The sequence below is a fragment of the Pleurodeles waltl genome, chromosome 4_2 (genome assembly GCF_031143425.1).
Source record: "Pleurodeles waltl isolate 20211129_DDA chromosome 4_2, aPleWal1.hap1.20221129, whole genome shotgun sequence".
Classification (NCBI taxonomy): domain Eukaryota; kingdom Metazoa; phylum Chordata; class Amphibia; order Caudata; family Salamandridae; genus Pleurodeles; species Pleurodeles waltl.
The window spans coordinates 526,566,755-526,854,338 of record NC_090443.1 but is presented as its reverse complement, the minus strand read 5'-3'; the positions used below and the strand labels follow the sequence as shown (position 1 = coordinate 526,854,338).

Sequence of the window (287,584 nt, the reverse complement as noted above, 5' to 3'; positions counted from 1 at the left end):
GTGCTGGAACTATCGAGCAGGTTCTAATGGGGTTACAACATTTCTGACATGGTTTGCCATCACAGAATGAGGTTGGGCAATGGATCATTTGGAGGACAAACCCTTATTCCTACAGTTTCACGCTGTTCAGTATTGGTGCTAACGTACGAACTATACAGACTCCATGAACAGGAACCTCATAGTAAAACAGTGGATAATAACAGTGGAAAAGACAATAAGTAGTTGCACGTGCGGTTGCATATAGCCTTACGCTCAACACATAATCTATACTTGTGTACAGCTTCAATTCTACTCTGCCTCCAAACCTCACACATTGTACCCAGGTTTCCCACAGTGGCCAAGCCACTACCAATATTCTTTACACCATGCACTTCACGGATGCACCAAGGCTTACAACCCAAGTGTGTTGTTAAAAATCGGAGCACTCCATTACTTTTTTTAGGTTCGAAGCACTAAATCCATGATACTTTCGGAAAAGCTACAAACTCTAGAACCAAAAAGCATTTTGAGCCTTCTGAGGAATGTGGACAGGTTTATATAAAGATCAACACATTTCAATCTGCTTTGGGTTCCCTCATGGTGGATGCTATATGTGATGTCTCTTGCAACGCTTATTATCTTACACCCTTAGATGATGTCTCTAATGTCATAAGAGATACTTTTTAATCCATGTAATTTCCTATGTTTTACTAACTTGATGTAAGGAAAGCTCCTGTCTCATACAGTACCCAATTCAGAGTACCTACTTATTTTTTATAATTTTATATGTGAACCAATATATAAAGGATAAAGTAACCCCTGCTGTATATTAAAAGGACTAAGAATATTACAAGTTGCCGAGGAGTTCTATAAGCATACAGAGGAAAGTGGCTGAAGGCTGAGTTCTTTGATAAGGTTATGGAATTCTGAGGTGCCTTGTAATATCATCATGTACGGCAGAGGGTACTTTATTCCATATAATACCTAGTCACACCATAACGTTTCCCACAAACCACTTAAAACATTGGTACCAAGCTCTTTTATATGTAAGAGAGAGCAAGATTAAGAATTAAAATAGAACCTTTACTACAAAATGAAACACATCACAAAGCTATTAGATATTTGTTGCAAAAAAGCTACTAGAAACAGTTTAATACAAGTCATTTAAAAAAAACTGCTGTAGCTCAGAATGTGTAGAAACATGCAGAAATACTCTAACGTTTCTATAATTATATAAGGAATGCAAACATTAATCATATTCATTTTGGTAGCCACCATAAACTACAAAAATAGAGCAGAAGAAAGAAAAGCAATGTTTCCCTTTGGTTGATTTAAACAGCTGCTCAATTACCTGACCTGTTTTTCGCCTGGGCTGTCAGATTTGACAGGCAGCACTGTGATGTCAGAGCTCGACTGCAATCTTTTTACAGTTGAGTTCTGACATCTTTCCTTTATAGTCATCGGCTAGGTGCATCACAAGTCGCTGGTTATAATGAAATTAGAGACAGACGTTTATACCGCGATTGCGGATTCACATGTAATATACCAGGAAAATCCATCAGGGAAGGGCTACAACAGCTGGACATGGATCGGAAGGGCTCATAATCTCCGGCTCGGCAGGGGGAATGATTAGAATTACAATGTCTGCCCTTTCCTCCTCAGTGCCGCCTTTAGCCATACATTAGGCTGCTTGCCTTTGTGAACTTGTGCAGTGACTGAAGATTTTTCACATTAACCTTAGTTGCTACAGCTCCATTGTGTTTATCTGATCATCATGGGAGGCCCTAGGGACTATTTAGTAACATATGTTCATGTGGCATAAAGCATTGCGCCAGTTTACATACCATTAAAAAGGCTTGCAGGCTCATCACAAAATTACACAGTACCGCAAGAGCACCTTTAGTGCATCTAGGCCTCTGTGCAAAAGCTACTAGAGAACTTGAGGCAAATAAAAAGAGAGGCAGTCTGTCATGGAGAATAAGAGGCACAACAGGGTAGAGGCAACCCACCCGATACTTCTGCCTATCCACAGTCCATGTTTCCTCATGGACTCGCTGCCGGGACACCTTGTTGAGCATCTTACCCTGGTGCTCTTCAGCCCACCCTATCCCTCCCACCCCTTTCTCTATTCATCCTACTTTGATGAGCTGCTCTGTTCATCATCCTCTTTTCACTTCTCCTTTCCTAGAGTCTTTCCCCCTTTAAATCTGGAGTCTGAGAGTTCTCACCAGAATTAGTATCTCATACACGTCCTATTCGAAGGTGAAGGGGGTGCACATGACAAAATGCAAAATGCAGAGCAGTACCACCTATAATCTAGTCCAAAAGTCTCTAGGAAGAGAAAACTCTTATTGTTAATCATCACCATTGAATGTAAACATGAGTTAAAGCTAACTATGAAAAAATGAATAAACATCAAGTTAAAAGACATAGTGTGGGTCAATGAGTGTGAGCACTGCTTCCCAGTGGCTGTAGGTGGAAAGAATGGTGTTATGTAGGACCATATAGATTGGTCTAAACATGCAGCTTGTACATTCCTTGACCAGCCACCATTAGGTGCTGTAATGAAAACTGCAGAGAGCATGCTTTGGACCCTCCTGGCTAGCTGCAGTTTACGAAAATGTGGCTTTCAAGCAAGTTGCTACTGTCCTTTGTTCCCTAATGGGTCTTTCAGTGGGTGACTGGAATCCTTCATGCCTTGAGTTAATGACTGTGACTAAACCAAATACACTGTTCGAAATACTGGTAAATTTCGTGAAGAGCCTAAGAGCAATTTCTTGACACTTCTTAAACTTTGACATTCAAACATTTTAACATTACTTGTCTATGGCTAAACATGCTAACTTATGACCTTTTAAGGACACTTCCCAGAGCTCGGAGCGACATCTAATGAAAATGATTGATAGAGCTCAATATTACCTCAAGGTAGGTATCGGCTGATAGCCAAATTGTTATACACATAAGCAGCAATGATAGGCTGCCAAGTGATATGTGGAATCCCACTAGGTTGTACTTGGTGCCAGGGTGGATGGGGATGCCGAGTTGATGCAGGAGGAGATGATGCAGTACTGTTGTATCATGTCAGTGAATACATTGTAGCTCAAAAGACAATTTTCATGTCTTTCATGAACATCGATTATGTCTTTTCAGCCCATTTCTCTGGTGTACGTGTGTACTGGGGACAATTTGTATAAGCTGTTGTAGCCTCTACCACAGAAGGCGTGATTGATCATTTTGAATAACATATCTAGGAACTGTGTATGTCTTGGAATAGTTTACTCCTAGACATGCACAGTTCCTCCACATGGCTGCAGTTGTGACAATAGACATACCAAATGTGAAAGATAAATTAAAAAGATTCGGATATTCTCTGAATGTCATGACGTCCAGGTCAAGCAGTGTTCAGCTATAATATTCCTCATGATTTTGGTACGAAGTTTGTGGAATGCCAGGCAGCCCCTTCTTCATAAACGGTGCAAATGTTGCCAATTTTCCGGGGATGACAATTAGCTCAGGGGATTATATTTTATGGAGGTGAGAAATAGGGTATTGATGACTCTGAGCACCAGAAGAGGCAAAGCTCCTTTGCAGGAACTGCTCAAAATTTGTAGTGGGACCCACTTAAACCTACATTTACCCTAAGAGTTGGTGGACTCAAACTCCAAGGTCTTAGTTTATTCAAAAGCATCAGGTTCCATAGTGGAAGTTACTAGACGAGCATCATTTACAAGCCCCATAAACATCCAGTTTGCCACTAACAAGAACACAGGATGCAACATGCAGACAATTTGAGTTTATCCATTAAGAATAGATTTAACACAGACATCTCTGGGCAGAAAGAGAAATACCTACCTATGCCATAATTTTCGCAATGAAGCGAGAAATGTTGCTCATGTGATTCCTCTCTGGAACCAATTCAGAAACAATTGAGACTTATTTAAAAAGCGCACTAAATAGTTGTCTCATTATCAAGATAAAAGTACACTTTATATACTTCAGAGAATCATCACTCAAGCACATGGGTATGCCTTAAATAAAAGAGAGGTAGTGAGCAAACCCTTGTTGCTCCCAAGACAGGTGGCCAACTCGAAAAGCGTGATAGAAGCTGTGGGAGATAGCATCCATGGATGGGTAAAAAAGAACATTCTCAATCAGCCAGTTACTTTAGCTATAAGTATTCCGCAATCTCAACTTGACCAAATGTGTATCTCTACATAAACACTGCCAACCTCTGGTGAGATCCCAAAGCTTGTGAAATTTAAATGGAACCTTGAAGAGCAGTAACCGGAATGAGGCAGGAGAGGTGTCAACACAAGCTTGTCAATGAGTCCACGAGTTCTCCTATTCTGAATCAGATGTTAGCGAGGCTGCATACTGAATATTCACATCTGTAAATTACATCTTGATTCCCAGAAAAAAACTTTTTAACAACTCCACATAAAAAGCCATGTCTTCAGAATGTTCCTGAAGAAAAGTAGATTGAAATTCATCCTTCAAGGACTGGCCAGGTAAACCAAAATGTGTTCCAGAACAGAAATGACAATGCTTGTTTTTCACCATATGACTACTACGTGAATAAGCATACACGTTAGCCACCTTGGCATGGTTATAATATTGTTTAAAGAAAATATTTCCAAGATGGCCACCGTACATGACCACACTCGCTGACAACACACATAAAATGTCTGGTCTTCTGGATGTTTCTGAAAGGAGGTTGAATGAGATTGAGTGTTGGAGGACCAGTCAGCTATACCAAAATATCGGTACCAACAGAAACAAGTATTGCCAAAGCAATTAGCTCACACCCGAAATGCCAATTGGTTTTGCCAATGATGTTAACCCTCAGAAAGCTGCCATGCATACATGCATATATGTGGCAGCCATCTTGAAATGACGTTCATTTTGTTTTAAGGAAATCATTCCAAGATGATTGTTGTTCATGCACACAAGACCGGCATCTTGGAATAGTTTTTGTGAAAGCAGTGGGATGTAGCGAAGGCATTATGGGTGCTGGGAGGCTGAAAGGTGCATTAGGCTTAGTAAATAAATTATAAAGAGAGAAGGTGTGTCCCCAAAAGGGGGTGGAGCGAACTAAGACTAACAGAGGAAGTGGTCCCTCATGCAATTAAATGTAAGGTTATGTACTCAGCAGTGGAAGGTCACAACTAATCCGATCAAAACAAAGTATGACCAGAAACTTCTTGGGAGGGACAAACACAAGAATAAGACAGAAAGTGTTCTATTCTGTCTTTGTTCCTGTTACCTATACTGCAGTCTTGTATCTGGTACCTCCAGTATGTGATGTAAGTTGGAATGTAAGGGTGTGAGGATTCCACCAGAGTCTTCTGTTGGGAGCCTTAGAGTGGAAGGGCATGAGTAGTGAACAAGAGCTCTTGCTGAAGTGTTACGTTTGTAATTGTATTTTCAAACCATTTTAAGCTTATGGAATAAATCGTCATGAAGCAATTTCTTCTGTTTGGCCCTCATCTTGATTCATCATTGGCGCTGAGTGTAAGTGGATATGAGCACTCTCAAACGGGAACTAGTAGAAACTAAGAAGATAAAAGTTTACAAAGCAAAAAACAGCCCACTATTGTCACAGGGACAGCTGCCAGCTCAAGATAGAAGGCGAACTGGAAATGAAGAGATCAGCAGAAAGAAGAAGGACCTGTGTGCAGAAGTACTTTTGTGTAATCTGCAAGATCAAGCGGAGGTCCTGAAACATCAGCATGAACCTGGCAACAGGACAACTGCTCTCCAACGTAGCCTAAGGTGGCTTCCCGTAGGGCTACCTGTGAGGCTGCTGGGTGATACCAAGGGGAAGGGGACAAAGCAAAGGAATGAAGGCCCGTTTTGAAGGGCCAGCAGACAGCAAGAGTCTTAAGTTTCTGGGGTTTCTGCTTCTCATTTTTAAATGTCAAGATACTGTGTTAGTGTGCCGTTACCTCCACAGTGGGAGAACATCTTTCCAGTTTTCAGGAACAAGAAGAGTTGTAAAAAAATAATTCTTTTTTACCACCCTTTTTTGTATTTTCCCAAGTGTCAGTCCCTTTTACCTAATGTTTTTGTGGCTACTACCTACTTACATTTAGGAAAGAGACCCATAGGTGAACCCGGAAAGCTGCACATTTTTTAAAAAGTAGATAAAACTCTGAAATCCAGCAAGAATGCATTCTTGTACATCACTAATAGTTTTCCCAAATAAATTATAATGAAAATCAACAAATAATGAAAATAAGTAGTCAAAATTAACAGTTGATGACATTTTCATGTGTAATTTGTTGCCCCATGGCTGATATACAAAAGTAATATATCATTATATTTGGAAGACCCTTCCTGTTGCAAGAATATATACTATTTGTTTGTTCTTCAAAAATAGGTAATACTCAAAGCCAACAACTAAGTTGTATTGATATTTCATTGTGTGCAGACCTGGCATTAATTTTCTAATGAATGAAAAATGGGTATGAAGAACGCCCAGGCTTTCCTGAAACTTGCCCTAGATAATGAGTTGTGACTAATGTTATGTATACAACTCTGAATTTTGGGCTCCCCATACTCTGATATGGTTCAGAAGGCATTTGGTTAATTGTGTTATTTCTTACACACTGGATTACATTTGGAAGACATAAATTGAGAGAAATTAAACTGATAATGGGAAAATGTTATACTGTTCTGTGTTTCTACACTTCTCCAGATAGCAATTGTACCCCACTTGTGTGGCTGGGTCTGGCGCATGAGATGACAGGACCTAAAACGCAACATGGAGACATCTCATTTTCACCATGAGAATCAATCCATTTTGATGCTGTGGGTAGCAGCAATATTTGGACCTGGGCTCAGCTGCCACCTATGAAAGCCTACTAAACCCAGACTAGACACCCTGGGGAGTCAGGTGTGGTGTGGCTTATGTAGACATCACTCAGTTTTCTTACCCAGCATGCCCCTTTAAACCTCAAACATTAGTTAAAATCACACATTTTCCTCACATTTCTGTGAGGTACTGTTTTATTAGGAGAAATGTGGAACACCAGGTGATAGAAGTTTGTAGATCCCCATAGATTCCTTACCTTCTCCTCATATAAGAGAGAGAAATACATGCTATTATCCACAGTTTGAGGTTTGCAATGTGCACTTTGTGTAAGAAAAGAGTGGGGTCCACACAAGTCCAACGGCCAAGAAATTACATCATATTGACCTTGTTAGATTTACCTTGTTAGTCTGGCTTGATAGACAACATATGCATTGTATATAGTATACTGGATCAGGGGGTAGCCAACATCTTATATTATGCAGTGTGTTTTATGACTCCCATTATATGATTGAAGTACCTTGTGACTTTTATCTACTCTTCTGCATAATCAAGTATACATATGGTCTTCTGTCAACTGGCCTCAAACAGTGACTGAAGGAGTGCTCTCATCATGAATTGTAGTGAGCACATATACTTGCTGTCTATCTGAGAATTTTACAGCAAGCAGATTATTTCAACACACTATTGGGCCTGTTTGAAGCTTCTTCCAAACAAGCTTCTGAAGGAATCTTTTGCAGTGACTCTGAATTATACCACAAGCCACAGTGCCAGCTTTGTACAGCTTGCTGAACAGCTGTAACATGTATAGGAGCTGTCCACCTAAAGGATGTACATTTTATGAAGGATTGATTGTGTAAACTCCTATATATGCTTCTCACTAACTCCTGTATACACAACCAGTGGAGACCTCACACAACATGGACATCTTGTTGCAGTAGTAAGCTCTTTCCCTTGGTATGTACTGCCTGAACAGCAGCTTCCCTTTGTACAGGGTCAACAACTCATCAACCACTATATTCTCCCCAAGAGTATAAATCTCTGGAAACTTATCAGTGAAGTGTCCCACGTCAGGCCGAATTTCGAACAACGTGGGACTGCTTGGGTGGACCTGGGGCAATGCAGCAGAGTTATCGTTGAAATGCAGCACATAATGCAGAGTCAAAAGACGATCTTTGGTCATGACTGATGCTAAATTGAGGGTCATATTTACAAGCCACCTGCGCTGCATCACTTTTTGTGATGCACTGGCAGCATAGGCTGCAGGGCCATATTTACAAGGCATTCAAAGCCTTTTTGCATGGCTGTACATGGCCTTGTAGATATGAAGTAAGGCAAGTCACTGTGTTGCCTTACTCTGCGACATAGAGGCGTTCCATGGGTGTTGCAGTGGGTGTTCCTGCACAACACCCATGGATTTTGATGCATTCACAGATTTACAAGACAAGGCTTTGTAAACCTGGGAATGCGTCAAAAGCCTACGCCTCCCTAGGGGAGGTGTAAGGGAGGTGCAACAAGGAAAAATACCTTTATTTCTCCTACAATTTTTTCTTTTTCTTGTGTGTACTGCCTTGTGCAGCACACACAGAAAGAGAAAAATGAATGGCAGCCTATTGTGCACCACACAGGGGACAAGGACAGAAATGCGCCATATCTTTTCTTTTGACCCAGGGCAGCGCAGCAACAAGGCTTGTGGCACTGCCCTGCATCAAAAGTTTGTAAATATGGCCTAAATGTACAAGTCAATGAGTAAGAGTGTAGTGTTGGTTTGTGCACTCGTCCCGTTAGGAATTTAAGGACCAGAACTTTTTTCAGTTCCCCAGGTGTAGTGGGCGTCCATGCGTGTGCCCTAGAATAAGGATGCCTTGTTCTATAGTCTTCTTCCCAATCCAAAATGGCGTTCCTGCTTCTTCCTGCATGTCACTTCCTGCTATGGGGTATATAAGGGGTTAGATTCTTGTTCTCCTTGCGTTGCAACACTTCCTTTGGTGGTGATCACACTCTGGCTGTTTTTTCTCTGATTCCAGTTTTTGTTCCTGTTTTTTCCAGTTATTCTTTTTCTTGACATTGGAATTCTGATTTTTCACTTGTCCTTTTTTCTTCTGTTCCAGGGAGTTCCTGTCAAAGAGGTTTTTCCCTTATGGGTTTTTCCTCTGGGACTCCTTCTGGAGGGCACGGACTGTTGTGACGTACCATTGTCATCAACACCGTGGCTACCGGAAAGGGTCACCCCTACCTCGGCCAGAGCAGGACCTGCAAGAAACAAGGTTGCACTTCAGCTCTACCTGACAAAGGCAGTAAGCGAAGAGTAGATCGTGACAAACACATGCATAACAGTATACCTCTCCTCAATTGGATTGGCTAGCTAAGATTGTCTTCATCATCAGGACATCAGTTTGGTCAACAAGACATCAGGATTCAACATCAAAGTTCAGGAAAACGCAAAGTCTTTAAGCATAAAGTAAAGCACGTCTCCAGACACTCAGTAAAGTAATGGCCTTTCGGCAAGAAGGAAATGGGAAAATGTGCTGTCTTCCATCAGTGCAGCCCGGCTAAGTTAGATTTCCTAAAATTACTTCCCAAGTCCCTCTTGGTCAAGGCATTGCATGTTCGCACTTTGTCCAATAAAACTAAAATATCAAATCTATAATTTCTACTAGTACTCAGTTCACATGTCGCTGCTTGGCTCCTTTTGTCCCGTTCTCATCATCCGGCTTTTCAGGTAACAATATTGTTGCAGCTGTACTCCAGTCACTGTAGTTATTGTTCTCCTCATGAGAAAGTCAATTTTACACACATTACACTTACAATGTTAAATTTTACAAGAACAGCATTGTAAGAAGTTGGCTCTGTATATACTATCTCAAAGTGAGAGATAGCGTGCACAGAGTTCAAGGGTTCCCCATAGAGGTTGATAGTGGCAAAATTATATAATACTAATGCTCTATTTTGTGGTAGTGTGGTTGAGCAATAGGCTTATCAGAGGGTAGTGTTAGCATTTGTTGTACACACACAGGCAATAAATGAGAACACACGCTCAAATACTTAACTCCAGGCCAATAGGTTTTTATATAGAAAAATATTATTTTCTTAGTTTATTTTAGAACCACAAGATTCACATTTTAGGTAAGTACATAAATTGTAAGGTACTTTAGACAGGTAAGTATAGAACTTTGATTGTGAACAGTAGTATACAGAGTTTTGTAAAAATGGCAAATAGCTATTTTAAAAGTGGACACTGCAGAAATCTACAGTTCCCTGGGGGAGATAAGTATTGGTTAGTTTCTCAGGTAAGGAACGCACTTACAAGTTCAGTCTCCTGGGCATAGGCAGCCCACCGTTGAGGGTTCAAGGCAACCCCAAAACCACAGCACCAGCAACACACGGCCGGTCAGTTGCAGAGGTCAAAGGAGGGCCCAAATAACATAGGCACCTATGGAAAACAGGGGTGCTCTGTTTCCAGCCTGCGTCCACAGGGAGCAGACTAGGGGGGTTTTGTAGAGCACTGGGGGGGTGGGGGTGGACACAAGCACACAAAACACACTCTCAGCGGCACAAGGGCCTAAATACTCAATTTAGGGGGGTGTTTAGGTCTGGGGGGTAGTAGCCAAAGGCTGTCCTGCCTGGAGGGTGACTCCTCCTTGTTTTTCTCATTATCTCCTCAGGACTTGCTGCCAAAAGTGGGGGCTGTGTCCGGGGAGCGGGCATCTCCACTAGCTGGAGTGCCCTGGGGCATTGTAACACAAAGCTTGAGCTTTTGAAGCTCACTGCTAGGTGTTACAGTTCCTGTAGGGTGGAGGTGTGAAGCACCTCCACCCAGTGAAGGCTTTGTTTTTGGCCTCAGAGAGCACAAAGGCTCTCACCCTATAGGGTCATAAACTGGTCTCAGTGGTAGGCTGGCACAGACCAGTCAGTCCTGCACTGAAGGATTGGGTAAAATACAAGGGGCATCTCTAAGATGCCCTCTGTGTGCATTTTGCAATAAATCCAGCTCTGGCATCAGTGTGGGCTCATTATTCTGAGAAGTTGATGACAAACTCCCAGACCATATACTTAATATGGCTACCCTGCACTTACAATGTCTAAGAATGGACTTAGACACTGTAGGGGCATATTGCTCATGCAGCTATGCCCTCACCTGTGGTATAGTGTACCCTGCCTTAGGGCTTTAAGGCCTGCTAGAGGAGTGACTTATCTATGCCACAGGCTGTATTTTGTGTGCATGGCATCCTGAGGGAGATACCATGTCGCCTTTACCCTTTTCTCCCCACCAACACACACAATCTGCAATGGCAGTGTGCATGTGTTAGGGGAGGGTCCCTAAGGGTGGCACAACACATGCTGCAGCCCTTAGGGACCCTCCCTGGTCAAAGGGCCCTTGGTACCACTGGTACCTTTTACAAGGGACTTATCTGTGTGCCAGGGGTGTGCCAATTGTGGAAACAATGGTACATTTTTAGTGAAAGAACACTGGTGCAGGAGCCTGGTTAGCAGAGTCCCAGCACACTTCTTAGTCAAGTCAGCATCAATATCAGGCAAAAAGTGGGGGGTAACTGCAACAGGGAACCATTTTCCTACAAGTATCTTCTAGCAAGCGGTTCTCATCAGAAAGACTTTTAGCGACAAGCACATTTGGTCAGCACAGTGGAATATCACAATTTAATTCTTTAAGCAAACATTTTATTGATCGGTTTAGAAATACAACTTGACATGAGGCCGTGCAACTAGGCCAAGACCTCCGCAAAGTTAAGGCCTACAATTTATAAAGCTACTACATAATGCATGACCCTTAAGATGGTGTACTACTACATTAATCAAACATAAGCTCCATATTTCATATTAATAAGCCATTAATAAGTAGACTTTGTGAGCATTGACGGACACATTTTCAAATGCGTGCATTATTTTTCACCATATTAAATTTTTCTACGCAAATCTAATACTCAGAATACATGAATATTCCTTAATATTTTTATTAAAACACCTGCTCTACCAATCCCTCCTCTGATTACTAAGGGGGTCATTACGACCCCGGTGGCCGGCGATAATGTGGCTGTAAGTACCGCCAACTGGCTGGCGGTACTTACCACCACATTCTGACATTGGCGGGTTGGCTGAAGCCAACCCGCCAATGTATCACTCCGACCGTCACGGGAGTAACAGCAGCCGGGCTGGAGATATCCATCTCCAGCCCGGCGTCCGCCATTGTTCTGCCTGCAGGATTATGACCCAGCCTACCACCATGGTCTTCGTGGCGTTCGTAACGCCATGAAAACCATGGCAGTAGGCCATATCAGTGACAGGGAATTTCTTACCGGTCACTGATAGGGGTCTCCCCCCCACCTCTCCATTCACGCACACACATACATTCACACACACCCCCACACACACAAACACAACACCCCCCTCCCCTGTCGGAGACCTGACTTACCTGGATCCAGGGGGTCTCCTGGCAGAAGACGGGACGGGGCACTGCTACCGCCAGCAGCGCCTGCCAGCAGAACACCGCCAGGCTGTGTAATTTGTCATAATATGGCTGGCGGCAGTCTACTGGCGTGGCGCTGGTGCTGGTAGCAGCGCCACCTTACTGCCATCTGCCAGTATGGCCACAGCCGGATTTCCACCCTTCTTGTGGCAGAAATCCAGCTGTGGTCATAATATGGCGGACAGCTGGTAGCCGCGACAACGCTCTTTTGGCAGCCGTCGCTATGGCGGTAGGCAGGTTTTACCACCATTCTTGAAAAGAGGGCCTAAATGTGTCATCACACTAAACTATCACTCACAAAAAGTTTTTCTTCATCAGCTAAATTCTGTCATTTCAGTCCCTTCAAATCTTTGTTTCCTCTTTGAATTTTCCCTAACAATTTCTCCCTTTTCTTTTCTTACCTCCTCTGATTATTCTTTGTCTTTTTCAATTGTATTCTTTTACACAATTTACATATTCCCCATATTCCATTTAGGCAAACCATGATTATTAACATCCCCTGTATAATTTTTAATAAAATCCATTTCCCTCTGTTGCTGAGCCAATTTCCCAATGAAGCAAAATTTTTACCAAATTTCTCCCAAACACCTGGTTCTTTCAATTCTTTCAAATCAGCACTTTAATTAGTTAGATTAGTAAGTAAGCTCCTAATTTCTTTACTATTATCAGAAATGAAAGTTCAACAAAGCATAGAATTAAGCATTCTACAAACTCAGCCATCCTTCGCTAAAAGAATGTCTAAAGCAAGGTGATTTTGAAGAGTCATAGCTCTTTCAGCAGCTAATTCAGTATCTATCAGGAGTATGGCTCCTGAGAAGTTTGTCAGCATGTTATCCACAATAGTAGACAACTTTTGAATCTTTATCAAATTCAGAACAACTCCCACTGAAGGAATTATTACTCCAAATATATCTTCGACTATACCAGAAGGAGACTCTCTCCTGTGTCTCATGATATAATTCAGGGGGTCATTCTAACTCTGGCGGGCGGCGGAGGCCGCACGCCAGAGTTCCCCCCTCCGAAATACCGCACCGCGGTCAGTAGACCGCGGAGGGTATTCTAAGTTTTTCCCTGGGCTGGCGGGCTGTCGCCAAAAGACCGCCCGCCAGCCCAGGGAAAAACTCCCTTCCCACGAGGATGCCGGCTCGTAATCGAGCCGGCGGAGTGGGAAGGTGCGACGGGTGCTGTTGCACCCGTCGCGTATTTCACTGTCTGCCAAGCAGACAGTGAAATACTTGTAGGGGCCCTCTTACGGGGGCCCCTGCAGTGCCCATGCCAGTGGCATGGGCACTGCAGGGGCCCCCAGGGGCCCCGCGACCCCCCCTACCGCCATCCGGTTCCCGGCGGGCGGACCGCCGGGAACTGGATGGCGGTAGGGGGGGTCGGAATCCCCTCGGCGGCGCAGCTAGCTGCGCCGCCTTGGAGGATTCCAAAGGGCGGCGGTACACTGGCGGGAGACCGCCAGTGTTGCCGGTCCGACCGCGGCTTTACGGCCGCGGTCGGAATGCCCTTGGGAGCACCGCCGGCCTGTCGGCGGTGCTCCCGCCGACCCTGGCCCCGGCGGTCTTAGACCGCCGGGGTCAGAATGACCCCCTCAGTCTCTTTTGGAAACTTCTTTAAGTCATCCATTTGAAAAATCTTTGGGAAAACTATTCCCAAATAACATGTCCCATACCATCCTCTTGGAAGACGATAATAAGCATTAGGACCACAGATGTAATATATCCCAGGAATCACTGAATCCTGTCCATTCAACATAAATGTCCATTTACTCTGAAACAAAAACACATGTCCACATTCACTTGTTCCCACAAATAAAGCGTCAGTGCATGATTTAGGCCTTTATATACAAAGTTTCCCTACGTGTTGCGCACCTAGAGCTAATTTCCCTTGTGTTTAATTGCACTATAAGCATAATCATTCTTGTAAGTCCTTTTTTATAAACCTTTTTCTAACTTCTCATTCAATGCTTTTCTCCTGTCATCAATGTGATCTAGAAGCCTTCTCTAAAGGTATAAGCAAGCATGTCAAGTTGTTGCGGTGTGCATAAACCATGCCAAATGTTAATGTAGGTTCAAACAAACCTCTAACTAATTCTATGGGCCTCATTACAACCCTGGCAGTCAACGACCGCCAGGGTTGAAGTGGCGATCGTACCGCCAACAGGCTGGCGGTACAAATCGACATATTTTGACCGTGGCAGTAGCGCCATGGTTGTCTGGGCGGTCAGAATCTGCCAGGGCAGCACTGCTTGCAGCGCTGTCCTGGGGATATTGACTCCCCTTTCTGCCAGCCTGTCTATGGCGGTAGACACCTCCATGGAAAGGCTGGCGGTAAGGGGAGTCGCGGGCCCCTGGTGGCCCCTGCACTGCCCATGCAGTTGGCATGGGCAGTGCAGGGGCCCCCAGGCACAGCCCCTTCGCAATTTTCACTGTCTGCCTGGCAGACAGTGAAAAGCGTGACAGGTGCTGCTGCACCCACCGCACCGCCACATTGCCGCCAGCTCCATTAGGAGCCAGCTGCAGTATTACGGCCGACATCCCCGCTGGGCCGGCGGGGATGTCCAAATGCGGCTGGCGGGTTTCCGACTGCATGGGTGGCTGACTGGCGGTTCAGCCTTGACGGTCGGCTGCATCCGACCGCCAAGGTTGTAATGAGGGCCTGTGTCATTCTCCTTAGCTACTCTACTCAAATACTTAATTATAGGGACAAACGTTGTGGTTAGAGTGAAAGTACTGGATGTACTCTTGGTAATAGAATCTTGTTAGTAACAGGCTACAACTTATCCCATAAGTGAGAGGCAAACTGTGATAAGTAACTCCTTCTTCGACTGATGAAGGAATCTGCGTACACACATAACAACTCTTCGCATCCATTGTCTCAACATACTCGCTCAATAAGCGATAGAAGACATTAGAAGAAAGTTCCTCTTGGGCATTAGTACCCTCATGCAAATACTTCTCATCTAACCTAAACTTCTCTGTTACTGTTAGTGCAGTAGTTGTTTCAAAAGCAGAAGTATGGTTGGCTTTGCTCTTTTCAAGAACAGTAATTCCCACAATCAATACCACAAACAATATCCCACATACCATCGCCAAACCAATACTCATATATTTACAGCGCCTATTTTTCCTACCCTGCTGGTTAATGTTACTCATGATCTGTAAAGAATCAGAAAGCAGAAGAGAAATTTAGAAAAAGGGCAGCAATAATCTAAACAAAAATCTTTTTTCAGCAGTTATTTACAGCTTCAGTCTCACTTCCAGGATCCTTTGTCACAAATCGATAAGCAGCTTGTCAAAATCGGGTTTCAAAAAGTCTAATCAGGTTATCAAAGTCCTTTCTGGTTACTATCAACAGTCTCCTTTTACAAAAAATGTTCCCAGCAGTTCAGTTCATCAGCTTTCTTCAAGTGCCAAAATATTGACCTGGAATAACTTGATCAAAACAAAAAGACAAAAATTATTTCTGCCATTCACTTGTAGTTGCATTTGCCCATTCAGGACCTGGGTATCTTCGACTTGCTATTCTCCTTCTTTTCAACTTTTGATCACCGTTCAATTCTCCTTCACTTAGATCTTCAAACCACCACACACAGGCATCTCAATAGAATCCATCTGCATTCTGCTGAATGGACCTCCTGCTCTTCCAATGTGGCTCAAATTAACCACTGTCCCTTTCCCCGCGTTCATTTGTCGGCAAATAATATAGTGATGGCAAACTGCTTCAGCAACCTATCCAAACCTTGGGTTGAACCAATCGTGCTTGAACAAACGGATCATGGCATCCCTCCCAACATGTGCTTGGCAGTGATAAGACCTAGCCATTTGAGAAAACAAACTATTAGGCAAAACCAATTGACCCTCTTCTGAAACCCACAGTTCATCTTGTCGTTGTACACAATTCATTTTGCTTCATGAACGTTTCTCTTCCCTATCAACATTATTCTGAAACATTTTCAATTCCTCCAAAGCGTCAATTACTTTTAAAGCAAAACTTGGACATGTTTCATCTTCTTCAGGTAACAGTTCCCATTTATCTTTGAACGATATACGGTTCAATGTGCAAAACCTTGCGACTTGATCCGCATATCCATTTCCCATTGACACAAAGTCCTGAAACTTCAGATGTGCACTACATTTCACCACGACAATCTTTTCAGGCATTTGAATAGCATGCAACAGATCTTTAATTCTTTCACCATTTCTCACTGGTGAACCAGAAGGGGGTCATGAAACCTCTCTGTGACCACAACTGACCAAAATCATGGACTATTCCAAATCCATACTGGCTATCCATATAGATGGTAACTTTTAGCAGAGCAGAAACATGGCACGCTCTAGTGAAGGCTACCAGTTCTGCTACTTGGGCAGAATACACTCCTCGAAGCCAAGAAGCGTCCAGGATACTAGTAATTGTACACACGGCATATCCTGCTCTCAGTGTCCCTGTATTGTCTCCTAGACAAGAACCATCAACAAAGATAATTTGGTAATACTCTTCCAATTGAGTATCTCTAATGTCAGGTCTTGGTTTTGTGCACAAGTCAGTTACTTCAAGACAATTATGCTCGATGTCTTCCAATTTTTTAATTTCAACATTTTCATTTGGAAGTAAGGTTGCCGGGTTCAGCACTGTACATCTTTTCAATGACACATTTGGTGACCCTAGAATACTCGTTTCATATTTGGTCAACCTTGCACCACTGAAATATTGGGTTTTCGTCTTTGTAAGTAGGATCTCAATAGAGTGAGGAACCATTACAGTCAAGGGATATCCCATCACAATGCCCTCACACTGTATAAGGCTCTGTCCAACCACTGCAACTACACACAAACAACCTGGTAAAGCTGCTGCAACTGGGTCCAAAGTAGCTGAAAAATATGCTACTGGGTGGTTTACACCTTCATGGACCTGCGTCAAGACAGATAAAGAACATGCATCACGCTCATGACAAAACAATTTGAAAGGTTACGTGTAGTGACGCATATCCAAAGCCGAAGCCTTGCACAGACTCTCTCAATTCAGTAAAAGATTTCATTCCAGTCTGGTCTAATACTATGGGATCAGTGACTTCCTTATGAGTCAGCTTCTGCAATGGTCTTGAAATGATTGAAAAATTGGGAATCCATTGGCGGCAGTGGCCTGCCATCCCTAGAAACATCCTGACATCTCTCTGTGTAGTAGGGCAATTCATTTGCAATATGGTCATAACCTTTTCTCTGGATATCTTTCTTGACTCCTTCTCAATTTGGAGACCCAAGAATTTAACTTTTTTCTGACAATATTGCAGTTTAAGTGGGAACACTTTATGACCATTCTTTCCCAAATGGTTCAGCAAGGTAATCGTATCATACTTGCACTTGTCCCTTGTTTTGGATGCAATCAGCAAGTCATCAATGTACTGTAGAAGGGTAGATTGGAAAGGCATTGCCAACGACTCCAAATTAATTTTCAAGATCTGGTTGAATATGGCAGGTGACTCTGAAAACCCTTGAGGAATTCAACAGTAAACTTGGTCCAAAAATGTGAAACAAAAGAGAGATTGGCTGTCCTCATGAAGAGGCACAGAAACGAAGGCTTGCGACAAGTCAATGACAGTGAACCATTCAGCATCACATGGAATCTAAAACATGATCACAGCTGGATTTGGCACCACAGGACAACATTTGACAACATTGTAATTTACTTTTCTCAGATCCTGAACAATTCAACCTTTCCCACAGAGCTTTTTCAAACCCATTATCGGTGACTTACATGGGCTGCTCAGTACTTCCTTTAAGACCACTTGTTGTACAAATTCTGCAATTATTTGGGTGACCTTCATAAGGACATCTTGTGGCATGTGGTACTGGGGAATTTGAGAAAAAATAGCATTCGGCTTTACAGTAACTTTAACGAGTTCAGCTCCTTTTATCAGACCTATCTCTTTTCCTGTCAGATCCCACACTTTCTCCTTAACCGTTCCCTGTAAATCAGGATGAAGCTCCTTCACTGTGAATACTGAAAAACAAAAATTAGAGGGTATTCCTCATTTATTGTCTCACAATCTGTCTCTGGGGCCTGGTCATCTTCATCATCGCTATTCGATTGAATCTTGGTTCCATAATTTGAACAAGTAATCGAGCATCTAATTTTACACAGCAAGTCTCTTCCCAATAGGGATACTGGACTTGAATCACAGACTACAAATTTGTGCAATCCCTGGCAGTTGTCAATTTTAACCTGAACCAGTTCTGTAATCGGGTTGGTCAAATACTGATTCGCTACCCCTACAATCTGAACTGTTTTACCTGAAAGGGGCAAATTCGGAACTTCAACAGATCTTACTGTAGGGCGTGTAGCTCCTGTGTCAACCAAGAATGAAACTCTGTGATCCATGACTTTTCCCTTCACATAGGGACCTCTCTGATCTACTTCTAAGGAGGTTGCAAACACACATGGCTCCTCATCCGAACTCTCGCTCACCCAAACATCGTTTATTCCATTCTCACTGTGTAACAGGAATTGGTGTGCTGTGTTAGTACTTTGGTTAAGCTTCAGACCTGTGACCTGTTGAGAAAGTATCATTTGCTGCTGCTCCATGGGAACCTGCTGCTGCATTGGCTGCAACTGTGTCATTTGTGCACGTGGCATTTGCACTTGTTGCATTGGTTGAAAATTCTGCATTTGATCCACATTATTTTGAAAATTTCATTAGGACCTTTCATTTTCGGTCCTCTCATGTTCTGGAAGGAATTTATGTCATTAGTTTGCTGAACAACACCCTCCTGCACCAACATTGGACATTCACGTTTCCGATGTCCGACGGCTCCACAAGCGTGACAAGACAACAATTTTTTCATTCCCTGCTCATCATTCTGAACCACTACAGCACCCATGTCTGGTCTGCGATTCACATTACCTCCATCTGGGGCTGAAACACCATGCCTCCCTGTCGCTGCTGTGGTAGCTGTTGTGGAAATTTTCCTTGCGTGCCTGTCAGAGCAGCTTTTATCTGCATCACCATTGCCTTCTCTTTCAGCTTTTTCTGCTTCAACTCAATTTCATCACTACAGTAATTTGCATACAGCAACACCTCATCAATCAGTTTTGCTTGCCAACAAATCAAATGACTCTTAATCATCTGACTAATTTCAGGTGTCAATCCTTCCACAAATCTGAACACAAAATGAATCGTGTCCTTTGCCTCAATTGTCTCTGTATCATGATAATGCTTGAACACCTGTAACAATCTCTCATAATATGCATGTATCGACTCCTTTGCTTCCTGAGCTGCCCTGTCAATTCTCTGCCAATCAATGTTCTTGGGCGAAATTTTAATTAAAAAAAATTCAGACCCCTTATTGTAATATTTCATTACCTTGGGAGATGGTTCACCTGTAATTTTATCTCTCTCTGGTTCTCTTGTTGGCCAATCTATACTCCTCTTACACTCTAGCCACAGATCAGCTGGGACCACTATCTCTAATAAGGTGTTCAAATTCTCCCACAGGCACTTTGGAAGTTTTACAAACCTATGTGTCTGCTGGTACCACTCTACTGGCTTCTCTCTCAGTTTTGGATAATCATTTGTAAATGACAGAATATCACTTTTGCTCCAAGGGACATGAACAAAATTCCCTCCTCGAATCTCTCTCATTGGTAAAATCTTCACTGGATCTTGGCCTTGCTGCACATTTGCAGTCAGCTCCACAGAATCCCCTTTCCTTTTGTCTCTTTTCTTTACCCATCTGCCTTCCCATTTGTCTAAAGCTCCCCAAGTCTGGGCACTTTGAAGCAATTCCCTAAGGTGTACCTTCATTCCGGCAGATCTCATGTCTTCAAAATCTTTGGTCTTGAAATCTAATCTGTAACTCCTTTTCAAATGCTTTATTTTCTCTATTTCTATGCTGTACTTCTATGCCAGGTCTGCTAGCTTCTGATGCACATTTCTCACTTCCCTTATAATCTTCGGGCACAGATATCTCAACAGCTTCTGTGTAGGATTCCAACCTGTTCACACCCATAGTTCCTTCAATGAGCTCACCCGCTTCCATGCTTAGTCTAGCATAATTCAAGTACTCTTCTCCCTTTTGAGCACTCTGTGGGGTATTCAGCTTGTCTAACCATTCAGTCAACTGCTGAGCAGTCAAACCTTGCAACGAGATGTTGCTAGCCTGGACAGGTGCTATCTGCTGCGCAACTGCATTTGGGGTCTGCAGTGTCAATAATTTCAAGCTCTGGCTAATGTTTGACCCTATCATAGTATCTGGAAGTACTCCAAATGGACTAAGGTCTAACAGCGATCTTGATCTGTCAGAAGTCTGTCCCACAGGAGAGACTACTCGAGTGTTCTCATTATGTCCTCCCCCATTGCATTCTGTGTCATGACACCCTGTTCAAATATACTAGGTTTCTTTTATGCGAATAAGGGTATGGCCAGACCAACAGTAATAGGTAGAGATATAGCATCTGGGGTTGGCCTGGTACTTAAGTTCTGTGGGAGAGTAGCTCCCATGTTCTGACTCATCATTGAAGACATATCTTACTGTGTCCTTGTTACTGGTGTGAATCTCGGCATGACTTGTGGCTGCACTTGGGGCAGTAAAAGTGAAGTTGGTTCTGTCTGAACTAACATCAGTCTCGGGAAAACCTGTTCCGTAGGCACCGTTAAGTTTGTAGCCGTTTCCACAATAGGCACATCAGGGTAATTTTCTGTACCTGTGGCAGTTGCACCTGATCTTGTACCCCTGGAGTAGTAGGTGCGTTAATACTACCCTGCAACGTACTCTGTGTCAGGCTAGTATTAACCTGCACTGGACGCACTGTCTCATTAACCTGTGACGGAGCTGAAGGATCAGCACCGTTGATCGGACCACTCTCATGCGCTGCATATGGTGGTGGACAATTTCTCAATAATTGTAAAATATATTCATCATCATCTGATTCTTCCTCCACTGTCGAAGACTTTCTAGCCTCCCTACTTTTGGACGGGCTTCTGTTAGTCTTTCTAGTAGCTTTCCTTCCTTCTTTCTCATTGTCCTGCGTAATCGCTGGAAACAATTCCATGCAAAGTCTAATTTCTCCGAATTCTCGGAACACTGTCCCACCTAGCCTCTGTTAAAGTCTTTTCTGCCTTTCTCATTCTCCTCTCGAATTTCTGTTGCTGTTGCTGTCTGGCTACTATCTTCCAGATCGCTAATGCTTCAAACTGAGCTGGTCTCGAAAGGGGCTTCGATTCATATACCACCATCCTTAAATGCTCTAAAACCCTCAAGTTGAACATTCCATTTGTAGGAAATGCTAAGTTTCTATCCTTCTCTGTCACTTTGCACCATTGCTTTAGCGAAAGCCATCGCGCAACACCCTTCTCTTCCATTACAATGTAAGCTGGTGTACCTTCTGGTGGTGTAGCCTCACATATACTCGTTGTAATGTATGTATCTCCCCTTAAAGCACTCTTTAAAGCTTTGAAAAATTTAATCTTTTCAACCTTTTTGTTATTCAAAATCAAATCAGGAAGTGACCTTTGATCCCAGAATTCTCTTCACCAACCTTCTCAACCAATTGCGCCTCACAAACGGCTGCCAATCTGTGCGCGACCCTTCTTACTAACCGACCAATCCCAGCGCGGCTCCAATGACTTCACACTCATGCATACTGCGGCTAACAAAGACTCTTGGCTTGTCCTCCCAAACTTCGATTCACACAAAATGAATGCAAAAATTGCGAGCACTAACCAAAAATCGAAAACCAAATCTGCTGATTTAATACAGGAAAGTTAACACAATTGCTTCAGAAATTTTACGAATTTTTCACTGATGGCACTTTCTGCTGTTACAGCTACTCCTTCTTTCTCAGCTTCCCTAATTTGCAAGCAAACTGATCAGTGGGTCTGTCCTGGAGGACATAGGACTCACCAGATCTCAGTCGAAATTCTCTTTCACTCACTTTGACTCACACTCCGACTTGTCAACCACGCCCGATCAACCTATAAAACCAGACAAATTATAACAGAAAACCAAGACCCATATTTATACTTTTTTAGCGCCTCATTTGCGCCGCTTTTTTATACAAAAGCGGCGCAAACTTACAAAATACAATTGTATTTTGTAAGTTTGCGCCGCTTTTGCACCGAAAAAAAGATTCAAAAACGGCGCAAAAAAAGTATAAATATGGGCCCAAGTGTCTCATACACTTTACAATATAATCCGGAGTCTTAGACCACGCAGGGTCCGTACATCAACAACCATGTGGACAATGTTTGAGCACAAAGCACCACACACATGTGAAGTTCGATGACTTCTCTACTCTCACACTGCGGAGTACGCACACTCCTTCTACAACTTCATTTGGAGTATGAAAACTCCCTAAACCCTCACAAACCTCACAATTCACCTGCGATTTACATAAGCTGTGCAAGCACAAAAACTACTTCATTCACACTGTCACTAGAATGCCAAGAACTTCCTCAAACTTCCATTGGCAAGGTCTGAGATTCTGGAAAAGTCATTTCAAGACTTAAGGGAACATTTTCTCTCCAATTTGTACCATAAAAAAAAAATATCCAAAACCTATACCAGGCATCTGTGATGGGCTCTTAAGAAGACGAACCATCAGTCTGCTTCCATGTCTGTTAGCATGTCAGACCTTATTAAGTAAACTTACAAGGGGACGCAAATAGGTCGATTAAACTTTTGACTCGCATTTAAGATGTTCCCACCATGGATTCAGTACATGCAGATCAATAATTAGTAACATCAATAATCAATGATAATCAATAGCATTAGTAATCATTTGGAGTCAGTAGTTATCACACACCGTAACCTTTCAGTCATGAATAACCACACCATTTAGTAAAAGTTAGAATATTTATTTCCCTATATTAACAATGCTAATGTCACGTAAGATAATCTCAAAATCAAATGATAAACATACAGGAACATCACTGGCTGTTCACATTAATAACAAGAACAATGTAGGAAATTGATAGAGTGTAGGCCTAGCCTTTTAGCGCAAAGCAACAAGAATTCAAATAAGTGGAAAATACCATGCTTCAGAAAGTGCAGATGACCTTAGCCTTAGGATAGGCTAGCAGAGCACATAGAAAAAAGCATTGTTGCGTATCGCAAACGTTTAGGGGCTTATTCACAAAGGTAAACATGTACATTTAGTTTTATTCATGTGTGTATTTACTGCTACACCTAGTAGTTAATTTACATTTTTGCTATTCACCATTTCCGAGTATTAAGTTACTACTAGGTGTAGACATATTTCTCCATTCGCTATATTTGAATAATTTACAAATAATTAAAAACATAATTTCAACAACTGGCCTAAAGTTCAATTTTTAGTTTTATGTAATATGTCTTAAAATTTTCGAAAAGTTATATATGTTAATTTAACTTATTTTATTTTTTAAAGACAATTTCTATTTGATGTTATTTTAACACCCTTCTTCCATTATTGTTCATGGGAGTGTTTAGCAATACCTGTGAGTGGACATTTGTGGTGCTGCACATACTCCAAGGCTAAACTGAGGGCCATTTACTAATGTTTAAGGGGCTTTCTGGCTATAGTAATTTTAGATGTGTAAGTTGTGAATAGCAATAGACGTAACCTTTTGTGGATGGGTGTTTATAGTTGCATGACTCTCACTGAACCCTTCCCTTCCCCACCTCTGATCTCCTCCCATTTAGGTGTAAGTATAACCCATTTCCCAGCTACTCCCCCTCTCCCTCCCTCTTTCACTACTAAAGTGAACAGAGCTCTGTATAGGAAAGATAGGCGTGGCCACACATATCTTAGTAAACAGCATTTAGCAGTGAGTAGTCCTGCTTTGGTGCCTCATATCTGCAAACCCAATTAACTCATTTTCATCTTAGCAAAGCATCTTTCATGCTAAAATAGGAGTTTCCGGGCAGATAAATTGCAGAAGCGCGTGAGATAAAAATTCTCTTACAGTTCCCCCCTGGGCAATCATGGGCAGCATGTGCCTCGCAGTGGCATCATAAACCCACCACTCTGGCAGCTTAATAGAGTCTGCCACTAGGCCCGATGGGCTGGCGAACTGGACCCCACTAAAATGTTCATTTGTTGTTTATTGGCCTCGTGTGTTGGCAGGTTTGCAGACAAATGGTCATAGTTAACACTGTTAAGAGATACCATGGCAGAGGAGTGTGGTCAGTGAGCTGAGACCTACAGTGATGGAAAGAGAAGGAAATAAGAGAACAACGTACAGAGAGACAAATAGAAAGAGCGAGCATGAGAGAAAGTTAAGAAAAGAGTATGAGGAGGAGAACACAGATATGTAACTATAAAGGGGGGAAATAGTAGGAGGAGTAAATGGAATGATTGACAGAACGTGAAAGATAGTATGGAAGAGTGGAAAGAAGGAAAGGTGAACAAATGAATGGATGAATATTGAAAGGAAAACGGGATGGATAGAGGGAAGGGTAAAACGCAGAGTGTAAAGATGTAAGGAAGAATATGTAGAAGGGTAAACAGATGGGAGAGTCAAAGGATATTCAGGTGAAAGGGTGAATGAACAGAAGAATGGACAGATGGGTGAAAGGGTGGGAGAAGAAAGTGAAAGATTGAATAGGCGAAAGGATTGATGGCAATGGATATATTGGTGAGAGCCATATAGGAAACAGTGAATGGATGGATAGCTGGATGGATAGGTCGAGAGGTTAAGGGAAGTACAGACAGGTGGATAAAGAAACGGGCGGTTGATAAGCAGATGAACAGGCTTGTGGGAGGAGAATGAAAGTTTGAAGGGAGCTCTTCTCAGGATGGCTGGCTTCTGCAGCTTCACCTGCTTGGTGCGATCAGAGGTGTGCTTTGAAGTGGGGTGTGTTTTAATTTTCTGGCTGCTTCCATGGTGACTCTTCAAGCACCTATATATGCCTTATTATTTTTGGGATCTTTTGTGACCATTTCTCATTACAGATCTGCAACTGCCGATACACCTCAGAAGCAGTGCTTTTCATTACTCAGGGGCGGCTGGTAACATTTGAAGGTGGTGCGGCGAGAGATGTGCCCCACCACTTTCCAAGATCCAAAAATGCTGCTTTGGCTATATTCTGCCCGAGGGCGAGGTCTAAAATGAGAGAATAAGCTGCATGGAGAAAAAAAGAAATCATACTGGAAGTAGCTAACGCTTATGGAATGTCGAATTAAATTCAACAAGCATGCAATATAAATACAGAAATTAAATAACTGACATGCATTACACCAACTTACTGACTGACATACATTGCACTAACATTTTAGAGTTAAAATTAAATGTTACCCACAGGTTGCTGGTCTTCAGTGTTCTTTCTGCAGTCTGTGGCTCTGAGCACAATTTGAAGAGCTAACAACCCTCACTAATCCAGATGCAACTATTATCCAGCATGAGAGAAGTTCCAGGATTGGATGAAACTGGCTGGCTTGACACTCCTTTAGGCCCCGGAAGCCTGTGCTTGCTCTCCACCCAGCTGTATAACACAGCTTGGGCTGCAGAGCTTTAAAGTGTGCGTGTCAGGTTGGCAGTCGCAAGACAGCTGGCCAAAGTGACATTGATGAAGCAGAAATGAAGGTTTTACATTTATTAGCGCTTAAACGTAGTGTTGAAATAATCATGTGTGACTCTAACCGAACTAATAAATATTGTACGGGGACAAAATGTGCCCTTAGAGTAGTTTGCCAACATTTATAAGCGTGCTTTATATAACATGATGTATTAGAATTGCACTAATCCGACATAATCATAAACGTGTGCTACGATTTGCTTGCTTGAAATGTTTTAGCTTAGCATTACTTTAGCGGAGGCTTTGGCCTAGTTGCCTGGTCTCACGGTTTAGATGCTCGTATTTTTCCAATGTGCTATTAAACGTGTATTTTTTGCTTGAAGCTGTACTTTTCCACTGAGATCGTTCACATGCTTATCTTAAAGTTTCGTGCCAGCTTGGCATTTTTCTCTTTACTCCAAGGTCGATCTGCAGGTGCGGACAATGGAAGCTCTGAAAGTGAGTTAATTGGTATAAAATGTTGCAACTTGCGTACCCATCTCCAAGGATAATGTATGCTTAAGTAAAAGCTTGAGAACTGTTGTTTTTGATTGGACAATTTGAAGCTAACCTATGAACCCTCCAATGGAAGACCCTACTGGATTTGAACTGTTGTCTATAAAAACCAGGTGCACGAGAGGAAAGTAGCCATTACCCGGACATTGAGATCATTACGGCCATTACCAGCTCGATACCCGCCATTTTGCAGACTTCGTAGCTATTATGGCCCACCTTGCTGCGACGCCATTTTGAAAGAGACTTTGATGCTTTCTCTAATTGAGAGAAAGAGACTTTAAATGATTCTTGCCCTAGAGACTTTAACTTTGATCCCTTTGCATGAAGTAGTAGTTTTATTTTGCCGCCGTGAGGCAATTGCCCCGTCCACCCCTGCCCCCTTTGCCCCGTCCCATGCCGATCGAAACGGTACCCATGCTGATCGAGAAACGGTACCTGTGAGACGAAGACTTCCTTGTATGCTGATCGTAATTGGTAAATATGAAAGGAAAATTGTAAAATTGCATTGTGTTTCTTTTAGGTAACCAACTGCTGATTTTTGACAAGATCCCTAGTTAGGAGTTTTCTAAATTAATGTTACTAAATTGTTTTTGCATGAAGTCCCACATGCCGATGCTAATTTGAGGTTAGATGAGGATTCCTTTTGTTGCACGATGCAATTTGAGACCTTGTTATGCTGACTAAATGTATGCAATTAGCTCGTTACAGATCATAGTTTTAGTGATTTGCATTGCTATTATCGAATGTCTCGTGATTCAAATGCTACATAGATTGCACCTGTTTCGCCGTTATGGACAGCTATTAATGTTCATTTATGTTTATCATTTGGTGTTGAGACACATCTATATTGTGCTAGCTTTGTTAATATAGGGAAATAAATTCACTAACTTTGAATAAAACTGGTGTGGTTAATCCTGACTGAAAGGTCAGGGTTCGCCGAAATGTATTCTGGATTAATTGTTAAGTGTTATGTTGATCAGGGCATTGCTTATGTTCGTTATTGATTATTGATTTGATGCAATTGATCGATATAGAGTACGGAGAGTTCCACTTAGCCAAAAGATTCATCGGCCTAAAGAGCGTCCGAATACAGGTAAATTATTAGTACGGACCGCTCTATCAGTAGATGGTAGCAGAGGACGGTTTCGTCTTTTGGGACCCCGTACTATTAAAGTACATGGTGTTGAATTAACGGTTTCGACTTTTGACACTCCACTCGAGAAGTTGAATTAGATTTTTCTTGGATAAAACTGATTGACAGAATGATGATGGGCTAGGTCCACCGCGACTTTCCCGGGATCTCGGAGCTTGCGAATGGAGAGAACGGAGGTGTGGAATCGGCGTTGGCGGTACTAGTGATGGTATGAGTGAAGTTAGGATTTTGCGCTTGCACAGCTTATTGCCGCAGGGTGTGTGAAAAGGTTGCGAGAATTTTTTTCTTTTTAGAGGATAGCGGAGGTGCGACTCCGAGTGTAGAAGTAGAGAAGTCGTCGAACTTCATAGAAATAGCGGAGGTGCGACTCCGAGTGTGAGAGTAGGGAAGTCGTCGAACTTCATGTGCGTGTGGCGCTTTGTGCATAAAAAGGTCCACGTGGTTGTTGTTGTTGAGACGGGCCCTGCGAGGTCAAGAGACTCCGGAGTATGTTGATCTATGTTGTGGTCTGGGCGGTTTAGTAGGTTGATCGGGCGTGGTCAACGAGTCGGTACGTGTGTTAAGGGAGTGAAAGAAACTTCGACTTTGGGCTTTGACAAGATTCTAAGTGCACTAGAATAGATCATTGACAAGTTGAGAGTAGGTCTGCGGGTCAGATTTGCTTGCGAACGTGGGGACCGAGAAAGATGGAATAACTGCCGAGGCTAGTGAAAAATCCCTAAGGTCCTGAAGCGATTGTGTTACCCTTCCTGTAGTAAACCGACAGATCTGTTTTATTTTTTTGGTAGCTCGCGATACATGCAAGAAGTTGTTACGAAAAGAGCTGAGTGAAGGAGGACTAGCCGCGAGGCTTTGTCAGCCGCAGTGTGTGTGAGTGTGACGTCACTAGGAGCCGCGCTGGGATAGGTTGGTTGTAGAGAAGGGTCGCGCACGGATTGGACGCAGTCCGTGGGGCTCGATTGGAAGGGGAAAGGCAAGCGAAGAGTATTCCGGGAATTAAAGTCACCTATTGATTACAAACTTTGTGAAATAAAAGACGAGAAAATGAAATTCTTTAAAGCATTAAGGAGTGCGATGAAGGGGGAGTCTTACATTAAAGCGAGTGTAGGAGAGGAGACGCCGCCCGAGGGTACACCAGCTTACATTGTAATGGAGGAAAAAGGGGTAGCTCCGTGCCTTTGGCTAAAGCAATGGCACAAGCTGACAGAGAAACATGGGAGCGTAGCGTTCCCGATTCATGGGACATTCAATATAAGGATCCTAGAGAATTTGAGATTTACGATGTACGACATGAAGGTACCTCCAAGGCCAGCACAGTTTGAGGCTCTAGCAATTTGGGAACTGATGGCTAGACAGCAACAGCAAAATAAGTTCGAGAACAGGATAAGGAAGGTAGAAAAGACACTAGCGGACGCTAGGTGGGATAATGCACAGAAGGTGTGGAGGTCAGATGTACTGCAGGGGATAAAATTGTTCCCGGCAATTACTAAGGAAGAAGAGGAGACAGGTAAGAAAGCTACCTGTAAGACAGACAGGAAGTGTTCCAAGGATAAAGAGGACGAGGAAAAGTTGAGAAGAGAAGAGGAGTTAGAGGATGAGGAGTTAATAATGCAATTGCTGAACGACCGTCCACCACCTTATGCTGAGAGTGGACAAGGTCCAAGTACCAGTTCTGCCCCTCCGGCATCGGTACAGAATAATGAAACACAGAGTTCAGGGGCTTCATCGGGATCTAAGGACCCGAGTTTACTGTTCACCCCGCAGATACCGCAGGTTAGGAGAATATATCCAGATGTGCCCATGTTGAAACCTGCAGAAAATTATCAGCCGCAGGTCCCAAGGTATTACAGCAGCGACAATAGTACGGGAATGATTTTAGATCCAGCCGCAATGGGAGGACAGAATGGTCACAATCCAACAATGGCACAAGCTGAATCAACTCAGTTTTTGATGCCTCAAAAGCAGATGCAGGGGGGACAGCACATGCTCAAATGACGGGGAGTCAGATGGGCATGCCGGCAATGATGACCCATAGTGTGGGAATGAACATGTCTCAGAACATGGGAAATGGACAAAACCCAGATGCGATATCGCTACCCATTACTGTAGGTCCACCGGTACCTTTGTACAGTCAGCCTAACTTAGGAATGAGCGGTCAGGGATCAATGCTGCAGAGTGGGACAGAAAGGAGGTGCATAGAAAACACTCCAGGGATAACTCCGATAGCGGCTCAGCCAACAGGATCTGGGACCTTGATGGAGTTTAGTCCCATATGTGCTCAGTCGACACTGGTGAGGTCGAGTCCCCCACTGATAATACCTCTGTCATCGAACACTGAAAAGTTGCCGCAACCATCAATGGCAGTCGATGTGAACGCTACACTGATGGGGTTGAATGCGCAACAGCTGACACAGTGGTTCAACAGTCTAAATTCCACACAAAGTTCAGCCAGTGGGAAGGGAGAAGATTATCTGAATAGGGTCAGGTTGAACATGGAAGCACAGGAGTTGGTGGAAGGGACTATGGGTGTGAATAGGTTAGAGTCCTACTCGGAAGAAGAGCTGAGGTATCTATGTCCCAGGATAACAAAAGAAGTGAACAAGGTACACAAAAGCTTGCAGGAAGTAGCTGACAAAAACGGGGTTGATATAGACAAGACGAAACACTTGAGCAGGAGCTATAGGTTGGATTTTGGGACCACAGATTTTGAACACATGAGGTCAGCAGGCATGAAGGCGCACCTTAGAGAACTGCTGCAGAGTGCACAAGTGTGGAGGTGCTTAGACAAGTGGGAAAGCAAATGGGTAAAGAGAAAGGAAAAGAGGAGGGACAGTGCTACAGAGCTCAACGAGAAAAGACCACAGAGTAGCGAGGCAGTAACCATGTTACCAATGAGGGAGACAGCAGGGGGAAAATTAATACATGTACCATGGCACAGAAGCGACATTCAGTCATTTACGGATGATTTTCCCAAACTGAGAGAGAAACCGATTGAATGGTATCAACAGACTGATAGGTTTGTGAAGCTTGCAAAATGTCTCTGGGAGGACCTGAACACTCTCTTTGAGATTGTAGTTCCAGCAGATTTGTGGGAGGATTGCAAAAGAGCTGTAGGTTGGCCGACAAGTGAACCAGAAAGAGACAGGGAGACGGGTGCACCATCACCTATGGTGATGAGCTTGTACTACAAGGTGATTGAGCATTTGAAGACGAAGGTTGCCGCGAAAAATGTGGATTGGCACAAGATCGATCGAACGGCCCAAGAGGCTAAAGAGTCGATTCATAGTTACTATGAGAGGTTGTTGAAGGCGTTTAAGAACTACAGTGGCACAGAGACAATAGAGGCGAAGGACATGCTTCATTTTGTATTCAGATTTGTGGAAGGGCTGAGACCAGAGATAAGTCAGATGATAAAGTCGCATTTGATTTGCTGGCAGTCGAAACCGATTGATGAGGTGTTGAATTATGCGAAATACTGTAGCGACGAAATTGAAGTGAAACAGAAAAAGTTGAAAGAGAAGGTGATGATGATGCAGCTTAAGGCAGCTCAGACAGGTCTGCAAGGTTTGCAAGGGATGCAAGGGTTCCAACAACAGGTACCGCAACCGCAGCCGCAGTTGCAGGGAAATATGGCATTTCAGCCACAGGCCAGAGGCAGAGGCAGAGGAGGTTTTGCGAATAATGGTCCGGATTTGAACACTGTTGTGACTGGTGTGCAGGCAATGAAAAAGGTGATGCCGTGTCACGTGTGCGGAATTGTCGGTCATTGGAAACGCGAGTGCCCGATGGTGGTGCAGGAAGGTGCAGGTGCAGGTGCAGGTGTTGGTCAGCAAAACAATGATGTCAATGCATTTCAGACAATGAGGGGACCGAAAATGAGAGGTCCAAACCCAAATTTTCAGACCGTAAATCAGTTGCAGGGATTACAACCTATGCAGCCGCAGCAGATGCAGATGCCTCGTATGCAGATGACGCAAATGCAGCCGATGCAACAGCAGTTACCCATGGTACCTAATCAGCAAATGCAAATACCTTTGGCACCAATGAGTCAGCAGCAATTGATGGTTCCTCCCCAGGTCTCGGGTCAGGTAATGAGTACAAATGGCACCGTACAGCAGTTCCCACTACACAGTGAGAGTGGAATAAACAATGTATGGGAGAGTGAAAGTTCAGAAGAAGAAGGAGATTGTGTGCTTGCAGCATCCTTGGAAGTTGATCAAAAGGGTCCGTACGTAGAGGGAAGAGTAATGGGTCATCGTGTTTCATTCTTGGTTGACACAGGAGCCACACGTTCAACTGTTAAGAGCAGTGAAGTACCAAATTTGCCACTCTCAGGGAGGACAGTTCAAGTGGTGGGAGTAGCAAACAGGCACCTGACGAACCCAATAACAGATCCTGTACCAGTCAGCATCGGTAACTATCAAGGGGTGCATCAGTTTGTGGTATGTGACTCAAGCCCGATAGCACTGTTAGGGAGAGACTTGCTGTGCAAATTGGGTTGTTCGATCATGTGTTCGAACGAAGGAATAACAATCCAGACGAGCAGTGACGGAGAAGAAGAGGACAGTGTAGAGGGGGATGAGATGGAAACTGTCGATGAAGAATATCCTCTGATTTGTCTTTTCCCGATGATAACTGAAGAAGATATTCCAGCTGAATTACGGGAAACAGTCGGAAAGGAAGTGTGGGATATGACAGGGAAAGAGGTGGGATTGATGAAAGGAGTGGAACCAGTGAAAGTGACTGTAAAGCCCAATGCAATCTTTCCCCAGACCCCACAATACCACATGGCACAAGACACCCTCATGAAAGTTGCTCAACTTATTGACGAATTTGTAAAACAGGGAGTACTGAAAGAAGTGTTAAGCAGTCCATGTAATTCACCAATAATGGGACTAATAAAGCCAAGTGGAAAGGTCCGACTTGTGCAGGACTTCAGGAAAATAAATGACATCATAGTCAAGTGTTGCCCTGTCGTACCAAATCCAGCTGTGATAATGTTTCAAGTCCCTTGCGATGCCGAATGGTTCTCAGTCATCGACTTGTCACAAGCATTCTTTTCTGTGCCCCTTCATGAGGACAGCCAATTCCTCTTTTGTTTCAAATTCCTAGACAGAGTATACAGTTGGTGTCGAATTCCTCAAGGGTTTTCTGAGTCACCGTCAATCTTCAATCAGATTCTAAAGAAAGATTTGGAAGCATTAGAATTGCCATTCGAGTCAACCCTAGTACAGTACATCGATGACTTACTGATCGCATCAAAGACAGAAAGTGGCTGCACAGCCGATACCATTGCTCTGTTGAACCATTTGGGAAGGAATGGACACAAGGTGTCTCCTTCCAAATTGCAGTTCTGTCAGAAGAAAGTGAAATACTTGGGTCACCAAATAGAGAAAGGGTCACGGAGAATAATGAAGGAAAGAATAACAAGTGTACTTCAAATGAGTCCACCAAAGACAAGGAGGGAGGTGAGGAAGTTTTTGGGAATGGTGGGCTACTGTCGCCAGTGGATTCCCAACTTCTCGACTCTAGCGAAGCCTTTACTGAAACTGACCCAGAAGGATGCCTTGGATCAAATTGAACTGAAAGGAGATGAGATGGATGCTTTTGTTGAATTGAAAGAGTGCATGTGCAGGGCTCCAGCTTTAGGTATGCCTGATTACACAAAGCCTTTCACATTGTTTTGTCATGAACGTGATGCATGTTCTTTGTCTGTCTTGACTCAAGCCCATGGTGGCGTAAACAGACCAGTAGCGTATTTTTCAGCTACTTTGGATCCGGTCGCAGCAGCACTTCCAGGGTGTTTGCGCGCCGTAGCAGCAGTTGGTATCAGCCTCACTCAGAGTGAAGGAATAGTGATGGGACACCCAGTAACAGTCATGGTCCCCCACTCAGTTGAGATACTTTTGACCCGCTCCCGAACGCAACACATGACCGGAGCAAGACTCACAAGGTATGAAACGATAATTCTGGGCTCACCGAACTTGCAGCTGAAAAGGTGCACTACGTTGAATCCAGCAACCTTGCTTCCTGGTGAAAATGCTGAAATTGAGAACGCTGAAGACGTCGAGCATGACTGCCTTCAGGTGACTGAATTTTGCACAAAATCTCGACCTGACATTAAGGATACTAAACTTGATGAAAATGACCAGATTGTTTTTGTTGATGGTTCATGTCTAAGAGATGGGATGGGAATTTTGAAAGCAGGATATGCTGTATGTACTGTAACAGGTGTCTTGGAAGCGGCCTGGCTTCAAGGAGTCTATTCTGCACAAGTAGCAGAACTTGTAGCCCTTACAAGAGCATGTCAACTGTCTGCATTGATGAAAGTCTTCATTTACACTGATAGTCAGTACGGGTTTGGAATTGTGCATGACTTTGGCCAACTATGGTCACAGAGAGGTTTCCTGACTTCTTCAGGATCCCCAGTGAAAACGGGGAGAGAATAAGGGAATTGTTACACGTCATTCAAATGCCAGCCGAAGTTGCAGTGGTAAAGTGCAGTGCTCATACAAAAGGACAGGACTATGTTTCTCTGGGAAATGCATATGCGGATCAAGTTGCAAGATTTTGTGCGTTGAACTGTATATTACTCAGAGATGAATGGAATTCAATAAGTGAACCAGAACTCGAACCAGCTGAAGCATTTGCCTTAAAGGTTGTAGATACAATAGATGAACTAAAAGCATTGCAGAATAACGTCAGGGAGGATGAAAGAGATTCCTGGATTAAATCACAGTGTATAAAGAGACCAGACGAGTTATGGGTTTCGAATGAGGGAAAATTTGTTTTGCCAAACAGTCTCTTATCACAGCTTGCGCGGTTCTATCATGGGCAAGCTCACCTAGGGAGAGATGCCATGATAAGATTGTTCAAAACTGATTGGTTTAACCCCAGATTTCGTCAAGCTGCAGAAGCAGTTTGCCATCGATGTGTCACTTGCCAGCAGATGAACCCAGGAAAGGGAACAGTTGTGAACGCCAGCCACATTGGCAGGGCCAGTGGGCCATTTAGTAGGATGCAGATAGACTTCATTGAGATGCCTGTGCATGGAGGTCTGAAGTATGTGTTGGTGATTGTGTGCATTTTTAGTCACTGGATTGAGGCATACCCCACACGTAGAAATGACAGCCTTACAGTTGCAAAGCTACTGTTGAGAGAGTTAATACCACGTTTCGGATTCCCGATCTCTTTAGAATCAGATAGGGGAAGCCACTTCAATAACGAGGTGATAAAGTTACTTTGCGAAGCGCTGAACATTGAGCAAAAACTGCATTGTAGCTATCGCCCTGAAGCATCAGGATTGGTGGAGCAGATGAATGGTACACTGAAATCAAGAATGGCGAAAATATGTGCATCGACAAATTTGAAATGGCCTGACGCGTTGCCCTTGGCGCTAATGTCAATGAGAAACACCCCTGATAGAAAGACTGGATTGTCTCCGCACGAAATTCTCATGGGCAGGGCTATGAGGCTTCCTGCAGTTCCCGCAAACGCGCTTTTGAATATTACAGATGATATGGTTTTAGAATACTGCAAGGGACTGGCTGACGTGGTTCGCTCTTTCTCTCACCAGGTGGAAGCAACCACCTTGCCACCGATCCAAGGTCCAGGACACGCACTGAAAGCAGGTGACTGGGTCGTGGTAAAGAAGCACGTGAGGAAGTCGTGTCTGGAACCCCGTTGGCAAGGCCCTTTCCAAGTGATCCTGACGACAACTACCGCCGTGAAGTGTGCGGGGGTTCCCAACTGGATTCACGCCAGTCACACAAAGAAAGTGTTGTGTCCCACAGATGAGGAAGTTGAAGCGCTGAAACTGCCAGTGCCTGAAAAAACAGTGCTGAGTGCTGAGACAGAACAAAACCGAACTGAAAGAGAACAGGCAGAAGCAGGAGAGAGAGGGATATTATTGGAGGGCGAAGAGTCCGACTCACTTGGGGAAGACCAAGGAGAAAGTTCAGACAGCGACGAAGAAGCTGAAGGTGACAAAGAGCCTGAAGCAGCTGAGGGTAGCAAAAAGCCTGAAGCAGCTGAAGGTGACAAAGAACCTGAAGCAGCTGAAAGTGATACAGAGCCTGACGAAAGTAACGGTGACGAAGGGCTCGAAAAAGGTGAAAAAGCAGGAGAGCCTGATCAGAGGAGGGCTTTCCCAGAAGCAGACGATACAGGAAAAGAAAAAGAGAACGTGATTGATTCCCCAGGAGGAGGGGACAAGGCAGAACAGGACGAAAGGGTTCAAGCTTCTACAGAAAAGGTTGCAGGTCCGTCAAATGGACACGGTGCAAAGAGGATACTAAGTATATCACCAGTTAAACAAAGGACTGGAGAAGGTTTGAACGACGGAGAAAGGCCAAAAGTGAAAGAGAAAAGAAAGGAAGTGTCTGTCGTGGTACCAACCTCAAGTGAAGGAAAAGACTTGGCCAAAGAGGAAAGTACCAGCGAGGCAGAATCGAAAAGAGAAGCAAAATTGAAAAGGAAAAGGATACCCAACAGGAGATATTCCGGTCCAGAATGGGCATATGCAGTCAATGACGATTGGACTGACGAGTTTGTATCTCTAAGCATCGAGAACGAAGAAGAAGAGATACCGATAGAAAAGAAAAGTTTTATGGACTCTGTTGATTGAAAGGGTGATAAATGACATTGCCTGCTACAATCTAAAGTGATAAAACCAGCTGAGACATTGCTAAACCGGATGAGACATTTGCTGAACTGATAAAGACTGAGTTATTGCCGAATTGAGACAAATGCTGCTAACCGATAAGTAACTGGCCTCTTGAAGAAAACTGTGTGAACATTGCGCTCGTTCAGCTTTGTAACTGAATTGCTAAATAGTTTCTTTATAGGTGCTTCTAGCTCTCTGATTCTATACAGATCATGACGCAAAACAGTAGAAAGAAATATTGTAAATATGTGTGTATAGGCTTGATAATTGCATGTGTACTAATAATAATAGCAATAGTGCTTGAAATGTATGGAAAAGGTGAGAATGAGAAAATTGATGCTTCTACTTTTGCTCCTGTTACTGTCACTGAACTAACCGCATTGAAAAGATTAGAATTAGATGAGAGACATTTGCATGATAAGAAGGAGCTTTCATATAATGTTTTCTATCGCTTGCTAACAGAATATGTTGAGACTATGGATGCGAAAGATTGTTATGTGTGTACACAGATACCGACATCAGTAAAGGAAGGGGTGACATATCACCACATGCCTCTTACATACGGGATTACATGTAGTATAGTAATGTCTAGATTTTATGGTCAAACTAACATACAGTATTTTTACTCAAATTATGATGTTACCTTAGCATATGTTCCTATAATAGCGCAGCTAAGTCAGATTGCTAAAGATTGGGATGCTAAAATAATGAGGGAATTTTTCGAGCCAATGCTACCTTTTGTAACGGCTCACGCTCATAGGGAAAACCTTACCTGCTCGCTCTCTGCAGTAGAAATAAGCTTTTTAGATCGTACAGATGATAGAAGGGCACAAATGAATGCGAAATTAGAAAAGGAACTACATAAGAGGACTTCAGTAGATAATTATGATTTTGCTGCAATAAAGACACAAGGGAGAATAGCTTTAGATGCTTGGCATGTAGGGAAATTTTGTATATATCGAGGTGAATCTTATTATGACAACATTTTTTGTAGGAGCGAGTGAGTGTAAACATATGTTTATCTTTAAGGCCAAATGGACATTCATGATGAACGGACTTGACCCTGTCATTCCAGGTGTATATTACATTTGTGGGTATAATGCCTATTATCGTCTTCCGAAAGGATGGTGGGGGAGATGTTATTTGGGTATAGTGTTCCCAAAGGTTTATCAACTGGATGACCTATCGATGATTCAAAAGACATCTGGATCCCATCGTATCCAGAAAAGAGAGACCGCAGCTGCTGTGGTAGGAGATATATTTGGAGCCATGATTCCTTCATTGGGAGTTGTGCTGAATTCCATCAAAATAAGAAAGTTGTCTACTATAGTGGATAACATGTTGACAAAGTTTTCAGGTGCTATAATCCTGATAGATGCTGAACTTGCAGCGGAAAGAGCTATGACTCTTCAAAATAGGCTTGCTTTAGACATTCTTTTAGCAAAGGATGGCGGCGTTTGCAAAATGCTTGGTGCACGACACTGTTGTACTTATATTCCCGACAATAGTGTGAAAATTAAAACTATGCTTGCTAATCTAACAAAAGAGAGTGCAGATTTGAAGGAACTGAAAGAACCAGGAGTGTGGGAGAAGGTTGGAAAAGGACTTGCTTCAGTGGGAAATTGGCTTGGTGGAATTTGGAATGGAATATTGCTAAAAATAATACAGGGAATTTTAATAGTATTGATTTGCATATTTGGAATTTGGGGAATAAAAAGGGGAATAATAATGATCATGGAAAGAATTAAAAGAAGGAAGGAAGAGAAAATAATGAAAAGAATGGCAGAAGAATACAAAGCGAAAACTAGGGGAATTAAAAGGAAAAGAGAACTGACAGAATTTTAATGGAATAAAATTTGTGGGCATGGTTTGGTGTGATGACAAGTAGTCATCAGAGGAGGGATTGATGAAGCAGAAATGAAGGTTTTACATTTATTAGCGCTTAAACGTAGTGTTGAAATAATCATGTGTGACTCTAACCGAACTAATAAAGATTGTACGGGGACAAAATGTGCCCTTAGAGTAGTTTGCCAACATTTATAAGCGTGCTTTATATAACGTGATGTATTAGAATTGCACTAATCCGACATAATCATAAACGTGAGCTACGATTTGCTTGCTTGAAATGTTTTAGCTTAGCATTACTTTAGCGGAGGCTTTGGCCTAGTTGCCTGGTCTCACGGTTTAGATGCTCGTATTTTTCCAATGTGCTATTAAACGTGTATTTTTTGCTTGAAGCTGTACTTTTCCACTGAGATCGTTCACATGCTTATCTTAAAGTTTCGTGCCAGCTTGGCATTTTTCTCTTTACTCCAAGGTCGATCTGCAGGTGCGGACAATGGAAGCTCTGAAAGTGAGTTAATTGGTATAAAATGTTGCAACTTGCGTACCCATCTCCAAGGATAATGTATGCTTAAGTAAAAGCTTGAGAACTGTTGTTTTTGATTGGACAATTTGAAGCTAACCTATGAACCCTCCAATGGAAGACCCTACTGGATTTGAACTGTTGTCTATAAAAACCAGGTGCACGAGAGGAAAGTAGCCATTACCCGGACATTGAGATCATTACGGCCATTACCAGCTCGATACCCGCCATTTTGCAGACTTCGTAGCTATTATGGCCCACCTTGCTGCGACGCCATTTTGAAAGAGACTTTGATGCTTTCTCTAATTGAGAGAAAGAGACTTTAAATGATTCTTGCCCTAGAGACTTTAACTTTGATCCCTTTGCATGAAGTAGTAGTTTTATTTTGCCGCCGTGAGGCAATTGCCCCGTCCACCCCTGCCCCCTTTGCCCCGTCCCATGCCGATCGAAACGGTACCCATGCTGATCGAGAAACGGTACCTGTGAGACGAAGACTTCCTTGTATGCTGATCGTAATTGGTAAATATGAAAGGAAAATTGTAAAATTGCATTGTGTTTCTTTTAGGTAACCAACTGCTGATTTTTGACAAGATCCCTAGTTAGGAGTTTTCTAAATTAATGTTACTAAATTGTTTTTGCATGAAGTCCCACATGCCGATGCTAATTTGAGGTTAGATGAGGATTCCTTTTGTTGCACGATGCAATTTGAGACCTTGTTATGCTGACTAAATGTATGCAATTAGCTCGTTACAGATCATAGTTTTAGTGATTTGCATTGCTATTATCGAATGTCTCGTGATTCAAATGCTACATAGATTGCACCTGTTTCGCCGTTATGGACAGCTATTAATGTTCATTTATGTTTATCATTTGGTGTTGAGACACATCTATATTGTGCTAGCTTTGTTAATATAGGGAAATAAATTCACTAACTTTGAATAAAACTGGTGTGGTTATTCCTGACTGAAAGGTCAGGGTTCACCGAAATGTATTCTGGATTAATTGTTAAGTGTTATGTTGATCAGGGCATTGCTCATGTTCGTTATTGATTATTGATTTGATGCAATTGATCGATATAGAGTACGGAGAGTTCCACTTAGCCAAAAGATTCATCGGCCTAAAGAGCGTCCGAATACAGGTAAATTATTAGTACGGACCGCTCTATCAACATGAGCACTTTAAACTGGAGTGTCTGGCCACTACTCCTCCTTGCTGCCAATCAAAAGTAGTGGACCTGCCCCCCTTCAAGTTTGGCTCGGGCAGGCTGTGCATCAGTACAAAATAAAATGGCAATAAAATAATTTCATTGCCATTTTATTTTTCACATTTGCTATGAACGGCTCGCCATGGGAGGCAACGCTAGTCTGCGCTAATGAAGACACCACCGCTATATAAAGCTTACTGTCTCTGAGGAGGCGCTGAAGCACTTTGAGAACAGGTAGCAGGATCCAAGTGTTAGTGATTTAGTCAAGCATCATTGTTACAGTTAATCATGATTATTCTATTCAGTGTCATGCAAATTGTAGTAATTCATCTCTTATACTTTTTGTGACAATAAGTGGCGTTTAATGTCATGTATTCAAGTTAATGGTCTACTTCACTTAATTAGTATTATTGTCCAGGGGTGGCTCCTCCATAAGGGAGGAGGAGCGTCACCCCCCGCCAGCAGCAGAAGCTGCAAATCATTTTAAAGAAAAGAATAATAAACTATGCTTATTATCCTTTTCTTTAAAATGGGCGGGGCCACAGGGTTGACGTGCATGTGCGTTTGGTGTTTGTGTGTTGCCGGGCTTGAGAGAGCCTGCAAAGGCTCCAGTCCGCCTGGGCGCTCCCAGCCAATCCTGACGCTGCTCTGAGCAGAGTCAGGATTGGCGCAGGACAGGCTGGGAGCCTGTACCTGGAGCGATGACGCAGGAGAGAGGAGCGGGGTGTGGTAGAGAAGGTAAGTTTTCATTTTAATTTTATTTTAATAAACTTAAATGTATTAATGCCTTGCCGCGCACCGCCCCGCCCCCAGGAATCCGCAAGCCACGACTATTATTTTCATGCTGTTTGTGGCCTTGTTGTCATGCCATTTGGGCATAGTTCTTTCTGCCATTATTTGTGAGAACAGAATTTGTTACATAGGACTGTCATTGAAAGGTGAATAACCAGAAACAACACAGGAGCAATGCATTGAAGGGATATTTAAAACAACAAGGAGTCTCACTTGGATCCTACCCAGGATCAACAGAGGTGCAGTCTATTGAAAGCACTTTTAAACCACCAAAGAATATGAGACAGAGGAACAACACATTGGAGTCACTATTAAACTACCAAATGAAATATATATGTGGAGTGCTCTCTGGATTGAGGGGGGAAGGACTCAATGAGAGAGAGAAAAGAGGAAGAGGTAGGGGCTATGACTCAAGGTCCGGCCAGTGTCAGCTGGCACCAACAGGACCAACAGACCCCAGTGGTGAAGACAAGACTGGAAGATGGCCTTAAGTTTTCACTACCACCTGGTCATTCTGGCTGAATGCCCCAGTGCAGGGGCCGAGCTTCAAGGGGGTGTCTGGGGTGTGATACTTCCCAATACCTCATTCTTGTCTTGGTAGTTGGGTATGGAGTCAGGTCTTCTAGAATTCACTAAGAGGTTTTAACTTGCTTATGTTTTGGATCAGGTATTTAAAGATATATATGGAGACTATGTTACCAAATAAGTAGCATATTTCCACCCACAGAAGTAGTCCTTGAATGGATTCAAATTTATTATTTTTTAGAATTCACACACATTGGCAGAAGTAGGCTTGGAAAGCTATACTAGTGTCAGACGGAGTAATAGCAGACAGGATAGCAGAGGTCTTTACATCTGCCACCCTGCCTTTATTCTGCCTACCAACTTTAAAGATGACTGCTGACCTCATGGACATCGCTATACGTTGGCAGGACTCACCATCATGACAGTTCCTGTCAATGTAGGAAAAGTTTGATGGACAGTTCCGTCAAACATAATAGATGGCAGTCAAACTTTTCCAAAGTTTTTTTTACAACCAACCTCCAAAGCAGGAGTTTTTTAAAAATAAAAACAACTAATTATACATGCTTGACTTATGGGAGACAGTAAGAAAAAAGACATCTGACCGTTCACTCGAACTAGGGCGAAGAGGTGGACGGCTTACATCCAAAAGCCCCTACTCTGTCGGCCCATCACAGAAAATTTTACACTAGTAGATTACATTTTGCTCCATCTGTGTACAACTTGTGGTCTGTCCCACTCTAAATAGGGAGGGTGGACCTTGAGTTTCGCATACATGGCCCATCACCATTGCAACAAAGACTTGTCTGCCAAACTCCAAATCAGCCAGAGGCCCACCTGGGGCAAATCAGTACTGACTTTCTCATAGGAACAGTACAAATCGAACCTTGTTCATCTCGCCCATACATCCGTGGCCTACTGTATTTTCAGTTGATAAATTTGAGATTCACACTTTCTGAATCTCACAGACTAAGCTGCCCTCTGGTCTCCATAAGAGGGGATCTAGGAGGAAGCAGAGTGGAAGGGATGAAAAGTGTCAAAAGGAATGGGGAAGCCCATATTACCATAGAGCAGAGGTCTTCAAACTGTAGGGCGGGCCCCCCTAGGGGGTCCTGAAGTGATCCCAGGGGGGGCCCCAGACTCTGGCCAAAATAAATATTATACAGATAACAGGCCTTTGTTTTAAGCAAAAGCATGTTATTGCAGTTTTAAAAAGGTAACAGTACTTAACTGAAATGTTTAAATAGGTTTAGACATATTTAAACATTGCCATGTTTATAAAATAATTGTGAAAAATTCTGAGGGGGGCCCAATGATTTTTATTTTTCAACTGGGGGGCGCGACATTAAAAAGTTTGGAGACCTCTGCCATAGAGGAAGACGAACTCCATGTAGTTGTGGCTGGTCGAGAGAAGAAATGAAAGGGAAAAAGGGAGCGACCATGAGAGAGAGAGAAAACAAACAAACAAGAGATTAAATGAGAGGAGAGAGAAAGGAGATAAATGCGAAGGAGAGGAAGAGGACCGGGAAGAGAGAAAAATGAAAGACCAAATAAAAGGAGAGAAAGTGGAAGAAAGCAAGAAAGAAAGAAATGTAAGCAAAGACAGTACAAGTGTGAATCTTGTTTAAAAGGATGTTACCAGCTCCTTTCCAGGATAGAGGATGTGGATTGTATCCTGTATGTCTGCAAAATGGTAGATCTTGGATTTCCTTCAGTGAGAGGTCAGGCATGTAATTTGAAGGACAGGGCCCATCCTTTATTGGGTTTTAGCGTAGGGCAGCGCAGCAAGTCACATTGCTACATCAAAATGATAGGACAGCAATGTGTTGTATCTATGGCATACAGCGCATTCCTGGTCTTTCTCTCTGCTTTGGTAAGTTTTGACAACCTAGCACCAACCATTGTTTTCTATGGTATTTAGATTTTGGCTGATGTGATATCCGTCACCGTGGCGACTGAGTAATTTCTCTGCTGAGATCTAAATCAGGTCATCAGTGTCTTCAATCTATGTGATCAGTGTGAGAAATAATAGTTCATTTTGGATTGTAAAATTGCAGGCCACAACCGTTACTGGCTCAGCAGGCAATACACAACAGTTTGAATGCTATTCTTTTGCTCATACATCCAATGGAGGGTATCCATGTGGAAAGTAATCTGTTATCTGACAAGAAGTCATAATAGTAGTTGGGACGCAGCATTTCGAAGAACTTGGAGACGGTGTCCAATGACAGATATTGGAGGAGTTATTGTAATCTAATCCTGAGGAAAATTTGGCGTTTTCCACAAACATTTTAGGTAGATCCATGTAATAAAGGGATTAACTTCCTAGAAGCACATACAGCAGCAAAGCATGCTTGAGTTTCATATTTTATTGAGAAGCAAGGGAAAATCTTTGCCAGGCTGAGAACCAGGTTATCAATACTGGTAGCAGAGAAGAAGTGGGTGCATGTTGAAAGACCAGAAAGATGGCTTCAGAAAATAGGTGTGACCCCCCACAACCAGTACCTCGTTGTTGAATTTCAGAGATTTCCTGTCATCTGTCCTGCAAAGTCCACCAAATTTACTTCTACAAATGGGTTGGCATATTATTGGACTCCCTCCCGATTCTGTGCCTTCTTGGGACCTTTTTCAGATGATAATTCTTAGTTGGTTCATTTGTTTGTGTCTTGCATGCCAGAGTGATGCTTGGAACGGTGAGTTGCTGAGAGAATGTACTGATGGAATGGAATGATGGGGTGTTGGTGCTGGGCTTTGCTTGGCGGTTCCTGATAACTTAGAGCCTGATTTAGATCTTGGCAGAGGGGTTACGCCATCAAAAACGTGATGGATATCATGTCTGCAGTATTACGATCTCCATAGAATATTATGGGATCGTAATACAGCGGACGGGATATCCATCAGGTTTGTGATGGAGTAAACCTCTCTGCTAAGATCTAAATGAAGCCCTTAGAGCGGTGTTACAGAAAAGTCTGTAACTAATGGCCTAGATGGAATAAAAAACCTACCTACTAATTAAATGGCCCTTGGCTCATTTGTACTGAAGACACAGCCCTCCAACTACAGTGGGTGTTTTTAATAGAATAGGACATCCTTAGGTGAACAGCAGGACAAGTCCTCCTGTAAAAGGTACTGTAGAAAAGTAGTATGACTACTATTATGAAGTAAGACTTCAAAATAGCATTGATCAAGTGGAAGAAAAGAAGGGCCCCAATCCTTATTATCATCACTTGACAGGTAATTGTGTCTTCAGTTATTATCAATGGTTAGGAATGGCAGTAATGCAGCATCAGGTTGAATAAGTCTTTTTTTAAATAGATCTTAGTTACTTTGGTATGTAATATTAGATGTGAATTACTATCCAACTCAATGGTCCTAATTTTATGAAGTTCAGAACAATAATCTTTAAAGTAAGCTTTGCAATAGTTCAAAGTTATGCCTTACTGGTTACAAGCAGAAGTGTATAGAAGGCACATAATCCACTATAGGCACTTATGAGCTGTAGGCTGCATAAGCATCTCTTAAACATGCTGGAATGCACTGCACTATATTATTAGGATTCAAACGTGTTATCTACAGGTCATTTGCAGTGCAAATATGTTTGTTCAAACCTGGAACCTGCACATTACACGCAGATTTCTCTAGCAAATGCTTCTCAAACTTGTGCCTTTTTGTCAGTATTAAAAGAACTGGTGCTGGACACAGGCAGATCTCTGCAGCAGGTGCATTAAACCCATATGACATCTTACCAGTAGATGCACTTGGCAGGCAGATATAGCTAATAAGATACTTCCTTGGTGTGTCTTGCTACTGTAATAACCTGTCAATATCAATTTTCTATGCTCCAGTGGAGCAGAGTGCCAGCCAATATTTACATATTCAGCTTGCATGGCTTTTCATGGCCTTGTAAATATGGACCCCTTTCACCAATAACCGGGCATTCCATCCCTACAAAACTGCGGACTTCAGACACCGTGGAGGGCAGTGGTGCTTCTTTGATATCCTTCACTTTGTCTGGATCCGGCGTCACTCTGTCTGTGAAGAAGTGTACCCAAAGAATTGTATTTTTTGTTTCAGGAATTCATACTTACTCCTGTGCAATGTGACTCCTGAGTCTTGTAACCTTTGAAGGACCCCTATAAGCCTGGTGTTGTGTTCCGACACCAATTGGGCATACACATGGAGGTCATCACTGACGCTGATCACCCCTGGTAGGCCTGCTAACAGTTCTTGAATGGTGTTCTGGAATACTTCCAGAGCCCTTGAGATTCCAAAATTGAGCCTCTTATACCTCTGCAGGTCTATGTGTGTGGAGAAGGTGACGATAATTCTTGATTCTTCGTTAATTGTGAGTTGGTAGTATCCAGACCTCAGGTCTACTTTTGAGAACCAGTATCCTCAACTTAGTTCGCTGATGAGGTCATCAATAGTGGGTGTCATGGGGTGTTCCCTTTTTAAGGCAACATTGGGAAGTCGCATGTCGACATACATGTGTACTTTGCCCGGCTACTTCAGTTTCCGAGTCATAACAAGGGGGGACACCCATGGAGTGGAACCCCATATTTTCTCTATGATTACAGCTGCCTCCAGTTTCTACAATTATTTCTCTACCTGAGGCCTCAGGTGGAAAGCGATGTGTTGATGTAGTAACGCCACCTTTGGGAATTTAGCCGGTATTTGGGACACTCCTTCCAAGTGCACTCTGAAGGTGAAAGTGACCTAGTAGCATGTCATGAACTCCTTACGCTGCATAGATAGGTATATATTGTCTGTGATCCATAAGTAATGGGCATTTAGAATTTTCCCTGGTGTCTTGCCCATATGCGAATACTCAAGCTGCTGCAGTATGCAAAGGTGGAGTAGGAGTGATGGCTTTGAACGTGACTGCTGACATAATGTTGATAGATGCACTGGTGTCCATAATAGTAGTGATTTGGTGGGCTCCTATTTAGCGTTGATGTAGGTGGTTTTGTGTCTTGGCTGCAGTTCCTACCTTGAACACAGAGTGTATCATGTATTCTGCTTCTTCATCGTCATCCATATCGACAGTCCCTCAGTGTGTTTCGGGTACTTCATTGATGGTCTTGCACGGCGTTGGTTCTTTCCTGAACGACAGACCTTGGCGAAGTGGTAGAACTTCTCGCCTAGCACACCGTCTGCCTTTCACTGAACACTCTGCAGGGTTGTGTGTTGGTCCCCCACAGAAGCCACACATTTGGGAGGGCATCACTTTCTGCTTCGGTCTAACCATTTCTTGGGCCTAATCACATTAACCAGTACTGGCTGCTTCAATTTGGGAGGTGCGAGTTTTGGATAGTTTTTTTTTACTGCCCTATCGTCAGGATGTCAGCCAGCGACTTGCCCGACTTTTGTAGGATGTGTTCTCTTAATTTTGTTGAGGCACACCCTTGGAGGATCTGTTCCGCATTTACTCATTCTCATCTTCGAATCTGCATGTACTTGCCAGTTCCTTTAGCTGGGTGTCGAAGGTGTCAATAGACTTTTCTGGCACTTGTCGAGCCTGGTGGAAGAGAAAACATTCATAGTCACTATTTGTCATTGGCTCCAAGTATGCGTTGAGCATGGCTATGAGTGTTCTATGTGTTTTTGGAGTTTCTCTTTGTTAGGGGTCTTTGATATTTTATGGATTGCTTTACCTCCTAAATAGATGAACATGGTTTGCTTCCTCCCATTGATCAAAGCTGTCTCTTAAAAAAATAGCTCTACAGTCTCTACACAGTCTTTCTATAAGGAGACCTGTGCTGATGGGGCTCCTTCGATCACAAAAGGTTCTTTCGCAGGGATTTGTGCTATGGTGATGATGATGCTCTGTTCGGCAAACTGCTAAGGTGAGTGTTTTCTTGGGGATTGGTGTTTTTATGTGGTGACTTGATGTTTGGCTCCCTGTTGCTGTGCTTTCTGTCCTTTCTTCAGGACTTGGAAGTAGCCACCCTCTCTTTATGCAGCCAGGTAAGTGACCCCTCTGCTTCAGTGCTGTCTGTGTTATTTACTGCTTACTGTTTATTGTAGTAGGTTACTTTAATTTGTTGTGCAACCCGGGTGATTTCTCTTTCCCTCCACCGTGTGAGGAGTGTGTCCCCTTTGCTCCTTTTCAGACCTGGAATTGGGTGGGAGAGGAATACTTCATTCTATCCACTTGTTGTACTATCTGGGGTGAGGGGCCAGTTGTGGCAACTCACTAACCGGATGGTGCAGGCGATCTTGGAGGGACACTCCAGCCAGCAGTTCTAACGTCTTGGATGACCATGTGCGCGCATCTGGGCTGGTTTGCTTGGCTGCTGAATGCAGCATGCAGCACCATGTATGCAAGTGCGTATGGCACTGCACTCCAAGGGCCAGATTTATACTTTTTGACGCAAAACTGCGCAAACGCAGTTTTGCTTCAAAAGGTTTAGCACTGTCTAGCTCCATTTTTTAACGCCACCCATGTGTCATATTTATACTATGACCCTGGGTGGCGCTAAGAATAGGTTTATAGTCATTTTTCCTGACGCTAACCATTGTGCCTTGTCGTGAGGCAAAATGACCTTACCGCAGGAAAAATTACTCTAATCCGGTTTATGACAAGTAAACATGTCGCAAAAATGGAAATGCACCATTTTTTACCGCAATAGTTGCAAAAAGCAACGCTAATCGAGCAAACAGTGCAAATGAGAGGCAAGATGGACAGACTACCACTAAACAACACATATGCAGGGTCAGTTGCATGGGGGCCCAAAATGTCAAAATGTCAAGTGCAAGAAGGGGGAGGCACCTTGCTACTACACAATGCATGTTAGCTCTGCAAATCAGGCAGTGGAAAGGGCAAAGAGGCAGGAGATGGGACCCACAACACCAACAACCATTGCATGGGGGTACACCACCATGCCAAGGCTGGTGGAAATTCTGAAGCAGACCAGGAGGGTAGGGTAGAATGTAAAACTGGTCTGGTTTCACAGGACAGCTGGTATTGTCAGAATGCAAACTATAGGAAAATGCCCAGTGTCAGGCCATTGGGGCAAGCAGCATTCCCCATTGACAACAGTTGCCACAACTACCTGTGCTGTTTGCACTGGTCAATTAGGAAATGGCAGTTAGGTGCCTATAGAACAAACACACTCAAGATGAGGGTTCAGTATGACTACGTGATCAATCCCCATCAATCCCTATCCAAATGCAACTCCTGTCAACTGGTCATGTCCATAGACTCAATAACCATCAGGCACTGTCACATACATAATGATGTACACAGCAGTAATCTCATACCCATGCTGGCCATCCCTGGATTTACCCAGTGCCTGTGTCACATTAGCTGCAAAACCACCATGCCACATCTCAGGTATCATAGTGCAAAGACAACTGCATTGCGGGGAGGACATATGTGTGTAGAAAGGCGAACACACCCTCACAGTCACAAGAGGAAATGGAACTCTGCCAGGTCCATCAGTGCAATGCAATATAGCACACATTCGCAAACATCAGCATGAGAAACTACCAATGGTAACACATGAATTGTCTCCTGGAAATGCCATGCCTGGTGTGGTGCTAGGTCTCTGCACCGCATAGGTGTATGTGAAAAATGAAAGACTGGGACAGGGCCATATTGTCATGTGTGGTGGTGTGGCATTAGCACACCAACATTCATTGCAAGGCCTCACCATGCAAATTGAAGTAGAGGGAGGGTTGATGAGGACAAGAAGGTGTCAATCCACAATTTGGACAGAACCCACACCTAGAAGATGTGGCGCAGACAATTGCCCAAACTGCTCTTCACTACATGTGACATGCAGGTGGGGCATAGGGCTGGGAGACTGCAAACATTAATGACAGGAACAATGCATGGGAACCAAGATGAAAATGTACAACCAATATGAAGTCAGTGATGCCACATTACAACTGCCACAACACAGGCACACTATTTGTACAATATCTAATTGCAGAGGACGATGGCTCTCTTGTGGATCTGACTGTCCTGGACTACCCTGATGACCCGGATGACCTGCTGACAACCATCAGCCAGGAAACCCTCCAAGATGTCCTGGGAACCCTCCAGACACCACCTCCAGTCTCAAGGAGGAGCATTAATGTAGCAGCCATCCCAGAGGACCCACCCACTACCCCAATAGTACGACCTGCCAGCTCAAACACAGCTGAGGACTCTGACACCGGGACCACCTTTGAAAGGCGAGTAGTGGGAGTCCAGCGGGAGCTGGCCAAGGAGGTGCAGGTGGGGATGCAAACCATAGCAGCCAGCCTTGAGGGTATGCGCATGTGCATGATAACGGCCACTGAACAGACAGCAGTCAAACAAGGCACACAATCCCCATTGCATGGAGTCCACCAGTGTGTGAGGGACCTAACCACTGCCGTGAGGGAGTTGCCACAACACCTGCCCTCCCAATCTTGCTGCTGCATGCATGACAACAAGCAGGACTCCATGCACCGGGAACTGGCCTCCCTCAGGGCAGACATGGCTGCCTACCACAGCGACGTTGCTGCCATACTCAATAATCAGCAATTCCTCCTTGCTGCAGTCATGCCATATGTAGTTCCACAGATGGCAGCTGCCGGGAATTTGGTGTCCACGTCTCCAACCATTGAAGTGTGTGTGCCCCCCTCAAACCTACCACCATTAAGGGCAGAGGAGACAACACACACATCAGAAGATGAAGATGTGGAACAGATGATCTTCACCCGTAGGAGTACCGGGTAGCACCAGCCCATGCCACATGGGCAGTGATTTCCCTTTGTCCTGTCCTTGACAACATGCCAGTGTTGCTACAGTTGGTGACATGCACTCTTCACCAACACACTATTAACCTTTCCACTATGGACTGCAATTGTCTCTCACTACTCCATTGGCGATTCATGTTCCCCTGCACTGAATGGCACTTCACCTCAGCATGTCCAATGACATGCCCCTCAACCCTGCACTTGTCTTGTGTCACAATAAAATGGTTTACACTACTGGGGTCACAGACCTGGACAATGTAAATATTGCACTACAGCACTTTAAAATAAACAGCACCTACACAACCACTTTGTCTCTGTGTAATGTGACACATCTACTTTGCTGGAGATTTGTGATGCGTGTAACATGTCTATGGTCACAGAATGTCAGTACAAGAGTGCAGAAATATTCTACGCACAAGGTATCTACATGATGAACGTCAATGTTGGCCACATCCCCTACAAGCAAGTCACTGTGTATGTGACATTTGTTTTAAAAACATACATGCCTCACCCACTACATACAGCAGGAATGGCTGTGTAGGAGTGCTTGGCCAATAACATCAGCTGGAAGTACAAGCTAAACACATTGGTGTGAAAATTGTTATACTTGACCTCATCTGAATTTGGCACTACTCAATTTAGTAGTGTTGACATGAACTTCAGGCTGCAGGCAGACGTCCCACAGTGCCCAACATCCCGACACAGGATCCAAACAATTACAGCTTAAAAATTACACCTACCTGTCCAGTACATGAGAACCATAGTCACCTTGAGTGTTGGGTACATTGGATGGCAGATGCATTGAGAAGTAGATTTGTTGTAGCTGCCAATGTGACAGCTCAGTTGGAAGTGGAAATTAACATGTCAAGAGAGGGATGTAGATGCAGGACGGAATCCCCAGGCCAACAGACAATTGGCACTGTACACTCATGCAAAGACCCTGAGCACAAAGCATATGACACATGCAGTAAGTGAGTACCCAAAGTTTTATTAACTATGTATGAAATTGAACTTAAAACTACGTAAAACACCTATACTAACCTAATCTATCCTACCTATACATTACCCACAACTGGCCCTAACTACCCTATGCTAAGCTTACTTAACACATTTAACAACACACTCTAAACATTGCCCTCACACCCCCCTTATATGACAAGACACATGCAGGACAACATATATTAAGAAAAACATATACTACCTAATCCTAAACAAATATATATATATTTTTTGTTTCATTTTTTTAATTTGTTTTATTTTTGTATTTTTTATATACACAAAAACCCCAACAGTAACCCCCACCCACAAACTAACATGTAATAATATGAAAAACCACCCCCAAACCTACTTATCCTATCTGAACAACTACCCTACTCTAACCTATCATTAACCCCCTTAAACCTACTACAAAACATGATGAGGAATGAGGAGGGAAGGGACTGAACAAGGGGTGAAAGGAGGCAAGAGTTCAGAGGTTGGCCCTCCTGAGTGTCCTCTTGATGGCCTTCAGTCTCTTTGTATTCCGGTCCACATCCTTCTGTAGGCTATCCAGCTTTTTGAGGACTTGTTTCATGTCCCTCTGGAGCTTCTTTATTGCTGACATGTCCATTGCAGCAGGCGTGGTGGGCTGTGCTGCTGATGTTGATGGTGCGGCAGGTGGGGCAGATGTGATGGTGGCGGCTGTGGTCCCCTGTGTAGGTGTGGAGCTCGGTCCACTCTTTGTGGCCAATGTGGGTTCCCCTTGGCTGAATGCCCGCCATTCCCCTGTGGCTCGCCCTTTTCGATAGCGTTGTGCCATCTTGCGGTACCCAGACTTAACATTGAAATATTTGTGATATCACACTGGCCTCTTTTGGAATGCCCTGATTTCCGCAACATTTATGTTGGCAGCTGTAAAAATGAGACAGGCAAACATCAGTGTCATCATTGTGTGATGTATGTACAGATGATACTCTAACACTCTGCCTCGATTTGCACATGCAGTCCGAATCACAGTCCAGATAATACAATGTCCCTGATGGATTTAATGGCAATGCTGCCTACCCATCATGTCATTTACACTAAAGCAAAGCACGACAAGAGTTGGACCAAATAAAGTAATTTGTGCATTAATTTAGTGCAATGTGTCATAATGCAAAGGCAGCAACTACTTCACATGGGCTAGGCCCGCCTATCTTTATCATCTGAGTCAACTTCAAAGCACACAACACCAGTGACTAATAGATGTAATTGTCAGTATGATATACAGTTGCTAATAATAAGGGGTCCGTGTTGTTTGGGACACATGCAACCCTGAATTAGATGACTGTCATCTACACTGTGACCATCACATCTACCTACATATATGTTGTTCCCCTACACCAGTGCTTCAGGGGGGATGGACATGCAATACATCGAGGTCACCCACGAAGGCATGTCCACTTAGTCATGGATTTAGTGAGTGGAACCCATGTGAGGAGGGCTGACACCTAGGAATAAGGTATCCATAGGTCATTCACATCGACCTTCATGTGTCCAGGTGTGGACACCTATCAACACCTAATCTGCCAACACAATTCCCAAAACACCCACATTGATGCCAGCAAACATCTGGCCTTGACCTGCATGCACGCCTATTACATACCACATAAGTGTCATGTAAATGGAGTACAACTTATGGGGCTACATGCTGGGGGACAGTTACCCATGCATTCCTCCATGTATATTACAATACAGGGATGCACCAATTTGTGTGGATAACTGATGAATCACTGTGTTGTGAGAATGATGGTATGACCCAGTGCCAATATACTGACACTGATGCACTTCCAAGTCACATGGGGGCCTACAAGTGGCTACTAATCACTTTGTTCACACGATGTTGCCTATTGCGCAGCACAAGACTCCCAAGATATGACTCTCTGCTTGTGAATGGGTAACACTTGCATGGAACACTATGTCACCAACCAGCTTACTAATATGTCTGATCACGTGCCAGCTCATCATATCTTGCAATGAGTGCAACACACAAGAGTCACTCACAGAACAACCACAATCATCACAAGGGACAGACATTATTACACTTACTGGATACGTCTGGGTCCTGAAATCTTGCCACTTCTACGATGGTATGGGGGAAAATCCACCTGTAAGACATAGATGGAAATATATGCTCAATGTCATATCACTGTACATACCAGTGGACAACATATCACAGTGTGTAACATCTTACGAGAGTGAGATGGTGATCCTGCATGAAAACAGTACAAAAGACATATCACTGCAAACTCACATTGACTCTGACACTCCGGAGAATGAGAGCCACACATCTGCACACATGCACTAGGCCTAACAATTATGTGGTGCTAAACCCTACAACAACCATTTGTGGCTAATCCATTTAAGATGGTACTCCATGGCATGATTTGTATTTGTGTGAAAATTTCCATGGCACTTCCCTGGTGCACTGCAATGCAAGTGACTTGGGTAATGTGGCTTGTGCATCAAGGGACAATGAGTTACTGTGTATTATCACGCGTTCAGTGGTCCATGACAGATGTGGCACAGTTGTATGTTGGTAACAAATGCCCAATTGGCAGTGTCCCCTAAGCCGGATATTCCCCCTTTGCCAACATAATGGCAGGGATCATATGTGTGTAACAATGACAATGTAGCGCTAAACATTGATTGCCCACTTTGCTGTCAGGTTCCAGTAAAATATGGTATGCTGACAGTGTCTTACCTGATCATCATTGACAGAATGCATGGGCACAGGTGTTGCCATGGCACCTGAAATTTGTGACTAAGGGCCACATGTACGAAGATCAGGTTTTGTGAGTCGCTAATTGCGAGACTTAGGGACTCGCAATTTACGAGTAGGAAAATTTGATGTACAACACTGTCAATGACACTGTTCGCAATTCACAATGGGGTAGTAAATGACCTACCTAATGAATATTCATGACGTAGGTATCAATTTGCAAACCCATTGGGAATGGCAGCACTCACAGGGATGGTGGCCTGCTGGGCTCAGCAGACCACCATGCCTGTGACTGCTTTCAAATAAAGCAGTTTATTTTTTTTAAATGCACCCTGTTTTCATTAAAGGTAAACAGAATGCATGTCAAAAACAAAAATTATAACTTTTATTTTCATTTTTTCAGAGCCGACAGTGGTCCGTGGGACCACTGCCTGCCCCGAACCAATGTTTTTTCATGCATTCATAAAGGGGAAGGGGTTCCATCGGGACCCCTTCCCTTTTGAGCATGGGTTAGCACTAGCTTGAAACTGGTGGCAACTGCAATTGTTTTGTGACGGCATTCGCGGTCACAAAACAATCATACATCGCATTGCGACTCACAAATAGGAAGGGAATGTGATTGCGGAATGTCAAAATTGGGTTTGTGCATTGGAAAAAAAAAAATTCTCGACAAAACGGACCAATTCTGCAAAGTGGGCCGTTTGCGACTGTAAAAAAGAGCATCGTGCATGTGGCCACAAGTGATAGTCGTACATGATTCAACAAACCTCAAACCTGCATTTTTAATATGTATAGACATGTGGACTGCAGCTCAGTACTGGGACACTAGCACTTTGTTTTGGTTGTATTCAACCTGGCCACAAACATTGCATGCAGCACTCCAACACATCTGCTACTGTCACTCAGGAGCATTCTACTGTACACATTTGTCAATGTGATACTCACCAACAGGGCCACCGATCACCACACCCAGGTGGTCCAGCAGATCCTGCTCTCTGGCCATCAGGTCAGCCCAGCGAAGCTTTAGATGGTGCTCATTCCGGCTGGTATGGTATACCCTCTTCAGGTGGTAGAGCACCTTGCCACACCGCAGCCACCTCACCTCTGTGTGATACCCCTGTATCACCCGGCCACCCATCTCGAGCATCATGGGTAGGAAGTGGCACACCAGCCACACAAAGCCCCCAAGCTCCTCCTCCTCCATGCGTGTCAGCCTCGCCATTCCTGACATGTCCCTCAACCACAAATTCAAACAAGAAATATTGAAAAAAAAGGAAAAGAAATGAAAATAAAGGAAACTTACTACTCAAACCTAAGAATCCCAACTAACCCAACTAATCTAACACCCAGACAGACACCCAACAGTACAAATACAATATGAAAGACACTAAACTACACATAATCACATACACTGGTACAAGTAACAAACAGATTTCATGATGAACACAAGAGAAACAACACAAGATACAATAAATGCAATCAACACACCAGCAACACCGAGACAGAGCTACACAGTCAACATATTGCACAAACTGTAAAGTGAAAGTGAAAGGATTTCCTATTACATCACTTCAGGTCCCCTTGCGGCATGTTTAACGTCATGCGTGTATTTTTTTGATGAATACGATGTTTACGTGAATATTTTCGACGCATCACCTACATTTGCGGCAAAATACAGTGCATCACCTGTATACTTAAATTTCAATGGATATCCGGATGAGTGTGGTGCTCAGGTGGAATTCAAGCTAAGGGCCCATGTATAATTAGTTTGTTTTGACGGCTGTTTTTGACACATTTGCAGCAAAATATTTAACATGGATGCACCCTGTGTCAACATGAAGATAGGATGGTATGGCCTGCAGTGTATAATATGGTTTATGGCCACATGTTGTAGAGCATGCTACTTTGTGATTTGGGTGTGAATGATCTGTAACAATGATGTGTGTGTTTCTGAAGGAACGGCATGCAATACTTTGGACGTCCTTCAAATGTATGAATGTGTGCCAAATGTGTATCTACATCTGATGGCAATCAGTGATCTACAACAGTCATGGAATGTGTTTGTAACATGTGTTGACTCATGTGATGTGTGTAGTTGTTTGGCTTTGGGGACATTACATTTCAGTCGACAAACAAAACTCAGGTATCATTGAGGATGGCTGATGAGTGCTATGTAGGATATTTTACCCCTCATATGTCATTAATTGTTGGTTATGAGTTCATGGTGACTTGTGTGTTACCTACACAAATGTCTGCAATGTGTACATGTTTGGTACGTACTGTGTTTGAGACACTGTGCCTAAAGTCCACCCATAAAATGTTTGGTACACGTCAGTTTGACTCATTACAATTAGTTATGTTACTTGTGTTGCTGTGGTAGACCTGCTGCCCTGGCTGCATGCGTTCACATATTTTCAGATGTGCATTCCACAGAAGTGTCCAGTCCAAGTGTGTGGACATGTGTACCCTGTGTCATGATTCGGCTCCATGGCAGTGGCAGGACTGATTTCCAGGGATGGACTGCACAGGGCATGTGTTGTCAACATTGCTTGTCATACCTGGGACAATCATGCTATCCTTTGTCACAAACGATGCCCCCCCTTGTCACACAAGCTCCTTGCAGACATTGCAAGTGTCACACTTAGTAGTGCAAGGGGTCTGTTCATACATTCCTGTACTTCTGATATTTCACATCCGCTGCCTCATGTATGGTGCCCTGATTTACCTGATGACTGGAGATGCCATAGTTGTGTGTCATGTGCTACAGATGACCATGTTGGCAACGTGGATGTGACTCATAAGTTGTGGTCCTTTGATTGTGTCCTTCATATGTGACATTCAAGAGATGAGTATTTTTTATATGTGTGTGATGTTTGCGGTACAATCATACACATCTCATGTGATGTTGCATCAGAAGTAGTCAGATTTGTCTTTGTAACATGCTCCTTAGGTAATACTCACATTCCTAAGGTACATGTGATGGAGAATGAAGACACCAGACCAGAATTATGTGATCAAGTAAGATGTTTATTTACATTTCTTAACAAGGTGAGTAGAGTGACTATTAAGTGAAAAAGTTGTGTACAATTTGCTGTCTGCGGCGCAATCCTGCACCTGTGTTCTGCTGTTCCCCCTCATTTTCCCTGCCACCATCCTCCTCCTCCTCAGGCAGTTCTTGGTCCGGCTCATATAATGGGATGTTCATCCTCACACAAATGTTGTGCATGATAGCACAGGTCATTATAATTTGACACACAATGCGTGGGGCATATAGGAGGCTGCCTCCTGTGATGTCCAGGCATCTGAATCTGGACTTCAGGATGCCAAAAGTCCTTTCCACAATGGTGTGTGTCCTCTGATGTGCCTCATTATAGGCACGCTCTGCTGCTGTGCTTAGGTTGGGGAATGGGGTCATGATCCATGGCAGGATCTCATAACCCTGATCTGCTGCAAAAGATAATAGTAGTGAGTATTTTGTTAGTGCTTGCAACAGGAATGTCATGTAGCATGGGAGTTGATATCTTGTATTGTCTGTGACTTTCACTGGAGGGGACATGATACATCTACACACACAATGGATTTAGATGTGGTGGTAACATAGCTGCACTACATGGCCTGGACATCCCATCCATTTAGACATATGTCATTGCAGATGAAATGCGACACTGAGGCCCTTTGAATTGGGTAGGTGACAATGCACAACACAGCGCCATAAGTTGGCAGCACTGAGCTCTTCAGTATTGACAATGCACAATTGTCCCATGTGTGACTTGTTTCTAGGCAAGCCTTTGTTGTTCCCTCTGCCAGTAGCTCATGGGAAACCTTGCACCTAAAGTACTGAACTTGCTCCAGGGAACCTGGCTAACTGCCTTGTGGAGGTGGGTGTATCTCTGTAGGAAGGGCCATCTCTCTCTACATATGCTATTTGAAGGACAATTGGCTCTTTCAGTGTGTGCAGCAGTGTGCAGTTTGCATTGGTGGCACATCAATATGTGTGCATAGCACGGTCCACTTCCTTATTGCAACCTGGAAACTGCACTCCAGGAGTGATGTATGATGTTGGCACTGCCTCAGTATTTCCGTGTCACCTACATGTGAGTCTGCATCATCATGCGATGTGTCTCATTCTGTTAGACCTGCTGCAACACACATTGCACACCTCTTCCATGCTACATACTGCTTGGGAGGGTGGCCGATTGACTATGTGGCCTAATGTAATTGTAGATGGGTCATCTTCCAAGTTGTACTTACAGTGCAGGTCATGTCATTGTCACTGTGGGTTTTGACATTGGTCCCTTGGTGCTCTAGAGTGGCAGCTAAGGTTTGTGGCAGCCGTCATTTGTCCAGAGGTGTGTATCCCATTGTGTCAGGGTGTACAACATAACTACCAGTGTCACACCTCAGTGTCACCCTGCCCACTTGTCAATGTACTAGTGTATGTCTTGTGTGTCCTACAGGGTTGTTGTAGTGTGTGTATATTGCTAGGTTTATTGACTTACAGACAAGAAGGCATTGTCATATTGTCCATCCTGGAAGTGCTGATTGATCCTGCTGTGCCAGAATATAAATGAGTCATGGACACTCCCAGGATACTTGGACAAGCGGTTTGTGAACAATCCCTGGTGGTTAACGATGGCCTGCACATTGATAGAATGCGTGTGCTTTCTGTTCCTGAATAGGTGCTCTGGTGCTGCAGGTGGGATGATCCGAATATGGGTGCAGTCAGTTGCACCAAGCACATGCGGAAATCCCCTGTTTTATCTCCTGCTGCTTCTGCTGGTTGTTGGGGAAGCTGATGTGGCAGGGTGTGAGGGAAAGTATGGCATCTAACACCTTGGGCAGGAAAGCCGAGAATGAGGGCTGTGATATCCCAGCGACCAGGGCACGCCTTTTCTGGAAGGAGCCACTTGCCAACATATGCAGGACAGCTAGCAACATGATCGGTGGTATGTTGTGTGATGTCTGCAGGCTAGCTGTTAGTTGTGGCTCAATATGGCGCAGCCGCTGCTGTATGGCTTGCCAGTTGAGTCGATACCTCCGAATGATGTCCTGTTCCCTGAGGCCATGGAGGGTTCTCCTGTTTCTGACAAGTCTCTCTTGCCTTCTGCATTGCCTTTGTGGGCCGCGTTGGGGTGGTGGTGGCTGCCGCAGTTTGTCCTGTGCTTGGCGCTGTCTTGCAAGCTGCATCAGTTGCACCTCCATGTTGTCCTGTTGGTCTGTAATGTTGCTTGTGTGTTTTTCCTTAAGTAGTGATGTGTTTGCCTCATTTTAACGCCTACCCTGACCCAGGCATTAAAAATTTGACGCAAATCGGGTTTAGCATCTTTTTTTGGGTCCGCCTCCCACCCGTGAGTCATTTTTGCCCTGTTGGATAAATATGGCGCCAGGGTGTTTTAGTCATTTTTTGGACGGGAACGCCTACCTTGCATCTCATTGATGCAAGGTGGTTTCACGCATCCTTAAAACGACGTTAACTCCATATTTTTGGCGCTAGATGGGTCTAACATCAAAGTATAAATATGGAGTTAAGTTTGCGCTGGATTTGCGTAGAAGAAAATGAAGGAAATCCGGCGCAAACTGAGTGTAAATATGGGCCCAAGTTCAGAGTATAAGGCTGCCAACCACGCAGGTGCATGCTCAGGATCATATCGGCAAGGTTTGTGGGCCCTACCCTCGTTGCCAGTGTGGTGTTGGTCACACAAGAGAATCCTCAGCACGCCGAAACTGGGGAATATGACTTGCACTGTTACAGGCCACAAAAAAAAACACTTCGGAGCCACAGTTAGTTCCTACTCCGTAGCAGTGAAGTTGGTCGGTCTCTGACCACACCCGACTGCCCCATACCAATTTTGCCTTTTCACTCATGTGGCGCGAATCTGCACCACACCTCAACAGATTGTAGGAAATATGGATTTACACCCCTAACTCAATGGGTGTGTCCTGATCGTCTCACCAGTTGTTTCACTGGTGGGACATTACAAGTGTGAGATAAAGAGAGGGAAACAGACAGAAGCCCCTGCCACAACCACTCTCTTGTTCTAGTTGAGGGAAGCTATAATTGAATACTATAATTGAATACCAAGTGTTGTGGCCTGATAATTGAGCCCCCACACCCTTTTCAGATGCAGCATTGTGGCTGTCATTCGCCCTCCAAAGCAGAGCATAAACCAGGTAAAAAATACCTGCCCCAGAGAGACACAAATAGACAGTGGAATTTGCTCTAGGGACAATCAGTGAGAACAGGTACTGCTGACCATGAATAGAGAGAATATCCAAGATGGGTCAAAAGGAGAGTGAGCAGCATAGGAAACAAGGTAAAAGAAGGAACTTTGGAGCAGACAAATGGACAACAAAGGCATCAAGATTAGGGACACAACTAGAAATGAAAAAGTAAGGCATTTACAGAACAACTTCAGAGTTTTTGTAAGCAGCTTTATTCAGGTTCAGAACATGGACTATCAAAGACATACTGCATCTTTACCTGCGCCACAATTCCCTCGTAGGGCATCATATATAAAAATCCCTCCAGCAGGACTGTGAGAACACTAAATGCAAAACCGGTGGCAGAGCAGACATACAGAGCTAGCACTCCCTGTCTGAAGGTGAAGGCACAATGTACAGAAACGAGCCCTCTGCATCCCACTCGCGAGACCCCACTATGGTTAGCCACATGCATGCTGACAGAAGCGAGTGAAAGAGTCAGGCTGTGTGGGTCTTGATTTGACTTCAAATGAGGAGCACAATTTTGTATGATGACCTCCAGGCCTGATTATGCTGAGGTAAGGGAGGTTTGCAACAGTGTCTAAGCTGGCCAGGTTGTGTTTTGGATACCAGATAGCTTGGTTGGATATCAATTTGCACATTCTTTAGTTTACTTATGCAGACCCAAGAAAGGCTGAGTTTAGTTGAGCTGGGAACATGACACTATTGAATCAAGCCTCAGTGGGTGCTTAGTTGAGCATCTTTTGAGCATTAATCATGTTCACATTTTGGTTTCCAGCTAGCATATCAGTTGGGAAGATTGTTTAGTCTGGAATAAACTGATTCAATAGTTCTAATGAAACTATTGATGGCTAGACCCTCGAACATCTGAGATCAAGAGATGTATGCAAAAAGATGGATAATTGAAGCCATGGGTAGAACTTGTTGGTTTCAGACCCAAAGGAGCAGCTGTTTAAGCAAATACATACAGTTGTGTTAAGGGCTGGAAGAGGATTTACTGACGCTCTAGAATTGGCAACATGCTTTCTCACTAGTACTGATTAAACACAGAGTTTTCAATCCATATAGATATTAGCTGGAAGATCACACATTGAAGAACTGGATAACCTAGAAGTGGGTTGTGTGAGGGTGTGACTTTCATCTGGAACAGTCCTCCACCTCCCTCCTCTGCAGGGATGTTGCATGAGGCCCTTAATATAATTGGTTGAACAGAATTTGAGAAGCATGGCTATCTTTCTTTGGAGGGTGTTTCAAATTGCACTTGCCTTAAGTAATACACATCCAAGGTTTAAACCACATGCTTTGGAGAAGACTGGATGTGTTCCTAAGTGAGTGGATTATTGTTTGAGCCTATGGGGAGCACTACATTACGGGTTAAATGAGAGGCATTTGCCCAGGCCCTAATTAGGTCAAGCCAGAGGTCTGGTGTTGAGGTCTATATTCATCAGCTGAATGTCTGTCATTGGGAGTTGCAGGGGGTCCTTTGAGGGGTCCAGTTAATGGCCCAGTTGGTTGGGTTTTGTGTTTATGTTTGCTGCCAAAAGTTGAACATTACTGATGGTTCTTATAACTTTCTGCAAAAAACAGAGGCCTAGAGCAAAGAATCAGGAACATGCACAAGGCAGATAGTAAATGGAATACAACAGTTACAGCTGACCATTCCACCTGAAATACATTCCCGTCACAGACAATTAAACTTTTGACTTTAATTTTCTGTCTAACATTAAGAAATACTGGCTCCATGTTCATAGTTAATGCTGATAACAAGCAGAAGAGCAATCAACATTAAAGCACAATAACCAGTTGTTTCCAAGGATAGGCATGCTGCAGGCTGAGAGTACTGGCCCTTAGGTAATCCACAGTGATTGCCAGAGAGGATAAGGTATTATGGGCCTTTTTGTAGAGCTTGTCAACAGGGTATTCCTATCCAAATATGTTGGGTGTTCCATTGTGCATGCTACAAATACGTTATAACCTATAGCATATGTAATATGGCGGATGGGATATTCTCAAAACTTTGATGGAGTATACCCTCCATCAAACTCTAAAAAAAGGTCCTATACCTAGTCAACCTTCTATATCGGTACGGGAGTAAGAATAGAGGTGGGAAGTTGTAATATGATATCATCACTCTAACTTGTTCTATATGCTAATTCTCCCCCTTCAATTCAACATTTAAGATCTATGTATGGCTATAAGAGGCTGCAAAGAAGAGAGGACGTAGATAAGAAAAGACTGAAGTCGTACACTAAATACCATCATCTGAGCCACGTTCAAAGTTATCATCCATTTGGAATTCTTGTTTGCATGGATTGCTTGTTAGATGACATGAACATTCTGTTACTGATGTGAATTCGACTAGGGATGATCAAATAAATCAGATTTACTACATGGTAGTATGCAACCTCAATTAATCAACATTTGTTCTTGTCACCAGGAAAAAAGTGTCACACATGAACACTAGAAATTAACTTTGGGCCCCACTTCATCTCTGTCCTTCAGTTAGAACATGTCACCCATATCTTAATAACCACACTTCAATCCAGAAATGGAAACCAGCTTCAAGACACGTCTTCATATACTGTAGTACTACATTTCTGGCACCAATCACACATTAAAAGCTACATCCCAGTGGCTACGACCAAAAGTGACCAACAGTGGGAGCCAACAAGGAGTTTTCCAGTACATTTATTGCACTACTCCTACACATCTCATGTACATACAGGGTCTATCCTAGCATCCATGAAACTAACACTCTCGCTCCTAACTCCCATTTCTGCTCTAGAACTGAAGCCAATCATAATGACACGTTTTCAGCACCCCTCTCTATGATATCACAGTGCAAACTCCCACTCAGATATTCTATAGTTCAGAAGCCTGTCTGCAAAATGAACATTCATTAAGAAAAACACACTTTCATTTACATTTTTAATACAATCCTTATTTTATCAGTTGTTCCATCAACTCAACACACATAGGGGGTCATTCTGACCCCGGCGGTCATGGACCGCCGGGGCCAGGGTTGGCGGGAGCACCGCCAACAGGCTGGCGGTGCCCCGCAGGGCATTCTGACCGTGGCGGTTTTGCCGCGGTCAGATGCGGAAAACCGGCGGTCTCCCGCCGGTTTTCCGCTGCCCTTTAGAATCCTCCATGGCGGCGCAGCTCGCTGCGCCGCCATGGGGATTCTGACAGCCCATACCGCCATCCTGTTCCTGGCGGTTCTCCCGCCAGGAACAGGATGGCGGCATGGGTTGTCGTGGGGCCCCTGGGGACCCCTGCAGTGCCCCGCCAGGGTGAGAATCACCCCCATACACTCATACCTAAGCAACAGACCGTAAGCATTCACGCTCTTTTCCCACCGCTCGAAGCTTGACTCAAAAGGTGATGCCTAATATGAACAACCATCTCTTTTATCTGATGAACTAAAATCACTTTCTACAACATTTATGGTGATGTGATCCTAACACCTTTTCCTCAAAATCAGCACAACTGTACACCTCTGAATTCCATCACCATTTTGTGATTCCCTGGCTCACGCCCTATTTGAAACAAAGGGGCATATTTATACTCTGTTTGCGCCGAATGTGTGTCAAAAAATTTGACAGAAATTCGGCGCAAACACTGCCCCATATTTAAACTTTGACACACGACCCACGGCCGTCAAAATTCCACCATGTGCGTCATTTTTTGGAAGCGGGAAACTGCCTAGAGTTAATGATATGCAAGGTAGGCGTTCCCTTCCAAAAAATGACTTTAAGGCCTGTGCGCCTTATTTACACCCCAGCGTCATTTTGACGCACAGGAGGGGGTGGGCCTTAAAAAACAGCGCACAGCCTGATGTGCGCCGTTTTTTAACGCCTGGGTCAGGGCAGGCGTTAAGGGATCTTTGGGTTCGGAAGGAGTCCAGAGGTGCCCTAACCTGCCCCCTTGGGCCCCCCCCTGCCACCCTCGCCCACCCCTGGAGGACACCCATGGATGGGGGGACCCATCCCAGGGAACTAAAGGTAAGTTCAGGTAAGTATTTTTTTACGTTTTTTTAAAGTGGCATAGGGGGGCCTGATTTGGGCCCCCCTACATGCCACTATGCCCAATGACCATGCCCAGGGGACAGAAGTCCCCTAGGCATGGTCATTGTGCAAGGGGGCATGACTCCTGTCTTTTCTAAGACAGGAGTCATGTCAATGGGGATTGTGCGTCAAACAAAATGGCGCAAGTCCAGTTTGAGGCCTGATTTTTGCCTCAGACCTGACTTGCACCATTTTTTGACGCACAACCCCCATTTTCCCATACGCGGGCGCTGCCTGGTGTGAGTTTTTTTTTTTTACTCAGACCAGTCTGCAGCGCCGGCTAACGTCATTCCATAAATAAGGCGCCCGCATGGCGCGTTGGAATGGCGTTAGCCGGCGGTGAAATTTTTGACGCACAACTGCTTTGGCGCAGTTGTGCGTGAACAAATATAAATATGCCCCATAGAGCCCCTAATTTCCACATCTCAGCAGCCATCTTTTAATTTCCTGAATCTTTACATACCCAATTTTTTGAATCCATGGTCAAGTTTTTATATTCTTTCCAGCTCTACATGCCATCCCCATACTCATGCCAACACTTTTCACCCATTGTCAAACCTAGGGGCATATTTATACTCCGTTTGCGCCGAAATTGCGTAGTTTTTTTCGACGCAATTTCGACGCAAAACTAACTCCATATTTATACTTTGGCGTTAGACGCATCTAGCGCCAAAGTTCATGGAGTTAGCGTCATTTTTTGGCGTGAACACCTTCCTTGCGTTAATGAGATGCAAGGGAGGCGTTCCCGTCTAAAAAATCGACTCCGAGGCATGTGCGTGGGATTTATACTCCCGGGCAAAAATCACGCCCGGGAGTGGGCAAGTCTAAAAAACCTGCTTTAGCGCCGGATTTTAACGCCTGGGTCAGGGCAGGCGTTAAGGGACCTGTGGGCCCAGAGGTGCCTCCCATGCCCCCAGGGACCCCCCCTGCCACCCTTGCCCACCCCAGGAGGACACCCAAGGATGGAGGGACCCATCCCAGGGACATTCAGGTAAGTTCAGGTAAGTATATATATATATTTTTAAATTTTTTTGTGGCATAGGGGGGCCTGATTTGTGCCCCCCTACATGCCACAATGCCCAATGACCATGCCCAGGGGACAGAAGTCCCCTGGGCATGGCCATTGGGCAAGGGGGCATGACTCCTGTCTTTACTAAGACAGGAGTCATGTTAATGGCGTCTGGGCGTCGTGAAAAAATGGCGCAAATCAGGTTAAGTCGATTTTTTGGACTCAACCTGACTTGCCCCATTTTAAGACGCCCATACGCCATTTTCCCCAACGCCGGCGCTGCCTGGTGTACGTGTTTTTTTTCCACGCACACCAGGCAGCGCCGGTCGGCTAACGCCGGCTAACGTCATTCAATAAATACGGCGCCCGCATGGCGCTTCAGAATGGCGTTAGCCGGCGCTAATTTTTTTGACGCTAAACTGCGTTGGTGCAGTTTAGCGTCAAAAAGTATAAATACGGGCCCTAATTTTCCCAAAATGTCCTATCATCTTTTTGAGCCCATAAATCATGTCCAATTACAACAGTCATCCCAATCCCAAAATTGTGCCCAGTTCCCAACAGCTGCCTCATTTCAACAGGCAGCCTGAAATCCAAACAGTGATGTGACACACAAACTCTACAGAATCTTCTCGATGTCTAGGTATAAAGGAGTGACTTCTTCAAAGGGGAGTCCAACACTGTAAAACAATTAAGAATACCCTCCACATATGACTCTTGTTTTTCTTTGTAACACCTCGGCCACACTACTCTGTGATTGCATAAAAAAACACACATTGATTCTAAAACTATAGCTACTCTGGGTTCACTAAAGATGTCTACAAAGCCCAGTCCTGAGGAGATATCTAATCTACATTAACTAACATGTAATAGCTCCCTTCCCTTGACCAAGAATGTTGCTAACAAAACATAGTATTCACCACCCCAGTAGTATATCTACAGTATGAATGTCCCGGAGCATGCTGGGACAGATGAACCCTAACCCCCCTGTGTTTACTGCCGCCATCATTGCTGGGATGCTGAAGCGTGCCTGCTCTGGTGGGGTGCTATGTGCTCCTCTGGACCTTGCCTGGAGTGTGTGTTCTGAGTCCATACCTATCCAAGATACACACATGTAAGCAGTGAGTGGGTGGGATGGAGAAAGAAAAGGCATGATGGAGAGCAGGAGAAAGGCGCAGCTATGGGGCCTTTGGGGTCATGCTCCCTCGTGTTTTCATCCTGAGGTATTGATGTATAGTTGGCTCTTCAGGATGTAGTCGATCACAGGCTGGGAGAGGTAGTCTACCACATGCCCGTCTCCATGCTGGAGGGCCAATCTGTGGGAGCAAAGAAACAGACGTCAGATCACAAAACAGAGAACGGAGAGAAGAGGAGACAGAGGTGTGAAAGAAAGAGAGAGAGGGAGAGAGAGAGAGAAAACTAATGAGAGCAATAGAGTTTGAGAGAGAGAGCTATGTAAAAAGACAGTGAGGGGATAATTGACAGAGTGATGGAATGACAGAAAGAGAGAGAAAGAGGAGGGAGTCAGAGAAAGAGATCAAGGTACATTCATTGGCGGTAGGCAGTACAATGATGTGGACCACCAAGCTCCCCTGAAAAGTGTGCATGTCCCTGTTATAAATTGGAGTGTAATAATCAATCAAGCTGTAGAGCTTTTTACATACATATCTTTGGCAAAATGTTAGTGACCCGGTCCCGGTAGGCCAGATTTATTAAGGAGTTGTGCTGTCCTTGCGTCACACATCATGCAAGGTGATGCAAAGCACTGCAATTCCTTAATTCAGATTTACAAACCCACACAAGGGGCAATTTGTGCCACCTTCTGTGGCTTTGGAAACAAATGAAATGCAAAGCACCTGCTTATGCTATATTACATTACATTTCGAGCTGGACCAGGAATGTTCCAGTGCGTTCACCCATTGATTTCACACAATTCCAGATTTGCAAAAGTTTGTAACTCTAGGCTTGCGTCAAATCTGTACGCCCATTTCATGGTGTACCAAAGAGAAAAATCTATCTTTTTTTTTTCCTTGTTATTTCATCTTTGGGTTGTGTTTTTTGAAGGAATGATCCCTTCCTGCACAAAAACAATCCTGCCCATATTGCAGACGCCCTTGCACTATGGTGCCTGTGTTGGTGCTAGGCAGCACACAGTGCGCTAGCGGGAGGAGAGAGCAGAAATGCTCCATGTCTTTGTAAATATGGAGCATTTCTGCTCTCTCCCCCCTCACACAACTCAGCATAGCAAGCTCCCTAGCTGTGCAACGTTAAATAATAATAAATGTGGCCATGTAAGTTTATATGGGTATCTGACAACTCTATTGGTGTGCAAATATGTACACGCTTATTTGCACAATAATATACCTGTGTCTGCATCTGTGTATTTTCATGACAACAACGTGACCCACCTGCTCTTGGTGGAGCTGACGATGGACATTGGGTGATTGCTGTCATCCTTCACAACCAGGATGTTGTTCTGTCGAGAGAGGGAACAGAAAACAAGTTTCTTTTATGGCAGGCTAAGAGGGTGCAACGCAAGCAAGTACTGTAGAACTGTGTTTCAGCTCCCCAGATCCCATTATGTTGTCATTGATTCATTCACAGGAGATTGGGAGTTTATAAAATCCCCAAAGCTAAGGCTTCTGGGATTGATACTCAGTTCTCAGGACTCCTAGTGTACATCTGAACAAGTGAAGAGGCTCAACCAGGTGCAAACCATGGTCCTCAACCACACACCAGAGGAAGGAGGAATGAAAGCAGTTTTAAACATGCACCAAGTCTTGAAGGCTGTACAATCTTTTACACTCTAAGAGCCAGATTTAGCCTACTATTGTGTTACTCTTGCGTCACGCAGAGTGTTCCAAGGGCAACGCAATACTAAAGTCAGATTTGCCAAGCAACGTAAGGGCACCTTGTGTCAAAATGCTACGCCTTCCCAGGGGAGGTGCAACAAGGAGAAACATCTTTATTTCTCATCATTGTTTACTCTTTCAAAGTGTGCTGCATTGTACAGCACACTTGGAAGGAGGACAAACCCTCAGAGGATTGTTTTTATGCAGGTTTCCCTTCCTGCACAAAAACAATCCTGCCTGCAATCAAGGTCCCCCGCACCATGGCACAAGGGTGCCTGTGTTTGTGCTAGGCAGCAGATTGTGTGCTTGTGCAAACAGACAGCAGGAATACACCATATACTGGTAAATAAAGCACATGCCTGCCCTCTCCCTTTCATTCAGTGCAGCACAGTGCAGCAAGTTGTCTTGTTGCATTGTGTTGTGGGAAAGATTGAAAAATCTTGCTCTTCATCTGTTTCATGCCTCTTCCATTTTAATGGAGATCATTAGTCATCTGACACTCGCCAGTAGGAGGCCCACAGACATATCCGGCACATCTCTGCCATGATTGGAAGGGAGAACAGCAGAAACATCAACAGTAGCCGTGTTCAGTAGCCCCTGTGTTTCTTGGAAGAGGGAAGGGAAACTGACAAAAGCAAACAACTTCCATCATTGTGTGTTTATACACCATAGGTGAAGTGGGAAATGTGCCTAGAGAGCCCCTAATGAAACTCTTTATACGTACCACTTCTCCCCCTCTGCATCCCACATGGGCTCAAAATACCAGCATGCCAGTAGCAGAAGGCATGCTACCCACCATTGTAGATTATCTAAGGGAAAATTGTGAGCCATATAATGTCCACAGGCTCAAAGTCCTAGGCCACAACCATAGGCTCACCATGTTCACTAATGTGGGCAAATCGCTGCATCTCTAACCATGTGCAATGCAACTAATGTGTAATGCAAAACCCGAATATATAGTGCACAGTCCAGCAGTGTGTATGTGATGCCCTGATATGAAGTATAACAAATAGTAACAGATAGAATGCTTGAATTAATCTCAGCCACTGGTAACTATCTCTGGCTGCACCTCAGGTATTCGTTATTTTGCCCACCATGCTACCATAGTTTGGACCCAGTCATATGCAAATCAGTCTTGACCCTGCTCCAATGGGAACAATCCAGCCCAAACTGTCAGGTCAGGTCCTCCCTGAATGAGAACACAAGCAACCCAGGGCTGGTTTTGCCCTAGTTAGGGCTCATCAGTTGGGTATGGGTTTTTCCATTGGCATAGTGAGCATGGGGCCCATGTATGGGAATATATACTCTTGGCCACTTATGGCAGTACATAAAACACTCAAAAGATGATGGTTGCAATATGTCTAATAATTGGAAATCACCTTTTGTGTGTTTTATGTAACAGCCTACTATCACACTCCTGCTGAGCCAGGCTGTCTTAATAATATTTGCACTATCTTGATTTTACCCTTTCTCACCAAAATTCAAGAAAGTTGTGTTATCAACCAGATAAAGCAATTTGTAACTGACAAAAATCTAGACTATTTCCAGTCGGGCTTTAGAGCTGTCTGTAGTACTGAAACCAACTTTTTAAAAATTACTGATGAAGTTCTGTGTATTCTGGACCTGATAACTCTAGATCCCTCTGTGGTGTTCTGGAAACGTTAGCCATGATATCCTTATTCATATGCTAAATTATTTCATGGGGTTTGCAGGCAAGGTAATAGATTGGTTAAACTATCTAACTAGCTATTTGCAGGCACTCAAAATGGACAGCTCCCTAATCTACAGCTTACAACAGTGTGTACATGATCAAATGTTATGGCATTTGATACCACCAATATGCTGATGATATTCAGTTCTGTCTAACGGTACTCCCCCTCCCCCCCGGCCCTGTGGTGCTCCAGCAGATGAGGCCTTAGCAGTGAGGACCCTTGATCATATCCAGTTTGGGACTGCACACCATCTCAAGTTCAGATCCAGCAAAAAGTGTTCCTACTAATTTCACCCCATTCCTGAGCCACCTCAGTCCAGAAACGGTTTGGTTTTACCAACATACTAGATTGCATCAGTCCATAAGTAAGAATGCCAAATAGAATTCACTCTTGGTAATCAAACGGATTTTCACAAACACATTTACAGCACAGCCAATAATGTCTATCAGCAGGATTAACATTTTCTACCAGAACAGTATGTCAAGAAGGTGGTCCCCAAATACTGGTACAATTCGCACTTGATTATTGGGCTAGTGCCTGGTGTTGAAGATGTGGTGGCTGTGTGTTGTGGAGCTGTTAGTAAAGCTAGTTGCTGAGAGAACCGGACAAAAATGAGCTCTTGGTCAAGGTTCGGAAATTGCAAGACAAAGCTGGTGTTAGAGACAGGGCAGTTAGTCTGGGGGTGAGACTGTTTGTAAAGGTCCTTACAAATAGGCATGGTAGGTGATGGCATATTTATGCTTGGAGAGAGGTTTATACCACCTGCAGTCTTAAGAAGAAGAATATGCATGATTGTGCACAAAGGTCACTTAGGGCATTTAATAACCGTCAAGAAGGTTAAGGAGATACTCTGGTGGCCTAAGTTGTATACGGAAGATATAGTTACATTTGACAAAACATTAGTGCCAGTGTTGGTTTAGCAAGGAGAGTGAGAAGAAGTTGAAGGTTTGTGGTGGGAAAGAGCCACATACTCAGGACCCGGGTCAGCCTTGGAAGAAAGTATGCTTGGACTTCATCGGATCCAAGTATGTTGTACCCTACAACTTGAGGTATGCCATGGTTGTGGGGGACGTACACTGTCAGAGGGTGGAAGTGGAATTTAGGAGTTCTATAACAACCTCCAGTGCTATTTGAGTTGTAGTGAAAATGTTTCCTTGGGGGGGGAGCTCCAACACATTTGGTAATGGATGGTGGCATTCAGCTTCCATCTTAACAGATTAGACTTTTTCTGGCAAAACTTGCATTAGGCATTTTAGAACCTTGGTGTACCACCCTCAATCCAAACGTATTGAGCAAGATCAATCAGATGGTTAAAGAAGTGGTTCCAATGGCAGTCAAAAGTGAAATGGATGTAGAGACAGCGGTCTGGAAGCAGTGGCAGCACATCATGATTGTGTAAATAGAATAAGGGGTAAGACGCTGTTTGTATTGATGAGAGGTCAGTTAAACAAAATTGCTGCCAGCCTGGCTGAGAGAAATAGTGATGACTGATGGGGAAGAGGAGACTCAATATGAAGTTGAGAAAAAGTGGTGAATGGGGGTGTTTGGGTGGAAGGTAAATCCAAGGGGGGGGACATTGGCTGTCCAAATTCAAGGGTCCCTTTGAGGTTACTGTTGTCAGTGGTTACTTTGTCAAGCTCGACAATGGTCATCAATGGAACTGAAGTAGAGTAGGCATGTATCTGAGAGGTGGAGTGGTTGATGAGGGAGTGCGAGACAAAGGTGATGGTGGATGCAGTGGCTCGATTTTGATTTCTGGTGAGGAATGTTTGTGGTCTAGTTTAGTTCACTAAAATGTCTTTACATGGGCTGGGAAAGTTGTGGCAGACAGAAGTACAATCAATGAGGAGAATGGTTCACAAGCCAGGACAACAAGGGCACCAGTTATGCTGGCTGATTGTGTTTGGTAAGCCTCAGCTATAAGCTCTATTCCTTGGGGAATGTAATTTCCTAGTCAATATTCATATGGTTCTACTGTTACATTTATTATATTAATGCAATCTCATTCTTCCCACTCCTTATTTGATAGTGAACCTTCCCACGTTCCTACTCCACCCCATTGTTTTCTTTATGATGTGTTTATTTCCAATGCTGTAAATTTAAAAAGAAGGAGGGTGATGTGTCTTGTAAGATTAGATCATGTTATTGTACTAGTCAACTTTAAGGAACCTCCACATTTCTTGGGTTCCAAGATCAAATCGATGGAGGGGCCTCCAGGTTCAGTTAAGGATCTGCTGGCTGCTGTTAAGCTTTTGCACTTGTTATGGTTTGGATTTAAAAAACTGAGAAAAGACAACTACAGTAGAGAGTGTATGACTTGTACTACATCTGGGCATCCCCAAAATTGACATTGCTCTCCTTATGTTCTACTTACGTGCAACTGCCTGGCTACTCTAAGGGTTTGGATACCAATATGGCATTACTCTGATACTGTACTATCAAAGGCGGCTTCTTATTGATGGACGGTCTACTTACAACGTGGCTTACCCAGTGCACAATTGTTTACACTCTTTTCATTCCCACCATCTGGCCAAAAAGCTGAAGATGTCTTCACCCACTTACCAGATTCACAGCTCCGCCACACTTCCTCAGGAATCCTGGGTCTCCAACAAAAAACACATACTTTAAACCAGTCATTCTCAGATGTGCAGCAAAGGTCTTGAACTCTGTCCCGCCTGCTGTCCATTACATCTCCTTTTTAACAGTTTTTAGAAGAGAACTAAACCTCTTTCTCCTTCAACACCACCTTCCTCTATTCTCCTATTAGTGTTCGACCTTTGGTAAATATGAAAGGCAAGTTGGAATATTTCATCATATTCTTACTTGGAAAATAATTGTGTCCATGTAAATATGTTCTTGCTCTCTGTGTTCTTATAATGACTGTTTCGGGATCAAAAACGTACTTTTTTATATATAACTGCTTAAATAACTCGATTATGTAATTATTTAATGAACTGTGTTATTTACAAGGAAGTGGTGCAGTGCAGCTCTGCGTCAAAATTGGCAGCGTTGTGCTCCGTCTCTTCAGAAATGCAGGAATGAGCTGTATTTACTTAAGTACGGCACACCCTTGTGATTCCCCACTGCTTGAGCTAAATTTAGCTTCCTAGTGTCAACGCAGGCATCTTGCACCATAGTGCAAGGGTTCCTGCGTTCCAGGGATTATTGTCTATGTGCAGGAAGGTGTCCATTCCTGCATATAAACAATCAATAATGGCAATTTATAGCAAATCGTCATTATTTAATGATTGTTTATGGGGTTTGTAAATATGCCCCTACATATTTCACTTGTCATGCGCTACCAGTTATCAGTCTTCTACCTGCTCATCAGTACTTATGTGTTCCTGTGGACTTTTGCAAAGTACTCAGATGTTTTAAAGCCTCGTGTGCGTCAAATCAAAAGTGCCATATACAAAGGCTCAGTAAAGAAATCCACACAACACTGCTCTATGTGCCGATCAAAACTACTTGCATTGGAAACCATTGTCTGCTGGTCACACATAGATCACTGGAACAGACACTCAACCACCTTTGCTTTCTGAATGGACCCAGAAGCTGCAGCCTGCATATGTCACAATTTCAGTGACAGACACTCAGCTCTCCACTTTATCCTCTGCCTGGCTTCTAAGACTCTCGCAGTGCAACTTCTTTTTGTACTTACAAAGGGTGTGGTCATGACACAGGAAGGGCTGCCATTTTGCACTTACTTTGTACTTACGAAGCACTGAGGAATGATTCATGATCCTGTCGGTGTCTGCACCATCTCGTGGTACCACAACAATGCCAAAGTCACCAACAATGACTTCCATCTGTGGAGAAAAAAAGAAGACGCTGTCAAGGTCAAACCACCATCTTAAGGAAACAGAAGAATATGTGGTCCGGGCATCTGTCAGAAGATCCTCTTCGAAATCATGGTCTTACTACTATATGGAGGAACCAAGGCCCAGATTTAGGAAAAGTGGCGCTTCACATTGTGAAGTGCCACTTTTCTTGCCCCCTCCCCCGCACCCACCTAATGCCACCATGTGTGTGTCGTATTTAAGATACAGCGCACCATGGCAGAATTAGGAACAATAGCGGTAGAGGCCCATTGATTCCAATGGGTGCGTCCTTTTAACACCTACTTTCAGCAGGCGTTAACAATGATGCCACAAATGGCGCAATTAAAGCCCGTATTTATACTTTTTTTAGCGCCGCATTTGCGCCGCTTTTTAACGCAAAACGGCGCAAACCTACAAAATACAATGGCATTTTGCAAGTTTGCGCCGTTTTTGCGTCAAAAAACGACGCAAATGCGGCGCTAAAAAAGTATAAATACGGGCCTAAATCTTATAGATTTCATTGCCCCATTTTTGCAGGCCTCCTTGTGCCGGAACATCCCCTTTGCGTACATTATCATGGCACATGCATAATATGGTGCAAAGGGTCAGAAATTGGTGCAATGCATGCACTGCGCCACTTTCTAGATATGGTGAGGCGTTTTTGCCGATCTAACACCACATTAGCATCGGAAAAATGATGCTAATGTGGCATTAGATGGAGGAAGGCCATCCTTAAATTTGAGCCCAAATGTCTTAGATTTGGGTTCCTTTTGGATAGTTCCATAGCATTCTCAAATGCAAAGGAGGCTGTGGGCAGGCATCTATGGTGTCTATGTAGGACTATGGATGTTTCTAAATTATCCACTCATAAATACACAGAGTGCATCACGAATTCCTACAATGAGAGGATGCTTCAGGACTATTTTACAGCGGTACTAAATCGCAACATCAGGTGAAAGATTATTCGAATGTGTTTTCTTTTGCTCCTGTTATGTAATCCAGAAGTAGCAAGTAACTCTACAATGCACCAAGCAGCTCCAAGTCAACTCAAGGTGGAGTTTGATGTGGAATGAAAAGTAAATACTGGATACACCCCCTTTTATAAAGGCAGGAATTCAAAGCCGAGAGTCACCAAATAGTAGGATTTAGCAGTAAACATATTGAAGGGAATAACTGCATTTACCTTTTTATGTATGTTTTATCTGTATTCATGATTTGAGGCTCTGATTTTTTTATGCAGGCAACACAGTGATTGTTTAATGTTTTACTACCGACTGTAGATATTTTAATTAATCAAAAAGGAACTTTTATAAATTCATAATTCTAACTCTGGATAACCAAAAGAAATCAAGGAGTGCAACTTTCGGGCAACTTTGGATTAACACCCTGAACCTAACCATCTTCTGTCATGTCATCCCCCAAAGCCATCAAAATCACACCCATTCTACCACTGCACCTTTTTCATTGCTTCCATTTCTAATGTTTTCTTTAATTAACCTTCTGTATCCATTAAAAGAAATATGAAAGACAGGAAAGCATGAAGCGGAAGTACGGAGCTGATCAATGAATGCTGCATCAATTATATTAAAAAGTGGAGAAAGGCAAGTTTCAAAACGAAGAAGATGGACTCACGTCTGCCTCAACCCAGAGGCCGGGAATGCAGAAGGACTCCAGTAGGTCACTGCCACAGAGGAGTAAGATCCGGAGCTCTGAGGAAAGATAAAAGTTGTAGAAATGTTTAGATCAAGAAGGGTACAAATGCTATGAGATTAAGGCCCCCCTGAAAATCAAAGGGTATAATTTAGATCTTGGCAGAAGTGCAACTGCGTCAGAGTTCCCTTCCCTCCAAGACTATCGTTTGCCTGCCTGATATTAATGCAGGTGTCACATAGTTTGACGACCACTCAATGAAGAAAAGGCCATTGGAAGTATGGCATTATGGGGGTTATTAAAACTTTGGAGGAGGTGTTAATCCATCCCAAAAGTGACGGTAAAGTGACAGATATACCACCAGCCATATTACGAGTTCAATAGGATATAATGGACTCGTAATACGGCTGGTGGTATATCCGTCACTTTACCGTCACTTTTGGGACGGATTAACACCTCCTCCAAAGTTGTAATAACCCCCTATGTCTGCCTTCCTACTTTAGATGGGCGGACATCTAGCTGCTTTTCAATGCCGGCACAGCCAGAGAGATTCCGGCAGTAAGGGACATAGAATAGTGCTGAATGCCACCCTCGCCATGAGAGGGAACACCTATGGAGAAGGAGACATTTTTTATTTTTTTTATTTTAAAAAAGAAAATCCTACTTAGAATTTTGAAAATAAAAAATATTTAACTTTGCCATATTGCTCCGTTACAATACACTAGCAGGAACCACCTTGATGGTGGTTCCTGTCAATGCTTGAAAAGTCCACTGGGCCGACAGACATTTAAAAATGTGGTGAGCGGGACCTCCGTCAGGGCAATGGAGTAATTTACTCAGTCGACCTGCCAGAGGAAGGGCCTTCCGCTAAGCTCTAAATCAGACTCAAAGTACCAATACTCATCCCAATAGCCAGGTACCTATTATCAGTCCGAATTTGTTCCCTCTCTTTATTATGTTTCTTTCTTTTCCCTTCCTGACTGCCTTATTCTTCTCTTTATGCTTGTCTATACCTGCGGGTCTCTTTCTTTAACATTATTCTCTCTTTTTTCCTTCCTCGGTACTCATTCTGTGAGGCCTTTTAATTCAGATGGGGCCGAAATGATGAAGCTGAAACTTATTGGTGAAACTTTGAGGAATTGTTATTCCCAAATCCCCAGTACATTCCTGGGGTGACCCTCTCGGTCCCAATCATAACCTTGTGGAGTTATTCATTTGTAAGGATTACCAATCCCTCTATGGTATTTGTAAATTTAAGGGGGGGAGGGAAAGGGCAAAAATCCATCTCGTAACAGACCCTTAGCGGTCATCTTATCCTACAACCTCCATCATCCTCATGTTCCCCAATTTAGTCTCCATTCTTTCTGAAAGCTGTTCAATTTTGACACTTTCTATGTATTAGTCTTGAGTTTTCCAAACCAGAAATTAGGTGATATAGGGGGTCATTCTGACCCTGGCGGTCAAGGACCGCCGGGGTCGGCGGGAGCACCGCCAACAGGCTGGCGGTGCTCCCCAGGGTATTCTGACCGCGGCGGTTCAGCCGCGGCCAGAAAGGGAAAACCGGCGGTCTCCCGCCGGTTTTCCGCTGCCCTGTAGAATCCTCCATGGCGGCGCAGCTTGCTGCGCCACCGCCAGGAACAGGATGGCGGTATGGGGTGTCGTGGGGCCCCCGTAAGAGGGCCCCACCCTGAATTTCAGTGTCTGCTTAGCAGACACTGAAATTCGCGACGGGTGCTACTGCACCCGTCGCACATCCTCCACTCCGCCGGCTCCATTCGGAGCCGGCATCCTCATGGAGGGGTGTTTCCCACTGGGCTGGCGGGCGGCCTTTTGCGGTCGCCCGCCACCCCAGTGGGAAACCCAGAATACCCGCGGCGGTCTTTTGACCGCGCAGCGGTATTCTGCCGGTTCCCTCCAGGCGGGCGGCTCCCGCCGCCCGCCGGGGTCAGAATGACCCCCATAGTCTATAATACAACGCACCTGCGCAAGGGCATTTCGTATTGAAAAACTAAGGAGACTGGAAAAGAGCTGTAGTGTGCCCTGCGCTGCTGATAATATACAAGGCTCACAACAGACCTCCAAGGGACAATGTGACCTCAGAAGATGACCAGTGTGCAGGGGCACTGGAATTATGTGGCTTTGCAGCATGGCATTTTCTGCATTTTCATGGATCTGATGTATTTGCCACATAATCTAACATCTGCTGCATAATCTACATGTTTAGCAAAGACATTTGTATGTAGGTCAACTGTATCAAAAGTTACTCAAACTCTGCCTGTTGCTGTGCAGTTAAAGCCCTTCGTAAGGTTGACTGGTTACCTCACTGTTGCTTACTGTGGTATTTGTGTGTTGGGAGTTCAGGCTGGACTGCTCCCATAGGGAGCAGGTTCAAGGCTGATTTGCATATAGCTGGGTCCAAACTGGGGTGGCTTTGGCTAGCAAAATAACAATGGATTAAACCCAGATCTGTGACTGGGGATGAGTGTTTGAAAAGTTTCAACACTCCATCCATCATTTTATTTTGTGATATTACCTTGTGCACCCTACGTGGCTAGGGTATGCCCAGATGTGGGTCCCCTGCTTGCTGAACCACTGTATTTTAGTTAGCCTGGCTGATGAAGGGTGATACTCTGAAACCAGTCCCAGGATGCTTGAATCCAGTCCAGGGAATACCTGGTTTGGCAGTTTGGGCTGGGCTGCTCCCATAGGGAGCAGGGTCAAGACTGATTTGCGTATAGCTGGGTCCAAACTGGTGTGACTTGGCAAGCAAAATAACGATGATTTAAACCCAGATCTGTGACTGGGGGTGAGTGTTCTTTATAAAGTTTCAACCCTCCGTCTATCATTTTATTTTGTGATACTACCTTGTGCGCCCTAAGTAGCAGGGGTATGCCCAGACGTGGGTCCCCTGCTTGCTGCGCCACTGGATTCAACCTAGCCTGGCTGATGAAGGGTGATACCCTGAAACCGGTCCCAGGATGCTTGAATCCTGTCCAGGGAGGACCTGGCTTGGCAATTCCGGCTGGACTGCTCCCATAGGGAGCAGGGTCAAAACTGATTTGCATTTAGCTGGGTCCAAACTGGGGTGGCATTGCCAAGCAAAATAATGGTGGATTATACCCAGATCTGTGACTGGGGATGAGTGTTTTAAAAGTTTCAATACTCTGTCCATTATTTTATTTTGTGATATTGCCTTGTGTGCCGTAAGTGGCTAGGGTATGCCTAGACGTAGGTCCCTTGCTTGCTGCGCCACTGGATTCAAGCTAGCCTGGCTGATGAAGGGTGATACCCTAAAACCGGGCCCAGGATGCTTGAATCCTGTCCAGGGAGGACCTGGCTTGGCAGTCCGGGCTGGACTGCTTCCCATAGGAAGAAGGGTCAAGACTGATTTGCATTTAGCTGGGTCCAAACTGGGGTAACATGACAAGCAAAATAATGATGAATTGCTCCCAGATCTGTGACTGGGGATGAGTGTTTGAAAAGTTTCGACACTCCGTCCATCATTTTATTTTGTGATATTGACTAATGAGACAAAATCTTTGCCCAGAGAATGCTAACATGTAAAAATTACAAATAATGAAGTAACACTTTCACAAAATGTTCTGCATTATGCCACATCATTTGCCTTTTCTTGGCACATAACTTAGTCAAACCTACGGCATATTTGGTCCTACCCTGCTGCGTAATTGCAGTGGACTTGCCGGTGTGTATCCATTGTGGTCATGATCCTGCTTGATATGATGGACCTTATAATATCGATCAGAGTGCAGGCGCTGAATGGAATTTCTAGGGGAGGTGGGAGACCTTCCACTTCTCTTGACCTCTCGGAACCTCTGATGAGATTCCTGCGTTATCACACTCACTTATTGGTGCTAGGAGTTTCTCAATGGACTCTCTTCAAGGCCATTTGTCCTTACTAAATAATTGGTGCTTCTGTGTGAAATTTGTTGAGGTACACCCCAGAAACTAGAAAGGAATACAGCCAAGACTCACCGATCTCTTCATATCTCATCACAGTCCCCAGGTTGGCGTTCTCATCTAGGGAAGGATGGAAGAAAGCAGTAAGACACAGGCAGTGACTGAAAGCGAACTTTAAAACTCAGGTACTTAGGCCCTGATTTATACTTTTTTTGCGCTGCATTACCGTCACTTTTTGAGGCAAAAGCGGTGCAAAATTACCAAACACAGGGCCGTATTTATACTCCGTTTGCGCCGAATTTGCGTCGTTTTTTTCAACGCAAATTCGACGCTAAACTAACGCCAACTAACGCCATATTTATACTATGGCGTTAGAGGCGAATAGCGCCAAAGTTCCCGGAATGTGCGTCATTTTTTAGCGTGAACCCCTTCCTTGCGTTAATGATATGCAAGGGAGGCGTTCCCGTCTAAAAAATGACTCCCAGGCCTTTACGTGGTATTTATACTCCCGGGCAAAAGAGACGCCCGGGAGTGGGCGTGGCTAAAAACGGCGCATTTGCGCCGCTTTTTAACGCCTGGGTCAGGCATGGCGTTAAGGGACAAGTGGGCTCAAAATGAGCCCAGAGTGCCCTCCCCTGCCCCCAGGGACCCCCCCTGCCACCCTTGCCCACCCCAGGAGGACACCCAAGGCTGGAGGGACCCACCCCAGGGACATTCAGGTAAGTATTTTTTTATTTTTTTTTAATAATTTTTTTTGGCATAGGGGGGCCTGATTTGTGCCCCCCTACATGCCACTATGCCCAATGACCATGCCCAGGGGACAGAAGTCCCCTGGGCATGGCCATTGGGCAAGGGGGCATGACTCCTATCTTTACAATGATAGGAGTCATGTTGATGGGGGATGGGCGTCGAAAATAAATGGCGCAAGTCGGGTTACGACGATTTTTTCGACGTAACCTGACTTGCCCCATTTTAAGACGCCCATGCGCCATTTTCCCCCTACGCCGGCGCTGCCTGGTGTACGTGGTTTTTCTCGCGCACACCAGGCAGCGCCGGTCTGCTTGCGCCGGCTAACGCCATTCAATAAATACGGCGCCCGCATGGCGCTTCAGAATGGCGTTAGCCGGCGCAAAACTTTTTGACGCTAAACTGCGTTAGCGCAGTTTAGCGTCAAAAAGTATAAATATGGGCCACAATTGTCATTTGTAAATTTGCGCCGCTTTTGCGCAAATGACGGTAATGCAGCGCAAAAAAAGTATAAATCAGGGCCTTAATGAAAGCACAAAAGAAAGAGGGAGATATAGGGCCTGATTTATTCTTTTTTAGCGCAGCGTTTGCGGCATTTTTTGACGCAAAAGCGGCGCAAACTTACTAAATTCTATCATATTTTGTAAGTTTGTGCCGCTTTTGCATCAAAAAAGGACACAAATGCAGCGCTAAAAAAGGTTAAATCAGGCCCATATTGTGGGCAAGGGTGCTCAAGGGAGAGACAGACATGGGGAGAGAAACTGAGATAGAGAATAGTGACCTAAAGACGAATAGAAATAAGAAGTGAACAGATTGATCGAGAGGGAGGTAGGGGAAGGACGAAAGCTTTAACAAATAGGAAAAGAATGAAGGGAATAGAGAACAGGAAACTGACAGAAAGATCGTCATAAAGAAAAGGAAGTAAGGCCAGTATGAAACACAGAATGCTCTAGAGAAAGGAGTCATAGAGACAAAATGACAGATAAAAAATCAGAAAAGAGATTACAAGAAACAAAGGTACATGTCTTGGGACTGAATCAGATTACTGGACAAGAAGACATGCAACAGAAACCGAGGCTGACATCAAATGAACTAGAAGTATATTAAGAGGATGAGTTATTAAACATATTAAACAGTGATAGAGAGAAAGAATGATGAATAGAGCTCACGAGAATGAAAAATACACAGTGATGAGAAAAAATGGGCGGAAAACAGAAATGGATGGTAAAACAGAAGAATAATTTACAAATGAAAAGAAGGTTGTGGCACAAGAAATCTGGTATATTTTCAGTGATGGATGCGGTGAGCAACAAATAGGCAACATAAGTGTGAGTGGGAGAGAAGACAGAACGGGACAGACAGGCGGCAAGACAGATAAGGGCTCAGAAAATGAGAGCTACATATACCGTAATGGAATTAAGAATACAGGGAGGACAAATAGAAAAAGAGACAACAGAGGGAGAAGAAAGAAAGAAAGGCATACATTGGGGGAAGGAAGTTGGTTTTTGAGAAAGAGGCATGCCTGAGTGACAAAACAGCACTTTGCATGATGTGAATCAGCTCTGGTTGTCATACCCACAAATGTGAAGCGTTCCATGGGGGGACGCACACAGCATATTCTGCTTATTCCTTCTCCAACCTTTCCCAGAATCTTTGCTGTAAGAGTGGACAAATGCAAGACGTGAGCAGAGCAGAACAGAAAGCAACGCAACATTTTCAAAGAAAGCATATATTAAAGCCTGTCCTATCATTCCAATCAATGAAAACAGGAAATGATGCAAATTCAACTCATATGTTCTGGTAAACAGGGACTTAAACTATGGAGTATGTGAGTCAGTGGTTCCCCGTCTTGAAAAACACATTGGGGGTCATTACGACCTTGGCGGTAACCGCCGTGCGGCCGCCAATGCAGCCGCACTCACGCGGCCCCCATTATGACATTCCCGCTGGGCCGGCGGGCGCAAACCAAGTTTGCGCCCGCCAGCCCAGCGGGGATGAGGCCGCAACATAGGAGCCGGCTCCTAATGGAGCCGGCGGTGTTGCGGCCGTGCGACGGGTGCAGTTGCACCGGTCGCGCTTTTCACTGTCTGCCATGCAGACAGTGAAAAGCTGGCCGGGGCCCTGTTAGGGGGCCCCTGCACTGCCCATGCCAGTGGCATGGGCAGTGCAGGGGCCCCCAGGGGCCCCAGGACACCCAGACACCCCTTACCGCCAGCCTCTTCCTGGCGGTGCAAACCGCCAGAAACAGGCTGGCGGTAGGGGTGTCATAATCCCCAGGGCAGCGCTGCTTGCAGCGCTGCCCTGGCGGATTATCACCGCCGGGGCTAAGACGGCGGGAAACCGCCGGCCCCGGCGGTGCGACCGCAGCGCTTCTGCCGCAGTCGTAATAGGGCTGGAAGCACCGCCAGCCTGTTGGCGGTGCTTCCGTCCTTTTAGCCCTGGCGGTCTCGGACCGCCAGGGTCAAAATGACCCCCATTATACTGGATTCAGATCTTGATAGGGGATCAACTCTAGTGGTATTCACTAATCACTGCCCAAATCCCACACATAAAAAGGATTAGTGCATCTATAAAGCACTCAAACAGTCTCAGGAAGGTTCAGGGTCTTGTATCAGTAAAATGGATATCTACACTTGGAGGAAGACGAAAGAACGTTTGGTTCAGTAGTAAAAATTCTATCCATTCTTCCATGTACTAAACTCCTAGTGGAAACAGAAATAAACGTTGCAAAATTGTTGAATTAGTCTGCTTTGTTGGGAATCCTTATTGACAAACGTAGAATCTTCACAGGGGTTATTGTTGGCATCTTCGGTTTTCTTGGACATCGTTAGGAGCTTGTTTGATTATTTTGAGAATTTATTACTGTTTTTGGGAGATTAATGTTGATTTATTCAGTTTTGTCAGTTTTGTTGAGGAATATCTGTGACTTGTTCAGTTGTGTTGGAAATTGTTATTGGTTTGGTCAGTTTTGTTGGATGCAGTGCTGATTTATCCGTTTTGCTGGGGTTTACTGATCACTCGTTCAATTTTTTGGGATTATCACTGACATATTAAGATTTACATACACCTCTTTCTGATCATTTTTAAATGAGGTTAATGTTACTATAGAGAGTTTTGGAGCTCGCGAAGTTAATCAGAGCTTTCTTTTTTGTTGTATTGTCAGCTTTTCTCCTACATACACCAATGATTACATTACATGGACGGTACGAGCAATGAAACTGCAAATGACTCAACATTGCCACTGCCCTCCGTGGTTGAACGCTTGATGGATCTGGTGAGCCAGGTACTTGTTTTGAAAAAATATATTTCCATACTTTTTATATTACTTTATACCCATAAGGAGATGACTGATGACTATTTTATTAGGTATTATAGTTAATTTGTTTTGGAATAAAGTTCACTTGCCAAACGATAGCCATCAGGCCCATTGAGGAATGGACCACTGGCCAGCCATGGTACCTTGCTGTCTATAATATGCTCTCTCCTCAAATTCCCAGCAATAATCTTGCATGGATTCATGGGAAAAGCAATTTCCGCTTTGCACCCTTCACCTTCATTCTTTGCTAGCCATACAGAAGTGCTTGTACCATCTCAGAATTTTACAAGATTGTGCGGCATTGGACGGCCTCTGATGCTCTGTCACTGTTTGCATTTTCAGTGCTCTGATTTTATTAGACCGATCATTTTTGACCTTAGTCAGTTAGGACACTAGACTTTGGGCACTCAAAATGGTTGAGGACTTTATAGTCCCACAACTCCCAGAAAAGCTCTATGCTTCCTTTTTCTTCTGAAATCTTCACATCCTGTCTCAGGCCCTTCCCTTATGTCAACTGTGTTTCCCTTTGGCTCTGGTGTCTCTATTAGACAGGCAAATGAAGTGGGTGACAAACTGGCACACCGATCTCGTTCCTATTTGGTGGAGCTCAAGGTACTTGAAAGAGAGCACCCCCACTTAGCTAGGGTGCATTGTTCCCCTTTTGCTTTTCCTCCTCATTGACACTTTCTTATTTTTTTGTATCTTCCCAGAACATCTAGGGTGCAGCTGATTAATGCCTGCTGTACTGGGCAGATAACACAGGACAGGGGAATGTGTAGGCCACAGTGACACAGTACCGAACTGCATGAATGCATCCTCTCTATCAAGGCAGTTCTACAAGGGGACTAAATGTTGTCTCCCCCAATAAAACATCTCCCACAAATGTTTACGGATGAAAAAATGTTCCCACTATAAAGTGGCAAGTAAACTGCAGGAGGGTGCATTACAGCTCTTCAAAATTACATCTTCATAATGTCCAAGGCTCCCTTGCATTCCATGTCTTTGTTTCTGCCTCTCGTTTGCTTGCACTGAGTTTAGTTCACATTTTTTCCCATCCTTGTAGTTACAGTCTTTGGGTTTGTCTTCTTATCTGAATTTTGAGACTTTTTTTTTAGCTCATTCATTCCTCCTCGCTTTAGCTGGTGTCCAGAATTCTTCATTTCTTCCTCCTCTGAAGTGTCCGCCTCTGTTATTTCTTCTGGCATATTTCCCAGCCTCACTGTCCAGCCTTCTTTCTTGGATAATGCCTGCTGTCAGGTTAAGGTAAGGGAAGATCGGGGCCACTACTTTTTTAAAACATTTTATTTAATTCACAGCAAAGAAGTACAGAGCAGTACAATAAAAGGTAATTTATACACTAGCAGATTCAATAATCTGACAATTAATTAGGAGGAAAGCAAATTATCAGTAAGTAACGAGGAATTTGCCATAGAAGCACATAGAGACAAATCATACTCCCCAAGATGCAATCAATAAAATCGGTGCTCACCTACTCTGTGTAATCTGTTAATCAGCAGTTGTATGCACCAAATAAACAGTTCAGCATAAATGAAATCTAGCGAGACAGGTGTCACTCAGTGTCCAATGTGGCCAGATAAATCCTAAACGGCCCCAGAAGTTGCTTCGCCTTGCAGCCGATGGCAGAGTAACTGCATAATTCCCAGCCCATTCTTCACATAAAGTCATATCCTTGAGCCATTCTTTAAAAAAAATCTGGGCCACCACTTGTTAGGTCGAATACTAAACAAATTCTGAAATGGCTCAAATGCAGGATCTTAAGGATGCTTTTCAAGACCTAACTACAAGGGTTAAAAAACTAACTGATGAAAATAAGCCTTATGCCAAGATTGCCGCAGCCAGTAAAAAACATAAACTTCGAACCTCCCTTAGCAATTCCGATTGGCAATAAATTTAATGGACATCCCTGATACGGAATGTAATATCTTAATCCCTACCATATTTAATGCACCTTCTATACTACCCAATCCCCCCAATGCAGATAGGGACAAAGCTGATTACATTATCAGACTTGGGCTACTTTTTTTTGTTACTGATGGGGATTTCATGCTTGATAATTAGCCCACTTTCTTGATAGTCTTCAAGGGTCATATTTATGAGAGGTATATGCCATGCTTGCACCATGCAACGTGGTGCATGCGTTGAGCAAACCACTAAGTCATATTTTGTAAGCCATTTGGTGTGGCTTTGAATGGCTTAACAAATATTGCGTAAGGCAACGTGGTGCAAATTGCAACATTGCCTTACCCTGTGCTAGGGAGGTGTTCCATGAGTGTTGCATTGTTCATCCATCGCAACTCCTATGGTTTTTGATGCATTACCATATTTACCAACACTGTTAAACCTGGGAATGTGGCAAACTCCTACATCTCCCCAGGTGAGGCGTAACAAGGATAAATATTTTTATTTCTTGCATTCTTTCCTGTTTTGCAGCACACATAGAAAGAGGAAAAAGACTCTCAGGATTGTTTTTGTGCAGGAAGGTGCACCTTCCTGCACAAAAACAATCCTGCATGCAGCGCAAGTACCCTTGCACCATGGTGTAAGGGTGCCTGCATTGGCGCTACGCAGCCAAAAGGGCACCAACACAGGGGGAAAGGAGAGGAATGCGCAGTATTGGATAAATACGGCACATTCATGCTCTTTCCCCGTCATATACGGCAGCACAGCAACATGACTTGTTGCGCTGCCCTGTGCCACAAAGCTCATACATCTGGGCCTTAGGCTGTACTCAAAAGAACCAATAAGGTACATGCTACTGAAGAGACCCTTTTTGATTTACAAGAAGGTGCTTGAAGAGAAGATAGGAGAGCATTTGGACTAATGGCCAGAGCTGCCGACTTTGCAACTGGTAAACTAGGTTTGAATCTTGCATTGGCACAACATCCTGAGAATCTGTGCATATAACTTAATCTCCCTGTGTCTTTAAAAAGTTGAATGTTGTAGGAAAGTGCCCATTTTGGCATGGTCAACCCCCACTTTTTGCCCACTGGTATTGAAGTTTTTCGACTCAGGTCCTTGCTAAACAGGTTCCCAGTGCCAGTGCTCTTTCCGTTAAAACAGCTAACATTGTGTACAATTGCCACACTCCCCTATCTTTGTGTAAGTGGTACCCCTGATACCTGGGGCCTGGGAAAGGAGAGGATCCCTAAGGGCTTCTGCACGTGTTGTGCCACTCTCATGGACCCACCTCAAAACGAGATACACACAGCTGCCATTGCAGTCTGCGTGTCCTGGTGCAAGCCAGGCGAAAACGCCACATGACTCACCTCTTGTGTGCCATGTTACTATCACTGCATCTAAATATATGTAGGTCACCCCTACTGCAGGCCTGGGAGCCCAAAGGCAGGGTGCATTATATTTGATGTGTGAACATATGTGCATGAGCAGATATGCCCCTTTGATGTCCAGCCCCACTGCTGAGCATTGTAAGTGAACAGGGAAGCCAGGGAAGCCATTTTAAGGTGTGTGCTGGACACTCATCAACATAAGTGACCCAGTCACATAATGGCATCACTGAACACTATGGTGTTTGGTATCAAACAACTTGTCTTAATAAATGCCTATTGATGCCAGCCTTGGATTTATTGTGACCTGAACCCCACTAGTCTCTAGGTTTGTACGTTTGTTGCCTGACTGGTCTCAACTAGCCTGCCACTATAGACAGGCTTGTGACACCCTGTAGATGAGAGCCCATACTCTCAGAGGTCAGAAACAAAGCCTGCTCCATAAAGGGGTGTTGTCACCCACTCCAGCTGAATGGCTAGCAGATTTACATACTAAGGCCAGGGGCTTCAAAGGCCCTGCCACATTTAGTATGCAAACCCTCCAGCTTTCCCAGACCTGGGTGTAGCAACCCCCTGCTCTGAGGCCCATTTGGCATCAGGACTGGTGGTACAATTAGTCAGTAGGCATGTACCACCTCTTACATAGCCACATCCCTAGGGGGAGCTACCTGAGGTGGACACTCGAAGAAGGGTTCCACCATCTTGTTTTTGGTTGGAACTAGGCCTTCTGGGATAGAAATATACCCACTCCCCAATGGAAGTGGTCAAATCAGGAGTGTAGGCACCCCAAAGTTAAGTAGTCCATTGGCTACTACCCTACACACCCCTAAATGCACCTAAATTCAGTATTTAGGTGGCTCCGCAACACCGGAAGACAGATTCTCTGGACCAAAGAAGAAGGACACTGAAGAGCTGGGAAAATCAAGAACAGAGGAGCAGCTACTGGCTTGGCCCCAACCCTCCCAGCATATCTGCAGCCCTCAACAATTGTGCCAAAGTCATCTTGCCCTGCTGCTGCTCTGCCTCCAGAAGCCGGGGTGGACTGTCTGCACTTCTAAAAGCACAAGGATCTCCCGTGGAGCAGCCGATATCCTTACCTGCACCCTGCAGGCAGGCAAGAAGAACCTTGGGGACTCTGGACTGCCTAAAACTCAACACTGGGTAGCACCATTGCACCCATGCCCCCTGTGGGCCAATGGTGACAGCGTGGTCCCCGGGACCTCCAGGACAGGAGCCTTCCCTGAGTTCCTCAGCCATGGACTAACTGACGCTGCATGCTGTCTCTTTGTGCAGGCCCCCTCTACCAGGACCGCCTCTGGTGACAAAGACATGCCTTAGGACATCTCTGCACCCAGTAGTACCGTACTGAGGAGAAGAGGACCAATGGTGTCCCTACATCCCCGAGCATCGCAAGACTTGAGCCCCCCTGTTGGATCAGTCAGACTGGCCTCCCAGTCCTCACCTGCAGCTTCTTTTCCCCAGGACTGTTTCCCATTGAAACTAATGGGGCACCCGATGTCATGAGTCACCTTTGCACCTGGACGCCCCAGAGCTCCCCGGGGTGACCTGTTGGTGCTACCTTGGACAGTGCTCCATACCTACCTTAACTCCTGAACAAGATCATGTAAGTCGCAGTTGAGTGCCCATATTCAATATATGTGTTCCACAGGTTTGTATTACTGCTTTAAAGAAACAACAAGTATTTTGCCTATTCTCTTCAAAACTGCATCAGTGTTTATTCTTGCAGCAATATTCTGGTGTTGAAACATAATATAAACAAAGTATCTATTTTTCCAATGATTGGTCTCAAGTCCTTTCTTGAGTGTATGTCTCATTTATTGCGTCTGTGAGTACAACAAATGCTTAGCATCACTTTCTGATAAGCCTAAATATTCGCCCACTCTACTGCAAAAGTGCTTTTGGGATTGCTTTTGTAATCCTATAAACCAATAAGGGTTACCTAGACTATCTGCATAGTGCCCCCCTACATTGGTGCACTGCATAGATAGCCAGCTTCCTACAAATGTGATCTGATGTAATGTAACTTCCACTCTACGTGCAATGGTATAATCTGATGCATTAATGTCAAAACTTCTGCATGTGAAAGCACTTTTTGAAGAGGGTTTGTCATATTTTACGTGATGTTTGTTATATGATTTACGTAGCAAAAATATTCAGGGGACGGCTTGTGAATGGGCTTTAAGATCCGAACCAGCCCCTTGGCTCGGCTCTGGCTCTGGCTCGGCTCTCCCTCTTAATTTGTAAGCTTGGCCACCTCTAAGTGAGCTATCATAGCTTCTCCTTAGCCTCCCTGACACAGTCCCACTTAGGCAGGCTGCAACACAGGCGGAGCCCTGGAGAATTGAGAGACTCATTTGTCACCACCTCACTACTACCGCCCTGTTGGCGCTTGTAGCGAAGTGGATGATCCTTGAGTATTGGGCGTGGGGTGCTTGGTCTTAAGACGTATGAGCACTCAGTAACCACAGCCAATGAGCTGCGAGCACAGCTTGTCTGCATGGGCATTTGATTACAGTGATCTGCTCAGTGAAAAATACTACGCATATCGAAAGCCTTGCTGTTGTGCTTGTAAGGCCACATTGTCCGTCAAGCGCTTGGATGCTCTTGGGAGGTAAATCCCCATAGCACTATATCAAATACTTAAAACAAATAATAAAAATACCTGAAGGTTGTTATAGTACCAGCTCTGCTTATGACTGAGGGGAAGAAGCTAAGATGGCATAATTAACTCAGCAAGATGCACCCACTGCAAAGCTAGTAAGAGTGGCATCACTGAATTGGGCGGGAATAACGTCATCTTCTTGTGCCCAGCCAATGACAATTGCAACACAGAAAAACACAAATATTAGGTGCTGTCTACAAATATTTACTGCCCCTTTTTCTGCAGAGGTATGCTGGAGCAACTCACCTGCTGTGGGTTTGGTGAGGGCGACATTGTTGTTGTTCTGGTAAACTGGCTGAGGGGATTCATTCTGCGGCTGGCCGACCACAGGGGTTACAGAAGGCGTGTTCACGTTGGACAGGATACACCCGGTCACTCGCTGCAGAGGAGGAGGTACAACAAAATATTACTAGTTTTATGTCGCTGTCATTACCCCTGCACTAAAATCAGCAGCATGAAATTCACGAATGCCTTCCCACCTGTCAAACTAAAGCAACCCATGCACAACTAAAAAAAATACCAGCAACACACAAATATCGTCGTGCAGCCCAACAAAACACTTGCACCATTAATTACTGTCTAGAACACTCACTGGCCTACACTGCAAAACTAACACGCCAAACAAAACTACACACCTACACAAAAGAATCCTAAACACACACCGCAAAATAAGAAACAGCAAACCCCTCAGACACAAATACCCACCATTCCACAAATCGAAACTCTCAGTCTATCTAAAATTTACATGCCCACCTCAACAACTCTTGTACACATACCTTGTGGTGTTACAAGCACTTAATTTGTGCCGTTTTGATGCTGGTGCTCGCCATTTATGGCCTGATGTACATAGCTTGACGTTTGCAATCTCCCAAAAGCTAAATTTTGTGATTCTCTATTAGGAAATCACAAATAGCTATGTACAACAGTGTGTTTAACACTGTTTGCGATATCCAAGAGACCTGGCTAATTGATTTTCAAGAGGCAAGTCATAACTTGTGATCCATTTGGGAATGGCCACAATCCCAAGGATGGTGTCCTGCTGGGGTCAGCAGACCACCATGTCTGTGATTGCTTTTTAATGAAGCAGTCTTTTTTTTGTAATGCAGCCCATTTTCCTTTAAGGAAAACAGGATGCATTACAAAAAGAAAAATTAAAAGATTTCTTTTCATTTTTTAAGAGTAGGCAATGGTCCTTAAAAAATGTTTTCACCCCTCAAAAGGGGAAGGGGTGCCATGAGGACCCCTTCCAGTTTGCGGATGGCTCACCACCAACTTGGAGTTGGTGGTAACTGAGAATGATTTGCAACCTCATTCCCAGTCGCAAAACGTTCCTACACTTCAGTGTGACTCGCTATTAGGAAGGGACGACCTTGGCACGCTCCTTCCTAATAGCAAGTCATAAACCCTATTTTGCGAGTTGGTAATAGGTTACTGACTCACAAAGTAGGGTTGGTGCATGTCAAATATCATTTTACAAGTCGCAAATGGCTCAATTCATACATCTGCCCTCCAACTTGCAGAATAGGGTTGGTACATGCCAAAATGCCTCGCCATCTGGCCCTTACTTTTTAATACCGGCAGGCATTTATGACAGTCTACCACATGGTGGCACTGTTTACTAACATAATATGAATTAAAAAAAATAATGCAGGCAATTCTTACATCTTTGGGTGACCAGCATTAGCCCAAATTGTCCCATTTGTCGCAATGTGATTACAACCACAGAGCATGGGTATTGGCAGTAGGTAGTGCAGGCATGGACAGTTGATGTTTCCAAGCAGAAGCGGCTGGCACATATGAGCAGTAACTCCCTATTCACGGAAGAGGAGAGGGGAAGTGTGTGAAAATTTGAGCAGCTCAGTAAGGCTCAAGCTCGTGCTTTGTATTTATATTTTTGCAGGTGAAATGTGATGCAACTGCTCATGTGCCAGGCGAGGTCGTACTCTCCCTTGAGACACAAGCTAGAGCAGTTACATCAGGAGCTGGGCATGGCTTGACTTCCATTACGCTGATACAATCACCCATGGCCATTGGCATCAGTGGTCCAGGGCAGAGTTAGAAAATGCCCATAGTTTCAATGAGCTGGGGCCGGGCAGACTAATGAAGTCAAGGTGGGAGAGGGTGGTTCTAGGTAGGGTGTGGAGACTAAACTCCATCTTCCTTTTACGTGTTTTTTTTATTGCTTATTGGATTTTGAAAGCGTCTGTGGAGGAGTCCCATAGCAGGCGGACTTACATCACCGTGAGTGCAGTGCACATAATTTATAAATACAGAGCTGCATGCATGTTTCTGTTACTTAAGATGCATATTTTCCCCAGCTGCTGTGGCTTGTCATTCTAGAGATCAAGAGTTCACATTACTAAAACAATTGTTCTCGTAAAGTGACTGCTTCCCTTCATGCCTGCTTGTCCTGCCATTTGATAAAGTGTTGTTTTGACCAATGACTTTGTGTTTCACCACTGCGCATATTAGTCGCTCAATGTTCACCAGTAGCACATGGTATGTTTTGTTCAGTTTAGCCGCCTATTGGCTTTGACATGGCATTAGCCATTACTTTCTGTATTCAGTTTAGCCGCCTATGGGCTTTGACATTGCATTAGTCTGTATTCTGCCTATTGGCTTTGACATGGCATTAGCCATTACTTTCTGTATTCAGTTTAGCCGCCTATGGGCTTTGACATTGCATTAGTCTGTATTCTGCCTATTGGCTTTGACATGGCATTAGCCATTACTTTCTGTATTCAGTTGAGCCGCCTATGGGCTTTGACATTGCATTAGCCATTACATTCTGTATTCTGCCTATTGGCTTTGACATGCTGTATCCAGTCTAGCCGCCTATTGGCTTTGACATTGCATGCCTATTGACTTTGACATGATGTATTCAATTTAGCTGCCTATTGACTTTGACATGCTATTAGATATTCTGCCTATTGGCTTTGACATGATATCATATATTACATTTTGTATTCAGCTTAACTGCCTATTGGCTTTGACATGATATTATACATTACACTTTGTATTCAGCTCCGCTGCCTTTTGGCTTTGACATGATATTATACATTGCATTTTGTATTCAGCTCAGCTGCCTATGGGCTTTGACATGATATAAGACATTGTATTTTGTATTCAGCTTAGATGCCTATTGGCTTTGACATGACACTAGACATTGCATTTGATATTTAGGTTAGCTGCCTATTGCCTTTAACATGACATTGCATTTGATATTTAGGTTAGCTGCCCATTGCCTTTAACGTGGAGTTCTGTATTTTTCCAAGCTGTGTATTTGCACCAGAGAACCAAGATGTTTTGCTCTCACAGTAGACTAGACCTGATAAGAGAGAGTACATGGGCGTCGTTTCTCTTCCCTTGAGCTTGGGAACAGGAGTAGTCTTGGAGACCTGGACAGTCTCCAAAAGGCTTGCTCAGTTTCCCAGGTCTGAGAGGAGGGGGCACACCTTTGTAACGAATGTAACAGGCTGCAGAGAGTCAGATTCGAATCTGCCGGACCTCGTGCTGGAGCTTGGCGCAGGCTGCCAGCAATCCCGTGTGGGTAGATGAATCTCTCTTTCTCGCGGCTGACAGGGGTCCTCAGCTTGCAGACCTTAGAAAGATGAAGCTGTAAATAGTTCCCACACGGTGAAGTATTTGTTTTGCTTTGCATTCAATATCTTATAAATATAACCTGCTGTGTATATTGCAAACTGATATATTTTGTTTGATTAACGCGGACTTGAAAGCTACTAATTCGTCATTCATTCATAAACATTGTGGTTGGGGAAGAATAAAATAACAATAAAAGTCTTCTTTGACCTCAGAAGTGCATTTCTGTTGTGTTATGTTAGTGCTTAGAAACTAAATAAGAGGAAAGCACTACAATTGGTACCTGGAGTCGTGGGGTCGGTCATTAAGAGGTGATTAAAAGGGGTTTGACGAGTTAGTAGATTTCTAAGTGCACACTTTAAAAGTGTAATTGTTTTTTGTTGTTTGGAGAATTACAGAAATTGTTTTCTGTTTGGAGAATCACAGTAGCACGGCAGACCATGTCTGAGAATACATGTGTTGATGAACTGCCTGATGGTGCTAAGAAAAACTGTGAATTGTTTTCTGTTTGGGGAATTACAGAAGAAAATGCATGTGTAACTAAAATGCCTGATGTTGTTTTGAGAAATAATTCCCGTTGTATATATGTAGAAAAAGTGTGTTTTGGAAGTAATGATGACAGAAAGGTCTGGATACCTTTATCTGCTTACAGAGAAATGCAGGAGAAATGTAGGCAGTTGGAACATGAAAATAGGAATTTACGTGAGCAAATTAGCCCGACTGAAAGTTATAAAACTGCTGTTTTTGAAGAATCTTTCTTGTCCCATTCCAGTAATGAGGGGGTTAAGACAGCTCCGAGCTGCACTGAGTTTCCATGTGAGCCAGGGTTTTTGGCAAACAATATGCATTCCTTAACTGATAACACGGACGAGAGAGCTCAGAATGTGATTTACCAGTTACCGTTGCAAAATGCACAAGTAAAACGAAGGATTTTAGAGCAAGACACCCCGAGTTTCATTAGCTTGTTTGATTTTTGGATAAAGAATAGCTCTCATTTGAGAGAAATCCTAACACTTTTGTATATGGTCACTGTGAAAAATTATATGCAGCTGCGCGCTTGTGATTTGGCAAATGAAATAATGCAGACTTTAGGTTTCTGCGCAGTGCAAGAAGGAAATACTTATGTATATTTAAATCAAGAACAAGGAAAGAAAATAGTGCCCCTAGCTAGAATCATACAATGGATCTGGTACTTGCAAGACAGGGCTAGAGTACCACAGATAAAAGAATTATCAATGAAATTGTGTGCACCATTTGAATTCGTGTCCACTGAAGATAAAAAGCATGTTTGTTTTACTAATGATTCATTGACTGAAATGTTGCTTTCTGGCACATTAGAAGGAACAGCGTTGTATAATGTGTGTCAGATTTTAAAGCAAGAGCTACGTGAGATGTGTCATTTTTATGCAGATTTTTGGTTCTTTGATAATGTTTTAGCCACATGGCTTGTACCTAACTGGTTCAATTACCTTGCAGATGTTAATGAGAAAAATGCAGAGAGAGAAGTGTTCACCCAGAATTCTGCCTTAGTGGGGATGGCTATGTGGGTGCACCAGAAATGTGAAAAAGCCACTTACAGGTGGGCAGAGATGAGAGAGATGCACATTCCCCTAGATTTGATAAAAACTGTGCAGCACGCACAAAAGCAATCTGTCATGCAAGCAGTCACAGAGCAGTTGGGGAGAGGAAAGTTACCAGAACAGAAATGGCAAATTGATCAGGTTTTAGGGAGAGTGATTGCTGCAAATTACCAAGGAAAAATCGAAATTATGCTGATACCTAGAAAAGAATCTGATTCATTCATACAAATTGGAGACAGAATGGCCCAAATTGACAAAAGTGCAGTGAATGGAGGTTTGGTAAAGAATGAGTCTGCCCCAGCCCTTCTGACAGTGCAAGAAAAGGGAAGCTGTGGTGCAGCAGATAAAAACCTCAGTGCTGATGTGTGGGCTGAAGCCCCAAGTGACCCTCCAGAACCTGCAGAAAATATAACAAAGGGCCTCAAAAACGTCCTGCTGATTATAAAACAGGGAAAGAAAGAGGAAGGGTGCAGTTTAAATGAAAAATGTTATTTGCAAGAAAAGTCATACTTGTTTCTTTTGCAGATCCGACCACGTTTCGCCACTGTCCCTGAGTGCGCTGTGTGGTCCCCCTTCCGGTGTGTGCGTGTGGGGTCGGGGAAGGGACCGAATCCCCAACCTGAACCTGGCTGAGTAAAGTGCCAGCACCATGGATCCATTTTGCGCAAACTGCGCCTTCAGTTCAAGTTCAACTTGTTTGCTGTGTTTTTTTTTTTTTTGCCTCTCGTTTGGAACTCTGACTTTTGCTTACCTTCCAGAAAACCTTTCAGGTGGACCGTGCCTCTTTACATGAGCAGAACTCATGCCACATCAAATTGCTAACACTGTTGAATTAGAGACTCATTCAGAGAAAAAAAATAATAATTGCCCAGTCTTTTCTATGTAGATGTATCTGATGTGAAAGGTTATGAGATCAATGTGTTAATTCACTTCTATTGCTTTACAGGGATTGCTTTGATCATTGAAATTTGATTTGCTGATAATGTTTTTTTTTTGTGCTGATGTTTTTTGTTTTTGGTTTGACACAAGAGATATGTGAAACAAAAATTCATTGGTCAAAGGGCGGAATGTCCTGCCATTTGATAAAGTGTTGTTTTGACCAATGACTTTGTGTTTCACCACTGCGCATATTAGTCGCTCAATGTTCACCAGTAGCACATGGTATGTTTTGTTCAGTTTAGCCGCCTATTGGCTTTGACATGGCATTAGCCATTACTTTCTGTATTCAGTTTAGCCGCCTATGGGCTTTGACATTGCATTAGTCTGTATTCTGCCTATTGGCTTTGACATGGCATTAGCCATTACTTTCTGTATTCAGTTTAGCCGCCTATGGGCTTTGACATTGCATTAGTCTGTATTCTGCCTATTGGCTTTGACATGGCATTAGCCATTACTTTCTGTATTCAGTTGAGCCGCCTATGGGCTTTGACATTGCACTGTAGTGGCTGCCTTTGGCCATTGGTCGCTGTAGAAAAGCACGATAATGCCAATTTATTCTGAAATGACCTGGTGCTAAAACTGTAACCTATGTTAAAAAAATGAATTTGTTGAAAATAATGGATAAAGCGATGATATGGTTAAGAGGTGGAATAAGACATGAGTTAATGATAAAACAATCCAAAACCCATTGAAATACACTAGTTATAGTTTAGTGCATTAACTATAACTTGCTCGCACATATTACATCACTTAAGACAGCCATCCTACCACAAGGCCATCAGGTGAAAGTAACTACACTTTGATCTGAAAATGTGCTATGGCCCCAAGTGCACAGAGAAAGTTTCCTAGGTTTTGGGGCAATTATTTTTGTTTTCAAGAAACTCAGGGTTTTGCACTTGTTTCTTTAAAACAAACAAAAACAGTTGGCAAATGTCACACCAGGGGCTACGCTGAAGGCCAGAGATCCCTCTTTGCTGGTTGGGTTTTTGAATTCCTCAGGTGCTTCTTCACCAAGAGAGAGAAGCAATGGTGTAACATAAGCGCAGAAGGCCTTGTGGTGCGGGGGGCGGGCTGAGCTCCAGGGTGCCCACTGAGCACAGTACCCTGGCCTGAGAGCTCCTGAATCCGGAGGGGGCCACTCCATGTACTTTGCAGGGTGACCCCCCCCCCCCAAGTTACTTCATGCCACTGGAGCAAAGGTCCTGGGGAGTACCTTGGTCAGTAAGATTGGGGGGTGAGCTTTAGGATTTCCAACAATCAGGCAGGCATATAATGTTAAAATACATTATATGACAAGCAGAACCCATGAGAGGGGCTTAAGGGGTAGTGAAAAGGGACAGTAATGCAGATTGGCAGGGATGCTAAGTGAGGGAAACCAGGATTCTTTGCAAACTAACCAACATTTTTTAAGGTTTTCAAAATAGACAGGGAGTGTTTTTGTATGTGTATATGGGCACATCTCCATGCCTGATGGAAAGCACTTGTACCCAACTATTTATCATAAAACGCATTTATTAGGGGAGTGTAGCAAACCATGTCTCTCATGTTTCTCATGTGAATGACTTCCTATGGGTAAAGAAACAGTTTCAGACACCAATATATTTTGTAAGTCTTACTAAATGCAACTTTATAGAGAAGGAATCAAATCCCGCTATGCAAAAATATTAGAAAATTATCACACTTGTAACTAACAAACTTAGGCCCATATTTATACTTTTTGATGCAAACCAGAGCTGGCGCTGGTTTGCGTCAAAACTTTTACCGCCGGCTAACTGCATTCCTTTGCGCCATGCGCAACGGATTGGTCAGAGTAAAAAAAAATGACTTAAACCAGGCAGCGCCGGCGTAGGGGAAAATGGGGGTTGTGCATCACAAAATGGTGCAAGTCAGGTGTGAGGCAAAAATCATGCCTCAAACCGGACTTGCGCCATTTTTGGACGCACAACCCCCATTGAAATGACTCCTGTCTTAACAAAGGCAGGAGTCCTGCCCCCTTGCCCAATGGCCATGCCCAGGGGACTTCTGTCATTGGGCAAAGTGGTATGTAGGGGGGGCCAAAATTAGGCCCCCCATGCAACTTTAAAAAAAAAATACTTACCTCAACTTACCTGGGATGGGTCCCCCACCCATGGGTGTCCTCCTGCGGTGGGAGAGGGTGGCAGGGGGTGTCCCTGGGGGCAGGGAAGGGCACCTCTGGACTCTTCCATGGTCAGAGACCCTGGAAGTGAGCCCAAAGGTACCTTAACGCCTGCCCTGACCGAAGCGTTAAAAAACGGCGCACATCAGGCTGTGCGCCATTTTTCAAGGCCCGCCCCCTCCTGTGCGTCAAAATTACGCGGAGTATAAATAAGGCGCATAGGCCTTAAAGTCTTTTTTTGGGCGGGAACACCTACCTTGCATGTCATTAACGCAATGCAGTTTCCCGCATCCAAAAAATGACTCACACTGAGGAATTTTGACGTCCGCGGGCTCGGCGTCAAAGTTTAAATATGGTGCACGGTTTGCGCCGAATGTGCGTCAACATTTTTGACGCACATTCAGCGCAAACAGAGTATAAATATGCCCCTTAGATCGATGATTGTCAGTGCCGAAAAAAGAAAAGTAGAATATAAGCTTAGCTGGTGCAATGTTTTAAAAACTCCAGGTTATAGTATTTAAAATAGGACCAAGAACTTTGGCACAGCTAGCCCCTCAGCTGTAGTTTTTAATTGTACTAATTGGTATAGTACCATTTACAGTAAATGTAAACCTGGGAGGGATATTTGAGGGTGGATAGGAAAAGTACTGGGGCTGCTTTGGTCAGTGAGTGATACTTCTGCAAGCCTGGCTCATCGCGGGAGCCACAGTACAAAAATGGAAGAGACCTCATTGCACTCCTACGCCTTGACCAACGGCCGCAGTCAGTCAGGCTGCAGCCGTTTAGTTGTGCTACAATTACATTGTTTTGGGCCTATAGGGCTTGTGGATAGAATTTAGGAAAATAGGATTTAGGGCCATTACATTACAATATTCACATCCCAGCCATGCACAGCGTTGCCATCAATGATGTAATTTAATATGTTGTAGTGATGTTATAAATTACGTCATAGAACATGTTATGAGTGACGTAATATGTGGGTTCATTAGCAGTGAATGGTTAGGGTGTGAGTTATATTTAATTTAGGGCACAAGTTATAGTTGCTTGCCATAACTATAATTGATGAATTTCGGTTTTTGATCATTTAAAATAGTATGTTTTAACTGACATTTTCCCCTAACTATAACGTCCCTTTAACCTTTGTTTTTTTCTGTGACTGTCTAAGGGTTATTTTTAACATAAAGTTGCATAATATTACAATTCCTAACTATAACACCACTTTAACCCTTGTTTTTTTCAGTGAATTTCTATTTTTGTGGCATGAAGTAAAATATCCATCGCCGTGTGCAGCATGGGGTTGTGCTGCAGTGTCTGACCTGTGACTAGGCCCTGAAACCAACTACCCCGGGTGCCCCATTCCCTGCACTGCATGACATTCAGTTGTGCAAGGCTTGGAGTTGGGCTCAGGCCTGGCCTGTGGCAAAGGTCATAATTTTAATTAAGGCCGACCTACTGACTTTGTCAAAGGGTCAGCACACCAAAATATAAAAAGTGGACTTATTGGCCTTATGAAGGAGTCCGCCTCAACGGGGGGGTGTTCCGACGCAGGGAGGCCCGAAAAAATGGCACAGTGCAATTTACAAGATTTCACAGCACTATTTTTTCCGACATTTTTAAGGCAGGTGTTTAAATGACGCACCTGTAGTATCTATGGACCTCTCTGTGCTTTGCTGCACTAGAATCAAAAAGTTTGACACTAGTGCAGCAAAGCACCACAATGGCATCAAAAATGCTGATGGTATTGTGCTAACAACCACCATGGTGCGCCATATTATCAATCTGGGACAACCATGGTGTCTTTAGATGGCGGTAGGGGGATGCAAGAAAAGTGCCACTTAGAGGGTCAATGCACCACTTTCTTGTAAACCTGCCCCTTAGTGATAGCACAGGTCAAGCAGTACAAGACTCTTTGAGTTGGAGGTAGGTGTATGGCATATATAAGCACAAGACTCAAAGTAACTGCAATAAGTTGGTTTGTCGTTCACATACCTGCTTTTATGAAAAATAACTATTTTAACTTAACACACAAAGCATAGAGCCAACAAACTAAATAGACCACACACTCTCTTGGGTTTAGCATACTGGCATCATCCTGAACAGATTCCGCAAGTCCCTCATTTTCTGTCTATTGGTGTTGGTTATTCTTCATTCAATAACTAAGTCAACTGCCATATGTGGCCCACAGTGGCCCCCATATGACAAAGTCTACATTTGGCTTTAACAGTCAATATTAACAGTGCTAGGTGCTAAGTCTGTGCAGGTGCCCAGCAGGCATGACATCCTAGAACAATCTTCCCAACCAGATGGCATCAGGCAAGCACAGGATGACCAGGGAACATCTGCAAGCGCTTCTTTGCAGGCCCAATGCTGAGGTCTGGGGTCCTTTCCCAGTGTTTCAACGATTATGTGTTGGGTCTCCTCAGTTCTCAGAAGGTCCCCATCTGTGCTTGATGTCCTATCTCAGCTTCTGAAGCAATCGGTAATTATTCTTCACAGCATCCTTAACATGACGATCCAGGGCGATGAGACTGACTTCATGGTGGCCCCCTTTTGGCACATGGGAGTTGCAGACTTCAGCTTGCACAAGGGCAATGGCTTTATCTTCATGGTGATTCCTTCTACTGGCACATGTGAGTCATTAAATTTCATGTGCAAATGAGCAAAGGCCCCAGCTTTACAGTAGGCTTTACCTGGTACACAGGGGTTGCCAATTTCCGCTCTGAGATGAGAGAAAGCATGAGCTTCACCGTGGCCCCTTCCTGGCACACAGGGTCAGCGACTTCAGTGTGCACACAGGCAACACCCCTCGCTACATTGTGGCTGTCACACTGGGGTCACTGGCTTCAGCGGGCCCAGGAGCGACAGTCTCAGCTTCATGGTGGCCCCACACTGGCACACAGGGGTTGCGGATCTCAGCTCTCAAAAGGGTGAAGGGAGAGTGTGACACAGCAGGAGTGACTCCAATTTTGATTGACCCACGATATAGGCCAAGGGAATAACCAGAGATCACACCTAGCTTTCAGCCTCGACCAAAACATGCCTCTTAAAGGTTCAAAGGCCTAAGCATCCCCCTCTTGCATGATTTCCAGGTTGTACAGTTCCACCTGTATCAGACCCACCTTCTCCCTGATATTGAGCCAAAACCCTACTAACCAGTAACTGTTCCTGGAATCAAGGAAACCTTTGATGTGCACAGAGGATGCTCTTCTCCCCTTGGTTCAGTGAGTGTGTTCCCACTCCAGCCCTCAGGGATGTCAGCAATCCACATGTCCTGTCTGTGGGTTGTAGTCCTTACATCCACTACCCTTATCAGGCCCTGGGCTTCAAAAATGGAACCCACAGCCCTCCAATCCCTCCATTTTATGTAGCATGCTCAGGTGCAAATACATCCCAGCATGCACCCGCAAGCAGTGCTTAGTTTGTAATAGAAGAAATACCTGTTCCCAAAGCTCCACTCAGAAACCCACAGCTGGTGCTTATAAATGCTGGTGCACCTAGTACCAAGGCTGAGTAATCTTGAATCAACCTTATGGCTCTCCACCTACTATCGGATGCTCAGTTTCCCTTCATTTCACTCATGCAGGTTCCTACTTTCTCCCCTTGCAACGCTATTCTGTCTTTCTCGTCCTACTTCTTTCCTGTTTCAGAATTTTTCTCTCACTTGCACACAGTCAATGTCTGGTGAGGGAAAATAAGTAGCGGTCTCCAAAAATGAGTGCCTGTGGCAGCCGCATGCAATCACCAGCTCAAATTAAGCACTGCAAGCATCATGGGCTGTTCGGTGCTACACACAATTACCATGTAGGCCGAGGGTGAGTTGAGTCTACAGCAGCAGAACTTTCCATGACTGGGCCTATAGCCACCACCCCTATGACACAGGTAAAAAGGCCTCTTCAAACAACAGATCACTACTAAATAAAAACAGGTATGCTGCCATCACTGTGCTAGTCTCACTTATCTCCTGGTATGAGCAGTAGCCCTCTACCATTACGAAGGTAGTGCTTGGTGTGCACATCCTTGTCTAACAAGAGTGGATTATCATGCAATAGGCCTAGGCTTTGTGCACATGCAAGATGTGTGTTTAACCATGACCAAAAATCAATACCAGGGATCCAGATATCCATGCAGCCGAGGCACTCAATGTAGGGATGCAGGGCTGTCACCATTTATGGGATTTATCTGTCCCAGCAGTAAAATATTTTAATATGGGAGCATTACTTCTAAACAACCGACCTAAAAATTCATGCAGGCATGGATATAGATTACTAAATAAACATGGCCTTGAACTTGGGGCCACATTTAACAGAAAATGACAAATTTGGCAGCATCAGGCACTGACATTTTCAAAACGCAGGGATGCACAATATTTACTAGAGTACTACGCACCCCTGTGTTTCCCCCTGCACAGGTGCTAAATTTGTTTGCAGCCGAGCGCCAACATAGCCACTCTTGCGCCAAGGTGCAAGGATGGCTGAGCTGCAAGGGAGATTATTTTTGTGCAGGAAGGGACACCCTCCTGTACAAAAACAATAATTCATGGCCTTTGGCTTTTTCTATGTGTGCTGCAGAATGCAGGACACATAGAAAGAGCAAAAAATGCGGCGAAATGAAAGCATTTCTCCTCATTGCGTCCTGCTAATGCCACCCCTGGGGTGGTGTTAGATTTCGGCGCTGCCTCGGCTTTACGAAAACGCGTAAATCTGAGGCAGCGTCAAAATGCGATGGATGTTGCTGTGGCACGCCCACAACAACACCCATTGCTCTCCCCTTCCACGCAAACTGCTGTAAGTGAAGGGGCGGTATTTAAGGGTGGGTTTAAGCCACAAAACGTGGCTTAATGCCACCTTGTAAATACAGGGCAGGGGAAGGCACAACCAGAGCGTCACAAAAAGAGACGCTCTGGTGGTGCTAGGGGCTCTTATATATGCCCCTGTATCTTCTGTTTCTAGTCCTGCAGGTTCCAGACTGTTGCTCTCTCCTCTCACACAGACCCCTTCCTCTGAGTCTGACATCTCTGTGGTACTACTATGATTCCTCATCACTTTTCCTTTCCAACCACCACCCACTACTTCCCAGCACTTCACAGCATCCACGAAGCACAGAGCAGGTACTGGTAAATATACATTAAAAATGGAGACCTGACTCAGCTGGGTCAGAACTCCCACGCAGTTACCATTAAAACAACAAAGTACTCTCTGGGACAACAAAGAGACATTACCTAAAACCTCTAGACATGCCTTCACAGTTTTAGAGGAAATGCGATATTGTGGTTAAACTGCTGGCCGTCGTGAGTTGTAGTGCTGGTGCAATGCCCAGCATGATGAACGTGTGTGGACATGTGTTGTTGGGATTGTGTTTCAGTGAAGTGGGAGGAACCTGCACGTGTGTCAACTTGGTGTTGTGTTCTTTGAGGTCAAGAGGTTGCCTACTGCACAGTATATATGGCCGATACGCATAGTCTTTGTGTTGACGGGAGTGCAGTGTACTGCAATGTTTAATTTGTTTTTAAGCAATAGAAAGAAAGTGCAGAGTCCTAAGGTTTATCTTAGTTGACGACTGCCATCCCTGCTGAATATCAGGTTACAAAATACCACAGCTACCTGCTTTTAACTCAGTCTCTGCCTCTTTGTTCCATCACCCTGCACTTCCTGACTTTATTTTAATGTTCTGGGCAGTGGCGGCCCGTCCTATAGGGCGGAGGGGCCACGCCCCCCACCCACCTTTTGCCCCTCATGAAGAGTGTCTGTCAGGCTGAACAAAGGCCAGCCTGACAGACACTCTTCATTTTCAGCTCTGACTGCCAGGAGCGAGACATGTGCGATTTGCGTGGACTCCTGGCTGCCTAAGCTGAACTTTGCTGGGCTGAGGAGGTCACAGCTCCTATGGGCGTGACCTGCTCGGCTCAGCAAAGGTGCCTCGAGGCCCCCCCTTGGGTGACGAGAAAAGCGTCCCCCATTGACACTCGCCCTGGGTGCTTCAGGTTTAAGCCCTGAAGTGCCCAGGGCGAGTGTCAATCAGTGACACTTCGTCTCAGAATGGAGTGGGGTTAGCAGTGTCACTGACCCCATCGCACTCTGTGACGAGGCTGGGATGGCTGCCTTCCCTCATTGGCTGACCTAAGATCAGCCAATGAGGGAAGGCAGCAGTCCCAACCCTCCTGGGACCTGGAGGCTGAAGGTAAGTGTGTGTGTGTATGTGTGTGTGATGTTTTAAATTAAATGTTTGGTGCGCACGTGCATGTTTGAGTGTTATGAGTGTTGTTAATGGATGTACGTGCGTGCATGTGTGTGTGAAAGAATGAGTGTGTGATCTTTTAAAATGAATGTTTGGTGCATGCGTGCATGTTTGAGTGTTATGAGTGTTAATGGATGTGCGTGTGTGAAAGAATGAGTGTGTGTGATGTTTTAAAATGAATGTTTGGTGCGTGCGTGCATGGTTGAATGGTATGAGTGTTGTTAATGGATGTGCGTGCGTGCGTGTGTGCATGTCTGTGTGTGAAAGCATGTATGTGTGTGTGCTTCCCGCCCACCCCTCTCCCTCCTAAAGCTGCCGGCCGCCACTGCTTCTGGGTTATTTTTTTCCATTGCTGCTTTCTCCCCATTTCACTTGATCTACTTTATTTCTCTCCCTCCTTTCTCGCTTTCAAGTCTTTTTCACTCTTGCTCTGGTTTCAAGTCTGATGATGAAAAATAAGTCCCAGTCCCCAAAAATCCCAAATTGAATGCCAATGCCCCCACTTCCAACCAGTGGAACAAATCAAGCACTGGTGTATGCTGGTATGTAGTAGACGTGCAGTGGTGTGAGTAGTGTGCCTCTAGAGCTGGATCACCACAGCACTGTCAAATTGATATTGGCAATGCGATGGATGTGTCAAAGTGCAGCGAAACGGCTGGAAGAAAGTGTGGTAAGTGCTACTGGTAAATTACACAGAAGTGCATATGGCCTTTGATGCTGTGTTATTGGGATGAGACTGGAATCTTCGTGCATCTAGTGTGTTTTGTTGTGTTGGTAGCAGTTGTAGTGTTGATACATTTAGTGTGCAGTGTTGTGGTAACATTTTTGGATTAAGGTATGTGGGCCTTGCTTAGGTACCCACAGAGGCTGCAGCAATCTTTTCCCATTCTGATCACCTAAGGCAGTGGTTCCCAACCTGTGGTCCTCTGACCCCCAGGGGTTTGTGACACATTCTCAGGTGGTCCGCAGGCCTGGGTTGGGAGGAAGGCAATTCTCCTCTGACAAACACTTGCATTTTTTCATATATATTGCTTCCCTTGAGAAGATTTAAAACCACTGCAAACTTCCTGTTACATCCAGCCATCAGCTTTCCGACAAAAACAAAACAAAAATAAAAGCGTCAAGATTACTCTAGTGATTAATGTCCCTGCTGGAGAGGGATGGGAGTTTTATCTGGTGGCAGTTTTGACCCAGAGGTAGCACAGTTGGTTAATATGCCTGCTGCAAAGAACCTGTATCAGGCAAAGAACAGTATTTTATGTGCATAGCACAGTGGGTTACTGCTTTTGTTTCTTTTGGTACTGTGCAGTACATAAGTTACAATTATAATCTAGCACAGTGAGCTATGAACTGCCATTAAGGAGATGCATGCAAACTGCAAGGCACAAATTAGAAAGTTATTTTTTCCCTAGACTTTCATTTTCCTTGTGCTGCTAAAAAAAGTTTGCTTGCATAGAAATAGATTCTTATTATTAAAGTCAATGCTAACCATTGTGCTGTGTTCTGAATCCTGAGTTTGTGCTTCCCCAGACCAAGCACTCTTAGAAAATGCCTACAAGTGTGGATCAAATGAATCCTACACCTTGTTTTCCTCTGCAAAGTACTCTGACACCCTACACTGGTATGAGATATGCTATAAAACAAATTAATTACATGTGATAGAGAGGATAGGGAGAGATGAGAGGCCCTTATGGTTTTAGGGCCAGATGTATCAAACATACCATGCTTTTTGGTATGTAACAAGTCCACTTTGCGATTCAGTAACTTGTTACCGAATCACAAATAGGATTTGTGACTACATACCGATTCGGTATTAGGAAGGGGCGTGTCAAGGGCGTCCCTTCCCAATACCGAATCACAGAGGTATGTATGATTGTTTTGTGACCGTGAATGCGGTCGGAAAACATTCGTAGTTACCACCTACTTCAAATAGGTGGTAACCCATTCGCAAAGGGGAATGTTTTTTTAAGAGCAGGCAGTGGTCCCACGGACCACGGCCTACTCTTAAAAAATGAAAGATAAACTTTTCATTTTTCATTTTTAATCGCATCCCGTTTTCCTTTAAGGAAAACAGGCTGCATTTAAAAAAAAGCAATCACAGACATGGTGGTCTGCTGAGCCCAGCAGGCCACCATCCCTATGATTGTAGCCATTCGCAATGGCTCGCAAATTGTGACCTACCTCATGCATATTATTAATGAGGTAGGTCGATTTGTGAGCCCTTGCGAATCGCAGTATGAAACTCCTGGAGATTCATACATTCCAATAGCGATTACTTTATTGAGATTCGCTAAAAATCGCAATCAGGTAATCACTATTGTAAAAAATTATACATCTCGCCCTTACTTCCTTCCTCACCACATTTTTTATGAAAAAACGTTCTCAGATCTTACATAACTAAAAAATAAAAATAGAAATCGCTTGGGAAATGTAGAATCTGACCTGAGGATTCAGTTTTCCTAAATAAAACTAAACATTGAGAAGTAAGTCGCCAAGATGCAGTGCCAAACTTCCCATATCGTTATATTGTTAGTAGTTCAAGCGTTTGTTTGGTGGGTACTTGATTGTGTATTTTTTGCAAATTACTGTTTTACTGTTTGAAATTTAAATAGTACAGGTTGCTTGGGGGTCCCTGGCTTCCAGTAATGATTCAGTGGGGGTCCTCAGGAGCCAAAAGGTTGGGAACCACTGACCTAAGGGGCTCCCCATTTACCTGCCACTCTCCCCACTTTCTTACCCACCAAGAAAGAGCAGCTCCCTCTACTCACCTTCATCAGGTCTCGATGATGCTCCAGGACGCTGCAGGTGGTCTGCCAGGTGTCTTGGTAACACTCCCAGGGGTCAACTCTGTGCAAAGTGAGGGTGAGGAGGGGGAAAAGGGCACAGAGGAGTGATGGAAGGTAAAAAAGGGGGAGAAGAAAGAGAGACAGTGAATGCAAACACATGGATGTGTGTGAGAAAACGGTAAGAGGATAACACACTGAGGACTGTGAGATAGGACATAGGGAAATGGGAGGGAAAAATAAAGATGGAGTGAGATAGAATAGAAGCAGCATCATGATAACCATAGTTACCCCGCAGTTTAGAGAACATTAAGGTTTGTAGGAAAATCTAGAGCAAACACGATGCAGTGACTAATATGCCACCATAGAGCGTCTACATGGGTCACAAACTTTTAAGGACTGGATGCTTTGTGCAGCTTGCCGAGTCTCCTTCTAGACTCCCCGAAGAAAGGCCAGCTTTTCACAGTAGTCACAGTGCCACCATGTACAGAATAAAGTATGTAAGTAAAAGGTGTCAAGTGTCTGATTATGAAGGTCCCAAATTGGAGAGAAAAGCCCACAAGGGGAAAACCTCCTAGCAGTGCTAAGTGTCTTGATTGAAGATACTCAGACTGAATGAAGAAAATGGCTGACATCAAACCTCTAATGAAGCGCAGAAAGAAGCCAAGCCAGCATCCATATAAAAATATGATAGAAAATTCAGTTTCAAGAGGCAAAAATCTGCGACAAAAAAAGAAACAAGGGAATGAAGAACACAATAAAAAATAGGGAAAATGCATGATGTTGCATCTTTCATTGAGAACTGTCTCCCTATATAAGGACTAAAAGGCACATGTCACAATAAAAGGGTATACTTCATCTTGGATTGAAGCCCATATCTTATGGACTCACCACCATCTTGGAAATTATTCTTTATAAGGCTTGGCCATGCTTTCTCTCTGAAAATCATGATGCTCAGTCAGGAGGCGAGTAAGAAGCCCAAGTTGCACGTCTTCCCGTATGATGTTCTGCAAACCCCGCTATTGCCATACATTGGGCACACTACCACTCACAGGACGGGGCCTGTAAAAAGTGCTGAACTGGCCTTTCTGCCACAATGTCATTTTCCAGTAGGCTGCAAGGTAAAGGTCTTCTTTTGGAGCAGTTTGTTTTGTCACTAGTCAACCATGCCCCAAGGTCTGGTTCCAAACAAGGCTTCATTCAATGTATGATTGGTGTAAACAATTTTCCAGTGCTGATTTTAGTTTCCAGTCCAACACTGTAGGTGGTTCTGGCGGCACAGGCACTAAGCTATGCACTGAGCACAGTGTCTCAAGATTTGCTGCTTGTCAATGTGGTCAATGAGTCTCCCACTTCAACTCATATTGAGTAAGACTCTGAATTAGTTCCTAGCAAGTATGTAATGCAAACACACGAAACAGAATTGTTACCCAACCCATATGGTATCCATTTAATGACCATGCAAGGATTAAAGGCTGAGTCCAAATTTTACAAATCACAAAATGGGCTTAGGGACTCATTCCAAATCGCAAATAGGAGGTTGTGTGAAAGGGGCATCCCCTTCCAGTTTGCTATTTGCAATGAGATGTGTCAATGGTAAACACTACATTGAAATGTTTCTGACCCCTCAAAGGAGATGGTAACAGATTTGCTAAGTGGAAACTGTCCCAGTTGGATAACTTCTTTTTTGGGAATCATGTTTGCCTCAAGAGCTTCTTGAAAGATGCCTTGAGTGAGGGAGGCCTTCCTGATGGCGACTTTCTTAAACTCCTGTATCTGCTTAGCATCAAACCTCACTTTTCCCCTTTACATCACCTCAGTCCATGGGTCTCCACTGGTAACAGCATCCTTTACTTCTGAAGTCCTGCTTTCTCTGCCTCTTCAACAAGCCCCCAATGTACATCCTGTCTCAATATCTCTCTAACAATTATATAACCCGCTTCTCTCTTCTCCACCTCTTCAGTATAACAGACCTGCCTCTCTCACTGTCCCTCCCACCATGCACCTTCCTCATTCAAATCAGTGTCACTGCTTTCCCTCAGGATCTGGTTCATTCTCATACCCTGGTGTTTTCGCTTTCACACTTTAACTCTTTAAACCCCCCCTTTATAACATTCTTTCTGGGGCCTTGACAGGCAACGCTTTGCAAGCCTAGCCTACTTTGAGTTACTGTGTACTACTTAAATGTGTTATTTTGTATTTTAGGCTTGCTTTGGGTCTGTAAACTTACTCCTTTTTAAAGTACTTTCAAGAAAGCACTAAAAAAAGTCATATATTGCTACGGAGAAATTTCAAATGTTGCACAATTACCAGCTCTATATACATTTAAAGATGTTAGGACTCTACATCCTGCACAATCACCAGTGCTAGGACTTTAGATCCTAGTTATTGAACTGTAGAAGTCTACACCCTGCACAATTACCAACACTGGAACCTAAAGTCGGTATAATCACCAACGCTAGCACTCCAGACCCTGCAAATTATTCAACACCCCGCACAATCACCGGCACTAGCTCTGTACAGTCTGCACAATGACCAACAAAATAACTTTGGGGGTCATTACGACCCTGGCGGCCGGCGGTAAGTTGGCGGTAACACCGCCAACAGGCTGGCGGTGTTCCGCCAGCAATTATGACCGTGGCGGAAAAGCCACGGTCATAACGCCGGCCCCTCCACTTTCCCGCCAGGTTTACGCCTGGCGGTCATAATCCCCAGGGCAGCGGTGCAAGCACCGCTGCCCTAGGGGTTTATGAGTCCCCGACCGCCAGCCTGTCCGTGGCGATAAACACTGCCATTGAAAAGCTGGCGGTAAGGGGACTTGGGGTGCCCCTGGGGGCCCATGCACTTAGCATGGGCAGTGCAGGGGCCCCCAGGCATAGCCCCGTCGCGCATTTCACTGCCCGAATTTCGGGCAGTGAAATGCGCGACGGGTGCTACTGCACCTGCTGCACATCAGCATTGCCGCCGGCTCTATTACGAGCCGGCAGCAATGTTGATGTGACATTTCCGCTGGGCCAGCGGACGGTAACACTGTTACCGTCCGCTGGCCCAGCGGAAATGTCATAAAAGGGAGCCAGGAATACCGCCGGCAATGGCGGTATTCTGTCTCCCGCGGCCTCAGCAGTCTTTTTACAAGACCGCCGAGGTCGTAATGACCCCCTTTATGTCCTCAGTAGTCATCAGTGTTAGAACTCTAGACCAGTGGTTTACAACCTGTGGACCGGGGACACCTGAGGGGTCCATGAAGCCTACTTAGGGGGTCCGCGACTGCTTAGAAAATTAAACAATATTAACAGGTCAATAAAGTGTATATAAATAAAGTGGCTAAATGAACAACTGAACATTTTAAAATATACTGTAAATGACAAGGGATTTAAAACTGGAGGATAAAAATGTTATTGGTATCCTCGAATTGATTCATGGGATCAGTGCAGGTGCATCAAAGAGAATATAGTATGGACGATAGAGAATTTTGAAAAGTACCAACCTTCCTAATAAATGTAATTTTTTTATTTGTTTTAATTTGTATTTGTTTTTCAAATTAAATAAAATGTGTTAACATTTGTGTATGTGTTTGATGAATGCTTGTTTGTGTATTGTTTTGCGGTTCAAATCATCAACAATGTTGAGGCCGGGTTCCCAGGCTTACAGTAATGACTCAGTTGGGGGGGTCCCCCGGATCCCAATAATGATTAATGGGGCGTCCCAGGGTTACTGTAATGATAATGTCTATTTCCGCAGAAGTTAAATGGTTGAGAACCACTGCTCTAGATCTTGTATGAGCTAGACCCTCCACAACCACCATGACCAGAAATATAGATTTGGGCAATCAATGACACACGTTGCTCCAAAGGAATCTATGTCTGCAACGCACATAGAAGACACAGGATGGCGCCATTATCCACTGAACGTGAAATTGTAAAATAGAACATGACTGCTGAAACGATTCAGACTACCGTTTACATGAGTCATTGGCACAGTGTAATCCTTGGCGATATACAGTATCCCTTGTTTTTGTCTCATTAGCACTTGCACCATGACAGATAATGCAAACGTACAGCTTTTCCCCTAACGCACATTTTACAGTTTGAACTCATTTTCCGTTTAGCAGTAAAGCCGCTTCCTATGTGCGAGGTGGTGAAACTGCATCACATAATGAAAGTACTATCTGCAATTACTACAACAAAAGGAAGGTTTTCATCAACAGCAGCAAAAAGATGGTGTAATTGTGTGGGGCAAAATGTGTAATAGTTTGTGTTATAAACGTTACTCCTTTTTACGTGTCATTTTTCTCAGTTAAATATTAGGGGCCAGATTTCTTGAAAGGGGCGCAGCGCAGTGCTGCGCCAAAATTGGCAATGCTGCATCACTTTAGAAACGCAGGTATGCACCGTATTTAACTGAATATGGCACAGCCCTGCGATTCCCCCTGCGCTGGCAGGCACCAATGCAGGCATCCTTGCACCATTGTACAAGGATGTCTGTGTTGAGGGGTGTGATTATTTATGTGTGGACACCTTCAAGGACATAAACAATAATTTCTTGCATTTTGCTCTTTCTATGCGTGCTGCAGAATGCAGCACGCATAGAAAAAGCAAAAAATGAGGAGGAATAAAAGTATTCCTCCTCGTTGTGCCCTGCTAATGCCACCCCTGGGGGTGGCGTTAGATTTTGGCGCTGCCTCAGGTTTACAAAATGTAATAAATCTGAGGCAGCGTCAAAATGCAATCGGTGTTGCTGTGGCATGCCCACAGCAACACCCATTGCACGCCCCTTCCACGCTCAGTGCTGCGTGGGAAGAGGCAATATTTACAAGGTGGCCTTGTAAATACGGCGCAGTGCTTAGTGCCACAGGAGCGTCACAAAAAGTGACGCTCCTGTGGTGCTAGGACCTATAAATACGGCCCTTGAGGTTTCATTCTGAATGATGCGCTAAGTCGTAAGTAGACATCAATGTTTTTTGTACCTCATATCAGATCACAGCCACAACCGACCCAGGGTTTTCACATGCACAATCTTTTTCAAGTCATACCTGGAAGAATTAGCAAGGTTAAAACTGTACTCAAATAAGAATACCATGTGGTAATGCCAGATGCACAAACATTAGGGCAAACTGTTTCTTGTGGTAAATGGGAAAACTCGGATTTGGTGCAATAAACAAAGGGGCTAAGGCTTTTACCTAGAAAAATTTAAGCAAATAAAAATGGCTGCTCTGTGCTGCATATGCACACAAGGTGCAATCATCATTTGCTGTAACCTCACAATTTCTCTGGAATCTGGATTAGCATACAGTAGCATAACAAAGGCCCCAGCAGCCCCCGTGGTGCAGGGGGGCCCTCAAGCTCCAGGGGGCCCGCTCAGTACAGTACCATGGCCTGAGAGCTCCTGTGTGAGTTCAAAGGGGGCCCGCTCCATGTATTTTGCAGGGGGGCCCTCTCAAGTTTTGTTACACCACTGTTACTGTAGTTCTTATCCAGGTGCCTCCCAGAGCCTGGGGGAGGGGTGCCCACAGTTGCAACACGGGCAGGAGCCCTTCCCCCCCCCCCCATGGCGGAGGCGTCGGGAACAACAAAGGGGCAACGTTGTTCAGGAAGCAAGTCATAAAGAGGCACAGGGAGGATATTTAAACGGTTGGGACCCTCACCTCATGCTCCTTGCTCCCTGATCTCTGGAAGGTGTACCCGTCGTCGTAGTATCTCCTCGTCCCTGGTCCACCCTAAGAATCAGTTGTCAGTCCTGCGACAACCGAAGATAGCACATGAGAAAATCATGAAAGAAGTGCAGGCAGGAAGAGTGGCAGGCCCTTCCCCCCCACTCCTTGTGAGGGCTTGGTCTGTTCACCACTGGGTCTGATCATTAACAGAGAGCCAGGGAAATTTTGCCTATTCCACAATCTTTCCTTCCCAGAAGGAGCATTGGTCAATGATGGTTTAGCCTAAGATCTCAGCTTTGTGCAGTACACCACTTTTGATGAGGCCCTGGGCAAATTGCAGAAGTTGGGTAAAGGGGTCTTGATGGCCAAAGCCAACATTGAATCAGCTTTCCGTCTCCTGCCAGTTCACCTGGAAAATACCCGCCTACTGGGGTTCACATTTAAGGGGCAGTTTTTCCTGGATCTTTGCATGCCCATGGGATGCTCCACTGCATGCTTGGTCTTTGAGTCATTTAGCAGGCTCCTAGAATGGGCAGTTAAAGACATGGTGGCCACATATGGGGTAGTGCACTATCTGGATGACTTTCTGTTTGTGGGACCCCCTTGCTCTACAGATTGCGAGGAGGCTCTGCTAGGCTTCCAACATTTGGCCTGAGCCCTGGGACTGCCATTAGCAGCTGACAAGACAAAGGGCCCCTCTACGCGGATAACATTTCTGGGCATTGAAATTGGCTCGGTGTCAGGCATGTGCAGGCTCCCGGCAGACAAGGTCATGGCTTTCAAAGCATCCATTGAGACTTGTCTAGTGGGCAGGAAGGTCACCTTGCGCCAGTTGCAAGTGTTGGCTGGCCAGTTGAACTTTGCAATATGGGTGATTCCTACGAGGAGGGCCTTTTCAAAGAATATTGCCAGGGCTATGGCAGGCCTTCAAACCAAGCATCACCATAGCAGGCTGTTCTCTGAGGTCAGGGAGGACTTGTGGACCTGGAAGGGTTTTCTGAATAACTTTAATGGCACCCTCCTATGGCAACAGCTGCTGGGGTCCAGTACTGAGCTGGCCCTGTTCACTGACACAGAGGGCAGCGTGGGTTTTGGGGCAATCTGTGGCACAAGATGGTGCATGCAGCATTGGCCAGAAGAATGGAGGGGCTCATCTGGGCTCATCCAAAACATTACCTTCCTAGAGCTTTTCCCTATTTTTGTAGTGCTGCAGATCTGGGGAGACACTTTGGCCAACAGGAGGATAGTGTTCTTGTCAGACAGCATGTCGGCAGTCATCGCAATAAATAATCAGAGTGCAAAGTGTCCATTTGTGTTATGCTTGCTTAAGGCCCTGGTCCACAGTTGCTTGATTCATAACGTGTTCTTTTCAGCAAAGCATGTCCCAGGGGTTAATAGCTCAGTGGCTGATGCCTTGTCTCGTACCAAGTTGGCAGAGTTCAGAGCACTGTGGCCACAAGCGGACGAGACAATGTCAGTCTTCCCTCTGGAGTTATGGAAGCTTGGCACCCCATCGCCTCTGACCTGATCACGACACCCTTGGCGCCCAAAACCAACGTACGTACGAGTCGGCTTGGCAAATATACAATGTCTCCTTTGATTCCCCTGTCACAGCGGAGCGTTTTCTCCCTGAGAGCATCCAAAAGTTCCTAGTGAAGCAAGAGGAGGGTGGTAAGTCTCTGCACCTAGTACGGAGGCAGCTGTCTGCAATTGCCTTCTTTGCTGGGCTGAAAGGGGTGTCGGACCCGACAAAAGATCCGAGGGTAAGGAGGGCTATCATGGGTTGGGAACATATGACCCCCTCTAAGGAAGACGCCAGGAGGCCTATCAATGCAGCGAGGCTGGCACAAATGGTGGGGGTTTTGATACGGTGTGCAGATCTCTCTATGAACTTAGGTGGTCATTCTGACCCTGGCGGTCTTTGACCGCCAGGGCGGAGGACCGCGGGAGCACCGCCGACAGGCCGGCGGTGCTCCAATGGGGATTCCGACCGCGGCGGTAAAGCCGCGGTCGGACCGGCACCACTGGCGGGGTCCCGCCAGTGTACCGCCGCCCCATTGAATCCTCCGCGGCGGCGCAGCTTGCTGCACCGCCGCGGGGATTCCGACCCCGCCTACCGCCATCCAGATCCCGGCGGTCGGACCGCCGAGATCCGGATGGCGGTAGGGGGGGTCGCGGGGCCCCTGGGGGCCCCTGCAGTGCCCATGCCACTGGCATGGGCATTGCAGGGGCCCCCGTAAGAGGGCCCCTACATGTATTTCACTGTCTGCTGCGCAGACAGTGAAATACGCGACGGGTGCAACTGCACCCGTCGCACAGCTTCCACTCCGCCGGCTCGATTCCGAGCCGGCTTCATCGTGGAAGCCTCTTTCCCGCTGGGCTGGCTGGCGGTTCTGAAGGCGACCGCCCGCCAGCCCAGCGGGAAAGTCAGAATTACCGCCGCGGTCTTTCGACCGCGGAACGGTAACCTGACGGCGGGACTTTGGCGGGCGGCCTCCGCCGCCCGCCAAGGTCAGAATGAGGGCCTTAGTCTGTTGTGCTTTTTTTGCCTTTTTTGGGGGATTCAGGATCTTGGAGCTAGTTGCATCCTCCAAGGCCGGTCTGGGATCAGGATTCGAACTGTCCGACATCATCTTCACTGATTATTGTTTTTGCGTAAAGGTCCGGAGATCTAAGACGGACCCGCGGGAAAAGGGCACGTGGGTGTGTCTAAGTTCAGCCCCAGGGACCACCTACTGTCCGGTGATGCTGGCTAGGGAGTTCCTCCAGGTGTGACTTATGGGGTGGGGGGTTGTTCCAAGTTGTTGATACATGAGGATGGGTCCCACTCAACCGTTTCCCATTTACACGGATGTGTAAGCGAGCCCTGGCTCTTATGGGCGAGGAGGCATCCGAGTTTACTTCACACTCCTTTCGCATTGGCGCAGCCACTACATCGGCTGCTCTGGGCCTATCCAGGGATGCCATCAGGAGGGTTGGCAGGTGGAAATCGAAATGCTACAAACGCTATGTGTGTCCCCATTTGGTTTAGGCTTATCTCTGACCTCGATTCCTTTCCCTCTGTTCCAGTGGTTGGGCGTGGTACAATTCATGTGTGTTGGTGTGAACACTCCTTCATTCGAAGAGCAGCTCAATATTTCACTGACTCTGGCCTGGAGAAAGCCCAGCGGGAGGCAAGTTTCCAGCATCATTGGGTTGGTATTGGAGGCCTCAAGCTAGGAGATTTATTTCACCATCTTGCAAAGGCCTTGGACGAAGACGCGGTCCCTCCCCCTGGCATCATTGTTATCCATGTGGGGGACAACTATATGGTGTCCCTAGGTAGGTGGGGTGTTAGGGAGGCTCTCTTCTCTGCCCTGTCTATGGTGAGGAATCGGCTACCAATACCTGCCTTGCTGTGGTCAGAGAATATCCCATGATTGGAGTGGTCCGGAGGGTGTCCACCAGGACAACTAATGACTCGGAGGGGAAATTGAACCATTCGATAGAGAAAATCATGACAGCTTCGTCTATGGGCACGGTGCGGTACAACTTGATCCAGGTGGCTAGGCATGAGTTATTTCACTGTGATGGTGTATTTGTCCATAAGGGGCCAAAAGGTGTTCATCCAGATCATTTTTGTGTGCCATTGTCGGTGCCGTTGGAGGAAGGGCGAGTTCGCAAGGTGGCTCATTACCCTGTGGTGGGGCCCAGAGTGGGAAATAGCAAGGAATACTCTGAATATAGACCCTTGGCTGGACTGACCCCTGAGCGGGGTGTGATTGTGTGGGCTCTGGGCTGGCGAGAGAGGGGGGTTTGACCTGCCAGTGGCCATGGAATGTCTTGCCCTGCTTGGAACTTTGGGGGTTACACCTGTGTGCAGGTACCCCAGTGGCGCCAGTGCCCTATGCGGCACCCTGGGATTTACTGGGACCACCCTTCCGGAGGCAAGAGATGCAAAGTTGTTGTGCCAAAGGTGTTATGGTGATGTCCTCTGCTGACTTAAAAGCCCGGGCGGCGGTGCGCTTGAGGCCTGCCAGCACAATGCGCGCTGCAGTCCTAGAGACCAATCGGATGGCTGCTATCCTTGTAAAAACGTTTTTAAATGCTTGAAGTCATATCTCTCATATCTTTGATGTCTCTTAAGTATTTGTCAGTTGAATTCCGCTGTCCCTTGTGGGGTCTTTGGGTTGATGGTTTACATGTGGCATATGCTACATAGGCCCTCATTCTGACCCTGGCGGTCTTTGACCGCCAGGGCGGAGGACCGCGGGAGCACCGCCGACAGGCCGGCGGTGCTCCAATGGGGATTCCGACCGCGGCGGTAAAGCCGCGGTCGGACCGGCACCACTGGCGGGGTCTCGCCAGTGTACCGCGGCCCCATTGAATCCTCCGCGGCGGCGCAGCTTGCTGCACCGCCGCGGGGATTCCGACCCCCACTACCGCCATCCAGATCCCGGCGGTCGGACCGCCGAGATCCGGATGGCGGTAGGGGGGGTCGCGGGGCCCCTGGGGGCCCCTGCAGTGCCCATGCCACTGGCATGGGCATTGCAGGGCCCCCCGTAAGAGGGCCCCTACATGTATTTCACTGTCTGCTGCGCAGACAGTGAAATACGCGACGGGTGCAACTGCACCCGTCGCACAGCTTCCACTCCGCCGGCTCGATTCCGAGCCGGCTTCATCGTGGAAGCCTCTTTCCCGCTGGGCTGGCTGGCGGTCTGAAGGCGACCGCCCGCCAGCCCAGCGGGAAAGTCAGAATTACCGCCGCGGTCTTTCGACCGCGGAACGGTAACCTGACGGCGGGACTTTGGCGGGCGGCCTCCGCCGCCCGCCAAGGTCAGAATGAGGGCCATAATGTTTTACTGTGTATTACTGGAATAAAAGGGCTACGCGCGGGCAATCCACATACTTTAAGTTGTCTTGAATGCTTTTGGTGGGGGGGGGGGGCATATTGCACATTATGAGCACACTATAGAATGAGGGCCTTTGGTATATTAGAAATATTTCCCCTGTGGATTTGCGCCTGATATTTCCCCTTTGGTTTGCAAAGAGGGTTTGAATTGAACACTGAAACTCAACAATTACCCTGCTACAAGTCTTAGTTTGCAGTCACTTATGATCAGGGCCACTGGAATTGTGTGATTGTGCGGAAGCGGCAGTTTTTGCATAATTATAGATCTGCCACATAATCAATCATCTGCAGCATACTCTGCAGATTTCAACCAAAAAAACATTGTTTCTAGCGCAAACGGTTCAAAAGTTAGTAAAAATGCAGCAACACGTCTTGCAGCAGTGGAAGGCCCTTTGCAAAGCTGGACCAGTCACCTTTCTGTTGCTTAATGCTATATTTAGGTGCTAAACTGGCAGTGGTGAGGTTGAACCAATGCCTAGACATTATTTCCAAGTTTTAAAATGATGAAATAATGGAGTACTAAAATACCTTTTAAGGGCGTTCAAAATAATAGTGCGACTTAAGAGTGTTGTACAGAAGAATTTTCTGCAGCCTAAACTGTTACTTAATAATCATGCCTCTGAGAGCCGGACTTAGATCTTTTGGTTGGCTTGACAAATCTTCATTTTATAATGACATTGGTTTTGGTCGTTTTCAAGAAAGCACATTTCACCACAACGGTGCAAATTTTGTTGAGGAGAATTTACATTTTTAGCACCTGATTATTTTTAACATCTTGTTTATGTATATAGACAAATCATTTATGGCATGCACTACCTATACTGAGTACTTAGAGAAATACATTATCTATTGTAAATCACATAGCTGACTAAACATACTTTAGATACTTGCAGTGTCTCCTAAATGCGAAGACTGCACCTTAAAAACAATTAGGGCCTGATTCTAACTTTGGAGGACGGTGTTAAACCGTCCCAAAAGTGGCGGATATACCACCTACCGTATTACGAGTTCCATAGGATATAATGGACTCGTAATACGGTAGGTGGTATATCCGCCACTTTTGACACCGTCCTCCAAAGTTAGAATCAGGCCCTAAGTGATTTGCTCACAGTCACACCACTTGGTCGTCGGAGAGCAGAGGCAGGATTCCCATTGTGGTCTCCTGGTTCTAACATCTGCTAAATTGCACTAAGAACACATCTCAAAGCTTGCCTTACTTTTTTGTGAAACACCACATCAAACTGTGAAATGAACACGGTGGCGATTCACGATTTAACCAACTCTGTCAAGCATAACGTAAAAATTGTATGTGTACCTGTGTCATGGATGACACTTGGAGAGATTTCTGTCTTTCTGTTTGCCAAGGTTCTGCCAGTGCTTAATTTGTGCTTGTTGTTTCCGGTGCGGAGCGCCGGCACTTATTTTTGAGGGCCGGCGCTTATTCTTCTGCCTCAAGCATTTGCTGCGAGCAAAAGATACGTATGGGAAAGACGGAGGAAGGAAAAAACGAAAAAGCGTCACAAAGGGAGAAAGTACAAAGCTGCTAGATTGAGCTGAAGGGGCATGGAGTGGCTTTAAATGGATTGAAGAGGCCTGAGGTATCTTCAGGATTATGCCGCCTCAGTATTCCCTGCTCGCACAATTAATTGCAGCAGCCGCATGTTTACGAGGAGAGTGCTTTGGGCACCCGCACGTCTTTATTTACAAATTAAGCACTGGGTTCTGCATCCTACTAATTGTAACCCCGTGCTCACTATGTAAAAAGGGAAACTACTAGTCCCAGAATGCAAACTGTCTTTGATTAGACAGCTAGGAATGTGTCGATGAGTCACACACACTAGTGGCACTTGCAAGCACCTTCCAAGTTTGCTTGTTGCATCATGTCCATGATCACCAATCTGGTACCTGTCGTGACTCTACATTTCACTTCAGTGAACAAGCATCTAAGAAGGCCATTCGTTTGTTGGTTCCCACTTGCAACCATGCTAAGGCTTCTTAGCCTTTGTTCTTTTTTAGCTACCTTTCTTCCAACTCCCAACGCTTCCAGCCTCTTTACCTCACTCTTGAAGGTTAATTTTACAACTCCTTTCTCCTTGTGTCACTGTTTTCACATCTTTCTATTCCTCTATCTTTATCCCTGTTCTACCTTCAAAGTAAGTCTGGTCCACAAAAATGAGTGACAGTGCACACCTCCTGCAATTAGTAGCACAAAAGAAGTACACATGTAGGGTATGATGTGGTAGGCAGGTGCAGCAGTAGACTTAGGTCCAGATTTATACTCTGTTTGCGCTGAATTAGCATCATTTTTTTTTTACACTAATTCAACGCAAACTTAATTCCATATTTATATTTTGAGGCTAGACTAGTCTAACTTCAAAATATAGGAGTTAAAGTCATTTTTTGGATGCGTGAACCCACCTTGCGTCAATGAGATGCAGGGTGGGCGTTCCCATCCAAAAAATGACTCTAAGGCTCTATCGCTTTATTTATCCTCCCCGGCAAAAATGGTGCATGGGAGGGAGGTGGGCCTAAATAATGGCGCTAAGCCTGCTTAGCGCCATTATTTAAAGCCTGGGTCAGAGCAGGCATTAGGGGACCTGTGGTTCCATTTCCATGGTCAAACACCATGGAAAGAGCCCACAGGTGCCCTCCCCAGGCCCCAGGAATACCCCCACCACCACCAGAGGGACACCGGAGAATAGGGGACCCCATCCCAGGTAAGTAGGGTAAGTAGAGGTAAGTATTTTACTTTTATTTTTCAAAGTGCCAATGGGGGCCCTGAAAAGGGTCCCCCACATGGTACTGGGTGCACTGGCCAGTCCATGCCAAATTGCGCTGCGTTGCTTTACACCATTTCTACACGGCAATGAAAAGCCATGCAAAATGCCTTTGCGTGGCTTTGTAGAAATGGGTCTGCACCATGCGTCACTGGCGCATCACAAAAAGTGATGCACCAGTGGCGCACAGGGCTTGTAAATATGCCCCCTAGTTTGCAGACATTTGTGAGATGTTGCCCTCAAATCCACTCTATTAATGTACATGCTTGACAACTCCACTCAATGGTGTACTGATAGGTGGTAGGCAGTTACTTTTCGGCAAAAGTACAGCCCATAGATTGCTCGGTGACTGAAGTATCACTCCCTCTTGAGTGCTTGGGGGTGGGAACGCCCGAGTCACTGTCGCGCTGCAATAGGGTTTGGTAAGCAGTAACTACCAAAGGAGGACAATGCTACGGACCCAAATGCCAGGCATACAACAAAGATGGCAGCCCTTTTCCCATGGCGACGCAGCACTTTGGGAGGAGTAGGGGGAAATCAAGGGGGAGATAAAAGGAAAAGTAAAACAAAAAGCAGGCAAGGGTGCAAGCAGACTTCAGAAAAAGTTTTAAACCCATTTTTCGTTGGACCTTAGACATAGGGAGAATGCTGCAAGACGTTCCAGTGGCACTGGGCTAACCTCACGCGTGCTAAAGGCTGGCCTGATTGCCGCTCCACCGTAAAACTCCCTCCCTGGCAGCAACCACTGAAGAGGAAGAGACAGGCCTATTTACTCTACCCAAGGGCGCGAGCCTGCTAGGGGCCTCATTAGAGACGTTTCCCACCAAATTAGGGCCCAGATTTACAAGAATCTGGTGCATCAGTACTGATGCTCCAAAGTGTATGCAGTATTGCTGTTTTTATGTATGTATTGATTTTTGAATAAAGAATGTCCCCCCAAAACACTGTATATAGAAACAAGTGGGGCAATATACCATACTAGACTGAGTGGATACATTTGGTGGACCAGAAGTAGCCGTGAAAGGAGACAGACATAGTTATAAGCATTTGTGTCCTTTGCCCTCTGCTCAGAACGTTAACAGTGACTAATGGCTGCAGGGTAGGGCATTAATCACTGTTAACTAGATGCCCGCAGTAAAGGGCCTAAACCAAAGGTGGGCGGACATAATGAGGGAAGGGACAATTAACAGCTGTTAACGTCTTCAACACCCATTCTTCTAATCTCACTGAACATAGGAAGTAAATGCCCTTAGTGTGTCTTCCTGCTTCACGGCCAGGGTAAACAACCTCAGTGCGTGCTAGTATTCTGACTGACTGACCGAGCCAATATCAGCATTCTTTAAGAGGTGTTGGCATTGTTTTCCCCTCCTGTCATGGGCGTAACAACGGCCCCCGCAGCCCGCGCTGCGAGTAAGGAGACCGGTGGGAATTGTAGTCTGGGCTACGAAGGGGTGGAATTAAGGGATAAACAAGTGAGGGAGGTTTGTCATTTGACAGAATCATTCAACCTCTTTCTTTTACTGACGAAAACGTGTTTTTTCCTTCAAAATACTGCACTGGTGGTGCGCGACACTGCAACGTATGATGTAACCTGGTACACGGGACTCCTTCACACCTGAGCCCGTAATCCTAGGGTTCCCACCAAAATCTGCAAGTCTGACGTCTCACATCGAACAACAAGCTGTGAAGAAATCATAATTGGCACATACGTTCTACACCCACATTCTGCCTGCCAATTAACGGCGAGCCACCGCTTCTGATGCAGACACGCTGTGTTCCATAGGCGCGCGGGAGTCGGTGCAGCAGAAGGCCAAGCCACGCGGGGGAAGGCAGACGTTTCGTGAACAGGAACCAGAAAGGCAGTTAGGGATTGCCTGGGCACTCTAGAGGGGTCCAGATGGTGATGTTTCCCAGCTCTTTTTGTTCAGCCCCCCTTGGGCTCCACCATCTCAGACATTGAGGGGGTCATTCCTACTTTGGCGGGCGGCGGAGGCCGCCCGCCATAGTACCCCCGCCAGAACATCGCTGCGCGGTCAGAAGACCGCCGCAGTGATTCTGGCTTTCCCGCTGGGCTGGCGGGCGACCGCCAGAAGGCCGCCCGCCAGCCCAGCAGGAAAGCGCCTTCAACGAGGAAGCCGGCTCCGACTGGAGCCGGCGGAGTTGAAGGAGTGCGACGGGTGCAGTAGCACCCGTTGCGATTTTCAAAATCATGGTGGGGCCCTCTTACGGGGGCCCCTGCAGTGCCCATGCCATTGGCACGGGCACTGCAGGGGCCCCCAGGGGCCCCACGACACCCCATACCGCCATCCTGTTCTGGCGGCCAAAACCGCCAGGAACAGGATGGCGGTATGGGGGTCGGAATCCCCATGGCGGGGCAGCGGAAAACCGGCGGTACACCGCCGGTTTTCCGTTTCTGACCGCGGCTGTACCGCCGCGGTCAGAATTGCCCTGGATGCACCGCAAGCCTGTTGGCGGTGCATCCGCGGTACCCTACCCTGGCGGTCTCGGACCGCCAGGGTAGGAATGACCGCCTGAATGTGCCAGGAGCCGGCACAGAAAAAGAGACACGGCACCTTGCCACACATATTCACTTGTCCAAATACCTTTCAATCCAAAGCAGTCTGGTTTGTTTATAAACTTCGCACGCGGCCACTCTCACTTCACATGACGTCATTCAAATACCAGTATTTCGTATGTGGAAGCCATTCGGCTGCAGTTTTATTTGCATTTGTTACAGTACCGCTGCTCAAAGGGCTCAAATGAAACGCATTATCTTGTCACAGGTCATAAATCATAATGTCAGTCCTAAATCACTGACGACAGGTCATAAATCATCTTGCATTGGGTCATAAATCATAGCGTCAGCCATAAAACACTGTAGACAGGTCATAAATCATTTTACATGCCATAAATCAATCAGGTCACTGACCACCTGGTCATAAAACCGTCCATCGTTACCCCATGACATTACTAGCTGAATGCTTAGCACCTGTGCCGGTTCGGCATTTACCATTGTTGGTTGATTCTTGAGCTGGAGTTTACTGTCTGTACCGAGAGGAGGGGTGATGCATTATCGCATAGTCCTAGGCCCAACTCGCTACCTTGAATAGTCTGTTGTGCTCTGCCCGCTGGTAGCCCGGGCTGCGAGTGCCATGTCCAGACCCCTTTTCCTCTCTGATCTCCTTACCCTGCCGTAAGGCATCCCAAGGTAAGGCCCAGTCTGCCACCCCGTGCTGGCCTTCCCAACTCCGTGAGCTCATTGAAGTTCCAACCTCCGCAACGCTGCCTGGGGGCTCACGTCTATGGGCAGCTCCCACTGCTTGGTGGCTCTTTTCACTGACAGCTGGCCAATGCCATGGCTGCCCACAGGTTGGACCACAATACTTCTAGCCCTGTATCAGATAGATGCACAATATCCCGGTCTCCTCAAGTTGATTAAGCCGTGCCTAATGGTGTCCCATCCATTTGCCATGCAAACTTTTGCCACAGCCACGTTGAGTTTCTTCCTGGATCTCTCCAGAGCGCTGGAGGACCTGGCCCCTCTCCACGTTTGTCTAGGCAAAATTTCCGACCACAAGAGGCATGTGCTGTCTACCATCCTCGCTGCCCTAACCAGGCCTCCTCTGACCATCTCTAGCAGCTCTCATCTCCCTAGCTGCGCTAGCTCATTTCACCAAGGTGAATTATTAACAGATCAGCCTTCCTTGGGTGCCGCTGGCACAGGTCTTCCAAACTGGCATGCAGGTGCTCCCAGCGCATGCTTGATTGAGCTGCCCATCTTACGATGGTGCTGGATGGCCCGGGCTTCCTGGTGCCCCCGCCTTTGCTCCACTAGCTTTCCACACCCTGCAGAAAGGAATGGCCCACCATCCACCCTGTTCTCCTCCGTCCGCCTGTCGAAACAAACAGTGATAGGTTGGGTGTAGTGGGACTCCAATAGTTAAGCCCTCTCCCTTTTTTTTTTTGGGGGGTGGGCTCTAAACTTTGTCCTCTGGTTTTATTTGTATGTAACTCTTGTAGGCGGCCAAACACCAGCGCCCTATACCCTTGATGCTGTCTGATGAAAGACCCCATTTGGCTGCTGTAGTTGCCGCCCCAATGCAGAAAGAGTGGGTTCCAAACTCGTTGGCAGGTAGACCTGCTTTTGCCAGCGGCATTTTTAATACCGCCTTGAAATGAAACCTGCTAAGGCAGGCCCCGTCCCTGTGTGTACAGCAGGCCCCTACCAGGCGGCTGGATCGCTAGGTACTCCTCCATCCAGCGCACTGGGCATACGTCGCTCTTTGCTAGCATTGACAGCCTAATTATTGCACCCCTGCCCATTTGGTCGGTCTTGGACTTTCTTAGGGTGACTTAAATACCCCCTGCCGTGAGTCGCATGTCTGCCCCTGCAAGCACAACCCAACTGTCTCCGTCCGTGCTGGCACCACCAGCTCGCCGACTCTGAAAGCCCCAAAGAAATCCACTGTGAAAGCAGCCTTGAACAAAGTGGCTTCTGAAGAGTCCCTCCATGGTGCTGGCAATGCCTCCATTAGGCGAGCAAGCGTGTCACACTCAATGGGCCTTCTCGTATCCTTTCTGAATCCCTCCAGGCACTTCCAGGCTTTCATCGCTGTCTTCAGGTTGTGGGATGCAGTCCGGTCTACCTCAGTGTCTAGCCTCGCGCAGTGGGCCACTACCGCTAGGAGTGTCTGTGCCTAAGACCTAGATTTGTTACCCTCGAATGCCCATTTGATGAAGCGCTCTGCTGCCTGCTTCGTGGCTTGTCTGTCATCAAATAACTGCAACCCTGTGATTGCTCTGAATGTCTTTAGGCAGGTAGCATACCTGCTTGCAGTTTTTGGTGCCAATGCATGTTACACTAGTTGCTATAGGGCACGCCTGCCAGGGACCAGAGCTCCGCCGGGAAAGGTGTCATGTTCTGCTCTGCTGTTGGGGCCAGCACCCTGAACTTCTCCATCTGAGAATGAGACAGAGCCTCTGCCTCAGCATTGTTGATCCCCTGCACATGTCTTGCCCTCAACTCCAGGTTGTTCCTCAGCTGGAGGAGCACCTATCTCCTCAACAGTCTGAGCACGTTGGAGTACCTTGCTGCCCCTGTGTTGATCGCATGCACCACCGCCTGGTTGTCTGACCAAATTGTTAGCTTTATATTGCCCAACTTAGCGCTCCAGATGGTGAGGGCCACCACAATGGGGAAAAGCTCCAGGGAGGCTATATTCTTGGTCAGGCCGGTTTCCGCCCACCCCAGATGCCACGATTTTGCGCACCAGTGATCCCCTAGTATCGCCACGAAACCCAGACTGCCCGCTGCATCTGGGTCTATCTTCCAGCGCTACTGGTCCAGAGAATGCCCTGACCTTGGGGGCCCCCACCACTTATAGGGCACAACTGCCCTGCAGGCGCGATTCAAATGTTGCGTGCCCTTCCCATTGGCTGGTGCTTCGCGCCGCTTGTGCTTGTTTTGGCACCTTGCCTTGCGCAAAAACCCCCATTTCTGGCCCCGCTTTTTGGGGGGAGTGTTGCTTTCCCCCTCGCCATCTTGCCCTCAGGTCCTTGGGCCACTGTTGCCGGGCCTTGCCGATGTTTACTGCGCCAGCCATCTGAGCACCCTGCAGGTGCGGGCCTCTGCCAAAATGTTCAGACCTGACTGTGTATGTGTGTGTGCACACGCGCACGTGGGCTCGCGCGCACGCTCGCGCACACACACACACAAACACACACACACACACACATCTCCTTTGTAAGTGGCACCACCACTTTTATCCGGTATCTGGAGAGGGGAGCACTGTAAGATAGGTTCAGCGGAATATAATATGAGAAATGGAGAAAATGGAAGCTATTTGGATAGGAGCTGTGAAAATGGCCCGGCGGAAGGTTATGAAATATCTGCGGAATAAAGAGAGTGTATGACAAGATTTGGAGAATATGAAAAACATCTGGAGAGCAGTAGGGCTAACTGAAAGGTGCAAAATGGGGGATCTAGAGGGTGTAGGTTGAGACAGGAAGAATAATGGAGGCCAAAAGAAATGAACAAAGGGCCTCAGAGAGGTGCTATAATTTGAAGTGTGCAGGAGGGTCGGGGGTAGATGACATACAGAGAGCAAGAAGGCCGTCTTGAGAGCAAGGAGCCCCTGAAGGGTGAAAGATATTGGAAATAGAGGGCAGAGACGTTTTAAGGCATGGGCAAAGTGGGCGCTGGCCCGTGGCCCCAGCATTTCAGGGGGCCCCGATAAGCTCTGTTCTGCAGGCAGTCCTGTTCTAATGACCTTGAATTATTTTTGAACAAAGATTGTTTTAAACATCGTTTTCCTTTAATGTATTTTTAATACAGGCAATGTGTGGGGGTTTATTACATTATTACAAACAATTTGCAGAAAAATGTTGTGTTTGTGTTTTTCAACACCATGCAACATCGATAAAAAAGTTTCTTTCCGATCGAAACAGGATCTAACATATGAGAAATGGGAGAGGGTCACAGAGATTATTTGCAATAATATTAGTGGGCTGCTGCAGTATTACACTATGAAAACACGTGGTACAATCCCTGAATTTGAGATGGAAACACAATTAAAATTTGGGACTGTGAGTCTGAGCACTGTCATTGACCGCGCCAAAGAGATCATGAATTCAAAGCAGGTCTGGACAGGGGATGCTAAAATACCTTTGGCCCAGAGCCCCCAAAATCCTTAATATGTCCCTGATAGAGGGGATCTGGTGACTATTGGTCAAGATAGGGAGAACACAGAGGTCACAGGGATTTAACGGAGTGCTCTGAGTGTCAGTAAGATATGAAGAGGGCAAGAGCCTGAGATTTTAGGTTGAGTTCTTGAGAAGAAGGAGGCCATAGGGCATGAATGAATGGTTTCTGAATATGAGATGGGATATAGCATATAGGGTATCAGAGGTGGTCAAAATCTAGGGGATGCAGAGGGCCTCGGAGCAGGTATGAAGATCATAGGATCATCCAAAGAGGAGTGGGAACTTCATCTGTAGGGTGCCAAGATGTGCAGAAACAAGAGAGGGAGGTGTGTGTCTTCTGGAAAGTGCATGATAAGATACAGAGAACATCCTGAATATCTAGAGAAAATAGGCTGACAACAAGATCAAGTGGCATATCGGCAAAAAGGAAGATCTCCCTGGAAAGAGGGGATCAGGGGGATCCAGGGAGAAGAAATCACTCAGAGGAGGTGGAAGATCCAGAGCATAATCTACAATAGGAAAACACAAAGGAGAGAAAAGATGTAATCCTAGATAAGCAATGGGTTGGAATGTCTTCAGGTTGTGTAGGGACCCTATGGGGCATATTTAAGAGCCCCGATCGCCACCTTAGTGCTGCCATAGCATACATTTTTTACAGTCAGGCAGCGCTAAAGTAGCTTTTTCCACGCGTCATTTTACAAAGTGGTGCAATACATGCATTGCGCCACTTTGTAAACCTTTGCGTCACATTATGCCTGCACCAGGCATAATTAATTCAAGGGGGCATTTCAGCGTTAGGAGTCTTGCAAAAATGGTGCAGTGAAATTTAACAGATTTAGTTGCACCATTTTTTGTGTCACTTATAACGCCTGCTCAGAGCAGGCATTAAAATGACACTCTAATAAAAACCTATGGGCCTCCTTGCACTTTGCTACACTAGCGTCAACATTTTTGATGCTAGTGTAGCAAAGCAACACAATAGCATCAAAAATATTAGCACTATTGTGCTAACAACCACAATAATGCACCGTATTATAAATACGGTGCAACCATGGTGTCATTAGGTCGCGGTGGGGGGGCGCAGAAAAGATGGTGCATCAGGTCTGATGCGCCACTTTTTCTTAAATATGGGCTTAAGAGAGAAAGGAAAGATGGGATCCAAGGCATGGGGGTACTGGGTGAGAGAATGAGTGAACGAGTGACAGGAGTATCGGTCACTGAGGGTACCTTGTTGGGAGACAGGTGTAAAGGAACAAGCTCCTGCCTAGGAGAGGTGCTGAAAAGAATATCACTGGAAGATGGTGGGCAAGATACCCAGTTACATGCATCATGAAGGAATGACACTTACAGCAAGACAATATTATTGGCATAACAGCATTGGGAAAAAATGGAAATCCTGCATTAATATGGGTATGAGGGTCACCAACAGTTAGAGTTCTTCTGCTCCAGATCAGTGGGGTCAGGATGGGGCCTTATTGGAGACCCGGTGCTGGAAATGGTGATGGGGAAAAAGCTCACCTGATCCAGTCCGAAGACTGGACAGCAAGCTGGCACATGGTGAGGCGGTGGCGACTGGAGACCAGACCCTGCAAATGAAAAAATTATGTCAGAGAAGAGCATTCATACCAGTGTCAAAGACAAATAGTCCCATTGCAACATCTGAAAGGAAACAGATTGGAAATCTCTGTGGTAGAAACATTAATAAACAATTTAGAAACATATAAACTGACAGCTAACAATGAATACCCCACAGGTGGCCACACATTTTTAAGTTTCTTACCTGTCACCTATGTAACCTCGATAGCCATCAGACTTGATCCGCAGAGATATCCTCCTCCTGTCCATTGTAGTGAATCCTAGTTTGTTTTAATGGGATACCGGAGTTAGCTTAGCCTTTGGCTTGCAGACTCGTGCCCCCATCACCTAGTGACTTTTACCCTACTAAGCTTGCTCTGTTTTAGCACTTTTATTTAATTAAAACTTTTAAGATGGCTGCCTTGTTTTTAGTTAGGCCCATGTTTTAGTTTGCGTTTCAGTACCACTGTGCTAAGGTGTCAATATCAAGCGACAAAGATAATCAAACCAAACTGTAGGTGTTCACATTAGGTACTTTCCCTCTTCACGCTTTCGAGGGAATTGTTTATTTAAATTACCATCCAAAGCATGTCTTCTTATCTATTGTTTGTGAACAGACCTACATGAGGGGTCCAAGCAGATCTGTATAAATACTCCTCACTTAAACAGATAGTCAGAGGGATTCTGACCAGATGCCATCGCTGCTATTGATGCTGCACGTCGCCTTGATGCTGACCCAGTCTTCATGTCCCTATGGAGTCTGAGCTAGAAACCTCATTCCAAGGTAAAGAGGGTTGGGAGCTCTTCTCATGGACATGGCATTGGCAGATTAGGTTTAACATACCTAGCTCTCTTTTAGATTAGAGGTTAGGCTCATTATGTTAGGGTCTTAGGACATATCTCATACTTTATCATTACATGTTATTGCAAGATGGTGGGGGGGCTTTGTATTAATGACTCTTGTCTTTACCATTCTGTTTCTTGCTCGGTTCATTATCCTAATCATTGTAGCCCATGCAACTTATCACAGATCGCGTTTTTGCTAAATAAAACCTATTGAAAGTTTACTGTATCTTCTTCATTGCCTGTGTATGATTGAGACATGGTGTTTATGTAAGAAAGGGGTAATCTCTGTTTAACCACAACACACCCTGAGATATCACAATCTTGAGTCCATGCGTAAAGGCTGCCACACATCACCTTTTACTGTTTGGATTTCTGGTGAGGTGCTGCTTGTGAGCGGGGAGGGTTGGGACGACAGTTGCGACTTGTTGTAGGATTGGCATAGTCGCCTACAAACATAAGTACTGTCATCCTTAAACCAGCAGTCTTGCCTAGAGCAAGAGTCAAACTACGACACCATCACCCTCAGCAGAGCATTGTTGACAGACACTACATGATGCCAGGGCACACTCACCTCCACAGATTTCATCCTTCCACCCGCCCTAACCTCCCTGACTGGCCAACAATCGCTCACTTTGTTAGACAGGAAAGGGTAGTCCAGCCTTGGATCAGGTGGAACTGATGTGTTGCAGATGTTTTGTACGTGCACATGAGAAACACATATATAATAGATCTAGATGAATGTATAATATACAGAAAGGGTTATCTAGAAACTCTGGTATGGATTGCTCATTTAAATACTAACATTGGAAAACCATTAACTAGACCAACATGTACCTGCTATGAAAAGAATAACTAAAAATTTCAAGATATGTCTCTAGACAATAAAGATAAATTCTGGGATAGATATACATTATAAAAATAAATTTCTGACTGCTGAGTAGGCTTCTCATGAGATTGCTCCCTCCCTGGCTTTTTTTGTTTTCTTCAACACTAGTAATATGCCCTGGAAGGTGTGAATGTGGATTGGCTACACCTACAACATGAGCAGGAAGGAGGGAATAGAAAGAGAGACAGGGCAGAGTACTCATATCTGTCAGTCTCATCTCTAAGTTACCAAGTATGGTCTGCTCCCTGAATATTGAAACCATAATTTCAATGGGACACAATGTCGAGGACAAAATGTGGAAAATAAAATATCGACCCGTAAGTCAGTCTAGATTTTGTATAACTTCATATATATATATACCTATCGGGTACATATATATATCCAAAGTACGTAGATGTGGTGTTAGGAATAGTAAATCTATAATTCCTTATATGTACTTACCTTTTGATCATTTGTCCTTCGACAATGTGTCTTCAATGTTCTTGTACCATTTTATTGTTGATGGCATTATTCAGAAGAACGACCTTCCAGTACACTGGCTTCGGAGGAGGCCCCTTACCTCACTGCACAGCTTCAGTCTGTTCTTGGATACCAGCACTGACTCTCGGAGCCAAACAAACGAAGGGGCGTCCTTAACAAAACCCCAAAGTACAATTAAAGGAAAAAGATGGTGCCTATGAAGTGTCATCAGTTCAGGGCCAGTAAACACCTCCAGCCGGTTTACCATAAAGCCCGACAAGGACCAAGCTAGATGCAGAAAGGTTTCTGCCTCACAAAGACACCATGACAGCTGAGCCAGCCGGACGGTCCTATTGCTGCATGTTACAGTAAGCACCGTACGCTTTTTCTCTATTAAATTTCGTCTAAATTTGACAAAAGGGGAGGTCTTTTTCTCTCCTGTAATTACCGAGTGCGGGAAATACCACCAAAACCTGTTTTCGGACACTGTCTCCTGCTCAAAGATAAATCTCTAACTTGTGAACTGCAGAAGGACCGCTCATCATCAGACAAAGGGGACCCCACATCCCTCTCTCAAAGCCCCTCAGCTCTTTGAGATGCCAGGCATCCAGGCTTGGATGCCCTTGTGAACAGGCGGGAGACAAGGCCAGCATTCTGCGTCAGCTCTGAAACGCCTCTGAGCAGCTGCTTTCCTGTGTGTAGGTGGCAAAGCAGGCCTGCCCTGCAGCACAAGGAAGAACATGCACAGCAATATCAAACCGTGTAACCTCACATGAACTGTGTTAGTTCCTTGAAGCGGCCAGGTGTTAACATGGCCCCAATGCAGTGCAAATCTGGCATAGCTAATTATGTGCCCGTTTCTGGAGTAAAGGGCGTCAGCTGTGGGCAGTGCAGCAGAGGGAGGTTTGCTTTTCTTCTTAAGAGCAAAGCAACATATAAAGTGCAAAATCACGCTGTTGGATTTTTATATACGTATTATTATACATAGGGCAGGCTTCTTTCCTAAAATCATCTATTTTATGTTGACATGTTTTCACACTGGTACAAGCATCTTTTGTAATACATCCAGCAAACGAATTTTATTTGCATTTATATAGTGCTCACTACACCTGAGGAGGTGTTGAAGCGCTTTCTAGTGAGTAGCACACTACTCCGGAACCCAAGGTTAGTGGTTAATCCAGTGGTTATTGTTGGCTATTGGAATAAGTCACGTGGCATGAGGTAACCATTTCAGGCTTTCACTCTAATTTAATTATGGCAAATACATTTTGCTTCCTCCATCCCCTATTATGGGGGCATACAAACTTTGCAAAAAGCATTGGTCCATTTTTTGCAGTAAAGCAAACCTGACGTAGCCAGGCCCATTTATTTAAATAAAAATCTCAAAAGGAAGTACAGGTGCCTAAAAGTGATCCAGTTACCTGCTTTCCATAGGAGTCATGCACAGGGGAGATGATTCCACCGATGACAATGTAGCGTCCGGTCTTGTGCAGATATTCCCGGGCTCGCTCTGATGGGGACAGGGTAAGAAAAGAGCAATTAGAGTCGTTTTAGGGAACCAATCACCTTCAGCATTAAGAGAGTATTTATTTATTTAGAGTTTGTGTAAAGCGCTCAGATCACAAATTGCCGCCTCAGAGAATTTGTTGAAACCTCCAATCAAGAAAATAGGCCTTGCCAAATTGTCAAAGCAAAGAATAGGTAATCAGGTTTATATATAGTAGAAAAACTTTATGCCCAAGCAATGATTCTGCGTATTGCCGGAGCTCCGACACGGTGTACATGGCAGCATTAGTGACCACTGCAAATGTTGTGTGGAGGGAGCCGTTATATAATACATAACTGTATAAAATGTAGGCAAATGTTGGGTAGTTTGGCACCATAAGAAATGCTTGAAAACTGAGCTCTTCACTTTTATCACCAAGACTTAATTTGTCGTCCCTGCAGCTACACCAGCCATTACAACATGGTCATCACCATGCACGATCGTTACCACGAAGCCATTACCACTCATATGCCTTTACCACGAATATTCCTTTAACACACATGCCTTTACCACGAATATACCTTTACCAGACAAGCCTAGACAACGAATTTCATTCTACAGGCATGAATGGTAAAGGCATATGCATGGTAAACGTTTTAAAGGTAACTATTATTTGTTTAATTTGTTAAAGGCATAAATGGTAAAGGTGTATGCGTGGTAAAGGTTTTACAGGTAAGTAGAGGTAAGTATTAAGGGCCTGATTTAAGAAAACTTTCTTTCACCCCCTAGCGCACCCCTAACACCACCATGTGTGTGCTGTATATGAAATATAGCACACCATGGCGGTAGTTAGGGGAACTAGCGTAAAAAATGTAGACGTTAGTTCTGAGCTTTGCAGGATTAGCATAAAAAAAATTGACACTAATCCTGCAAAGCCCATTGAGGCCCTTTATAAAAAATGATGTGCCTCCGTTTAACGCCTGCTTTGAGCAAGCGTTAAAAGTGCAAAGAAACCTCTTTGCATACATTATGCCTGGCGAAGCATAATGTAGTGCAAAGGGTTACAAAGTGACGCAATGCATGCATTGCATCACTTTGTAAATATGGGGTGGCGTTTTTAGCCATCTAACGCCACAATAGCATAAAAATATTACGCTAATGTGTCATTAGGATAGCGCTAGGGGCTCTTAAATCACCCCCACAAGTGTTTTAAGAAGTGGTATGTATATATATAACGCGGCACTCCAATGATTCCAGTTATCTAATATTTAATGTAATATATAGATCAACACAGCCATTCCCCGATGCGTTTCGACCAATGAGGTCTTGAACAATGGCTGTGTTTATCTATGAATTACATTAAATATTAGATAACTGAAATCCTTGGAGTGCCGCAGTTTGACTGTATTGTCAATTGTTTGGAATTTGTAACAAGGAATCGGTCCGTCCTTGACGCAGGCACCAGCTGGGGAGCGTGCTGTGAGAGGGCCATTTTGCATGGCCTTTAGAGGTTAGTATGGGTACTGGTATTTGGGTGGTAAGGGCTTTTTAGGTTTATGGGTGGGTATGGGTTTTTGGGTGGTAAGGGCTGTTAGGGTGGGTATGGGTTTTAGGATAGTAAGGGTATTTTTAGGGCTTAAGGTGGGTGAGAGTTTTTTAGCGGTAAAGGCAATTTTAGGTTTTAGGGTGGGTATCGGTTTTTGGGTAGTAAGGGCATTTTTAGGTTTTAGGGTGGGTATGAGTTTTTCAGTGGTAAGCAGAGTTTAGGGTTTAGGGTGGGTATGGGTTTTAGAATGGCGAGGGCATTTTTAGGGTTTAGGGTGGGTATAGGTTTCTGGGGGATTAAGGAGGGGCCTTCCGGGCTTAAGGTGGGTATTGGATTTATGTTGGTAAAGCGTTTTTATGGTTTTAGGGCGGGTATTGGTTTTTAGGTGGTAAGGGTGTTTTCAGGTTTTCTGGTGGGTATGGGTTTTTAGGTGGTAAGGGCATTTTTAGGTTTTAGGATGGATATGGGTTTTTGGGTGAAAGAGGTGTTTGAGTTTAGGGTGGGTATGCTTTTTTGGGTAGTAAGGGCATTTTTAGGTTTTAGAGCGGGTATGGGTCTTTTGGGTGGTAAGGGGGGTTTAGGGTTTAGGGTGGGTGTGCGTTTTAGACTGGGGAGGGCATTTATAGGGTGGGTATGGGTTTCTGGGGGTAAGGGATCTTTAGGGTTTAGAATGGGTATGGGATTTATGTCGGTAAAGGGTTTTTATGGTTTAAGGTAGGTGTGGGTTTTTGGGTGGTAAGGGTATTTTTAGTTTTTTTGGGTGGTTATGGGTTTTTGGGTGTTAAGTGTGTTTTTCAGGTTTTAGGATGGGTATGGGTTTTTGGAACGTAAGGGCATTTTTAGGTTTATGGTGGCTATATGTTTTTGAGTGGTAGGGGTGTTCAGGGTGGGTATGGATTTTAGGGCGGGAAGGGGATTTTTAAGGTATAATGTGGGTAGGGTTTTTGGGGGCAAGGTGATTATGTATATATATATGCACATATATTTAAACATATACACAAACATATATGTATTTATATATCTTATATATATGCATGGGGGTTGCCTTTTACAACAATTTTTTTGTGGTAAAGGCATGCGTGATAAAGGCATTTGCGTGGTAAAAACTTTTGTTGTAAATGCACGTGTGGTAATGACGCATGTGTTATAGTGACGGCGTTGTAAAGGCATGCATGGTAGTTGCATGCCTGATTCCATCATACAACCCCATCCATCAACCACAGACTCATGGGCCTTCCAGGAGTAATCTGACCATCATAATCACAGCCCTTCCAAGAATGGTGTTTCCAAAGAAATTTGTACTGTAATACAGCAGAGTATAAGCTGTGAAAGCCTTCAGGTTATTTTTCCTATTCTATTCTATTTTGCAGGTGAACCTATGTTTTCAGGACCTTTGTTGTGAGCAAGTCTCCTTGATGGTGTTTCTCTCAATGAGGTGTATGTTAAAATGGATTTGACCTGTAAGCTCCAGTGGCCACCTTCTAAAACAAGGTTTGTTGATGCACAGCTGGGGTAAGATATTTTGCACAAGTTAAAAGTAGACATGTTCAAATTCTCAGATGTGAATATCCGTTTGCCCATCAGAAATATATGGCAATCAAGATCATGTGCCTTCAGAGACATGTTCCCATCAGAATCATGTGTTCGTCAGAATGAGACTCCCATAAGAAAATTAACACATCACAATCATATCCCAGTCAGGAACAAGAGTTGAGTAATGAATTGTGTGCCCATCAAAAGAACATGTACATCAGAATCAGGTAATGATCAGAAATTTCTGATTACATCATAATCAAGACTACAGCAGAATGGTGTGCTCAGCACAATTACATGTCCATAAAAGAATAATGCGTGTGTTATAGAAACACGTGCCCATTAGGATCAAGGCCTGTCACAGTATGCCCGCCCTTCAGACAAAAGTGTCCATCAGAATCAAGAGTGTTTCAAATTCATGCATGCATTACAGTCATATGCACTTCAACCTCAGGTTTCTATGACCGAACTGGGTGCCATCAATCACATGAATATTAGAATAAGATGACCATCAAATTACATACCCATCACAAATATGTGCCCGTTAGAAACATAAGCTCTTCCTCCCATGGCAAGTGTGAAAATGACGCTAGGCCTTTTCCTATGGGCCTCCCCGAGCTTTGCTGGACTAGCGTCAAAATCTTTGGTGCTGGTCCAGCAAAGCGCCATAATAGCAGCGAAAATGTTGATGCTATTGTGCTAAAGTGCACAATGTTGCGCAGTATTATAAATACAGCGCTACGATGGTGTCATTAGGGGGGCGCAGGGCAACACAAGGAAACTGGCACATCAGAGCCAATTCGCCAGTTGCTTGTCAATATGCCCGTAAAGCACACAAGAATTACGTGCTCATCAAACAATCATCTGCCCATTGGAATCATGTGTCTATTAGAATCACATGCCCATCAGAAACACAAACCCATCACAGAATCAAGTGTACATCAGAATCAAACATCTTCTACAGAATTTAGGGCCTGCTTGAGATCTTGGCGGACAAGTCACTGCCTCACAACGGTGATGGATATCCTGTCCGCCAAAATATAAATCCCATCATATCCTATGTGTTTAATATTTCAGTGGACGGGATATTCGTCACCATTGGGATGGAATAACTCACATCTGCTAACAGGCCGTTAGTCTCACATGCCCATGAGAGAATCATGTACCATTATAGAATAATGTGTCATAGAGGCTCTGGCTTTTCAATAATTCCAGAGTGATTTCCAGAGGGTGAGTTGAAAGAACTGATGTAGCAATCTTCCTTTACCCATGGGACTATAAGTAGGGTCGCCATGCTGTCATTGTTGTAGCGGCATAACCAGTACTTTTAAGTTCCAGCTGGTACTGATATTAGGAAATCACATAAAGCTGGTAATTTCCCCCTTATCAATACATACCTCAAACTGTAAAATAAAAATAAATCACTCAAAAATGCGTTCTTTGGCTGTCTTAGTAAGCTGCCTGACAGAAATGCCATGTTGAAAATGAATAGAGAGGATTTTATATAAAGTTCTATTTAAGTATCATGTCTGAGTCTTTGCTGAATCTTAAAAAGTGAACAAATGGTTGGTATTTTGTTCTGAGAAAGGTGACAACCAGAATTAAAAGAATTTGAGTAATTTGGAAGGCTTCGCCACACTCAGGCTTGCATCTGGATCCACAGAAAGTGGAGCCCTGACTTTGGAGTTTGTAGATGTTGCAGGAAGCACTGAAAGTATCAAGCAGACTGTCCATCTATCTCCAGCATGCTGTCTGTGACAGCTGAAAACAGCGGGGAAACGGTTGAAGATAGGAGACGATATTTGAGCCTGCGGTGCCCAAAGGCAAAAGCGAGGGACGTTGTGCCAAATTGAGGCCACATTATGTGACCAGGACGGCAATAACCACTGGTGTGGGGAGCCCAGTTTTTGAGTGATCATCTTGAAAAGTGATTCGGTCCAACAACGACAACAAAGAGGGATGAACATGATTCATGACCACATTGGAGAAAGGAACCCAAAGTGAACAAGCATTGGCAAAGTCAATAGGTCATGCCTCTGCAAGAGCTATTGGTTGTGCCAATGTGTTTTAGCCATTTTGTACACCAGTAAGACTGCTGTTCAGTATGGCTAAAACTTAATGACATAGATGAGAGTGGTGTGGAGTTTCGAAGAATGGAATGGCAAAGAGTGTACTAGAGTGTCGGAGAGTGGAGTGGCTTAGGGTCAAATGTACGACTTTTTGTTTTACGACTCGCAATTTGCGATCTGTTTGCGAATCCCGGATTGCGAATTGCAAAACGAAATGTAGAACAGTGTTATCCACACTGCTTGCAATTCCCAAATGGGTAGCATGGGACCTGTCTCATGAAGTTACCTTGGCCACTGGCACCCTTTGCTGGGCAGCACCTGTTGACATCAGGGCGCCTGTCACACGTGTGTTTATGTTGCCACACATGAAGCACATCAAGTTGTTATTTTCTTCATGTGCTTTCAGACATGTTCAGCAACCTCTTGCAAACCTTGGGAGGGCGGAGGGTTGCAGGAGCTGCTACATCAGAGTAGCCAAACTCCAAGAAGGTTTACTTTGTTCTGGGGTTTAAGTCTAAAAAGGAGGCGCCTTTGTTTTAGAGGAGTGTTAATGTTTGTCTATTATAAGTGGTATACTCACACCTACACATGACAGGCCATCCCACCCTCTCCCCTCTGGGTTGTTTAAATGCTTATTTCCTCCAAATAATAAAGGCAGAAAATCATGCTGTTATTTTAATTTCTTTTTACAAGACTGCCCATTGGCTCAGTGTTAGTCCTCGTTTTTCAGACAGCGACGTGCTGCATTCTAGGACTTGTAGTTTTGCTTTATTACTGTCATTATAGGATTAAAAACCGAAAATGCAAAGAAATGTTGGCTAAATAGTTAGGATGGGCTAAAGAGGCCCCACTGCATGGGGCATTTTGGAAATTTACACAGTGACTTTGTTAAATGTGCCTTTGTTTCACATACACAAGCAAATTCCCGTCACTTATTTTGCATGCTTTTATTTGCAACTTGCAACAAGGGCAGATGTGTTGGCTTTTGCATAGTGAAAGACATATACACCAACTATTACTAACACACAAAGTTTACATGAGCAGCAGTCGTGCATGCTTCACAAAGACAAAATATGTGTACAGAACAGGTTGTAGCAGCTTGAGAAACATTACAAATTCCTGTCCCTGACAAACACACACATTTAACAGCTATAACATAGGAAGCAATAGCGCAAGCTTCATTTCTTCAAAGAATAGGTGCATGTGGGACAATTAATGAATTACAATTTGCTGGAATGTGGCCCTCCATGGTAGCTGAGGTAAGTGAAAAATGATTTTCAATGTATGTTGTGTGTGTGCTTGCAGGGGAGAGTGTGTGGGTTTGTGTAAGCATGCATGTGTGAGTGAAAGTAAAGGTTGAATGCATGTGATGTCATGTCCGCTGTCCCTGGCATTTTGGTGACGTGATGATCATGCTGCAGCAGTGTCGGTTTCTCTCTGTTTCAGAATAGGCACAGCCAGGGCATCAGCTGTGCCAGCTTCCCTCTCTCCGGTGCTGTAACGAAACTTGAGGGGGGCCCCTGCCCAATACATGGAGGGGCCCTCCTCCAGACTCACACAGGAGCTCCGAAGCCAAAGTACTCTGCTGAGGGCCCCCCTAGAGTTCGGGCCCCCCACACGGTGGGAGCTGCTGGGGCTTTTGTTACGCCACTGCCTCTCCTACAGAACAGGTACCACGAGGGCAGCAGCAGTCTCATTTCCCTCTCTTACAGAAGACGTACAGCCAGGGCACTGGCAGTGCCAGCATCCCGCTCTTACAGAAGACGTACAGCCAGGGAAGCACTAGAACCAGCTTCCCTCTCTCACAGAAGAGGTACAGCCAGGGAAGCACTAGAGCCAGCTTCCCTCTCTCACAGAAGAGGTACAGCCAGATAACAGTAGTGCCAGCTTCCCTCTCCTACAGAAGACGTACAGTCAGGGAAGCAGCAGTGCCAGCTTCCGTCTCTCACAGAAGAGGTACAGCCAGGGAAGCAGCAGTGCCAGCTTCCGTCTCTCACAGAAGAGGTACAGCCAGGGAAGCAGCAGTCCCAGCTTCCTCTCTCACAGAAGAGGTACAGCCAGATAACTGTAGTGCCAGCTTCTCTCCCTCACAGAAGAGGCACAGCCAGGGAAGCACTAGAGCCAGCTTCCCTCTCTCACAGAAGAGGAACAGCCAGATAACAGTAGTGCCACCTTCTCTCTCTAACAGAAGAGGTACAGCCAGGGAAGCACTAGCACCAGATTCCCTCTCTCACAGAACAGGTACAGCCAGGGAAGCACTAGAGCCAGCTTCCCTCTCTCACAGAAGAGGTACGGCCAGGGAAGCAGTAGCGCCAGCTTCCCTCTCTTACAGAAGAGGTACAGCCAGGGAAGCACTAGAGCCAGCTTCCCTCTCTCACAGAAGAGGTACAGCCAGGGAAGCACTAGCACCAGCTTCCCTCTCTCACAGAAGAGGTACAGCCAGGGAAGCACTAGAGCCAGCTTCCTCTCTCACAGAAGAGGTCAAGCCAGGGGAGCACTAGCACCAGCTTCCCTCTCTCACAGAAGAGGTACAGCCAGGGAAGCAGTAGCGCCAGCTTCTCTCTCTCACAGAAGAGGTACAGCCAGGGGAGCACTACAGCCAGCTTCCCTCTCTCACAGAAGAGGTACAGCCAGATAACAGTAGTGCCAGCTTCTCTCTATCACAGAAGAGTTACAGCCAGTGAAGCACTAGAGCCAGCTTCCCTCTCCTTCAGAAGAGGTACATTCAGGGAAGCACTAGAGCAGCTTCCCTCTCTCACAGAAGAGGTACAGCCAGGGAAGCACTAGAGCCAGCTTCTCTCTCACAGAAGAGGTACAGCCAGATAACAGTAGTGCCACCTTCTCTCTCTCACAGAAGAGGTACAGCCAGGGGATCACTAGAGCCAGCTTCCCTCTCTTACAGAAGAGGTACAGCCAGGGAACCACTAGAGCCAGCTTCCCTCTCTCACAGAAGAGGTACAGCCAGGGAAGCACTAGAGCCAGCTTCTCTCTTACAGAAGAGGCACAGCCAAGTAAGTATTAGCGCCAGCTTCCCTCTCTCACAGAACAGCTCCAGTCGAGGCGGGGGTGGTGCAAGCTTCCCAATCTTACACAGCAGGTACAGCCAAGACAGCAGCAGTGCAAGCTTCTATGCCGCAAGGGAAGGTTCAGCCTGGCCAGCAGAAGTACAGGCCTTCCTCCCTTTCAGGACAGGTACAAATTGGACAACAGGGGAGCAAGCTTTACTTCTTGGCACAGCAGGTACTGCATGGCAGCAGCAAAACAAATTTCTCTCTCTCAGAGACAGCCATATGATAAGCATTGATTCTTCTACTGGAGCAGCAGTGCATGGTTCTACACTCAAGTAACCTACATTTCAGCATCAGTGGAACATAGGTGAAACAGATCCTTTGAGCAGATGCTTAATTCACTGGGATGGGTGTATAGGTGGATAAGTGAGTGAATTTGTGGCTGCTGCCACCACCCTCACTTTGGTATAATTTACTATTAGAACACTTGCTGGCTCACCCTTTCACGCACTTTACGTTTGCTAACAACGTTGTTGGTGATGTTTTTTAATATCCTGACAGACCTGCTGCAGTCAGTGCACATGGAGTTGTCCCTGCAGTAACTCCAGTTGTTATATCACGCAGCCTTGCTGCTTTCACTTCCTGCACATCCTACTGATGTCATTCTCCACTGTCTGATTAGTGTAGCGAGCCCGGCTATTGTCGCTGCATGCAGCTCATGCTGGTCCTGCTGCAGTCTCTCTGAATCCTGTCACTGCAGTAATTCCTGCAGCTGTCGTGCCCTGCAGTCCTGCTGCTGTCGCTGAGGCCTGCAGCTTCTTCTGCTGCCATTCTCTGCGGTCCTGCTGCTGTTGCTGAGGCCTGCAGCTTCTTCTGCTGCCGTTCTCTGCAGCCCTGCTGTCGCTGAGGCCTGCAGCTTCTTCTGCTGCCGTTCTCTGCGGTCCTGCTGCTGTCGCTGAGGCCTGCAGCTTCTTCTGCTGCCGTTCTCTGCGGCCCTGCTGCTGTCGCTGACTCCTGCAGCTTCTTCTGCTGCCGTTCTCTGCGGTCCTGCTGCTGTCGCTGAGGCCTGCAGCTTCTTCTGCTGCCGTTCTCTGCAGCCCTGCTGTCGCTGAGGCCTGCAGCTTCTTCTGCTGCCGTTCTCTGCGCTCCTGCTGCTGTCGCTGAGGCCTGCAGCTTCTTCTGATGCCGTTCTCTGCGGCCCTGCTGTCGCTGAGGCCTGCAGCTTCTTCTGCTGCTGTTCTCTGCGGTCCTGCTGCTGTCGCTGAGGCCTGCAGCTTCTTCTGCTGCCGTTCTCTGCGGCCCTGCTGCTGTCGCTGAGGCCTGCAGCTTCTTCTGCTGCCGTTCTCTGCAGTCCTGCTGCTGTCGCTGAGGCCTGCAGCTTCTTCTGATGCCGTTCTCTGCAGCCCTGCTGTCGCTGAGGCCTGCAGCTTCTTCTGCTGCCGTTCTCTGCGGTCCTGCTGCTGTCGCTGAGGCCTGCAGCTTCTTCTGCAGCCGTTCTCTGCGGTCCTGCTGCTGTCGCTGAGGCCTGCAGCTTCTTCAGCTGTCGTGCCCTGCAGTCCTGCTGCTCTCACTGAGGCCTGCAGCTTCTTCTGCTGCCGTTCTCTGCGGTCCTGCTGCTGTCGCTGACATCCTTGCAAATCCCACTTACTTGTCCTTCTCACACACGCATACATGCCAACATTTTAGAAGAGGAAAGTGGGAGATTTAAAAAAATTATTGGGAGGATGTATTTCTCCACTTTACTTCCATTGAAAGAGAGGCAATTTCCGGTGGGAGAGAGCCACAATAATGTCATTTTTGACTTAAAAAACCGGGAGTCTCTCATGTGAATTGGATCTATTTTTATGTATGAAAATCCTAACCTAGCTCTTTGTTTCCTTGTCTCTTCTAATACATTTATTTCCCATCTCTTGAGTCTCACTAGCGCTTTCACTTTTTCGCAGTCTCTCTTGATGACGCAAACGCAAAGGTTGCCTGCGTTTCTTACACTTCCTATCAGCAGTGCAAACATTGAATTATCATGTCTCGGTCTTACACTGGTGAAAACAAAGTTTTATCGCACAATTTGGAAATATCAACTTAAAGGACCGACTGAGAAAAAGAAAAGAGAACACCATATACAAGATTAGAGACTTAGATCAATGCAGTGATGATTTCAAAATGAAGCACAGATATTTAATGGGGCAAAAGGAAACTAAAGGTTTGGGCGGGCTTTAATTTGTTTCTTTGGTTTTTCACTTATTGAAGAAAAGCTGTAACCTATTACGTCAGTGTTATTAGGCGCAGCACCACCGCCTATTAAGCATTCATGCTTAAGTCAGATAGACGCGGTGCCAACCTCACCAAAAAAGTTGTGAAAGTGCGGGCCCCTGGTTAGCCCAGCCTCGGTGTTTTACTCATTCAATTTGTTGAGAGCCGCACCTGCCTTTGGCAGCAGGTACAATGCCGGACTTGGTCAGCACTACGGAAATCCTTTCCAGGCCTGATGAACTGGTATTTGTGATACTATTGACATCTACAGGCTTTATTTGGTATTACACGAGAGTGGGAATTGCTATTGATTCATTTTTGTGAACCCCAACGTGATGCCGGGATTTGTAAATGATGAGTCCTGTGATTATGGTCTATCAATCAATGCCAGTGCTTGGGAGCAGTATTTACTTGTGCACAAACGGAAGTTTTGCAGTAAAAATGTAGTGGAAAAAATATTGTGGCAGGAAGTGATGTCATAAATATATTGAACCTTTCACTTATTTCACAAAAAGATACTATCGTAGTTAAGTACGTGCAATAAGTTGTGTTTTTCATAAATACGTACTTTTGCTTATCACAAAAAATAAAATCAATTGAAAATCTTTATGAAAAAACATAGCTAGCCACAGCGTGAGATCAGTACTATGTACGTCCCACAGTAATAATAATGGTTAAGCGCTATAAGAGTGCAAATATTAAGGTGAGGGATGGGGTTAATGTGAGGCCAGTGGTCAATATTTAGGGTTCAGGGCTAGGGTTCATCTGCGTGGTTGGGTATGGATTGGAGTTAGGGCCCAACTTCATTTGTAAAAAATAATAAGCACAGCGACCCCGCATTTTACTGGGGAGCCTGCCTCCGGTGTTGCCACACGCTGGGGTTATTGCATAAAAAAATAAACGTTATTGGTTTAATGTGACATGTTGTAATCAGGCCATTGTATAAAATATTCAGCATATGACATGTTACAATTTTCCATTGCGTAGTTTCTTTAAGAGTACATATAAACATTCGTTCCAAAGTTAGTACAAATCTGTCACCAAAGTGTACAACGACATTTGGCAAAGTGCAGAGAGAGGATAACTTTACAGGGTTTACCTGTGTATCCCTGGGAAGGGGAAAAGGTGAGCATTGCTATAGGATGATAACAAAGATATCATTTAACCAAGAAGAACAACACTAGTGGCAGAAAATGGCATGAGTACTCCACAGCTAATAAATTCGTCAAACATAAAATACAAAATGCAGCAGATCACAAAGTGTTAAAACAGTAAAGTGAGCAAAGACTTTAAAAAGATCCCAGCGTTCGCAAAAGGGAAGGAGTCCCCTTTGTGAATGTTGCCCAAAATGGTTCCGGTATTTTTTTTCCTTTAAGGAAAACGGGCTGCAAAATAAAAATAAAAAACTGCTTTATTTAAAAAGCAGTCACAGACATGGAGGTCTGCTGTCTTCAGCAGGCCACCATCCCTGTGAGTGCAAGGACTCGCTATGGACCCCATAGCGAATCGCATATGGTGTCTGAGACACCGTTCTGTATCTGATTTTGCGAATCAGAAATTGTGAGTCGCACCGACTAGCAATTTCCGATTCGCAAAATCGGAACTACCTACATCTGGCCCTTGGTTCGGAAGAGCTCGTTACACCTGGGCTTCCAAAACTTGAACGGTACAAGCATAAGGTGGCCAAACCTCATGACCTCGCTACCACTGCAGCAGACACAGGAAACACTCACCTCAGGGGAGCAGCAGTGGTTTTACCAGCAACTACCCGGACTGAGTTACCCAGGAGTTCCATTTTTACTCCTTGCTCGGAAGGCAATATATATATAGTTGTGCTTGTACAGTTTGTTGTGATCTGGTGTATTATTGCACTTAGTTGAAATGAAGCAAACAAAAAATACAAGTCCCAAAATGTTCTAAAGTGTAAAACTGCCGACCAGGCATGCATACATGGGAACCTATTCACAAATGTAAATCTACATGTGTAGATTTACTAGTAGTAAACTTACTTTTACACATTAGAGTAACTTTATCACTTTTGGTTATTCCCAAGATACAGGTGTAATGTTATAAAAAAGTGTAAACTTACATGTCTCCACCAGTGGCGGTTTACGGGCACTGAAGGGGTGGAGTGCCGTCCGTGTGGGGAAGGGGGGTGGTGGGGGGAAAGGTGGAATAAAAATGAGATGAAATAAGAAAAAAAAACACTTACCTCTTCGCCGTTGCGCCACTCTGCTACCCTGTCTTCTTGGTGCAGGCACAGGCTCCGAGCCTGCCCTTGAGGCCAATCCTGACGCTGCTCAAAGCCTGTGCAGGCTCTCTCCAGCTCAGCAACTGTGTTGTTGGGTTGGAGAGAGCCCTGTGCGCATGCGTGTTTCGCCGGCCCGAGACGGTCAGCCAAACATACATGCGCAGTGAGCACTTCACCCCCGTGGCTCCACCCCTTTCAAAGAAAAAGATAATAAACATAGTTTATTATCTTTTGCTTTGAAATGTTTTGCAGCTGCCGCTGTTGGCAGCACGGGGGGAGAAAGACGCTCCTCCACCCTTATGGAGGAGCCGCCCATGGTCTCCACCCCTGAAACAGGGAGACATGAGTGTGGAGTTACTACTGCCAAAAAGGAGCAAGAGTACATCCTATACCACACACGCCCATCTTCTGGTACTACAGCACTCTCCCAAAGAAAAAAATGAAGGTTGGTACATAAAATACAACACCCAGAAAATAATTTCAAATTAAACAAAATTATTCAATGAGACTAAAATGTAAACAAATGTAATTTAATGTTAAACAAATGTATTTTATTTTAAAATATTTTAATACCGTTTTCTGAATTTAAAATTAATGCAACATCATGTTGTAATTAAAATATGATTGAAATTCATTTAGTTAATTCTATATCACTTTTAGTAATTTTAAATGCATCATCATTTGTTTTACTTTGAATGGGATTTTTTTATTCAGACGTCAGAAAAATAATTTTAATTAGTGTAGGAAATTGCCACTGTTGGCATTCTTACCCCCTAACTTTTTGCCTTTTGCTGATGCTAGTTATGATTGAAAGTGTGCTGGGATCCTGCTAACCAGGCCCCAGCATCAGTGTTTTTTCCCTAAACTGTACCTTTGTCTCCACAATTGGCACACCCCTGGCACACAGATAAGTCCCTTGTAAATGGTACCCCTGGTACCAAGGTCCCTGTAGCCAGGGAAGGTCTCTAAGGGCTGCAGCATGTATAATGCCACCTTGGGGGCCCCTCACTCAGCACATGCACACTGCCTCACAGCTTGTGTGCGCTGGCGGGGGGAGAAAAAGACTAAGTCGACATGGCGCTCCCCTCAGAGTGCCATGCCCACAACCCACTCCCTGTGGCATAAGTAAGTCACCCCTCTAGTAAGCCTTACAGCCCTAAGGCAGGGTGCACTATACCACAGGTGAGGGCATAGCACTATGCCCCCACAGTGTATAAGCCAATTCTTAGACATTGCAAGTGCAGAGTAGCCATAAAGAGTATATGGTCTGGGAGTCTGTCACACACTAACTCCACAGTTCCATAATAGCTACACTGAATACTGGGAAGTTTGGTATCAAACTTCTCAGCACAATAAATCCACACTGATGCCAGTATGGGATTTATTGAGAAATGCACACAGAGGGCATTTTGGATATGACCCCTGTATACCAGCCCAGCTTTTAGTGCTAGGCTGACCAGTTTCTGCCAGCCTGGCACATCCAGACGGGTTTCTGGCCACATGTGGTGAGTGCCTTTGTGCACTCTGTGGCCAGAAACAAAGCCTGTACTGGGCGGAGGTGCTTCACACCTCCCCCTGCAGGAAATGTAACATGTGGCGGTTAGCCTCAAAGGTTCAAGCCTAGTGTTACAGAGCCCCAGGGCACTCCAGCTAGAGGAGATGCCCGCCACCCAGACACAGCCCCGGCTTGTGGCGGCAGGTCCGGAGGAGATAATGAGAAAAACAAGGAGGAGTCACCCTCCAGCCAGGACAGCCCCAAAGGTGTCCTGAGCTGAGGTGACCCCTGCCTTAGGAAATCCTCCATCTTGCTTTGGAGGATCCCCCCCAATAAGGATTAGGGATGTGCCCCCCTCCCCACAGGGAGGAGGCACAAGGTGGGTGTAGGCACCCTCAAGGACAGTAGCCATTGGCTATGTAATTTACAATCTCAACCTCAATCCACCAAATGTGAATATCCACTAACAGTGAACTGCATGCTAACTGGTAAACAATTCAAAGGCCTAGCACAATCTGAACAAGTTCTAGGCCAAGACAATCCCGGATCCTGTATATGTTGCTGTACGCTTCCAACCATTGTCAGTCTTTTTCACCGTCCTTACAAAAGGCCCACTTGTGCCAGAGGGCACAAGATGACTGGCCTCTTCATCATGGGCCCCTAAAAATTCTCTTTGATACATTTAACAATTAATGACTGTAGTTCATGTGCAAGCTCACACACTCTCTAGAAGGAGGTATGAAATGTTCACCTTGCACCAAGGCATAATCACCCTTAACTGATAACTCATCCACAAATTTAAAGTAAGGTCTGACACCACACTTACACACAGTGGAAATGTTTACAAGAATCCGACACAACAGCTCTGATGTGTCATATTTCATGTGCTGCCCTACGACCCCCTAACGGCACCATGGATGCACTTTATTTACACTACAGAACTCCATGGTGCACGTTTTCACAAATGCATCAGAAATTTTGAGGCATCTGTGGCACTAAACTCACGCACTGCTGAACTAGCGTCAAAAATGATGCTAGTCCAGCAATGCCAGGAGGCCCCCACCCAGAAAAACCCTGCTCTGAGCGGCAGTAAAATTCTGTTGCAGTGAAGTTCCAGAATGATGCAGTGAAATGTTGTACATTTCACCTTGTCAGTTCTGCCTGGCTTTTCCCATAGGAATGTGCTTTCCCTGCACACATTATACCTGGCGTAATTGGTCTATTGGGCCCAATGCATCAGTTTGTAAATGTGGAGCAGTGTAGAGCACTGCTTGCACCACCGTTGCGTAAAAGAAAAATAACACAACGTTGGCACAAAGGCCTTGTAAATGAGGACCACAGTTTTTAACATCCTTACATAAATACTTTGCCTTCCATTGTGCAGTTAGCCAGTCCTGTCTTGAAATGACACCTTTACATTCAAATATGTTATCATAACCACATGCCACAACGTCTCCTGCATCAAAGCATTCACTTCTGCATCAAGGCCAACTGTGAGAAACAGGCAGCATGTTTATTATTCCAACCTGGAAGGTATTTGATCATATATTTGTAACTTTGTAATCTAGCAGCAAACCTGGCGAGACAGGCTAAAAATATTATTCATACCACCTGCCTGTAATTTAATCCCTACACTTACATGTTTAAATAATTCATGGCACATGCAGCAGCTAATGCCTCACTCTCTATGACAGAATAATTTCTCTCAGAGCCCATCAGGGAGTGTGAGGCAAAGGCCACCATTCTTTCTGTACCATTCTCAACTTGGGCAAACACTGTATCAATTCCCACAGCACTTCCATCCAACTGTGATATTAGTTTTTCACGTGACATTAAAAAAGTGACAATATATTTGCATTAGCAATATCATCTTTCACCTTTTTAAAAGCCTTTTGTTGATTTCAAGACCATACAAAAGTTACTTTCTTTCCCTGCCAAATTCTTAACAATTTTGGCATAATATTCCACTTAATCCACAAAAAACTTAACTCGTCCTTGTCCCGCAATTTGGGAGCATCCTCTAGTGCTTTAATTTCATTCTTTTTTTGGTTTCTTGGACACAAACAGTGTAGCCCAAGTATTCTACTTCCTCACAAAGGAATCACCACTTTTCTTTCTTTAAAGTAATGTCTGCTTCATCCAGCATTTTCAAGACTTTTGAACACCGGACTTTGTTGTTCCACAGTTTTATGGAACACTGGATGTCATCTTGAATGAACACAACCTGAATTTGGTCTTTCAATGTATCTGATATTATCTTTTGGAAGATGCACTAGGCAGGAGTAAGGACGAAAGGAAGCCAATTAAACTGAAACACACCTTCAGGCATAATAAATTCAGTGAGTGCTTTGATTCAGGGTGCAACTTAATTTGAAGATACTCGCTCCTGAGGTCTAATTTAGAGAAGAATGAGCTCTCCTTTAACATCAACACCCTCTCTCCTGTATTTGGAAAGGGAAATCTGTAAACTATGATATTCTGATTCAGGCTGCATAGGTCTACGCAAAATCTCAGCCTACTGTCAACCTTCTTTGTGATAGCTACTGGAAAAACACATTGTGTCAGCTCTACAGTTTCAATAATGCCTTCCTGTTATGTTTCCTTTAACATTTCTTTGGATTCTCTTTGGTTACAAATAGGATTCTACTGGCTTCACATCTCACTGGTTGGGCTCCCTCTTAAAGTATAATCCAATGTATATATCCCCTCAATGTTTCTAGTTACTTTCAAAAACATGGTCGGCTTTATCAATAACTTCTCTCAGCATAATCCCGGGCCCTTGAATTGATAATAATATGAAGGTCAAATTATTGTGCCCAACCTCATACTGGGGGTCCAGCCTTGGCCACAAAAATCTTTCCTCATTAATATTATTATTATTAGATATTTGTAGAGCGCATGGCTACCCAGAGGCCTCCCAGCGCTAATGCAGGACCATTGAACAGATAAAGCTGACAGGCTGTAAAGGAAAAAGAAAGGTCTTGAGCCTCATATCTGTCTTAGTTGAAAAACTATTTTGAAAAACTAGTTCTGATCACATATATCCTAGTGAATCAACAGTGTTCCTTTGGAAACCTGTAAAATGTATACCCTTGCATTCCAAAGCCGTCCTGCCCCACGTTTTTCCCAAATGTCCTAATGTCCTATAATGGACTTGTGAATATCAAACAGAACTCACCCTTAGATCTATCTACTGAACATTTATCAAGAAAGCAGCCTTAAGTCAGCACTTTCTTCCTTGACAGTCTTCCTCTCCTCTCACACTCAGCACTATGGGCCTGATTACAAGTTCGCGGACGGTTTTGCCCATCTGCTGAACTTCCAAAGGGGAGGTTACCGCCATAGTGGCTACCTCCCCGCTGAGCCCATTAGGAGTTTTCCGCTAGGTTTGCGGATGGAAACCAAATTGTTTCCGGCTTGCAATCGGGCTGGGGGCAATGCTGTAGGGTGCACCAGCACCCTTGCAATGTTCACTGTCTGCAAAGCATTCCAGTGGCTTGGAGAGGCTACCCCTCCCAAGCCATGTAACACATATTTCCAAAGAGTTTGGTGACTTCCTCTCCCAAAGGAAATCCTTTGTTCTGCCTTCCTGGGCTTGAGCTGGTCAAGCAGCAGGAGGGCAGAAACCTCTCTGTAGTATGGGAGCATCACGGGTTGCCCGGGAAAAACCCCAGAGTGCATAGAATCATACAACCAATGCTGGTAACAGTATTGGGGTACGATTCCAACATGTTTGATACCAAACATGCCCAGGTTCGGAGTTACCATTATGTAGCTGGACATAGGATTGTGACCTGTGTCCAGTACATGGGTAAAATGGCTTCCCAGCACTTACGAAGTCCAGGAAAATGGAGCTGGAGTTCATAGGGGCACCTCTGCTCATGCAGGGGTGCCCTCACAGGGTCTGCCATAGGGGTGACTTACAGTGACCTGGTGCAGTGACCTGTAGCTGCAACGGCAGGCCTGCAGACACATTTTGCATGGGCTCCCACGGTTGGCATAATACATGATGCAGCACATGGGGAACACCTGGTGCTACAATGCCCTGGGTACCTAGGTACCATACACTAGGGACTTACATAGGAACACCAGTATGCCAATTGTGGGGTGTACAAAGTCAGGAACAACCAAATTTAGGGGAAGAGAGCACAGTCACTGGGGTCCTGGTTAGCAGGATCCCAGTGAACACAGTGAAAACACACTGACAGCAGGCAAAACGTGGGAGTAACCATGCCAAAAAGAGAGTACTTTCTACAGTTTGGAGATGGAAGTATTTCCAATTTTTAAAGCTTGCTCTAGGGTGGAGTCAGCTGCCAGAGAATCTTGTTCACCTGTGCTAAGAGCATCAAACAAAAAGAAAAAATGGAGTGAAGCGAAAAAACAGAATGGTAGAATATTTTTTTTTAAAGGCTAGAGAAAAGTGTGATTTGTCCTGGAAAGAGTCTCAAGTGTTGAAAGGGCCATCACAAAACTGCTATTCAGGCCTTTTAGAAGTGGGTGTACCCCCTGGTCCATCAAGCCCCCCAGTCGAACTAGGATAAGGGGGGATGGTAGCGGGGGATAACTGGGCATTACCACACTCTGTCTTGTTGCCTCTGAACCCTATGGCTACACCGTTTACGGATCCAGGTTTAAAGAAGGGCCAACCAGAGCGGCTGAATCTCGAAGAAAAGAAGCAGAGGCAGTGTAATGTGGACACTTTCATCTTAGACCTTTTCCTCTCTTTGGTGTGGATTTAATTTGTAATAGATCCCTACTATTCAAATGTTTCTCAAAAATAGATTCTCTGAGGTTAATCCAAAGTAGTGATATTAACCTGGTATCTCCTGTGGACGTGGGCATGGTACTAAAACAAGGGTGTCTTTTCATTAAAAATGTGTGGTTAATGTGATTTTAAATAACTCAGAGACTCCAGTAATTTGTTAATGGCTGTAACCCCATTCAGTGGAAGGGGGAGGAGGGAGGTGGAACCTGTTTACTGGTAAATGCTTAATTACCCCCTGACATTTCGTATGATGCCCTCCTACTTAAGGTATTCTCTTTTATTAATTAATTCGCTGACAGGGAGCCGACCCCCCCACATAAGTCTGGTAGGGGATCTAAATAGTAAAGTCTCCAACTACGCCCTCTATCAATATTGGGATGAGGAAAAAGAGGACGTTTTACAAATTTCTCAGTGTGTCTTTCCCCCAAAAATAAGAGTGGACAAAAGAGGGAAGTGCCTTCTTGAGCAATTGAAAATTAGTGATTGTATTATAGCTAATGGGAGACTTCTATCCAACTCCCCAGCCCAGTACACACACAAATCCCCAGGGGGAGCGGCAATATGGGACTATGTGGGGGTAGGCTTCAGAGTTTTTTTTCGCTAGTTGACCTAATGTTATTAGTGACTCTTTTTAGTGATCATAGCCTTTTTCCTTGTATTTGAAAGTGCCTCCCACCAGTACCCGGGGTTCTGATGGGTCCAAACCCAAGTTTGATCAAAAACAGGAAGGACACAGTGGGACCATCGGATGATTGTGGTTCTGAGAAGTAAATTAGAAGCAATACTTGGGAATCTTGAAGGCTGGACAGGAAATGAATTGAGAAAATTTACCGTGTTCATGCAGCAGTTGCTTGTGGGTGCTAGCCAGGAAATCACTAAGGGCATGTTTAAGGTGATTCCTCGCCCACTACTCCTGCTAAATAGGGAAATCAATGCCCTTGTTTGGAAACAATATAGGATATTCTCCCCAGAAAGAAATACTAGGATATCCCTATTGAAAAGAAGATGTCTGAAGGCCCGTTTAAAGAGAGAAGCTGATGATGGATTCTGGGTTAATATAAGAGAAGCAGCAGTAAAGGGTCACTCAAGGCAATTTTGGTCTCTAGTTGTTGAAGGATGTGGCTCAAGAGTCAGATCACTAACAATGGTCATCAATGAAGCAAGCTGGATTGCCATTATTTTTAGTCTTTATGCCACTAATGGGGTAGAAGGTGAGAGGCCTGTAGTAGGAGGGGATATATGCCAACACGCTCCTCCAGCCGAGAAGGAGATTGAGGTGGCCATTAGAGGAGTACTTAGCTCGGCTGCAATTGGGCCAGATGAACTTCCCCTCTCAGTTATAAAACAAGAAGCTCCCATTTGGAGTAAAATAATATTCCGGGTTTTTAGATGTTGGTACGAAATCAGGAAAGTACCTCCATTCTAGAAGTGTAGCATTATTGTTCCATTATTTAAGAAGGGAGATTGAAAATGTCCTGGGAACTATCACTAGATAGCCCTTCTAGATGCAGTGGGCAAAGTATTTGCAAAATGTCTACTGACCCAGATTAAAAAATGGGCGGAGGAAAATAAAAATATTCATTTGGAGCAAACTGGGTTTAGGAAGAAGTATGGAACTATTGATAACATAGAGGCCCTTTAGGTGATTAATGAAAAATATGTCTCTGTGAGAGGACGGGTGACCTATGCAGAGCATTTGACAAAGTGGATTGTGTGCTGCTGTTTAGGAATCTAACTAGATTGGGCATGCAAGGTATTTTATTTGTTTTATAAGATTTGGTCATCTCCGTCCACTCTTCCACCTGGTGCAGGGTGCTTTTAGGTGGTGATATTAAATGGGTTAAAACAAGTGTGTTTGTTAGCCCCCTTACTCTTTTCTCTATATTTCAGACCTACCCTGTCATTACCTCAAAGTGAGGGCTTTGCCCTCATAAGCGGGGTGGGGGGGACCAATAGTCTGCCTTCTTCAGGCGGACAACATAATAATTTTGGATCTCGCCTGGAAAGGCTAAATAGCCATCTGCAGGCCTTAGAACAGTTTGCAGAGGCCCACTATTTAAATATAAATATTTCTAAAAGTAAGATCATGTGCTTCCATGGGAAGAAGAAACCTAAACATGGCAATTTCATATGGACCCTGGGAGCACAAAAGTTAGAAATTGTGAAACCGTATGCCTTTTTAGGAAAGATAGTGTGTGGGAGTCTTAGTGATAAAACTCATATAAAACATAACACAAGCAAAGCCCAGTCTCAAGCCAATAGCTTGGATGCTCTTTACAGGGCGACTGGCAGGAGACACTTTAAACATCTTGTAGCGGTGTTTCGAGCAGAAATCCCAACCTCTCCGCTCTACTCACAAGTAGATTACCACCTTGTTTTTGCTCTTCCATAGCCGTAATTGAAAGCCAGCTTAAAGCAGGCCACCTGGTCCTTAAGATTTTACTTAGACAGGGAGGTCTGCTCAAAAAGAAGGGGGCTTCCCGTCTATAATGGATTCTGTGGTAAAAAAATCGAATGCGACTTTATGTCACCAGGAATCTGCCGCAGGGGGCAAGACGTTTCTGGCTCTTGTTGTGGCAAGGGTTATTACCACTTAATATATTGTGGGCCAGATGGTATAGCTCTTCAGCTGTTTGCAATCTGTGCTGGAATAGTTTCCAGGATTTGAACCATGTTGTGTTTGTTTGCCCTGCTTTGCTGCTATCCATATGCCTTCCATTTTCTTTACTTACTGTGCCAGAGGTCCTCTAGTCACTTTATGCCCCTGCAAATGAGATGTTCTGCTATAGAATTTTTAACTTTTTAAAGGGATTTTTAAAAATGTTTTAACAACATCTTTTTATTTTATTGTGATTTGCACACTGTTTAATTGGTCTTGGCGGAATAGGATAAATATGTGTTTTAATTTTTATTAGGTTTTGGAATTATGTACTTTTTTTGTACTGAAGTTCATATGGATCTCTTTCAGAGTTTTGTATCATAAATAAAATAAACTTGAAACAATGGCAGAGCCAACAGTCTTACAGGCAAGACCAATTAGCTTTGCCAAAGCTTGTTAGTTCTTGGCAAAGCACCCCTGTGATTCTGAGAAAAACATTTAGGCCCATATTTATACTTTTTTAGCGCCGCATTTGCTCTGCTTTTTAACGCAAAAGCGGCGCAAACTTACAAAATACAATTGTATTTTGTAAATTTGCACTGCTTTTGCGTCAAAAAATGGCGCAATTGCGGCGCTAAAAAAGTACAAATATGGGGTTTAGTCTCCCCATGCATAAAAGTACACTTGACAAAAAAGCCAATCACATAATAAAAACAATTGCACACATGTCCATGAAAATACATTGGGAAGCAGTTAACATCTGTAGTCACAATAAGAACAGATAACAACTTTTGTCACAACAATCATCCATTTCAAAATAGAAAAGGACTTCTTTCAAGTGCATGTGGCATAGTAAAACATAGCTGCAAATGGCAAGAGGTTCAACAACGACGATAGGGAAGAAGTAAAAAAAAGTTAAAATAGCACCTCAATCACAGCAAACATTTTAGCAACCAAGCTAAAGCAATCAGTATATGGTCCATGCTCCAGCTGAAAGAGGAGGAATTGAAGCCACCATGTGCTGACCAATTAGACGCCAGTAAATAAGAGTGACAATGAAGCCAACAAATGTTAAGCAATGGGTGGGCTGGGAGCCCCTTGTTATACGCAATATCTCTTGCAAGCGAGGGCACATGTAGTGCATGGGCAGTCGCAGTGAGTCCTAAAAAAGCAATGGGGCAATGCCGACAGGGCTTTCCACCAGACTGTGCACAACAAGAAGTCCCAGTCCTGCCTGATTCTATAAGGTGCCATCAAGGAGGTGCTTTGCCTTCAAGTTCAGACAATAAGGGCTCCTTCGGTATTCATGCAGAATGCTGGATGGGGGTCACGAGATTCATTGAACTCTACAAAATGCTACAAATTAGTAAAACAGTGTCAAGAGGGAGCAGACATCACTTCAGTCAGGGTCAGACTGGCCATTTATTCTTATGGGCAAATGTCCAGTTGGTCATCTACCGAAAGACTTTAGGGCCAGTCCCCTGATGGTTTAAGGGCCGCATCACAGCTCGTGATCACATTCCCACAGACACTTTCTGTGTGCAGGGCTGTCTGAGTGTTGTCTGGTCGCCCACGGTATCTCACTCCACTGAGGTACTGACTGGAGGACAAAGCAAGGTCGACTGTACTGACAGTTCCATAACATAAAATGATGGGGCGCCCCACAAAACGTGGCAAAGAGCTCCTCAGACTCTTGTACCTCACAGACATTCATAGGCCTTACGTTGAATGAGGGGCCCCGTGAAGGGTGGGGCACGCCTGCGGAACATCCATCATGGCTGCCCCATAGAGCACTGGATAGGAAGCAGTGATATATAAAGTAGATACTAGCCTGCAGGGGATTGGCTGTTGTGCTGGTTGATGTATTGATTGGCTTTGTGATTTTGTTCCATATAAATCACAGCCCTAATAGTTAATAGGTGATGGGATGGACAGTACATAAAATTCATGTATACAGAGACTTTGGTAGGAGGAGCGGTACACGAATCCTGGGATTACCGAGTACTGGAGCGTGATGAACTGGCCCAGACAAGCGGGAGGGATTGACGTGGCGGGGGTGGGGCTCCTTTGTTGGAGCACGGAGCCTCATGAAAGATGCATGAGAGACACTGAGGAACTGCTGCGCTTGGCAAGGGTGGATATTAATTTACCGCTGAGGGCCGGTGGAGAGAGAGGAAACCATGAGGGGGCGGGGGAGAAAGAAAGAAACAGAGAGAGGGGTGAGGGACCAAGAAGTGTCCAGAATTAAGGGATATTCTAAATAGAAGCAGAGAATGAAGGACTGAAATTAAAGAATGCGGGCCAATGCCACGGGCTATTTCGAGCACTAAATAGCAAGACATGCACTTTAACATATTTATTGCTACAGTTCAAAAGTCAAATTCCATGTTATTACCACAGTACCATAGAGAAACACTGTTCATTATGGTTTCAGCTCACTGTACACGTTTAACCTCTGGTTTTGGTGAAATACTTCGGTTTAAAACAAACATATGGACAACGTTATTTGTTATAGTATAAACTATATACCCAGTTGCACAGACTCGAGTGACCTGCTACTTGGAGTGCTAATGTGCACAGACTCAGACACTCATTACTAAATTGCAAAGGTCAAACTCCCTGTTAATACCAAGGCACAGCATAGCTGACACGAGAACACGCGTTTTACAGTTTTACTGTATTACAAATTGTTTGTTACAACGACTCCACACAGGTGTTCATGCACCCCCCCCCCCCCCCAAGGTTCCTTGTTTTAGAAGGGGCCCCCCTCAGCCCTTAAGTCGTGCCATTGCATGCCAGCAGAATGAGTGCCAGGGCATGGAATGTGAAACAGTTAAAAGCTCGTGAAAGAAAGAAACAGAATTACTAAACTGCATGGCAAATATGGCTGGCAGGCAGAGGCCTAGCAAAACTGCATGTCAGGGGCATAACACAGGCCCCGGCAGCCCCTACAGTGCAAGGGGGCTCCATCTATTTAGAGGATTCCTCTACCATTAGGAGCCCCTTTGAGCCCAAGATCAATTAATATTTGTCCGAGTTGGGAGACTCTGGGCCCCCATCTAACACTCTTCAGAGGTGCATTATTTTGTATCATGCCACTGCATTCTAGTCTGGGTGTGAGATAGTGGCTACTTGGAAGGGAGTGGAACACAACGATACAGGTGTGGGGTCTGAAACAACATCAAATGCTCAGGCTACGAAGGATCTGAAAGCCAAGCAGCTACGCACATTTAAAGACGAAGTCACCACATATACCCATCAGACCCATCAGTGTGGGGACAGACATTTTTCAACAACAAAGATCTGGGCATGTTATGCAGGTGGAAAATACAGATGGGAACAAAGACCCAGACTATGTGGATGCGAGCACGCGAATGACCTAAACGCAGGCGGACTCAACACTGATGGCAGAGGTGACATAGTCATTGACTCTGATACCCAAGCAATAGCTAGCTGCCCACCGCTAAATACCTGCCACCACCCCACTAGCGTGTCAGCGACATCAACAAACGTGTGTTCTGTCTAAGTCGAAGGTGCTGCTTACAAATGGAACGGAATACGTGCAGGCCATGAAGACAGGTTAACAAGTCCTACGAGAGGTGAATTTCATCATGACAGAACATGCCTAAACAGATGTCTAGAAAGATAACAAGAACCTGAGTAGGCCACATCTCCTACACATGAACTGAAGAACTCCACACACAGGCCACATTGCTGGTCTGGATGCAAGGCATGACTGAGGCCCATGGCTTGCAAGTCAGTGGAACTAGCTAAGAAGATGCAAATTAAGAGAGGTAGTATGACACGCTTATTTTTTTGGTGTCTGTAACATTGTTCTGTGGGGTGTAAGGTTGGGAAGAATATGTGATGTATGGTGTTGAGTGTCTCCTTCATGGTATTGCTTTAGGGTGGCATAGGATGTGTTGTTTGGATAATTTTTTGAGGAAAGGCTAGTTGCAGGATGATAATGATGAAGGATGTTGTTGTGGTGGAGGTTCGATGTAGGAGGACTATGACGAAATATTTTACTGTGTTTAGAGTTGGTGTAGGATGATGGTGTTGAAACCCTTATTTGTATTATTTAGCTAGAGACGAAGGTGGAGATGCTTTGTTTGACACATCATGTGAAATTCTATATGACATTAGGGCACATTTTTATAGAAGGTTAGCGGCGCCTTAGCATCATAAATTTTGCCGCTAAAGCGGCACTAGCTTAACTCCATATTTATATTTTGACGCTAGACCCATCTAGCGTCAAAATATTGGAGTTAGCGCCATTTTTAGGAAGCGCCAATCCACCTTGCGTCAATGAGATGCAAGTTAGACGTTCCCTTCCTAAAAATGACGCTAGCCCCCAGCGCCATATTTAACACCCGATGCTGAAATGACACACAAGTGGGAGGCGGACCTAAATAATGGCACTAAGCCCGCTTAGCTCCATTATTTAGCACCTGGTCAGACCAGGCACTAATGTGTAGGTAGGCCAATTTCCATGGGGAAACACCATGGAATGGGCACAAAGATGCCCACCCCAACCCCCAGCATCACCACCACCCACACCATAGGGACATTACAGGAGGGGGGAGCCCATCCCAGGTAAGCTGCTGATAAGTGTATGTGAATTGGTGTGGTGTGCCACTGGGGGATGCTACATGGGGCTCCCTGGCTGGTACTGGTTATGTTGGACTTGCGGTGGAGACACCGGTCCCCTGTGGTGGGCATTGGGGTGGTGGTAATGACTCCTGTCTATACTTAGACAGGAGTCATTTTTTGGCTGCTTGTATTTCAAAATATGACACTAGGCTGACTAGCGGCAAATTATTTTCGGCTAATCAGCCTACTGTCATTTTTTACCCAGTAGCTCAATTTCCCCTAACACCATCCCTCACCTGCTAGCATCTTTTTTTGAGACGCTAGCTATTCCTTAGCGACATTGTGTGCCATTTCTTAAATATGGCGCATGGATGGCGTTAGGGAATAGCGTTAGCTCAAATTAAAATAAAGACACAGAACTGCGCTAACGCAGTTGTGCGCAATTTTTCATAATTATGGGCCTATGTCTCCTGACTTTCTTATGTCCATATGTCTGTCTTCCTGGAGCATGAGTGGCCTCATCATAATCATCATAACCATCTATGGCAATGGTGTCTTATGGGGTAATGAGACATGCCACTTCATGATCCCACAATGAAACATGAGTGTATCACCACTATCTTGCATCCCTTGTCATGGTGTACATCAGACTTCTCCCAATTCTTTGGCAGCACTTAAATCTCTGTTTTTATGGGCAACACATGTTCAAACGTATTCTGATACCTTGTGTGTGCTGCATTATATGTGGCCTCTTGTGGAGTAGCTTGGTTGGCTATTGTTGCAATGGATAAACGGGTATGTTGTTTTGCCCACGATTACACACTACTTTTCGTATACAGTTTTTCTGGTGATATGTTGCTCTGGGCAACGTTATATTTGGACACTCAAGAAAATCGAAGTTTTGTTTTTTAATCTACCTATTGATCCTTAAAGTCAAAACTGCACTCACAGCGTTTTACCACAGATCATCTCATTTGCACCGACTAACACAGTTTCCATAAACCAATCAAATGGATATTGAGGCATAGTATGCAATGATTAGGTGCCCACCTCCAGGTGCCTCCACCGACCGGTGCTGCAGCATGCAGTGTGGCATCTGAAAGTGATTTACTGTTGGTACATGCGCAGTGACGGTGGTACTGTTGCTCTTGACACTCGGGGCAGCTGAACTGGTGGCTACGATGTACTCATTCGTAAACGTGCAGAATGTGTGGTGGTTTATGTCAGGTAAGTACAGAGGGTGTGTGACCTTTGATCATGCGCTGTTCAGATGGAGGGACATTTGTGGACGCGCGAGTGATGCTGAGTCCTCAACAAAGACAGCATCCAACAGAACACATTGACCCGGAAGTCCCTCGTACCTGCAGAACGGACAAAGCCATTTAAAAACTCTCTGACTACACATTAATTATGTAAGATGCAGTACCCTAATAAAAACTATTTAAAAGGGTAATTCGGTTATTATGCTATGGACAATTTAAGTTGCACATGCATTAACAATGAGCATGAAGGCTGTAAACCTGGACCTTGGTAAGTGTAGCTAATAGCTTTCTTGAGGATTATAGTCAGTGCTTAGTTTGAGCCAGTGTTTGAGGTGAGGCCCAATGGCATCATTTTGGGGGATGGGGTCCTATGGGGGCCTATTTTTCATCAGAACAAGAGAAAGAAAGGCAGAAAATGGGGGAAAAGAAAGAAAGAGAAAATCAGTGACACAGGTAGAAAGCAGGTATGAGAAAGAGACTGCAGAAGTGAGCTAAAGGTGCAGCGAGTGTGTGGGGATAGATGAAATAGGCACGACTTGGAATCAATACCAGACAGCCTTGACATTCAGCTCCCCAATAGTCGATATCGCTGCTGTGGATTTGTGAGCTAAACATTGGGCCCCGGAACGTATTCTATTACAAATTAAGCACAGCTCATGCGGGGGGTTAACTCCTAGCTCTGTTTACACTGCAGCTGAGAATGATTCAAACAAGTCTGAAGGGACGCCCTATTTAGATTATATCATCCGACATTTTTATCTGGTTAGATGAAGGAGAAGCAAGATTTTTTATAATTTTCCTCCATTTGCTCCTCATTCTCTAGAAAGATGCTTGTTCTAGTTTTAGGTGCTTATAATAGTTACAAGCGCTAATTGTCTGAACGTGCATTTGATTCCTAAAGGTATCCCTTCTGGTGGGTACACAATATTGAGACAGAGGGGATGATATAGACCTTGGTCGATGCAAGGCATCCACCAAAAAGTTGCAGATGCCCCTTCAGCCAAAGCCATTCTATTGAGAGTCGGTGGAATTACCAGGTTTCCAATCGCAGAGCCTTAGGTGACTCCACCAGTGGAAACATTTAACCAGTGGCATGTCTGCCACAGAGCCAGTTGTCAATGTACATCAGACTATCTACCCTACAGAGGGGAGTCATTATTTTATGTTTTTCAATAACACATCTAAACTTTGGAAAATTGATACTGTGAAACAACAAGATCTTTACTGAGTTGCTGAGAAGGCACGTTAACCCCTTCGCTGCCAGGCCTTTTCCCCCTCCTGTGCCAGGGCTTTTTTTGGCTATTTGGGGCAGTTCGCGCTTAGGCCCTCATAACTTTTTGTCCACATAAGCTAGCCAAGCAAAATTTGCGTCCTTTTTTTCCAACATCCTAGGGATTCTAGAGGTACCCAGACTTTGTGGGTTCCCCTGAAGGAGGCCAAGAAATTAGCCAAAATACAGTGAAAAGTTCGTATTTTTCAAAAAAATGGGAAAAAGTGGCTGCAGAAGAAGGCTTGTGTTTTTTTCCCTGAAAATGGCATCAACAAAGGATTTGCGGTGCTAAAATCACCAGCTTCCCAGCTTTCAGGAACAGGCAGACTTGAATCAGAAAACCCAATTTTTCAACACAAATTTGGCATTTGGCATTTGGGACATACTCCATTTTAAAAAAAAATTGTGCTTTCAGCCTCCTTCCAGTCAGTGACAGAAATGGGCGTGTAACCAATGCTGTATCCCAGAAACCTAAACATTTCTGAAAAGTAGACAAAATTCTGAATTCAGCAAGGGGTCATTTGTGTAGATCCTACAAGGGTTTCCTACAGAAAATAACAACTGAAAAATAAAAATATTGAAATTGAGGTGAAAAAAACAGCAATTTTTCTCTACGTTTTACTCTGTAACTTTTTACTGCAATGTCAGATTTTCGAAAGCAATATACCGTTGCGTCTGCTGGACTCCTCTGGTTGCGGGGATATATAAGGCTTGTAGGTTCATCAAGAACCCTAGGTACCGAGAGCCAATAAATAAGCTGCACCCTGCAGTGCATTTTTATTCTATACCGGGTATACAGCAATTCATTTGCTGAAATATAAAGAGTGAAAAATAGCTATCAAGAAAACCTTTGTATTTCCAAAATGGGCACAAGATAAGGTGTTGAGGAGCAGTGGTTATTTGCACATCTCTGAATTCCGGGGTGACCATACTAGCATGTGAATTACAGGCCATTTCTCAAAAAGATGTCTTTTTTACACACTCTCTTATATTTGGAAGGAAAAAATGTAGAGAAAGACAAGGGGCAATAACACTTGTTTTGCTAATCTATGTTCCCCCAAGTCTCCCGATACAAATGATACCTCACTTGTGTGGGTAGGCCTAGCGCCCGCGACAGGAAACGCCCCAAAACGCAACGTGGACACATCACATTTTTTTAAAGAAAACAGAGGAGTTTTTTGCAAAGTGCCTACCTGTAGATTTTGGCCTCTAGCTCAGCCAGCACCTAGAGAAACCTACCAAACCTGTGCATTTTTGAAAACTAGAGACCTAGGGGAATCCAAGATGGGGTGACTTGTGGGGCTCTGACCAGGTTCTGTTACCCAGAATCCGTTGCAAACCTCAAAATCTGGCTAAAAAACACGTTTTCCTCACATTTCAGTGACAGAAAGTTCTGGAATCTGAGAGGAGCCACAAATTTCCTTCCACCCAGCGTTCCCCCCAAGTCTCCCGATAAAAATGATACCTCACTTGTGTGGGTAGGCCTAGCGCCCGCGACAGGAAATTCCCCAAAACACAACGTGGACACATCACAATTTTTGACAGAAAACAGAGGTGTTTTTTGCAAAGTGCCTACCTGTAGATTTTGGCCTCTAGCTCAGCCGGCACCTAGGGAAACCTACCAAACCTGTGCATTTTTGAAAACAAGAGACCTAAGGGAATCCAAGATGGGGTGACTTGTGGGGCTCTGAACAGGTTCTGTTACCCAGAATCCTTTGCAAACCTCAAAATTTGGCTAAAAAAACACGTTTTCCACTCATTTCGGTGACAGAAAGTTGTGGAATCTGAGAGGAGCCACAAATTTCCTTCCACGCAGCGTTCCCCCCAGTCTCCCGATAAAAATGGTACCTCACTTGTGTGGGTAGGCCTAGCGCACATGAAAGGAAATGGCCCAAAACACAACGTGGACACATCACTTTTTTTTCAAAGAAAACAGTGCCTACCTGTGGATTTTGGCCTCTAGCTCAGCCGGCACCTGGGGAAACCTAGCAAACCAGCGCATTTTTGAAAACTAGAAACCCAGGGGAATCCAAGATGGGGTGACTTGTGGGGCTCTGACCAGGTTCTGTTACCCAGAATCTTTTGCAAACATCAAAATTTGGCCAAAAAAACACTTTTTCCTCTCATTTCGGTGACAGAAAGTTCTGGAATCTGAGAGGAGCCACAAATTTCCTTCCACCCAGCATTCCCCCAAGTCTCACGATAAAAATGATACCTCACTTGTGTGGGTAGGCCTAGCACCAACAAAAGCAAATGGGCCAAAACACAACATGGACACATCACATTTTTTCACAGAAAACAGAGGTGTTTTTTGCAAAGGGCCTACCTGTGGATTTTGGCCTCTAGCTCAGCCGGCCCCAAGAGGGGCAGAAATGGCCTAAAATAAATTTGCCCCTCCACCCCCAACCCCCCCCCCGGGAGCGACCCTTGCCTACGGGGTCGCTCCCCCTGCGTGACATTGGCGCCAAAAAAGAAATCCCCGGTGCCTAGTGGTTTCTGCCCCCTTGGGGGCAGATTGACCTAAAATCGGCCACTCTGCCCCCAAGGGGGGCAGCAATGGTCTAAATACAATTTGCCCCCCAGGGGAGAGACCCTTGCCTAATGGGTCGCTCCCCATCTCTAAAAAAAAAAAAAAAAAAACACTAACAAAAAATTTGCCCTGGCGCCTAGAGGTTTATGCCCCCCAATAGGCCGATCTTCCCCCAGGGGGGCAGAAATGGCCTAAAATAAATTTGCCCCCCGGTAGCGACCCTTGCCTACGGGGTCAGTCCTCCTGCGTGACATTGGCGGCAAAAAAAAAAATCCACGGTGCCTAGTGGTTTCTGCCCCCTTGGGGGCAGATTGACCTAAAATCGGCCAATCTGGCCCCAAGGGGGGCAGAAATGGACAAAATACAATTCGCCCCCCACGGGAGCGACCCTTGCCTAATGGGTCGCTCCCCATCTGTAAAGCAAAAAAAACAAAAAAATCCTGGTGCCTAGTGGTTTCTGCCCCCCTTAGGGGCAGATCGGCCTAATCAAAATAGGCTGATCTACCCCCCAGGGGGGCATAAATGGCCTAAAATAATTCCCCCCCCCCCCCGGGGAGCGACCCTTGCCTAAGGGGTCACTCCCCTTGCGTGAAATTCACGAAAACAAAAAAAACTCCCTGGTGTCTAGTGGTTTCTGCCCCCCTTGGGGGCAGATTGGCCTCATCAAAATAGACCAATCTGCCCCAAGGGGGCAGAAATGGCCTAAATATAATTTGCCCCCTGGGGAAGCGACCCTTGCCTAAGGGGTCGCTCCCAACCTAAAAAAAAAAGAAAAAAAAAAAAAAAAGGTCCATGGTGCCTAGAGGTTTCTGCTCCCCCTGGGGGCAATAATAGGCCGATCTGCCTGCAGGGGGGGCAGAAAAGGCCTTCCAAAAAAATGCCCCCCATTGGGAGCGACCCTTGCCCAAGGGGTCACTCCCTTATGCCAGTTTAAAAAAAAAAAAATCCCTGGTGTCTAGTGGCCGTTTCAAAAGCCGGATTGCAAGCAATCCGGCTTTTGAAATGCTCGGAGAGACTTCAAAGGGAAGGAAATGCATTTCCTTCCCTTTGAAGCCTCTCCGGGCCTCCCCCACGTGATCGAGAGAGAAATGCTGAGCATTTCTCTTTCGATCGCGCCAGCGCGATGGGGAAGGCCCTGTGACAAATCAGCGCGCTCGCGCGCTGATGTCACGGGGGGGTCAGGGTGGAAGGGGAAGGAGTTCCCCTTCCATCCCTGCCTTGGGGGGGTGGGTGGGGAGCACAGGGGGGAGCGCTCCCCCCCAGTTCCCGTGCCTTGGACGAGGTGACCTCGTCCAAGGCACCCGGGAACCGAAAGGTTAAAGAGGGTGCCCTCTTGAACCAGCATTAGTGCATTCTGCAAAGCTGCCTCGGCAACCACTCTACTGAAGGCACAGTAGCAGACAACGTTCAGCTGTCAGGAGATGAAACCCTTTTGTGGACAGTACCAAAAGCATGCAGTGGGCTCAGAGCTCGCTCATTACTTACTGGTTGGCTTCATTATCATTTTCATTTGCTTACTTCTTATTCAGCCGCTCGTCTTCCTCTTCTTGTATTTGTTCCACACCTGCAGCATAGTCTCTTTAACTTCCTTCTGGCTGACTTGTATCCTTCATTTGCTCATATTTACAGAACTTTTTTTCTTTTTCTTTAAACATTCCACCAGAGTGTATGTGTTTTCCAGCTTTCTACCTCCTGTGCTGCTCATTCCCAAATACCCCGCACTCTGTGTTGCTCCCCACAAACTGCACTGATTCTCTCCCATGTGTGCTACTTTTTCTATTGGATAGACATTCTCCACTGCCCACACTCCAATTGCTCCCTTCTCCCCTGAATTCAGATTTTTTTTATTTTTAATAACACCTGCCTCCCCATGTCTGTTGTTCCACCCTGCCAACTCCCTGGTGCTTCCCCGACCGACTCCTTCATTGATCCGCCACGCGATTCAGTGCTAAAATACTTAGGGGCATATTTTTGAAAAGTGGAACTGCACCTAGAGCAGCGCAACTTTTCTTGTGCCCCTTCACGCCTCCCTAACACCACCAGGTGTGTGCCATATTTAATATACGGCACACCATGGTGGTAATTAGGAAACTAGTGTCAGAATTTTTTACGCTAGTTTGGTGCTTTGGAGGATTAGGTCAAAAATGTTGACATTAATCCTGCAACGCCCTTTGAGACCCATAGTAACCAATGGGAGATTCCTTTTAATGCCTGCTCAGAGCAGGCGTTAAAAGTGCCCCAAAGAAATGACGCAAATAATCTGTTAGATTTCTTTGCGCCATTTTTCGGCCCCCCCTAACGGGGGAACACCCCATTTGCATACATTATGCCTGGTGCAGGCATAATGTAGCACAAAGGGTTACAAAGTGGCGCAATGCAAGCCTTTCGACACTTTGTAAATATAGTACGGCATTTTTGGCCATCTAACACCACATTAGCGTAAAAAAAATGACACTAATATGGTGTTAGAATGGTGCTAGGCTCTCTTAAATCTGGGCCTTAATTTTCTAAATAGCTCTAATTTGCTGCTGGGTGGGATGCCCCTCTTTCTAAAATGTACTTTTGCACAAGTGAATTTTTTTTTTTAATTTACAGCCCCAAGTGGCGTCTGCTATATTGGTTTGGTAAGTAAAAAAGAAACAAAATGGAGCCCGGATCATTCAGTAGGCCCACGCATGTGTGGTGATGCATGAGCACACATACATCATCATGCTCCCCTACTGTGTGACACAGTCACATGGTGTCATGACGCATATGCACATGTGAATGTCACGTCATCAGGTCTTTTTTCCTTTCCTTTTTTTGACAATGCTGTGCAGCATCGGCAAAAACCATTTTGCTTAAAAAACATTGCCAAAGCCAATACGTCACAAAGGCGAGATCAAAGCGTGCTAATATAACATTACAACCACTTCCGAGGGGCATTCTAATTGTTAAAGACCCTCTCCCCAAGATAAAGGCTTAAGCCAAATACCATATCGCATAATAAGGAAGAGCACCTGGAGGTAATATAATTGAAAAGCTGCTATTTGCTTTTGTTCAACAGTGAGCAGAATGCCATTGTTGGTAAACAACAATACCAGACTGGTCACACAAGGATTTAGAGGGCACACTAGAGACGTAACAAGATTAAGTATACTGTTCCAAAATATCTACATGCAGGGAGAGGAAGAGTCAGTATTTTCAGGAGAGCCCTCAAGCATCGAGTAGGACGCTGAGCATCATCATTGGGCAATCTCCTCGTCAGACTGGCACTGCAATGTCTGGTGGGCCACCCCCCACAAGGTGGTGGTACTCAACCGAAGATGACAGCAGATATATTAAGGTCTGCAGCTAGTACTGAAAAATAAGGCAAAATGGGAGAGACAAATAGATTAAAATTGGCTCTGAGCCTTAGGCATCGTGAATTAATAACTCAAAGAAAGGGTCAGGCCAAGATTAAAAAAGGAAACAAAAGGAGTACATGCGGGGAATAATGTCCCACTGTATTCCATAGGAAGGAAAGTAGGTGGTGTACCTAGTCCTAACACAGTATGGTCAACATGTTTCGCGCCTGCTGATCACTGCTGATTATATGGGTGTATACTCAGATAATTTAGAGGCATTGTGTGACTAAGTAATGGTCACTGTGACTTGCTCCAACAGGTGGTACGACTATCTTTCAGAGGTTAAACATTAGACAGTCAAGAGGGTTACTTTTCTAGGCTACTGTAAGCGTTCCACTTGTCATTATTTTTCAGTGGCTGGGTTTGGCTTTCGTTTTCTGTGACGACATAATTCTTATAGAAAGCAGGTGGATTTCGATCCAAAATTTCCATCCAAAATATTTTGTGGAGGTGTTTAAGTAGGATTTTTTTTACAAGGCTTACCTTTTTCTTGAATTCTGTTTTGGATTTAGCAAAATGGGGGAGGGCCCTTTTAACCGCGTATTATCGCAGGCCTCTAAACCACCGACCAAGGGCGACAGGCCTGTGCACCGATGTCTTTCAGGATCTGGCTTTCGAGGTCCGAGTTGCGCCTTCTTCTGGCACTAGGCTTTTGCCCCAAGACCCTATCGCACTTTAAATTCCAGGACGAGGCTTTTAACTGCATCTACAAGAGGTATCTGTGCAGGAAGCGCCACAGGTTGGTCCCCAGACATCCTCCTTCACTAATATCAAACACCTACATTACTTGTAGTTTTTTTCAATTCAAGATATTACCCTTCTGCTCGGAATACGTGTAGGGTTTACATGCTGGCACTAGAATTATTGTTGTGTTTATTGTCGCTTCCACAGCTATTTGTCTGTTTTACCCCGAAGGAATAAAGTATATATGCATTTTTAAAGGTGTAGTGACTTTCTCAAGAGTGAGAGACTGCTTGTCTCATGGGTCACTGATCCTTCCAAGTCTTGTCAGACAAATAGATATTTATCCTATTTATCCACCCCTCTTAAGTGGATTCGACCATTTCACTAAGCTTTTAACCAGAGTAGCACCGTCAGCTCCACGAACACCGTGAAGAGAAAACATTCCATGAACCGAGAAAAGAAGCCAGTCGGCATGAACCTGCCAGACAGACTCATTTGGCTTTGTCAGGCAGGATGTGTAAATGTGCCACCATTTTAGAAGACAGAGAGGGTCGGAAGGCGGGTGCCTGCAGCCCCTGTGGCGCAGGGGGGCTTCCAACCCGTCAGGGCTGCCCCAGCTCTCCAGGAAGCCATTCAGCCCATGTCCAATGGCAATCTGTGAGATAAGGGGGCGTTCAGTGGACCTTCATCCAGTGCCTAATTTGTAAATAAAGAGGTGCCGGTGCTCAAAGCCCTTCTCTGAAACACGAGGCTGCAGTAATTAAATCTGCCAGCACTGAATACTAAGGCAGCGGAATCCTGAAGCCCTCTCGGACCTCTTCAATCCATTTAAAGCCACTCCCTGCCCCTCCAGCTCATCCTGCAACTTTTTACTTTCTCCCTTTATGATGCTTTTTAGTTTTTCCTTCTTCCGTCTTTCCCATATGTGTCTTTTGCTCGCAGCAAATGCTTGAGGAAGAAGAATAAGCGCCGGGCCTCACAAACAAGTGCCGGTGCTCAGCACCGGAAACAACAAGCACCAATTAAGCACTGCCTTCATCACATTCTGCACAACCGTGCCATTATTTAGCATTACGCACCTGCAGACAAAGATTATGCTTTGAATGATCACGCTAAGAATACAATTATTTTGGCTATTTCACTGTCAGGTAACATAGATTCCGATACAAGAGGTGCGAGGAATCTGAAGACTCTGAGGCGACAGCATAAAATGTCAGCCTTGAACAAAACATACAGGGCACAAAATGCATCATATCTACAGGATGTTTAAGAAACTCGGACGTATTTACAGGGAATTGGCTTAGGGCAGTCCAGCAAGCCTTTCTGCTGCACTGCCCGACGCCAATTTGAAAGGGCAGAAATGCACAATATTTACAAGATACCCGACATTTCTGTCCTTTCCCCTGTGCTGGTGCACAAATTGCTGCTTAGCGGCAACGCAGGCACTCTTGCACCATTGTGCAAGGGTGTCTGCGTTTTTGGCAGGAAAACCTTCCTGCACAAAAACAATCCCCTAAGGTATTTTCCTCCTGCTATGTGTGCTGTAGAATGCAGCATACGTAGAAAGAGGAAACAATGAGGAGAAATAAATATGTTTCTCCTCGTTGCGTCGACCCTGGGGAGGTGTACAGTTCTGATGCATTCCCAAGTTTACAGACGCTTGTAATTCTGGGAATGCGTAAAAACCCATGGGTGTTGCATAGGAAAACCCACTGCAATGCCATGGAGAACCTCCCTGACACAATGTAAGGCAATGCAGCAACTTGCGCTGCATTGTTTACACCATCTAGAAAGTCATGAAAAGCCACGCAAAGTGGCTTTGCCTGGCCTTGTAGATATGGATCTGCACTATGTGCAGCCGGTGCGTCACAAAAGGTGACGCATCACCAGCGCACCGGTCATGTAAGTGTGCCTCTAAGAGTAGTGCAAGGTCGATGTGACAGCTCAAAAACGAGTACTTCTCTACTGAGTGGTTTAAGAAATAATGTAGACAGTTTTTCTATTCCTTAAAAACAGTCAGCATAGCTGCCAAGTTTCCCAGCTCCATTTGTGATGAGCTGATCGAGTTCATGTTTTTTCTTTGAATTCTGGAACATATTGTTTTTCTTTTATAATGAAATAAACACGATTACAAGTCCCAGAATTCAAAGAAAAACCTGTACAGTGACAATTAGCCATGCATGGACCTGAGAAATTTAGCAGGGCGGTAAATGAGATGTCTATATTGTAGGTTTCTTTATACAAAGTAAATATGCTTTTCTTATATAAGGCCTGGCTCTACACAACGCAAACATTTATCTAAATTAGCCAGCCTTCATAACTGCATGACACGTCTACGCAGTATGCTAGTCGGAGTCACTTTTAATCTAATCAAACAGCAACTCTGGCTGGAAATATAGATCATTACAAGTGGTCTACATGCAACAAGAACGCTCAAGGATCTATTTCTTGTTGATCAATAAGCACTGTTAACCATTTTATTCTCTGAGGCGGGGCAGTCCATAACCCAATGCTTGGTAGTCTAAGACACAGCTGGTGAATGTAACCAAAGACGTGAAAGAATATGTTTAATATCACTAATGTATCTTTATGTTATGGGACCAGAATATCACTTTCAGAATATTGTGAGACATAAATATTGTACTGTAAATATGGTTTTGAAAACTAATGACTAACTGCAGTTAATAATAGAATATCTTAACACCCGATGAGTCAATATTTTTTGTAAATACAATCTATGTCACAATATTTATGTCAAATGATATTTCTGCACGAAACGTGAAATACATTGGTCTTATCTAATTTGGTGAGGTATTACTGCTGCTTAGCTTAGCAGTGTGATCCAGAATCAAATTCTTTGGGGCTATATGACTCTGCTTTGTTCACGGTAAAGTCCATGTGAGCTTGGAGTGAGCCATTAGAAGATACAAGGATGTGGGAGTGACTGACATATTGCTCTTTAAATAGGCAATAGTTGTCAACCCAAGGAGTTTGACTTTTTTCAAAATTTCTTCTGGAGAGGCTCTCTTCCTCAAATGCAGGGATTGGGTTTTCCATAAGGCAAGGTAAGATAGCAGCTTTGGAGGCTGTCTGGTGGTGGTACAAGATTACAACAAAAGACCAATTAATTGCCTTTTTGTCTGTTTGTGGGAAGCCTTCAACAGCATTAATGCTGTACCCCTGGAGCACTGAAAATCCATGCAGCATTCCTGCACGAAGGATGCCAATATTACTTGGCTGGTTAGGTGAAAAGAATGCTACTGTGCATTTTGTAGAATTTATCGCAGGGTCAATGAGTTTCTTGCTACTTATTGACACAAAAGAAGGACTATTAGGTGACCTATTAAAGGACTTGCAAATGCAGTAACTTAACTTCAGCTCGATATACATTTAGTTGAAACTCCTATTTCCAATACAGTTCTACTCTTTCTCAATGATCCTAGTCTGTTGGTTGGACAATAAAAGCGAATTCCACAAATCACACATCTCACTGAAAGGACCCTGAGACTGGGAAAGAGGAAACATTTTAGGTGATGTCCCATTTGTTTCCATTTTGTCATGAATGTCTTCTTCAGAAGTGCTATAGTTACTAACAACTGCGATAGTAAGCATAACATTTGGATTCAGCACACACTTGGTGACACTTGTAATTTTTCCAGCATGTTCGAATGTCTGTCTACATAGGAGCTTCCAGAATTAGAAAGGCATGCATATCATTAGTAATGTGGCTGTGTGAACAATCAAACATTAAAATAAAAAAATAAAGCCTGTTCAATGATCGAACAATATTAACAATCCACAAGACACCGAACCAACAAAGAAAATTAATTAAGGTGGGATGCTCAGGGTGAATCAACTGTGAGATCATCAAAGGAAATGTTTTCCCCAGACCAAGGACCTTCACTAACCTTTAGCCTCAATCAAAACACATAAGGTGGCATGCAGGGAACGAAAGAACACTTTTGGCAAATTTCCTACTTGCAAGATGTATGTTGTCAGTCAAAAAATGTACTTTATTTGGCAATAATGCCATAAAAGTACACACAAAGTTATATCAAAATACACAGTGCATTTACCAACTATAAACAGTAAGTACAAATTAACCCTGAAAATTCAAGATGATAAAACTTGTCAATAGTTCATAATTCAACTAAAACAGTCATAAATCAAATAAAAAAGTCGCATTATTCTTCGACATATTCTGTAAGTTGCCAGGATAAGGAATAAATACCATCACCAGGCCACCGTCTGTTATAAATTAGAAATCAATATCTTTTCTTGTATTTCGAGAACATCTAGTAAGACCAATTACTGCTCAGCAGATGTCCTTGTGGTCTGCACTAAATATTCTTAGAGCAAATTTAACAGCAAAACAAAACATGTTTATTTAGGCCATAGCCTTTTTAAACATTAGTAAAACACCTGGGGCCAGATGTATGAAACTTTTTTGCACTCGCAAACGGTGCGTATCACAAAATTCATCCGTTTGCGAGTTCAAAAAACTGGTCTGCGATGCATGAAAGGCATTCGCAGACCAAAAATAAGAAATCGCAAAAATTGCGATTTTTTGCATTGCGACCTGGTTTTGCAAGTCACAATGTGCGATTCAATATTTCCAGTAGGAAATTGTGAGGCGCAAATTGCGACTCGCAAAATCCAAGTCGCAAAGAGATGCATCAAAAAATCGCAAATTGCGATTTTTTGCAGAATGGCATTTTGCACATGCAAAATACCATGAACTGAAACCAGGTGGTAACCAGGTGCAACCTATATAAAGAGGCCCAGAATGCCTCAGACGATTTTCAACAATGGCTGCACTCTACGTCATGGCGAGGAGGATGAGGATCTTAGCAGGTTTGAGGAGAGGGAGGAGGAGACAGGAGCGCATTTTCAGAGTGCGCATTACACTTTTTAACCTGACAGAGGAGGTAATATATGAGAGGTATAGGTTGAACGCAGCCATGATACTTGATCTGATAGCTGAGCTAAAACCCATACTGCAGCGCAGAACACTAAGGACTCACAGCATACCCACCCATGTGCAGGTATTATGCTCCCTCCACCTACTCGCATCAAGGGAGCTATCAATGGGTCATAGCAGCAGCTGGAGGGGTCTCACAGAGTACCCTCTCCAGATTTCTCAATGCATTTATCAACACCACGCTGAGCAAACTACAGCAGTACATCAGATTCCCCCACAGGAAATACAGCAGACAAAAATAGAATTTTATCAGATAGCACAGTTCCCCCAGATGGGACACATGTGGCAATCTGTCCACCATCTGCCACAGAGTATGTGTACCGCAACAGGAAATACCAACATTCAACGAATATACAGGTGATATGCAATGCCTCCTACATCATTACTGATCTCGTAGCCAGGTACCCAGGGAGCACACATGATTCGTACATCTTTCGCCACAGCAGGATTCACACACAACTGCTAGTTGGGGAGTTTGGTGAAGGATATCTACTAGGTATTGTCCCTCTGTACAGTGGCGCATTGATGGTGTGCTGATGTCAGATGGCTCAGTTACTCAATATACCCTCTGTCCCTTCCAGGAGACAGTGCTTACGCAGTGCGCACCTACATGATGACGCCCTACCACAATCCTGCAACACCAGCTGAACGGAGATACAATGCAGCACACAGGGCAACCCGCAACGTGGTGGAGCGCACATTTGGACTGCTAAAGAGTCGCTTCCTGTGCCTCCACAAAAGTGGAGGGGCACTACAGTACAGTCCAGAGACGACATGTAGAATAGTGGCTACTTGTGCTATCTTGCACAATATAGCTACCACCAGGGGCATACCTGTAGAAATATGTGATACTGAATCTGATGAGGATGATGATCCCATACCACCCCTACATCCAGCAGACAGGACCAGTGCAGCAGAGGGAAGGCAAAGGAGTGCCGACATCACACATAACCATTTCAGACATGAGTATAATTGACACAAATCCACTGACAACTGTACCTGTAGTGAAATACATTTATTACCTTAAATCAGGTAATGTTCGTGTGAGTAATAACAAAAAAAGGTTAAGTGAGAAACTCAAAACAATGAAGGACCTGAGTAATGCACTATTACTTCATAGTGAAAACGGAAGTCCACTGGCAGCTAGAGTCATTTTTTGCGGCCACGCACACCACTCGGGTGCCCAGTTACATCACTGGCACCTCTATTGTCACCCTCAGTGGCAGTGCTGTGCCTGGCACTGCGCCGTCTGGTGTCCAATGCTGGTACAGCTACACTGCTGAGGCTGGAACTGTCCTCAGTGTCCCCCAGTGCAAGCTCACTCGGAGTGGCTGACCTTGGTCCCAAAATGTGTTCGATCACATTGGTGATCTGCATCAGTCCATTCACAACGTCCCTGCTGCTGTGTGCTGCCTCCACTTGCGCAGCCACTGCACAACGAGAAATCAGTGCAGTTGAATTTGCCACCCTGTTAGACGAACGACAGAAGCTGCCAAACATGTTACGAAATCTGCGCTCCTGTCTGCGCTGGCTCTTCCTCTCATGGCGCAGCTCCTGGCAGAGTTCACGGACAGCACTTGTGAGGTCCCTGGGGTCCTGTGATGCCTGCACCTGTCCCTCACGCAGCTGTACTATGTTGTTATTGAGGGAGTCAAGTTGGCGATGCAGGCCCACCATGTTGCGGTTATGTTTGCACAAGTTATTTTTTTAATCCGAGGATCCTCTTATTTTGTAGGCGCTGCTGCTACAACATAGCAGCTTCCAGCCCACCAAAGAAGGAGGGACCCTCACCTGCCTCATGCTGTTGTGCCTCGGAATCTGTTGCCATCCTGCATGGTGCTGTGGTCTGATGACACCTGACCTCCTGCATCTGTCTGCGCCTGCCTGTTGCTGATGGGGTAATTGGTACTTCCTGCTGCTCATCTGAGTCGTTGCTGAGCTCTGGCAGTGGCAGTGCCCTGGGCCTGTGTCGGACAGTCCCAATATTGAGGGACACATTGGTGTTTAAATCAGAGGCCAGATGGGTGTCAGTCTCGCCTACCCGTGCTGATTCTGTGGCTGCTGGGCCTGGCCCACCTGCAACAACAATATGCAGCATGTCAGTTATGTATGTTACATTTACGGTCAGACAATGGTAATAAAGGTACAGGTACTTCTCTACACTGTGTTGTGTGTGTTGTGTTCCTATGGGTGTCACTCTACTTATGTGCTACTTTCAGCTCTGGGTTGTGGACTGCCACTCCCATAATGCATTGTTGTGCTGCTTCTAAGATGTGGACTGGACTACTTCTCACAATGTTTAACATTACTTGCTAATTCCTAAGGGGCTTTTGTGCATACACATATGGGGTTACAAATCAATATTGCACTTACCATGGCTGGTACTTGGTGTGCCGGAGGTGTCGATCTCTGTGACCCCTGTCACAGCTTCAGGGAGGAGTGTGGACTCGACTAGGTGCTCCAATGGTGTGGATGGTGCCTCTGTGGGTGGACCACCTCCTGTGCCCCTGGCCTCCGCAAGGCTCCTTGCCACCCTCTCCTTCGCATGGGACCGCATGTCATACCACCTCTTCTTGATCTCTTTAATGGAGCGCTGTTCCACTCCAATTGCGCAGATTTTTGATTGTATATCCCCCCATAGTCTCCTTTTCTCACTCTCAGGCACCTGGCGTGAGATTTTTCCAAAAAGGCGGTCATGGCTCCTGACCACCTCATCAGTTAGCACCTCAAGCTCCTGCTCGCTGAATTTCAGCTTGCGCTTTCTTTCTCCCTTCTCCTGTGCTTGGAATGGGGTGTCCATCCCTGCTCAGGTGTGCTGGCTCCTTCTGAGTGCTGCTGTGTGTGGCTGGGCTGCTCTCTCCCAGGATGCTGGTTTGGGTGTGACACCTGAAACTGCCTGGGATGACTCATTTCCTGCTGGTGATGTCATCAGGCTCCTCCAGGTGTACTTTCTCAAATTTTCTCGCAATTTGCGATTTTCTACCGAATCGCAAAAAAATCGCAAATTGCGATTCGGTAAATGGGCCTCGCAAACCACAAATAGCGATTTTTAAGAAATCACTAATTCCGAATCGCAATATTGTTACATGGCCAATTGCGACTCGAAATAGCGATTTCTTAAAAATCACTATTTGCGATTTGCAAGCCAATGTTTTCATACATATGGCCCCTAATCACATAAAAATCCACTGTACACAATTAAACACATAAATATAATAAAATATGTCCTAACTATATAAATACACCCTACTATATACGGTAACTATTCTTCCTCACTCTAGTAACTAACCCACATTATTATCGCTCAATGTTGTCTCCACGGTGATTAAAAAGCAACCCAGTGCACGTCACATCTAAAAATCTCATGTCCATTAAAAGGTCGATCGCTTGTCCTCTTTCTCTAATACCATATTTAAACAAAAATAGGCTATATGTATTTTTTCCGTTAAGAACTACAAACAATCAATCAGGATATGGACTGAATTAATTTTCCTGTTAGGACCACATTGACAAATTTTGTGTTCATTTTGCAGACCTTACTGGTTACCTGACAGAAAGACAAAATGTATTGCACAGCGAAACCTTAATATGCTGTGACGCATGTTAATGTTTGGAATCTTTTCCAAATAGGGGAAGATTCTGCCATTCTCCCAGGAATTTAGCAAATGAGAAACAGATCTTTTATTACTTACATACAAGAGACGCTCTGCCCTGGAGGCCTGTTTTAATAGGCTTTTAAACTCTGCTTTACTCACACCCATCTCATTGATCCCCCTTGTTACCTGTATATTTAGTAACTTGGCGCAGGCCAGAATTCTTCTTCTAACCCCTTGTGCCAAAGTTACTTCACTTTGCAGTATCTCCTTTTTACGTAACTGGGAGATTTTCTATATTTCTAAGCTATCAGTTCTTATCCAGAATTTTAACATCTCTACCCAAGAGAGTGTCCACCCTAATAAACCTGTCTCTATTCTAATTGCTTGCGCCATGGTCGAGGTTCGGAGGCCAAGTAGCCTTTTCAGACACTTTCAGACACTTTCCTTCTTCCAAATCCCATCTCTTCTTACCCCCTATACCCATGACCGCTGCTCCATACATAAATTGTAGTCTTACCATACCGTGATATGCCAGTAATACTGGTCGGGGAGAGAAGCCCCCTATATTGTTTTTCAAATCTCCTTCTAACCTAAACTCTGTGAAAACCATACCCCTGGATTTTTATATTTGCTCACTGTCTTTATTTTTGTATTATTAATTGTCCAACTCATACTCTTCCCTTGCTGCCCTATTTTGAGCACTTAAATTTTTTCCATATTAATTTTCATTTTTTTCCTTTTGCAATAATCCCCAAATGTATTCAGTTTCAGTTGAAATCCAATTCCTGTCCAATCAAAAATCACCAAATTGCTCACGTACAAAAGACAACTAATATCTCTGCCATTCATTTTGGGACTGAAAGCATTTGGAAATCTTAAGACTTTAGGTAAGTCGGCAAGAAACAGAGAAAACAAGGTAGGGGCCAGTACACATCCTTGCCTGAGGTCATTTCTTAAATGGATTTTTCTCAAAAGTAAGCCTGCACTATCCAGCCCCACTTGGGCCCAGTTGTCCTTGTGCAGTTCCTTGAGAATTAAAAGCAAATCTTTTGTTATTCCATATCCCTTTAATATCTCCCACAGCAGTACCCGATCAACCAAATTGAACGCTGAGCTAAAAATCAACAAAACAACAATAAAGTGCCCCACCTGCTGTATAGATTTCTTTGCAATGGCCCACAAGCTAAAACTGAGGATGTATGTTGTCTAGACGTAATGGGCGAGAAGTGGTTCAAACAGTAGATTTCACCACCAAGGGTGGATCAAGGTACTATGGAAGAAGTATGCTTATGTCTGCATGTGACTGGTGCTGAAGGGCCCATCCTTGCTCTGGTCTGGCCTGCACTATGAGCAGACCTGTCTCTTTTCATGGAGCAGGGGTGTTCTCGGAGCTATATTCAGGAGAGAGAATCCAAGAAATTACACAGATTCTTTTGGGATTTGGGACCTCTGGAATATGGTGTCTTAGGCTAAGGTAAGAGCAAATGGTGGCAGTATACATTTACTATTCTTAACTCCATATATATGCACCTTGGAGATATCTGTATCGTTAAGGTACATATATGAGGAGTGTCATGAAATTTTGTGCTATCAAGATTCCTACCTTGATACTAATAGGGACACAGGGACATACCATGGGAGGGTGTGTGTGTGTGTGTGTGTGTGTATATATATATATATATACATACATAGTATATATATATATATATATATATATATATATATATATATATATATATATATACACATATACATTGTGTGTGTGGAGAGAGAGAGGGTCTCAAAGTGAAATCTCACAAGTGCAACACAAGAATATCTGGGTCTGACTATGGGGCACCATGTGGGCATGTCTGAGGTGGGCCAGGTGAGAGTGGGTCTATACAGTAACCTTGGTGCTTCCAAAAATGCCTCTTTAATACTGTGCAAAAATGTTGTGTTAGCCTCTCAGGCTGAGAACAGAGTCCACTGGTCTAGAAGAATGGAGCACAGGAGGAGTGAATAATGTTAAAAAATGTGTGTTATTCACTGGGAAATTCAAACCAAAATTAAAAAGAAAAGAAAATGGCGCACTAGAGCAGCACTGATGTGGATGACAGGAATGGATGAATGCAATATAGGGTGGCTGGTGGGTAATAAGGTAGGCATCTGCAGTAGTGAAGCCATGTGCTAAAACAGAAAATATTTGATTACACCTAGTTTTTGATCTCAGCTAGATTTCTAGTCTTAGCCTTTGCCACAGTCTCTTTATGTTTTGTATATGTAAAGAAATGGCTCCCTGTTGCAGTTACCCCCCACTTTTTGCCTGATACTGATGCTGACTTGACTGAGAAGTGTGCTGGGACCCTGCTAACCAGGCCCCAGCACCAGTGTTCTTTCACCTAAAATGTACCATTGTCTCCACAATTGGCACAACCCTGGCACTCAGGTACGTCCCTTGTAACTGGTACCCCTGGTACCAAGGGCCCTGATGCCAGGGAAGGTCTCTAAGGGCTGCAGCATGTCTTATGCCACCCTAGGGACCCCTCACTCAGCACAGACACACTGCTTGCCAGCTTGTGTGTGCTGGTGGGGAGAAAATGACTAAGTCGACATGGCACTCCCCTCAGGGTGCCATGCCAACCTCACACTGCCTATGGCATAGGTAAGTCACCCCTCTAACAGGCCTTACAGCCCTAAGGCAGGGTGCACTATACCACAGGTGAGGGCATAGGTGCATGAGCACTATGCCCCTACAGTGTCTAAGCAAAACCTTAGACATTGTAAGTGCAGGGTAGCCATAAGAGTATATGGTCTGGGAGTCTGTCAAAAACGAACTCCACAGCTCCATAATGGCTACACTGAATACTGGCAAGTTTAGTATCAAACTTCTCAGAATAATAAACCCACACTGATGCCAGCGTTGGATTTATTAAAAAATGCACACAGAGGGCATCTTAGAGATACCCCTGTATTTTACCCAATTGTTCAGTGCAGGACTGACTGGTCTCTGCCAGCCTGCTGCTGAGAGACGAGTTTCTGACCCCATGCGGTGAGAGCCTTTGTGCTCTCTGAGGACAGAAACAAAGCCTGCTCTGGGTGGAGGTGCTTCACACCTCCCCCCTGCAGGAACTGTAACACCTAGCAATGAGCTTCAAAGGCTCAAGCTTCGTGTTACAATGCCCCAGGGCACTCCAGCTAGTGGAGATGCCCGCCTCCTGGACCCAGCCCCCACTTTTGGCGGCAAGTCCAGGAGAGATAATGAGAAAAACAAGGAGGAGTCACTGGCCAGTCAGGACAGCCCCAAGGTGTCCTAACCTGAGGTGACTCTGACTTTTAGAAATCCTCCATCTTGTAGAAGGAGGATTCCCCCAATAGGGATAGGATTGTGACCCCCTCCCCTTGGGAGGAGGCACAAAGAGGGTGTACCCTCCCTCAGGGCTAGTAGCCATTGGCTACTAACCCCCCAGACCTAAACACGCCCTTAAATTTAGTATTTAAGGGCTCCCCTGAACCTAAGAATTTAGATTCCTGCAACTTACAAGAAGAAGAGGACTGCTGAGCTGAAAGACCCCTGCAGAGGAAGAAAAGAAGACACCAACTGCTTTGGCCCCAGACCTACAGGCCTGTCTCCTGCCTTCCAAAGAAACCTGCTCCAGCTACGCTTTCCTAAGGACCAGCGACCTCTGAATCCTCAGAGGACTGCCCTGCTTCAAGAAAGACAAGAAACTCCAGAGGACAGCGGCACTGCTCCAAAAGAACTGCAACTTTGTTACAGAGGAGCAGATTTAAACACCCCTGCAAATCCCCGCAAGAAGCGTGAGACTTACAACACTGCACCCGGCGATCCCGACTCGACTGGTGGAGAACCAACACCTCAGGGAGGACCCTCCGGCGACTCCGAGACCGTGAGTAACCAAAGTTGTCCCCCCTGAGCCCCCACAGCGACGCCTGTAGAGGGAATCCCGAGGCTCCCCCTGACCGCGACTGCCTGAACCTAAAGTCCTGACGGCTGGAAAAGACCCTGCACCCGCAGCCCCCAGCACCTGAAGGAACGGAACTTCTGTGCAGAAGTGACCCCCAGGAAGCCCTCTCCCTTGCCCAGGTGGTGGCTACCCCGAGGAGCCCTCCTTGCCTGCCTGCACCGCTGAAGAGACCCCTTGGTCTCCCATTGAAACCTACAGAGAACCCGACGCTTGTTTGCACACTGCACCCGGCCGCCCCCGCGCTGCTGAGGGTGTACTTTCTGTGTGGACTTGTGTCCCCCCCGGGGCCCTACAAAACCCCCCAGGTCTGCCCTCCGAAGACGCGGGTACTTACCTGCTGGCAGACTGGAACCGGGGCACCCCCTTCTCTCCATTGAAGCCTATGTGTTTTGGGCACCTCTTTGACCTCTGCACCTAACCGGCCCTGAGCTGCTGGTGTGGTAACTTTGGGGTTGCTCTGAACCCCCAACGGTGGGCTACCTTGGACCCAAAACTGAGACCTGTAAGTGATTTACTTACCTGCTAAAAAAAAACAATACTTTACCTCCCCCAGGAACTGTGAAAATTGCACTGTGTCCACTTTTAAAACAGCTATTTGTGTTTTATGTGAAAAGTATATATACTACTGTAATTATTCAAAGTTCCTAAAGTACTTACCTGCAATACCTTTCAAATGAGATATTACATGTAGAATTTGAACCTGTGGTTCTTAAAATAAACTAAGAAAATATATTTTTCTATAACAAAACCTATTGGCTGGATTTGTCTGAGTGTGTGTTCCTCATTTATTGCCTGTATGTATGTACAACAAATGCTTAACACTACTCCTTTGATAAGCCTACTGCTCGACCACACTACCACAAAATAGAGCATTAGTATTATCTCTTTTTGCCACTATCTTACCTCTAAGGGGAACCCTTGGACTCTGTGCATACTATTCGTTACTTTGAAATAGTGCATACAGAGCCAACTTCCTACAGTATAGTACAGAATTTTGCTCTTCATGAGGAAGAGAAGGGCCATGGCTGGACACGACCCTGCACAGATACAAAATAGTATGAAGATAGAAAAGACATACAAAGTATTACTGTGCCGACGTTCAGAAATGAAACTTGGGGCCAGATTTACAAGGCCCTTGTGCACCTTAGCACCACATTTGCGGCAAACAAATTCTGCTAACGTGACTCTAATGGGCCACTACCATAGGGCCATATTTACAAGGTGGCGCAAACTATGTATGCGCCACCTTGTAAACCCTTTGCGCCACATCATGCATAATATAGGCATGCTGTATGCAAAGGGGACATTCCCTTGTTAGAGGGTCGCTACAAATGGCATGATTGAATCATTTTTAACGCTTGCTTGAAGCAGGCTTTAAAATGAGGCTCCCATTGATTTCAATGGACCTCTTAACACTATACTGGATTAGTGCCCTTTCTTTACAATAATCCAGTATAGCGTTACAATAGCGTAAAAAAGTGGCGCTATTGCCCATAACATGTGCCATGGTGCACCGTATTGTAAATACAGCACTACCATGGTAGTGTTAGGGGCCAAAATAAAAGTGGCTCATCACTAATGATCCGCCACTTTCTTGTAAATATGCCCTCTAGTTTTATGTTTGTTTGAAGGCGAGTTGGCTCCACGCCTGCATGATTAACACACAGGTGCTGTAAGTAAATGTGAGTAACTATGCTGGAGTTCAGAAGGTGAATGATGGCTTTAAATTTTGTTTTTGTCTTATTACATTTACCCTGCTTCAAAGGCATCTCAAATGTCAGGCTATGTCTTCTGACAAATTGCTGCTTATTCTTTGAACTTTTGGGTTAACTTTTCTTTCGCAAGGGAAAATAAGTGAAAGTATTGCTGTGTTAGAGGTAGTGTGAAAGGAAAGGCTAAAGGCTGGCATTTTTTCCAATTCACAACAAAATGTAAATACTCAGAATATATGCTGCTAGTCAAGCTCAAATAAAGCACATTGCAGGAAGTTGGCTCTGTATATACTATTTCAAAGTAAGAAATAGTGCGCACAGAGTCCAAGGGTTCCCCTTAGAGGTAAGATAGTGGCAAAAGTAGATAATTCTAATGTTCTATTTTTTGGTAGTGTGGTCGAGCAGTAGGCTTATCAGAGGGTAGTGTTAAGCATTTGCTGTACACACACAGGCAATAAATGAGGAACACACACTCAAAGACTTACTCCAGGCCAATAGGTTTTTATATTGAAAAATATATTTTCTTAGTTTATTTTAAGAACCACAGGTTCAAGATTTACAATAAACACTTTAAATGTAAGGTACTTCACTTAGAACTTTGAAAAAAAGCAATATCATATACAGTCGTTGTACAAATGGCAATAAACTATTTTCAACGTGGACACAGTGCAAAAATCAACAGTTCCTGGGGGAGGTAAGTAAAGGTTAGATTAGGAGGTAAGTAAAACAAGTACAAGTCTCAGTTATGGGGCAAAGGCAGCTCACCACTGGGGGTTCAAGGCAACCCCAAAGTTACCACACCAGCAGATCAGGGCCGGTCAGGTGCAGAGGTCAAAGAGGTGCCCAAAACACAGAGGCGCCTATGGAGAACAGGGGTGCTCTGGTTCCAGTCTGCCAGCAGGTAAGTACCTGCGTCCTCGGGGGGCAGACCAGGGGGGTTTTGTAGAGCACTGGGGGGGACACAAGTAGGCACACAAAACACACCCTCAGCGGCACAGGGGCGGCCAGGTGCAATGTGCAAAGCAGGCGTCGGGTTTCAGGTAGGAAACACTGGAGGGACCCGGGGGTCACTCTAGCGGTGCAGGCAGGCACCTTGGGGAAGCCACCACCTGGGCTAGGCAGAGGGTTGCCTGGTGGTCACTCCTGCATCGAAGTTCAGTTCTTTCAGGTCCTGGGGGCTGCGGGTGCAGTGTTGGTTCCAGGCGTCGGGTCCCTTGTTTCAGGCAGTCGCGGTCAGGGGGAGCCACTGGATTCTCTCTGCAGGCGTCGCTGTGGGGGTTCAGGGGGGTCATCTCTGGTAACTCACAGGCTCGCAGTCGCCGGGGAGTCCTCCCTGAGGCGTTTGTTCTCTGGATCTCGAGCCGGGGGCGTCGGTGCAGAGTGTGAAGTCTCACGCTTCCGGCGGGAAACGTGCAGTCTTTGAAAGTTCCTTCTTTGTTGCAAAGAAGTGGCTGGTTTTGAACAGGGCCGATGTTCACAGGAGTTTCTTGGTCCATTAGTCCAGGGCAGTCCTCTGAGGCTTCAGAGGTCGCTGATCCCTGTCGGATGTGTCGCTGAAGTAGGTTTTCGAGGTTGCAGACAGGCCGGTAGGGCTGGGGCCAAAGCAGTTGTCGTCTTCCTCCTTCTCGACAGGCTTGTAGGTCAGCAGTCCTTCTTCTTTCTTCAGGTTGCAGGAATCTGATTTCCTAGGATATGGGGAGCCCCTAAATACTGAAGTTTGGGCTGTGTTTAGGTCTGGGAGGGCAGTAGCCAACGGCTACTGTCCTTGAGGGTGGCTACCCCCTCTTTGTGCCTCCTCCCTGTGGGGAGGGGGGCACATCCCTAATCCTATTGGGGGAATCCTCCAAACTCAAGATGGAGGATTTCTCAAGGCAGTGGTCACCTCAGCTCAGGACACCTTAGGGGCTGTCCTGACTGGTGGGTGACTCCTCCTTGTTTTTCTCATTGTCTCCTCCAGCTTTGCCGCCAAAAGTGGGGGCAGTGGCTGGAGGGGCAGGCATCTCCACTAGCTGGGATGTCCTGGGGTGCTGTAACAAAAGGGGTGATCCTTTGAGGCTCACCGCCAGGTGTTAGAGTGCCTGCAGGGGGAGGTGAGAAGCACCTCCACCCAGTACAGGCTTTGTTCCTGGCCACAGAGTGACAGAGGCACTCTCCCCATGTGGCCAGCAACATGTCTGGTGTGTGGCAGGCTGGCAGAAACTGGTCAGCCTACACCAGAAGTCAGGTAGGTATTTAGGCAGCATCTCTAAGATGCCCTCTGGGTGTATGTTATAATAAATTGCACACTGGCATCAGTGTGCATTTATTGTGCTGATAAGTTTGATACCAAACTTCCCAGTTTTCAGTGTAGCCATTATGGAACTGTGGAGTTTGTGTTTGACCAACTCCCAGACCATATACTCTTATGGCTACCCTGCACTTACAATGTCTAAGGTTTTGCTTAGACACCGTAGGGGCATAGTGGTATGCACATATGCCCTCACCTGTGGTATAGTGCACCCTGCCGTAGGGCTGTAAGGCCTGCTAGAGGGGTGACTTACCTCTGCCACAGGCACTGTGAGGTTGGCATGGCACTCTGAGGGGAGTGCCATGTTGACTTAGTCTTTTTCTCCCCACGAGCACACACAAGCTGTGAGGCAGTGTGCATGTGCTGAGTGAGGGGTCCCCAGGGTGGCAGAAGACATGCTGCAGCCCTTACAGACCTTCCCTGGCATCAGGCCCCTTGGTACCAGGGGTACCAGTTACAAGGGACTTACCTGAGTGCCAGGGTTGTGCCAATTGTGGAGACAAAAGTACAGTTTAGGTAAAGAACACTGGTGCTGGGGCCTGGTTAGCAGGGTCCCAGCACACTTTCAAATCCTAACTTAGCATCAGCAAAGGTAAAAAGGTAGGGGGTAACCATGCCAAGGAGGCATTTCCTTAGAAACATTTTTTGCAATTCTGAAGTATGATGGAAGCAAAGAGTATAATAGTAATAAAACAAATCAATATACTTCGTGGTGGGCAAATTAAGGGCCAGATTTATGAAAAGTGGCGCATCATGTCTCCTAACACCACCATGTTTGCGTTGTATTTATGATAAGGTTCACCATGGCACATGGTAAGGAACTAGAGTAAAAAATGTTGAGACGAGTTTGGCGATTTGCAGGAGTAGCACCAAAAATATTGACGCTAATCCTGCAAAGTGGAAGGAGGCCCATTGAAAACAATGGGAGTGTCATTTTAGCACCTTCCTTAGGCAGCCGTTAAAAATTATGCAAAAAAGTGCACAGTGGAATCTCATAGATTCCATTGCGCCATTGTTCTGGGCCTCCTAACGCCAGACCACCCCCTGCATACATTATGCCTTGTGCAGTCATAATGTGGTGCAAGGGTTTACAAAGTGGCGCAATGCGTGCATTGCGGCACTTTGTAAATATGGAGCCGCGTTTTTGCCAACCTAATGCCACATTAGTGTAAAAAAAATGACGCGAATGTGGCGCAAGGAGCTCATAAATATGGCTGGACTGTTCCCATGAGGAACATGGTCAAGACTTACTTGCATACGGCTGGGTCCAAACTAGAATGGCATGGCAAGCAAAAAAACTGATGGATTAAACTCAGATCTGTGACTGGGAGTGAATGTTTGATTTGCTCTGCATCCGTCCATCATCTGTTGTTTTTGCATTTGTCACCCCAAGTGGGAAGGGTATGCCCAGATGTGGGTCCTGTGCTTGCTATGCCACCAGATTCAAGCTAGCCTAGCTGATGAAGAGTGATACCCTGCAAATGGTCCCAGGATGTTTGTTTCTGGTCTATGGCAGACCTAGACTGGCAATTCGGGCTGGGCTGTTCCCATGGGGAACAAGGTCAAGACGGATTTGCATATGGCTGGAACTAAACTGGAATGGCATGGTCAGCAAAAAAAACTGTTGGATTAAACCCAGATCTGCGACTGGGGGTGAATGTTTGATTTGCTCTGCATACCGTCCATCATCTGTTGTTTCTGCATTTGTCCCCCTAAGTGGGAAGGGAATGCCCAGATATGGGTCCCATGCTTGCTATACCACCAGATTCAAGCTAGCCTAGCTGATGAAGGGTGATACTCTGAAACCGGTCCGAGGATGCTTGTTTCTGGTCCAGGCAAGACCTGGTCTGGCAGTTCGGGCTGAACTGTTCCCATGGGGACAGGGTCAAGACTGAGTTGCATGTGGCTGGGTCTAAACTGGATTGGCATGGCAAGCAAAAACACTTATGGATGAAACCCAGATCTGTGACTGAGGGTGAATGTTTGATTTACTCTGCATTCCATCCATCATCTGTTGTTTTAGCATTTGTAACATTGATGGCAGCACCCCTATGCTGAAATTGTTCCAGCACCACTGGACAGACTTCCATTAGGAGAAAATGAAACTAGCCACTGCTCTTTACATCAAAAATTGAACTCTGACATATCCCTAGAACACAGGTGCCAAGAGGAAGGACTAACACTAGGATACTTTTTCCCAGCAACCTTTGCAGGTAGCTGTGCTTGCCCGACATGAGATGGTACCTGCGATTCCTCAGACATTTGTCTCACCAACCTCTGTTGTGAAAGCAGGAGGGAAAGTGGTCTTTATCATGAAGAATCTCTGGGGGCTACAGCTCCCACCAATCAAAGTAAGGAAGTTCTCTTTTTAATGTCAAGTCACTGAGAACATATCTTGCACACTCTTAAGAGAAATGAATCCACTTGATAATTAAAAAAACTTTGCCAATAATCTCTACTCAAAGAGGAGTTTCCTTATCTCTGGCTGACATCCAGGATAAACAAGAACCATTCTAGCTCTGTGTTGTTGTGGGACTGATGTGTAAGTTGGAAGGCATGCCCCTGAAAGTAAACAGCCGCCCAGCTCTTTCAATTATAGTGCAGTTAAGAAATATACTAGAAACCACCAAAACCTTGCAAGTGAAGACCAGCAAAAGGGCTCCATGAAGTCCTGAACCATTAACTCAAGGTGCTATAGTGATACCACAAAGGAAGCACCAAGGCCCATATATTTATACATTTTTTGTGCCGCATTTGCGTCATTTGTTTTTAGGCAAATGAGGTGCACACTTAACTCCATTTTTATATTTTGATGTTAGATATGTCTAATGTAAAAATATTGGAGTTTGCACAATTTTTTCGATGCATGAACCTACCTTGCAGAAATGAGAGGAAGGTAGGTGTTCCCATCTAAAAGATGGGCTATCCTCATTGCCCCATATTTATCCCCCATGCTAAAATGACGTATGGGTGGGAGGAGGGGCCAAATAATGGTGCAAAGCTCGCTTTGCACCATATTTAATGCCTGGGTCAGACCAGGCATTAGGGGACCTGTGGACCCATTTTCATGCTCAAACAACATGGAATGGGTCCACAGGTGCCCTCCCCGAGCCCCAGGAACACCCCCACCCACAACAAAGGGACACCAGAGGATGGGGGACCCCATCCCAGGTACAGAGGCTAAGTAGTGGTAAGTAATTTTAAACCTTTTTTAAAGTGCCATTGGGGGCCCTGACATGGGTCCCCCCTACATGGCACAGGGTGCAATGGCCATGCCCAGGGGACCCTTGTCCCCTGTGCTGGCCATTGGGGTGGTGGGCATGACTCCTGTCTTCTATAAGACAGGAATCATGTGGTATGGATGGTTTTGCGTCAGAAAATGACGCTAGGCTGGTTGAAGGCATTTATATTTACTCTAACCAGCCTAAGGTCATTTTTTGGTGCAAACCCCCCTCCTCCCATACCGCCACCCCGACCCAGCTAACGTCATTTGTTTTCACGCTAGCCCATCCTTTGCACCGGCTTGTGGAATTCCATACATTTGGCGCCTGGCTGGTGCTCTAGAATGACGCAAGCTGGCGCTATACTTTTTGATGCAAAACTGCGTTTGTGCAGTTTTGCATCTAAAAGTATAAATATGGGCCCAAGTTTATAGTAACTAAAGTGATGCAGTGAAATTAATGTATAAAATGAACAGATGATAAATGAAATGCTGAACAATGCAAACATTCACCTCCAGTCACATAGATTTGAGTTTAATCCATCGTTTTTACTCACTACGCCACCCCAGTTGGACCCAGCCGTATGCAAATCAGTTTCGACCCTGCTCCCCATGGGAATAGCATAGCCCGAACTGCCAGACCAGGTCCTCCCTGAAAAGTAGTGTGTAAAACCAACAGATGATGGACGGAACGCTGAACAATGCAAACATTCACTCCCTGTCAAAGAGATCTGGGTTTAATCCATCATTTTTCCCACCAAACCACCCAAGTTTGGACAAAGCCATATGCAAAACAGTCTTGACCCTGCTTCCCATGGGAACAGTCCAGCCTTTCTGACTGAGTGTGAATGTTTGCATTGGTGAGCATTCTGTTCTTTTTGCTTAGAAAGTGGTGTGGACCATTTTAGTAGCAGAGTCAAAAAAGAAACCTAAAAGCCATACAGTCAACGTAAAGGATGAAGACATTGTCTATTCAGTGCTCTCTCTAGAAACCTTGCTTCAAAACTTTGGGATTTAGATATTAGCAAAGGGGTTATTCCATCACAACGATGATGGATTTCCCATCAGTGGAAATCTAAATCCCATAGGATATAATGGGATTAAAATTTTGGCATCCGGGATATCCTCCTCCGTTGTGATGGCGTAACCCCTCCGCCAATATCTAAATCAGGCCCTCTTTCTTTAAGTTGTTCATCAAATGCCCCCCTACCAAATTCAAGGAATCAAGCCTGCTCAGTTTGAGCTAGAGATTGCTCATCATTGAGAGAAGTGAACAGAAGAACCAGCAAATATGGACGACAACATTCCATGGTCTTAGCAGCAACTTCTAGCAGGTAGAACCATGTGATCACCTCAAGACTTCTTCATTGTGAAGTGCACACAGTTCCTCAAACCAAGACTGCGACATCCGATTTGGACATTGCCTCTAACCTATTCACACTCAATAAAATTGAGCTTCAAGAGCACTTCTAACCCAGAGCAAAGCTTTTTTAGTGGGCCAAACTGATACTTCATATGGATGAGTACTGTCATTGTCCAGTTCAACACTCTATTACAATGCTGCTATGAAAAACACATTACAGCACATATAAGGTTTTCTGAACAATATGCGACCACCAAAGTCTCCTATGATAAACCTTTAATGTAAGAGCCACACCCTGCTCCATAGATAAACATCAATCCATCTTTCTCCTATATTTCCCCTCAAATATTAATTTCATTAACAGATTTGTATTTTCTTGGAAATCCATGTTTGCATGAACTTTACATTCTTTAAACTTTATGTCTTGGCTCTATCGTGCTATACTCAATGCCTCCACCACCCAACCGATCCCCTTGCCAGGACGTAGCCATGAGCACGGTCAAGCTACGTGAAGGCAGAGACAATGGTCACGTGGAGGGCCCTTGGACCACATCTGACCTTGCAGATTGTGGTCAATGACTTTCATGAAATGTATTGACTGCAGTTGTCAGATATTTTTAGGTAAACCAATTGGCACACTCCTCTTGATGTAAATGTGCTGTTCTCTTTAGTAAAAACCACTGTAACTACTCTGTTTTCAATTTATTTGAATAGCACAAGTATGTGTTGTTTATTGAAATTAAAAGAAACAAAATATTAATTTATGTTTAAGTTAACTGAGACACTAAACTAATAAAAAAAAACAACGTAGAACATCTTTATTTTTAGTCTAGGAGCATCTCAAGGTACTGCTTTAAAAATTGATAGTAAACAAATACGAAATGATAGTTCCATAAATCATATTTACACTGCAAGTATAAATCCGAAATGTTCGTCCCATCAATAATAGAAAGGACAGCCTAAATAATGTTGTAAAAAGAAGAAAGTCATAGATTTAAAACACGACATGCCAGATGCCACAACCGAAGGATTGACATACTGATCTATAGATCAACCAGACAATCTATAAACTAATCTGTGAAAGTATCCAAGAGATTGGAAATATCCAATAGACCTACACATTGATCCCTAGAGACAAAGAACAATTACACATAGGAACTGATCAATAAAGACAGCCAGTGTATGCGCTGGTTAATATTGATCAACAGGAACAAATAGACAACCTAACATCAATCACTGAAAACAACCTCATTGTCATCATCCTGTAGATTCCTGGAAAAAGCAACAATTCTACCCATCATCTACCCACCATCCCTATGCAGTTCATCTAGTATCTGCATTTACAGACCCCTCAGCAAAACAGTACATTCGTACCTTTATTGATGTTCATGAGCAACGAGACAGAACCCAAGATTGTTCAACATGAACATACAGAAATAATCACACAATTCAGAGCAGGCTTTACAGGATGTAGTTCTGTAACCTCGTGTTTTCAGAACCGCCGCTAATTTACGTTTCATCAGGCGCTCAATCCTGTGTGTTGGTCGTTTGTAAATGCTAACAATTTTGCCACAGATGTATATTAGTCCACCGAAAGAACACACATATTTGGACATTGTCACAGTTTTCCAACATTGTGAAACTGAAGCCTTCATATTCCACAGTCAAAAACGTGACTACTGGACCACATCTCCACTCTGCAACTGGTGACTTTGCATGGATTTTGCTGTTGCACTATTCGATTGTCACGCTATCTACTGTCGCATTGTCTACGAAGAGATGAACAAAGCAAGGACTAACAGCAACCAAGGTTCCCCAGACCAAAAACTGCCTTAGCCACTACAGGAGTGTAACTCCAAACGTGCCCACCCTCCCCACTCAGCGGGAAACACAATGGAGCTTGTAGCTCTTTGCAGGTGAGGTAACAGAAGAGCCTAGAAAGGAAATGTTATGGGTGGCACAGAATTAGCAGAACCCGCAACCAGAGCCATACCCAAATGTTGAGAAGCCTTGTCAGAGAGAAGGAGCTGAGAACATGGTATCCACTAGTTTGGCCTTCCAAAATTGTGTTTTGAAGAAATTATGAAATCAGTAAAGGAGGTGACTGCTCCGGTGTTGAGAATATTATGGGTTGTCTGGCATCGATTTCAGACCTGGCAGAAGGGCTGGCTTCATTAGAACTCAAAGGTCCACCTCTCTCTATCTGAGGCTTCCTTAGTAACTGAAGATGACAAACTAGATGGCCTTGAATCTCATTTTAAATTATTAGCATTGATTTTAGAGCTAAGTATTACAAGATGGATGAACTGATCGCACTATGTTGAGTAATGGCCTGCATGTGGTGCGAATCGTACGTGCCCATTTTGTCCATGTGTTAATATAATGCTTACTTCTGGGAATTTGTGTTTCACTCCAGTTTTTATAGCGGGGGTGCCGGGAGGTATGATGATGTGTCCAGAATCACATTATTCCTCCAAGGAGGAAGCAATTATTAGAACCCTCGTGGTTTCCTCACCAGATAACTGAACCACTAGACAACATCTGCCCCTATAGATCATCAGTCCACATTATTATATGTCCCAGTAAATTAAATAGTCACTAGCAGGTTCAGATGAGTAAACATGTAGTGAGTGTAAGAATGAAGAGTCAGACATATCATCTGACGATGTCACTGCAAAGTGCTGATTTTCCAGTGTGTGTGCAGCAACCAGCTCAGGTATTTGCTCTGCATTGGATGTAGCCAACCAATCATGCTGGCTCGCTATGAATCACAGACGTCTCATTTCATTCATATTTATGAGGCAGGATATGGGGGTGGTTCTTGTTGCAAACTTCCAAGAATGCAGATATGGTGGCCTGCAAAGAACAGCAGAACTCCATCTTTGCTTTTTTAATATTTAGGCATTCTAAGCCCTTTTGTTTAAAAGAACACATTCACCATACTACAATAAATGGCACTTTAGGAAAGGAACATGATGGAGTAGGCAGTGCTATATGAGACTGCATTTTTAGGTTGAGCCTATTAGACAACACATGCACTGTCTATTGTGAGACCTATTGTAGGCTTACCAAGAACATATAGGGGCTTGGAGCCAGGCCCTTGCATACCATTGGTTGGCTTTCCTCTCAATCTCATTTGCCTGCTAGCTATTTGTCCCCCAGCTTGTTAATCTTATATCTATCCCTACCATGTTGCATGTCCTCTTTACCATCTCATTTGATTAGCTGGCGCGAAGCTTCGGCTGCTTTATTTTCAAGCATTACTATTTTGTTTGGGGTTAAGCACTTCATGGAAGTGCATTTGTTTTTCAGCTGTCTCTGTTTTTAACTTCTCTCCCACTGCATCCCCACCCCCCCAGGTTGCACTTCCCATCGTGTGCTCCCCCTGTTGCTTTCTCACATGTGTTCCTCCTCCACCCACTGTGCGGTTTTTTTCCTGCCACTTGCTTTGTCTCCTTATCCTCCCGCCCATGTTGCTTCCCCCAACCGTGACCTCTCACCTCTTGCTTCTCCTTCCCGTCCCTTTTCTCCATGTTCTTCCCCAGTCCCTCTCTCCACATTGCTTAGAGCCCAGCCGCGCCCTCATCTCTCTCATCTGTTGCTTCTCCTCCCCACCAACACCCTCTGTGTTGATTATGCCCCCCCCACAATTCTTCCACCTACCCATGCCCTCTGTATTACTTCCCCCATGCCGCCCCTCAATGTTGCTTCTTCCCACCCGTCCCTCCATGTTGCACCTGGCCTCCCGCTCACCCATACTTCACAAAAAGAAACTTTCACAATTCTTAAAGTTTTCTTGTTTACTAATTCAAATCATTAGATTAAAAAAATCACTTGCCTCTGTGTATGCGTACATATGTGGTGCGTGTGCCTACAAAATGACACAACCACTGCCCCATAACAGTTTGTTTTAACTGTGTTCTTTTTTGTTTTTTTTTACCACTGCGTGGGGATGCTGTCCTGCAAAGCGAAAAACCATTGCAAAAGGCAATAGTTCTCAAAGGTGAGACCATTTGGTTTTGGCAATGCTTGTTCTCCCTCCTGCTGCAACCAGCCGTCCCTCATACAGCAGACACCGTTAACCATTCTGTAAACTCAGACAAGAGTAGTTGCAAAGCATTCATATATTTTCTTGTGAGTTGTGAGGACTGGGTTGAAACTCTCGCTTCGGCCTGCAAGCACCTGCAGTGTAGATTCTGCATTCCACAAAACAATTGCAAATTGCAGTGATGCCTTTGAACACTGCAATTTTTAATTTTACATGCGCAAAGTTTTGCGCTGTACAGGTACTGCGCATGTAAAATGCCTTTGTACATTTGAATCAACATTTTCTAATTTAAACGGAGCTCTTGGCTGCTCATTTTATTTTAAACGGGAACCAAGTTTATGACATCTGTTGCAGAAGATGTAGTGTGCATGTGTTACAGTAGAATGATTAAATATTAAGTCGTGCTCATTAACTGTGCGCGTGATCAGTAGGGAGTGGCCAATTGGTCAGAATGCTGAGGGTAAATGGATTGTTCTGGAAAAGACGTGAAGGAGTCTGTTAGACTTCAAATAAAGAGACAGTGAGAGGAGCGACAGCTTGAAGTAGCTGGAAGAGGGAGCTGCTGGATAGATTGTGCTTCAAACTCCAACTGAGTGTTCTTTCATGGAGCTGTGTTCACTGTTCCCCCTGTGTAACATGGCGCAGCACCAGGCATCATGTACTCAGCCAAGTCTAATGCCATTAAGGCCTTTATTCTAAAAGCTTTGGCCACCTGGGATTGGGCACAAGCACTGTTTGTTTTTGCTGTTAATTTGCACGTCAATGATGTTGTCCTCTGCAGATTTGCAGGTAATATTTTATACATGAGCAAAGGAAAACGGGATGGAGTGAGGGCAAATGGGCAGAATTGAGGTGCAGTAATTCCAGCCAACCACATTACCCCATTTCCTGAACTGAAAAGTGCAGAAAATGACAATAAAATTGCCGCACCTGGGGCAAACCCACATGGATTCCAAGAGATATATTCCAGGGCGCTTTTACTGTCTGGTAATTTCATGAAAATCATAATGAGTTCCTAAAAGTTTCCTGAAGCTGGTGAAAAAAGCTGACACCCAGCATTCAGGTTGTTGGTGCAGCGCCTAGTGACACTTCTAAGCTTCTCTGAGCTTTCAAGAAACAGCCGGATTGAGAGTGAAGTCTTCTAAGGGATAGGGGAAAGAATATGTGTGACATGCATGCTATTACTAGATACTATTGAATATAGAAATCCATTGCACCCCACACTAGGGTGGTACATTGAAATCCAGGCGCATGCCCATAGATTAAACAAGAAGGCAGGTATCGGTGTGACCAGTAAAGCTAAAATCTTCATTCCTCCGAGTCCAAGTCTTCCTCGCCACAGTAATCACTGAATGAGAAACAGCTCTAATTGTTCTCATTGCTCCCACAAGATGACCAACTTCCTCTTCCCTTCTCTAATATACAAAAAAGGAAGTCCCGCCCTTAACTCCTCCTCTTCCTCCTCATGCCTCATAACTTAAATATAGCCGACATAGGAAGGGTAGGGAGGGATGGGAACTTGGCTCTGGTGAGGAAGACTTGGAGTAAAGAAGAATACAGGTAAGTAACTGGGGCATTCCCCCTTACCACAGTAACTACTGAGCGAAACCAAAGCAAAAAAACGACTCATAACGATATAGAAATCAAACACACTCAAGAGGTATAGTTGCTATGCAAAACAAAAACAAAATATTTAATCAGCAACATAGTGAAAATATACTATATGTTAAATTCACTTACCACAGGTTAACACTTGCATTCAACACAGCCAAAGGGAACACTCTGGATGTATTACCACTACGTCTATAATGATCCACAAACGTGTGGGGTGATGACCATGTAGCTGTATTGCAGATTTAATCTATAGACACCCCCTTAAAAGCTGCCTATAAGGTACGAATATTCCTTGCAGATATTGCTGCATCTGGCTACCCAACTCTCCACCTTGAGCTTCCTAGGTCAGAAGAAGGGTTTGCTTAATTCATCTACTCGAAGGTGGATTGGAAGGCTTAAGTCCACCTCCCACTTGACTGAATGTAGCAAAAAGTCTGCCTGGCTTTCTGAAGGCTTCCTTCATTTCTAGATAGAGTAGGACTGCCCTCTTTACATCTAGTGGATGTAAGGAGGCTTTCTTTTCAGTTTGGGGATCAGGAAAGACAACTGAAAGACCCACCTCCCTTAACCTGTTATCTACAGAAGGAATGTTTGATAAAAACTTTAGAATACATCTCAACACAATTGTGTCTGGAAAAACTCAAGTAAAAGGCTCAGACTTTTGTTGATGGAATTGTAACAAAAAACCTAACTTTAAGAGTATCGAACGTGATAGTTATGTTCTCCAAGGGCTCTAAAAGTTTGCAGGTGAATAGCTCTCAAAACTAAGGGAAGGGCCCGAGCTCGAGCAGGATACAACTATCATAGCTTTTCTTTTTTTTTTTAAATACTCTTCATAAATGTGTTTACTAAAGGTTCCAAATCGTCTAACTCTGGGCCTTTAAATGCCTTCAGTTCTGCCCACTGAGCCCATAGGACAGAAAGGGCAGACCCAATACGAAGCCATCTGATTAAAACAAACAGAATCTTAATAGGTTTAACAGATACTGATTCAAGCCCCCTTTCCTTGTATCGTTTCTCAAAAGAGTTCCAATGCCTGGAGTAGGGCCTTAAGATTGCAGAGTGTCTGGAAGTCTGAATCAAATTCACCACTGCTGCAGAACATCCCCTAGCCAACAGATTAATCCGCTGAACAGCCAAGCCAGAAGGTGACATTTCTGTAACATTCTTCGTGGAAGGGGAGTGTCCACTAGACGGTAGGGAGGACCCGGAATACCCCAATTAGGTGGCACTGCCATCTCCAGTAAAAGTGGTTACCAGGGACGTCTCTCCCACTCTGGAGCTAACTCAGCACAAGCAGAACCCAAGCTCCATCTTTCCTCATCTTCTGTAGCACCCAGGGAATCATGGGAAAGGGAGGAACTCCGTAGACCAGCTCTACTGGTATGGTAGCAAAGAGATCCACTGCTGGACAGCCAACCCTCTTCTGCAACTTCTGGAACACCTCCTTCCTCACAGATTTTAAAATGATCAGAGAAAATACCCTTCTCATGTTGTTGCTTGCCCAGTTCTCCCTCCCCAGAAGATAGACCCCCTTCTGAGATACCAGGTTAAACTGCACCCACGTACAGATCCTCTGGGTCAGTAGCCAAAGGGACTGGACTCTGCCACCTCCCTGATGGTTCAAGTACCCATCACCACTTGTTTGTTTATGCTTGTTTGGACCTGATGACCCTTCAGATGGTGGGCACATTCCTGCAAGGCGAGGTGGACTGCATTTAGCTCACTGCACTTTGAAGAACGGAAAGCTTTAAGTTGGTTCTGCTTCCCCTGGACTGACCCCACCAATCCCTAACTTCACCCCACCTCCTACCCTCAATCCATAACTTTATCCCCAACCCAAATTCTCCCCGAAACCCTGTACTTCCAACCTCTAACTCAACCCCTAGCACTAAGCCTAACTCTAACGTTTCACTCTAATCCTCAAGGTAAAAAAATACTGTAATTTATGACAATGTAAATAATGGCCAAGTAAAACTAATAGGTAATGCAAAGATGTGTACCGTAAAGTGGTGTGGTATTGAGCGTAGGTTCCCTCAAATGTTATTCAAGAGTTACTGAGGGTTGTTTGCTTAATGAGACATCGCTAAATGTAAGATATGTTAAAATATATATTTTTTTAAAGGTGTTTTTCATCACATTGTACCCCACTTGAGGTAAATGGGTTCTTTATAAAGCTCCTTAGCTACCTAGTGGCAATAAGCGCTATAGAAATGTTGAAATGCAATAATATACAATGCCAAAACACTTCAGCCCCTGCACCTCCATCTCACTGTGGGTACCACCCACACACATTTTTATCTGCATATGAAGTAAAGCAATGGTTGCATTACCGATTTAGGGCCTGTCTTACATTTGGGAGAGGGGCCGCCATACAGGGATAGTGGAGGTCCAGTCTTCGGCAGGCTTGAGGAGACCCACCCAGTCAATTCAGGTTCCTCACCATGTTGGCTGGGAATTTTCACTGCACATTTGAGGAAAATAAATCGTCGGCTGATTCTCCACGTCATGACAGCCAGTTGAGAAGTTTCTATTTATTATTAAGAACAGTAGGAGCTTGTTTCTAAAAAACAAAACAAAAAAAACTGCCAAATTAAGGACCATATTTATACTTTTTTAGAGCCGTATTTACGCAATTTTTGACGCAAAATGCACCGCAAACTTACAAAATACCATTGTATTTTGTGAGTTTGCGCAGCTATTGCGTCAAAAAAGCGGTGCAAATGCGGCACTAAATAAGTATAAATATGGGCCGAAATTTCCTGATGCGCCGAGTTTTCCCCAAGATTCATCCTCTTCATGACTGCACCCCAGGTTGTGCAAGGGCTCAAGAGCAGTCAGAGCATCGTCAGTCTTGTGTCGTTGTCAAATGGACCAGTGCCAGATCTGGCTCGCGTGCTGTAAGACTGTGCGCAGGCAGAGATGTTTCGGATGTTCTGAAATTAGAACCGGAAAAGGCCTTTGAAATGGTCTTTGTAAGAAGCACATACGCGCGAGGTAACACGTGACTATCGAGAAAAGTGCATCTGGTGGCACTGATGGCTCTGACAGCCCAGGCCTGATTATTGCTTCCTATGCTTACTCTCCCCGAGGGAGAGAACCGAGAACCTGCGGCAACAGCGGTACACAGAGCCCAGCTGTATCCTGCGGCCCCTTTAAAAGTACCCTGACGCCTGCGTGTGCATGTCCACACACTCACTCGCGGACAATGGTACAGATTTACTAAAAAAAAAAGTGGCACAGGGCAGTGCTGCTCCAAAATTTGCAGCGCCGCGCTGTGTCACTTCATAAAATACGGCGCACCCCTGTGTTTCCCCCACTGCCAGCCTTAATTTAGCTGCCAAAGCAGGCATTCTTGCACCATAGTGCAAAAGTGTCTGCGTTGAGGGGGTTGATTGGTTATGTCCCTTCCTGCACATAATCTACAATGGTGATTTGATCCTTCTAAGTGTGCTGTAGAATGCAGCACAAATAGCAGTACCAAATCGTGATTTTTGAACAATTGTTTATGTGCAGGAAGGGACAGCTTCCTGCACATAAGCAATCATTCATGGCCTTTTGCTCTTTCTATGTGTACTGCAGAAAGCAGAACAAATGGAAATAGCAAAAACGAGGAGGAATAAAAGTATTCCTCCTCGTTGCACCATGCTAACGCTACCCCTGGGCTGGCATTAGTTTTCGAAGCTGCCACAGATTGACGCCTTCTTGTAAATCTGGGGCAGTGTGAAAAGGCCATAACTGTTTGCTGTGGAATGCCCACAGCAACGCCCATTGCAGGACCCTCTGACGAAGAAAACTGCATCGGAGGGGCCCATATTTACAAGGTGAAGTCACAAAAAGTGGCTTACCACCGCTTTGTAAATGTGGCACACTGCACAGCAAAAAGTGACACTTCTGTGGTGCTAGGGCCTTGTAAATCTGGCACAATGTTCCATGGTTGTGGGCAGGATGAGTCAGCAAATGTGCAGCGCCCTTTAAACTGGTGCCATTGTGACCGGTGTGTTGCTTGGCTCAGGGTAGGTGCAGGGGCGTAACACGGGCAGCAGCAACCACCACAAATCTCATGGGGAATGGGGGACGGGGAAGGGGGGCATTTAAAAAACAATATTAAAAAAAGCTTACCTTCATGGAAGCCGCTGGCTGCCGAGCATTCACTAGGACACCAACATAGGCTCCCCAGAAATCCTGGTGCCGCTCTCATGCTATACCTAGCATGAAAGCAGCACCAGGATTAGTCTGAGGGGCTTGGCCTGCCACTCAGACACTGCATGGGAGTCTGTGCAGTTTCTCCAACCTGGCTGTGTACACAGCCGGGTTGGAGAAACCTAAGTGCGCATGTGTGTTTGGCTAGCCTGAGATGGCCAGCCAAACACACATGCACACTTCAAGTGCACAGACTCCACTCCCTCTCCCCCTCCCGGGGCCCAGCCCCGCCCCTCCCTGCACTTGCTGCTGGCTTAGCCAGGGGCTGTAAAATAAAACGATAATTAAATATCATTTTATTTTAGAGCTCCTAGTTCTAAGCCAGGGGACGATGCTCCTTCGACATTGCGAAGGAGCCATCCGAACATGGGTCCTTGCAGACCCTTCAGTATGGTAGGGTGCAAGCCTTCAGGGGCCCCTCAACCCTTTGGGTGGCCCCATTCAGCCAAAGGCCAATGCACAACTGTTAGATATGGGAGACTCAGGGGGCCCTCTTCACATTCTGTAGGCCCATTCATTTTGTGTTTCCCCACTGGGTGGGTGCTATGGATGGCTTTGGTGAAATAATAAAAAAAATGTTTTCTCCCACTGATGGAACTGCCGGCGTGATAAAAGTAATCATTACTAATTATTTTTGTGTGTGAACCTGTCTACAAAATATCCCAAATGCTGACAAAGTGCTAAAGGTGAGGCAGACAATGCACCTGTAATGAACACACTCAAGGGACATAGTAACCCTACAACACTAAGGCCCGTATTTATACTTTTTTTAGCGCCGCATTTGCGCCGCTTTTTTATGCAAAACGGCGCAAACCTACAAAATACAATGGCATTTTGCAAGTTTGCGCCGTTTTTGCGTCAGAAAATGACGCAAATGCGGCGCCAAAAAAGTATAAATACGGGCCTAAGGGCCTTATGTATACTTTTTGGTGCAAAACTGCACTAACGCAGTTTTGCACCAAAAGGTTTTGCACCGGCTTGCACCATTTTTTAGCACCAGCTGGGCACCATATTTATGGAATGGTGCAAGCCGGTGCAAAGGCTAGGCTAGCTTTAAAAAAAATGACGTTAGGCAGGTTTGAGTCAAAATAAATGCCTCTAAGCAGATTAGCATCGTGTTTTGACGCTAATGGGGCATATTTATACTCTGTTTGCACTGAATTAGCGTCATTTTTTTTTTTACTCCAATTCAGTGCAAAACTAACTCCATATTTATACTTTGGTGCTAGACCCGTCTAGCACCTAATTTATGGAGTTCAAGTCGTTTTTTGGAAGTGGAAACCTACCTTGCCTTAATGAGATGCAAAGTAGGTGTTCCCGTGCAAAAAATGACTCTATGTCCTTAACGCCACATTTATAGTCCCATGCAAAAATGGTGCAAGGGAGGGAGGAGGGGTCAAAAAATGGGGCAAAGCTTGCTTTGCCCCATTTTTTAAAGCTTGGGTCAGGGCAGGCGTTAGGGGACCTGTGGGCCTATTTCCATGGTGTAACACCATGGAATATGCCCATAAGTTCCCTCCCCAGGCCCCAGGGGCACCCCCACCCACACCAGAGGGACTGTGGAGTATGGGGGACCCCATCCCAGGTAAGTATAGGTAAGATTGCATTTTATTTTTGAAAGTGCCATATGGGGCCCTACAATGGGCCCCCATACATGGCACAGGGTGCAATGGCCATGCCCAGGGAACCCTTGTCCTCTGTGCTGGCATTTGGGGTGGTGGGCGTGACTCCTGCCTTTTCTAAAGCAGGAGTCATGTGGCATGGTAGGTTTTGCACCATAAAATGACGCTAATCTGGTTAGAGTCATTTTTTTTTACTCTAACCTGCCAAAAGTCATTTTTTGGTGCTAAACCCTCTTCTTCTATACTGCCAGCCCCACCTGACTAAAGTCATTTTTTTTTTTACTCTAGCCTAACCTTTGCACCGACTTGCACCATTCCATAAATATGGTGCCCGGCTGGTGCACAGAAATGGTGCAAGACGGTGCTAAACTTTTTGGTGCAAAACTGAGTTAGTGCAGTTTTGCAACAAAAAGTATAAATAAGGGCCAATATTTTGTAAGTTTGTGCCACTTTTGCGTCAAAAAATGACGTTAATGCGGCGCACAAAAAGTATAAATCAGGGCCTTGGTGCTAGACGGGTTCTAGCACCAAAGTATGAATATGGAGTTAGTTTTGCACCGAATTAGAGTAAAAAAAATTACACTAATTCAGTGCAAACAGAGTATAAATATACCACAGAGTATAAATATGCCCCTAAATATGGCGTTAAGGTATAGAGTCATTTTTTGCACAGGAATGCCTACCTTGCATCTCATTAAGGCAAGGTAGGTCTCCACTTTCAGAAAATGACTTTAACTCCATAAATTTGGCACTAGACGGGTCTAGCACCAAAGTATAAATATGGAGTTAGTTTTGCACCGAATTAGAGTAAAAAAAAAATGATGCTAATTCAGTGCAAACAGAGTATAAATATGCCCCTAAACGTCTTCTACAGGGAAAGCCTGTTGAAACCAGGTGACGGGGACATGCCAGCACACACACACACACACCGGATGATGCAAATATGGCAGAATGCTGGTTGTCTGGGCTAGTGGTTCTCAATCTGTGGTCCGGGACCCCTGAGGGTTCACAAAGCCTACTCAAGGGGTCACGACTGCTTAAAAAAAGTAAATTATATTATCAGATGAATACAGTGTATATAAATAAAGAAGCACAATGTAAAATTAAAAATGATAAAACATTGTGTAAATATGAGGGAATTTGAAATTGGTGGCTAAAAATTAAGTTAGCATCCTTAGATTGATTCGTGGGTGCAGTACAAGTGCATCAAACAGAATGCAGTATGGATAACGACTGGCCTCAATTGAATTTAGACATGCTCCAACCTTCTGATTAAAATTAAAATGTAAGTTTTCAAACATTTTTTTCTGAAATAAGTAAAATATTTCAACATTTGTGTATTTGTTTAATGGATGCGTGGCTCAATATTTTTTTGTATTTGTTTACGGTTCAAATCCTTGAAAATTGTTAGGCCAGGGACCCTGGATTTCAGTTATGACTCAGTGGGGGTTCCCGGATTCACTAATGATTCAGTGGGAGTCCCTGGGTTCCAGTTATGATGAAGTGGGAGTACACAGAAGTGAATAGTTTAAGAACCACTGCACTAGACCATACAAGGCAGCACATCTGCAACGGCAAATACTGTAAAAACCTGAAAGTGTCAATGACCAGCATCCAGAACCTTATATTTGATAGCAAGTCTTTCAAACGAAATCTTTAAGAGGGTGATTTGGTTCAAATGTGGAGTCTTTGCGCAGGCAAGAAATGAAAGGAGAACAGTAAGGGCCTCACTTTTGGTTTAGCAGGGTACTAACCTTGCAAATCGTGTGGGTCTTCCACCCATTCAAAAGTGGGGAAACTTCTTGGCTTCTGATGGAAAAGTCTCAGAACCCAAGCTAGAGAAAAAACTGTTCTCTTTACATAGTCCTGCATTTCTAATGATCACCAACAACAGGGATTCCAGAATGTTCCCCAGTTTGATGACATAAGCTTGGGTTTTGGGCCTATTGGAACATCATTCCCTCGGCTGACTCTTTAACCTTGGCAGTTGGATGATCTACCACCACGGATTTTTCCTTCTATGGACTGCCTTATGGGGCATGGCAGTCCCAGGAAGATAAATGTAAAAATGCTCCTGCTGAACAGGGAGAAACCTCCCTGTGCATGAAGGACATTTAAACCGTTTTTGCAGGTTTGTCAATGAAAAGTAAAACAGAATTCCGAGCAGGCTGCAAAACATCGAAGTTAGGTTGACAGTCAGTGATAAAAGTGCAACTGCTGAACTTGCAGATGCACTTTTATTACATAACTCCGGGCCAGACAGTTGGGAATCCTTAGATACAGGGGTTATCCTTTACAGGGTGTACCCAGACGGACAGCTGTCAACGAGCTCGTACATTTTCAGAAAAGTAAAGTAAGAAGGCACTCAAGAGGTGGACTACAACATGATGGCTTTGTTCAGCCGTACAACACAGGTGTTGCCAGCTCGGATATCTTAGCAAACAAACACAGGTGCACAGGATCCCTGACTCCTCAACAGTGCTCAGAGGTGCAAGGTCAAAGTAGCAAAAAGTGAAAAAGGTGGGAATGTGGTGGAAGTCTCAGCAGAAATTGGTCTTGGCAACTAGCACATCTACCAAATTCTTTATAATATCACTGATATGATGGGGGTAGAATAATTGAAAGACCCAACCCTGATGCAAAGTACAGATCCCAGGGTTGGAGCTCACAGACATTATAGATGCAGGACCTTCTGTGCAAATCAAAGTGATGGAAACATTCCCAAGATTGAAACTACTTTCGTGAACAGTGTTTTAGGCCAGGATTCAGAATAATGATCCTGAAACTGGGGCCAGGGTCTTCATTACTGAACTGGGCACAGACCTGCTCTTCAGGTGTGCCACACTAGAAACGCTGAGCAGTTCTACCCTGCGATCAGTACCTGAGTGTGAAAACATGTTGACATAGAGGAAGAATCTGGATGACTTTTAATGGTGGTGGGCTTTGTCCAGCAGAGAGAGGTCAAACTACACAATGTAAGGGATGTCTACTGCTTGACCTGAAACACTGACCAATGCCATTTCACATGAGATCCAAGGTGGCAGACTAATAATGACAGTTTGAGCAGGAACACATCACTGAGAAGGCTAAAGTAACATGCCCATGGTAGACACCAACAAAGCCAAAGAACCAGTTGAAGTCACAATCTGCATGGACATGAGATTGAGCAATAAAGCAAACCAGGGGACAGGAACTTAATGCTGATCACTGTCAGTGTGATGGGGAACCTCAACAAGGTAAATTGGTTTTCAAAACTGGACTTAAATGCAGAGTACTATGATCTGTCCTTGCATCCAGAGGTAAGGCACATCATCACTTTTTTTGACAAATCTTGAAGTCTGCAGGTACAACAGGCCCAGCTTTGTTGTCTCATTCATCAGTGTAAGAGCAGTGAGATGCATGCATCAGCATGCCTTGCTCAAAGGCACAACTAGCAGTGTTATTTGCTTGCACGAGACACCAAACATTTGGTTCCCAGAAGCATAGTAAATGGTCGAACTGAGTTCTCTGTCAGGCTACAGGGAGTGAGGAACCAATTGCACTGATAATTGCACCAGACTGAGGTCAGAAACCCTGCCATAAACTGAGCTTTAACTTCTGCAACCAGGTGTCCATAGGTAGAAAGGTGAAAGGTAGAAACAATGGCTGCCAACATCCTGATATCTGAGCTATTAAATATACTAGCTGTGCATGGTTTCCAATGCAGGATCCCTGTAATAAAGAGTTTTTCATCAATTAATATAATCCTGCTGGCTACAATCAAATAGAGGGATGGAATGCGTCATGAGAGCTTTAAAAAACACAGAGAAGAGTTGAAGAGAAGAATACTAATCATCAAATGGGCATATAATAATTTATTTTGAATATCCTGCCTTTTTGTATAATCCAACAGTTGTAGAACAAAATATGATTAGCAAAAATATCTTCTGTCAGAAATATTGCTTCCCAAGTATCAAGTAGGAGAATATTGTCCTATTGGGTGTAGATTTTAATAACTCCAGTGGGGCGATATTTTAGTTAATGTTATTTAGGACACAATATGTCATGTGATATTTGAGTTTGATATTTCTGTTCTAGACCCAGTGACGTAATGAAACTGTAGTGGGCCCCCTGCAAAACATGTGGAGAGGGCCTTACTTCCAGACTCACTCAGGCCAGGTGTTTTACGCAGGAGGCCCCTGGAGCTTGGGGCCCTGCCGCAAAACAGGGGGCGCGGGGGGGTCTTTGTTACACCACTGTCTGGACCATTTCAAAAGATGATGGCTTTGCTGTTTGAGAGGACAGTAAACATTGTTATTCATTCAATTTTTACCAAAGTGCCCTCCCCTCCAGTTTGAGTCTGCATTATGAGAGACAAAAGGAAACACTGGGGCCCTGATTATGACCGCTAGGGCTGCGGTGGAGGTCAGACTGCCGCCAAAGCAGCGGTCCGGCCTCCACATAATGACCCTGGCAAAGCCGCCACGGTCCGACCGCCGGCACCGCCAGGTTGCTGCCAGTCGACAGCCTGGCGGTGGCGGCGGTCTTAATCCACCAAGGCAGTGCTGCAAGCAGCACTGCCCTGGGGATTACGAATCCCCTCTCTGCCGGCTTTGAATGGCGGTCGCAATGCCATGCAAAGGCTGGCAGAGACAGGGTGCTTGGTATTTATCTTGAAAAGCTGTTTTCTTCAAACTGCAGCTAACAATGGGTACTGTGTGTGTATATGTGTGTGTGTGTGTGTGTGTGTGTGTGTATGTGTGTGACTATATGTAAATACAGATATATTCACTGAAAAAAACATAAGTTAAAGTAACATTATAGTTAGGAGTAGAAATAAGGAAACAAAATAATATTTAAAAAAATGCCATTCACTATTTATAATTTACTGAGCTAGCTATTACTTGCACCCCTGACATCTACTGCTTATGTCCTCACATAATACATCACTCATGACTTGTAAAATTGCATCATTGACGACATCACTGATGAGATATCAAATGACATCAGTGGTGATATCACAGATAACATCATACAATCATTGTGACGCCATCCTATTTGGTTTGTGTATGAATCAAATCTGAAAAAGGCACTTTCAAATATCACCTCGGACAGGAAATCTCCCACTTCAAAACCTAGCCCTTGCAACTGCTGTTCACTTAGTACTGCTGACCTTTAGATGACCGCACCACAGAACCTCAATATTTAGATTAAAATTTTAAACTTGTCCTCAAAAGTTGATGAAAGCAAACTCTAGAGTTGCTGACCTACAAAACATGCAGGTAAAACAATATAATATATTTACAGTTGCCACCAACAAAAAAGTGGCATGCCAGAGATACGTTATACTGCCAACGTCCTGGGAAACTATATTTAAATTTTTAAGGCTGTACTTAGCCACTCTGACATTGATGAAATAGCTGACAAAAGTACAATAGAGCTAGTTTAACCTGTTCGTACACCCAGGAGTGGCTCGCGTGGCTTTGTCGGGTGGGGCAGAGGGCGCTGGGCATGGAGGGGTGCGGGAGAAAATTAATAGAAACATTTTTTTAAAATCACTTACCTGCTTTGCTCCCACGCCGCTCCTCTCCCGAGGCTGCTGCAGGCACAGGCTCCCAGCCTGCCCTGCGCCCAATCATGATGCTCCTCATAGCAGCATCAGGATTGGCTGGGAGTGCCCAGGGCGCTCCCAGGCAGATGTGTTGGTGGGCTGGAGAGAGCCCTGTCCGTGTGTGTGTTTGGCCAGCCCGAGACAGCCTGCCAAACACACATGTGCTCTGAGGGGAGTGCACAGTGCACTCACCTCAGCTCGTCAGTCCCAATGCCCGCCTCTTTCACATGGAAAGGATAATAAACAGAGTTTATTATCCTTTCCATGTAAAAGGATTTGCAGCGGTTGCTGCTGGCAGGAGAGTGACGCTCCTCCACCCAAACGCAGGAGCCGCACCTGCGTACCCCAAGGAATCACTGCAGACATTCTCTGTGTTTGTCCAGCTTTTCTTCATAAGAGAAAAAAGTTCCTCTGCCCACTCTTCCATGAACTGGACACAAGGACCACTTCTATGCTATACTGCATTGCTTTCAAAGAACGGATGGCAGACTAACAGCCATATTCATTACATTCATGGCCAGGATCTCCACACAATGATTAATCAGTACGACAACCGTTCTGTGGCCAATGCAGAGACACTCTAAGAATCAGTTATACTGGTGATATTTTTATCTTCCACAAGACATCATCGACCAACTTTTATAACAGAAACATATTTATTAGAATTCCCAAGCAACAGTTGCACAGGCTATGTCATTGTCTTTCACGATATACTGATCAACTGCTTTTAAAGCACTATGGCCCTCATTATCTGACCGCTGGGCGGCCGCCAATGCAGCCGTACTCCCGCTGCGGTAATTTTGAGATCCCCGCCGGCCCAGCGGGGATCTCGGCCGCAACACAGGAGCCGGCTCCAAATGGAGCCGGCGGTGTTGCGCCCGTGCGACGGGTGCAGTTGCACCCGTCGCGCTTTTCACTGTCTGCATAGTAGACAGTGAAAAGCTCCAAAGGGCCCTGTCAGGCCATGCCAGTGCATGGGCAGTGCAGGGGCCCCCAGGGGCCCCGCGACTACTCCCCGTACCGCCAGCCTTTTCCTGGCGGAAAGGCTGGCGGTAGGGGGACTCGTAATCTCCTGGGCAGCACTGCTAGCAGCGCTGCCCTGGCAGATTAGAACCGCCGGGGCCATTGTGGCGGAAAACCGCAGGCCTCGGCGGTGCGACCGCGGCGCTTCCGCTGCGGTCGTAAGGACCCGGAATGCAGCTTCCGTCACAACAGCCCTGGCAGTCTTGGACCGCCAGGGTTGTAATGACTCCTTATGTATTTTGATAATTATTTATTTTAATGATTGCTCACACTTGATTGAGTATTTAATTTGGAATGGTTTCAATGAACTACCAAAGAAAGATTTACCAACATAGGGCGTGTGGACTTAAAGTAATGCATCATATTATACTTTGTACAATTTTTTCTTCACCTTAATGTAATCCTCTCTGCACCCAGCTAAAGGTTATACTCAGCAGAGCGTTAGCTGTTACTGGGAAGTTGGTCACAGTCCGTCAGCACAGGGGCTGGGCATATGATCAAAAAACACAGAAAGTCATGGGAAAAAACAAAGGTTAAAGTGATGTTATGGTTACATGTGGTAATAGGATTTTAACATAGATTGAAAAACAGAAATACACTGAAAATAACAAAGGTTAAAGTAAAATAATAATGTTGACATGAGAAAAGGAAATTAAAAACTACTGAAATTCACTAGTTATATCTTTGTGAAAGAACTACAACTTACACCCCTGTCATGCACTCCTTATGACTTCACCTATTACATCTCTCATGATATGTTAAATTACACTATGATATCACTGATGACATTTCAAATGACAAGATCGATGGCATTACTGATTATATCAGTGATTACTCTATCCGATGATTGTGTAACTGCGCTACATGCTTTTTGGGTTGGAGTAATCCAACAAGTTAAAAATAAGACCACCAGTCTTTTAAAATTGGTTAGCAGCTAATTGATATTGCATTTACTATTGTGCAATAGAGGTTGCACATATATATCAACCCACACACATTTAGTTGACAACACATTCTTTTTACTTGTATTCATTCACCTAAGAAACACATAGCCTCCGCCGATTTTAATGGGTTTTCATACTTTTTAATGTTTGACTACCAATGAAAAAAGTATTTGTTAATACTTTACTTCAGTTGGAACACCTACCAAAACAAGTCACAAGACTCAGAGTTTACAATGAAAAGGTCGACATGTATGCATTAAATAATGATAAGTCACCTTCAGTAAGTTGCAATGGACAACCATACAAAATATCATATAAAATACCATTTATGCTGCCAATTGAACTTGCATATCAGTCGTGCTGGCAAATGAAAGGCAAGCATATTTACGCAAGTCTGTCAGATACTTGAATGAACACCAAATCTTCCTTTGAGATTCCAGCAAGAATGACAAATTGTGTAACAGATTTACAGCCAACCGGAAAAGATGCTAGCAAAATTCTGGCAATGGCATACGTCTGTGAATAAATTATCTGCAGGCATGCTAGTGAATTTCAAATGAAAGGGTCCTCCAACCCAAGTGAAGGTGTCTGCTGCCTCCTGACCCAGCACATGTGGTAAGTTGGGATTGTAAGCAGTAATTTAAGGTGAGGTGTATTTGCTGTCCCTTGGAAAAGACTGTCTATACGCTAGGTAATCTTGCTTATTCACTGCCAGACCAGCCATTCTGCCATCCTGGCACCTTCCCAGTAGGCTGCAGGTTACAGGCCTGATTTCAGAACCATACGGGCTATGGGAATCAAACCATGCTCCCATGTCCCCATTCTAGCTGTGACCTCCCGCAGTGTAGGGATGGTGCTCCACCTGCAAGCTGTCATTTGTCCATGATGGACACAACAGTCAGCTCTTGCATTTTTCCTAGCCCAGTCAAACTCAGCTTCACCACATTAAGCCACTGTGGCGTTCTGCTGGGCTCAGTCTCGACATCATATAAGGACACACATTAACTAGCTCCAATAGGTTTATACTTTGGCTTGGTCACCAAGAGCCTGAAAAGAGTATAGAAATAAAGGGAACATGTATCGCCCACTGACTCGAAAAGCTTGTTCATATTCAGACAAACCAGAACTTTTGTTGGCTCAGGCTTCACACGTGTTTCCAAAATGGGTCAAATATAGTCCTTTGGGCCAAGGACTTTGTACATTGATTGACTTTGAGGAGACACTTCCCTTCACATCCAGGCGACCATTTGCCAGATGCAACACTTTTCTTGGTGGGTGTCCTCCCTCAGGACACGAGTGTGAGAAGAGGTGGTGAAGTACTCCGTGGGAAGAGGAGCTGACCCATGACTGCTTGATAGATTTGCACAAGACTCCACTGGCTGACAAACCTTTCTAGAGGATACCTAAAGGAACTAGCACAGCTAAAGAACCATTACATTACTGCGGCGCAGTTAGCTTGATGAAAAAGACCTGGACTGGAGACCCACACAGACACTTTCCTACTTTCATCACAGGTGTCATCAATAGCAAGCCCGCACTGTCCCGACTCATACATGGCTCTCCTGAGTTCCAGATGGACCTTAAGATCACACGCCTCCCCACTCTGGGGCAGATTCTGTTGAATAACCATCTTGATCCCAGAACTATTTGAACCTTCTTTATGGCCATACTGGTGATGAAGAAGGCGCAGTTTGAAACAGCAGTTGATCTCTAACCCTAAAATCAAGTTCCTAGTTGAAACCTGTGAAACCTTCGGGTTCGTTAGGTTCCCCTCGTCCCATGAGTGCTAGACCAGTGAAAAATATGGACTAGGGCCAGTCTCTTTCGAGATATCAATCCTTAAGCCTAGTTACCCCTGGGGGACACCAAAATAGATTCTGAACGACTACCACGCATGTCCCCTATTCTAAACACTGACATCGGCTGGACCCTTAATTGGCCTCAAACTCGATAGTGGTTACCAGACTCCACGGTGCCCAATTTAACAGGGCGCTGAGGCTCTTGATTGCCCAAACATTTACACAGACCTAACTGTGTGAGGACCCTTATTATTTATGGATTTAGGTCATGAGAATGAAGCACTTTTATTGGAAACTCAAAAGCTGGCAATTCAGCCTCTAGAGCTGTCAGAGTTTCACCCAAATCTAGAGACCAGTGATACATAGCAAAAGACATAGCATAGCAAATCTGCTTCGTTTATTTACTTGTCTGGCACATCTATCCCGTTGGTTGAATTGACCCAAACTCAGTCCCATAAGGCAACATAGCCCACATGGCAAATATTACAGGAAATGTATCATCTAAATGCTATTAAAATGTTTGGAGTCCCAGAAGGTTCCAGTTACTGTGTACGATTAATTGTTCATTTTAATCAGCTCTTCGTGAAAATAAATTTCTTGTTGAAAATATAGCACTAACCGGACATCACTTGCCTTGAATATTAATTAATGTGTGATGCTCTATCTGAGTGTCTTCTACTGTCCAGTTAACCATTGACTGCCCCTGAACTCCAGATAACGACTCCACACTGGCTGTAAAGCAGAGAGAACTTTAGATGTCAGAATTCAGTGGACACTGAATAGTTCTTAATAAAGCCCAATACATTAAAATTGAGAGGCCACTTAGAATCGCTGATAGCAAGGTGTGAGAGGAGTCTGCACTGGGAGCATTAAGACAGCAGCACTGACAGATTGGAGGAGCCTGTGGGCCTTCCTGACCTAGGTTCTCTATCCTGTATGGCGGTGGCAGTTTATACACCTCAGATACCGTGGCTGTGCTGACTGCCAAAGATGCTCTGTTGTCTGTCAGGTACTGCTCCCTCAGCCACATCTTCTTGCTGCTTGTCGGGCAATGTGTGGTGGAGTGAGAGCACTTTATGCCCCAAGAGTTGCTGCAATAGTTGGAAAGTTGTGGTTTTGCAGCATTCTCAGACACATGCTTCTAGTGTCTCTTCACTTGGTGCCAGTCAGGTGGCAGCTGCAGTTCGTTTTGCCAGTGCACTTGTGGCACACCTGATTCTGTGCTTGGAAAAATTCCCTGGTACACAAAGAATAGCAGACTACCATAGTAGACAATTCTTCATGATTTAGACGGGTATAAGCCTATGAGATATCATCCTATCATGGGCACTTTGTCCAGTTGGCTCATTGTTTATTGACAATTCGAAATGGCTACTAGAACTTGCTGATCCACGTTTTTAGTAACCCTCTCAGGTTTGGAAAAGGAGCATTCCACAATCCTGTGCTCTGGAGTTCCTGGGATCTGTCTGTTTCAGCGTCTTCAATGCTCATTGGCTAAGCTGGTGTGCAGTTTCAGAATTCAAGCTCCTGGGCCACCAGTCACTGGGTGTCAGCTCCTGCAAGTATCATTGCTCTTTGTACCAGAAGACCTTATCTACATTGCAGCAACTTTGGAACTTGATTGTTGCATTCACAGTTAAATAAGGAAGCAAATTCAGGGCCGTTTTTTTGTGGCCAATTATATGCACGTTTTCCCACATTACATCTCTCTGATTGTGGTGTATTTTCAGCCTGTTGATGAGACTCTTTGGGAGTCAGGTGCTTATAAGGTTTTAGTAGATCAGGCACGTGATCACAATGGTCAACTCCTCTCAATGATCAGATTGAAAGCTTGAGAAGAGATCGGTGAATAAGGAAACTCCAGATTGACAACCGCGATCATTTTCTTTACTTAAGGAGCGCATCACATTTCAGAGGCAAATATGAATCCCAGATTCCTCACTTCCAGCACGATGGGTGAAGGTACTCCCAGGTTTGCATTTCAAACGTAGTGCCAGTGATATCATACTGGGAAAATCAGATGAGTTTTTTAGTCGATTTCTTTCAAGGGTACTCAATGTGACCAGTAAAATGATACATTATGTGCATCTGATCTGAAATTTGAGCCTGGGAACCAGTTGTTTACAAGCCATGTCCAAGGTTTCGCTATCTGCAGTAAGACAGTATGAAGGTCAGAGGAGAAGATATGCTCATGTTAAAGCACTTTCTAATACACGCACAGAAAAAATACATGCAGAAAATGTATGTACCTGGTGGGATAATGCACTGCAGCTACACAGTGCAAAATGTTTCTAACTCACTTTCCGACTACTAAAGAACCATATAAGGGTTACCCCTGGGTGGAAATGGGTTTCCTGTCCCTGACATCGTATGAATGTCCTTAGAGAACAAATTATGGGAGTATTTAAGGAATTTAACATATATTAACATCTGCCCTTCTGTGTTTCAACAGCAGAGCAACAGGATGCGCGCTAGGGTGCCTGTGATAGTTCTCAAGTCAAGGTTCAGCTTTAGTCTCAAAATGAATAGAAGGTTCTGCTTAGCTACAATTTCACCCCCAACCAATTGTCAAAAAATCTTTCCAAAAGTACAGAAGATCAACTAAGACTGTTTATGTCGAGTTTACTAAAGTGTGGTCTCTAGTGGGCCAAAAGTTCTACACAGCCCTAACAAAAGTTTGGCTGGACTTTGCCATAGTCAATGTTTGCCCACTAATAAGCACACCCACTGCTACACAGTTCAGCAGGAACTTTGACAGTCAGTGGCGGCTGTAAGTTGGGATCATTTTAAACAATGGAGTAAATCTCCCAAGAAGGCTGCTAAAATTGAATGCATGTACTCTCTATCATCTGCAACTCAAGCCCCGCACTACGCATTTGATGTTTGGAACCCACTGAACATTTCCTGAAGATGCCTTGATTATATCTACAAAGGGCATAGCCAGTCCACTGTGCACTGGGCATCTTATACTCTGGGCACCGCACGAGGGGATTGCTCTCCCTGAGAACATTCGGAAATGTCCTTCCTTCTCTTGAATATTTTTCTGTTTTCATCCTACTTTCTTTCCTCCTTTTTATCCTTAATTCATTCCTTCCCTCAATCCATCTTCCTGTTTTGTTATCATCCATAATTCCTCGAACCTTTCCATCCAGCTGCCTCTCTTTTCATCTATCCTTAGATATATCATCCATCTTTCTCATCCATCTATACATCCTTCTGTCCATCCTCTCCTTTCCCTGTCCACCCTTCCTTTCCTTTTGCTCTCTATCCATCTGTCTGTCCTTCCTCTTTTCTTTAAATTAATCCATCCATCAGTTCCTCTATTCTTCTATTTACTCGTGTTGCATTTATTTCCCACCCACAGCTCCATCATATTTATTTTTGGTATTTCTTCGTGGTATTTATGAGCTTCTGATTGGAGACCAGCCTCCAATCAAAGTCAAAAGAGCACAAACAAACCCTGTTATGTTAATCAGAACTGCCAAGAGGCACCGACCCCAGCTCAAGATGTATTCATGAGGCCCGTGCCCAGCAGCTCTAACTGGACCCCCTTTCTCCCTTCCAGAGGGCAGCCATCAGGGGGCGCACAGAGAGTGCGCCTCCTGACAGTTTCTTTCCCCCTGTGCCTGCATGTAGGATAGGCACATGCGCAGCGGCAACAGGATGCCCTCATTTGAATGAGGCCAGCCCCCATGCAAATGAGGGAACGCCCTCTGATGATGGCGCCGTCCCTTTATGTGTACCAGTGCTATCGGTATTACAGAAGGGGACGCACAAGCATCTGCGGCCCCTTCTGTAATACCAAAGCGCCTGAGGTGCGCAAAGTGGGTGCCAATGCCCGTTGCGTTCCAGGGGCACTTCCATAATGCGGCCCGTGGAAGGCAGAATCTGGCAGTCTTCTACCACACACCTCTCATTTGCCCCTTGCGTCAATGCCGTGGTTAACGCTGTTGCTATCTACTCCTCCATGTTTCCGAAAATTGCCTGCTCCTACAAACTATTTGAAGCATGGACTTTACAAAGTGCCTTCTTGTGGGTGGAGTAAACCACTGCAGCATGATCCCCAGAGGACTTCCAGGGAGTGCCCGAACCTGCAGAAATATAACATGTCATACCAGCCCTGTAAGCACTTCAATGGCTTCATGTGAAGTTCAGCATCACGTTCAAGACACAGTTTTCTCCATTAGATATACCAGGACCACGTCCTTCGTATCTACAAAAGCTGCACTCTCCATTACACCCCCACCAGGAACCACTGGACACCATCCTCGCGCCTGAGCCCTTACTCTTTCCCCAACTGGCGGAAACAAGGAGGCAGATGTAGGGGAGTGTGAGACCTCAATCTTTGAAACACCTTGAATCCATATTTCAGAACAAAATCTAAATAACTCAAGTCAGGAAACCCCATAAAACTGAATCACGTAGAAGATGACTTGTGTGAAGTTTGCGCCAGGGCAGAAATCGAACAATTTGATTAGCGTTTTTTTTATTCTTATCCTGCTGGACTCTGCCTCTGTTGATCTTTCCGTTTTTCTTCTCTATTTCAGATTAATAATAAATAAATCACCAGTTGACCCTATTTACATGTCTTTAGTGGCACATAAGGAGATACTCTATTGGTGCAAATGCAGTTTATCATATCATGAAAGCAGATCCGTGGAGATGGTAATGTGTGACACGGCAAATCTGTACATAGGCACACTGCAGTTGATGTAAAGCAACACCACAACAACACAACTTTTTACAATACCACAACACCAATATAGAACAGCAACACATTAGCACAACAGTGCAACAATGACACAACAAGTATAGAAGCACAACACAATGCATGACTCCAACCAATTGCAACAAAGCAGCACACTGGCATCACAAAAACACAACTCAACATTGCACCTCGTAATCACAGCATACCAACATCACATGCAACGCAACCACACAACAAAATATTAAACTAACACAAAACCAGGCAACAGCACCCATTTTCAATTATACTGTGACAGGCAATGCTATGCTTCTGAGTTCAGGTGTGGTGTTATTGTGTTGTGATTTTGTTGTGTTGTTTTGAGGCATATTGTGTTGTTGTGAAAGTGTGCTGTTGGAGTGCATTATGCTGCTATATCTGGGTGTCACCATGTGATGCTGTGGCGTTATTCTGTTATTTAAGTTTGGTCTGTGTATTTTTGTGTCATGCCATTGTGTTGTTTTGCACTTCACTGTTCTATTATTGTGTTGCGTTTGTAGGTTTGTGTGACTGTTGTTTTGTTTTGTGTTATTGTGTTGCATTATGCTGTGGTGATGCGCAGTGTTGCTTTAGGTGCTTTTTTTGTGCTGCATTATTGCATTGTGTTGTTGTGTTGTACTGGGGATGTTGTGTTCCAGTGTGTGCTGATTGTTTTATGTTATTTTACCCTGTTCTGCCCCGTAGTCTTTTTAGACATATCAGCATGCTGCTACATTTCCAGCCAAAAGCAACATATTCCTTCACAATTCCAGAAATAGCCATTTACCATCTAAGGTGGTAAAATGGCGCTGCTGGAGTCATTGCGCTATTCTGGACACTAGTCAGGTCAGAACTGTGGCAAAGTCCGCGCCTCACCTTAGCAGTTCCAGTGCTCGCGTTATGTGATTCCTGGCTCCAAGAGGGGAGCTCGCCTTCGCCGGCCTCCACAGTCCTGAAATCACTGTGGCGCACTGCCCTCTCATCGCTATGCATGCCTCTGCGCTGCAGACCTGCCCCGCATGGTAAGTGAAGCTTTTGTGTTATTCCATCAGCCAGCATCGCCTTCTATTTGCAACGTCAAGCTGCTGACAGCAACTGGCTCCTGGGAAAGGCAGCCCCTGGAGTCCTTCTCCTTCGGAGCTGAAAAGGCTGTGAAATGCCAGCTTCTGCTGTGGCAGGCGTCGCATTGATCAACCAAAGAGAGTGACATTAACATGTTTTGTTGATGCACAGAATTGTATGAGCACCTGGCTCATTTAGTAGTGTGTCCTTGTTGCATGGGGTACAATGGATTACACATGAAAACAGGCTGATTTTGTTTGTGAAAGGCTAATGAGGTGGTGACAGTGTCGGGCACATTCCAGGCACGGAACTGACCTGGCCACATCCCTACAGGCCTTTCAGGCCCACTGGCTTATTCTACAATTCCCCCCTTCCTCCGAGCGTAGTTTAAAATCAATTGTACATACAAACCTTTCCTCGCCATTGTGTCACATAAAATTAAATCGTTTCACTATTGGCATGAACCATGTGTTACTGCCTCTTTCCAATCGCCAGTTTCAGCTAGTTTTCTACAGAGGTGTAGATGACTTTATGTCAAGACAGGAGGCTAGCATTATGCATAAGCCTTTTATTTAGCACTTCTGTGCAGCGCCATTAAAGACTTATAGAACCGTAAGAAGTCACAATAACAATAGAACCACAACAGTACATATAACTCCATGCCCACAGCCTTCTTCCTCTTTTGTTTGCTACTTCCGTGCAGATAATTATACTTTATGTACAATGTTATCTAATGAAATGTATTTATTACTATGCAGATTATATTATGGGTATAGTGATTATCCTTCAAGTTTTATGAGGGGATTGGTGTTTTTAATCAAATTTTCTGGTTAACGCCATAATGTAGTTAATAGGTTAATATGTCTTAAAGTAATATGAGTTAGATGTTGATTTAATATTGAAAAAGAGTTCTGAGTTATATATCATTGACCATAGGGTGTGGGGGCACCATCCACTATGCCACATCAGCAGCTTTGAAGTGGCAAATTAATTCAAAAGGACTAAGGCATGCTCTAATCTATGGAGAGAAAGCACTCAAGGAGCAAAATAGCATTTCTTCATGGACGGCTGAAAACCCTTGGCCTATTGTTGCATGTTCTGTCTCCTTTTAAAATCAGTTTTTAAACCATCAGTTTTGACGGACACATCTGGTAAATGTGATCTCAAGAATCAAAATCTGCCTCAATGTATCCAAAGCATTTACTGGTGGGAATGAAGTAAACTCCATGAACTGACTATTAATACTTTCTTGAATTCCTAACGTGTTTTAAATATTAAGGACGGCTGTTCTTTAAATTATACCTCATCGCAATTGTTATCTCTGAATGCCACAGGACGAAACGTCTTAAAATTCTATCAAGTTTTTCACAATGTCACATGACCACCGTGCGTTAGACAACACCATCTGGCAATGACCATTGTAGAAATATAGGTAATAAACACCACCGCCGTGCCATGCATGGTACTATTATTATTATTAATAATAATATCGGGAAGGATTATAATAATAATAATAATAGTAATACCAACAACAATAATAATATCAATAATGTTGTTCAAGTGTTAATAATAATAACAATAATAATGTGTTATTATTATTGTGGTTAATAATTATAATAATAATAATAATAATATCGTGCAACGAATATGTTTTATTATTATATCATTGTTATTATTATTATTATTATTATTATTATTGTTGTTGTTGTTGTTGTTGTTATTATTATTATTATTATTATTATTATTATTATTATTAGTGTTGTTGTTGTTGTTGTTATTATTATTATTATTATTATCATCATCATCAGTAACAACAACAATAATAATAGTGAGCTCCTCTTGGTGGCTTTGTAGAGATACTCTTTAAGGGAGTAGCCTGACCAGCCTGCCCTGGTTTCTTCCCGGGTCGTACAGTAGTGTGCAGCTCAATCTGTGTCAGTCTCCCTTACATTGCAGGTTGACTGAGAAGCCAATTACTAAAGATGTGCCAGATCAGTTCATGCCTGAGTTTTGTATTATGGATCTTTAAAATTTTAAGAGTGATAAAGTGCTGCTATTTTGTCATGTGGTGTGTTTTCAAGTTGGTGGTCATAATCCCGAATATAGGACATCGCCTACTCTATGGTATTTCAGAAGGCAATCTCTCAAAGGAGAATTTCTCAGATTTATGAAAACACTCTCTAGTCAGCATTGTTTCCTGTGTAAACTAATTTCAAGAAGGCGCCTAAAATGTTCTTTGACAGCTGATATCCAGCCTTGTGATAATTCCAAAAGCATTGGTTTTAAAGTCAAGAGTTAAACTTGCAATGCAGAAATTATTCACCTGCATACTTGCAATTCACATGGCTCTCACTGGAGTGGGGCAGCAGAAGGGGGGATTCTGACCCGGGCCATATGCTTTCCAGGGTGCCACTCTCGTTCAGCAACATTTACTGCATTTACTAAACACTCTCTAAAGGTACAAAGGCAGGTTCTTGTTTCATTCACAAATAATGGCTTGACTGTAGTGAATGATCATCAAGAAACCCTGAAGTCTTCAAAATGCTGTCATATAGGTCGATTGGTATATGGGACAGAGGGTGGCAGTTCATTCGTATGGATGCTGGGGTTCCACCTATCTTCTTTTTTGCCCATTTTTATTACACGAATAGTGAATAATAGGATATGAGTAATAGGGTATTATTCACTAATGGTGTCATTTGAAAAAAATGCCAGCTGTGAGACATATTTTCAAGGGCTTGGAAGTCTCAGGGATGTCACCTGCCTCATTGCTACCCCATTAGTGATGCATCATCACCCATAAAGGTAATCCTATGTGCTCTGAACCTCAGCCCTGCAATGTCCGGGTATACCGGTTCAATTATCCTATCACCTCACCCTCTACCACACTGCAATGAGTTGGTAGAGGGTGAGGTGAAAAGGCAAGAAGCTGAAAGCTGGGTCCTGTGCATCACTGCACAGGTCCCAGCTCTCAGTTTCCCGCTTCAGCGGTCAGGGTGGAATGGAGGTGTGTTCCTGTCCTCAGGATCCATTAATTGTTTGTGTGTGCATGATGGTGGGGGGAGAACATGTGTGGGTGTGTGTTTGTGGGTGGGTGTGCATGTGTGGGTGTGTGTGTGTGTAAGAGCATGGGTGTGCCAATGTAAGTGAAAGTGATTGAAGGAGATTGACTGAGAGTCAGAGAGAATAAGTGAGAGCGAGCAAGATAGAGTGTAACTGTGAGTGAGAATAAGTGACACGGAGTGAGACTAAGAGAGAGAGGGGGACAGAGAGAGAGAAAGAGAGATTGAGAGCAGGAATACGTGTGAATGAATATGTAAGGGAGTAAGAGCGGGAGTGAGAGTGAGGGAGCGTGAGTGTGGATAAGTGCGAGTGAGTGAGTGAATGCAAGTGAGTGAACCTGTGAGTGTGTTACTCTTGTGAGTCTACCACTGACCCTGAGTTAGTGGAGATAATTTTCATCATATGAGATACCGATGGGAAAATGCCAGCAGTGACATACTGGAGATATTTTTTCGGCATCTTGGCGTAAGGGCTATCATTGGTAAAACGCTGACCCTGCAGCACTAGTGGTAGTTCTTAGCATATGGGACACCTATGGCGAAATGTTTGTGCTGGCATACTGGAATTCATTATTAGTATAAAGGGCCCTCATGAAAAAATGCTGGGACTGGCATATTGAAGGTCATTCTTGGCATAAGTGCCACCCATGCCAAAATACTAGCACTGGCATAATGGGCATCAACCTTGCAATACAAGGTAACCATGGCAAAAACCTGGTGCTGGCATGTTCGTGATAATTCTTCGCATATGGTGTACCCAGTGAAAAATTCAAAGGCAGGAATGGTAGAGGTAATTATTCATTTATAAAGGGCACCCATGGCAAAATGCTGGTGCTGCCAGGGTAGAGGTAATTGTTGGCATATGGGATGACCTTCGAAAAATGCTGGTGCTGGCATACTGAAGGTAATTCATGGGATATTAGGGGGAAACATGCTGGCCCTAACATAGTAGAGGTCATTTTTGACATATCAGGCATGCATGGTTCTTGGCTTAAGGGGGCATCAGTGGCATAGGGGGCAGCCATGACAAAATGCTGGCCCTCGCACAATTGAGGTAATCATCGATACACAGAGGTCCACACTACACATTTTGAAAAACATGGGATCAACTCCTGGGGAGCATCATGTTTTATTGTCTGGGACACCAATGGCTTTTCAGCAAATTTGTTTGAGAATTGCATTTTAAAATTGTGCTTTAAAATGCAAATTTATTTGGCCCTATTTTGAAAACAAATTAAAAAAACCCTGTGAACACACTGAGAAAATGTCACTAATGTTCGCTCCGCTTGCTTGCTGGAATCCAGGGTGGGCTTTACGCACCACCAGTTTTAAAGATCACTTGCAACCTCTGGAGATATACAGCAGGTGTGGGGATAAAACATAATGTAACTGTTCAATGTAAGAACCGAAATGTTAATAAGCAAAGAGTTCTCAAAAACAAAAAAATTAAAATACAAAAGTTAACAGGTCTCCAGAAAATGTGAAAGACCTGTAGCTGAAAGATTTTTGAAAGAAAGATGTAATTAAGCAAAGTATAGTTTTCACTTGATTACAAATAGGGCTCCCAGTTTCATGGTATTTATTTTGTAGACATTTCGTCTGTAATCATCCATATTTATTTCCTGTTCTTTTTATATTTATTGATCAATGTTTATTTGATGTTTTGTGAAAAATGAACCTGAAATGAGTATACTGTCACATTAATTTAACTGATAACGGTACAAATACGGCTGATGCATCATGGCATTAGTGCTGTAGGAAGCCATATTTAATGCATCACTCGTGCAATGCACTCATATGACAGTAGCATTTTGGTGCATGTGCAACTGTGTAAAACTTCATTGGAAAAACGTGTCCCTTTAGTTTTTTAACTCCCCTGCAAATCAGTCTGCACAGCTATTGGCCAACAGTCATGACTGACAGCATCAAAGCTCGCGAAAATACTTTTTTTCATATTTTTCCATAGTAAACATAAATATGGAGAAACATACGATTCTCTGTTTCTATCTGTAAAATCAGTAAAACCAGAATACTGGGAGCCGTTATTACAATTAATCAGACAGCTAAGGGTTTGCATCATGGTCGGCTCACTTTGGAATGGTCAACACCTTTGAACCAAAAAAGTGTGATTGATCTGATCAGTGGCAACAACTGGCCAGAGAGTTGGAGAATTGGCCAATAAGCGATTAGCAGGAGGGGCTGCATTAACCTCTAGCCTATGAGCTCAGGAAAGGCAGACAACAGACTATATAACGGGGAAGTATTGCCTTTCAATATCTTAGAGAAAATATAAAGAGTCTTTGAAGGTATTAATGGTGCTATGCTCACATCGGAAGTGGATAACAAACTAAGAGTCGGTAAGAAATGGAAATTGTAATTATTGATCGGAATTTGGATGAGGATCATTGCTACATATTACATCTCAGTTGGATGGTGCGGCGGGTGATGCAAACAATTTGCAATCGGCCCTTAAATATATGGCACAGGGGGAAGCATGGATAAGGTTCTTTAGTCATACACTGACAGAAGGACTGAAATTATCTGAGAACTCCAGTAAGAAAAATACTTTTATTTACCAAGATCTTTCCTACCTCTGGTCAAATTGACAGAAAACAACACCAAAAAGACAGTGTGATATGTTGCACACCTTTATTTTTATTTTTGTAACTTTGCATTGCACACACCTCACCCATGGGCACTACATGGGCATTCATGCCAACAGAACCAACTCATGCGGGAGACTCCCAGTTTTTAAAGACAAAAATGTCCTTGGAAGTGTCATGGGCAGCCCCAACGCTCTCCTCACTTGTCTGCCATCTTATGTGGTGGATTTATAGACTGGAGTCATTGTATTTTAATTTCAACACACCTCACCTCAGGAGTAAATGATGCTACATGATGTGATGAACACGCATATATAAGCCATGCAATCATCACGTGACCAACAGTTGGAATCCAATTGTGCAACCCAGTGACCGTATCAAATCAGCATGAGATAGGGTCACTGGTGATGCACAAATGGACATGTAAGATTTGTGGGTTTAAGTTGTGTTGGGAAAGCATCAAAGTGATCTACCTACCTGGTCCTGACATGCATATCCAATGAGAAACAAGCGTGTGGCGCATCCTGCGTACCGGGAAATGAGAAAGGTGCCCTCAAGTTTGCCTCCTTTATGTGTGATGACTAACAGCCAGTAGTGTAGCAAGGATGCCGCGGACCCTTTTGCAAGCAAGGACAATGGCCCCTTTAACTGTTGTTGGGGTACTACACCACAGCATTGCAGGGTTCAATGGGCCCCTGAGGCCACAGCACCTGCTTCACCAAGGGCAGCTAGGCCCCTACTAGCAGCGTGGTGGAAGAATGTGGGTGTCAAGAAAATTCCACACCACAGACTTGTGCAGGTGGCAGTTAGTGGCACTTATTTGTGGGTCCTGGGACTTATTTACCATGATCAGACTTTGATCTAGAGCAAGAGTGAAGAAAGCAGAGAAGGGAGAAAGAAGGAAGGAGGAAGAGAAAGATAGGAAATAAGTGACTCAGGGATAAAGCAGAGATCACAGTGAAGCCGTAAGATAGAAGTAACCGGACAGAATGTAGTCCAAGTGTGTCAGATACAAGCCAGAAATGTAAAATAGTCGATGACTATCTCAATAATCCAGAAGCTATGGGATATTTGACCAAGCATGGGCCATAAAGCCACATTTTGTCACCCTGCTGAAAACAGTCAATTTGGCAAATAATGCCTGCAAGGAATACTTATAATTTCACTGTTGCATCAATTTATTAAAATTAATTGCTACAAGCTTGCTCAATGACCCTCACTACTGACATTTACTGTGACCTACTGGTCACAGATTCCGATCCTGGCAAGGCCAACTCCACATTCCATCATTCTCTGCATTTCATTTTGGTAAAAGAATCATTTGAAACGCTCTGGGACGTGCACTGTGGCATTGCTGGATTTAAATATGCGCTAACCCTAAATCATATAAACATTAAATCAACCCTCACATAAACAATATTACTACCGACCTTCCAGCAACATGTTTTCCTACTAAAAGCATAGTTCACTTTCTGGTAGAATTACCTTTCAGGGAAAGCACACTTTAACCGTGTAACCAGGGGGGCGCCTCCTGGTGTTGTGCCAGCACTCTGTACTGCCCCCTTGAAGAGTGAGGTAGCCCTCCAGCTACATCAGTGGACATAACGGCAGTAAGATAAACTCTCACCACTGTCGTCTGCTGTGTTCTTCACTTCATGGGTTGGAATCAAGACAAAGCCAGCTCAGTCTTTCATCCTTCCGAGACTGGTAAATTGAGTAAAAGCAATGCCAGTTATTTACAGCAATTGGATACCACAAACGAGAATTCATCACTTTACTCGAATGAAGAAATATTATCACTTCAACATTCTACTGCTGGAACAATTCCAGCTACAGGTCTCGAGAAGGTTATATTGGATGTCAAATCGATATGAGAAACGACGCTTACGTCTACATGAAGGACTCAGGCCCGTATTTATACTCCGTTTGCGCCGAATTTGCGTCGTTTTTTTCGACGCAAATTCGACGCAAAACCAACGCCAACTAACGCCATATTTATACTATGGCGTTAGACGCTTCGGGCGCCAAAGTGCCCGGAGTGTGCGTCATTTTTTAGCGTGAACCCCTTCCTTGCGTTAATGAGATGCAAGGGAGGCGTTCCCGTCTTAAAAAATGACTCCCAGGCCTTTACGTGGTATTTATACTCCCGGGCAAAAATGACGCCCGGGAGTGGGCGTGGCCAAAAACGGCGCATTTGCGCCGCTTTTTAACGCCTGGGTCAGGGATGGCGTTAAGGGACAAGTGGGCTCAAAATGAGCCCACAGTGCCCTCCCCTGCCCCCAGGGACCCCCCCTGCCACCCTTGCCCACCCCAGGAGGACACCCAAGGATGGAGGGACCCACCCCAGGGATATTCCGGTAAGTTCAGGTAAGTATTTTTTTTTATATATTTTTTTTTTTTTGGGTGGCATAGGGGGGCCTGATTTGTGCCCCCCTACATGCCACTATGCCCAATGACCATGCCCAGGGGACAGAAGTCCCCTGGGCATGGCCATTGGGCAAGGGGGCATGACTCCTATCTTTACAATGATAGGAGTCATGTTGATGGGGGATGGGCGTCGAAAAAAAATGGCGCAAGTCGGGTTACGACGATTTTTTCTACGTAACCTGACTTGCCCCATTTTAAGACGCCCATACGCCATTTTCCCCCTACGCCGGCGCTGTCTGGTGTACGTGTTTTTTTTCCACGCACACCAGGCAGCGCCGGTCCGCTTGCGCCGGCTAACGCCATTCCATAAATACGGCGCCCGCATGGCGCTTCAGAATGGCGTTAGACGGCGCAAAATTTTTTGACGCTAAACTGCGTTAGCGCAGTTTAGCGTCAAAAAGTATAAATATGGGCCTCAATCCCTCTGATCACCATTAGCAAACATTGGGCTTCCGTTCCCCAAATCCCACTGGGATACGCTGCGTTCCTAGGTTGTTTTGTGTTGCATGTTTTACAATGAAACCCTGTGTGTGATTAAAATCCGTTCCTCCTAGCAGTAGGATAACCGACACCACCCAATCGGTAATAACTCGGAGCACGATGGGCAGTTTTCAGAAACAGGTATTTCAAGATATTTCTGCTTTCCACCCATAGATCTTTAATCATATGCATAACGTACATTTAAATGCACACAGGCTCCCAGTGCTAAGTTTGCTATAATAATGGAAACATTTCCTTTCTGTATATTTATTATTAAATGCAAACGGTTAGGATGAATGTGCCTTGCATGGCTTGCAACAGTTTGCCCTCCTGCCCTGTCCATTTTTCTGGACAGTCCTCTGTTGTTCACCCGGTGACCTCGACAAGCTCCTGTGTGCGCTAGAGGCGCTCCTTCTTTCTGCTTTACTGTTCGTCACTAGAGCTCTGTTCTGATGACTGAGGGACATCGAAAGTGTACCTCACTCTGAGTATGGCAGACTATTGCGCCCTCAGCCCGGGCAATGCGTGTGTGTGGTGTACGTGTGGTGTACTGAGACAGAGTGTCCCTTCCTGCACATAAACAATCACTAATGGTGATTTGGTAGTTCTGTGTGTGCTGCAGAATGCAGCACACACAGAAGTGCCAAAGCGTCATTTTGAAATGATTGTTTATGTGCAGGAAGGGACACCTTCCAGCACATAAACAATCGTGCTGCAGAATTCAGCACACATAGAAAAAGCAAAAAACGAGGAGCAATAAAAGTATTCCTCCTCGTTGTGCCTTGCTAACGCCATCCCTGGGGTGGTGTTACATTTTGGGACTGCCTCAGGTTTGCGAAAACTTGTAAATCTGAGGCAGCACCAAAATACAATGGGTGTTGCTGTGGCACGCCCACAACAACACCCATTGCATGCCCCTTCCACGCAAAGGGCTGTGTGTGAAGGGGCTGTATTTACAAGGTGGTGTTAAGCCACAAAAAGTGGCTTAACGCCACCTTGTAAATACAGAGCAGGGCACTGCACAACAGGAGCGTCATGAAAAGTGACGCTCCTGCGGCACTGGGGGCTCATAAATATGCCACTTGGTTCTCAAAATGGAGTCCAGTAGTGTTACAGCCCAGGGACATCAGTGGTAATCAACAGTACACAATCAGTAACTATACCAGGATCTAAAGAAAACCATATAAAAATCGTGACATTTTTTCATGACTACATGAAAACATTGTTCTCAAGCATATCTGTTCTCTCAAAGGTTTGTCAAAGCGGAAGCGTCTCCAGAGACTCCCTCATATGGCAGGTGGCAGGAAACGAATTAGCAGCATTGTTAAAAAGACAGGCGTGGGGATATGGAAAGGGCTGTGGAGAAGGGAGCCCATCTGTGCCCAGAGCCATGGACTGATCCAGACCGGTGGAAACCTTGTAAAGAGTTCAAACGAGTTTTGCTATATGCACGTTTCAAACTTATTCAGTTTCACTTCCTATTCAAAACCTACATTTCCACTAGACAACTACCCAGAATTTACCTGAGTTTAACGTCAGCATGGGGTAGAAAAAGCGATTGGATCAGACGCCCTTCATATGGTTTGTGACTGACCTTCGGGCGGGCGGGTTCTGGTATAAAGTGATGGGGAGATCGCGTTCCATTATAGGGGCCCGGCCTGCCAACCCATCAAGCAATGTTTACTGGGGATTTTTCCCATGAAGAAAACCTGATATCGGAAAGTGAGGTTGGCCTTCCTGGGTGTGAAGATCCACACGACGGCAGTAAAGATAATTAGAGTTTATTGTCCGACAGCACAGTACACAGCTCCCTCCTCAGATCTCCATATCTACAATACCGTTCCCACCACAGAATCCCTTCACATTCTACACTCCACATTCCACTTCCCTTCACCTTCGAATTAACTCAGTGCCAAGATATAAGACTGGGCACGGTCCTAGCTTAAAGACGCTTAGTGATACGTTGAGTAAAGCACACAGCCCCAACATCTGAATTACGGAAGAAAGGTCTAACTAATTGAGATGTGGTGGGTAAACAACATGAAACCTTCACGGAGAGATGACAGACGAAATGGCGGTTTCGCTGACTGGGTGGAGATGCTAGCAAGGCAAAAAGCCCCCCTCCCCGCCAAATAACAGACCACCTTGAATAGGGAAAATGCAAACAACGTATGACGAGTATGTACATAAATATAATTGAACTTAGAAATATGTAACTATATGTATGTTTATTGAGATGGGGAAGCGAAAAAATACATGATGTATGCAGGATTTTATCCATGTCGAATAGTTTCTAGCTTACTGTACACTGCCACTGAAAATAATTTCAGTTTATTATTAAAAATGTTTGTCAAAACGCAAGGAATTAATTTTTTACAGGCATGCCCAGAGTTTTGTCTCAGGCGGTATTTTTCTCCTTATCAGTACACAATTAAAACAGCTATTATTAAAACAACGCACTTAAAATGTATTCTAGAGATTTCTCATTGAACCCTGTCTGATAAAGTAAACAAAAGTGAAAAAAAACAAATTTGCCGACATGGAGGGAGCACTTAACAGGTGCTTTCTCTCTGGTCTCTTTTGCTGTTACTGGAAGGGTCGAAGGTCATGTTTGGGTGGGCCTGGCCCACCCCCCAGAACTGGACCTGGTCTAACTCCAGACCATCCACATATTCACATCAAAGTAGGATGTGTCAACCCAACTCAGTTTCATCCGAAAATAACTCACACACCCGAAACAAACAATATGGTATATTATTTCATTTTATCCAGAGTTGTTTTTCTACATAAAAAACAGCGATGAATACACTCCTATAATCTGCTATTAATAAATCTGATTTAACATTGCGACTTTCACAACAATACATTAAACACATACAATACACACAGTGTCGAACTTTCATAATTAATTCTCATAATTTTCATAATTTTCATATTTTTCATAATTCTCATAATTTTCATAATTAATTCTCCTCAATGCTTTATACTACTGAACGAACCCGAATTAGTTACACAAGTAACGACATGTGCTGATCTGACAGCCAATGCAATGTCTACATCAGAGCAATGACACAAATAACATGTTGTTGTGTTAACCACTCTTGGATTGAATTTAAATTGCGTCTTTTCCCAAGGAACGACAGCCCAAATGCCTCTAACGTATTAAATGGATCCTGGCCCAATCTCTGCTTCAAGTACCTAACCTGAATGGTACTAAAGGATCGATTATAAAAGCAGAGTCCAAAGTAGGTCTAATATGGCTAGATCCATCCTAGATTTTCCGGATATCCACCAAAAAAATCACATTTACAGTGTGGCTAGCTATTGATTGCAGTGGGGCGCACTGTCCCGGGCTAAACTCGGTGCACCTAGTTATGGGTTCATCACAGGGGAGAATAAGAGAGTCGGCTCTTTCTGTAATGCAGCACCAGATCTATGGGTCTAGGTCTGCAGCACACAAGTTCAACAAGCTTATTTGGTTTCAACACAATAGAGGGAAAGTAAATATATTTTAGATGTGATTTGGTATGTGTGCATCCTGGATGCCCATATGTGTGAGTGTTCTCTGTTCCCTGTCCATGCCTGACTGACATTCTTAGCTATCACAGTGATGCTGAGTTGGTAATTAATGCAGGCTTTGAAGAAGGATGATCAGACAACTGATGTTCCTCCTCAGTGCTCTCTTCTCACCAGTAACCTGGCAACTGCTTAAAATCTTACATCATGACCGCTGGCTACTTTCAATCTATTTAGGGAAGATGGGTTGTTTGTTTTGGGTAGGTCTTGCAGGGACAAACGGGGGAAAGTGGCAAATCCATGGGCGTGGGGTGATGAATGACTGTTTTAGGTACTGGAGTGAACCAGAAACAACTTCTTATTTCACATGTTCTCGGATTACATCCAGATGAGTTTTTGGAGTGCACTCTAAGGCCTTCTCAGTCCAACACAAAGGTGGTGCTGATAGACGGTTCGGCAGAATAGTGTTCACAGGCCAACCAGTAGCAACTGACTCTCCGTGGAATGCCCACACTTGGCATTACTGATGACATCATGGAATGCAGGAACATTTCACAATTAGCAAATACACATTGAACAGTAAAACATAAAAAGCAACAAGAAATAATTTGAAGGAAAATAAAACATTAGGCAAGGAAACTCCTCACACACAAAATACAGATTGAGGAAACCCCCTAATGAATGAACTACAGAGTCAAGAGCACAATTCACCACACGTAGCATTGCCCTCCTCATTCTGTTCACCTGAATGGTGCTCATACTACGTGGTCAGCCGGGACTCAGTTCCCTCTCTACCACCACTCCGTCTGCTTGTTCGCTCTCCTGTGTCAAACTCAAATCAGCTCTCACTCCTTGTCAACTCTCACTGTCTGTTATCAAAATCATGAGTGTCACATTTGAGCAGAGGATATCAATCGCACTGGCTATCAGAGAATCATCACAGACGTTTTAAGTTACATGTGTGTGGATATTTCTTTGAAGGGCAGAGATATCAAGCAAAAGGTTTATGTAGCCAAGTCTGGACCACCAACCATGGGATGGGTCCACCAATGCGACCTCCACATAATAATTAATCCTAGGGCTGCGGACCAGATCACAGTGGTTGAAAACACCAATGTGAATGGGATATTGTGGATAGCCTATCAGGTTTTCCTAGAGAAGTTTCGGTTGTAAAAGGTTTATGCGCATACCATTATTTTAGAGGCAGTGCCAGCTAGGCAAACAGCAAGGGGAATGTCAATAGCTGCGAGGGAGCAGGTGAAGGCAACTGTGGATGACATGGTTAAGGAAGTAGTTTTCGAGCCCATGGAAGCTGTGGAATACGTTTCTCACCAGTAGTCATCGCCAAGAACGCTGGTGGAAAAATTGAGATTTTGTGTAGCTCTGGGAATGTTTTCCAAGAAGAAATAATCCTATTTTGTGAGTACAGGAAGACCTTGTTCATATACTGAGTGAACCCAGACTTTGTGTGAGACAGCAAACGTAACAGCCGTGAGACCCTCCTCTGGGGCGTCAGTCTCAAGCATCTATAGTTAAGGAGGAAGTGTTGGGGATTAGAGACAGGAATACATATGGAGAAATCATAGCCTGTGCTGTGAACACGCTTATATTTAAGGACTACAGTAGCATAAACTAGACTGAACCTTTACCTAAAGGAGGCATAAACCTGTGGCGATTTCAGGAAGGCAGAATATGTGGCAAATGCTACCTAGTCATTCCACTTTGGCCTTACGCCTGAAAATGAAGCAACATATCCAAAGGGCTCTCACTTGAAAATCTACGGCACAGCGCTCATGTGACAAGCTTTTGGGTGGAAACTAGGGGAGAAAATTGGTGACTTCTTAACTGGGATACAGTAGAAAACTGTAGCACAGTATTGGGAATCTTAGTATTGGAAGCCTTTAAAGATGTAACGAGATTGTGTGGTTCTCAACTCTATATGGAAATAAAAAATACTGACAGCTAGGTTGACACCTGGGAAAACACAAAGAAAGATCAGAAATGCAGTGGCTAAGCAACCCGGAGATATATTATAAGTTCTGTGAATAGAAAGGGAATAAACGAAAACAGAAATGTAATTACGGGGTATAACTTTAGGGCACATGCTTCAGTACACAATTCCAACAGGTTGCTGACTTGCATAGGGTGGGCTCAGCCAGGGAGGTCACAACAATAAAATAGGGTGCTATTATAGAAGTGGGTAAACAAAGTGACGTCAGTGAGGTGCTCTCTGAATGCCATTATAATGTACTTACAACCCGCCCCCCACGACTCACAGCTTTCAACAGATGAATAAAGCTAAAATGTTTAATAACAGAGGATAGAGCCTCCCTGGAAGAAATTCTGTCAGTCCAGATGCTCTGGATGATTACTGCAAATATGGGTAAAGGTAGGAACCCTGTGCAGGAAAGACTTGCCAGCTACATTCTGACAGAGCCTAAGGTACAGGATGTTCCCACAGATTGCTAAGAATGCTTGAAATGTATAGGGCCTTCATCATCATACCGGTGACAGTGAAGGCGGCCGTATAAAAAGACCTTCTGAAGTCAGATAAGGACCCCTTGCACACGAAGGCAACTCAAACTAGCTTCTGCCAGCAATTAATTTAGACACTAATATTTTAAGTAGAAAATTGCTCCCAAATTCTGAAAAGTGTAACAAAACATACACAAAGTTAACAGTCAGCTTTAAAAACCCACAAGGAACACAACCATGAACCTCTGGCGAGTATTTTACAACCTGGTTCGCATGGAAGGGGAGACACTGGAGCAACCAGAAACCTCTTAAAGTCAGACAAAAAGGGAAACACCTTTCTACACTACACTAGTCCGGTGAGAGCTCATTGACAACCAAAGAGCTGAAGCATCCTGAGTTTCTCACAGACTAGACTCCAGGGGTCTTAATAGTAAAAGTAACCTGCATGGAGATCAAGCAGTTTCCCCACAGGGAGTCACAGTATGGAATATTCTGCCATTTCACATGAGCATTGCTTCTGTTTAAGGAAGGCCATCAAACATGGTTGTTCCGTTTGCGTTGTTAGATGTGTTTTCAGTCCATGACGCTTCTTCCATGGTGTACTCATGAATGCCATGTCTGTGGGAAGGCTTTAGGCCCAGGAAACCATCCAGACTGTATATATTACACAGAACAAAAATAATTACCCTAACATCACAAGCATACAGGGAGTGCAGAATTATTAGGCAAGTTGTATTTTTGAGGATTAATTTTATTATTGAACAACAACCATGTTCTCAATGAACCCAAAAAACTCATTAATATCAAAGCTGAATATTTTTGGAAGTAGTTTTTTGTTTGTTTTTAGTTTTAGCTATGTTAGGGGGATATCTGTGTGTGCAGGTGACTATTACTGTGCATAATTATTAGGCAACTTAACAAAAAAAAAATATATACCCATTTCAATTATTTATTATTACCAGTGAAACCAATATAACATCTCAACATTCACAAATATACATTTCTGACATTCAAAAACAAAACAAAAACAAATCAGTGACCAATATAGCCACCTTTCTTTGCAAGGACACTCAAAAGCCTGCCATCCATGGATTCTGTCAGGGTTTTGATCTGTTCACCATCAACATTGCGTGCAGCAGCAACCACAGCCTCCCAGACACTGTTCAGAGAGGTGTACTGTTTTCCCTCCTTGTAAATCTCACATTTGGTGATGGACCACAGGTTCTCAATGGGGTTCAGATCAGGTGAACAAGGAGGCCATGTCATTAGATTTCCTTCTTTTATACCCTTTCTTGCCAGCCACGCTGTGGAGTACTTGGACGCGTGTGATGGAGCATTGTCCTGCATGAAAATCATGTTTTTCTTGAAGGATGCAGACTTCTTCCTGTACCACTGCTTGAAGAAGGTGTCTTCCAGGAACTGGCAGTAGGACTGGGAGTTGAGCTTGACTCCATCCTCAACCCGAAAAGGCCCCACAAGCTCATCTTTGATGATACCAGCCCAAACCAGTACTCCACCTCCACCTTGCTGGCGTCTGAGTCGGACTGGAGCTCTCTGCCCTTTACCAATCCAGCCACGGGCCCATCCATCTGGCCCATCAAGACTCACTCTCATTTCATCAGTCCATAAAACCTTAGAAAAATCAGTCTTGAGATATTTATTGGCCCAGTCTTGACGTTTCAGCTTGTGTGTCTTGTTCAGTGGTGGTCGTCTTTCAGCCTTTCTTACCTTGGCCATGTCTCTGAGTATTGCACACCTTGTGCTTTTGGGCCCTCCAGTGATGTTGCAGCTCTGAAATATGGCCAAACTGGTGGCAAGTGGCATCGTGGCAGCTGCACGCTTGACTTTTCTCAGTTCATGGGCAGTTATTTTGCGCCTTGGTTTTTCCACACGCTTCTTGCGACCCTGTTGACTATTTTGAATGAAACGCTTGATTGTTCGATGATCACGCTTCAGAAGCTTTGCAATTTTAAGAGTGCTGCATCCCTCTGCAAGATATCTCACTATTTTTTACTTTTCTGAGCCTGTCAAGTCCTTCTTTTGACCCATTTTGCCAAAGGAAAGGAAGTTGCCTAATAATTATGCACACCTGATATAGGGTGTTGATGTCATTAGACCACACCCCTTCTCATTACAGAGATGCACATCACCTAATATGCTTAATTGGTAGTAGGCTTTCGAGCCTATACAGCTTGGAGTAAGACAACATGCATAAAGAGGATGATGTGGTCAAAATACTAATTTGCCTAATAATTCTGCACTCCCTGTATATACAAAGTGGAACAGGGCTGGCAGAGCCGTGCTCCAAAGCGCAAGTGGAAGAGACCTTGTTTTACAGAACTAGTATGTTGCGATATGCTTTATTTAAACACATTCAGGTTGATATCCCAAACAAGACCTATGATACGCTGCTAACTCTGTACAAAATAAACAAAACAGTCTCTCTCGGAGCTCTTACAGGGGCAGTCAGTCATCTACACTTTCAATAGTTACAAAAATGTATACAAATTTGATAAACCAGTTACAAGTTTTAGACAACATGGAAAATAGAATTTTCCAATTAAAACCTAATAATTAAATAGGAATGATTCTAAAAGAAATGACACTGAATGTGCACAAACGCTTATCATACTTTATTTCTCACCTGCCACTATGAAAAACATTGAATTAGAAAAGGTTAAGCAACTAGAAAAAGACTGTTAGAGATACATGTCTAAATAGAATCAGAATCTGATTTTCATGATTACCTTCTATCGAGCCAACAATTTTAAGATTTATTTTGGCCTCATCAATATTAATATCATCACATAAACCACACCAGAAAGCCTACATTTGAAACCAGTACACAGACTTGCCACTCATCCCAAAAACTGAAGTCTTCACGATCACCCACTGAAACCATACCAATAATGCCCTGCCCCTAAAACCACCATTGAAAAAACACCTAATGGGGAATTCAATACACAGTGTCGATACTGTTGCACCCTCCACAGCCCGGGAGCATGCAGACAAACACTCCACTTATGGAACTTGTATTCAACATCTTTATTCATCAGCATACAACATTCAACTGACTTCTGAATATCCCATAACCGTAAATGACCACACCTTACCACCTCCCAGGATGATTGCATAATCCCTTCATTGAGTCCACCCTGGGCCACGGGGTCCTAGTGTTCACAGTCCTATGACACTACAGATAACAAACACAACACACCACCAATATCATGAATACCCACAGCATAACTAACACTGTAGTCCATCACACTTCAGAGCATCTCAGTAGCACCTGAATCTAAAGCACCAAAACCCTCACAGTAGCAATGCAGCTATCAATGCCAACCACGCCCATTCGAAGGACAAGGACTGATTTGTTTGAAGCAAAAAAGGACAGCAGGCAGAGAGGTATATGAGCAAAGAGGCATATGAGAACTTTTAGGACTAAACAAAGATGAGGCAAAAACAAGAGAAAGGGTTGAACAGGTTGTACAAATCTTTTCTTTAAAAAAAATCAGAAATGCAGCAGAAAATAACGCTAAGGAAAACTGGGCAAAGAAGAGAATCGACTACCACCGACTAATGTCCCAACAACACCCCCTCCCCAGTAGTTGAGGGGTACACTTCGCGGCTTTGGCAGTGACGGGGTGGGCGCATTTTACAGAGGTATCTATGCACAGTCTACTGTCCTTTCGTTTCAGCGCAGAAGCTGCTGTGACAGCTTTCCAGGAAGCAGGCACGTGACTTGCGTTGACCTTTGGTGTTCCTCAAGAGCTGCCGCCAATTGCGGAAAATTCTAGAAGGTGCTTCAGGTGGCAGCTTAAGTGTCAGCACACGCTTCTTGGAACAAATGAGATGTGTCTGCTGAAGGAAGTGACGCTGCAGTGCGGTGCGAAATACCAGAAGCAAAGCATCTTCTTGTGTGGTTCTTAACCTGGAAGCAGAACTTCACTAACAACCATTTCAGCATGAAGGATCACTCAGCCACGCCCAGATGTGCTAGTCCTGCCCAACAGAATCGCGCCTAAAGCAAGGCCAACAAACCACAACCTTTATTGAGATTCTGCCTCAAAATAGCATAGACAATAATACTGACCTGCGTCAATAGGGACCACACAATATCGACTTACCTTGAATATTGTCAAGTTAATCAGTGCACTGAGGAGGGTAGATTTAATATTCTAACTCCACATCTACTTACACTGAGGATGTTCCGCAAGTCGATATCTTGCAGCCCATCCTATTACCGCTCGATAATTAAAAGCAATATTGGGCTACCACTCCCTTCCTTCATTTGTGAACCTTTTCCTTCATGTTGACATGCCTCAACAAAAGATAAGGTAGTAGCCCCTGTCAAAACATCACATTAAGCAACAATTTTGTTGGGAGTAATTCGATGCAACCTGTTTTTTAAGAGACAGGAAGCAGACTCAAACCGGGTCTATTTCCTTGCACTGCAATAACACAGCACGTCACATCTTCACACAGGATGGTGAGGCTCTGCAGGACCTGCCTGTAATGATACTGAACTGTCTTGTGAACACACAACAGTGAATAACTGGAAACACAAGCACTTCAAGGAGAAATGGATTGGAGGCCCCAGCATTTCCAAGGTCTCATCTGATAAACTTTGACTTGAAGCCATCAAGACAGCTGTGTTAACAACGTCACTGTCAAAAAAACAACTGTGCTATTTAGGTGGGTTCCCACCAATCACAATGACACCCAACTGCTCTGTCCCGGAGCTCACATTTTTCACACCTTTCTTAAACCTACAACTGTGGAAAATCCATACACTTTTTGCGTATTCGAAGCAGCTGTATACACCAGTATATGTCTGCAAATCAAATCTGCTTGAATCCAGGTGTGTCATTTGCAGCCAGAGGTTAGACTTTTTGTACAATTAAGTGAAAGGTGTGCTAAACGTTGTGTGGTTCAGACTTGAAGTGGTGGAAAGGTACCATTCAACAACTGGAATGCTCCTGGGGGTGGGGTTCTAGTACAATGTATTGCCTAAAGCCAGAGTTAGGCTCTCCTATAGGGCAATCAGGCAATGCCTAAAGGGCTGGTCTGACAGGTCAGCGGGCCCGTTTTTTAAAATTGGTTGTAGGTCTGTTTTATGGTCTGCTGGGACGGTTTTTACTATTGAGTTCCCTAAAATTAAAGCAAACTTTGCCTGAAGCAAGCTCAAATCCATTTAGTCTTCCAAGACTTGTAAATCACTTATACAGCATGTCTTTACATGTTCAAAGCTATCACAGTCTAGAAACACAGGCCACGTTTTAGCTATTCAATTTACTGTTGGGGAACACTTTTATTTTGGTGTTCGGGACTATTATCTATCAACGTAGGACCTTGGCTAGATTTGATGAAATTATGGGTCTTTGTAGCAATATAGGATAGCATATCACATGGGTTATATTGTATGGCAAGACTATTGTATATTGTGGACACTAAATGACCTAACTGCTACATCACATGGTAATTCTAGGTAAGTACAGGCGGAGGTAAGAATAGTAAATGTGTACTTACTTTGGTAAGGTAGTGGTAGACGGGGTAGCGTATGTGACATTATTAAAGGTCGATATTATTGATAAAGCTTCAAACAACCTTCTCAGGTAGTGCTTAGATGACCAGGAACAGTCTCACAGCACTTCTTTGAACCTAGACACATCACACTGTTCACAGGTTTGGAAGCATCACACTTCAACATGCGGGGAGATTGCTGCAAAGACGACAGTGAGGGTGAACTGAATTGGTAAGGGCCATTTTTAAATGCTAAGATAAAGCTAACAACATCCAAAATAAGGATCCATTTTTTTGAAGACTTATTTAGCTTGCAGTGTGTTTAAGATATCACTTCTGACCATCACTTCAAAATGCTGGCATATGTGCTGTATGGCCTGCAAAGCAAGCCTTTTAATTGGCTGCCCAGGTCCCAACATTACAGAACTTATTCTTGAGATTTACCCTTTGAACGTCTCCCTGAGGTGGAGTGTGATGCATTTGCCAATTATATACCATACTGCTGCTGGGCATTTATACATTTTGAATCCAGGTATTTGCCAGTTTAAACTTTCGTGAATCCAAACTAAACCCAGTTAGTAGAAAATGTATTGACAAGATATCTAAAAGAGATGGACGCAATTAGCAACTTACAATAAAACCGAGTAAAAATGCATGAAAGTAGTTAGACTTGAAAAAAAGAAAGATGAAATGACTTCCTTCGTTTTTAGTGTGGAATTGTTCTCCCTCCCAAAACCCCCACACTTTGCGTCTCTTCATCTCACTCTTCTGAGTCTTTTGTAGAGCCTCCTTTACCCTTCTGTTACTATTTTTCTATTTTCCTCTTTCTGTCTTTTCTGCCTGCCTTTGGGTCAAAGTGTGATGATGAAAGATAAGCCCCAGTCCCAAAGCTGAGTGCCAGAGTCCACCCGCAGGGAGCACCAGCACAAACTAAGCACTGGACGAAAAGCATGACGTGGGCTAGTATGATAGTCACTGACAGACGCTCTAGATGAGACTAAGGAGCTACAGCCATGATGCTACATGTGTTATTAACATGACCATTACTTAACAGTCTGAAAAGAAACTATCTGAGGCCCAAATTGGTATAAATGAAGGTGGGAACAGACAATGAGACCATGATGGCACTACCGCCTAGAGCCCACTGCCAAGAGCCAAGGCCGCACTGGTTCTTAAAGGCCCTTGTAAAGAGTTAACAGAGAGCCACGCGGGCTCTCCCTGTGTGTATAACGTGCTCTGCGTGCCCGGGAGGGGCACGGAGCACAAGGGTATAAATAAAGAAGGAACTGCGGGTGACGCAGTTCCACGCGTGTGTGCAAGCAAGCATGGTCTCGTGTAGTCATTTATAGCGCTGGGTGTGGCCATTTACATTGGCGACGAGCGGGATGTACAGGCTTCACGACAGGAGCGTGTTGATGATAAACTGAAGAGAACGGACCGGGAGGAGTGCGGTGCAGTGTCGGCTGCCGCGATCCTGGTGCCGGGCAGGTGGCCGAAAAAAAAAAACCACGAAAGAGGCTGGTGGCGCAGGAGCAACTGAAGCCGGTCTCCCGACCGGGAAGCCCGAAGACGGTGAGCCGCGCCCCGCCCCCGCTTCAGTAGGACCACGTGGAGCTCCAGCACTCCACCCCCGGGCGTCCCTCGCTGCCCGAGAGCAGCTGAAGCAGACGCGTGCTTCCCTGGCCAGGCGTGCGGCTGCCAAGCGCCGCTGTGCTGCGGCAGGGCAGACGGGCACGCGGCGTGTCTCCCGCGAGGCCGGAAGGCCTGAAAAGAAAAGCATTAAGAAAAAAAAAAAACGAAAGGAGCGACGCGTGCTGCACGCGCGTCTTTCCCCCCCGAGGCTAGGGGGTCAAATAAAAAAAGGGAATGAAGCGACGCGCGGTGCACGTGCGTGTTCCCTGAGGCTAGGGGGCCAAAAAAAATTAAAAAAAGAAAAGAAAAAAAGAAAAACAAGTCGGAAAAAAAAAATTTAAGAAACAAAAAGGGAAAACGAAGACCTCCACACAGGCAAAAGTGAAAATAAAAGTGGGTGAAGAGGGAGAAGCTGCACCAAGAAAAAAAAACAAAAAGGGAAAGATAGCAGCACCTCGTGTACATCACAGGAGTGAGAAGGGGTAAAGATGAGCGCCCCACCACAAGATGATGCCAATCCTCTACCGCCACCAGGGAACCCCCAGCTCCCAGCACAGTTGAGCAACAGGGCTCACTCCTCGATCGTTTCGTTACCACCGTTTAGCCAACTGATTGACCCGGCTACCGCTGCACCCAGGTGGCGCTTGTGGATCAACAGGTTAGAAAACTACTTTCGTGCAACCAGGGAAACGGATGGGGAAGTGCGGAGGTCGGTAATGCTGTTGATGGGTGGAGATGAACTACAGGAGCTCTTTGACTCGCTTCCTGACACAGGAGACAAGGCTGATTTTGACGCAGCGGTAACTGCTCTGAACAGGCACTTCGACCCTCAACTTAATTCGGATTATGAACGGTTTAAACTGCGACAGGCCCAGCAGACTGAACTCGAGTCGATGGATATGTTCTACGCGAGGTTGAGAAAGCTGGCGAGCTCGTGCACGGGTCTCAACCAACAAGAGGAAATCCGAGCGCAAGTCATTCAAGGGTGCCGGTCTAATGCTTTGAGGAAACTGATTTTGCGACAGCAGGGCATGTCCCTCGATGACATTCTGATTCTTGCAAGGTCACATGAACTGTCTGCAGTACGAGCGGATGCGATGGCGGCAGTAAGAGGTCAGTCACTAGCTGCTGCGTCATCGTCTCGTGTAGTCCAGGTGAAAGAGGAACAAGTGGAGGCGATTCAAACACGTCCGGCAGCGCAGCGTAAGACAAGCACTGCCAGACCCAGTGACAGGGCCTGTGGAAGCTGTGGGTATGAACACCGGCTGAACATGGGATGCCCGGCAAAAGGACAGTCCTGCAATCGGTGTGGCAAGTCAAATCATTTTGCCAAAGTGTGTAGGTCTAGGAGGAATAAGCCAGGAGAGCAGAAGGGACGGGATACAAGTGTTAGAGCTGTATCCAAAAACACGGAGGAGGTGAGAGACCAGGCGACGGCGAGTGGCCCGGTCTTCGAGGAAGATGAAGAAGAGGACATATTTGTAATATCTTTCACGGGGGGTAAGACAAGGAAAATGAGACCGCCGCCCATGAGTGACGTTCATGTTAATGGCATGCTGGTATCCGTACTCATTGACACAGGAGCGTCGGTTAATGTCATGGATGAAACACTCTTCCACAAACTAGTACCTGCCCCGCCACTGACCCCGACAGCTACTAAGATATACAATTATGGAGGGCGAGACCCTCTTCCCCTCAAGGGAACCGTGCAGGTGGCTGTAAGCAGTGGGGACAAGTCAACAGAAACCAAGTTCTATGTGGTGATGGGGGATCGTGGCACTCTGCTAGGATGTCACACGGCAGAAGAGTTGGGACTAGTATTTTTTGCACGACAAGTGTATGATACTCAAGTGGAACGCCTTCTCAACGAGTTTCCGCAGCTATTTGAGGGGTTAGGCCGGTTAAAAGGAAAACGCATCAAGTTGCACATAGATCCCAACGTGGCTCCGGTGGCATTAAGACATCGTCGGGTACCCTTTCATCTGAGACCTGTCGTTGAGAAAGAGCTGCAGCTGTTAGAAGACCAAGGGGTCATAGAGAAGGTGGATGGGCCTACGCCGTGGGTGTCGCCGCTGGTGATTGCGCCAAAACCCAAACAGCCAGGAGCGATTCGCCTCTGTGTTGATATGCGCCTGCCAAATAAGGCTATTCGAAGGGAGAGACACATCACGCCCACCATGGACGATATCATTGCAGATCTAAATGGGGCGCAGTGGTTCTCCAAGCTAGATCTCAATGCGGGGTATCATCAGCTAGAGCTAGACCCGGAAAGCAGGAATATTACCACATTTTCGACACATGTGGGGCTGAGAAGATATAAGAGACTGAGCTTTGGAGTGTCCTCTGCGGCGGAGGTGTTTCAAAATGCAATTAGGGAAACTTTGTCAGGATTACCAGGAGTAATCAACTTGAGTGATGACATCCTAATACACTCCAAGACAAGAGAGGAGCATCATTGTCATCTCCGTGCGACGTTGAAGCGGCTGTCTGAAGCAGGACTAACGCTTCACAAGAAGAAGTGTGCCTTTTACCAAAATTCGGTAGAGTTCTTCGGTTATGTGTTTTCGAAAGAAGGCCTGCAAGTGGACCCACGGAAGGCTGAGGCTATCCGTCAGGCTGCTGTTCCGCAAAATTCCACGGAGGTTCGCAGTTTCCTAGGGATGGCCACGTATTGCGGAAGGTTTATACCACATCTAGCCACCATGTCTGAACCTCTCCGGCGGCTAACAAAAGGGCAACACCGTTGGGACTGGACTCCCGAGGCACAACAGGCCTTCATGGATATTAAGGAAGCGTTGCTAGACAAGGCAACTATGGCTTATTTCAACCCCAGCAGAAAGACCGAAGTAGTGGTAGATGCGAGCCCCGTGGGGCTTGGAGCCGTCCTCTTGCAAGAACAGAGGTATCAGGAATGGATCCCGGTCGCGTATGCCAGCCGGGCGTTGTCGGCCGTTGAAACTAGGTATGCGCAAATTGAGCGTGAGGCTCTAGCCATCCGGTGGGCATGCCGCCATTTTCACTTGTACTTGTATGGGCACGAATTTCAAGTAGTGACTGACCACAAACCTTTAGTTCCGTTGTTCGCTGGTTGCCCGCGTCTTGCACCTCCGAGGATTGAGCGGTGGACCGTTCTCCTTCAGCCTTATAGGTTCACTGTCGCTTACCGGCCAGGGGTGAACAATCCGGCAGACTATTTGTCTCGTCACCCTTGTTCGCAGGTGTCGGATGCGCAACAAGAACAAGATGAGGAGAGTACGGAAGTCTTTGTAAGCATGGTCGTGCAGTCGGCATGTCCTAACGCCCTTCTTGTACCAGAGATTGTAAGTGCCACACAGGAAGATATCATATTGGGCCATGTCAAAGACGCATTGAGCCACAAAAAGTGGAAATGTTTCCTAGAAAAAACACATGCGTCTCGCCCTGAACAGAAAGTGGCCATGCAAAGCATATGGAAAGTGCGAGATGAACTATCTACTGATAATGAAGGATTGGTTCTACGGGGAAGAAGGATTGTACTTCCACAAAGTCTCTGGTCTAGAGTGATTGAGCTGGCACATCAAGGACATCAAGGGGCTGCTAAAACCAAAGCGAGATTACGTGCCAAGGCATGGTTCCCAGGTATGGACAGCCAGGTTGATGAGATGGTAGGACGGTGTCACTCCTGTATCATCACGTCAGTGGAACCCCCGAGTTGTCCAGTGATAACCGAGCCGGCTACTCTGAAACCATGGGCTAAAGTAAGCATGGACTTCGGAAGTTTTCCAGATGGGAGGTTAACTGCTGTTCTGATCGACTCCTATACTAAATTCCCGGTGGTTGAGGTGGTGTCGTCGACGGCGTTTGAGAATGTGCGGCCAGTTCTACAAAAGACATTTGCTTTGTTTGGTTTGCCAGATGAAATTCGAACGGATAATGGTCCCCCATTCCAAGGCCAAGAGTTTCGGTTATACCTTGAGGGTTTGGCAATTCGTCATCGGAAGATAACGCCTTACTGGCCTCAGGCAAATGGAGACGTGGAAAGGTTCATGCGAACTTTGAACAGGGCTCTTCGAATTGGAGTAGAGAAAAAAGAAGATAGCGAACAGTGTCTATACCAATTCCTGAGTGCTTATCGTCAAACGCCCCATAGTACCACTGGTTGTGCTCCCTCCTCTTTGATGTTCAAAGTATCTCCACGTGACTGTATTCCATCAGGTCCTAAATGGAAACCTCCTGTGTTGGATGTTAAAGCCACTCAAAACCGACGGTGAGCTACTAATCAGAGGGCGAGTGCCCAACGACGAGCAAAGTATCGAGGGTTTCAAGAAGGAGACCAAGTGGTGGTGAAATGTCGGAGAGGAGGAGGAAAGTTTATAACTCCGTTTGAACCTGAGGTATGGAAGGTTATTGGTGTGAAGGGGTCCATGATTACTGCGGCAAGAGGAAGACAAAGGGTGACACGAAATGTGTCGCATTTTAAGAAAGCGGGACGGAGGGCACCGACGGATGAAGAAGGAGAGCTTGATGATGTTCCCGGCGGGTCATCAGTGGTGGCTAATGAGATGGAAAGTGTCAGGAGGCCAGTGCTGACGGAACAAACTCGACCTGTTTGTGCCCCGGGGCAGGAAAGCCTGGGCACCCGAAGCAACAGATATGATTTACGTCCCAATCCTGTACCGAGTAGTCAGTTGAAAGACTTCGTCTGGAATATAGGGTGCTCATAGTTGGAGTTTCGTTGCCATGTGATCCTAATAGGATACCGAGGGGAGATCTCCGGCTGTTTCATAAGGACAGTGTTTTCTTAAGAACGATCACTCAGTGACTCTATTCCGTTATGTGTTAATTTTGGGTTAAGTTTTTCGTTAATTCCAGTACCCATGTGGAGTAAAACATGGGGGGGATGTAAAGAGTTAACAGAGAGCCACGCGGGCTCTCCCTGTGTGTATAACGTGCTCTGCGTGCCCGGGAGGGGCACGGAGCACAAGGGTATAAATAAAGAAGGAACTGCGGGTGACGCAGTTCCACGCGTGTGTGCAAGCAAGCATGGTCTCGTGTAGTCATTTATAGCGCTGGGTGTGGCCGTTTACAGCCCTCTACTCAACTTACTGCCCCGGTGCCACAGGTGAGCACTTTTAACAGTGGTATAGCTTGAGACAGGAGGCTGTTAGAACATTCCACCTGCTGAGGGGATTCCACCTGCTGAGGGCATTCCACCTACTGAGGGTAGAATGCACTAAATTACACAGGTAGAACGACAAAGACGAGCACTGGGATACTGACGCAGCACATAGCAGCCGCCATTGGCCCTCTGACTTTCAGCTTTCAGTGTACCATCCACATTCCAATGTTCTAATGAAGCATTATTGCCCGCAATAAATAATAACCCTTCTTGCAGCAGTGAGCCCGAGCCCTGAGGGCACATAACAAAGAGGGGGTAATTAGCAGCTGTAATTGCCCTGCATGTAAGGCTAATAACCACCCTCACCCAAAATATGGAGCGCCGAGAGAGCTGGTGCTATCTCCTACCTGAAAATTAAGATGAAAAAACTGTTTTCATTGTCCCATAGGGCATTCTCAGCCTTTTCTGAAGCCGCTGGTTGAGACGCGGTTGTCTGGGCTCCACCCTTTGCTTTTTGCTGAGAGGGAATCCCAATCAATCAAAGAAAAGTAGAAAAACTTAAGAGTAATTTAAAAAAAATGTTATTTCACTGATTAGGTTTTCCTCGCCGGAAAAGCAAGCCTGGCCACGACTAGTTGTTTCAGTAGAGGCTGACGGAGCGGAGAATGGAGTCGGATTTTTCGTCTGGTCTTTCAGTTGAGAGGCAGCCCTGCTCTCAGGCAGAGCTCCATAGTTTGACCTGTTTGCTTGCTGCGTGGGAGGCACGGCACGCAGGAGGGATGCTGGGAGCTGGCAGTACAGATTGCTCCCTTTGCGGGCCTCTAATGCTAGCTACAGCCATACATGCCGACAGACTCTATTCAAGCGGGAGACTCACGAATTTGTAAGCCCAAAATGTCTTTACTAAGTGTCTCCTGCCTAAAATGTCCCCCTTTTCAATGTAATTAAAAGGGGGAAATCAATCCCCCTGTTTTGTTTTCAAAATCTCCCTTATATCAATTTCAAAATGCTGGCATACGTACTACATAGCCTACAAAACAAGCCTTTTGATTGGCTGCCCAGCTCCCAACATTACATCCGTGATAGTAATAAATAAACTGTATATGCCTCATAGTACTCTCACTTTATGTCAAGGGAATGAAAAAAAGGTACATCAAGCTACTGGCGATGCAGTCATTAGTACTGTTAGCAAAAATCTCTTGAATACCGTTGAAGAAGTAAGAGATTTATTGAACTTAGCGTTAGAAAAGAACTCGAGTTTAGAAATGCTTTTCGCATGTATTTGTGCAATGTTTACATTTGTGTGTGTCTCGATCTGTTTTATTTATGATGACGGTACACAGTGTAGACAATTAAATATTAGAATTGTTAACATTTTTAAGGAACCAAACAAGACCTACAGAAACGTCCACAAACAACAGAAACGATACGCAGGTAACACTGCATTGTTCACTCAGATTAGGGGACAGAAGATGTGCAACAATTGATCAACTGCCTGAACAATATCCATCTAGATCTGCCTAAACAGCACAGAAGAAGAGCGCCCGTAGGCAGTCCCCTTTTCGAACAACTCCCTAATGTCCAACTGCTGCAAATGTTTGCACTTTCTGAAAAGTGGCTCTAGGTTCTCTTCAATCTCCAGCTCTCTTTTACTTGCAGACTAAAACATCACTGGCCAGCACTCTGGCACTTTCAGCTTTCAACTTAAATGACCAAGTCGAAAGGACTGTCTGCCTTCACCAAAGGCACCTAAAACACGGGAATGGCCCTTACTAGATCCCAGCTTCATTACTGCAACACACTGGAGAGGAGCCCTTCGAGTTCCCAGGCACTTCTACTTCATCTAGGGCTCTAGGCCATGCTTCAGCCACCAGGCTAGTGGCTGGCCCGAGATGCTTTCACATTGCAGCTACTCCCCTTCAGCTCCTAAGCACGTCACAGATTTAGTTAGAATGAACATACTGAAACCACAAAGCTATCTGTACAAATTAATATATTTAACTACAATTGCTCAGTGGAAACGGCCAAACTAGGGCCAGCACCTCAATGTAAGCTAGCAATCCCAAACAAAAAAAATCGTCTTGGACAGGCTTCTTCAGAGCAGCAATGCACCAGGCCTCCTCCCACCCATTTTCTAGTTTTTGACAGCAGCTCTGAAGTACTACACAACTGTAAGAAAACACCAGTAAAAACCCACGTCTTCTCACTGCCCCTCAATACCAACAAGATTATCCAGGGTGTCCCAGTGCATTCGAAAGCGAAGTTTCCTACCATGCAGCAGGTGACCATATGGACCTGGTGCCAGTCGATCATTTATTTATCTATTTATTCTAATATTGGCTAAAGTTCACGTTTACTCTAAGATCACAGTGGCGATGAAGAAGGAACCTGACAAGAACGCGAGAACAAAATGGAGATAGAGGAATTAGCAAAACGGGAGTGTCTTGAGTGACTTCCTGAAAAGCAGATGGTTAGGCTGTTTCCTGAGGTCGGTAGGGAGACTGGGCCACATTTTGTGTGGCCAAGGTGGTGTAATGAACAACTGGCAACGCAGTTCAGCTTCATCTTAGGAACCTGTAACAACAAAATATAGCTGAGTCATAAGGTCCAGGAGATGCCATATTTCTAAAAACTGACCTTGAGACATGGTTTGCCCACTTCACAAAATATGTTATGTATGATACAGAAGGTTTTGGTGTGTGCCCTCTGTTTCACTGGGTACCACAGCAAATTTTGTTTAGTAATAAGTTATGAGGTCAAATAGCTTATGCTGCTTTGGAGTTTATGCATTGTTTTTTAATGGCCAGAGTCATGAAGTCCCTAGTAGAGACAATTAAAATAATGTAATTGGAATAGGCTCATACAAACTTAGATGAGAGATTTGGAAGCAGATGGAACATTGTTCCTCGGTGTTACTAGTACATGAAAGCACTAAAGTGGCACTTCATTAATTTGGTTGTTATATTAAAGCTTTCCATCAATACGTACTCTAAGTGATTTCACTTTTGGAGTGGACATAGAGGTGGGACCCAATGCGAGCAGTCAGATGGAGTCTTGCCGGGGGTGTTTGGTATTCAGTCTTGTTCCAATTCAGCACCAGGTAATCCTATACATCCAAGTTTAGATATTTTCTGAAAATAAGAAGGGAATTGGGATCTTACAGATGATGCCGCACAATTGGGTGTGAGCTGCATCTATTACTGCCGTGCATCTGTGCTGTTTGTTGGGGTGACTTGTGGTGGTAGTAAGGGTGATAATAAATAACTATGCTGCTCCCCACGGGTGACTATAGCACTGTGGGAGTGATAGGGGAGGAAAAGAGAGCGAATATGATTGGCCAAGCAGGAAGAAAAACAATCATGATTAGGCCCACAATATCTATTTCCCAAAGCCTCCAGAGAAGAGCGACATGGGCTACAATGTGAAAAGTGGTGGACAGGTCTATTAATATCACACCAGCCGTGTCTCCTTCATAAACTATCTTTCTCATTTTATTTGTTGGTAATAATAATGCTTTTAGGTGTCCTTGCCCAAATGGAAACCAAGCTACCCATGGTCGAGGGACTCTGACCCTTCTAACAATGAAGAAAATTTCTCAGTGACCATCCTTTCAAGAATTACCGTAATGCAGGGATCAACATGATAGAATGGTCATTTTCAACTAGAGAGCTGTCCAGATTATTTTTCTTTAGCAGGAGAGTATGTACTCTCACATTCCAGAGATCAGTGCACGATCTGATGACAGTGAGTAATTAAACATTTCGATAATTTGACCTCCTATAGAAGATGCAAGTGATTTAAGAACCAATATGGGCAAATGTCATCATCAGAATTTCATTTTAGGATTATAAGGTGTTTCCGTAGCAGGTCACAAATGCAGTTTTGAGGAAAGACAAATGTCTGGTGGTCTTCAAGGCCAAAGAAGACAAAAGACAAGGGTACCGGGTCAATTGGACTTTTTTGATTCCTTGATAGTTAATCTGGTTCTTCGAAATAAAGAATGAGATAAGCTTATCCCCAAATTGTTGAGATGAGGAAACATGCTTATTCAAGCAAGCAGGAATCCGGAAGGATTTTAACACCCTGAAAAGAGTTACTATGAAATTCCATACTTGAGCAAAGATAATCTGATTTGGCTATCATGAAGGCTCTTTTTTAGGAATATGCTTTTAACTTATAGAGTGTTGCATCATTATCTGTGTAGGTTTTACATGATTTACAATCTAGTTGATGGGTGTTGAGTTGTTCAGATTTTAGTGCATCAGAAGATCAATTAATAAATACGGATTTATAAAGCATGGGTATTCACGCGATAGGGTATCCAGGCTCTTCACAAGACAAAATGTTCTCAGGCTCTTGCACCACCTTGGTTTATTTAGGATGACTATCGAAACGCTGATGCAAGAGTCAAATTGAATTGCGAAAGTACTTGCTCATCCCCCTATTCCTGGCACTGCTGTGAAAGAAGACTTTCTCTGGAGCATAGGTAGGTCGATCCTGGACTAGACTTGAGATGGGCTTCCCACAGAGAGTCTGTAAATTGAAAAAGAGTTCAGACAGACACCAATCCAGGGTAGAGGGAAATTCTACAGTAAAGTTCCAGAGATAGTTTCCACAAACTGAGAGAGGCAAAACAAATGAATGGTATATGATGCAGTCTTATCTTGGTTAATTGTCCATGCGTAGGCCGATGTCCTCTAACACAAGGACCTTCAAATCCTGTAGTAGAACCTGACCATCGATTTTTAGGATCTGCTCAAGGGACATCTCAACAAACCTCATAAATATCATAGACTAATTTACAATTGGAAGAATGGTATCAAACCAAATAAGACCAGGGTCACATCTACAGCACAGAACATCAACCAAAAAAATCACAATAATAGTAGCCCTTCAGCTCAGTAGCTCAGAGCAGGCATTAAAAAAGGAGGCACACCAATGTTTACAAAGGGCCTCAATGGACTTTGCAGGATTAGCATAAAAAAAATTGATGCTAATCCTAAAAATGCTCCAAACTAGGGTCAAAAATTCTTACGCTATTTCACTAACTACCGCCATGGTGCGCCGTATTTTAAATACGGCGCACACATTGTGGCGTTAGGGGGGCACTAAGGGGTGCAAGAAAAGTGGCGCTGCACTGGGTGCAGTAGCACTTTTCTTAAATCTGTCCCTTAGAGCCCAGAATTCATGCAAGAAATCTTAACAAGGAATATGTGCAGTGGTGAAAGTAAATAACTTCCATGTTAAGATAAACAAAAAAAAATGGAAGTCAAACTTAGATAACACACTAGCCAGAATTCTCTTGAACTATGTGTCTCCGTTCTGAGCTCGTTATGGAAGACAAATCAGCCAGTGGGATTAAGGAGTCCCAAACTAAGTAGTAGAGATGAAGGGAGCGACTCAGGGAAATACTGAAATACAAAAACTCGGTATCTGTCAGTTTAAGGAAACTCTGAAGTCTCCAAATGTGAAGTGATGGTTTACAAACCTACAGAGGTCCCTATTCAAGTGTTAATATGCTAATATTACATGGATCTGAATACAACTACTGAATCCACAATGACCTACCTCAATAATAGTGCACCCAACACAATAATCAGGGAACCAATACTAACATACCAGTGCACTCATGAACATTGAAACACCATTATCATACAATGACACTGTTGGACCTTGGCCTCTTTGTAGGGCCACCCCCAAACATTTTGCCTTCCTTCTCCTGTTTTTCTGACCCTCTTGTTTTTTGGCCTAAGGACTCAGGGCACGTTAAAACTGCTGATCAGTGCTAAAATGCATGTGCTGTCCTCTCTAAACTTGGTATGATTGGCTTACACCTGATTGCCACATTTAATTTACCTGTAGATCCCTTGTACAGTGGTATCCCTTAAGCCCAGGGCCTGTAAATTAAATGCTACTAGTGGACCTGCAGCGCAGCTTGTGCCACCCACAGAAGTAGCCTTTCAAACATATCTCAGGACTGCCACTGCAGGGCCTCTGTGTGCACTTTACTGCCACATGGACTTGGCATTTAAAGTTACTTGCCAAATCTGAAACTCCCCTTTTACTGCATGTAGGTCACCCCTAAGGTAGGCTGTAGGTAGCCCTATGGGCAGGGTGCTGTGTAGGTAAAAGGGAGGGCATGTGCCTTTATTGTGTGGTTTGTTCTGGTAGTGACAAACAGCCTATTTGGTTTCTCACTGCCGTGAGTGCTGCCCCTCTCATAAGTTGGCATTAGAAATTACCTTATATATGTCTAAGTGGCAATTTCTGATCTATGATGAGTAGCGTGGGCATGTTTAGTATGTGTGGAATGGTAGTGAGAAATCCTGCTTATTGGTGTAGGTGGATTTTTAGGTCAAGTATTATGGGCTTTTAGCCACACCCATGTCACACACATCACTTTCACTCGTTCGTGGACTTGCCTTCCAAAAATCACTTGATGTCATTGGTAAATGCTTTACGTTTGTCCCGCCTTGAGGCTTTTTTTGTCATGCCTTGCTGACTGCCTCTGTTACATGGATAATTGCACAATTGGCGATATAATTCAGCATGGGCAAACAATTTATTTTGTCTCTTCCCTTTGTGCTGCATGGCGGCCATGGCGCTCATAGCGCGAGCAGGCACAACAGGGTGAACTCGATCGCTGGTACTGAAGCGCTGGTCATATTGTTCACAGTTACCGAATCAGAGTAATTTCTTGTGGCTCTCCCCTTAAAACACTTGAAATTGGTAAATGGTTTACATAAAACAGAAATCCTCAACGAGAAAGCGGCTCTCCCTGCATAGCGGGAGAGCTGATACCACAATATTCACTGCACTCGGTAAACTTGCCCCATAATGGTTTGCAGGGCATTTCTTTGACAAAATATTTTTACCCATAACTCACTGTGTGGTAGTCCTAGGGCAATAGGACCACCACCAAAAGATTCAGCATAACACGCACTTTCGGTCTAGGTCATCTCTGGGCCCTAGGTTAGTGGGGACCCCAAAATAATATGCCCTCCCACAATGTAGGGTCTTTTTAAGCATTCTCATGGCTGGATCTTTTGTTTTACAGCTGTGTACAGATTGTGTTTTAAGGGTCTTGTTTGTAATATCATTGATATGGGACTGGTACTCCTGAAAATAATAACCCTTCGCCCCATTCAGTTTCCTTTAAGCTTTCTCGTGGCTAGAACTTTTGTTTTACAGCTGGGAGAAGTTTTGTTTTAAAGGCCTTGTTTATAATAATATTGCATTAGGTCTGCTAGCCCTAACAACGTTCTTTCGGGGCTAAGTATATAGGTACACATGACTTTCTCCTGTTTTTTCATGGGGTTACGCTCTCTAGGGGCTAACAATATGATAACTTGACCATGTTTCTTACAAATTATATTTTTGTTATTGTATCCGCCAGGGGCTGTTTTGAGCATTACAGGGTAATGCCAAAAGTTTATTTCTGATAAAGGTTTAAATGATAATTGTATATGTCAGTGGTTCCCAACCTGTGGTATGGGGACGTCTCCTCAGGGGGTCAGCGACTGCTTAGAAAATAAAATATTAACACACTATTAAAGTGTATAGCAATAAAGTGGCTAAATGTACAATTGAAAATTTGAAAACGTGCTGTGAATGTCAAGGAATTTGAAACTGGAGGGTGAAAATGTAATTAGTATCCTCAGATTGATTTGTGAGAGAAGGGCAGGTGCATCAAACAGATTATAGTATGGAGGATGTGTGGCTTCAATTAAACTTATAAAAGCTCCAACCTTCCTTTAAAATGAATGTTTTTATGTGTTTATTTATATTTGTTTGTAAATGAAATTTGTTATCATTTGTCTATGTGTTTGATGAATGCTTGTTTCTATATTTTTTGTGTATTGTTATGTGGTTTGAGACATCGACAATGTTTAGACAGGGGCCCCAGGATTCTATTAATGACTCAGTGGGGGTCCTGGGATTCCAATAATGATTCATTGGGGTCCCAGGGTTTCAGTAATGATAAAGTGGGGTTTCATAGAAGTCAAAAGGTTGTGAACCACTGGTATATGTTTAATAATCTCTCCTTATTACAATTATGACCATAATTCAGGCCAACTTAACATCCTTATTACACTATGGGGGTCATTCTGACCCTGGCGGTCTTTGACCGCCAGGGCGGAGGACCGCGGGAGCACCGCCGACAGGCCGGCGGTGCTCCAATGGGGATTCCGACCGCGGCGGTAAAGCCGCGGTCGGACCGGCACCACTGGCGGGGTCCCGCCAGTGTACCGCGGCCCCATTGAATCCTCCGCGGCGGCGCAGCTTGCTGCACCGCCGCGGGGATTCCGACCCCCCCTACCGCCATCCAGATCCCGGCGGTCGGACCGCCGAGATCCGGATGGCGGTAGGGGGGGTCGCGGGGCCCCTGGGGGCCCCTGCAGTGCCCATGCCACTGGCATGGGCATTGCAGGGGCCCCCGTAAGAGGGCCCCTACATGTATTTCACTGTCTGCAACTGCACCCGTCGCACAGCTTCCACTCCGCCGGCTCGATTCCGAGCCGGCTTCATCGTGGAAGCCTCTTTCCCGCTGGGCTGGCTGGCGGTCTGAAGGCGACCGCCCGCCAGCCCAGCGGGAAAGTCAGAATTACCGCCGCGGTCTTTCGACCGCGGAACGGTAACCTGACGGCGGGACTTTGGCGGGCGGCCTCCGCCGCCCGCCAAGGTCAGAATGAGGGCCTATGACTTTTTGAACACTTGCAATGTTTGGGTGACCCTTCTAGTTAATTTTTCCTCTGTGGCTGTCTTGTGTTTTTTTTCGGGGAATTGTGTTAGGCAGCAACTCTGATGGTGGGGTGGTAAAAGTGGTATTCTATTGGAATTAGCATGGCATATTTAAATCAGGATGCTAACTGGTAACATTTTCATTTTTTCCTGCAGATAGAGAAAGAAGGTAAATGGAAGTGCTTTGGTTATATGCAGGGTCACTGGAATTATATAGCAGGAAAAGAAGGCAGGTTTGACCAATTTATGTGGCAAGAAAAGTCCAGTTATGAATTTACAGTGCCAATAGCTCTAACTAAAGCAAATGCAAGACCTATTACATTACATATGCTTGCTTATTAGTATTGTGGAGATGCCAGTTTTAGAAATTGGGTATTTCACTGTGCTAATGACTCTTGTGCTTTGCAGCCTGACTCCAGTCCACATTTGGGGTACAGTGACAGCTGGGCTTTGTGCATATTTGCCAGACAGCCATCACACAGGGAAGGTGGAGGTGAAACAGGATTGCATCTACATACTGAACAGTCTTCCTGGGCTGGGAGATTGAGAGGCGGGACGCACTTACATTTGTATAGGCTGTGCCCTGCCCTCACACAAAGGGCTCATTTATCCCCTACTGATGTCTGGAGCCAGGGCTGGGGTTGAGATGGGGTATTGTGCACTTCTAAAGTTCCTTTGAAGTGCCCCTTTAGATTAAAGACATTTGGAGTATAAGTAAAGGGGTTGTACTCCATGTTTTGAGACACTGCGTGGACTTGGCACCAGATACTGCTGGAAGGAACTGTTATGCTAAAAGGAACCACCATTAGAACTGTCCTGCTGTTGTGTTTACCTGTGGCCTGATAGGTCACAAGGAGGACTGCCACTTCACCCCAAGGACCCTGATGAGTTGGCCTGCTGCTGGTACCTTGTTTCTGTGTGCCCCCAGTCCTCTCTAGGGGTCAGCAGAGGATTCCCCCTGACACACCTGCTGCCCCTGGCTCTGCAGTCATAGTGCTTGGTGAGAGCTATAATCCTTTTCTACTGGAACGTATGGTGAGTTGCCTTCAGCCTGCAGGGAACACGTGGTGAGCACCTGTGCTGTCACCGTGGCTGTGTACTCAGTTTTTGTGCTGTCCCCCTCCGTCCAGGAGGGACGTAGAGAAGGAGGAGTGCAGAGGGGCCTGCCGGCAGTGTTTTATAAAAGCACGGATGAGAAGCACACTATCTGGTGCCCCTGGGGCACAAGCAGGCATCTATTTTTGGAGGCTGCAGAACACCACTGCGACCTGAGCCATCCAGAGAGCGGTAGCTGCTCCCCTTCCAATGTGGACTTGAGGGAGGCTCACTGTCGTGCTGCCCGCTCCTGCCCTGAGGAAAGACAAGGGTGAGTGAGGTCAGAGGAGACGAGCGGCTTGGGAGGAAGTCGCAGCAGTGAGCATCTGCGCTGCACCGACGTGGGCAGTTGCCACACGAAGCGTGCTACACATTGAACCCAGAGAAGTTTCCCCACCACCTCAGGAGCCAGAGCAGCAGTCCAGGAGGCCATGGAGAGCTCCAGGTGTGCTGCTCTTGTGAGAAGTCGCCGAAGGCAGCAGCCGCACTAGGCGTCAGCCTTTTTGTTCTCCCACATGGAGGGGTACCCCATGAGATCTCCCCACCAACAAAGACAGTGTGTGTGTTCTTCCTCCTTCTGGTGGCATACCTTTGGGGGCACTCACCAGTGGCTTGCATGACGAGAGGAAACCTCGACGAATGTCCCATGCTTGACAAGACCCTTTTTACCGTATTCAGGGATGATGGTGGGCAGATAGCCCAGGAACCAAGATTGGGGACAACTACCTCATGGCCTATAATACAGAGGCAGGTGCACCATATCGACGTGTTGATTTCAGTTGTGAGTGTTGTGGGGTGATTCCCCTGCCTTCTTCATTATGTGCTGCTTTGCCGTGTTCCGAGATTGATGTATGTCATGCTTTCTGTAGACAGGAGGATAGAATACTGTTTCAGGGGCCATATGATATGTACCATAACGTTTCCTCTATAATTGATTTGGCCTGATGTGCAATGTGAGAATACTTCTTTGTAGTAGCACTATGTTGATTTAACAATTACCTGCTTGGCAAAGTATAACTGATTCATGTCGTTTTGGTCTACAGTTTATGTGCAATACAGTTTATTTTTATGTAACTTGGTGTGAACTCTCTTTTATAGTGTATTTATGATGTCACTGGTGTGTGTGTGTGTTGTGCAAACACTTTACCCTTTGCCTCTGAGACTGCTCGTGCAAAGCTACCAAGGGGAGTGAGCAGGGGTTATTTAACTGTGTGACTCCCTTACCCTGTCTAGAAATGTGGGGTTCTGCCTGGCTTGGGTGCCTATCCTAGCCAACAGGAACCCCATTTCTAACAGGGAACATAACTGTTACAATCAAATAAACACCTAGGCCCTCACAAACACTAAAATGCCAACAGTATACAATTATACCATGGCGGCCAAAATCACATAAACAAAGCCATCATCCAGTATGACCAAGACAGATGCAATTGCAACCTCCCAGCAATATGTGATCTTCAACATCCACGTAATGAGACCACAATATAACAGAATTAGTATTTTCAGATCATAGAATATAAAACCACCATCTTGTCTCTATGAACAGCCCTACAGTAGTACCAGTACTCTCTCCACATTCCTTCTGAGGTCCTCTTTCTTGTGGTTTTACCATGCTGCCTGTAAGCAACCCCTTTAATCAGAACTGCAGCTGCACAAGCAAATATCTCACTCCAGACAATCAGAAATCATCCGGAGAAAGATCTGAAGATGCTCTTGTTTCCATTACTGTAGCTGATAACTCGCGCTGATGAGACAGCCCTCTTCATGTCCATCTGCCCAACTCTTCTTGTAACTGCATCTTAATCGGTTGTGCAGCACACTGAAAACATTCTAATAAATCAATGCAAGAATGGCTTCCTGCAAAATGAAGTGTCAGTCGCCCTAGTAAACTGCTAGAGCATCCACATGAACACCAGATACTAAAAGCGGAGACAGAGACTAAACATGTCACCTTATTAGTGGATTAACTCTTAATCCTGACTAGAAGTCAAAGAATAATAGATTCCACCACTTAACTCACTAACACCTGAAAACAAACAGGTTTAGGGACATTGGATGGACTCTGAGGCATCTTGCATGCCAGGCTAAACTATCTTTTCCCCTTTCTGTGTGCTGGCATGAGCCCGTCTGCCAGCAGCACTTCAGGCAAGTGGGCAATTGGTTATGGGAACCAAGAGGCGTCCCCTCGTCCAGGTTGGAGGGCCAAGGGATTTGTTATTGGTGTGTGCATCACTGGTGTGGATGAAAGGTGAGATTCTGTAAATTGAGTATGTTTTCTACCAGACAAAAAAAGACAATTCTTAGAAGGCGGCAGTATAGAGCCTTGGGGTGCTTTAATATGTATGGCATTGGTTGGTGGTTTGAAGCCTCATTTGTGAGTTGGGGTGTTCAGGAAATTAAACTGGACCTCACTGGGGCTTCTCTCCAGCCAGGGTACCGTCTCTTCAGTGTTATACTTAGCATTTCCCTCAGATACATTGGGCAACCTTCATTTCCCCCTTTTAGGGCCTGGATGGCAGAGAACAGTTTAGCTTGATTTGACTGATGGAGTAATACAGGACTGCTTTAGATCTTGTACCTGTTAGCCTTGGTGGGATGCTAATCCTTTCTTCCCCTAACTAAGGCCACCCCTGTGAATTGATTCTACTTGATCTCTCTGCTGCATGTAACTTCATCGACTTACAGGTACTCATTGATAGAATGGTCACCTTAGCTGGTATCTGTGATGCTGCTCTAGTATGGTTCACTTCCTTCTTGCATAACTGTGTACAACAAGTAAAAGTGGGCCCTTTCCTTGCAAGAATAACCTACATCCACTGCAGTGTAACTCAAGGCTCCGCCATGACTCCCATTTTATTTCATGTCTATATGGTTCATATCGGAAGTATCCTAAACTCCTCATTCTAAACATCCAAGATAATGCTTGCAATCTGTCCAGGCTAACTCTTTGTGTCTCTCACACTCAGGCCCGTATTTATACTTTTTGACGCTAAACTGCGCTAACGCAGTTTAGCGTCAAAAATTTTTGCGCCGGCTAACGCCATTCTGAAGCGCCATGCGGGCACCGTATTTATTGAATGGCGTTAGCCGGCGCAAGCAGACCGGCGCTGCCTGGTGTGCGTGGAAAAAAACCACGTACACCAGGCAGCGCCGGCGTAGGGAAAAATGGCGTTAGGGCGTCTTAAAAATGGTGCAAGTCAGGTTGACGCTAAAAAATCGCCTCCACCCGATTTGCGCCATATTTAACGACGCCCAGACGCCATTTACATGACTCCTGTCTTAGTAAAGACAGGAGTCATGCCCCCTTGCCCAATGGCCATGCCCAGGGGACTTATGTCCCCTGGGCATGGTCATTGGGCATTGTGGCATGTAGGGGGGCACAAATCAGGCCCCCTTATGCCACAAAAAAAATATAAAAATAAAAATATTTAGACTTACCTGAACTTACCTGAATGTCCCTGGGGTGGGTCCCTCCATCCTTGGGTGTCCTCCTGGGGTGGGCAAGGGTGGCAGGGGGGGTCCCTGGGGGCATGGGAGGGCAGCTGTGGGCTCATTTTGAGCCCACAGGTCCCTTAACGCCAGCCCTGACCCAGGCGTTAAAAAGCGGCGCAAATGCGGTTTTTTTTGACCCGCCCACTCCCGGGCGTGATTTTTGCCTGGGAGTATAAATACGACGCATTTGCGTCGCAGTCATTTTTTTGGACGGGAACGCCTACCTTGCATCTCATTAACGCAAGGAAGGCGTTCCCGCAAAAAAATGACGCTCTTTACTCCTACTTTGGCGCTAGACGCGTCTAACGCCAAAGTATAAATATGACGTTAATTTTGCGCCGAATTTGCTAATTCGGCGCAAACGGAGTATAAATATGCCCCTCAGTACTAAATTCAGAACAATTAGCTTTCCCTTAATGGTGAAAATACAAAAATGTTTCTCTTCTGCTTGGGAAGCCCATCTTGTTTTCCCATTTTGTGGCCTGAGGATCTGGGTCCCCACAGCAGCCCAATGCAGCAAGCTCACAGTCTGGGTGTGATATCCAACAGTTACCTCATATTCAGCCAACCAATTAAATGCGGTATGCAGTGCTGGATTTTGGGGACATTATCTGCATAAATAGGTAGCTTAATTATCAAGAGTACCCATTATTGTCAATATTAGACTTTTAATCAATTCCTGATTTTTTTGTAGCCTTATATTACCCAAACGTGGCCCAAGGGCATTGGAAAGCTTTACACGAGTACCCGATTACATTACATAAGGTCTAATTTTAGTTTTAGACACAGCGAGATTAAGTGATTTGCCAAGAATTACAGGATGTTGAGACAACGCCAGGACCCAAAGTTGGCAGCTCTGACCAAAAAGTCACAAAGTCTCTTATTATGTATTTTAAAGATATAGACCCTCATGATGACTTTTCCAAACACCTCCAAAGCCACTGGCGCCAAAATACCCCCAGTGCTGGTGGTCTTAAGACCTCTCTAATATAACTGATCTCTGACTTCCCCAGAAATATGGCGGAATTCCGAGACCAGTCGTGCTGGCGGTCGGCGGTGCAGAGGAGGTACTGTCACGAAAAAAAGAGACCACACATGGTATTACAACCTGTAATACAGTGTGGCAGTGTCCAGATGGCGAGGTGCTGCCAGCAGTGGAAGCACCAGGACCATTTCCCCTCCTGGACAACCTCCTCGACAAACAAGGCAAGTGGATCGTCCGACAGGGGAGGGGAGTTTGTGTGTGTCAATGTCGTGAAAGCGGGGGGAGTGTTTGTGGATGCGTGTCTGCATGTGTGAGTGATTGTGTGTGGACGGGGGAGGAGAGGGAGTGTGTGAGTGGATGGGGAGAGCAGACGAGTGTGTGTATGCAGTGCAGGGGGGTGAATGTATGTATGCACATGGGGCATGGGGGAGTGAATGCGTGCATGAGTGCGGTATTTGTGTATGTTTGTTAATGTGAATGGGTGTGTATGTCACATTGGTGTTGGTGAGTGGGGCGTGTTTGTGTGTAGAAGTGTGTGAGTGCATGTGTGCAGGTATGTGGACGTGTGTGCAAGTGTATCCTGGCGACAGAAATGCTTATTCCTGTTGCCAGGATGCAAGACCGCCAGCCTTTTCTGGCAGTGCGAATGCCAGAAAAATCCTGGCAGTCTCCCGCCTTGTGATACCACTAGCGGTATCACGCCATCCGCCATGCTGGAGGTGCTCACCTTCAGCCTGGCCGAAAGCGGTAATGTGGTGGGACGGGTGGAGGGTCGGTGGTTTGGCTTTGGCCAAATTGCCAAACTCCTAATTTGGCAGTATTCACCAATGGCCTGTCAGCGGTGACACTGCCACAGCGGCCCTAGCGGTCTTCGGACCCCTATCGTCATGAGGGCCATAATATTGCATTTTAAATATACAGGGAGTGCAGAATTATTACGCAAGTTGTATTTTTGAGGATTAATTTTATTATTGAACAACAACCATGTTCTCAATGAACCCAAAAAACTCATTAATATCAAAGCTGAATATTTTTGGAAGTAGTTTTTAGTTTGTTTTTAGTTTTAGCTATGTTAGGGGGATATCTGTGTGTGCAGGTGACTATTACTGTGCATAATTATTAGGCAACTTAACAAAAAAAAAATATATACCCATTTCAATTATTTATTATTACCAGTGAAACCAATATAACATCTCAACATTCACAAATATACATTTCTGACATTCAAAAACAAAACAAAAACAAATCAGTGACCAATATAGCCACCTTTCTTTGCAAGGACACTCAAAAGCCTGCCATCCATGGATTCTGTCAGTGTTTTGATCTGTTCACCATCAACAATGCGTGCAGCAGCAACCACAGCCTCCCAGACACTGTTCAGAGAGGTGTACTGTTTTCCCTTCTTGTAAATCTCACATTTGATGATGGACCACAGGTTCTCAATGGGGTTCAGATCAGGTGAACAAGGAGGCCATGTCATTAGATTTCCTTCTTTTATACCGTTTCTTGCCAGCCACGCTGTGGAGTACTTGGACGCGCGTGATGGAGCATTGCCCTGCATGAAAATCATGTTTTTCTTGAAGGATGCAGACTTCTTCCTGTACCACTGCTTGAAGAAGGTGTCTTCCAGGAACTGGCAGTAGGACTGGGAGTTGAGCTTGACTCCATCCTCAACCCGAAAAGGCCCCACAAGCTCATCTTTGATGATACCAGCCCAAACCAGTACTCCACCTCCACCTTTCTGGCGTCTGAGTCGGACTGGAGCTCTCTGCCCTTTACCAATCCAGCCACGGGCCCATCCATCTGGCCCATCAAGACTCACTCTTATTTCATCAGTCCATAAAACCTTAGAAAAATCAGTCTTGAGATATTTCTTGACCCAGTCTTGACGTTTCAGCTTGTGTGTCTTGTTCAGTGGTGGTCGTCTTTCAGCCTTTCTTACCTTGGCCATGTCTCTGAGTATTGCACACCTTGTGCTTTTGGGCACTCCAGTGATGTTGCAGCTCTGAAATATGGCCAAACTGGTGGCAAGTGGCATCGTGGCAGCTGCACGCTTGACTTTTCTCAGTTCATGGGCAGTTATTTTGCGCCTTGGTTTTTCCACACGCTTCTTGCGACCCTGTTGACTATTTTGAATGAAACGCTTGATTGTTCGATGATCACGCTTCAGAAGCTTTGCAATTTTAAGAGTGCTGCATCCCTCTGCAAGATATCTCACTATTTTTGACTTTTCTGAGCCTGTCAAGTCCTTCTTTTGACCCATTTTGCCAAAGGAAAGGAAGTTGCCTAATAATTATGCACACCTGATATAGGGTGTTGATGTCATTAGACCACACCCCTTCTCATTACAGAGATGCACATCACCTAATATGCTTAATTGGTAGTAGGCTTTCGAGCCTATACAGCTTGGAGTAAGACAACATGCATAAAGAGGATGATGTGGTCAAAATACTCATTTGCCTAATAATTCTGCACTCCCTGTATTTGTTTAATTAAAATGAAGAATGCATGATGTTTAGTCTTTCGCAAACCAGATGTCATGACCCAGGTAAAGTTTTGTAAACCAGATTTAATGATCCAGGTAAAGGTTATCTAGTGGTTTCTATATCTAGAGTCAGTGTGGTACCAAAATGTTGAATTTAAAGTTTTGACCAGTGTGAGAAAGTAGCCTCTTTATAGCCTTGTTACCCCCACTTTTGGCCTGTTTGTGAGTATATGTCAGGGTGTTTTCACTGTCTCACTGGGATCTTGCTAGCCAGGGCCCAGTGCTCATGGTGAAAACCCTATGTTGTCAGTATGTTTTGTTATGTGTCACTGGGACCCTGCTAGCCAGGACCCCAGTGCTCATAAGTTTGTGACCTATATGTATGTGTTCCCTGTGTGATGCCTAACTGTCTCACTGAGGCTCTGCTAACCAGAACCTCAGTGGTTATGCTCTCTCTGCTTTCCAAATTGTCACTAACAGGCTAGTGACTAATTTCACCAATTCACATTGGCATACTGGAACACCCTTATAATTCCCTAGTATATGGTACTGAGGTACCCAGGGTATTGGGGTTCCAGGAGATCCCTATGGGTTGCAGCATTTCTTTTGCCACCCATAGGGAGCTCTGACAATTCTTACACAGTCCTGCCAGTGCAGCCTGAGTGAAATAACGTCCACGTTATTTCACAGCCATTTACCACTGCACTTAAGTAACTTATAAGTCACCTATATGTCTAACCTTCACCTGGTGAAGGTTGGGTGCAAAGTTACTTAGTGTGTGGGCACCCTGGCACTAGCCAAGGTGCCCCCACATTGTTCAGGGCAAATTCCCTGGACTTTGTGAGTGCGGGGAAACCATTTCACACGTGCACTATACATAGGTCATTACCTATGTATAGTGTCACAATGGTAACTCCGAACAAGGCCATGTAACATGTCTAAGATCATGGAATTGTCACCCCAATGCCATTCTGGCATTGGGGAGACAATTCCATGATCCCCCGGGTCTCTCACACAGAACCCGGGTGCTGACAAACTGCCTTTCCGGGGTCTCCACAACAGCTGCTGCTGCCAACCCCTCAGGCAGGTTTCTGCCCTCCTGGGGTCCAGGCAGCCCTGGCCCAGGAAGGCAGAACAAAGGATTTCCTCTGAGAGAGGGTGTGACCCCCTCTCCCTTTGGAAATAGGTGTGATGGCTGGGGAGGGGTAGCCTTCCCCAGCCTCTGGAAATGCTTTGATGGGCACAGATGCTGCCCATCTCTGCATAAGCCAGTCTACACCGGTTTAGGGATCCCCCAGCCCTGCTCTGCCGTGAAACTGGACAAAGGAAAGGGGAGTGACCACTCCCCTGATCTGCACCTCCCAGGGGAGGTGCCCCAAGCTCCTCCAGTGTGCCCCAGACCTCTGCCATCTTGGAAACAGAGGTGTTGCTGGCACACTGGACTGCTCTGAGTGGCCAGCGCCATCAGGTGACGTCAGAGACTCCTTCTGATAGGCTCTTACCTTCCTACTAGCCTATCCTCATTCCTAGGTATCCAAACCACCTTTTCTGGCTATTTATGGTCTCTGCTTTGGGGAATTCTTCAGATACCGAATGCAAGAGCTCACCAGAGTTCCTCTGCATCTCCCTCTTCACCTTCTGCCAAAGGATCGACCGCTGACTGCTCAGGACGCCTGCAAAACTGCAACAAAGTAGCAAAGATGACTACTGCAACCTTGTATCGCTTCATCCTGCCGGCTTTCTCGACTGTTTCCTGGTGGTGCACACTCTGGGGGTAGCCTGCCTCCTTCTTGCACCAGGAGCTCTGAAGAAATCTCCTGTGGGTCGACGGAATCTTCCCCCTGCAACCGCAGGCAACAAAAGACTGCATCACCGGTCCTCTGGGTCCCCTCTCAGCACGACGAGCGTGGTCCCTGGAATTCAGCAAGTCTGTCCAAGTGACTCCCACAGTCCAGTGACTCTTCAGTCCAAGTTTGGTGGAGGTAAGTCCTTGCCTCCCCACGCTAGACTGCATTGCTGGGTACCCCGTGATTTGCAGCTGCTCCGGCTCCTGTGCACTCTTCCAGGATTTCCTTCATGCACAGCCAAGCCTGGGTCCCCGACACTCTAACCTGCAGTGCACAACCTCCTGAGTTGTCCTCCGGCGTCGTGGGACTCCCTTTTGTGACTTCGGGTGGACTCCGGTTCACTCCTCTTCTAAGTGCCTGTTCTGGTACTTCTGTGGGTGCTGCCTGCTTCTGTGAGGGCTCCCTGACTTGCTGGGCGCCCCCTCTGTCTCCTCATCCAAGTGGCGACATCCTGGTCCCTCCTGGGCCACAGCAGCATCCAAAAACCCTAACCGCAACCCTTGCAGCTAGCAAGGCTTGTTTGTGGTCTTTCTGCGTGTGAACACCTCTGTAAGCTTCTTCACGACGTGGGACATCCATCCTCCAAAGGTGAAGTTCCTAGTCCTCTTCGTTCTTGCAAAACACCAAGCTTCTTCCATCCAGTGGCAGCTTCCTTGCACCCTCAGCTGGCATTTCCTGGGCTCCTACCCACTCTCGACACTGTTGTGACTCTTGGACTTGGTCCCCTTCTCTTACAGGTACTCAGGTCCGGAAATCCACTGTTGTTGCTTTGCTGGTGTTGGTTTTCCTTGCAGAATGCCCCTATCACGACTTCTGTGCTCTCTGGGGGTTGTAGGTGCACTTTACACCTACCTTACAGGGTCTTGGGGTGGGCTATTTTTCTAACCCTCACTGTTTTCTTACAGTCCCAGCGACCCTCTACAAGCTCACAGAGGTTTGGGGTCCATTTGTGGTTCGCATTCCACTTTTGGAGTATATGGTTTGTGTTGCCTCTATACCTATGTGCTCCTATTGCAATCTATTGTAACTTTACACTGCTTGCATTACTTCCTTTTGCTATTCCTGCATATTTTTGGTATTGTGTACATATATCTTGTGTATATTTGGCATCCTCATACTGAGGGTACTCACTGAGATACTTTTGGCATATTGTCATAAAAATAAAGTACCTTTATTTTTAGTATATCTGTGTATTGAGTTTTCTTATGATATTGTGCATATGACACCAGTGGTATAGTAGGAGCTTTGCATGTCTCCTAGTTCAGCCTAAGCTGCTCTGCTATAGCTACCTTCTATCAGCCTAAGCTGCTAGAAACACCTCTTCTACACTAATAAGGGATAACTGGACCTGGTACAGAGTGTAAGTACCCCTTGCTACCCACTACAAGCCAGGCCAGCCTCCTACAACCAGCAACAATATTGACTCAAGCTATCAACTCCTCAAATTCCTCAAAGCAAGTAAATATGAAGGTAGAATAATAAAGCTATCTTCCCTGATGTATCCTTACCTTGGAAATATTGTGCAAGATGATACTTTGAAGACTATGGGCCTGATTTAGATCTTGGCAGAGGGGAATACTCTGTCACAGACACAATGGATATCCCGTCCGCCGTATTACAATTCCATGATATGTTATGGAGATTGTAATATGGTGGATGGGATATCAGTCACATTTGTGTCAGAGTATTCCATCCGCCAAGATCTAAATCAAGCCCTTTATCAATGTAGGACAATATTTTGAGTTCAATAATTTGTCATTCCAACCTGGAGCTTTATGGGGTTCTTCAGGGAAAGTCCCCTCAGTACAGAAGGGCTGTCCTTCACCCATACCCCTCACTATGACAATAAGGCAAAGCCTCCAAACACAAAGATCCCACAATACTACTACCAAATTCCATCTTAAAAACAGACACACAGAAAAACAGATATCTTATGTCACATTCAATGACACACCCATGCAAATACAGAACCAGATGTGCCTTTTCAGATCCAACAGTAAAGCTACACTATTCCATAAAGTGATGGCTTTAGGACTTGAGGGGCATTGAATTTTGAAATATCTGATCGAGTTAAAAACATCTTCTGGAGAATTCCTTGCCAGTCCAACAATTTTCAAGCAATAATAAACATGTCAACGTGACTCTGGTGATTAATGTACCTGCTGGATATCCGACTTTTGTCTAGTTACAGTTTTGACTCATCATAAAGTGGCACAGAGGGTTAATGTGCCTACCACACATGCAACATTCAGACCATGGAACTGTTTCTTTTTATTTAGATAGCTCAGTAGGTTAGTGCTTTTGATACAGCAATCCTTTTGTTTATAAAGCTAACCTGACTGCTGTGTTACGTTTTAAATCCAAGTTTGTGCTTCTCCAGACCAAGCACCCTTATAACATGTGACTCCCACACCTTATAGTCATCATTGTCTTATGTAGCATTTCCAATGCATTGATTCACACACTTCTATGATTATTTTTCTCTGTATAATATGTGTGTGATCTAAAGTGCCGTGACACCCTACACTGGTGTGAGTAGTGCTATAAAAGAAAATATATTGTGTGAGAGAAGGGCTATAGAGTGATGAGGGGTATCGTTTGAGGATGGTAGTGAGGGAATCCTTGCAGAAGGAGGTGATTGGGGGAACTAATAAAGATTGTTGCATCGGGCGCCACCAACTAAAGCAGGCACTGATTACACAACATATCTAACACTCACACACAATCACAGAGCCAGACATGTCATATCACATTTATTAACAGCAGACCCATATAAGCATAATAAGATAAAACCCACAAAAACATACACCAGCGACCCCAAATCATATATAGTTATAATACTCACACAAACACAGATCTAGGTAACCTATAAAACATAAATAAACAACAAGTCCACGTAAACACATAGCCAGATAGGTCACATCACAATCATCAACAGACCCACATTTAACTCTGAAACATCTAATGAAGGACAGACCCTGCTAAACACAAAGCTAGATGCCTACATCCTATTGAAGAACAGAATAACAAAAAATCAAAGCCCAATACACCTCGGTATATCAAACTAAGATCAGACATCCATATATCTAAGACAGAGCTAGAAATTCCCATCATGTACAAAAACAGACCAATAAAAACGTGAGCCCACCACCTCACACTGCGTGCAACTAACAACAGACCAACACGAGAACAGCCCAATATCTTAAATCGTATTCATCCAACAACATACAGAATATGCAACTCAAGGTCCAATCACATTAAGAGATCCCCGAACGCAGCAAGACACCCTACATCCCACACTGATACCCAGTTCAGGTTGCCCACAGCCTGACAGCACGCCCTGCTCATAAGTCAATCCAGCCAACCAGTATTAGAGCTTCTTAACACTGGACTGCCAAACAAAGGATAGGTAACAACAAAACTGATCTCCCCATCATTGGAGAGACAGTTAGGAGAAAGATTGCTGTGGTTGATCTTTGTTAAATTTCTTAAAATCCATCCATTTCATGAATCACATATTCACTAGCCGCATTCCAGTGCCAGGATGGGAGTGAAGTGTGGAAAAAGAGGTTGTGAAGTATGTGCAGATCAAAATGAGCATGAAGGATTAGGTAAGAAATTACAACTTCAGGCAAAAGTCAACATTAAAAAAAGACACAAAATGGCACTCTGAACGGTCTTGTAAACCAATTGGGCACTTGTTTGCTGTTCGCTACTAAGGTGTGAATCCAGGAAAGTTTGTGGAATTTTTGAAGTTATTGTATGAGGACACAATCTGTAAAGTGACGACGACAGAGAAAGAAAGAGCTATGTAGGAGAGAAAATGTGCCCACAACAGAGATTTGGAATTTAACACGTGATATAACACTAACTCCCCCGTAAGTCCACGATGTTTCCTCTGTCTAGGGGGGGAAAGGTGCTAGACGTTGAATCTATGTGGCACCCCCTTATTAAAGGGGAACTTCAGCCATTCGGGAGGCACCTGGGGTCATGGTTTAAAGTAGCAGATAATTGGGTTGGCAGAGGGAATATGACGCAGCAAATGCTGCTGACGTTCTTAAAGTTTAAGCCCATCAGCAGCCGATTGGATGTTGTTTAGGGGCTTAGTGTGGGGTTATCGCTACACCTACCATTTTAGTGAATTGGCAAATAATGGTACGGTAGCAAGGACTAGTGAGGTGTGGATAAAATGGATTTCTCCAGAAAAAATGTGTGGGGGGGTGCATGCAAGCTTGTGCTGACTCACACGGCCAATAGAAAGATGGTGAAATGAGGGGTGTCTGTGAGAAATGAGGTTTAAAACACTCAAACTGGGAGATAATGCGTGAGGTAGTACTTATGCTTAGGCAGCAGTTTATCTTGTATCAGCAACATGTTTTGTTTGCCGGAAATTAGGGAGGTGGCAGAAGCATTTTTGATATGTGACATGATTGGTGGGGCAGTAGAACTCTCTGGAGAGGGATTCCAAGGGCTCTGGTAAGTTTTCTGAGAAGGGATTGTTTTAGAGGTTTTCTTACTTCTGCACGTTGGCCTTCTTTCATGGCAGAGACCTGGTTGCGGGGACGGACGACAATGAGACTTCAAATCTTGATCTCCTTAGTACAGAGTCTGGAATACTGGTAGTCCCCGAGGGTTAAGGAGTATAAAGATCAGGATAGAGACCAGAGAACCAGTAGGTCCAGAATGCAGAGGCAGGAGAAGTAGGTTCTAGATGTGGAAGGACTGGCGGTTCCAGAATGTGGAACAGGGCTTCAAGGTCCAGGAAGCAGAAGTAAGATTGGTAGATCTAGGACAGAAAAGGGGACCAGTAACTCCTGGGTGGGGAAGAAAGACAGGTAGGTCCATGATGAGGAATGTGACCAGGTATGTCTCGGAAGACCTCGATAGACCAGGAGATCATGGTAAAAGGCGGTGGGAGCCCTTTGGCTCAAGATGGCAAAATGAGCGGAGAGGAGAGGTCTGGCAGTTTTCATGTATTAGTTCACTGGTACAGTAGTTTCCACCATCTTGCCCAAAGCTCTCAGGACACATGCGCATTCGGAGCCTATGTGAATCCAGCCACATATGAAGTGGTGAGTGGCAGTCACGTTGTATGTATGGCCTTACTTACTTACCTACTCTACATTAAACATCACTCAGGCACCTTTCTGACACCTTTCTAAAGCCTTTTCCATACAAAACAGTTGTCTGCTTCATTGTCCACAACGAAATATCCAATTCTCCATCTCATTGCAAAGCAAACAGAAGCTTTTATTCTCCGATCAAAGCACTGAAAATACCTATATCTGTTATTCAAATCTTCACTCCCCCATATTGTTCGCTTTAAGTGTTGTGATGAATGTATTCTATATGTATGGCTCTGAAGTTGCAAAGAATTCGGATGCTTACACTCTCCCTACTGTAGCTTTCTGATTCAGGTATACTCCATTAATGCTTTATTAAGATATTGGTAAACATGCAGCCACAAGTACACTAACTTCATGCCAATCTGCCAATCGCGTGGGAACGTAAACACGAATGGCGTCATGTCATGATGAGTCATGCAGTGAAGGCGGATATGTACACACGTGAGTCTCGGGAACATATTCCCTTTTTCCCAAAATGTTTAAGACAATTTACTTGTTTGCACTTCACCCCTGGATTCCCTGCATTCCTTGCCAAGGCACATCTACCATGCCCACATGTTTTTCAACTTTCTTAAAAAAAAAATACACCGGCCTTTTGTTCACGTTTGCTATTCTGGAACACCCAAGGTGAAAAATGATTCTTGTAAAATTGTCACGATTCCTGTGTAACATGGCAATTATCCTTCAGTTTGATCCAAAAATCAGTGCGAAACGATTTGCACAGCTCTGAGATTTTTTTTTACCGGTTCCTTTCTACGTTTGCTGTTTTAGGTTCATGTTTCAGAAGGGAAAATATACCGGATTTCACTACTTTTCCCAATAAGTTTACCGTCCAGGACATACAAATACAGACAAGGTCAGTAACAAAAGCAGCTAGGTGCCTCGCTACTCATGCCACATAGGTTTTGCAACTCCTAGATTCCATATCCCCGTTTGCCCCAAGTCCACCAAACTCCAGGGACTGAGACCTCCACATCCCACGACTAATACCCCTCCAAACGGCGGTCCCTATCCCTGCCCTTATACCTCCTAAAACACAGGGGTTTCCACAGTCCATACCACTGCCCTTTACCCCTTGAATAGACAGTGTATCTCAAATTCCATATCACTACTGCTATAGCCCTCAAAACCCGATGGTTGGAGCTACAAAATTCCAAAACCCTAGCTGCAGTTTTCCAAACACCGGGGCAGAGATTTCTACAATCTACCACTATCAGACCACCATACACTGCTCTAGATACCGCCACATTTCATTCCTCTGCTACTATCGCATCAAAGACATCTGGCCTCCCACATTCCACATCATCACCACCATAGCCCTTGGTAACATTATTACTGCCACATTCCTTACCACTGAAACTGCTTCCTGATGAAAAGTAGAGAATCCCAATTTCCACATCACTAGCCCAAACATCGACAACATAGGAACTTCCAAATTCTGTCCCCTGAAAACATAGGGAATCCCACTTCCCGTGTCACCGACACTATTCCTCCCCTGAGAAAACAGAGACTACAACATTCCAAATCACTGGCACTATCCACCTCACCCTAGGAAAACTACCACATTCTAAACCACTACCACTGTACATTGGGGCTTTTTCATTTCATTCCCCGAAAACACAGGGGCAGGATCGACAGAATTCCATACCCAAGCCACTACACCCTCAACCATCAAAAACACAGGCGCAGGAGCTATCACATGACAAGCCATAGACTATACCCCAAAAACACAGCGCCTCCCACATTCCACGCCCTTGCCACTATTACCCAGAACACTCATGAACTTCAACATTCCATCCCACGAAAACACAAACATTCCGTATCCCCTAATTCTGAAAACAAAGGGACTCCCTTATTCCATCTTGCTACATCAATTCCACTACCCTCCGAAAAGACGGGAGCTGGGACTTACATATCCCCAATCACTTCCACTATGTCTGTAAAAAAGAGCAGTAACTTTCACATCTCTAGTGTCACTATGCTCCCCGAAAACATAGAGCTGAGACTCCCACAATTCTTATCACTACACCATAATTTCAAAACTCCTGGCTTGGGATTCCCACCAATCCACTAACAGCAAGACCGAATCCTGCACGTTACCATTAACAGCTACCACCAAATACCCCAAAATTCCAGAGACGCTGAACATTCGATCCTGCTATCCCCTGCTTACCAAAAACCAAAAACAGCAGAACCTTATGTTTGTTCCTATTGTAAACAGACCCCCCACACAGGGCCAGGAAACCCATATTGCTTTCCACTACTATCACAAAAGGCAGTGGGTCTCTAAAAGGGGTGTGGCATAAACGGTGTCTGTGAGAAACCCCTACAAGAGTTGTAGCCTACGTAAGTAACAGCCTAATTAATGGCACATAGAGATCTGCGCCTCTCACCAGACACATCTTTATGGAAACGAGCAGGGATTGTCATATTTATCAGTTTATGGCACCACTGTCCTACGTCATAAGCAATAAAACAATGAAAATGAATCGGGAGTATCCTGGTTATTTTGCGGCAATGAAATAGCGACTTAGTACAAGGGACACTAACGGTGTTGACACAGTATGTTAGGCCATGGCACGTCAGTGGTAAACAACACTATCCGCCATGTTGTTTCGTCCCTGTGTCACAAAAGGTACTTTAGGTGACGCCTGTCGCTGGTCTAGCTTGCGCCATTAACGCGGGTGCAGATTTATTTTCTGTAGGATGCGAAGGACAAAAAAGGGAGCCCGTTTCAATGTATGTGTGTTTTTCACTTGAAGCACTGCCCCTACCTTTCATCACAAGAAAACCTGCGAAACATCCATATTTTACCCTACCATCAGACCTCGGTCAGGGAATTTTACATTCAGTCCTTCTACGACCAGACGCCACAAAACGCAGAAATACAAACTCTGTCGTCACCACACTACCCTGAAAGCACCACCATCAAAACTGCCCAACCCCAAATACATGGCAAGAGAGTATGACATTCGACCTGCTACTACAACCCACCAGCAGAGCCAAACAGTCCACCCTCCGACATCACGAACAGCAGACTTGAGCCTCGTCTGTAGAGCCTGTACACCCGGCTGCAGCTGTACTTGGGTGGGATGATGACCGCCGGTGTGATACTGAGGGATGCTGACAGCTTGGGGGATGCAGAGAGCCTGTGTTTTCTGCTGCGACGGTACATGAGTGAGATGCTGAGAGCCTGTGTGCTCTCATGTGGTGATACCCGGGAGGGATGCTGACAACTTGGGAGAAGAAGAGCTTGTAGGCTCTGCTGCGACGGTACATGGATGAGATGACGAGAGCCTGTGTGCCCCGATGTGGTGATACCTGAGAGGGATACTGACAGATTGGGGGGTGCAGAGACCTTGTATGTTCTGCTGCGATGGTACATGAGTGAGATGCTGTGAGCCTGTGTGCCCTGATGTAATGGTACCTGGGTGGGATAATGAGAGCCTGTTTGCTCTGTTGTGCTGATAGCAGGGAGGGGTGCTGAGAGCCTTATGTCCTGCAGTGATAGTACTTGAGTGGCAAATCGATAGCCTGCATGTCCTTCTGTGACGCTGCCTAAGAGGGATGGTGAGAGATTCCATGCCCTGCTGTGCTGATAGTGTGAGGGATGCTGACAGCCTTTGGTTCTTCTGTGACGGTGCCTGGTGGGATGCTGACAGCCTGTGTGCCCAGATGTACTTGTTTTGGAAGTGATGCTGATGTCCTTCTGTGATGATACCTAAGTGGGAAGCTGACAGTCTGTGTGTCCTGCTGTCATGGTGCCTAACTGGGATGGTGAGAGGCTCTGAGTCTGGCTGTGCTGATACTAGGAGGGATGGTGAGAGCCTGCATGGTCTGTTGTGCTGATACTAGGAGGGATGTTGACAGCATGTGTGTCCGGCTGTGCTGATTCTGGGATGGATGTTTAAAGCTTATGTGACCGGCTGTGCTTATACTGGGAGGGATGCTGACAGCCTGTGTGTCCGGCTGTGCTGATGCTGGGAGGGATGCTTAAATTTAGCCTGTGTGCCCAGCTGTACTGATACTGGGAGGGATACTGGCAGACGATGTGTTCTTCTGTGATAGTGCCTAGTGTGATTCTAATAGCCTCCGTGTCCTGCTGTGGTGATACTGGGAAGCCTGTGTGTCTGGCTGTGCTGATACTGGGAAGGATGGTGAAAGTCCGTATGCCCTGTTGTGCTGATACTTGGAAAGATGCTGACAGCCTGTATCTCCTACTGTGCCGATACTCGGAGGGATACTTACAGTCTGTGTCCGGCTGTGCTGATACTAGGAGGGATGCTGACAGCCTTTGTGTTCTTCTATGGTGGTGCCTGTTGGGATTCTAATAGCCTGTGTGTCCTCCTGTGCTGATACTGTGAGGGATGCTGACAGCCCGTAGGTCCTTCTGTGATGGTGCCTGTATCAGATGAAGGGACTCAGTATGCCTTGCTGGATCTTGGTTGGAGTCCTTGGAGCAGTATACCGTGCTATGCTGGTGACTAGGCAGAGCAAATGGAGCCTGTTTGCCCTGCTGTAATGACACCTGAGTGGGATGTATACATTCTTTATGGCCTGATGTACCGGTGCCTTTGAGGGATGCAGAGGGCCGGTAAACCCTACTGCGATGCTACCTGAGTCAGTGTGGAGAGCCTGCACGCCCCGCTGTGCTTGTACGAGTTGGGATGCAGAGAGTCCGTACTCTCAGCTGTGACAGTACCCGAGAAGGATGCTGTATATGTTCCTGTGTTCTACGTGGGCAGCTTGTAGGGCCGATGGGGGACGCGGGCAGCCTCTACGCTCTTCCGCGCTCGTACCTGTGTGGGATGCGAGGAGCCTAGTAGCCCTGCTTTATGTGTATGTGTAACACGCAGAGAGTCGGAATACCCTGCTGCGATGCTCCCTGGCTGCAGTGCCAGGAGCCCGTACGCCCCTCTGGCACAGACCGCGAGCTGGAACGGACGCAGGGAGGCTCCGAACCCCTCTGCGCTGGTACCCGAGCTGGGCAAGATGCTGCCCCACCTCCCCCTTCAGGGCCTGAGATGCAGCCGTACTCATAGCAACCTGCTGCCCACCGGCGCTTTCTGACTGAGCCGGGGGGATGGAGGCGCGGGGCGGGGGGAAACGGGGAAGGGCGCAGACTCACCGAACATCTGGATGTGGCCCTTGGTGATGGGGTTGAAGCTCCCGCAGGCCAGCAGGATAACGTGGGTCCTGTGCTCGCTCATGGCGCCGGCTCCTCTGTACCGACCGTCTGCAGAGGAGGCGAGGAGGGGCTGGAGACGCAGAACTCCCTCCCCGCCCTCCACCAGCCCTCCCACTGCCTGACTGGTGCCACAGGAGAGGCACTGAGCTCTGCCAGCACCAGGAGGGTCTCTTGGCCGGTGCAGGGCAAGGGTAGCTAGCAGCCAGCGCCGAGGAAAAACATGCACTAGCACAACCAGTGTAGGGCGACGGCAGTTCACAGCCAGTGATTAACAACCAGAGCGAGCAAGAGCAACTCACACCCAGTGCAGAATAAGGACAGCTCACACCTAGTAAATAACAACCTCTGCGAGCAGGATCAATTCACACACAGTGCAAAGCAAGGACAGCTCACCACAGAGAATAACAACCAGTGCAGAGCCAAGACAGCTCACACACAGTGAATAACAACCAGAGCAATCAAGAGCAACTCACACACAGTGCAGAGTAAGGACAGCTCACACACACTGATAACAACCAGTAAAGAGCAATGAGAGCTCACACACAGTGAATAACAACCAGAGCGAGCAAGAGCAACTCATACCCAGTGCAGAACAAGGACACCTCACATCTAATAAATAACAACAAGTGCGAGCAAGAACAACTCAGACTCAGTGCAGAGCAAGGACAGCTCACACACAGTGAATAACAACCAGTGAGCAGGAGCAACTCACACGCAGTGCAGAACAAGGACAGCTCACACCTACTAAATAACAACCAGTGCGAGCAAAAGCAATTCACACACAATGCAGAGCAAGGACAGCTCACACACAGTGAATAACAACCAGTGCAGAGCAAGGACAGCTCACACACAGTGAATAACAACCAGAGCGAGCAAGAGAAACTCACACACAGTGCAGAACAAGGACAGCTCACACCTAGTAAATAACAGCCAGTGCAAGCAAAAACAATTCACACACAGTGTAGAGCAAGGACAGCTCACCAAAGTGAATAACAACCAGTGCAGAGCAAGGACAGCTCACACACAGTGAATAACAACCAGAGCGAGCAAGAGCAACTCACACACAGTGCAGAACAAGGACAGCTCACACACAGTGAATAACAACCAGAGTGAATAAGGACAATCACGCACAGTGCAGACCAAGGACAGCTCACACACAGTGAATACCAACCAGAGCAAGCAAGAGCAACTCACACACAGTGAAGGGCAAGGACAGCTCACACAGAACACAGCAAGGACAGCTCACACATAGTGAATAACAACCACAGTGAGCAAGAGTAACTCACACACAGTGAATAACAACCAGAGCGAGCAAGAGCAATTCACACACAGTGCAGAGCAAATACACCTCACACACAGTGCAGAGCAAGGACAGGTCACACACAGTGAATAGCAACCATTGCAGAGCAAGTACAAGCTCACACACAGTGAATAACAACCAGAGTGAGCAAGAGAAACTCACACCCAGTGCAGAACAAGCACAGCTCACACCTAGTAAATAACAGCCAGTACAAGCAAAAACAATTCACACACAGTGTAGAGCAAGGACAGCTCACCACAGTGAATAACAACCAGTGCAGAGCAAGGACAGCTCACACACAGTGAATAACAACCAGAGCGAGCAAGAGCAACTCACACACAGTGCAGAACAAGGACAGCTCACACACAGTGAATAACAACCAGAGTGAATAAGGACAATCACGCACAGTGCAGACCAAGGACAGCTCACACACAGTGAATACCAACCAGAGCAAGCAAGAGCAACTCACACACAGTGAAGGGCAAGGAAAGCTCACACAGTACACAGCAAGGACAGCTCACACATAGTGAATAACAACCACAGTGAGCAAGAGTAACTCACACACAGTGAATAACAACCAGAGCGAGCAAGAGCAATTCACACACAGTACAGAGCAAATACACCTCACACACAGTGCAGAGCAAGGACAGGTCACACACAGTGAATAGCAACCAGTGCAGAGCAAGGACAAGCTCACACACAGTGAATAACAACCAGAGTGAGCAAGAGCAACTCACACCCAGTGCAGAACAAGGACAGCTCACACCTAGTAAATAACAGCCAGTGCAAGCAAAAACAATTCACACACAGTGTAGAGCAAGGACAGCTCACCACAGTGAATAACAACCAGTGCAGAGCCAAGACAGCTCACGCACAGTGAATAACAACTAGTGTGAGAAAGAGCAACTCACGCACAGTGCAGAACAAGGACAGCTCACACACAGTGAATATCAAACAGTGAAGAGCAAGGGCAGCTCACACACAGTGATAACAATCAGAGCGAGCAAGAGCAACTCACACACAGTGCAGAGCAAGGACAGCTAACACACATTGATAACCACCAGTGCAGAGCAAGGACAGCTCACACACACAGTGATAACAACCAGTGCAGAGAAAATACAGCTCACACACAGTGAATAACAACTAGGGCAAGCAAGAGCAACTCATACCCAGTGCAGAACAAGGACACTTCACATCTAATAAATAACAGCCAGTGCGAGCAAGAACAACTCAGACTCAGTGCAGAGCAAGGACAGCTCACACACAGTGAATAACAACCAGTGAGCAAGAGCAACTCACACACAGTGCAGAACAAGGACAGCTCACACCTAGCAAATAACAACCAGTGTAAGCAAAAGCAGTTCACACACAGTGCTAAGCAAGGAGAACTCACACACAGTGAATAACAACCACTGCAGAGCAAGGACGGCTCACACACGGGGAATAACAACCAGAGCGGCGAGCAAGAGCAACTCACACACAGTGCAGAACAAGGACAGCTCACACACAGTGAATAATAACCAGAGCGAGCAAGAGCAACTCCCACACAGTGCAGAACAAGGACAGCTCACACACAGTGAATAACAACCAGTGCGAGTAACGGTAATTCATGGACAGTGCAGAACAAGGACAGCTCACACACAGTGAATACCAGTCATAACGAGCAAGAGCAACTCACACACAGTGCAGGGCAAGGACAGCTCACACTGTGCAGAGCAAGCACAGCTCACACACAGTGAATAACAACCAGAGCGAGCAAGAGCAATCCACACACAGTGCAGAGCAAACACACCTCACACACAGTGCAGAGCAAGGACAGCTCACACACAATGAATAGCAACCAGTGCAGAGCAAGGACAAGCTCACACACAGTGAATGACAACCAGAGTGAGCAAGAGCAACTCACACCCAGTGCAGAACAAGGACAGCTCACAACTAGTAAATAACAACCAGTGCAAGCAAAAGCAATTCACACACAGTACAGAGGAAGGACAGATCAAACACAGTGAATATCAAACAGTGCAGAGCAAGGACAGCTCACACACAGTGAATAACAACTAGAGTTAGCAAGAACAACTCACACACAGTGCAGAACAAGGACAGCTCACACACAGTGAATAACAACCAGTGCGAGTAACGGTAATTCATGGACAGTGCAGAACAAGGACAGCTCACACACAGTGAATACCAATCATAACGAGCAAGAGCAACTCACACACAGTGCAGGGCAAGGACAGCTCACACTGTGCAGAGCAAACACACCTCACACACAGTGCAGAGCAAGGACAGCTCACACACAATGAATAGCAACCAGTGCAGAGCAAGGACAAGCTCACACACAGTGAATGACAACCAGAGTGAGCAAGAGCAACTCACACCCAGTGCAGAACAAGGACAGCTCACAACTAGTAAATAACAACCAGTGCAAGCAAAAGCAAGTCACACACAGTACAGAGGAAGGACAGATCAAACACAGTGAATATCAAACAGTGCAGAGCAAGGACAGCTCACACACAGTGAATAACAACTAGAGTGAGCAAGAACAACTCACACACAGTGCAGAGCAAGGACAGCTTCAACACATTGAATAACAACCAGAGCGAGCGAGAGCAACTCACACACAGTGAATAACAACAAGGGCGAGCAAGAGCAACTCACACACAGTGCAGAGCAAAGACAGCTCACACCGTGAATAAAACCACAGCGAGCGAGAGCAACCCACACACATGCAGAGTAAGGACAGCTCACACATTGTGAATAACAACCAGAGTGAGCAAGAGCAATTCACACAAAGTGCAGAACAAGAACAACTCACACCTAGTAAATAACAACCAGTGCCAGCAAAAGCAATTCACACACGGTGCAGAGCAAGGACAGCTCACCACAGTGAATTACAATCAGTGCACACCAAGCACAGCTGACACACAGTGATTAACAACCAGGGCAGAGCAAGGACAGCTGACACACAGTGAATAACAGCCAGAGCTAGCAAGAGCAACTCACACACAGTGAATAACAACCAGAGCGAGCTAGAGTAACTCACACACAGTGAATAACAACCAGAGCGAGCAAGAGCAATTCACAAAGTGCCGAGCAAATACACCTCACACACAGTGCCGAGCAAGGACTGCTCACATGGTGAATAAAAACCAGTGCAGAGCAAGGACAGCTCACACACAGTGAATAACAACCAGAGCGAGCAAGAGCAACTCTCACACAGTGGATAACAACCAGAGTGAGCAAGAGCAACTCACACACAGTGCAGAGCAAGGGCAGCTCACACTAAGCAAATAACAGCCGGTGAAGAGCAAGGACAGTTCACACTTAGTGCAGAGCAAGGACAGATCACACACAGTGAATAACAAAAAGAGTGAGCAAGACCAACTCACACACAGTGCATGACACGGACAGCTCACACCTAGGAAATAACAACCAGTATGAGCAAAAGCAATTCACACACAGTGCAGAGCAAGGACAGCTCACCACAGTGAGTAACAAGTAGTGCAGACCAAGCACATCTCACACACAGTGAATAACAACCAGGGCAGAACAAAGACAGCTGACACACAGTGAATAGAAACCAGAGCTAGCAAGAGCAACTCACACACAGTGAATAACAACCAGAGCAAGCAAGAGTAAGTCACACACAGTGAATGACAACTAGAGCAAGCAAGAGAAATTCACACAGTGCAGAGCAAATACACCTCACACACAGTGCAGAGCAAGGACAGCTCACACGCAGTGAATAGCAACCATTGCAGAGCAAGTACAAGCTCACACACAGTGAATAACAACCAGAGTGAGCAAGAGAAACTCACACCCAGTGCAGAACAAGCACAGCTCACACCTAGTAAATAACAGCCAGTACAAGCAAAAACAATTCACACACAGTGTAGAGCAAGGACAGCTCACCACAGTGAATAACAACCAGTGCAGAGCAAGGACAGCTCACACACAGTGAATAACAACCAGAGCGAGCAAGAGCAACTCACACACAGTGCAGAACAAGGACAGCTCACACACAGTGAATAACAACCAGAGTGAATAAGGACAATCACGCACAGTGCAGACCAAGGACAGCTCACACACAGTGAATACCAACCAGAGCAAGCAAGAGCAACTCACACACAGTGAAGGGCAAGGACAGCTCACACAGTACACAGCAAGGACAGCTCACACATAGTGAATAACAACCACAGTGAGCAAGAGTAACTCACACACAGTGAATAACAACCAGAGCGAGCAAGAGCAATTCACACACAGTACAGAGCAAATACACCTCACACACAGTGCAGAGCAAGGACAGGTCACACACAGTGAATAGCAACCAGTGCAGAGCAAGGACAAGCTCACACACAGTGAATAACAACCAGAGTGAGCAAGAGCAACTCACACCCAGTGCAGAACAAGGACAGCTCACACCTAGTAAATAACAGCCAGTGCAAGCAAAAACAATTCACACACAGTGTAGAGCAAGGACAGCTCACCACAGTGAATAACAACCAGTGCAGAGCCAAGACAGCTCACGCACAGTGAATAACAACTAGTGTGAGAAAGAGCAACTCACGCACAGTGCAGAACAAGGACAGCTCACACACAGTGAATATCAAACAGTGAAGAGCAAGGGCAGCTCACACACAGTGATAACAACCAGAGCGAGCAAGAGCAACTCACACACAGTGCAGAGCAAGGACAGCTAACACACATTGATAACCACCAGTGCAGAGCAAGGACAGCTCACACACACAGTGATAACAACCAGTGCAGAGAAAATACAGCTCACACACAGTGAATAACAACTAGGGCAAGCAAGAGCAACTCATACCCAGTGCAGAACAAGGACACTTCACATCTAATAAATAACAGCCAGTGCGAGCAAGAACAACTCAGACTCAGTGCAGAGCAAGGACAGCTCACACACAGTGAATAACAACCAGTGAGCAAGAGCAACTCACACACAGTGCAGAACAAGGACAGCTCACACCTAGCAAATAACAACCAGTGTAAGCAAAAGCAGTTCACACACAGTGCTAAGCAAGGAGAACTCACACACAGTGAATAACAACCACTGCAGAGCAAGGACGGCTCACACACGGGGAATAACAACCAGAGCGGCGAGCAAGAGCAACTCACACACAGTGCAGAACAAGGACAGCTCACACACAGTGAATAATAACCAGAGCGAGCAAGAGCAACTCCCACACAGTGCAGAACAAGGACAGCTCACACACAGTGAATAACAACCAGTGCGAGTAACGGTAATTCATGGACAGTGCAGAACAAGGACAGCTCACACACAGTGAATACCAATCATAACGAGCAAGAGCAACTCACACACAGTGCAGGGCAAGGACAGCTCACACTGTGCAGAGCAAGCACAGCTCACACACAGTGAATAACAACCAGAGCGAGCAAGAGCAATCCACACACAGTGCAGAGCAAACACACCTCACACACAGTGCAGAGCAAGGACAGCTCACACACAATGAATAGCAACCAGTGCAGAGCAAGGACAAGCTCACACACAGTGAATGACAACCAGAGTGAGCAAGAGCAACTCACACCCAGTGCAGAACAAGGACAGCTCACAACTAGTAAATAACAACCAGTGCAAGCAAAAGCAATTCACACACAGTACAGAGGAAGGACAGATCAAACACAGTGAATATCAAACAGTGCAGAGCAAGGACAGCTCACACACAGTGAATAACAACTAGAGTTAGCAAGAACAACTCACACACAGTGCAGAACAAGGACAGCTCACACACAGTGAATAACAACCAGTGCGAGTAACGGTAATTCATGGACAGTGCAGAACAAGGACAGCTCACACACAGTGAATACCAATCATAACGAGCAAGAGCAACTCACACACAGTGCAGGGCAAGGACAGCTCACACTGTGCAGAGCAAACACACCTCACACACAGTGCAGAGCAAGGACAGCTCACACACAATGAATAGCAACCAGTGCAGAGCAAGGACAAGCTCACACACAGTGAATGACAACCAGAGTGAGCAAGAGCAACTCACACCCAGTGCAGAACAAGGACAGCTCACAACTAGTAAATAACAACCAGTGCAAGCAAAAGCAAGTCACACACAGTACAGAGGAAGGACAGATCAAACACAGTGAATATCAAACAGTGCAGAGCAAGGACAGCTCACACACAGTGAATAACAACTAGAGTGAGCAAGAACAACTCACACACAGTGCAGAGCAAGGACAGCTTCAACACATTGAATAACAACCAGAGCGAGCGAGAGCAACTCACACACAGTGAATAACAACAAGGGCGAGCAAGAGCAACTCACACACAGTGCAGAGCAAAGACAGCTCACACCGTGAATAAAACCACAGCGAGCAAGAGCAACCCACACACATGCAGAGTAAGGACAGCTCACACATTGTGAATAACAACCAGAGTGAGCAAGAGCAATTCACACAAAGTGCAGAACAAGAACAACTCACACCTAGTAAATAACAACCAGTGCCAGCAAAAGCAATTCACACACGGTGCAGAGCAAGGACAGCTCACCACAGTGAATTACAATCAGTGCACACCAAGCACAGCTGACACACAGTGATTAACAACCAGGGCAGAGCAAGGACAGCTGACACACAGTGAATAACAGCCAGAGCTAGCAAGAGCAACTCACACACAGTGAATAACAACCAGAGCGAGCTAGAGTAACTCACACACAGTGAATAACAACCAGAGCGAGCAAGAGCAATTCACAAAGTGCCGAGCAAATACACCTCACACACAGTGCCGAGCAAGGACTGCTCACATGGTGAATAAAAACCAGTGCAGAGCAAGGACAGCTCACACACAGTGAATAACAACCAGAGCGAGCAAGAGCAACTCTCACACAGTGGATAACAACCAGAGTGAGCAAGAGCAACTCACACACAGTGCAGAGCAAGGGCAGCTCACACTAAGCAAATAACAGCCGGTGAAGAGCAAGGACAGTTCACACTTAGTGCAGAGCAAGGACAGATCACACACAGTGAATAACAAAAAGAGTGAGCAAGACCAACTCACACACAGTGCATGACACGGACAGCTCACACCTAGGAAATAACAACCAGTATGAGCAAAAGCAATTCACACACAGTGCAGAGCAAGGACAGCTCACCACAGTGAGTAACAAGTAGTGCAGACCAAGCACATTTCACACACAGTGAATAACAACCAGGGCAGAACAAAGACAGCTGACACACAGTGAATAGAAACCAGAGCTAGCAAGAGCAACTCACACACAGTGAATAACAACCAGAGCAAGCAAGAGTAAGTCACACACAGTGAATGACAACTAGAGCAAGCAAGAGAAATTCACACAGTGCAGAGCAAATACACCTCACACACAGTGCAGAGCAAGGACAGCTCACACGCAGTGAATAACAACCATTGCAGAGCAAGGACAGCTCGCACATAGTGAAAAACAACTGGACCAAGCAAGGATAGCTCACACAGTGAATAATAACCAATGAAGAGCAGGGACAGCTCACACTCAGTGCAGAGCAAGGACAGATCCCACATAGTGAATAACAACCAGCAAAGAGCAATGACAGCTCACACACAGTGAATAACAAGCACTGGCAAAGCCAATAGGTCTCACCTATACGAGAGATATTGGCTTTGGCAATGTGTTTTGCCATGTTGTACACCAGTGTGGCTGCTGTTTAGCATGGGTAAATGTTGGTGGCATGGAGTGTCAGAGTGGAATGGGGGAGTAAAGTTTTGTACAGTGGATTTATTGGAATGTTGTAAAGTGGAGTAGAAGGAGTAAAGTGTTGTAGAGTTGAGTAGAGGGGAGTAGAGTTCAGTGACAGTGAGTATTGTAGAGTGGGGTGGAGTGGGTTGGAGTGGACTGAGGTAGTGGGGTGGATTGTATTGGAGTAGAGTGGGGAAGATTGAGTGGACTGGGGTGGAGTGATGTGAGGTGGACTGGATTGGAGTGGGGTGGATTGAAATGGGATGAGGTGGAAGGGATTGAGATGGATTCAAGTGGGGTGGATTAGATTGGACTGAGGTGGGTGGTTTGGATTGGGGTGATATGGCTTGGGTGGTTTGAATTGGGGCCAGGTGGATTGGATTGGGGTGGTGTAAATTGGACTGAGCTTGATTAGGGTGGATTGGATTGGAGTAGGGTGGATAAGACTGGTGTGGGGTGGACTGGATTGTAGTGGGGCGAATTGGGTTTGAGTGGGGTGGATTGGATTGGGAGGAGGTGAGGCGGATTGGAGTGGGGACGATTACTTTGGATTGAAATGGGAGGTTTGTGATGGGAGTGGGCCAGGGTGGACTGGTGCAGGTTGGAGTGGGGCACACTGTTTTGACATAAAGTGGGGCAGATTTAAGTGGGGCACATTGAAATGGATTGGAGTGGGGCAGCTTGTTTTGGATTGAAGTGGGGCAGAATTTTTAAGATTGGAGTGGGGCAGATTGCTTTGGATTCGAGTGGGGCAGATTGTTTTAGATTGGAGTCTGGCAGATTGGTTAGGAGAGGGACAGTTTGCTGTAGAGTGGGGCAAATTGTTTTGGATTGAAGTGAGGTAGATTGTTTTGGACTGGAAAGAGGTTGATTGGAGTGGTGTGGTTTGGAGTGGGACAGATTGCTTTGGATTGGATTGGGCAGACTGGGGAGGGGCATATTGTTTTGGATTGAGTGGGGCAGATTGTATTAGGTTGAAATGGGGAGGATTGCATTGGTGTAGGGTGAATTAGATGGGAGTGGGGTGGATTAGAGTGGGGTGCATTGTGATGGAGTGGGGTGGATCGGATTGGGGTAAAGTGGATTGGATTGGAGTGGGGTGTATTGTTTAGAATTAGAGGGGGCAGATTGGAGTGGAGTGGATTGGAGTGGGACGGTCGGGACAAATTGTTTTGGATTGGAGAGAGGCAGATAGGAGTTAGGCAGATTGTTATGGAATAAAGCAGGGCAGAATGGAGTGAAGTGGACTGGAGTGGGGCAAATTGTTTGGATTGGAGCAGGGCAGATTGTTTTGGATTGCAGTGGGGCAGATTGAAGTAGGGAATATTGTTTTGAATTGGAGTGCAGCAGATTGCAGTGGGGTAGACTATTTTGGATTGGGGAAGATTGTTTTGTATTGGAGTAGGGCAGACTGGAGTGGGGCAGATTTGAGTGGGGCAGATTCGAGTGAGACACATTGTTCTGGATTAAAGTGGGGCAGGTTGGAGTGAGGTGGACTGGAGTGGGGCAGACTGTTTTAGATTGCAGTGGGGGAGATTATTTTGGATTGCTGTGGGGCACAGTGGAGTGGGGCAAATCGATTTGGATTGGAGTGCAGCAGATTGCAGTGGGACAGACTGTTTTGGATTGGGGCAGATTGTATTTTATTGGAGTGGGGCTGATTGGAGTAGGGTAAACGAGAGAGGGGCATATTGCTTTGGATTGGAGCAGGGCATTTTGTGTTGGACTGGAGTGGGACAGATTGTTTTTAATTGGAGTGGGGCAATTTTCTTTTGGAGTGGTGCAGATTGTTTTGGATTAAAGTAGGTCAATTGTAGTGCAACAGATTAGATTGGAGTGGGTTAGGAGGAATGGAGTTGGGTGGGTTTGACTGGATTGGTGTGAGTGGTTTGGATTGGAGTGGGGTGGATTGTAGTAGGGTCAATTGGGGTGTACTGCATGATTATGGCCCTCATTCTGACCCTGGCGGTCGGCGGAGAGACGGCGGTCGGACCGCGAACAGACCGGCGGTATTAAAAATGGCATTCTGACCGCGGCGGTCCCCGCCGCGACCGACCGCTACTTCTCCACTCCGACCGCCACGGCGGTCATGACCGCGGGGCTGGAGTTTGCGCACTCCGGCCCGGCGGTCGTCCCAAGACCGACAAGGGTATTATGACCCTGCCTACCGCCGCGGTTTCTTGCGAGCGGGAACCGCCGTGCGAACCATGGCGGTAAGCACTATCGGGGCCAGGGAATTCCTTCCCTGGCACTGATAGGGGTCTCCCCCACCCCCCACTACCCACCCGAGTCCTCCCCCCACACCCTCCACCCCCCTGCAACCCCCCAGAGGTGGTACGAACCCCCTCCCCACCCCCACCCCGACATGCACATACATGCACCCCGACATGCACACACCCCCAACATGCACATATACACACCCCCTACACACACATACACAACGGGGACACATACCCGCACACATACATGCCGACATGCGCACCTGCCGAACAGCACACATTACCCATAGACACAGCAGCACCCCCCGCCCGAATACACGCACTCACACACCCCCTCTACACACTCACACGCACACCCCCATGCACGCACACATCACACAACACCCCCCCACCCCCTCCCCTCACGGACGATCAACTTACCTTGTGCGTTGGTCCTCCGGGAGGCGACGGGAGCCATAGGGACGTGACCGCCAACAGAAGACCGCCAACAGAAGACCGCCACACAGAAATGTGGGTCGTAATTCTGTGGGCGGTGTTCTGCTGGCGTGGCGGTGGAGGTTGACCAGTCTCCACTTTCCCGCCGACCGCCAGTGTGGCTGCTGGCGGTTTTCCGGCGGAACGCTCCCAGCGGTCAGAATGCGCACAGCGGCACACCGCCGCGGTCGGCGGTCTTCACCGCGGCGGTAACTCAGCGGTCTTGCGAAAAGACCGCCAAGGTCAGAATGAGGGCCTATGTGTTAAAGTATCATTTAATAAATTACGCATATTAAAGTAACTTCGCATTGCATTATTTTGAACAAGATAATCTTTTGAGAAGAGCGTCTATGAGCAAAAACAAACTAAAACATGAGTGGAAAGTGAAAAAAGACAACTTGGCAAAATGAAAGAAAGTTAGCTGTAAAAAAAAATGCAATTTTGTTTGTCCTGCTGGGCACATTTTTGCCAGTCACAAGCCTTCTGTTTGCAGGGCACTAGAAGTTAAAAAGAACAAAATAGTACCTCAATCACGTCGGGAGCAGAGGACGGGCACTGATTAACTTGAATCAATCAGTGCTTGGTCCCTGTGCCACAGAGAGGAATGGAAATGACACCAGACCTCAAGTGGACAAATTATGAGGCTGTAAAGAAGAGTGCCACGCAAGCCCACAAATGGTGAGTGACAGGCGGGCTCCAACTCCCAAGCGAGACGCGTGCGCTAGCGCATGCACATACAAGCTTGTCCCTAAAAACCAGTGCAGAACAAGGACAGTTCACACACAGTGAATAAAAGCCAGTGAAGAGCACGGGCAGCTCACACACAGTGAAGAACAATCAGTGAAGAGCACGGGCAGCTCACACACAGTGCAGAGCAAAGGAAGCTCAAACCTAGTGAATACCAACAACCATTGCAAGCAAGAGCAACTCACCCCCAGTGAATAACAATCAGTGCAGAGCAAAGACAGCTCACACACCATCAACAACTCACACACAGTGTAGAGCAAGAGGAGCTCACATCTTGTCAATAACAATCAGTGCGGAGCAAAGACAGCTCACACTCCATCAACAACTTAAAACTATTGTGAATCAAGAGAACTCACAACTAGTACAGAGCAAGGGCAGCTCACACCAAGCGAATAACAACCAGTAAAGAGCAAGGACAACTAACACTCACTACAGAGCAAGGACAGCTTTCACCTAGTGAATAACAAGCAGTGCAGCGTAAGGACAGCTCACAACTAGTGAATGACAAGCAGTGCAGCGCAAGGACAGCTCACACCTAACGAATAACAACTAACGGAAGAAAGAACAACTCACACCCAGGGCAGAGCAAGGGCAGGTCACACCTAGTGAATAACAACCAGTGAAGAGCAATGGTAACTCAATCTCACTGAATACAACCAGTGCTAACAAGGGCAATTCACACCCAGTGTCGATCAAGGTCAACTCACACCTAGTGCAGTGGTTCTTAGCTGTGGTCCAGGTACCATTGTGGGTCAGTGAAGTCTACTCAGGGGTCCACGACTGCTTAGAAAATTAAATAATATTAACAGATTGAAGTGTATATAAATAAAGAAGCAAAATCTAAAGTTGAAAATGCTACAACATTCTGTAAATCTAAAGGACTTTGAAATTGGAGGCTAAAAATTAAGCTACTATCCTTAGACTGATTCGTGGGAGCAGTGCAAGTGCATCAGACAGAATATAGTATGAACAATGAGTGGCCTTAATTGAATTTAGAAAAAAAACAATAACATTAAAATTCGTTTTTTTTATATTTGTTTGTGCTTTAAATAAAATATTTCATCATTCATGTATCTGTTTAATGAATGCTTGGTTCTGCTTGTTTCTGTATTTTTGGTGTAATGTTTTGAATTTCAGATCATCAAACATGTTTATGCTGGGGTACCCGGTTTCCAGTAATGACTCAGTGGGTGTCCTAAGATTCCAATAATGATTCAGTGAGGGTCCCCAGGTTCACTGGGCTACAGTAATGATCAAGCTGGGGTCAACAGAAGTCAAAAGGTTACAAACCACTGACATAGTGAATAACAACCAGTGAAGAGGAGTAACCCAAACCCACTAAATACAACCAGTGCAGAGCAAATACAAGTCACACCCAGTGTAGAGAAGGGAAATTCACAAAAAGGAATACAATCAGTGCAGAGAAAGGCCAACTCACACCTAGTGAATACAACCACTGCAGAGCAAGAAGCAGTGCAGAGCAAGGGCAGCCCACATCTAGTGAATACAACCAGTGCAGAGCAAGGACAACTCAGACCCAGTGTGGAGCAAGGGCAGCTCACACCCAGTGAATACAACCAGTGAAGAGCATGAACAGCTCACACCTAGTGAATAACAACCAGTGTATGCAAGAGCAACTCACAAACAGTGCAGGGCAAAGGATAGCTCAAACCCAGTGAATAACAGCAAGTGAAGGGAAATGGTAACACAAACCCATTAAATAAACTAGTGCAGAGCAAGAGCAACTTACACCCAGTGCAGAGAAAGGGCAACTCACACCTAGTGAATAACAGCCAGTGAAGAACAAGGGCAACTGACAGCCAGCACAGTGCAAGGGCAGCTCACACCCAGTGAAAAACGACTACTTCAGGGCAAAGGCAGCTCAAACTCAGTGAATAACAACCACTGTGTGGGAGAACAACTCACCCCCAGCAGAGAACAAAGGTAGCTCATACCTAGTGAATAACAAGATGTGCAGAGCAATTACAACTTACAACTTGCACAGACCAAGGGCAGCTCACAACTAATGAATAACAACTAGTGAAGATCAAGGGTAACTCAAACCCACTGACCACAACCAGTGCAGTGCAAGGGCATCTCACACCCCATCAACAACTCACACCCAGTGCAAAACAAAGACAGGTTACACAAGCTGAACATCAACTAATGTAGAACAATGGCGACTCACAACCAACGCAAAGAAAGGGTAGGTCACACCCAGTGAATACCAAGCAACCAGTACAGAGCAAGGGCAGCTCACACCAAGCGAATAACAATCAGTGGAGAGCAAGGACAAATCACACTCAGCGCAGAGCAAAGGCAGCTTATACCAATTGAATAACAACCGGCGTCGAGCAAGGGCAGCTCATGACCAGCACATTAGAAGGGTAGCTTACCCCAGTTAATAACAACCAGTGAGGAACAAATACATTTCAAGCCCAGTGCAGAGCAAAGAGTTCACACATAGTGAATAACAATTAGTGCAGAGCAAGGGCAAATCACAACCATCACACAGCAAGGGTAATTCATGGCAGCTCACACCCAGAGCGGAGCAACAGTAGCTTATTTTTAGACCTGTCAGCCTAAGGGTGGGGTTCCCCAAAGCCCTTTGCTTTACTCCCCCTGTTTTTACTGAATTCATTTTTGTTGACCTTAGGGCTCTGAACACTTTACTACTGCTAATCAGTGCTAAAGTGCTTGTGCTTTCTCCTTTAAACATGGTAAAAGTGCCTTACACCCAATTGTCACATTTAATTTAGTCGTAAGGCCATATTAACGAGGTACTACATGTACTCAGGGTTTGTAAATTAAATGCTACTAGTGGGCCCGCAGCACTCATTGTGCCACCCAACTACATAGCCTTTTAAAACAAATCTCAAGCCTGCCATTGAAACCTGGGTGTGCAGTTTAAACTGCCATTTCGACCTGCAAGGTAAACCTTTTGTCAGGCATAAACCTTCCATTTTCAAAACAAGTAAGTCATCCCTTGCGTAGGTGTTACACAGCCCAGAGGATGCAGTGTATTTAAAAAAGTTGAATATGTACTCTGCCTCAGCACACTCACAAAGGGCTTCACACAAGTCTACTGGGCCCCCAGACAAGCTGGGGCGGGGCAGGGAGGCAGGAAATTCCAAACACCTCTGGGGCTGGAAACCCCCAGAACATTCTCCTATTTCAAAGCTGGCACCAACTATAAATATTGGAGCCTCAGACCCAGCTCTTCAGTGCACTCCTTGATCTATGGATACTACAGGAGAAGTACATTCTGCTGCTGATTAAGACCTGTCCTGATTGCTTAGAATCAAGAATAGACATGCACCCTTCATCCCACATTGAAATTACTCCAAGAGTCAGTTAATAGGCCTCCTGTCATAAGCTACAGGGACACAACAATCTCCCTGAAACTGCCCAGCTGACCTGCTGAACTGGACCAGGTTGGACCTCCATGAGTCCTGCTGGCCTCTGCTGGAGTAAGTTCCTGATCCCCAAGAGGTGTCCCTCAGGTCCTGTGGCGTCACCTGAGCTCTTTGTTAAAAAAAAAGGAGAAATCCTTACTTTTTGGTCTGTTCATGACCATGAATGGCTCGGTTTGCACCAAGATCTTGTGCCCGTGCCAACCGTCAATGCAAAGATCTAGTGATCTTGACTCTGTTCTATAGCAAAAGAGGGGAACACTCAAAAAAGTACTCAAGGGCAAAGTCCAATGTATGGTTCTTTTGTATGTACTTGTTGATTTGCAAAGGGTCTGTAGACCATGAAACCTCAGAGGTTTGAGCACAACAATTGTGAACTTTTGGAACTGCCAACCAGTGTGGTGGATTAAGCCACCAATGCCTTTTGTGTTTTCTTCTTCACTCTAAAGCGAATGCCAGCGATGACTGGCAATGCAATTTCTGCACTTCAAGCTGTGGCATTGACGGCCCACAGTGACCGCCATTGCAAATCTCCATCAATGAGCATCTGCAACACTCAACAGGATCTTGACACCACAACAGCGACCATCCGCGATGCCCGGTCTGCTCTTCGTGCTATAGCGAAAACCATCCGCGACGCTCTTCCTTCTGCTCACTTCCTTCTTCTCTGCAAATGAAACTCTTTGAGCTGGATTTGAGAAGGTCATTTTTTTTTTTAGCAGGACTAGCCTGGGCCCTTTAAGGAGTTAAGGGGAACTACCACGGTGAGGGAGACATGCCGTGGAGAGCAAGTGAGGTAGTTAGCCCCGTAGAGCGGGCGGGAAATGTTGGACGACTTGACATCCAGAGAGAGGCAGTCGGCTTAGATCACGAAGGAGTGAGACAGGAGACAGGAGGAAGCCAAGAGTTTCAATACAGCGATACCACGTCCAGTGGACAAAGGAGATGACAGGACTCTCCGTTCCCAACACCACGACCCAGGAGACGGGTCGTGGCCAGAGGCAAGTGCCAGGGGCAGTGCGCTTGTTTTAGTGGGGCTGGTAGAGCATGTGAAATTCACAATAAGGGCACAAAGGGATATATTTATGCATAATTTGTGTAGGAGGCTGGCCTGGATTCTAGTGGGTACCTAAGGTACTTACACCTTATACTAGGTCCAGTTATTATCCCTTATTAGTGAAATGTAGTCAGCATCTAGAAGCCAAGCTCTCTAGGGGTAGTGTGGGTGAGCAGCCAATGCCTAACTAGGAGACATGCAAAGCTCATGCAATACCACTGTAGTCACACAGTGTTCACACACATGTAAGAAAATACTCAGTGTTACAAAAATAAAGGTACTTTATTTTGGTGACACAAATGCCCAAAATACCATAGGGACTATACTCCCTTAGGAGGTAAGTAATACACAAATTCTATACACTCGTATGCAGAAATAGCTGTAAAAACAGTTAGAAAACAGTGCAAATTGTGAAAATCACAATAGTTAGAAACTGACCTAGAGGGAAAACAAACCGTATAATAAAAAGTGGAATGCGAAAGTTGGTTTCCCACCTAGGCAAGTGTAGTTTGTAGAGGGGTGCTGGGAGTATTAGAAAACACCAAAG

General features: G+C 45.1%; 1 protein-coding gene across 1 annotated transcript; it reads right to left on the bottom strand.

Annotated features, from left to right (window-relative positions):
* Nucleotides 1-59,911: 59,911 nt before the first annotated feature.
* NMNAT2 (nicotinamide nucleotide adenylyltransferase 2) lies at nucleotides 59,912-270,177 on the bottom strand. Its single transcript, XM_069232047.1, has 11 exons — nucleotides 270,050-270,177; nucleotides 131,279-131,367; nucleotides 127,610-127,677; nucleotides 106,054-106,132; nucleotides 89,042-89,174; nucleotides 81,067-81,147; nucleotides 78,820-78,864; nucleotides 74,809-74,885; nucleotides 73,063-73,164; nucleotides 67,200-67,267; nucleotides 59,912-66,107 (listed from the first exon to the last, which is right to left on the bottom strand). The coding sequence occupies exons 1-11, from the start codon at nucleotides 270,129-270,131 to the stop codon at nucleotides 66,005-66,007; spliced, it is 927 nt and encodes a 308-aa protein (XP_069088148.1). The 5' UTR covers nucleotides 270,132-270,177; the 3' UTR covers nucleotides 59,912-66,004.
* Between the last annotated feature and the right edge of the window lie 17,407 nt (nucleotides 270,178-287,584).

Excerpts from the sequence above, each read along its gene's own strand:
- NMNAT2 (XM_069232047.1), bottom strand. The coding sequence starts at position 270,131 with ATGAGCGAGCACAGGACCCACGTTATCCTGCTGGCCTGCGGGAGCTTC. Across the intron at positions 106,133-127,609 it reads CAGTCTTCGGACTGGATCAG|AGTTGACCCCTGGGAGTGTT; the intron begins GTGAGCTTTTTC and ends CACTTTGCACAG. Across the intron at positions 73,165-74,808 it reads GCCTCTGGGTTGAGGCAGAC|ATGGAAGTCATTGTTGGTGA; the intron begins GTGAGTCCATCT and ends TTTTCTCCACAG.